Below are 208468 nucleotides of genomic sequence, written 5' to 3' on the forward strand. Positions count from 1 at the left end.
TGGCAAAGGCAGTTTTCTCATTTTCCTGCTCCAACATTTTTCATCAAATGGCCAACTTTTCACTTCCAAAAAAACCCAATTTGGGGACATTTGTATTACATTTTCCAGATTTTGTCTTGTGTGTATATATATATATATGGCCATGTGTTTTAGTGATCTATGTAGTCATACTCACAAGTTGGAGTTACTTCATATAGGATTTGTATAGAATGTTTTTTCCTTGAGCCTTTCCGATGTTGGGGCCAGTAGCATATATATACTTCTTAATTTTTAACAGAAATCATATTTCCTTGACTATTGTTTTCTTAAAATTTTCCTAGATTTTGTGATTTTTGAAGGGAATAGAATCGCTCATTCTCTCACTTCAGCCCTAAGACTCATACAATATGTTGGCACAATGAGCATTCTTAGGTTTTTTTGTAGTTCTTTCTAAGCTGTTTATTGATTAAAGTGTTTGAATTCCTGATTCTCACTAGAAAATTTAAGGTAAAACCAAGTTAATAGTCGATATATTAACATTATCATTAAAAAGCTAATTTTTTTTGTCAGTGCATCTTGTTATTGTATATTTATATAAAACATTGCTTATTGTTTTGTTCAGTATCAGTTCAGTCCTTGATCCCTGCATTACTTCTTTGCAAAGCCAGTCAAGCGAAGGCATCTGTGCATCCCAAAGTGGGATTATGACCTCATTCTGATTATGACCTCATTTTGATATTTTTGCTTCTCCCTGAACTCTGCTTTCTTGTTTGCCTCTGCCCTTTCTTCAGCAGGGATTTGTTCTTCACCACTAATCTTTTAGAAGTCCCTTAGGATTTATATGGGTTTCTTGTGTTCCTTTTTTTTTTTTGGAGTAAATGTAGTCCGTGAGCTTTAATTATGGTGTATTTTAAGATTCCCTAGCAGTGAATCTTAACAGAGTCTTCCACACAGTTCAGGCAGAGAATGACACAGGTGCGGCACAGGAAGCCCTAAATGAAGTAACAGAAGAATTTTAAAATTAGAATAAATGGTGCAAGTACAAAACAATGCTCCAAGGGCAGATGATTTCCTGTTGCAGTTTGTGTCATTACAGGATATGTGCTGGGCATGATGCAGGGGGCAGAAGAATGTTTGTGTGGGTTTAGCCCTGATGTTGATGCAAAGTTTGGTAGGATTAGTAACAGAGATTGTTAAACTGGAGACCTGAGGGTTGGAAAGGTGTTAAATTTGGAGGAGAGGGGTTTAAGGGTGGTGGGTTTGGGATGTGACATGAAACATGAAGCTGGAAGAGAATGGAGGGACACCATATCCAGATCTTTAAGCACATCCAAGACATTGGGGTTTTGCACATGTCCAGTCCAGGTTAAAACATATTTACGGATAGTTACATGCCAGAAGAAAAATCTTAACATGGATAAGAGACATTAAAAGATTTAAAAGTAATTGCATTAAATAGGTTCTCTCAAACATACAGGCATCATGCATCATTGTCATCGGTGAATGAGCTGCAGGTCTGGGTTTCACAGCTGCACACATGAGGGTTTATTTTTGTCTTCCAGTTTTACTCTTCCAGTATCATCTATACTGCTGTTACCACTGGCTGATCTGTAGATAAATTCTGATTCTTTCCTCCGAAATAATTTTATTGTGTTTTTTTTAATATATATATATACATGTTTCTATGAGCATTGTCATACTTGTAGCTGTACTGGAACACCTGTTCTCTAATTTCTTTCATATTTCTTCTTAGTGCTTAGGACATGTTTTCAACAACCTTTTCAACTAGCTGCTATCCTCTTCATCTTCAAATGTTTAATGCAAAAATTATGTCGTCTTCAAGTCTTCTCAGATTGAAGGGGTAGAGGGCTAAACTTTGAGGATTTTTTTCTTTTAAATAAGCAGTGTTTTGTTGAGGAGTTGATTTGGTCATTGTTGTTCTTATTCTTCTGCACGGATCTGTTCCTCCTTTTGGGCTGTTGATCATGTGAAATCAACTTGGTATTCTTAGCAGGGATTTTGCAAAAAGTAAATTAGCAAATTACGTTTAGGGTCTGAGGCAGAAAATTCCACAAGGTATTGCAGAATTTAAGGTGTGGTTTATTAGTTACATCTCCTTTTTTAAAGTCTTTTCACTGTGTTTAATTCAGCACTACACATTAGACTGCCAGTTATGGTTCAGTCTGTGTTATTGGCCTATCATAAACAATTTTCTGTGATCAAGTGCCATTTAGCATTGACTTGAAGATACTTAGGAGACACTGCCATTAAAATTGAAATGCATGTTTAAATTCCAGTGGCTGGGATCTGCTGTCATGTTTTTTGTGAAGCAATTGCTGAGCTCTGAAGAAAGTGTTTGAGGCTGTGCTACTCTTCTTAGAAGAAAAGAGGATCAAGAAAATTGTTCTTCTAGAAGACACTGTAATTTGAAAGATCCCAGGGAAAACTGGGCCCTACTGTGCATAGGCTGTAGCAGGATAAAATTTCATTACGTAAGGTAAGGGTTACTTAAGAGTACGTGATTTTCCATGTTCTCTGAGCCTTTGGGGTATTGTCAGATCATATGTTTAAACCTTTCTGCCCTGAGAGGAAAAAAAAAAATCCTTCAAATTCCAAGATGTTCTTGTAGTTACTCGTCCTTTTCCCTGAGTGAAAAGGACACAGTGCTCTGCATAATGCTGCAAGAGTTACCCATAATGAGGAAAACACATTGGTGGGAAGGAGAGCCATAAAGGAGTAAAAAAAACAGAGAAAAAGTGAATAGTATTTATTATTTGTGGCATAAAATAATCATGTGCATTTGCTAGGCAGGCTGTAGGGAAGCCCTAGCAACATTTTAGTCTGAGTTCCCTCAGTCATACGCTCAGCTGTATTGCTGAGAAGATCCAAAACAAGAGCACAAGTGAAAAATAGGTCTTCAGCTTTCAGTAAGCTACGTGAGGACACATTTTTTCATGGGTAACTTTACCTAGCTATATTCCAGTGCTCAAACCTCCCCTTACCATGAGGACCTATACCCACAGCCTTTCCTTTGAGCAGACTCTAGCAGTGTTTTCCTCATGGCCTATGTAGCAAGCAGTCACATGAAGCTTAGTCATCTGATTGATCTCGTTCCCACATCCTGTATAGAGCCTAAAATTTATACATGTAAAGTGGGGACATAAGGAGGCCTGAATGAAGGAAGGAGAAGATTGATCCTGTCTGAAAAAAGAATCAGTTTTTTTTTCATCTCAAAAACTCCAAGTGAAGTTTTAGGAGCCAAGTGAGAGTGTTAAGTGTTGGTTTATTTTAGCTAGCTTAAAAAAAACTTCCCATCTTTTCTATTCAAGTTTCTTCTCCTTCCTCCTCCTCAGTCAGCTGTAGACACACGTTCTTAGAGCATAACCACCATTTTAAAAGTTTTCTTCCTGTAGGTGCAGGAATAAACACAATATATCTTGCTCTTATTCATTGTACATTAGTAGTTTTCAAGTGCTAAAACTTTAATGGGGTGGCAAAAGCAATTTCATTGAAGTCATCTAGAATTTCACCCTGAGAAAAAGAAACATTGGTTTGCATTCTTCTGCAGACTTTTTGATGATAATGGGCCTGGAACAAGGTCTCTGTGCCTGACTGTGTTCATTCTTTAGGAACAAGGAAAAGGGTGGGGGTTGCGTAAGTCTTGCAAATGAATATTTTTCCCCTTGGATAATCCAATTTCCAGTCCAATAATCTACTTCTGTGGAACAACAATGCAACTGAAATCCTTTCCTATTTTAGGCTGTCCTGTTTTTAAAGTTAGTTGCTGGAACAGTAGAAGTATAAGGAAATTCTATGCATGCTGTGTATATATGAGGCACTTGTTTGAAATTGTGTCCTCATCTGGGTGCTCTTGAATAAATAAAGTTTTTATGTTGATCTTTGTTTGTGTTGCATCAGTCTTGGACAATCCTTTCAAGTTTCCAGGTCTCATTTATTGCTTCCTCTTAGGATGTAAGCCAGTGGATGTCTGCAGCAGAAAAAGAAAAGGAAGACAGGGAGCTTTGGATTCACACAGACAACTTCTGTGGCTAAGTTGAGATTTCCAGGTGAAACCCAACATGAAGTAAAGTGAAGACAAAAGAGCAATATTTAGTGAGTATAAACTTAGGAATAACACAGTGTGTAGCAGTATATAATATATACTCTGTCTCACGGAAGTGAAAAATAAATACTTCAGATAATAGAATGCAAAAAATGTTAGTAAGTATTAAAAAATATTATTTTGTCCCATGTGAGAAACTGAACATTGTTTTAAAATACATGAGTTGAGTCCACACCTCATGCTCCTCAGTCTACAACTGAATAAAATTTAACAGGACTGTGGTATAGAATAGGCTGACAAAAAAAAAAAAATTGTTAGGTGCTTTGGTGTTCTCACTGCTCATAGTCTATGGTGTAATATAAAAGTGTTTAACCTCACTTCTATTCACAGAAGCTGTTTTCATTTGCAAACTAATAACTAAATTTACAAGTGTAAAGTTGGTATGTATGGCTGCAACCTGTACAAAAGTAATCAAAAAACATGATGACTTCTTAGGAAAAAAACAGAATGTGGAAGTCAATAGGATAAAACATTTTTTTTTGCCACAGGCAGATCATGCCAGACTTACCTGTTTTCTTTCTGTGATACAGTAACTGCTTTTCTAGACAAACAAATTTGTTAAACTGGAGAAAAGGGTGATTTTTAGGGTAAATGTCAGATGAGCAAAGAAACAGCCCAGAGGAAAAGGTGGCAACATGTTCTGCTGAATGGCAGGGGAAGTTGTTGGAACTCTGCACAATAATTGATACTGAAACTGGTATTGTTCAGGTCTTCATTAATGATCTTGGCACAAAAACTAGAACGTGCTTGCGAACTTCGTTGACATCACAGAGTTGGGAAACACTCCCTGTAGGGTGACGTGGGACCGGAATAATTGGATGACCTTGAGGAATGGAGAAGTAAAATGGGATCCGATAGAGTAACACCAAGTACAAAGTCATGTGTTATAGGAAAGGCTTATCCAAGCTCAGAGCTTGTCAGGTGAAAGATGAGAGAATTTCAAAGAACTGGGTGTATGAGCCAAGCATGGAGTGTGTCTGTGAGTCACTGATTCAATGCTGCTGTGGAAGATGTGAATTCAGGCCCATGTAAATGCAGCCCTGCAGTTCGTGTACAGATGAAGCAGCACTAATGGCACACGTTTGTTACCTGTGGCTGGTGGGACTTCAAAACTGAGGACAGATCTGGAAATCCAAGTGCAAGAAATTGAATTTAGGAGAGTTGTAAAAATAATTTTTAAATCCTTACTGAAAAAGAGGAGTGGACAAGAGACTAAAAAGAACTTAAATTGATTAGTTTAGACAACTGAAGCATGAAAGACCTTACAGTCTTAGAATATACTATTTAAAGCAAATGTGACAGGAAAGGAAGCTTGTTTTAATTAAAACAAACTTATACTAAGAAATTTTTCTAAGCTGGGTATGAACAAATTCAGAGTGAAAATTAGAGTAAGCTTTCTTGCCATTGAAGCCTCTAAACATTGCTAAGAGAAAATGTTGTGTGCAAGGTAAACATTACAGAATGGCACTGTCTTTATCTCGTGGAACCCTAGAGTTGCAAATCTGCTTTACAGCCTCTCTCCCACTGATGCTTCCCATTTCCACACTTTCTCTCTGCCTGTTTTATAAGCCATATCTGAAAGAATGATAAAGTAATGTTGTTAAATATATGGAGAGTCTTTATTTTGAACTGTGTGTAGCATCACATTGTTTTTCAGCAATGAGACATTAATGAAATGTATTTGTATCACTGCACAACCCAGCTCGAAAATAAGCACTTGCCTTTTAGTTCGGCAGTGCTTTCTGTAACTGCTCAACTTGCTCTTTTCCTTCCTATTTGAACAGCATGTTCTCATTTTTATCCTTGCCAGCAAATAGTCAAAATGTTCTCATTAAGAACTTGAGGAATGACATAATGCAGGAATTCGCTGCCAGAATCGAGCCTTACTTGGCTTCTTGACGTACAGTAGGCCAGCCTAGGAAGAGCCTGTCATGCCTCAAATGTTTGTTTATAATCATTTGTAGTTATCTTGCCTAGTCATCTTTCAGTAATCTTGAGTGTAGTGACTACAGTAACTACTGTTTCAAGGCAGTGTTTGCCTACACTGAGTAACTTGGCTGTGCAGAGAAACTTTCCAAAGGAAAAGGAAGTAGAAGGATACGCTCTCGACTGCTGTGTGACTGCCAGCCTTCCCACTGTGGGGATTGTTGGCCTCCTGTCACCCAAGGGCTCCTCAAGATTTGAAGCTTTTCTTTATTTTTTGGGGGAAAATGACTGTCCAGATGTCCTTCAGAACTCCAGAGCAATCCAGTCCCGAGTTACACCTTGCACACAAAGCAGCCTGAGGGCATTCCTGTGTTAATGAGTACAGCCAGCTCTGAACTGGCAAAGTTCAAGCTGTTCTTTGTACAAACACCATCGAATATTTTAATCTCCATTTGCTTTTGAAAGAATAGTTGGCTCACAGTACCGAGGCTTATTTTCACTCTTGCAGTGATTTATAAATCCTCCCCCTCTTGCAAGAGTTATTTAATTTTGTCTCACAGTGTCTTTGTGATGCAGGGAAGTATTGCAGATTCTGGGCCAGGTATTTTGGATGAATAGTCTGTTCTCAGGAAATCCAATTTCCATCTGAAAACAAAAGGTTTGTAAATTATTCTTGGATTTAGTTTATAGTTTTGGCCAAAAATAACAGTAAGAAGAAGTTACTTGGACTTTTTAGTAGCTAAAGTTATATCTTTATTTTAAAAAGTCAAATACTAATTTGTTGATACTTTTATCAGATAGAACCTGCCCACTGTAGACTGAAATCCATGAATTCAACAAAAATAAAAGTAGAATGTTATTCTAGTAGTAGTGCTTCTTTCATTCATTATAAACCATAGACTGGAATATTATGTATGTACTCATGTAAACCTATTTTTTACTTTCTTTATTTTTGCCATGATATTTCTTCTTTAAAATTAGAAAAGCGAAAAACCCCCCAAAACAACGACAACAACAAAACCCAACACAGACAAACAATTAAAAAACCCTACAGCCTGCATCAGTATTTCTATTTTATTAGTGGGAAAACTGAGGAACAAATTTTATATGTTGTGTCCTAAACCGGTGTGTGATGGAGCCTGGTACCAAGCTGGTGTTTTACAAACTCTTTTCTCCCGAGACTCTTCTTGTTTTCTCATCACTAAAGTGAAACTTTCTGTTTTATTGCTTTTTATTAAACTCTGTATGAAAAACCACAACTTTCTGGAGAACCCCTTTGGAATCCTGGGAGCTGGTTGAGTGTGGATGCAGGAGGTGAGGTTCCTGCATAGGATCAGGAGTCTCACCAAAGGCGGAGCTGAGCTCGGATTTGTGTTCCCTGCAGCACCCATAGGCTGTGTGGGAGGATCTGTTAACTCTGGCTTTCTCTGCTTCCAGCTTACACTGAAGTGTTCCCATTCCCATGTGGAAATTGGCTTTCCTCTGACTGCTCCCACAATGGATATTCTGGGGTAAATTAGTAAGCACCGGTATTAGCAGCACGTGCTAGAATTGACGTGCTACTTTAACACATGGTTTTTGGAAGACAGACAGGACAGATTTCATAGGGCTGCCAAATCCTTCTTGCACTGATCTTTGACTGTGCCCAGTAGAAGGTATTTATGGAAAGAAATGGTGATCTTCCTCACACAACTTCCTGTTATCCATACTGGGCATAGTTACCACTATGAATTTGTTTATTCCTGTTTTGAAGTGACCCATGGCATCCTATAGGAGCAGGTCCCACAACTAGGCCTTCCTTGAAAAAATATTTATTCTCTTAATTTTACAGTCAGTTCCTTACCATTTTATTGAGAGTCAGCTTGTTCCTGTGTTATTGTTCCCTCCTCATCTTTTCCATACCATTTGTGGAGACCTCTGTCATAACTTCCTTTATTTGTGTTGGGATAGTTTAATTGCTGTGTCCTTGCAGTGATGTTTTATTTTTCTTTTTGTTTTCTGAGTCACCCCTATTCTACTCTTAAACCCTGGTAACTTTTTTTTTTTTTTGAAGAGAAAGGTTAGAGCTCTGTACTATTTTTTACTTACTCTGAACACTTCACCTGCAGGCTGTTTAAAATAATATATTAATTCCTTGAAAGGATTTTACCCTTTCAGTTGCTTCTTAATATCCTTTTAATAAGAGTATTTTATGTGCAATTTTTATTTCTTAAACTGTATCAGTATGCTGACTGCATTTTGTAACTATTTTTGATCATCTATATCCTAACGCCCAGTTACATAACAGCTCTGTGGCAAACATCCTATTTATAAATCATTTAGATCACTTTTTATTTGTTTTTGAACAGTATGTAGCCTCTGGGAATGATGAAGGAGCCAGCACTACGTGACTTGTCAGCCCTGTGGGGATCTTCTGGTGTTTCTGTCTAGACTGCTTATAGTTTATGGACCCCACAGTGGGAAATCCTAATCTAACATATATGGGTTTTTTTCTCTAAGGCATTATTAGGGTTGTTTGCACTTCACCCCATATATAGTGCAAAATGAACTATGTATGTAGTTAGGCCCAGCTCTGTAATCCAGCATATCCATTCTGATGCTGGACACAGAGCAGCTCTGGTAATGGCATAACTATGATTACAAATACACATTTGAGATGAAATAATATGACCTCTGTCTGCACAGAGGTCAGCGCCAAAACCTTTGTTTGATTGCACTGGGATCAGAATTCCGTCTCCAATGTGTTTTTCCTGCTTCTGATAGAGACAATGTGCATTACATGAATTTAAACACAGGGATACTTTGAGACAATAGAATCATGGTTTATATCCACAGTTGCCGGTTGTATGGATTATGCAGGAGGGAAAGCAGCCAAGACACGCTGACATATTTAAGATTTCTAAGAAGGGAGCACGCAGTTAAAAAAATTTAATCTCCAGTGCAGACAGTCCAGGCCATGAACCCTGACTTTTCACGTCAGAAGAGGTTTAAGGTGCATCTGTTTTAAAAAACCCTTATGTTCATGGAGCTTTTGAGAATTGTACATCTCTTACTTCTTTTTGACATACTAGGATCATGGGGTATTTTATAAAGACTGGGAAGCAGCAGATCCTATTTCCTCAATTCACCACATTTTCAGTGAGAGCACTTCAATGAATTTTTGAGTTCCCTTTATACTGCTGCCATTACCTTAATGTAAATAAAAACTGGGCATAAACCCCTTTGGGAACAAAGACTTCTAGCCATTTTTAACTGTGTATTTATTCTCACCATATTTCTACCTTCAGTGCCTTTCTCTTTTGGAAGCAAATATGAGTGTCTTGTGATGTATGTGAAGCTATAAGCACATTTTCTGAACTACTTATCTACTTGTGATTGTTTGTGTTTGTGTAAAGTTGTTGCTTTCCATTTCATCTGTCCTTGCAGCTGGATTTGTTACAGCTCAAAGAAGCCTTTAGAAGCACCACTGAAAATTTAGAAATACGTATTTATTGATCTTTCCAGACCTGTAACTAAAGAAACCTTTGTTCTCTCACTTCAGAGCCATCTCTTTGTCTACAGAAATTAATACAAATATTGATCTCTGAAGTTGTCACTGGTTACCCAAAACTAAGCTTTCCTCTAGCTATAGGATACATTTCCAGTGCTATATAAAAATATCTGACAAAAGAAATGCAGGTGCTAAACCCCAGTGAAGTGAATAGGGAATCTCTGAAAATTCCCAGCCTTCCCAAGAGCCCTTCCTTGGTGGCAAAGGAGTTGGTTTTTGGCACAGAGATTTGTTTATTGCAGTGGGACTTCCACAATGAGGGAACATCTAGGCTGATGCAGCCAGGGAACATTCCTGGACACTGGCACTTGGATCCCTGCTGCTGAATGCTTAGCACATTGCACAGCCCTCCTTCTGCCAACTGTGCTCTTCCAAACACTTCCCAGGCACGGGTCAGGAGTTTAGCCACTGGATCCCTGGATGAATAGGAAACTAAAGTTTGCATTGCTGCTCACTAGTGTTTTTTTTAGCCTTGAAGAATTGATATTTTTGTCATTGTCTGTATAATTGTTGTACAGTGAGCAGTTAAGGTCCCCAGACTAATCCCTTGCTAGGAAAGCATTCTCAGTCAATGAGATTAATTTGTTTTTCCTTTAATTTCACAGATTTGGTCAGGACCTCTACATTTGTTTGTGTGCTTTGTGTGACAAAGTAAATTAAGGAAAATAAATGGCAGAATTTCCTTTGCCAACTGCCTCCCTCGAAATCACATTTGAAAAACATATACGCTTTTATTTATAAAACATCACAACTTGCCAGTGTATCAAGAGCAAGAAATCCCTCATGCTTTTAAGTCCCAGCATACACTGTGGGGCTGTAGGGAAAAATGAAATTTCTTTCTAGTAATAAAAGCATTTGTGGAGTGATACTGTTTTGGTATGTTTGACAGAACCAGTCATTGCTGGGCTTTTCAGTTCTGATTAATACAAACGTTGCAGACATCCAGGAAATACCTGTGTACTTTTTCACAGCACTACGTGATCCTTGTCATTGCCACATTTACTGCATATTCTGTAAACAAAGCCAGCTGACACAGGTATTGATGGCCACCATAAAAGCTGAGTAAGATCAGAAAGGAGGAAAATGGCCTGGATTTGCTGTCCCTCAACTAATGACACAATTCTTAAATAAGGCTGATCTGTCGGAGCTTATCTTGAGCAGGTGGGACTTGGGGTGCCTTGAGTGCAGAGTTGTGGCATTGCTTGGTTGTTTTACCAAAATCCCCAGACCTATCAAGTCAAGTCCCGTGAGGGTAGTGCCACTATTTTTTTTTTCCCTTAGTGCACTTGTTCTTAAATTACAAGCAAAGATTTTAGGAAGTAAAAGCAGAACATGTAAACACAAATAGAAAACATGGCTGTCATATTTTCCAAATGACTTTATTTATATCGTGTTTACAGCTGAAACGTGGTGCCAGAAAAGAGACACTGCATCAGACACTACTGCTTATACTCCAGCTGCCAGGGAAAAACTTTTATCAGTAGCCTTCAGTAATATTTGGACCAAAACTACGTGGATGTGCAGCTTGCAGCATTTTGTAGGGTGTAGAATGCAGGCTCTCTCACAGGTCCTCTGTTTCTGGAACGGGGTTGGACTCTGCGGGCTGGATGAACACCACGGGGATGTTCTCGGACGTCCATCCTTTGGGAGTCCTGTTGAAGCATCTTCTGGCAGCGAGAGGGTTTGCAAGGATCATGAATCTGGGGTCGTTTAGCATCAGGAGGTTATAATCTGGTACCTTGAATTTCACCAGCTTTGATGCTCTCTCGAAACCACCAAAGGGAGTGGCAACTCTGTAGATTTTAGAGAAATAAAAGTAAAATGGGATTTTAAAAATACCTGTGTTTCTTTTCCTCCCAGGAGCTGAAAAGAACAGAAGCTATTTTAATGATACAGATTTGGTCCAATTTCTTGTTTAGATTTTGGGAGAAGTATTCTGATTGTTTTTCTGGGAAATTCTCTTTAAGACCTGATTTATTTTCCCTTAGATAAAGCCTTCAGCCTTCTTTAAAATTCAAATGGGTGGAAGAGCCGAGAGAAAAAGATGTGGCAAGAAAACCTTGTCATTGGTGAGTCACAGTTACTAAACTTATTTTGCTGGTGATAAGTTGATAAGTCTGAAAACGTAGCTCGACACATTCTCTCTAGCAAGTAATTAGTTCAGGAAGTTCTCACCCCATTTTCTCCTCTCCCCAGTTGCTTGTTCCTCCCACCGCACTGTATTTCAGCACCATATTGTCCTACCAGTTAGAGTGTGTGTGGGTTGTGCTATAAACTGGAGTCACTTATGCGATCTGGGTTAAACAAAGACCCTTCATAACAAAGCAGCACTTCAAAATCCAAATTATTTCAGGAATCTGGCTCATCTCATTATGCTGAAACAATTGTAGCAATACAAGTCAGGAGGCAGTGGAGTGTAATGGGAAGCAGAAAGGAACAGCCAAAGACAACAGGCTCTGGAAAGGAGGGGAATGGGTGAGGACTTGATACACCAGCTTTGTTTCTGAAGAAAATGTTTATGTAGCTAAGCCCTGAAACACTGTTTGGCCAGCATTTTTCATGTTATTTAAATGTGAATGTTCCCTCAGGCAATAAGCTTGAAAAACTGAAAGATAAGGAATACTAAACTGGAGCTGACTGTTACATGCATTTGCAAATCTTTTAGAACAGTATTTCCAAAAACCTCCTATGATTATTCTATACATGCAGGTTTCAGGCTGAAAAAACCAACAAAACCACTTGAGTTTTTCTGTCACTTTTCCCAGCCTCCTTTGTATAAGCAAACATACGTGCTCTGCATTTGGATCAGCTGCATGATTTTGCTGGGATATATTCTGACCAGTTTAGAGTGTCAGATTTTTAAGCTACACATGATTTCTGCAAAGCCAAATATGCAGTGGCATGGGCAAGTGAATTTTTGTTGAAATGGATCTTCACCAGCCTTGGTGGGTGTTGTGTGTGGTACAAAACAACAGATCTGCTGGAATATATTTCCAGTGGCTCCAGATACTTTAGCAGAAGCCCAGAGGAGTTAATACCAAGAGAAATGAACAGATCATTTGAAGATCTGAGTAGGACACACACAAAAATAAGAGATTAGTTCATCAAAATGAATCTGTGGCACAAAGGAAATGCCACTGCTCTGTCATTACATGGCTAATTCACTGAATTTTGGTATGAGCAGCATTTGTTGAAGGGGCTGGTGTTAACTCCAAAACATCAATCCTCTGAGATATAAAAAATCGTGAAAGTTCTGGGCATGCACACTCACTGAGAGAAGAACTCTGCTTTGGAGTAAGCTCTAAAAATGTTTCTCAAGTGAGGATAAGACAAGATGTTGCAGCAGAGGCAGCCAGTCCAGACATTAAATTCTCTTGAGGTCAATGGAAATGGTTTGTAAAAGGGCCCGTGGTATCAAGCTTTTCTTGTGAAATTGTCTTCTGGGTCACGATGTCAAATGGATACCGTATGATACCGATTAAAATAATTGCTTGGTAATTGGCACAGAGTGAATGTAGTGATATGCATCTTACTGGATAATAAAGATTGTTTTAATTGCTGCCCTAATTACCGTACACATTCTCATTGTTGTGATATTTAATCTCATTGATGGGGTATTAAAGGGATAATCAAAATAAAATAATAATAGCTGTATAAAATGCAAAACAATTCTATAGTCAGAAACATCCTCCTTGTACTTTTGGGTTTTAAATACGGCATGTTTCTGTAAGCAAAAGAAACAGGAGAGTGTTTTATGGAAATTCAGATATCTTCTGTGGCAAAATACCTGCATGTCGTTGCTGTCCAAAGTCTGGCCTCAGAGAACTGTGCATTCCTGCACTATAGGCAGAGACACATGATGATTGACATAAAGGAGACTACAGCAATTGGCTAATAGATGTTAATGTTGCTTTACAGCAGCAGTAGGTATATTTTTGTGAGCAATAACTTGTCTGACAACATGGTGTTGCAATGACCTCTTGTTGTGTGCTCATCCCTTGAGCTCTGATTCACGGTACAGAAGCCTTGATCTCATGGCTAAAAAATTCCAGGAGTCGTTGCTCATAATAAGGGTGGAAATTCTGGTTCAGAGCCATAGGAAATGGCACCAGGAAGTGTACGGGATTGTTTAATATTCACTTTGCATATTCCTAAAAAGTAGGTGCAGGATTTAACAATAGCAGGCACAATCAGGTTTATTTTTAGCTGTTGTTTTAGCAGGACTTCTTTTTTTTTCCTTCTTTGGTCTTTCTTATTGAACATTTTATTTTCTCAACATAGGAGCCTACTTGTAGATGATTGTTTGGGAGAGCTTGATGAAATGCCTTAACTGTATTAGACTAGTGTCTTCAATTCCAAAAGTACAAAAAAGGCGAGTTTCATGTTTTAAAATGGGAATGTAGAACATGCTGTGTATTATTAATTCTGTGCAAGAAGGACACATGGGAGCAAAGAACCTGACCCTGCAAAATGTTCAGGGCTTTCTGGAAGCGTGGTGCAAGAGCTAATGCTGATTTCACAGAGGTCTGTAGGTGCAAAGGAACTGGGTAAGCACCCAGTTTCCACTAATCTCACACCACTTCAAGTCAGCACCCAAAATTCTTGTGAGACTCTGGATCCCAGCATTTTTATAATGGAGGTCAGAATCCGTGAATCAAGAAAAACAGAGCCCAGTCCAGATGGACTGGATTCCTGTAGTGCTTTTGAAGGAGTCGTCTTTGGGAATTGAGAAAGGTGAGCGAGAATTTATCTGGTAGGAGAGGCAGAACTAGTCAGACTTGCTTGTCCTTTGTGAGTAAGATGGAGTGCTCTGTTTGTTACTCATAATCCTACCTCTGACATTTTACCCAGCTCCAAGAAAGCAGATGGAATAAAGGTACTAATTTAACTCATTTTATAAACTCCTCAACAAATGTAGATTCGTGCTGCTTTCCCACAGATGTTTACTAGGTGCTTCCACACTGGGAAGAGACAAGAAATCTTTTCACTAGTAAATACTTCTTCAATCCTAATAGGAATTAATCTGTGTGCTTTTAATCCATGCATGTGTGCATCTGTTCCAACACATCAGACCTCCCTGGCTGCTAAAGTTGTGTTGCTATTAGAGTTTGTTGTGTAACAAGGAAAGCTGAAAGGAACCTGAAATGGCCTGTAAAGTCCCAGTGCCGCTTCAGCAGGCGCCACTGAATGAACTGGGAGGGATGTCAGGCCCGTTTCCCTTGGGAACCCTGTACATCACACTTACTGCTAACCACACCCCCTCCTGACTAACGATGACTGTGCCAGCGCTTTGCACAACAAACAGAATGGCACTTCACTGGATGATGAAGCAGGATAGAGAGCCTTGAGAGATCCCCTCACTGATAAAACAGTGGTGCTATTATATCACACTGCAATTGCTTAATACAGTATCACTGGCTTTCTCTCCAAGACTGCAATTAAAGACGTCAGGGATGCTGTGACCCAGATGCACAGAATGTCTGAGGATCTACAGACAGAGAAGTCCATTTCTCTTGGTTTGCTGGGCATCCAGTGTGCTCTGTTTTGAATCCCACAGTCAGACACTCTCCTGTGCATTTTTAGGATTGTAGACCCTGAATCATGGCTGTAAAATCCTCTCCAAGAGGCAAACATCTTGAATTTCAATTTTGCAAATTTTCAGTTTCTTTTTGGATCTACTCCTTCTTGCTAGACGACATAAATGTGAACGTGTTCTATGTAACAGCTTTTTAGATCCACCAGGCATCCTTTTATTTTCTTCTGGGTGTCAGGTTTTTTTCCAGGAGAAGGAGAGTTGTGGTGGATTATGTTTATATGTTTGTGTCCTGTATTTACCGATTTCACAGTTTGGATTTGGATTTATGTGCCAGGTTTTTATGGCAGTTACAAGGGATAATATTGACCTTTTCCCATAGAAAGAAATCCAAACAGTTAGTGTTGTAAAGAGGACAACTAACAGAACGTGGGACCACCGAGACAACTAAAAATCCACAAAGAGGCCGTCAGACACCATCTCAAGACACATATCCCTGTTAATGGAGTCTGTGTGCCCTGTGTGATCCTGTCCTTCCCAGTAGTGACTAACATCTCTCTTGTGAGAGGCAGAATTGACTCTGTCTCCATGTATATATGTGTCTTTGGCATTTTTTCTTGGGCTGTTTGCTGTTTTGTCTGAATTTTGTTTCAGTTGCAATAACTATAGTGCATAAACTGTGCTGTTACTGTTGCAGTGTTGGCAGCTGGGGCACATCTCAGCACTTGTGTTTGCTGCTTTGTGTGCTGAGAAGAGCGTGCCACACAGACTTAATTATTAACATGGCAATGTATGTTGCTGTTAGGAAACCACAATTAGTGCAGTGTCTGCAGTGCCAGTTTTCATGTCGAATTGTGTAATGTTTTAGTCCTTGCACTCAGAGTTGGGACTCACATCAACATCAGGAACACAAGTGATGTTTGTGGGGCTTTTCTCTGAGTTTGTATTGCCACGAGCCATTTTCCTTTTCAATAGATTGCTGTCTGGACTTTTGAGTACGGGTTTTGGTTTGGCTCAGCTGTCTGGGACTCAGCAGGGGTTGTTTAGAGATAATTTGTCCATAACCTCAATAAATACAAATAGTACCGTTGGAATGAAAGAAACTAAACAACATAAATAAATTTTTTTTTAAAACTTTAAAATCCCAATGTTGTCCGTATATCCAGAAGTCCTACTGAAAGCCTTAATATACTAGTTGCTGGTAGGTAAAACAGTGTTTTATCTGTTCATTTGTCACTGAAGGTTATCAAAGACATAAAACCTGTTAAATGCAATAAAATGTGTAATCTGCAAACTATTTGGTCTGAGGGATTGGTTGCAGGTTAAAGTTCATTATACTGTCATTGCCTTAAAAAAGCTGCATGGTTTGTATTAAAACATAATAAAAAAAGAGTGGTTTGCATTTTACAGCTTAGAAACAGAGTTTTGACTGGGAGTTTGTTTCTCTGATAGCACTTGTAGTCCTGTATCTGCTGAACTCAACAGCAGAAATACTGAAAGGAGTTTGAAGCCCATATTTCCCATCTGGTGGGTACACTGATTCTGATACTTTCTTTCAGTATTTTTAACAATTTATCATATATTCCTAGTTCTGCAATTTAATTTTGGGCCCACACTTCAGAGATAGTTTCTTCCGTGATCCCTTGTTTGCCACTTAATCTCTGTGTGTTCACATTCATGCATACACTTACCAACACAGCTGGGAGGGGATTTTTTACAGCTGGTGGAAACATTTTATTTCATAGTAGTTTTTCTCTGCTTTGTAAAATTCAATGTGCATTCAGAATTACCTGTTAAAGCTCCTGTAGTCAGGGAGTTCTGGCTTTGCTTCTGGTGTAAAAAGTTTGGGATATAAAGCTTCCAGCAGCTCTGGATCATCCCTAATGGCTTCTATCCAGGGAGACTGATAATACTTGGGCACAGCCGTAGTGTTGAACTTCTCAGGAGGAATTTCTTTCAGTGGTCCAGAATATCCTGCAATGTGAGCAGGGTAAAACCATTATAATGATACTTGGTGTTTTCTGCTTCCTTACATTGATCCAGGGACTAACACACCATTGTTTCCCAGGTAAAATGAACGCTTGGGTCGAGTCACTTGGTTGAAGCTACACAGAAACAGGAAGATGGCAGGGGGAATTTGTAGCCTTTTAGATAACTGCTCCAAAACATGAGGCTAGTTTTATTCGAGTTTTATATAAATTTGTTTCTATTGTAAGCGTTTGTTTGAACACAGACTGTAGCTACACAGTCCTTGAGCTGAATTAACAGAAAGATTTTAAAAACGGCCTTTCGATTAAAACTAAGAGAATTCTACAGTCTTTGGGTGACAGTCATTATTAGTGGAGCTTTCCCCTTTGATTTAAAATGTCCTGCCTACTTGGTTCTCTGGTCCTTTTCATCATCTGAAACAGTGGACAATCAGTTGTTCCCTCTGCATAATCATCTGAGGATCAGGCTTTGACCAGAATTTTACTAAATAAAAAAATTCCATATTCAGTTTGATTTCTTCTAAGGCCAAGTAGAATAGGTCAGGAATAAGCTGTGGGGAAAGACAGACCTTAATGCACAATTTGAAGAATTAAAAGCAGTAAGTGACTGACCAGTTATGTGAGGTACCATATTTATTTGAAATACAAGGGAGATCTATTCTACCCTTTTACCCTCCCACTACATCAAGTCTTTAAAGTACCTTTATTTCCTTCTTTAAGCTTAAACCTCCCTGTGGTTTAATAACTTCTCCTTTTGCCAGACTTCTTTTTTTTGGCCAAAAGAAAGGCCTGAAGATTTGCATCATGTCTAAGCAATGGAAGTGATCTCTGTTTGCATTGTATTTGCCCAGTGGATGCACAGAGCCTCAGCAGCCACTGACAGAGCAGCACTGACCCAGTTTGCATGGACTGGAAAAGGTCTGCACAAAACATGCATTGAGTAATTCTGAACAAAGAATGAATTTGTAAAAACCATGGGCTGCTCATGGATAATTCATAAACAGGAAGAAGGGCTATATCACTGAATAAATTAATTAAAACAAATTAGCCTTCTCTACTCTTTAAAGAATACAAAATAAGGCCTTCTTGTAACTCACTGCTTTAAATAAAGCCAACAGTACCCCCACAGTTAAGGATTTAAAAAAGAACAGTTTATGCAGCCAGAGGCAAATCCCTTTTAAAGTTACTTCTCTCTAAAGGGTTCTAGCAAAACTTAGTGACTTCAGATTTACATTGATGGATAATTAATTAAACTACAATGACTAACTTTCAAACTGTTGAGCAACATGTCGTGTATTAGAAACAAAGGTTTGGCAAAGAAAACTCACTATATTAATGTGCTTTTAAATCTGAGGATCTCTTTCTCAATGTTTATAGGGCCAATAAATATAGGAGCAGTCTCTCTTGATATTAAGATATGTTTTCAGTTTAGGGAGAAGTAGTACAAAGGGCATGTAAGATCTTTTACACATGAGCAGAAGCAACTAAGAGAACCACTTTACCTTTCTGTGAGAGATTCTCGTTAGCTATCTTACTTAGTTTTATCCACTTCTATTAATAAATTCTATTTTAACAAAATGTCCTTTCTCTGCTATGAAATGAGAACCAAACGTGTCCAATGTCTGAAAACTCCCACATTACCTGGGGCAATGTTGTCAGGGTGTGGTGGGCTCCGGGGATCGGGTGTGTTGGGAGGTGTCATTGGGGCGTGCTGGGGAATTCCATCCACACTGAGGCCGTCCATTCTCACACTCGGGATGGGCTCCCCACGCTGCACTCAAAGGGAAAGAAATATCACTTACAGGCAAAACAAACTGGGATTCTCTGCTGAGGTTGGAATGATACTCCAGTGCACAGCCCAGATCTGATTCCCAGGGTATGCAATCCTAAGGCACACCGAGCTAGGGCAACAGGATTCCTAAATTACAGCTGTCCATCCAAGCTGTCTGACATTTTCCTACATTTGGGATATTTAAATGTTGATAAGCAGACTATGAAAGAGTGTTCATCCCATCTGATGCTTACACCAATCGCCACAGAATCTCCTGGGCACATGGGCTGGGTGGTGCACAGCAAAGAGTTTGTGGCTTTTAATTTGACATTCAAATGTTCTGTGCCACTCTTGCTATCCCAAAGGTTCCAGGAATCTGGCAAGTTTGAGCCCTTTGAGTTTCAAAGCACCGATTCTTCAAAGCGTCTCTTCCCGTATCAGTTGAAAACTCACTGCATTTGTTGAACTGCTTTTGTTTGGGATTGTCTTTTCCTTTATTTGTACTAGAAATAACAATTTCAGTGCAGGTCACTTTCTGGAGGTTCATGATATGCTGTTATTTTCCACCCTCCTATCGGGTTATCGGTTCTAAGGAAACATCCAAAAGCTTAATCATTGTTGCTTAAATATAGAATTAGAGCCTCATAAGAAGTCAGTACCTTATTTTAGCTATGACACATAGGCTAAAAGCAATTTAAATATAGACTGCTTTAGAGTAAGAGTTTCTTGAAGTAGGAAAGCAAACAAATAACACTTGTTTAAACTTTGAAACAACAACAACAACAAAAAGATCAAAGAAGAATGTTTTCCAGTCGTCCTGAAGTACGTTAGAAAGATTAACTTTGGCAGGCAGCATCATAAAGATGGTGAAGGCACCAGCAGTGGTGGCTAAACAGACACTTAAGGGAAGGGAACAGGAGCCAGAGGCATCACTTTTTCATGTATTGGAATGTCATACTCGGTGTACACCGTGTGTACTCTGTGTTTGTGGGGCACAGCGGACTAGAGGGAAATGGATCTGTCAGACTGCAGCAAAATCATGGAAGTGCACACAGAATTCTGACAAGAGTGGTGATGTGCTCAGAATTTATCTGTGTAGCTTCTAATACTCTAAATAGAGTATTAGAAATTGAGGGGACAGTATTCAGATGGGCTTCTAAATAATAGTGTTTAAGAATAGCCTTGGGTGTTTAATTGAGTTATTCAGATTTTTTTTTTTATATTGGATTTCTCTTGTCCGGATTTATTTTAAAAGGCAGATTTATCAAGGCTCAAACTTGATTCCACTTTATCCTTGTGTAATTTAACTTCTGTTGAGTGAGGGATCGGAGAAATATCTTGAAATATCTGTACCATATAAAAGGAAATATAAATTTATATATTTTTTTTTAATAGTCTGTAGGATCTCAGTAAAATATGAATAGCCTTATTCTGGTACAGGATTTTGCTTCCATTCTTCCTGAAACTACAAATAGATCACGCACAGTGTTTGTATCATGAGCACCAAGGAAACCTGAGCTAGCCTGGCTGTGTCTCATTAATAAGTCAGTACAAAATACTCACATTTCTTGGCTTGTTTGCTACGTAATGATAATTTTCGTATGTGTATTTATCAGATCTCCGCTGGCGTCTCTTGAAGAGTCTGGCCCCTCTGTTGCTGAGTGTTGAGAGTTCCTCTACCATGATATCTCTGGGCGTGCTGACCTTTTTTCCAAGGTTTAAGGTGGGTGAGGCTGCAACACAATGGGTAAATACAAACCTCTGTTTGCCTTAAATTCCTGATATTCCATCCCCTGCACCTGAAATCCAACAACGTGTTAGTGCATACTTAGCTAACACATAGCACAGCTTCATAGGGAGTTAGTGACATTAATCCTTCGTCCAAAATTGTGGAGGAGTGTACTGAACACCACAGACTTCCAGCTCCACATTTCCTTCAGGTGAGTGGCATTTAGCTGTTAGCAGGGTCACATCTGTAGTGTCCCACACACCATATTGACAGCAACCTGGGAAAAACTGCCTCTGCTCAAACAGGGAGCAAAGTCCCATCTGACCCCAGGGTTCCCACATCAAACCTTCAGTTAAACTTTCTGTGTCCTGCATTGGATAGATGAGAGAGAACCCCTATTAAACATACCCACCAGTTGCTTATAAACATTGTATTTTCAATTATCCTTCTATATTCTGCTCGCTTTTGTAATCCAGGGCATGTTTTGTCCTTTTAAGAAAAATTTACATTAAGAAAGTCTCTATTAAACATTTTTAAATTATTTTTAAACTAACTCAAAATAAAGCTCAAGGTGTGAAAAATGAAAGCCCTAACTAAGAATTACCATATGCTTCTAGGAATTGATTAATTTAAAATATTTTAATTCTCTCTAAGAGGAAACTGAATTGCTGGGCAATATTACTTTATTCACTACTTGGGAAAAATTCCTTCTTTGTCTTTAGTTACATGCTGGGGGATTTAACAATGAAAATGCAGCAGCAGGGGAAGGGGTGATGAATCAGGACTGGAAACAGAGAATTCTGAATGTCACAATTCCTATTAGTCATCTTCATGGTAGTGCTCTGGAAACTGGGATGGTGATGGCACTCAGCAAACTTATTGCTTAGTGACTGAACTCTCACTAAATGTCCTCAACCTATAGATAAACCTTAAACCTTAGAATACAGTAACTTAAATGCTGAAGAAACTATTGTCTGCATATTTATTTCTGCTTGGGATGTTGTAGAACTTAACAAATAGAACACTAATTGCATCACATAGTAAAAATGGGATTTCTAAGAAAATAATTCCCACTGCCACTTACTTTAATACTTCTCATTTTATTAGTTGAAATTGTTCTCAGTTTATAACCTTCAGGAAGAAAAGTAGGAAGATGCAGTGTGCCTTGAGGATTTTATCAGTGGTCTGTTATGTTTCTCTGAGCACTTCAAGGTCACATTCTGCTATTTCCTTAATAATAAGACATTCTGCCCTTCACACGTTCTTATGGTCTACAGGATTCTGAAATTCCACATGTATTTCAATGCATTGAAATGAAATGAAAACAAACTATGTGTAAGGCACTGTATCTTGCTTTCAGAGTAAACACACAGGAAGCCCAGTTTAAAATTAACATTGCAGAATAACTAACTGCGAAAGGTACCTAATGCCAAAGTTAATATTGCATAATGAAGGGCTTCGTTTTGAGTAAATGGCATGCTCAACCTGGCGTGTGTCTCCTAGTGACTGTATATTGGAAAAACAATGGGATGTGCTGACATTTAGGAAAATTTAATTGAGACAGGTATACTAAATATTTAGCCAAAGCTGTACAGACAAGAATTTTCCGTGGAGTAAATCAAACAAGCTGCTGGGCCCTGGAGTGCATCACTGTGGATGCACTTCTGTTCATACCGGTTTCAGCTGAATGTTTGCAACAGATTTAACTGGAACAAGAGCGAGTTAACTGGATTGGGAGCTTGATCCTGCACTTCTGCTTTAAAAATAGTGTGTGCAAGGAATCCTGACAACCTCCTGTTATTTAAGAGGCAGCTACAAAACAGAGAGTTCTTAACATGGAGGAAAATGACTCAGCTTGCCCTATCAGTGACAGATAGTGCTGGGGATATGGGCGTAGGTGGAGATAACCACTCTGGTTACTGGCCCGTGGCCTGAAATTTAGGCCTCAAGTCATATTTTGATTTTAGCGTTTCTCAAGATGGACTGTTGGATGGTTTTATATGAGTAAGGAGTAAGAAATTTGCCCCACAACTCTGCAGTGTTCCATGTTTGTACACAGAATGGGTGGTATGTACACCCCCAGAGCCTGAGGTGCCAAGATGATGGCAGATCCCTGTCCCAGCCACTCAGGATTCTGCTGGAACACACTGCATGTTATCTATTCTGGGCCTTGCTGTTCCCTTACATGCATGCTGTTCTTGTTAATGTTAGCTGAGGGCTCCAAGCTACTTTGTAAGCCACAGTTGTGTACCATTGTGTATCCAGGCAGCATCCCAAAATTGCAAGTGTGAAGTTCATTTGAATTCCTTGCCAACTAAAATCTAATCATCTGTCTACTTTTATGATGTGTCTAGGGATTGTTTCAGTGTCAGTGCAGAAAGGGTGATGAAGAATGAGAAAAGGAGGACATTTAGAGGATGATAGAATGTCATAAATGGATGTTGTAAAATAATATTAAAAGTTTAGTTAATAGTTTAATCCAAATCTTAACCTTTTAGCTTCATTTCTTTAGTTTGTTCCTGCCAAGTCCTTCCTGTCCTGTGCTTAAAATCATAGCAGACTATATTTAAATATTATTTAGGTATTTCCTCCTCTAATCACTACCTAATACTCCTTTAATCCTTCCATTTACAGTCTTGTAAATACCTTAATCTTGACCACAAATTTTAATAATGAGTACTAGTGTGTTTGTTGTAGTGTCAGAAATAAGACTTTTTAACTATATCAGGCAAAGATTCATGTAGCTACTGAAGAATGCATTGAAGTAGTAGTTTAGAACTGGACATGAGGTTCAAGTGGTGAACTCCAAGGGCTTCCTTAAACATGTGGATTTACATGCATGTTGACCTCTACCAAGTAGCCTTGGAAATGTTATGATCAGTCCAAGTCTGCCAATGAAAAACCCAGGGTTTGGGGAGGTGGCTGTATCCACACACTGAGTTACTGCTGCAGCCTCTCTCTGAGACCATGACAAGGTTTACAGTTGGTGTCTGTTCCTATTTCGTGACTTGCCAAACTTCTCTAAAATGCAAAGTCGTGTCCCACAGCCCAGCAGATGTGCACTTCCAGTCATCACCAGTCTCACCCAGAGACTGGTCATCTCAACACTGGTAAAAACTTGGCTGATTTTGCAGTTTATCAACAGCTGTTTCTGCTACGAATGTCTTTTAACAAGGAATTGGAGGTTCACTGTTTACCTGAAAGCATGGTAATAAAAAGGGGTTGAAATAAAAATGCAGTAGGTAAGTGTACTGTGTTTCATTCCAAGGCTTGCATTGCAGAATCTTCTGTTGGTGTTTACCTGTGTTAAGAGTGAAGAATTTCACAGGTTGTGAGACTGGCTGAAACTGTACATCTGATTGTTACAGAATTCCCAGGTGCAGGACTGTCAGTCAGAATAGCAAGGCAAAGCCCAGAGAGACAGCAGTTCACCTTCCAGGTTAAGCTTGTTGAACTAACAATTCAGGTCAAAACAAAATGTCAAAAATCAGTAGAGCTGCATTTAGCCACTTAAAAGCCAGATATCTTCTAGCTTTTTCCAAGACTTTTTCAGACTTACTCCCAGAGAACTAGCTTATACCTTTTGTGACCACAGCTTTGATTATTCTTGTGTTTCCTAACTGGCTTCACTGAGCCTGTACAGTTATAAATTTCAGACTTTTATTGCACTCATTTCATAGAATTTTTTTTTTTTAATATCCCAGGCATCCAAAGGAGATGCAAAAATAGAATGTGCACTAAAAGGGTTTAGTATTGCCTTCAGTGGCCACATATCACAGCACATCTTGCAGGGTAAGCTGTCGTAACTATGTGTATGAATCTTGACAGCAGATCTGATAATACATAAATAATAAAAGGAAAGATTATGTGAGGCAAATGCTGAGCATCAGCACAGATTATCCAACAACACCAGTGATGTCAAGGGCTGTATGGTGCACTTATTAGCATTGCTATGAATAGTAGCAACATTTACCATGTGAAATGCCTGGTTCCAAAGAAACATATGAAAGACCATTTTTTTTTTCCCTTTTGCCCTGAAGAGCTTACAGGCTATTTCAGGCACATATAGTGCTTGGGTTTACAATTCCAACAAAAATGGAGTTGCAGTGAAATCTGGAAGGGCAGACTGGCTTTCAGACTTGAGTGCGTGTTTAGTGGAGAATGGAAATAGGAAAGAGGTATTTGCTTAGGAATAGAAGCTGCAGGAAAAAACCCTCTGCAAATATCAGAAGGAGTAGGACCAGGCACTGAAACTCGTAGCTTCTTTTTCTAAAATCCTTATGTCTCTTATCCTGCTTTTCCTTACAATGGTCATTGAGTGAATGCAGAAACCATCCACAAATCCTCTGGAGCAAAAGCCCACCAGAAAGATTTTCAAAACTGGAAATTTATCGTTCAATGTTTCTTCCTATGCAAGTGGTGTAACTTTCATAAATTCTAAATATTAATGGAGCGTCCTGTTTTTCCACTGAGTCTTGTGGGGTGTTTATCACTTTTAGAAAATTGATCTTTTATGTAGATGGTAAAAAAGGCTTCATGAGGAGGATTGGAAGGATCTCCAAAAGCATCCAGCACATACCTAATGAAAGCCAAGCAGATCTGTATTCCCAACTGAGTTAATTGTTTCTTAAGGTGTCACACTAGAAGCAGAACTTTAAGAACCTCTTTTAAAAAAATCAAGCAATCTTCTCATAAAAGTGCCTGCATTGTCCTCAGTGCAACAACAGAGAAATAAAATTTCTTTCCTATAAGATTAATGGGTGGCAGTGCATTAGAGAGACTTGCCAAGTGCTAGTAAAAGGTGTTAGTTACAAAGACAAACTTTGAGAGGAAGGAACAGAGATGTAAACATTTGTTTCAAAATTTTTTATCAGTCATATAAAAAAAAGAAAAGCAGAATGAAACAGCAGAAAAAAAGTGTGCAGATCAGTATGTTTCTTAGATGATAGCCTTTTAAAATGGAATGAAGTCATGTTATTAACCCCAAATAATGTTCTGAAAGGCTATCCTAGCAGAATGTACATCAGCTGTTAGATTACTTCATTCCTCCACAGCAGTTGTTCATCTGAAAATAGCTTTCAAATGAAAAGAGGCAACTACAAAAGGATTAGTTACCATAGGCAGCATGATACTCCCACAAGATTATTTATGGCAAAACACCCAGAGACAAAGCTGTAAGAGAGTTAAACTCTATGATTAAAAAACTGTATTAGGGAGGGCTAGAGGACATTGCATATGCAGGAAGCTGGGGTCAGTGCTATACCATTCCTGTGGATTTCATCCATAATGGCTGATGCTTGTTCTTTCCTCTCTTTGATCAGGGCAGAATCTGATAACATTGTGATTTGCTGAATACGGTTTTTCCTCGCTGGAAAAAAAACAACACATTTTTACATTGTTGAGCCAGCGCGCACGGTTGGGCCGATTTCATTTCCAACAGCCTGTCTTAGCATGGCTGAGCAGGGCAGTCAGGTATTTCTGACTGAGAAATGCTGCCCTGCAAAATGCACTGACAGCTCTTGCTCGCAGACAGATGCTAGGACATGTTTTGATGGACAGAAGATTCAAAGGACTGGACTTGGAGTTGGCTGCGTAAATTCGCCAGCAGAAATCAGTGTCAGTGGTCTAGGCCTTCTCACAACTCCATATTATATTAAAAGCTGTAAGCTCACACCTAGTTTTAATTTACATCTAGGTTTATTATTTTAGAAATGCTACATTTTGAAATTTCTTAATCTGATAAGAATTTGAGGAGCTAAACAAGTTAACTCTGGCGTCTTTAAAAAAGGTGCATTTCTGACTAAGCAAAAAAAAAAACCAAACAAACACCTTTTAAATCGCAGAGTCACGAGGTTACATAAATGTCTTTTATATGACAGTTTGCAGGACAGACAATGCCAAAATATTTCAGGAAACAATACACTTACCCTTAGTGTTTTGTTGTGCAGATAAAAAGTGATCTCAAGGCTTTAGCTGAAGCTTCAGGAGTTAGTTATGCATGGGGATGACCTGCCTGGTCCTGGGTGGTTTGTACCCTTGTGCTTGGATCTGCATGGTACCTAGGACTGAGACAAACTGGGGGCTGATCCTCTTCAAAGGGGTTGGCATCCAGCTGACATCAACTAGTTATATTTAGAATCAAACACTCCAGCCACTCATATCTTCCTGGCAAAAGAAGAGAACAGAAAAGATTCAACTGCACCCACAACAAAGAGGGTTTATATCCCTTGCAGGGCTTATTGATAGATTTGGTGGAACGCTCCCCTCACACTTGTACAGATCGTTCTCCTCATCTCCTCATCACCTCTGAGAATAAAAATCTCTGTGCTACAAGCAGGAAAGAGACATTTAAAAATAAGGCTTTAAATATATGGATGGGCAAGACTATATCAGATGAGAATGGCATGGGCTAATCCTTTAGTGAAAGATGAAACCGTGCTTCAGGAGGAGCTGATGGCTAAAGTCAGTGGCAGATGGCTGATCTACAGAGTCTGTTCTGAAAAAGAAATGAGATTTTTTGCAGTGTTACATGTGCTAGGGAGTAATTGCTCAACAAGCACAGGCCTTGCAAACTGTTACTCAAAATCCCTTCATTTTCTTTGTGCAGTAGGGACAGAAACCTTCAGTAATTTGAAGCTTACTAATGTGCATCATTGCAGGATAGTGTTGTATCAATTTATCGAGGAAACGTGTGATATGTAGAGCGCAGATGTTTCATGGCAGTGACCAGCTTTGGACAGAATAAAATGATGGCAGAAGGAAACATATTCCCCCCTTACCTTCCTGTGTGAATGCAGCAAGATGGATTATGGGCAGTAAAAGCCAGGTGAAGTTTCTGTATTTCCAATTTGGATTGGAGTTTGTTCTAGAAAGTTCCTTTTTCTTGTGGAAAAAGATGGTCTTATTTAGCTTGGAGGATTGATCAGAAAATTGCTTCTATCCTGATATGACAAGAGTGAGGAATTCTGACTGCAAATGGCATCTGGAGAGTAATAAAATACACCAACACAGTGTGCATAACTTTTCAAGCAAGAAACACTCTGAGACAGATAAAATGTGTGTGCCTGATGCAATGTCCTGAAAGTGTGTCTGCCCAACCAACAAATGGCATTATTTTTCCCTCGAGCTTTCTATTCCCAGACTTAGCTTTGCTAAACGTATTTCTGAGATCCTTGGCCATCTCTGCCCCAAAGAAATGGTCATTTTAATCTCTCACTGTCAGAATTTACCTGCTGCTGTTACTCTTCTCTAGTTTTTGAGCTTGGCTCAGACACTTTCAACAGTACCAAAAATCACGGTCACTGTCTTGGTTGAATCATCACAAAATCAAACCTTGCATTTCAGTGAGAACAATTATTTAACTAGTGGCAAACTAGGATGAGTAAGTCAGGCTTTGAACAAGGACAACATTTACCTGTCTCCTTCCTGTAGGTCATTTTTGTTTAACCAAGACTTTTCCTTTTGGTCTGGCCTTTTCCAGCCCCTGGTGGGATCTTTCCCACCACACTGCTTCCTCTGAATTGCATAACTGACCAGAAAGGATGCCCCAGGCTGGCAAGTGGAAAAACACTGAACTGTTTATCCCTCATTTTCTTTCTTTTTATGTCCTTTGCCTCTCCTCTCCTCCCCTCCTCTCTTCTCCCCTCCTCTCTTTAATTTAAGCAGGTACTTAAATTCATCCTGAGACTGTGACTGCTGTATATGCTGAATTTTATGCCGTGGATTTAAATCAATGAGCTATCCAGACTATTTAAGTTAATGTGTGTAGTGTCTAAATCACAATATGAGTGAAATCAAGAGGTTTACAGGGATTATTATACACCTATTTGTAAAAAAGGAGGTTGTAGTTTCTACACAATAGCTAAGTCACTGTTTAGTGAATGATGTAACTGATGTTTCTGTATTCTGTGTCCATCTTAGCTTCGGGTAATTATTTACAGGTATAACTTACTGAGAAATACCTGACTGGAGCCAAAGAATAAATTAGGCAGAGATAAATTGCCTACAGTTGCTTTTTAAAATGAAACTGGCCCCCATAGATGTAAGTGTACCTATAATGTTGGTTTTGCCTAAATTCTGAACCTAAACCTCCTACGTGCGTTGCAAATGAGACTAAGTCCTGTTATTGTAAATTTTATTATAAATTTTCATGAAATATGTCCTGCTTTCTGTCAGAGGCAGTACAGGGTTCCCCATTTTCACTTCTGAATTCCAATTTGTTTGAATGAAAAAAAGAAATTGTAGCTTTATCTGGAATATACTTCCCTGCCTATGAAAAGTTGTGGGAAAAGCCAGTTTCTTTTAATGTGTCCAAGTTTTGCTTAGGGAAAAGAAATCATTGTTGTTTTCAGATGAAAAATTAAATATTTTCATTTCACTTGGATTGGTAATTTCTCCATAGCTACATTGGACAGACTGGCAAGAGGTCACTGTATTTGAGGTATTGACATAATGTATATGGGTTTGATAGGCTTTCCAAAATATTGTTATTATTTATTATTACTGTTATTTTTTGTTCATGATCTAAAGATATATATAATTTTTTTTTCTGGGATCCACAGGAAGACATTCTATGCTTTAGTATTTTCATTATCCTCAAGTTTGTTTGAAGCCAATGGGATGGTTTATTTTGTGGGATTTACATTGGCCACATCAGACCTCGTAAAAATTTACACTAAAAGATTGCAAAAAAAACCCCCAAAAATCAAAACCCACTAAAAAACCCCTTCTGTTTTAACTGCCTTGTCTACAGATTAAAAAAAAAAAAGAACATAAAAAAGACCTAGAGGAGGATGGCTGGTAAATGTTGCCCTTGTTCAAAGACTCAGATGCTGGTTTAATTATCTTAGTTGTTAAATAATACCTCACCTCACTGAAATTCAGGGTTTGATGGGCACAACTCATTGGAGACCGTGATCTGTGTTTGGCTGCAGTTAAATAATCCGTAATAATAGGCACAAGGAGCGAGGAGCATTTCTTCAGCAGCACTTTAAATGTGCCGTGGGACCCTTCTGAATTTAGGACAGGCATATGAGAAATGCGCTTTGTGTGCAGAGGTGGGGATGGAGCAGAGCTTTGTTTCTCCCTGGAGACACAATGGCACCCCTGCTCCTCCCTGAGGGTGGGACAATTGCCTCAGCAGGCCTGGGATGCTGCAGAAGTGTGGGCACTGTTGTAATTCGGGTTACAAGAACAACAGATATGGGGTGAGTCCTCGAGTGTCAGTGTGGGCTGACACTTTCATGCTTTATTTCCAGTTGAAATACTCATGTGCAGAAAATACAAAGCTGAGAGCGTGCTTTAATCCCAAGGGCTGAGGCCACAAGCACAGGCCTGTGCTGTCAAAGGACTTAATCAGAGCCAGCAGCCGGCCAGGGAGCTTTAATTTATCATGTGCGTGTTGTGATGGTCTCTGGTTAAAAACTCATTCATTTCTGTGTGTGGTCCACTGCACTGTGAACTTGACATATTATGTAGGGTTTTTTTCTTTTGTGAAAAGGATACAAGTCTTCTCCCTGCTTCTAACAACATTAGAGTTTGACACAGTGTCCCAAACAGGGGGTGTGTCTGCACAAGAGGCTCCAAAAGAGAGCATCCTTGCTCCTTAAATATTGCATGGCATGCACATCTCTTTGGCAGCTTGATGTTTGTTTAGAAATAAGTCCTTTTGATCCTTCATTTAATTCTAACCTCCTTCTTCATCTCTAGTGAGTCTTATTTAGATGCCTTCTCTAAAGGGTTCAGATACCTGAGAGTTTTCTTTTGTTAGGTTTTGCTGCTGCTACTGTGATTTTAAAAGGAAGCATTCCCAAAGAAAAGGGAGTTCAAAGAAAAACTGACTCTTCTGCCAAGTTTTTGAACTTCTAGTTGCTGAAGAGTGCCAGACATCAAATTGGCAGAGTATCTTGGGGCTTTTGTTTTTGAAGGTGAAGGGGGAAATTTTAGTCCAAAATGCATTTCATAAAGGTAAAGAATGTAGTATATTTTTGAAGTATTTGAAGATGAAGTTCCTCAATGTGTATCTGGTTTTTATGAGCTCCACTGATACCATCAGATCAGCAGATTAATTCCATACTTATTTTTCTAACTTTGTATTGACAAATCCAAGCATTCAAAATGAAGATCCATCTTCTGGGCAAGGGTTTATAAATAATGTGCATTGCAGGGAAAGTGCATCATAATTTTGTCTGCCACGCTCTTCAGACATCTTTTCAATTTTCTGGAAAGAAGTTGTTGGAAAGCTCAGATTCTTGTGAATGCAGGAGCTGGAATTGGAAAAAAAACCGAACTCTGAAACTTGAGATTAAATCCTGGCCTTTTAACAGCCTTCCTGGCCTGGCTGTGCTTTGCTGCACTTTGTCAGTCCCGACTCAGAGAAAAAGTATTTGTCTTCTTCATATCCACTGAATTCTTTTGTCTCTGCTAAGGCAGCTGCAAGCTTGGCTTGTGATGCTGGCAGAAGTCATCCTGCAAGGATCTTGTTGATCTAACTTCTCTAAATCTGGTGGTTCGAAACGAACTCAGAGAAGACAACCAGGCTTTTGTTATGAGCAAGGCGAGTTCCTTTATATGTGGTCTGCAGCTCATATGTTTGTTTTTAAGTCAGGACAGTGTGAACTCTTAAAAAATAAACCAAGACGAGAGCAAAATTCCACCGCTTAAAAATCAGCCTTAAAATGGTAAACACTGCTAAACAAAGCTGAGAATAATCAGGGGTGGAAATGATTTGTGGTTTAAATTAAACTAAGCTCCTGATCCTACCAATAAACACCTGTTCAATTTTATGTGTTTGGTCGAGTGACTGCTGGGGGTTACAGCTCCAGAGCAAGACTGGAGCTGAAGCACAAGTTCAAGAGCCCTTCAGCAGAAAAGTGGACTGCAGGACAAAATAAAGGCTTCTAGAGCTATAAACAAATTTGAACAGAAAAAAAGAGTATCTGGACTATTTTTCCTGCATCCAGGCATAAGCAACATGAAGCCTGTGTTTATTCAGTGTGGCTTGTGTAGCTTTTCAGGTTGAAATAATTTTAAATGAAATAAATCTTTAAATTTAATTGTATTTAAGTGAAATAAATCTGCCAAGCTGAGAGTGTCACCTGAGTGTAAAGGCAGAGAGGCTGAGATGGAGTTGTGGCTAAGTAGGAACACTGTGGTGTGCACTCACAGGAACTGTGTTGGCAGGAAACAACCAATAATAAAAAAAAACCAACAAGGAATGGTGGCCAAGTGTTTTCATAGGGAAAAACTGGCAGGAAAATACCCTTGTATTAAAAGGTATTAAGAAGTGCTCTGCAGAAGGATAACACAGTAACTTTTATTGCTGTTTCTGTTAGTTTAAACCCTTTTTCCCCAAACAAATATATAAACCAGGCATGTTTTCAGTATTTCAGTTTGTTCCTCCTGTGGTTGTTTCTCTGTACAGTTCATCATCTTGCCTGGGACCTCTGTGTGGTACTTCAGTGGAAACAAATGTCAATATTCCTTTGGAATCTCAGGCTTCATTTATCACTGACTCTAATTCTTTCCCCCAACTGATAAACTTTCTGGGGTGCAAACTTATTCAAGTCTATTTTTTATGTGTATTTTTTTAAGTAAACTGAATTCTCCCAGGAAAGAGACCCTACCCTCTTCTGTAACAGTGAACTTTATATAAATTACAGTTGTATCCAGAGATCTTTTAGATTATTCATGTTCCAGGCAGATTCTTTTTTCTATATGAAGAATATAATCTAATATAACTTCTAATTACTTTTTTTGCAAGGCCCTGTATCAGCATCCACTTCATTATAACCACTAACTGAAAAAAACATTTGTCTATTTTCCCCTTGTGGAAAGTAACAATTTTTTTTTCCCTTATAAAAATAAGTCCCTTCCATCTGTTTTATGATTAATCCTTGTCTGAATTCTTCCCAACACTGGAAATGTGGAAACCAGACCGTGGTACAGTCTTGCAGCTTCACAGCCACCTGGTATGCCATATCACAGGCACACAGCTTAAATATAAATCTGATTTACATGGTCAAATGTTTTACCACAAGAATTGATGATAACTAATGTAGCAGCTACTGGAAATTCTTGTTATTTTTTTCATCAGATATTCTTTTCCCTTAAAACATGTCCAAGCGCTGGAGGACAAAGTGGGTAAAATTAATTCAGTGGATTTAATTTAATAAATTAATTTATTAATTTAATTATTTTCGTAGCTGACATATTTTACAAATTTCCTTTCTAAGCAGATTTTCTAAGTATTTTCTACTGTTGCTCTGGTTAAGGGCCAGCTGGGCATCTTACCAGGGGGATGCTCTGTGCTGTCAGTAGATCTGTAGGACTTGGGGGCCTTTTGAGTTGTGGAAGTTGCTTGTTATATCTTCTGTAATGGAAATATCTAACCTATAAAATTATTTTTTATACCAAAAAAACCCAGATTTACTTGCAGAATTTTAACCTGTGCCACATAATATAATTTTATGTACTGTTGCTGCTTGTTGCCAGCGATGTCCGAGTTAACTTGTGGGATGCAGAAGGTTAAGCTGTGGGTTCAAGTTCTGCCTGAGCTAAACGTCCTGTCTCTTGATGCAGGCATATACATAACTGCCTGTGACCAGGCACCTAATTCTGTTTGACAAGAAAAGTGGGCAGAAGAGATTATTATCCCAAGAAATGCTGTGACACTCGCGCTGCCCTGAGGGAAAGCATTGCGAGCATGCCTTATAATCCCCTGAACTGAAGGGACTCTGTCCTGGAAACTTCAGCACGCTTCCAAGAGAAGTGTCATCCTAGGTAACAGCGGTTTCTTTCCAAGACACTTGTTCCTCTGGGTGCAGTTGCTGTTTGTAAGGGATTCAGACTAATGTCTCAAAGTCTGGGTGACCCCTCAGTCCTGTCACAGAGTCACTGTGTTCACCTTGCTTTGTCCGTGGGCATTTTGGGCAAGGCAGCTCTGGGGGTCCCCAAGTTTTAGGCCTGAGTGTCAGCAGGGATGATACTGTTCTTTGTGAGGTGGAAATATGTCATGCAGTGAATATTCTGCAATTGGATGTAGTAGTTTTTAATTTGTCTTCCTCAGCCTGTCCCTGCTGCTGCTCACAGGAATATTCCGCTGTAAATTAGAATAATTAGGGGCCCTAGAGTTGTGATTTAAAACACTGAGGTTTCCCTCAGTGGCAAAGCTCTCGTTCACTCCAGAGAGAGAGGATCGTGTCTCCTTTCAGAGACATGCAGCATATTTCAGTTAGTACACATTACATAACTTGTCCCACATTTCTTTCTCTTTTTAGTATCCCAGTGTTATGGGAAATTATGTTCCCATTAATCATTATAGCTGCTCGCCTCTTTCTGTGAAAATAAATTACCCCGCGCTGCCCTTCCTGCCCAGGAACATATTTAAATGACAACAAGGATATGTCCAGGATTGGTTCAGGGAAGGGAGTGTCGGCTAATGGGGCTTTGCTGCTGCAGAAGGATGAAAGCAGGATTTGTCCGTGTACTCAGTGGATTGCAATGCTGTGTGGTGGTGTCACCTGCCAAATAAGATTTCCCCTGTAGCACATGCCCAGCTCGTTTGAATGTCCATGGAAACCGTGTACACCCATGGCAGGGGGACCTGCAGCTGAGCCCTTAAATGTACCGGTGAATCCCACTGCCTGTTTGGTCAGACCTACACCCCAAAACACTTGGGCCAGAAAAGCAGAAAGAACCTATGAGACTGGGAAAAACCAGCAGGCCTCCAAATTCCTGTTTTAGCTTGTCACCAACTTTATTGAGACTGTTTTTAGAAAGCATTCAAAATCTAGACCTCTAAAATTACACATCCAGCACCATGTTCAAGCTGCAGATCAGGGGCTGATTTTAAGCCATGATGGACATTTATACTGTTTACTGTTTTCAGGTCTCAGCACTTCTGAAAAGTAAGTAATTTTTATTTACATGTTTTGAACATGAATTTAGTGACTTACCTTATCCAAGAGTGTAAATATAGAGGCCAGGTTATTTTTAGACTTCCCAATGTGATACTGGGCAAGAAGACTTTTGACACAGAGATTGCTGGTTACCAAACCACAAACTTGGACCAACATTTTTCAGTGTGTGTCTGTTTCTCTTTATTCAGGACATGTGACAACAGAGAGAACAAGTTAGAGGCTGCTTGCAGATGATCCTCAGGGAACAGATCCTCTATCGAAGGTCAGTTTTCTCCAGTGAGGAGATCTGAGGAAAATTCACCCTCAGGACTCACTGAGTTTTCTTTTAAAGTATTTGTAGGAAATGAATTCAGGGTTAGTTTTACATAGAAAATGAGTTTCTTATTTTGCCTCTGAAGAGAGATGAATTTCCATTGGTCTTACAGAATAACACATGCTGTATTTTTGAAAATGAGTGTACAGTACAAAAGAGACCAGAAGTTTTAGGACAAAATGGGTCCATTTCATTCAGACAGTTAAGTACTTAAGAATCAAGCTTTTCTGCTGACCTCTTCAATTCTATGCTGCGAAATGAAATCCTTACATAATGAAGGTAGCAGAAATTTAGAAGACATCTAAATAAACTTTCTGGTCATCCTCAGCTGACAGTCATGTGACCAAAGCCAGGGATGTTCCTCTTGCAACCATGTAATATCTGCTGACATTCCAGGCATTGAGTGTCAGTGAACGTCCAGGCTTGTGAAGCAGGGACACCTGGATGTGTTTTAAAAGCTTTCAGAGACTATTTTTTATTATTTCAGACACTATTAAAGTAGCAGGATGATTATTTATTAGTAAGGTGACATGTCTAAAGCTCAAAGTCTGCCTTTGGCATTTGTGAGGGTTCTTCCCAAGGTGTTTTTGCATAGGCAGACTTGGAATTAGCAGAGAAGATGTGGGGTCTGTTGGTTTTGTGGGTTTTTTTCCCCAGTAATCAGTCATGAGATGTAGACCTCATTTCTGAAGTTATGGTCTGGCTGAACTTGTTTTTGTGTTTGATGTTTTCATTTTCAAAGAAGCTGAAGAGTTTCTGTTTTGTCACTGTTAATTACCAACCATCTTTAGTGAATTTTCACTAAATGGTACTGAGGATGTTGTTGTTCTGCTTTGTGACTTCTCCAGTGTCTGGGTATTTCCTGGTGCTCCCATTAACATTGAAGTTAATTGGAATACTTCATGGTTGAAATGCAGAAAGCCTGCAGTTGAGCAGATGTTCTTTTTATGACTTAGCATAAAAGTCCTGAATTAGAAGTACCATTTATTTGTTGCAGTGTCATCAAGATGTGTCATGACCTTACCTTTGAAAAGTTTGAACATTGTTCCCCAACCTGTTTAAAAGGCTCTGCTTGTTGATGCCTAACCTGATTACATGAGATTGAGTACTGGATCATTAGATTAAGCAAGTATTAACTTTAAAACTGTAACATATCACAACTGAAGAAGTGTTAACTACATTATACCTCCCAGTACACCGTTCAGTTTGACCCTCTGAAGTGCAAAATATTGCAGTAGTTTGCATTGTGTAGAGCACATCTACTTTACCACCGTGCAGTTGTTCTAGGGATAATGTCTCACTTTCTGATTAATTCTTGGCATTTCTTCCATTTTTTTTCCTTTAGCTGTTACTGGAGTCATGCAGAAGAGATCCCTCAAGGAGCAGGTTTCCACAGTAAGTATGTTCCTTACAGTATATTTGGAAGGTGTACAATAGATTGGATACTATTCTTTACCAAGTAGGAGCAGCAGCCTTGGAAGTAATACTTGCTGGATTACACCATCATTAGTCTGCCCCTTAATTTTTTTTTTAATAAAAAGTATTTTACTGTGTCCAAATAAATACGAACTCAAGTACAGAACTCTTCAACATGAAGATTCAAAGACCGAATTTTGATCCATAGTTCCATCTCTGCAAGAAGACGTATTTTAAAATAGGAGGAATACATTGCTCCTGAAACCTGCTGTATTTCCTCTCAGTGTTATTGCTTTTAATTCTTTCTTCACAGATTCACTTAGTTTAGAAACATTCCAGGACTAATGGCACAAAACAAAACTCCTCCCATCTCATATATTCCACTTTACAAGGGCCCAGCCATGCCGTAGATATTTTCCATTCTCAGTCTTGATATTCTACAGATGTGGAATTAGAACTCCTCACACTCTCAGGGAATGCCTGGTGGGATTGTCCATGTGTGTTTGACTTCCCTGAGTAATTTCTCCATTACTTTAGCTCCCCTGAATGTGGGCATTGTGCCCAGTGGGGTAACACTTGCTGTACCAACCCTTAATTCAGATAAAGCTTATCTGTCAAATCAAACAGGGGCTGCCACCATTTACTATTCCAAATTCCTCTCTTGCTTAGGACAGAACTAAAAGAAACAAGAAACTATGGTTGACAAAGGTCTGGAACTTGAAGTTGTCTTTATAGTTCCATCCCTCAAAAAATACACTGTAGGAATAGAAGTCACCTGTGCAGGACTCAGGGGGTTCCCTCGGGCTCCCTTTCATCTGAACGCTGACAGAAGCTGTTCTTCAGTTATTGCACTAGGGAAAAAAGGTATGTGTAATATAGAGAGGGCACACATAAATACAAAGGCTGAAGCTTTTTTCCTTAGGGAAATTTTCACTTGGTGCTTTGATATTGGATTTAGGGCAGATAGCCATGATCTGTAACCGTAGGAAAGCAGAGGCCTGGATGAGCGATTAGGGAGGGCAAATCGAATGTTTTTGCTTTTTTCCCTGTATTTTATTTACTGTTAGAAATTAAATTAAAATAAACAGCTATATAATACTTCCATCATCCTCTATGGTAGTGGATGATAACTTGGGCCTGCATGTCAAGGAAGCTGCAAACATCCAAGTCTACATGATTTTTGTCTGTGCATATAATCTATTTTAATTATGCCAGCTTCCTTCTCTTTCCCTCACAAGCCTTAGGATCTTGCATGGAAATGGCTGGTATTTTATATCATGTCTACAGTGCTGAAATTTGTGGTCAGATAGTCGTATAAACTTACTATATGTTTGTAAGTTATCCCAAGACTGTTCCTTACTGCTATGCTTTTAAGGAAGATTCATTAGAAGTGGGTGTGCTGTTTTCTATGCATTGCTAATTGTTTATAACAGGTTGTTTTCTTTAAGCTTTTTGGTTATAAAAATGCTTTGCCAGCACACTGATTTTATCTGCATTTATTGTTATGCCACCTGTTTGGAAGCAGAGATTAATTGTTAACTCCACTTTGTTGAGAAAGAAGTGGCAAGTTGGTCAAGTTTTGCTCACTCATTTTTAAGTTAATCATGCAACTTCCTATTAAAGCAGTTTTCAAGGAGTCACAAGAGAAACTCTTACACCATCAACAGTGACATAATTTTTCATGTATGTCACCTTTTCCCCAGGTTAGTGGAAGAAACTCCTTCATCTGATGCCTTTGAAAATGGCTGTGCCTTTCTTTTCCCTTTAGTGGCACAGCTGAGCCCCTGGGTAGCAGTTGAGTGTCTATTTTGCATTACTGTTGGGACAGATACAAAACCAACATGTGCTCCTTAGTAACAGACATCAGACTGAAGACATTGCCAGTGATGATTTATCAGTGGCTCATGAGAAAACTCATGATTTAACAGAAACTTCTGATTTTGTTTATTTTATTATAGACTTTAAATGAGACTAGAGTGGTGATATGGGAGAAGGCAGGTGCTTCCTTTGTGATAAGCAAATGCAGACTCCCCTTTTATTCTGACTTTTCAAACTACCCCTTCTACTACCTTTTGAGGTTCATCTCTGTTCACTCAGCTGTGATTACTATAAGTAAGCAACTCCAAAGCTTCACATTCTTTCAGAAGTTGGTGAAGTTTGTCTGGCAGATGGGGCCACAACTTAATCGGTCTCATGAATGACTAGATTGGTCCTTCGAAGGATCTGGAGCTTCCTGGCTATTTGTTTTCTGAGCTGTAAGAATGGGATTGTGCTGGTTGTGAAATATGCATTGCTTCTATGAATAGTCAGTAGATTATAGGTGAAGGCAAGAGCTGGAATGCCTGAGTTGAGGTCCAGTGTTGCCATTGTCCCGGCAGCCCTGGGCAGTGCACATGTTCTCTCATCGTCATGTTTTCTTCCATTTGTGCAGCGGGATAATGATGTCTGTCCACCCCGTGGGGTTGAGGTCAGGAATAATTAGCTTGTATGTCTGTGGCCCTCATTAAACAGGGTTGTAGGAATCCCTCCTATACCATCTTCTTTAGCTCAAGCTGTAAAGTTTTATGGCATTTGAGTTCTGCTTCTGCCCCAGTGTTTGTGTGGATGTGCTGATAATGACACTGCCTGGTTCTGGTGGCCAGACAGTTCTCCAGCTGTGCCAGAGCTTCTCTGTTGAAACTGAGGCCTTGTCAGGGAGAGGAAATAATATAGATTATATGGATTGTGTACCATTGCCCTCTGTTGGACAGCACTAGGCTTAGTTAAAGTGTTTGTCCTGTTTTGGGCTTGAAAAACTTGAGAGAGATAAACATGATAATATTCAGTAAGTAAGTTTAAAGTGTTTAGTGACAAATGGACCATCTTTTAGCAGACAATAAATGAAATTACCTAACCAGATTAGTTATTGCTGATAAGTACAGGACTGCATAGGGTCTTCACACTGCTGAGTGTCCACAACATACCATTCTGCTTAGCTTTTTAATAAAAGATGATAAAATTAAGTATAATATCTTTAACTTATTTTTATTTACTGGCATAGTATACCAGTAGGCTTAGCACTATTGCCTGCTGATTTGTCTTAGCTCTGTCTTCTTGTGCTCTCCCAGCTGTGTTTCTGTCTGTGCCACTGTGTGACAGGGACCAGAGTCAGGTGTGTTCTGGGGGTTGCACCAGTCCCTAAAACACAGAGGGAAACAGAAGCTTGGAAACCTACCCCATCCTATGGTCTAATATAATAGAATCTGTCTGCTTTACTGGTCACACATGATTTTATTTTTTTTTCATGGTTTTTACCTGGTTTTTAGTTTAACTATGCTTTTTCAGGAGGTTTATATGCTTTGTCAACAAAATACAATGCATCTCATACACACTAGAGCATCCGAAAGGGAGATCGTGAATAATGGCAAAAATTTAAAATGGGAAAGTAATAAATATAAAGGGCACAAACAGTCAAATTATTATCTGGGGAAAAAGAGTTACAATGTGCCCTTAATCCTCACTGTAGTTGTGAACTTAGTCCTGAAGCACCTTTGTGTTCTCTGCCCTCCAGTGCAGTTTGTGGCAGAGCATTCAAAGGAGTAGAAACTATTACAAAGGTCACAAGGAAAAAATAAAAGTACTGTTGCTACTCCCTGAATGTTATCCATTTGGATTGCTGCCATCCAAACCTCTGGTCATGCTGCTACCCATTTGAGGTTAAATACACAGTATTAACTCCAGTAGTATACACCCAGAACACAGTGATCTGTATCTAATTCTGCAGGGTAAATAACAGCTCACTAAAATACAGGAGGAGATGAGTGGGGATCTGTTCCTTTGAGAAACTTCCACAGTGATTTTGAAAAAGCATCTACCTAAACTTCAGGATTGTTGTGGCTGCCTTAATAACAACCATCTTCTCTTCACTGTCCTTGGGTGAATTATCTGGTCTGTTGTTGATCCGTGTCACAAATACAGAACTCTCCAATCTGACCTCTACAAACCTAGATGGGTTCAGGGTGATGTCAGCCTGTGTCTGGGGTGCTGGGACTTCTTTTCTCATACCAGATCAAGCCTGGTTAGATGAGGAATAAATTCAGGTGCAGCCCTGCAAGAACATGGTTCCAGAGCTTCTGGGCTGGCATTGCACAGGTAGGCAGCACAGTTCCACAGCCACTAGTCCTTTCACAACTCACTGCACCAGCATGTGCTGTAGCACAAAAGCCCCCCCAGATCCAGAAACAGAGCTGTGTATTCTGTTTCTTTCTTTGTCTTTTTATTTTACTATCCAACTTAATGAGGTGTTGCTTCTAATTTAACCGTGTTCTTATCCTAATGTGATCAGAATTAAAATTTCACTTCCTGTAACAGCTTCACCCTTTAAAAAAATAATTCACATGCCAAAGATTTTGCAATAGTTGTGCTGAAGAAATACCTGTATAAGCAGAAAGAGAGAGGAACATGCATAATCACCTGCCTTCCTGCACTCTCCATTCTGTCAAAAACTCTTTGATCCTCATCTATCCATATATCTGAGGGCATATGGATTCAGTAGGTAGATTTATTAATTTCTACATTGATATTTTTAATTTTTTTTTTTTTTTTTACCACCACATGGAAAATCTCTTGGTGTTTTAAACTGCCACAGCAAGTAAAGAATAGCGGACTTCATAGACACAGTGGACAGAATAATCTTGAACTTTTGCTTAAGACCTGAAATGATGTGGAGCCATAGTGGGGAATTACTTGGAAATTAGAAAAAGTTATGTATTTATTTCTCGTGAAATGACAGCTTTAACTATTATTTTGTGCATGCAAGTAATTCAATAGAGAGCTTCACTTTGAGTTCCGTGTTCCAAAATACAAACTATTTAATAGGCAAGATGTTTGAATTTAGCTGTAAATATGAACTGTCTTGAACACAACTAAAAATCAGAGTAGCTGTTGAGCACCTGATCAAAAATCCTGCATTTATGCTTGTTAGCTTTTCTGTTTAAAAAAAAAAAAATTAGAAATACCACAGAGCTGAGCATATGCTGACTTTATGTTGATTCTTCTTTTCCAAAAATTACTGACTCTCTGAGATTAAACTCGAGTGCATCCACTGATAACAGGAAGATTAAAATTAAGATGGCTTAGCAAATTGTTAAAAACATTGAAAAGTGGTAATTGTTTTATAACTACCACAGTTCTGTGAGTGTGTTCATGCTGGGAAAATATACCAGTGCATCTGTTATTCTGACTCTGAGTTCTGTAAAGCTTCTTATTTTCCTTTTTTTTTTTGCCTTGGGCACATTCTGCTTGTCTAGAGCCTGCTTAAAAATACTGGCAACACACAGCATTGTTTTTCCAGCAAGTAGCATATCTTTCCTTCAGTTTCTTCATTTGCAGGGAAAAAGAAGTTATGAACCTTTTGCTATTTAGGCAAAATTACCCTCGGGTTTTGATTTAAAGGTAAAAATAGATCGAGAGATTTATCATCAACTTCTTTTCTATATGGTCAGTATATTATGGCCTTCCAGCTGTGTTTGGACTGTACCACAGCACAATATGTTCTCCTAGTTCTCCATTAACATCTGTTAATTAGCCATTACCTTTCTTTATCCAGACAGAAAGCCCCACAACTTGGTGTGCATGCTCACAAACACTCCCGACGTCATTTTGCTTTGAGTATAAAATACTTGAGTCCTTCTTTTAGTTCTGAAAACGTGTGAACAAACACCAAACCTTTCAGAGCACATTGAGTGCTGCTTCTGACTCAGCAGCAACACAGAGCTTCTTTTTGAAACCCAGCAATATATCCAGTGAACAAATGTTCAGTTTGAGGAAAACCAGATACTGGCCTGGAAACACCAGCCTGTCTTTCTGGACTGAAAATATTAAACTGTGAATTTGGCTTAAGTTGGCTTTTTTTGTGATGCATTTAAGAACTGCCCAAAGAAGAAAGAAAAGATAGCCGTGAAAAGAATAGTACTGAGTCTCTTGTAACCTTGTAAATAAATCCCTTGTAGAGCAAAGCTCTTAAAATGCTATTGTGGAGCTTTTTCGGTTCCCCCAAGTTTTACATGCATCAGTCATTTTTCCTGCTCTGGGGACAAAATCCTGCTTGCTTTACAAATGCAAAAACTGCTTTGTGATTTGTTTCCTGTCACTAGTGAAAATCTGATCTGACTTTCCACAGATAGATTGTATGTACTGCCCTTATTTCCTCACCAGCTATTCACCCAAATAGCCTGAATAGTGTAAAGACAATTTATTCACAATATTTATTTCTTTTGTGAACAGTATATTTCAACTGAGAATAAACAGTAAGAGAATATAGCAATGGACAAACCCACAGGAACTAAACAGAGGTTTAGGTGCATGTAAGGTAGAGAAGTAACAATAGTAAATAGATATTAGTTGCAGTTTTTAGGGTATTACTTAACCTGGGTGGATTGTGCTTCACTGTGTTTCCTTTCTCTGCTTAGTCAGTGTGGAAATGAAATTCCACTGAATTTGATAAGTTGCCTTTTGACCTGATGCTGATTTAAGCTTCTAGAGGCTCATACCAGCACGAGGTCACTGACAGGCAAAGTCAGTGAGTCTAAAAATGGTGCAGAAAAAAAGAGATTAGGCTTTACTTGGGTTCAGATTATTTAAACAAACAGACAAGAATTTAGGGAGAACAAAATTGTGTTTCTCATCTGATTGGTCAAATCACTTTATTATATGATACAATTTACATCTCTGGCATGCAGGCTCAAGTAAAGTGTCCTTTGCAGTGAGCAAAAGTCTTTAGAAGTGAAAAGTCTTTTATAAAGATAACACAGTCTTTGCTACTAGGCAGAAATGCAACGTGAGTAGATATTTGGTGTTAAAGCAAACCAAAATGAAAACAAAGTATGAACAAGAGTTGTGAACATCATCACCTAACATAACTAAAGAAACTAAATTTTCAGTTATATTGTGTTTTCAAATGCTCTGCATGTTATTAACAGGGACACCTCTGAGGGTGAACACAAAGCCAGCATCAAGAGAACTTTTTCCTCACGTTTACTGAGCAGGTCTGTGCATTCAAAAACAAATGTAAGAAATGCTTGCATTAACATATTCAGAACTCAGGCACAACAGTCACAACTATTTGATAGAAAGACGCTTGGCTAGTGAAGAAATGGGGTGAAGAACAGAAAGTGAAAAATGCTGTGGGACCCTTCATAAAACTCTGATGCATTAATATTTCATTTACTGGTCCGGGCCTGCTGCTTCCTTTGAAATCAGTCCATGGTCCCAGTCTGGATTTAGCCTGATTTCCTTCTAAACAATGCTGTGTGACCTGTCTGCATGCCTGTCTGTATGTCTGTCCTCCCTCTAAGAAATCCAGAAATGTTTATTAATTTCATTTCTGTGGGGCAGAGGAATAGATCTCCAAGACAATCCATCGCCCAGAGACTTTGTAAAAATAGACAGCTGGGTGGAGGCCAGATCCACTTACCAGTGTTGCTATTGAGGGAAATGCTGCAGTGTGAACTCACTCCCTGTTAGATAGGAGAGAATCCACATGGGAAAGGGAGCTGGCAAATCCTCAGCAGGAGGGGAAAAAAAAATCTGTAGTAGATCATGTTAAACACTGGAGTTAATCTATGATTTAGCTACGAGAGGGACATGGAACTCAATGTCAGGAATTCTCCCATTCACAGAATTACTCAGTGATAAGTTCCTTCTTGTGAATAGAAGAAAATGATAAGTCTGCACTTTGTTTTTCTTGGGAGATTGACAGAAAGGCAGTGATTCTGTCTGACACTCTTTGCTTATGTTTGTTGCATATTTTGGGTGCAGAATTAAGGCATCATCCTAGAGTATGTTTTCCCATATTGCCGTGTGGTCACAGCATTAAAGCCTTTTTAATATCAGCTCATATCATAACTTTTTCTTGCAACATCGAAGTTTTAAAATACTTTCATCAAGTTTTAATTGCATGTACCTTAAAACACAAGTAAAGCACAAGTTTCCTTCTGGTAGAAATTAGAATTCACAGCACTAGTTTCAATGTGAATTTAAAAGTCAGGTATCTGATTCTGAGAATTAAAATAACGGTGATAATGGTAATAATATGCCTTTCTGCATACTCATAATCTGGTTTCCTGTTTAATGATGTAAAGGAAACGGTTCAGAACAGAAACCTGGATGCAGGGAACCATTTTTTTGTGGTAATAGGGACCACAGTTCAGCAAAATCTGTCAGCAGTACAGACTTCCCAGAATGTAGGCCTGCTGGGAAACACACATGTAGTTATGGATTAGCCAAGACCTGCAATTATGAATTTCACTGAATTGAAATTTGAATCATAATTTCACTGCCATTAAGTGAAAACTTAACATGTTCTTCTAGGGAGATAAGCCAAAGATAAGCCCTCGAGGCTAATGGGTCTTTCACAGTCCCACTGGTTTTAGTAGGAATATTCCCAGTTGTGATAAAAGGGACTCTGCAGAGAAACATTTAGTTTTGCCTGTGTGGCAGGCAAATTTACTCTGATTTTCTGCATGTATGACCCTGAGGTACAAAGCTCATTTCAGCTCTGTTCATGTAATTTTTCTAAATTATCTTTTTTTTTTTCCCCAAATCTGTATTTTGTGACATCTGTGAGGTGCTCCAGCAATGTAATCATGGTCTAAAGGATACAACTCTCGTGTCTACATTTCCTGCTTGGCCAGAAGGATCAGTTGATTTCAGGGAGACTTCTGTTTGACTAGAGAAATACTGCCAATTGAAACTCATTAGGGGTATATTTTTCATGTAATTATTTGCTTTTATGGGAAATTCCAACTCCACTGAACTTGGATTCAATTTGCCTTTTTCCTTCCTACCAATTATGTTTTATAATTGCTAAAAGGGAAAAATCTTTGCAGATGGGAATGTTTTGTAATATGCTTTTTCTTACTGCATGTATGTTTTAGTTCTTTCTGATCTAATCACTTCACTCACAGTTGACAACCTTACTTAAACTAAGGATAGTTAACTGTGCTTCTGCAGTAATTGTAGTTGACTGTGCTTGACAGATCCTTGAAGAATTCCCCACAAACAAGGAGGACTGAGAGCACTTCGCAAAACTTGGGGTGTCCATTTAATGCTTTAACAACATCTAAACTACCCAAATAAGCTTGAATACATATATTTTTAGCCAAGTATTTCTATTGTTTAAATGAGCTGTAAATGCAAGGTATTTATCACCAGCATAAATTATTCACCATCTCTTCAGGCCCATCGAGATCATTTAAGTATAACCAACCATCCAAATATTTGCTATTGGTACCAGACTCATACCACGTAACACCTGTCAGAAACCCTCTCTCACGTACCATTTTCTACAGAGAGCAGGTATTGCCCTTGATGAACAACCAATCTCTGTCTTTCAAATACAACTCAAAAGCTTTCTAAACACTGAGCTACTCAGTTCCTACAAGGAACTGCCCAGCCAGTCCCGTGAGCAGGCACTGCAGCAGTAAATGCTCAGCAATTGGTGCATTTCACAGAGAAATAAAGGCTGTTCAGCCTCTCACCTGTTGGATAATTTATTACAAAATTAACTTGCAGTCCAGTTTAAATACATTCCTCAGCTATTTTGTTGTTCAAGTATCATGGTACTGACCTCTACTCACAACCCCTTCCTTCCTTCCTGGTGCTTTCAGAGCCTGTGATTAATTGCAATATGTAAAACTGCATCGAAACTGTCCTGGAATCCATCTGAAATGGGTGACTGTGTAAGATTTCCTGTATCTGCATGCTGTGGCTGATTCAGATACCATGACCACAGATGTATTTTAGCTGTTGCCACAGTAAAAATATCCACTGATCTACTTTCTTAGCTCATTATAAAAACACAGTAAAGAAAACATATGGCAAATAAGGCAGTGCTCCGAAGTATTCCACTTCCATTGGAACTTCTTCAAAGCTGGCTATATTTAGTACCTTGGAACTCATGTCAACCATACCCAGAAAACCTACAAGATCCTGTAAAATACTTTTTGCCTTTAAAATGCCCTTATTTTACATTTTTTTTCTTCACATTAACTCAACTTGTACTGTCACTTGTACTGTCACTTTCTACATCCTTTCTAGATTTTCGCATCGAGCACATGGATTGCCCCACTTTCATCCCCTCCCCTTCACCCCAAGAAATGTGTATTTTTGCCCTTTTGACAAACAGAACAATCCTAGGTGTAAAACTGAGTCTATTCTAGAGGCTTCAGGCCCTGCAGTCACGTGAAAACTGTGCTCCTTTCAATTCTACCTCCTCACTTCTTTAGTTCAGAGATCGTCAGGCCAGCAAGAAACCTTCCTTCTCCAACTCAGATCTTAAGGCTTGTAGAGCTGGAAGAAGGCAAAACGCAGCAGGCCCTTCAGCTGCTCATGTTGGACGTCTCCATCCCCTTGGCTGTGGGTTGTAGTTTGAATCAGCTGTTGACAGGCAATAGTCAGACCTGGAATCCACGGACATTATGTCGGGATCTGTTCGGGAGCGCTGGCTGCAGTAAGGATACTGCAGCTGGGAGCCAGCCTGGGAGGGAGCACCGAGGGCAGACAGGGAGCTTTTTTGGGGTGGCACGACACCCGACTGCTTCCCCCCCAGCAAGGCTGCGCTACCACCTGGGGCTGGAGGCTCGTAAGAAACCTTTTGTTTCCATTCCTCTGGTGGCTCAGGAAGCGTTTTCCTGCGGGCAGCCGATACCACGTTAGCAGCAATGGATTCCTGCATGTTTTGGGGGCCGAAAGCTTCATCCACCAGGCCGAGGGGAGATCGTGCTGCTGCTTCCCAGGGAGTCAGTCTTTTGCCAGGCTTGTCAGCTGCTGTGTCTGGCTTGCTGAAGTAATCAGGGGCAGGCTGGAATATAAGAGGAGAAGTAGGAGACATGGCTCGAGGGATGAATGAAGAAGGTCTCCCAGGAAGTGATAACGAGCGGCCGCTGCTTCTTCCCTGGGAAAACAAAATGCCAGGTACAGTTACAGTTAATAACCAGCAAGAAAGGAAGCCCCTTGTCTTCACTCCCAAACTGGAACAACAGCCCCTGGAAGCTCATGGCATCCCAGCAGTCCCTTTTTAGGTCTGTGGGTATTTTTGAAATCTTTCATTTACTGCAAAGACAGGAGGTATTAAAAAGGAGGCAGAGAAAGAAACAGGAACAAAGAGTAAATTGGATTTTTGAGGAAAGTAAACAGGCTTTTACTGAGGAGGCACAATGACATTCGCAACTGTGCAGCTTTCCCACTACTTAGCTACTGTGCCTTGCTCTGAAAAGACCATTCTTAATGCAAAAGGAAGTCGTGTTGTGACAGTTCTGTGTGTGTTTACAAGATTCTTTCTAACATTAGGCACAGCCTAATTTATTTGATAACAAGATCTGTCTAGGACATCTGTCCAAGAACATGTCTTTGGCATTCTCCTTTTAAGAAAGGGTTTTCTTACTCAAAAATTATTAACTTATCCTAGTTTTCACTTTTCAGGGCACAAAACCGAACACAAACAATTAAAGACATTAATGCAACCAGTCACTAAATACCCTTACATGGCACTACTTTTGGCTTCTTTAAAAGGCAGTGCCGTCAGAATTTCAGTACATTCCGACCCACTTATAGGAGCAATCCATTCATATTTGACAAATCCTAATCTTCTTAGTAATGCAGCACTTTGAAACAGAAACTGTGTTCGTGAGAAGGTTCTGCTGCAGCAGGCACTTGGCAGCACATGAAGCAGGTACAGCCTTTCCCAAGCCAGATGTGGTACACAGACAAATGACATTGGTCTTTGAGTCTCTATACATGTGGCTCCTGAACTCATCGATTTACACTCATTGATTCACGGTGTGAGGTTTAAATGCCTTTAATTCTGAAATCTGCTGTGAAATTCCAGGCTCTTTTGCCAGAGGCTTTGCTAGAATTTCATCCAAACAACGTTGGTCTGTGTTAATTTTTGCTGATCAGCCTCCAAAACTTAAAATACTGTGAGCATGAACTAGATACCAGTAGGTAGTATCTAGTGTGGTGACACAGAGCTTATATTACTGAGACTTTCAACAAGTTTCACAACTAATGCTTTATAACAAGACTATCCTTTCACCTCTTAACTATGACCTGCTATTCCCAGCTTGCATTTCCAGAGGGGAAAACCCCTACCATTGTTAATCCTACCCCCACGTACTTAGGGCAGACTTTCATGTTAGAAATTAATCTGATAACCTGAACCGCAAGAAATTAAGTGGTAATTAAGAAAATTAAGAAACTGAGAAGATAAGGTTGTACAGAGGGATAAAACTGTTGGTCAAACAGGTCCACCTGGTTACGTCTACCTGTGTGAGCTCCTATCAGGAGGGTTTTGTATGCTGAGTAGGCAGAATAGTTCCCCTTTATTTAATGGAAATTCCAGTTCCAAGCCCTGTGAGTACTTTTGGGAGTAGAGTTGTAGAGGGAAATGATCCTGTTGAAAGAAGTGTTGCTTAAAATACCTGGTTTTTCAAGACAGTTAGATGAAGGTACTGTTTAGTCTGTCATGTTCAGACTCTGGGGTTCATTGAGTTGTAGAAGTATCCTTTAGTCATAACCATTGTTAATAAAGCAGGAATTAAGTTCCTTTGACAGTTTAATCATAGTATGATGGTTTATCAAGAGTATTTCATATTTTTCTGACAAAATGGTTCGTTATACTGTGTTATTAAGGTAGAAGGCCTGTTTTGGTATTCCCAGACCAGTCAGATTCTCCTTTCTGACTTCGTAGTTTGTATTTAGACACATTTCTGATAACGAACTGGTTTTAAATTTTAAAACCTCAAAACGTGAAATTGCACATCTGTTTTCTCTAGATTTGGTAAAGTAAGGATTAATCTCTCCTTCCACAGAGTGAGGACTGAACAGTTTGTGGTTTTAACTGACAGAGTTTTGGATTGTAAGGGGACAAAACCTGGGAGGGCAAACAGCATTCCAGATGATTAACTTGGGAAGAGGCTGAACTATATGGGAAGAAGATTTTTGAAGGAAGAAGCTGTTGATAAAAGAAACTGGCTGAATTCTCTACAGTTCCCAAAGACAAAAAAAGTGGTAACTGTGGTAAAGGTGGGCAGAAGAGGGTTTGGAGACTCCTGAGATCCAAGAATGTAAAAATATATACAGCTGAAGTGAGCCTCAGTCATTTTGAATTACATTCTTCCTCCAATAAATAGCAGCTCTCATCTTGTACATTTTCACCAGTTCAGAGAAGGGGAAAAATTTTTATATTAATTTTATTTTTATTACATCTAGGACAGTTAAATATCAGTTTTGACCTGAAACTATTCTACTAAGTTTTGTGGGGTAGCTGCAGCTTGAGGCAGTCATAACCCTTTGGGTTCAGGGGAATATTTTTCTGATTTTCCTGTCAGTTTTACAGAAAATTATTGAATTTCTTCCTCATCCGTAGAAGAAACCTAGGAAATGCATCAGTTCTGTGCCACGGTGCCTCAGTGTTTACCTAAAGGAGGAGGAATCGAGTTTCTAGGCTTACTGCTTGCTTAGATTGCTGTGGGAGTATCTGTTGTAATAAAAGCAATCCAGCAGCCTCCTGCACAGCAGATTTTTGTCATTGCACAGGGACATACTTTTCCAAGAATTTTATTGAGTTAAAAAAATTAAGTATTTCTATCTAACCCAACTTTATTCTGAAACTAGCAGATCTTTGTCTTCAGAATATGCAGCATCACACATTTTTTCATACTCTGTGGTGAATAGGTTTTAAGCACTTGTAGAAAAGCGTGGTTTTGCTAAAATATATCTGAAATGCAGGAACTGTGAGATGCTTGGTATTGCCTTGCTTTCATCCCAGTTAATTTTTATTAGTCATAGCATGTTCCTAGACTGAAAGTCTAGCTCTGGACATTTCAAAATTCAAAACAGGTCTATATTTGGTATTTATACACCAATCTCTGTCACTGCTTTGGTGTTCAGCCCCTTCAAGCCAACAAACACACACTTTGGAATTAAAGCCACTTTTAGTCGCTAGAATTGCTCATTAATTTACTGGACAGCAGCAGCCAGACATGGCAATACCTTCTATTATTTTCCCTTTATAGTTCATTCTTGGAGATACATCTTTTGACAAATATGTACTAAAAAGAATGCACAAACCCCAGACCAGAAATGACAGAGTAGGAAACATGAAGTGCTAACAGAGAATAATTACTCTGCCCTCTCTCTCCCTTAAGCTACAAGAAGATCATAAAAGAGGGGTAGAGATTTTCCATTCTTCTTCTCAGGAATCAAGGGAGAAGGGAAAGAAGAGTGAAACACTACCAGAATTATTACTGTATCACATCTTGTCTTCCTGTGCTCTTGTTGTAAACCAGTTATTAGAGTATTGAAGTATTACACAGCAAAACCAAACCAGGACCCTATGCAGTGGTTAATTTGTTATTTTCCATTGCCTGAATGTTTTCAGAAAGACCTTTTCTACAATATTTCTTGAAGGGAAAGTGATTCCTAGATGTCAGGAAGAGGAGAGGCCACTCAGAGCTGTCCTTTGCAATCCTAGAATCCTGACAGCTGCTGCCTGCCTCGGGTGTCTGTGCAAACAGGTTAAACTGGAGCTTTAGGTTAATGTTGGTTTTAACAATGCAAACTAGTTATAAACTGGCCAATGAAGTGAACATTTACTGCACTGCAGGCATCCTTGATATTTATAGGCTGTGCATTAATATAAACTAGAATTCATGCAACATTACTTCTAAAAGTAACTGTTTCCATATGTAAGCAAATGAATGTAAAAAGAGTACTAATTAAAAGTGTGTGCAGGTATAGATCTAGTTAATGTAGTGAGTGTGATTGTGTACCTCTGATTCAATAATTTCTACATAATAGTCCAGAAAAATGGGTCATTTGGGACTTGGACCTATTTCCATTTTCTTGCTAACTGTGAAAAGCTGAAAGTCAGAAGAGTAATACTTAGGTTCGTAAAACAGAGCAAATTATAAAGGCAGGAGTCAGAAAGATATTTGTCCTTTTACAGAACAAACAGGAATGCAAAATTCTACTTGGTGAAGTGATTTCACAGCAACTGCTTTTTTTTTTTTTTAATCCCATATCAAAGCACGTTCAAATCTGAGTTAACAATAGAGCCTGAACTAATGTTTACACAGAAAGGGGACAAAGGAGGAGGAAGTCGATAAAACAATTGTTTTATCTCAAAAAATGACTCCGCCTTTATAAAATGTCCAGAGTGATGCATTTCTCCTTTGGGCTTGTAAAGGTTCCTGCAGTTAGAGACCAAACCCCTGAGCCAAGGGTAGGACTAAATAAGTAATACTCAATTTTTATGCCTTTTAACTCTTTCCTTCTTCCTATTTTTTTTTAAAACATCAAACAGGCACTTAAGATTTTTAAACTGACCTGGGTATAGAAGGGAGACATATTGTTAATCTTATTACAGCTTTTTTCATTCCAAGCCATTTACAATTTAAACTTCATTAATGAAAAAATAATTTCTCTCTGGAATGCTGCCAGCTCTGCAGTAAATGCTACAGCTTGTTTTACAATACAAATACCAAAAGTATTGAAATAAAGTGGAAAGATCATATTTATTTGAAACTCTAGAAATAATTTATAACAGACCAAAGTGGGAATGCAGCATTTTGGCTAATAGGGATACCAATGGAAGGCAGGGAATCATTAGAATCACTTAGTTCATGCCTGATCCTGACTTCCTAAAAGCTGTTTTGTCAGGAATTGCTTCCAAAATATTTGTAGGGAGTTTTAGGACTGGAACCTAATTTATTCAAACTTCAGATTGTTTATAAATGTGGTATCATTTCAGGTGAGAATGACTATTGCCAATGTGTGATAAATTACTCAAGTTGCTCACCTTGCACCTATGTAAATGAAAGAAAATCAGTGCTTTTCGTTGCCATTTAATCTTTATCTTTATGCAGCTGTCAATACAATACTTCTATGTCTCTAGGAAGCAAATAGCTGAAACTTTTTCTTAGATTTCCTTGGAATAGGCAGTTTATTTGTGGCAAGGAAGAATATTTGCTGCCACCTTCTGGGGTTTATATTGCACAGCTGCGAGTGCAAAGTTGGTCCTATTTTCTGACCTTGCTCCCTTGGGAAGTGGCTTTAGAACTGGTTTGACACTAATCCTTGTCCCTGAAGTGGATCTGCCCCATCTGGAGCCATTTCAGGGCATCATTTAGGAAGCACTAGGATTCTCTAGCACGGGACTATCTGGTGCAAAAAGTGCTTTCCCTGGTTGGATTTCATAGATATTTTGGCCACACAAACGCCCAGGGAGGTTGGATTAAGCTGACACAGGCAGCATGAATTCCAAGTGCTCTGTTTTGCCATCCAAACAGTGGTGTTTAATATTGTTTTCATATCGCTGTATATACACAGTGCCAGGTGCTTGATTCAGCACTGCTCCTGTAGTAGTATCAGGGCCATCAAGTTTCTCCACCAAAACACCTCTCAGAAAGTGATACCAGCATGAGAAAAGTTTATCATTTTGTCTATCTGGAATGCTCCCAGCTGCTCAGCAGGGTACAGGGCAGGTGTAGAGTTACATCACCATTATTAAAAACATACATTGCTGCCTCTCACTTGTTTAATCTTTTGATTTTTTTAATACAATGCCATCATGTATTTTTTTTTCCTCATTAGTCACATCTCAGGACTTTCTGACATTAGCCAAACAAACAGCAAGAAAGTATTTGGAAACCTCTTCTGAAGAAACTTGCAGTCTGGTTTGGTTCATAAAAGACAGTCAGGTAGCATGGCAGAAATATCTGTACATACTAGAACTGTTAACTAAAGAAAATGAAACTTCAGGCAGATTTTGATTCACCTGCTTAGAATTCCACTTCTGAGTTATAAGCCTGGTAGGGGAAAATTCCCAAGACTCTTGGTAGAAAACTAAGTGTACCCAGATTCCCATGCCTTGCTTTTGTTCACAGTGTAAAGCTGTGTACAAACAACCTGCACAGTCAGGCTCTAAGAAGTAGCATTCTCACATATTAAAGAAAAAAATCACTAGCAATTATTGAGGTTCCTTGGGGAAAAAAACCAAACTTTCTTTTAAAAAAATGAAAATACTTGTCCGTAGCTTGTAATTGTTTGGGAACCTTTGCTTCTAATAGAAATGTGCTGAATTCTTTGCTTTGCAATCAGTTAAAGCTCATACTAAAATCAGCAAGTGTGGTGCTTCATGTCACCCTCCTGTGACTGGGAGCGTATTTTACTTCTGTTTTTTTAATTGATTTCTGTATTTTACCATTCCTCCTTCTCTTCTCTTCATTATGCGTTTCTTGAGGCAGTGACAATCTGTTGTTTCAGATCTAGATGGGAACATCAAGGGAAACACTCTACCTGTTCGACAGTTCAGTCTTGACACCTATTCAGAAATGACCTGCTTATTTTCCTAGCAGCTTATCTTTTAGTTGCCTGGGATTGCAAGGGGGCTTTCTGGTTTCAGATTTGTCTTCCAGACATTTGAAAGAGTCGAGGATTCTTGTTTGAAAACACTTCATGTTGTTCCATTAAGCACCCCACACAGGAAGCCTTTGCCCAGCTACTCAATCTGGAAGTTCAGGAAGTTGTTTTTCTCAGCCTAAGGGAATGTCCAGTTACTGTAACACAGCAGCACAGTGCACGTTTCACAGGCACTGCAGTTAAGAACAGTTTGTCAAGATCATTACAAACAGGGCTAGATCCTTTGAGAGAGGATAACAAGACACTTGATTAACATTGAAAGAAAAAGTCTTTGCCTGCCTTGCTTGAGGAAGCAAATGTTAAACCCATGGGAATATCATCATATGGTTGGTCGTGGCTTGTAAGGGAAAAATTTTTTTAGAGTTTCTTCTAACAATATTTTGTGGAGCTTCAGGATTTTTCCTACTTTTTAAATCCTTTGATAAAAGCCTAAAGTGCTTCCTTTAGTAAGCAACCAGCCTGAAAAGCACTTTTCAAGCGTAACTCCTGAGTGATTCCAACTCCTTCCTCATGCAATCAATCACGTGCAAAGGTAATTTTGCTATAAAGGAAGACCAGTCATTGTCCTGGGTCCTGAGAAGTTGTGATGGTGGCGCCCCGTGGGCTGCCATGAAATTACCACGCTCACTTGTTTTCCCAAGGAATCTGCAAGCAGGGAGTTCATTCAGAGCTGCTGAATCCACAGGTTTTTGAAGGCCTTATCAAGTTTCTTCCTTGTGCAACATTTCTGTTTCAAGCTGAATAGAGTCCTCAGAAACCAGCATTGTGCCAAGCTGTGGAATTAAGATTTGCACTTGCCATGCCGAACCACCAAAGCGACCAGCGGGATCCCGGGAGTTTGGCTTCGGGTAAGGAAACTTGGGTCATGGAAAAAGGCAAGACTGGAAGAGTGAACCTTTTTAGAACCAAATGTTTTGGAATCTTAAAGCTACCAAATCTGGAAAAGGACCCTGGAAAAAAGAGAGGAGAAAGGTTTTGCAGACTGTTAGTTGCTGTCATCTCCCTGGTATTTCCCTGCCTCGCAGTGGACAGGGGATTCCCCACAGAGATGCTGCTGCTGTGGGATGGTCAGGCTGGTCCTTTGTGGAGGTGTCATCCTGGGTACTTGGTAAGCACTGCTCCTCCCAGATCACATCACCTGGTGTGAAGTTCTTTTAATAATTGCTCATAATCTTTTATCAAAGGTCAACAAAACCCAAAACATTTCAGTGAAAGTCTGGAAATAGCCATCTCTGTGGAGAATAAGTGAACTCTTCTTGCTGGTTGGCCTTTTACCTTCAGAATTTTGTGATCCTCTGACAGGTATTTTATCCTGTGCAGTCCCTGCAGGTTTTTTTGTGGGGTTTTCTCCCCACAGCTTGCCTCCCTCTAATCCTAGTAGCATTTTCTCTCAAAATTACTGCTCTGCCACCAAGCCCTAATTTTTCTATCTGAGTCACACAACAGCTCCTCACCTCCTAATGTTTTTGGAGCCTGCTGATACCTCAGCCTCTTATTATTTCTTTATTTCAAATACAAGTTTGTGTAATTCTGAACTTTCATTTAAAACAACAGGCTGCCCAAAAGAAAGCAAACTCATTGCCACACTGCTGCTGTGGTGACAGCAAAACAAGTCACTGCAGTTCCTAGGGCTGATTTTGTGTCCTGACTCTTGCACGTCTCACAGAAAATAAGATTGGGTATGCAAAATAAAATAAAACTAAACTAGGTATACTTGTAAGAGATTATGAAGTTTACTCTGTAAATGTTCCTACAAAACAAAAAAAAAGTCCTTGAAATCTCTTTGTGGTGTTCCATAGTATTTTATCTTCTGCTGAGCAGGGACATGGTAAGAGTAGTTACCCTAGAGAAGAGGGAAGAAATTAAGCAGTTCTTTGTCCAGGAACTGAAATTTTTGTCCCTTATTTTTGCAATAGAAATTTTAGCTTTTTGTTCTAAAGGCACTCATCTCCAAACCAAAACTTTTCTCTTCAGGTTTCTGTAACAAGAGGTTTGTAAGTGAATCAGAAATTACAAGTTGTGTAAACCCTTGACTGCTGTAGCTGTTTTCATGGCAAGGCTTTCTAGAACATGAGATCCATTGTAGTGATGCAGTATAATACTTCCAGTATGTGATGTAATTAAATGTGCTAAAAGCAACATGAAACATTTCAGTTCCTCTTGTAATGTGAACATACTGGGAGTATTGTCATTAGTGGGGGCTTAAAATTCCCTGTTAAATACGCTTACATAGTAAACATGACCATTGAATCTTGGTAGCTTTGTCATATTTTATGAAATAGTTGTAATAGCTTTTTCAGAAAACCATTCCCAAAAGCTCACTGCCCTCTCCAAGTGAAATTTCCCTTGGCTCCTCAACACAAACCCTTCATTTCCTTGACATTCCAGCTACGTTTGACATCATCCTTAGCTTTTCATCTGGACCCATGACAACGAACAGCTCGACTCTCCTCTAAACATCTGCTCCACCACAGATTACATCTTGGACAAACCTGTTACTTCAAGTAGACCAATCTTCTGAAACATTAATAAGAATTGAAGACTTACCTGATTAGTAAAAAGAATCCTGAAGCCCAGTTGGATCCAAGCACTGTGCGTGTAGAATGATGTGTATATGTTAAATTGAATTCACAGTTGGGCTTTGATTGGGACTTTCAAAAGATCTTAACTGACTTAAGAGCACCTGTGTCACTGGGGCTTTGTTTTTAACTCTTGCTGGAGCTTTAAAAGTCCTTCTGCTGTTGCTATAGGCCATATGAAATACTTATATTTCAATAGCAGCAAAAAATGTGTGATGGAAAATTCACATTTTCGGCATAGACACACCTCCTTTTCTTTTGGATAAAGTAAAGAGAGGTTAGGCCACAGAAATGGACTTTCTTTCTGCAAACACACATAGGTGTGTTTAGGTGATTCCATAAGGGAATCATCTTTAGGTTATTCCCTAAGGGAACTTCTGGGTTGTGCTGAAAACGAAAGAAATAGCAAAACAATTTTAAAGATGACAATTGATGAATTTCTCTCTGCCAGCTGGATTTAAGGCAGATAACTCAGGAAACTGAAATGTTCTGTTTCACTCCATAACTCTTCCCTAGCTCCTGTTAACTTCCGTTTTTCTGATGTCCTTTGCATGAGAATATTTCCCAACTTTACCTCTTGTTTGTTCTGGTGAGAATTAGAAGAGTAATGCTTATTATTTCTCACGTGGAAAGTAGCCTGTCCTACAGACCTGTGTTTGCTAGAAGTAAGATTAATTTTGGTAAATTCCCAGGTTTCACGTGGGATACTTGGAAGTACAAAACTGTTATGGATCCCCTCATGAGGAAATACTCTTGTGGTGATGGGGTGAACAAGTCCATAAGTGTGATCATAAATTACAAGATGTCCTTCACAGGAAGACACTGTAAACAAAAGCATGTAAGGCAACAGGAGGGTGATTGGATTTCTGTGTCTCTCTCTCTAGGAGCACTACTTACCTTTGGGAGAGTATCTTTATCCCAAGTACATACTGGTATCTTAAATGTCTTCCTGAAATAATGTATGTAACTTCAGACTGAACTTTGAAAGAGGGGGAAAAAAGGAGGAATGGGAGGGAGGAAGTTTCATACTAACAGGCTAGCATAGAAAATAGAATTCCCCCCAAGATATACTGTCAGCCTGTACAGGTAAGTGAAACCAAAAAATAGCAGCCAAACCAAAGGAAAAAACCAGCAAACAGGCAGAGAGGAAAGGGACAAGTTTAATGATAGAAGAAAAATACAGATGTTGGAAGTGGAAAACAGATAGAAGGGAGATCTCCAAAGGATTAAAATATTGCTACTTCCTAATTCCAAGTAAATGCAGTATAAATATTTCCTGAGTTTTCCAAACTATTTTTTCTCCCCCAAAAAAATTCCCGTAATTCTCCTGAATTTTAAGAGAGAGATGGATCACTTGGTCATTTTCTTCTAATGCAGTCAGCATCCCAATCCAAAATTGAAAGGGGAGAGTGTAATTTTGGAGGTCCAAAAATCAAAGGAGTGATTTTTATCAGCTTGATTAGGCTTTGATTTCCGCCTGCTTTCTGCATCACAACCAAATGCGTTCTTCTCAACTTTCATTGCAGTTTGAGTTACCATCATGGGACCAAGCTAAGGAGATTTTGTTCATACTTAGGAATGTTTTCTTCATCAAGATAGATAGTTGTACAACCCCCCCTTATGATATAAAAGGTCCATAGTAGGTCTCTAACTAGCTGAATGAGAGTTTAAACAAATATAGCAACAGATTCTGCCACCTTTATTCGCAGAGTGATGCTTTAATCTTTAGCTTCACACTTGGGATGGATTTGGATCCCCTTAGTTGTGTGAGAGAGCACCTTGTTTCAGCCCTAGCACCCCTGATGGTACCAGGACTGCTTTCACTGAAAGACATGCTAAACTACTCCAACATAGCTCCTTGACTTCAGCAAGGCTCTGTGTTTGGTTTGAAGACCATAATCTCTTAAGAACTTCCTACAGTAGCAGTATTTCAATCCTTAGTCCCCAGTACAGCAAGTAAAAGGTGAAGGAATAAGACCAGAGCAAAAAGATTTGAAGTGGGAAGAAGCACTGTAGAGCCCCAAGTGAAAATAATAAAATGTGTACGAGAGACCAGTAGGAAGACGTGGTCATAATTATGATTTACTGTTAATTACTACTCTGGGTGCAAGAATCAGTGCTCTTGACTATTAGGTAGCCCTTCATTCAAAATCACTGTGCTTTCCCAAGAAACTGGTGCATTACACTGCAACTGCAGAACCCAGCTCCCCTCTCTGACTGCTCCAGAATTCGGATTTACACACTCCTCTCTTACTTGCTGGGTTCTAGGCAAACTCTGGCTAAAAATATGCCTGCACCTGGGATGTCAAATTTCCCCCAAAATGGGAAACCTCTAACAATTTGTCCAGCTGTCTTTCCACCTCTTTTAGTCTTCAGAACACTCCAGCATCTCTGATAAGCATGTTCTCTGTGAAATCACAGAGGCAATTCATGATTTTTTGGATCACAGCTGATCCACGTAGCTTAAAAGCTAAGCCCCTGGCTGATCAATCAGATCCCTGTGGAAGGACCTTTGAGCCAGGACAGATCCTGAGTGAATTCCGTGGCTCTCTGTGCAGGCTAAAGGTCTCTCCAGTTGTATTCTGCTAGTGATCAGTCAGAGTCTAATACTGTGTCTATTTTAGGCTATGTTAATAACACATATTACTATTAGTTAATAAGGCACTTCTTTTTAAAAAAAACCACAACCACCAAAGTCCTCAAATCCCTAGATCATTAGAACACAGTTGGGGAGAGGGACAGAAAGAAAGCACTTCTCTATTAATTTGACATACCAGGAATATTGCTTACTGTTGTTTCTGTTGTGATCCTAAAGCAAAAACCTAGTGTCCTGCTCACTTCAGGCATCTCTTCGTTTCAGAATGTTTGTCTATAAAGCACCTGATAATACGCATAAATGTGCTAAAATTTATGTCTCTTTTGATTCCTTAAAAAAGTTCAGTGATTTTTTGGACCCAGATTTGAGGTGATACATCTGACATTGTTAGGTGAGCTAAGGAATAACACCACTGGCACCGTTTGTGTGCCAGGTGAGCACTGCAAACTAGTGGCTGCAAGCAACACGGACACTAAGTTTGAGCTCTAGGCTTTACTCTGCAATAACTGATGGCTTCCACACCTGTGCAGTGACTCCAGCTTTCTTGGCTGAAAATTTTGGCCTCGGAGCAGTAAACAAAGAGGGGGTGGTGGTTTCTGGCTTAGAAAATGCAGAGTAGCCTGTAGGTGAATATGATTCATTTACTGGGAGAGAGGCATTGGACTGGAACGGAGGTTGGGAGCCGTAGGCTGGCACGGAGTACACTGAAGATGGCCGGGCCCTGGTGGGAGAGCCAGCACCGGGTGGGAGGAAGGTAGGCAAAGGTAGAGCTTGCTTGGAAGGGGACAGCTTCGATGTCTGCTTCATGGCAAGGCTTTCCTTAGGAGGTTGGAAAGTAAATAAAGATGGATCGAGTTGATAAGGTTGATGTTTCATAATATCCAAAGCATTGAGACCTTTCTTAGGTTTTCTTTTCGTGTTTTTGGTGGCAGCAGCAGACTTAGAGGAAGCCTTGGAAGCAGCAGGAGGGTAAGATGGGCAGTGGATGGGATTGTAGGCAACAGGTGGAGGTGCTCGGACGTTGGATGAGTATTTCCAGGAAGCTGGCAAAGACGGAGTCGGAGATGAGGCTCGTGCCATGTTTGCCTGCACAGTCTCTGAATCCACCACGTACTTCTCCATCCGGGAGTGCCTCCTGGCAAACAGCTGTGCTCCTTTGCCGCTCATGGCCGGTGGCATCTCAAAGGGTGGCTTCGTTTCCCCAGCGCTTGGCGTGACTGGCGTTGGCTTTGGGGCATAGCTGGGACTTGCCAGGCTCGCCTGGGGCCCTTTGAAAGGACCGGCTAAGTTGAGAGTGCTTGGGGGATGGGTGGGAGAATGAGGATACTGGGGAGATTTCGGTGGTGCAGGATATGCTGCCTGAGGTGAGGCTGGTGCTGGGAAAGAGGGAGCCTTGTTAGGAGCCGCGGCTGAAGGTGACCAAACCGGTGAAACTGGAGCACCGGCGGAAGGAGAGACCTTGAGTGAAGGTTTTGGAGCAACGGGAGGAGGGGCCTTTTGTTTAGATGCTTGAGTCTGCATGAAGTTGCAAGCTTCTGCTCCCAAACTGAGGTAGTCTTCTTCAGGTCCTGACTCAAAACCAGCTCCAGCACCCTTTTTGCCCTCTGAGTTGTGTACGAGGGACAACAGGGCGGGATTAGGACTTACTTTGGGTGCATCTTTGAAGTTGAACATGGGTTTTGAAGTGCTTCTTCTCTTGGCCTCTTGCAGTATGCCAGTTCTTTTGGCTGGCACGGCAATCCTCTCATCCCTGGATGCTATGTGTTCCGTGGGCTCCGGGGGTGCCCACAGGCTTGGGGCAGCCTTGCTGGCCACAGGAGCTGAGACAGGTCTGTAGAAAGCCTCGGCTGGTGGGCTGACAGAGCAGTAGGGAGGCGGTGCTGCTGCATCTGAAAGAGGACTAGTGACATTTCTGACAGGTGAAAACGGTGCAGCTGCTCGGTTTTGAACCCCAGAAGGGAAGGGTTTAGCTGTTATATTCAAAGATGGTGCTCTGGGGGCTCCAGAGGGCTGAAAAGGGAGGCTTGTGCCTGGTGCTAAGCCAAAGCCGTTTTGTTGCACCGTTTTGCTGTGGTTCTGGCTCACGTCTGTGTAGCTTTTGCTCACGCAGGTCTGCTGTCTCGATGTTTCCTCCTCCTTTGATTGATAGACTGAAGAGCTTACTTTCTGGAAGTTCTCTGTCACCGTGATTTCCCTGTGTTCCTCTGTCTGCACTGTGCTGGCCTTCATCTCCTCTTGCTCCGCTGTAATCTGATCCATCCTCTGCCGTCTCTTGGCAAACATGAGGGCCCCTTTCCCGGTGCTGTCTGCGAGCGTCTGCATCTCCTCTCCGCTCTTTGTCTTCTTCTCAACCTCCAGTAGACCACTGTCCCAGTCAAAGGTCACGATCTTACCGTCCTTGTCAATGTCAGAGAAGAAATCCTCATCTATTTCTGACTCGCTGGTGGCAAGCAAACTCACTTCGAAGGTGTTTTCTTTGTCCCCCTCTTCACCTTCGCCCTCCTCGCCCTCGTCCTCGTCCCGTTCTAACTCCCCCGTGCCGTAGCTCACTAAAGTGTATTTCCTCGCCCTTTGGCGGCGCTTCTTGAACATCAACACCCCCTTGGAATTGGGGTTGGGAGCTGCTGTCAGCAGCAGTGCAATGCTTTTACATTTAGATTTGGCTTCCTTGACCTGCTTCTCCGACAGGCTCTCACTTCGTCGGAGCCCTGTGGAAAGAATCAAAGTAAACATTTATTTTCAAGCATCCCACACAATTAATTACAAGGGGGCTAACAGCTGCATTTATCTACACTGAAAGTTATCCACCCTCCTCTTTTCCCATAGCAAAACATTTATTTTCTTTTGTATGGAAAGCTCATTACACTTCAACTTTTCTCCCAGTATCAGCTGTGTTGTAAATTCCATCCCCAGCATTCCTTAGAGTCACACCCATGCAAGTTCAAAGGCTTCATCACTTTCTTTGGGACTCTCTTAGTTCAACAGGAACATTGCATGTGTCTTTATTTCTAACATTCTTAATTTTTATTCCCCCAAGAAATCTCAGCAGCAACAGGCAAGTGATATTTTCTTGCTTATCCAGTTTCTGGTCTGGTATTTACTGAGTGTTTGACCACAATTCCTGGGCTTCCATCAGCCATTCCCAGCAAGCCAGACTGTTTAATATCTGAGATCGAATGAAACCGAGCATGTTCTGTCAGACAGTGGTGGCAGCTTCTGCCATTTAGATGTTTATTTTACTCTTATAAATTACAAAATATGTATAGTTGCTATAGGATGCTTCTATGTATTAGGTATTTAAAAGTAAATATACATCCAAAAAGGCATACACAGAAAATTATTAGCACCAACTTTCAGCCCCTTGGAAGATGTGGGAGTTTGGCTCAAGGAAAGCAGGTTTCAGTCTTTTAACAAGCCTTACTTGCCTGGCATATAATCTAAAGTTCTGTAGGATATAAGAGCTCCAGAATACTTATTTTGAAAATGTGGCAAGAGTGAACACACAACTGACTTCTCAAGTGTATTCGCTAGCATGTATCAATGGCACATTTTTCTTGAAGCATAAATTGCTGGTTTTCATCAAGTCATGTGGAAGGGGAACAGATGCAGCTGTAAAGCTGATGGATGCTCTGCACGTCAGCCTGACTGCTTCCTTGTTATGGAACATGGAGCATGTGCCTCATGGGGCAATGCTGGTCAGGTGGTGTCCCTGTTTCTTTCCTTTCCTTTCCTCATACTCTACCACTGCATCTCATGAGTGACAGCCTCAATGGCTTCTCCCTTCAGAAAAAAAAGCTGGAATTCAAAGCTGTTCCTTTTGAAATCAATGGTCCCTTCCACTTAATTTCAAAAGGACAAAATGTGACTCTGATATAAGAAAATAGAACAGTAAATTATTTAGTATCTTTTGCTAGCATACATAAAGCAAACTTATTAAAGAAAGCCACGTGATGAGGTGTTGTCTATTCATGATCCTTTTAGCCATGTCAGTAGATGGAGCTGATACTTCTCCTATTAAAGACAATTGGAGTTTTGCCATTATGCCAGATGACAGCACGACTGGACCAATGGTTCTCACAAGAACTGTGAAAGAGAGCATGGCACCCAAACCAGCAATTTGTAATATTTTATCGTGGGAGAGTCAAATCACAAAGTCCTTGGCTCAGTCCCGTGACCATCCAAATGCTCTTTCCAAAAGTATGGCCTGTAGTGCTAGAGTGTTACCTGTTCAGGTAAATATCATCTGATTATTATTTACAGAGGAAATTCCTGCTAAAGAGATCAAGCACCTTTAATAAATGTTCTTCTCTAGTTCAGACTGAAGTACTGCATTATAGCTTCTATATTTGCAGAAAACATGCATAGTATTTGCTGCACACAGAGTATTCCCTGTGCTCAGCAATTTGTCCATTCTAAAGTCTGGGTAGGATTTTAATAATAATGCAAAAGTTTTTATAGATTAAATCAGTGGTTCCTGAGGATAATGACCTGCCACTAGATGAGAAAAGACTGAGATTATCATAGTTGGCATGGGAAAAGAATTGGATCTATGTCCTGCTTGAAAGAAGAATTTATCAAGTAAAATGCAGTTCATGCTTTTGTACTTTTACCTTTTCAGATAGGCACTGCAAGTAATTCTTTAAGAAAAACAGGCACAGTCCCACAGTTGGTTCTGCCTTCGCAGCCAAAATGTGAAGCATGGGCACTTTTCTTTTATACTTCATTTAATATGCCCAAAATATGTGGGTTGCATACAGACACTTAGGCATAAGTAACTGCTTAATCCACTTGCCAATAAGACACAAATAGTTATCATGCTAAAAATATGCTTCCAGAGGACTTAGCAGTGGGTTAGCAGAGGAGTTCCAACACTGCATATGAAATAACTTGTTGCTCCAACATATCACTGCACACATTCAAGCACCTTTGACATACTGCTGCTAAATCCCCAGACAGGATTCTTCACATTGTTGGGAAGGAGCAAGCCACCAACAGAGAGGTCCCAGATGAAGAAAATAATAAGTAGATAAATAAATGAATAGGTTAATTAAGAAATAATATGCTTCTTCACCCAATTAATTAATACTGGCAAGTTTACTTCCATGTAAACTTCTTGGACACATTTTGAAGCTGACCTCTGGGTATGGGAGTCAGGAGAAATAGCGTGTTCACTTTACAGTCTGGAGAAGGCTGACAAAACCAAAAGGATCATGTAACAGTTATACACATGCTGGTGTCTGTCAAAATCTCTTCTGCAGACAGCATCAAGCTTTTCTGCTGGCCCTTTTGATTAACTTTGGAGAGCAGTGGCATGGCTTTGATTTTCTAGATGATGCAAATGGCAACGCAAAGCTTTTGCTATAAAAGGAGAAATCCCCGGGATTCACATGTGCAAGCAGCTTGCTCTTTTTGTTAATATTCTACAGATTGCCTCTGAATATGCATTAGAAGACCAGCAGAGTTCAACCCTTTCTGGAGATGTAAGTATTTTTAGTTGGACAAAGTCCTGAGTTAATTTCAAAGTGGAAGTCCAGTAAGCACAGTTATTCAGCACAGTTAAGGCACGGGTATACTCTTGGTTCATCATCAAGAGCATTGTAGTACCCTGAAAAAATATCTAAAGCAAGAACAGAAACATTGTTTGAAAGAAAAAAGGAGAGGGAAAGTTAGAAAACTGCAGAAAAAAAAAATATCTCTAAACATTTCTTTCTAATGCCTTTTAAATCCTGAAATTATATCTAAAGTTACAAAAGATGCCCTCAGGCAGTGCAAATGATTAGATGGGAAATACTTACTTGCGTGCCTTGCCCTGTGCTTGAGAGGTCTGTGTTCCTTTTCCGAGGGCTTGTTGTCTTCTCCCTGCTCTGTGCCTTCTGGTGAGATTGCAAAGGAGAGGAGGGAAGGAGGTGCTTCTGACTGCCCTCCTTCTGCTTGAGAATCAACACACCCCCTGTCAGACAGAGACCTGGGCGCTTCCTGCTCCCTGTCTGAACAGTCTAGGATCACCTCCACCCTGGGGATAGATGGAACTGCACCTTGGATCCTCTTGACCTCTTTACTGCTGGAAAACTGGACTACTTTGTTTGACCACTGGACGTGCCCCTCTTTCCCACCCAGGGGGATTGCGATGAGGGGGCTGCTCCCGTCCTGTTGTCCACTGGCTCCTCTTGCTGAAGGGGGGCTTTTCTCTGCCCCCAGGAGAGTCACAGCAGGAGCACTGCTGCCCTTGTGTGTGTCATTGGAGAGGGACAGCTGCAGCTCAACCACAGTACCTGGCCTTCTTTCTTCTGTCTTCCCTCTGAGAGCAGCCTCGTCTGCCACGAGCACTTTGGAGGCACCTATCACTTTAGGAGTAATTCTGGGGCTTTGTGTGGTCTCTTGTTTTGTCTCAGAAAAGTTTACGTTGCTTTCTGCTGCTCCCTGGTGAGTGCCACTGTATATCTCTGTGATGCATAAATCTCCATGGGGTATCTCTGTCGCTGTGTTCATTTGCAGTGTGGCGTTCTCCCTGTAGTCCTCATTTTTCACGTTCTCAGGCTTTCCATTTGCTCTTTCAGCACTCAAGGTTTCATTTATTCCACTGGAGGATCTGCACATACATAAACAAGTAGTTGTAGAAATTAAGCTGCTGTAAACACAACCATTATAAATACAGTTACAAAAGCAGTTTCTCAAGGTAACAGTTCAGTTAAGAGGGAAATTACACACCAGTGGTAGAACTGTATCATTCCTAACATCAGGATGCTTTCACAGACACATTTCTGTTACAGGGTTTCCAGGCAAATGCTGCTGAGACTTCTGGGATAATATTTCACATGCCCATCAGAAAATTAACTTTTCATGACACCAGAACAGGGGTTAATTTTTGGCTCTGTGGCTGCAGCTGTGTTAAGCACCATCCTCACATGGAGTTCCTGTACCAAACAGTTCCCTCTCTGAGGGATACAGAAGTACTGGGTGAGGATCAGAGGGAGGGGAATGAATACTTAAAATACACATTCAAAGAATTCCTGTGAGGATCATCATCCTTATATATCATGGATCAATTAAAATACTCTGGACCTATTCCAGTGATCCGGCATAAAAGGGTAGTGAACCTATGCAACATTTCCTAGTTATTTAAAAATATATATTTCTAACTGGAAAATGTTATTTTCACTTCCTGAAGCCTACTGTAAATCTCAGTGTAGCTCCTTTCCCTAACCTATTAATTCCCCTGGCCCAGTTAGGCTGTTTTACTGGTTCTGTCAGTACGCTGGACCATACTGACTACTATTAATTTGAGAAGAAAGCTTCTCTGTACAGCAAGACTACAGGATGTTATTAAGACTTCCTATTGACTAGAAGGTACCAAAACACTTTTTCAAAAGAGAGAAGCAGTAGGTTCCCCCAATAAAATATTAATATTAGATATTATGGAGATTTTTGAAATCAAAAGCAGTCCTGGGTATTCTGAAACTTTGGAACCCCCTGAGAAGAAAGGCTGGAAGAAGCAACAGAAGAAATAAATCTGTCAGTGCACTGAAGAAGCTCCAATATCACTTGCTTTTCTAGCCATGCAGCACACTGTTTGTGGCACTCTGGGTCTGCCTCAAAAAGCACAAAATGTGTAACATCCATTTCGCCACATATGGAGCTACATAAGGGTCAGAAGGATTTTAATTTAGGGAGCTCCTTGTGAGTGCTGCTGGATCCCATCATATTATGCTATTTGGATGATCAATTGTACTGCTCTCAAGCACAGATAAATTACTGAAATCTGTAAACATTTCCATGTAAGATATGGACTGGGGGCTGGGCCAGCTAAATGTTAGCCTTTATTGGTAGCTGAGTGATTGTGTGCATGTGTGAGAGGGAAAAATTTCCACCTTAAAAGGCCCTTGCTACGTATGGATATACTTCTACTCTATATAGACATAAATGTTATCCTCTGTCAAAAGGCAGAATACTGGGTCTGACCTCTTTTTTTTTTGTCATTTAAGATTCTGTTTTGTCAAATTATTATTTTTGTTTCAGGCCTTTCCAGCTCGCTGCAGGAACAACAGTCCTGGTGTAATTCCAGGAAGGAAGCAGAACCCACGGAGTCAGCACGGCAGGGTTTGTCTCAGACTCATGTTTTACTCCCTACATGGTGCATTTCATGTCGGTATGCACTGAGCACACTCCCTCCTTCCCCCTGGAAATGTTCTTTCTAGACTCAGCAGTAGCCCAGGAGTTGCTCCCACTGATGAGAAGAGGGCAGGCTGGTGTTTCAGTCCCCACTCTCCGTGTTTTCCCGGATACATCTGTTCAGCATTTGTCGGGAAGGTCAGGAGATGCTCCCCCACATGGCATCTGGAGAGTGCCCGCCCTGCAGGGTGTCGCTTTCCTCTGATCCTGCAAACAGGACATTTTCGGGGCTCTGCTGCTCAGTAACTGACTGTGCTTTACAGGGAATTGGGAAAACTTTCTGTAGACATCAAAGGCCAAGTAGCATTTTTTTAAACTACTTGGGAAGCCTAATTTGCCTCCCAGGAAGATTAATAAGAGCAAAATTAGGCCAACAATTAATGCCTGTGAAAACCTCATCCTTCATGCGAATGGTTCAGGAACAACCAATGTATTCCCAAAGGAAAATATTCTTCCCTGCCAACAAAAGATACTTAGATGTAAAGATCACCATTGGAATACCACTGTAATTATTCTGTCCTCGTGATTTCCAGCTTTTTCTTGAGTTGGCTGCTAACAAGTGGCTACTCAGGAAAGGAAAGATTTGCTTCTCATTGCTCTCAGAGGATGCTAAGACACTTCCTGATAAGTCCTTCTGGTGGTAGTGCTGAGAGGGATGGTACCCACAAACAAGGTGGGAGGGGAAGAGAAATGTTTCGGTCTATTCTCCCATACCTGGGAAGATACTGACAACACGGGCTGGGATTTGGGAGACACAAAGAAATTCAAAGATTCTCACAGTGAATCCTTTAGAACATTTTATCACTTTCAGAGTGTTGAACAACTGCAATTTCCTTAATATTTCTACCAGACATGGTTTTGTTCCGTGAAACACTGAATTAGGTGGTCTAAGCAGTGTTTTGGTTCTGATTTCCAGGCCGTGCCTTTCTGTTCACCGTACATTTAAGCAGGGGCAATGGAGAGTCCCTCTCTCAGCCAGTGTCCTGCGGCCTTCAGACAACTGAAATACCAGTTGTAGAACGGCAACAGGCAGGACTCAAAGCATGTGGAGCTATTTCTGTGGCTGCAAAGACAAGTGGTCAGCCACAAATACCATTTTTACAAGTGCAGTTCCATAGTCACGTTATGAATTAAAAATGTAAGAACGCAGGTACCACATGAGGAGCACCCAAATGGTACTCTTATGTCCTTACAAGGAGTGACTGTGGAGTTTTCAAGTCTTTTCTTCCTCTTTTTACCCCCAGTGAAGGCAACTCAGAGTTCATCTTGTCTGAATTCACAAAGTCTGGGGAAAATGTGCTTTCAGGAGGTGGGCAGGCATTGCAGTAGACTAATGTGCAGTGAGCAGATTTGCAGATTTACATGAAGCTTCTCTAAGAAACTCAAAGCATTTCCAAAGACAATTGAAATTCACCCTCAGCATTTTATAAATGCAGAAGCTGAGACCCAGAGAGCTGTAAGTGACTTGCCCCACCTCGTCTGGGGAGGTGATAACAGCTACAAAAATAGAATTCCTGACTTCCAGACCCTCTCCCCCTTCTGACTCCTAACGCATTCTGCCACCCAAGACGACCATTTGCCATGTCATCATCAAGGCATATCTGTGTAACACACTTTCCCCATCTGTACAGCCTTTGCTTTTTGTAAGCCTCACTTCCCTATCTGTGGGGAATAACAACACTTCACTGCTTCAAAGGGGGAGAGAGAATAACTGAACCCAAGGCTCTGCAGTTTGCAAATATTAAGAATACTTCTATCTGGAGACTGCGTTCTTAATTCTGTGCCCAAACACTGCTGTTGAAATCATGTGCATTAATTCCTCCAGCTCAAATACTCTGTGTTCCCACCTTTTCCATACAGACAAGCAGAGTCACAAACATCAGCAACAGGACTATCAGCAGCTCACAGTGTAAGCCTGTAAAATGAGTGTGCTCAAAGCCAGCATTTTCCAGGTGATTCCCTCAGCTGCACCAAAGCATTCTGAGTGTTCCTGTACCTCTTGATAAGCATCTGCAGGACGTCAGTCAGGCTTTCCATGAGAACGATGACCTCAGCATAGGTCAGGTCTCCACAGGGCTTGCCGTTGATGGACACCACCTCATCCCCCTCACACAGCCCGGCCTTGGCTGCTTTGCTTTTGCTGCGAACCTACAGGGAGTCAAAAACAAGTTCCAGATTGCACAGTTAGTGTCCATTTGGAAGCAGCAGCAACCAAGTCCTCAACTTAATTTTATCTGTACCAAAGAAAAAGAAACAGTAATATTGATCATAAACAAATTCCTAGTAACTTGTCCCATTTGAGGTTAATGCAGTTCTGGCCAGTAATAACAAACACAAACCTTCTGCTTTACTGAACTTGTGAGCTAGATGTCAGACAGGCTGGATGTATTAATTTAAAACTGGGAGGCATAGAAATTTGGGACAATAATCAGATGATCACTGGTTGAGAAGAAATGCCAAAAACCTCATTAGTTCCTCTGAAAATAAAAGACTACTAGAGCTGAAATCTACACCAAGATTTCAGAAGAGTGTAAAGAAGGCCTCTTTGGGCAGAATGTCAAGATCTACATGCTGTTAGAGCTGTAGGTATGGAGACTCTTGGTATACTGAACATTTTTTCCTTGGATGCCCAAGTGTAGATTTAATTGCCAAACTATAAACATCTGAATCCCTGGGGATCCTAAATCCATGTTTAGTCATCTGAGTGAGTGCCCTTATTTATTAACGTCATGGCATGCCTGTTATAGTTTAACCTCCCCTGTTGAGTTCTCATTCAAGAATCTTATGCAGCTCCATTTTTGCTGTTTCACTCCTTTTCCACTGGCAATATGTTATAACTTATCATAGTCTTTGTATAACAAAACCTAGACAGCTTTGACACCACTCAAGGTATGCTGTACAGTTGACTGCTATTTTTAAAGTACATATTTGGCAAAGAGTGTGTTATATTAACCAGGATCCTTACAGGAGTCTATTTTAGAATGACACATACACAAAAAAGGGCTGTCCTTGGGTTCTTTGATGTCAGTCTTCTACCTGTTGGTGTGACTACTTTGGCCTTATACAACATTCAGTTGGTGATTACATGTGTTGTCCTTATTAATTCTCCCAGCATTTCCTTGAACATTTTTAAGAAGTAGCATAGTGCTGAACTCTTCATACTACGCTCACAGCAGCATAAACAGTCCCCACTGACTCTAGGGAAGCTACTGCTGATATACACCAAATTTGAGGGTGCAGCTGCCCCACAGACTCATGGAATTATCCCAAATAGATTATTAAGCCCTGGGGCTGGTACCTAAAACACATTTCTGGAAGCAATTCTGAAAAGATTCTTGGAGTCAGGATGACATGTGGCACGAAGAAGTGAGAGTGCACTTTTTTCTGTGGTGGGGCCCCCAGGTATGCCTTTGCTGCTTCAATTTGCACATACCCATATGTCATATTGTGGCTTTTGGAGCAGGGAAGGACCAGAAGCCTGGTGCATACAGAAGCCAGTCCCTACCTTGCAGAGTTAACATTTACAAATATGGAGTGGTATGCTGCTCTGTTTAGCTCCCCTTAGACAAGAGCATAAACTTCCTCGTGCTTCGGGAAGAAATGACAGTTTGGACAGTGTTTAGAATGTTTTACTTCATATATGAGCTAGAATTTGGGTTGAGCTGCAGTTACTGGGGTTTTTTTTTTATATATAGGAGGGTATGCTATTAAAGTTTTGCACGACATCCTAGGCCTGAATGTAGATATTTAATGTAAGTACTGTGAGGAATTTTGAGTGACATGTAAACAGCCATTATAGCAACATGTGAAACAGCATAATGTGATAGCAAGATTGTGAGAAGAAAGCTTGTTTCTCTTTATTAAATCTTTGAGAATCTGGGGTCTATTCTGTCATCAGTTACTATTAAAGCTGTTTCAGGAGAGAAACTGCTCCCTCTTCCATAACTTCAGTGATCTGTGTTAAAAATCAAAAGTACAAATGACAATGTTAGTAGCTCTACATGAATTTCTAGGCAGCTCAACCACTTACATGAGTTTTTAAACAGACTCCTTGGTAGCATTCAAAAAAAAAAAAAAGACAAGGGCATTGAATTTCCTTTTAAAGTTGTTGAAAGGACCTCTCAGTCCATTTTGTATTATCCTTTTTTTTTTCTTGGTGTTTCTGTTGGGGGAAAAAAAAAGCAAAGAGATAGCAGTGCCCAAAAAATGGGCAGGGACAGATTGTGTGATAAATTATAGCAGGGTGCTGCTAGGGTAGAATATCCCCTGATCATTTGTGTTATTTTAGCCTCAGCATACTGCCAGCTTACTCAACAATACACAGACTGCCTTACCAGGCAAGCTGTCATTGTTTCTGGCTTTGTTTGTTTGTCTTTACTGGAAACCCACACAAATGAGCAAATCATTTACACATGTAAACAAAAACTTTTCAAATTTCTGGGAAAAATTAAAAAAAAAAAAATCCCAAGAACATCTTCAGGATCTTCTTGGTAAAATATGTGTTCAGTGGACAGTTTTCTCTCAGAGGAAGAAAGGAAAAGCCTTTGAAGACCCCACTGGGAAACAAAAGCTGCCAACTTGGTCACAGAGGGGACAGTAAGAAACTTTTATCCGGTTCTTGGGAACTTCAAGCAAGGCATGTTTGGTTGTAAAGCAGAAGAGGTTCTTCCAAAACTAGTGATTGCTCTTGCTTCATAGTGCAGCCCTCGTTTCTCAGGTTCTTGTTTCTTCCTATGTACTTTGAGTTGGAGTTTTCTTTAGGAAGGAAAAGTGTTTTTTTCCTGTGTGGGATCTCACTACTAGAAAAATATATTTGTAAATATTTTCTTAGATTTTCAATGCCTGCAATTCCAGTAGAACACAGCAAAACTGAGCCTGTACTGTTCGTGCTGAACCTGTCAGGACACAGCTGCTCCTGGGGCACACTGAAGAGTTTCACCCTGTTGTCCCCTTGTGCTGCCTGTGTTGCTTTCCTGCTCCCCCTCAGTCAGGACTCTTCATTATTCAATTTACCTGAAGTGTGTAATTTCTTTTTATTCCCAGATAACCGCAGCATCTGGAATTTCCCACTGTCAGGAGTGCCCTTTGCTGATTAAAATGTCAGGTGCTGAGCGATTCCTCAAATCCACAGCAATGTTAATCTTGGGGGAAAGTTCCTTTTGTGAGGAACTCATCCGGGATGTTTGCAGTTATCAGAGCACTCCAGAGGATCCAGCACCTCCTGGCACCAGCTCACAAGCAGCAGGGACTGGGGGCTGTGCAGAGGCTCTTCAGGAGGGTCTGTAAAGACTTGGGCTGAAACTCTGAGTGAGCAAGGACTGGGTGCTGTGATGGCCTGGGGAGAGATCACATCCCAGAGGTGCAGGTATGTGGGGGGCAAAGTGTGGGATGGTAACTACTGTGGGTTGGTGGTAGCTGTGGAATGCTGCTGGGGCTGGAGCAGCCATGGGTGCCTGCAGCACATGGCAATTCCACTCAGTTTCTTAACCAGTGAAAGGAATATTAGATCTCCTCCTTCGATTTAGTCTGAAAGCAGTTTAGTTTGTACAAACCCAAGACTTCCATCCTATGAAATCAGGATAACGGGGCAATTTGCTTCAAAAAATGTAGCCCTGATGAATCTGAAAAGTTGGAGTAGGTGCACCTGTCACTTGTTGTGGCTGCAAGTGGATGCACAGACAGCAACTGGGGCTCAGCTTACCAGCTGATGATCTTGGGTGTGTGTCTGAGCCCTATAATAAGCAGAGCAGAGAGCTGAGGTATGCTGAACCTGGTAACAAGGTCAATGAGTTGGAGTTTAAAGCCAGGGAGATGGACTTGAGGACACTCTGCAGTCCTGGTTCTCTAGTTGCTCAATGAAGAATTATTAGAGTATTTCATCATCTTGTTTTTACCAGTGACTTTTGGGAAGGATGATGTATATCTTAATTTTATTCTGGAGTTTATTCTGGACCTAGGGGTATATACCTGTATCTGGGATGTGTGTCTAAGTGCTGTGCTTCACATATAGCCTGACTGAGCAACCAACCTCAGAAAATGAGCAATCTGAGCATATATGCAATCCATTTAAAACCTTTATCTATTCAAGTGAGACTGCTGTGCCTTTAAAATATACGTATATTGCACAGCTTGACTCTCAACTCAAAGCAAGCTTTCCAAACCATGGGTTATTCTCAAAACTATTTACTGATCCATTTCCAGTTTGCTGGCAGCTTTTAAACAACAGAACAGAAAATATTGCCACTGGATGGAGTGAAAATACACTTCCCTGCCATTTCAGGCCACTTGCTTGTACAGATAGAGTAGCTTCTGGAAGAACCTATTCCATTGAATATCCTGTCTAATTCCTGAAGCCTCATCTGCACTGCTGTTGGCCCTTGGGGCTTGAAGCTGGTTTCAGTGAACCTTGTTTATGTTTATTTGTGTGTCCTCAGTGTTAGTTTTGGGTGACCTTGTGCTTTGTTGTGATGAAACATGTTGCCCAAAATAGCACGGCTTACCAGGCAAAGGGGACTTGTGTAGATCAGTTGTCCATCTTCATTATTGTTTACTGCTTTAGTGGGGTCAACTGCAAGCTTTACTAGCAGTGACTTTGTGTTTTCTTTTTAAACTGTTGACTAAACTTCAATGACAAAGGGTGAAGGGTTCTTACAAGGGTATGTCCCCTGGCAGTTGTTACTCCCCTGCTGAACAGTGATTTCCAATTTAATGTCAACTCCTTGGACCCAACAACTGGCCAGCTTTTAAAGCAGTCATTTTTACTACAGTAGCAAACTGTTTAGTTAAGAAATTTATATTAAATTTATATTAGGAAATTTATATTAAATAGCCCTTTTGAAATAAAATAATTTTTAACCTTAATCGGAGCCCTCTTTCTGTGCAGTCGCTCCAGCCTCATCATTAACTAATAGAGTAGCATTGTATAAATGTGCCTTGTGTTGAGGTCTTGTAAATTTTTCCCCACAGTAGTGGTGACCTGGTTTGTGTTTAGGAAAAAGCTTATCCGTCTAAGCCTTCCCATTTTATGGAAATTTTGTGTTGTTTTTGTACTCTCTAAGCATTCTCTATCTACCTGCCACTTTACATGACTTTCTGCACGTAATTAAGATTTTAGTATCTCTCTTCAGGGGTTGTGTGCCGGGTAACTGAGTCACCCCTGATGGTTTTTTTAATGTTTTAATGTGAGGAGGTTTCTAAAGGCTTTTTTTTTCCCCTTTTCTTCCCACAGGTGGTCCTTACACTTGTTTGAGGTGGAAATATGCAATTCAGTGGTAAGCACAGTTCAGATTTCTCACTTGGTGTCAGTACAGTGTCCCACAAGTGTCAGTTTGGCCTGTTTGTGTTGAGAATTGTTTCTGGGTGGAGAAGTATATTGTCAATGGAATTACTGTTATAAGGGGGAAGGGGGTCTTAAGTTTTCAAGAAATACTCGTTTTTTTACTGCTGGAAAAAATACAGGTGTGAGCATAGAACAGGGTGTCTGGTTTCTTATTTACAAGTCTTTTGTTGTATTTTCAGAGATACAAAATGGGAAAGAGGCAGAGATAACAGACCTCAGTATACAGGAAAGTGGGAGAGCCTCTTCTTTTGTTGTTCGTACCAATATTAAAGCAACAAGTGTTTGATGCTCTCTTGTAATAAGTAATATTTCCCCTAAAGGAAACAATGTACAATTCTAACATTTGACACTCTGAATACAGTTCTGATGTTTCTAAATCTGTTTTTTTTAATACAGTCAGGTAACTTTAACAGAAAGTGTAATTAAGTTAAAAGTCCAATTTAAATGAATCTTTAAAAAAAACCACACCAAAACCTCAAAAAAAGGGCACTTCATCTCTTCTGTCATAAACCCTATAGCAGTATCCCAACAATGGATATTATAAAATCATCCAAAAATTCAGATATGAGTTCTCTGTTCTCTAGCCACGTAACCATCTATTAAAAAATCCAGTCAGTGGCACAAGCCTCTTGGTGGATTCATATGGATCCAATCTTTGACTGCCATCTCTAAACCTGCCACGATTTAAAACTGTATTTATAGTTTTAAACGTCTATGTTTTTTCAACTCTATCTGAAAACAAACTGTGAGTTTTCAGCTTTAAATCAACACCTCTAGAAACAAAGATAGGGCCTGTTATCAGCCTATAGGTCCTCTTTTTGTGCAAGGAATCAAGGCCTTTGCTGGAATAACTGTATTTGAGATGCTTTGACCGGCATCATGGTTTGGAAGCTAAGTAATGACATCAACATGTAGGCTGCATGCTTAAAATAATGAGGCAATCTGAAGCTAAAAGGGAAAACATCCTCTCAAAACCATAATAAAGCTTGGTTGATAAATGTAGGCTTCTGAAGGTTTGCAACAGTTTATTTTGCATGAAGTGTGTCTATACAGCAGATATCTTTCTATTACATGGTTAACATGCAACTCCTGTTCCAGCTCCAGAGTAACAACGCTGTCTTCAGCAAGAAAGCAAAAATCTTCACAGCAGGTTGGGGACACATGGATATTGGAGACTAGGACAAGCTTCAGACAGACAGCTGGGAAAATCAAAGGTCAGAAAGTATTTCGTTTTCCTGGTTCATATGTCAGGGTAACAAAACAAGGGAAGCTGCAACTGCTTCTCAGGCTTTGTGGCCATATATGTGGAAAACTGAAAGACCTTTGTGTTCTTAATTTTCTCTTTTTTTATATGTATATAAAGAGAAAGTAGTTGTCAGTAGACAGAAAGAGATAAGCAGACAGGAGAGAATTATCAGATCCCCAGAAAGGGAATTTGAGCCACTTGCAGATTTTACTGAGTAATGGTAGCATAGTTTAGGAATTCCTTGAGAGGTTTCCAAAACCATATGACTAGGAAATGTTCTTGCCTAGAACTCCTGTCTGGGCTTTGCATCCGCATATGTTCACTGGAAATAGCGGGTTCTGGTCTAAGCTGAAGGCACTTTTGGCAGGGCAGGTCTCAAGGTTAAGGAATACATTTTAAGCATGATGGGTGAAACACTACTGAGATAACAGTGTTGCTGACTGGAGATGGCGTGGGCTGGCTTACCTGTGTGCCTGTATTCTGTACACAGGTTCCATGATGGCAGTGTGCATTTTCCCCCTATAAAGGGCCTCTTTAGTGCTGGTATACCAAATTCTAGTCTCTTTTCATTAGCATGCCTACACTTGAGCACGAGGCTGCTGCATGATGTGGTTCAAGCCATTTGCATCCGTGCCTCCTGGAGGTGGCTTTCCGTCAACCTGATTCCAGTTGCCATCCTGTCTATACTGAATTTCTCCAACAGATAAGCTACTTTCCTTCAGAATCAGTCACAGTAACAGCCACAATTTAAAACCTTCAGACAAGGCAAATTCACCAGAAGTGTGAGATCCAACCCCTCCCATCTCCTCTGAAGGGATGGGAATGCAAAGAGGAGCCTTGCCCCCAGAGCATGTCAGATGCTAAAGCTCAAGTGTTGTGACTTTAGCTGCTATAAATATAGCCGGTGTAAATACAGATGGGTATGAGTATTGCAAAATACAGTTTTCTGTGTTTTACCTTAAAGTCTCTTGTGTCCCCTTCTTCGGGGAGTTTGTGTTTGGGATTTACGCAGTAAGACTAGTGAGACCATGCAAATGTCTGTTAATTAACTGGGTTAAACAAAGATGCTTCTAAGCCATCTCCCAAATGCTTTTCCAGAGAGGAAGCTTTGAATAATGAAGTATCTTTGGCTTCAAGGTAAACACAGAATATTTCCTGTCACCTAATTCTTCCCAAGTAGCAGGATAATGATACTGGGAATTGGGCAGTTGAGCACACTCTTTTCTCCTTCTGGTCTTAAGGGAAAGCTCCAAGAGACATCCACTGTTCTAGAGACAACTTTCATATCTGTCTGTAAAACTAATTATATTTCTAAATGTGTTATGAGAAAATATAACAGAGATCAAAAGAGAAAAGAGCAAATATGTTCAAAAAGTCATTCCAGAAGGGGAAATACAAGGTTACTGCCTGAGTAGATGGGAGTGCTGCCATTATCACAAAGATCATCATTAGAAAAGTTGAACAGTGGTATAATATTATAGTAGTTTATGACAAAATATGAGATAGAGGATGCTAAGCCATATAAAGCAAAAGTGCTTTTTAACTTTAGAATCCACTGGTCTTATTGCAAAGGTTCTGGCTTTGCTAACCAACTCAAAACTAAAGCAGAACTTTAATCATGGTTTGCTCATGTAAAAGCTCATGGGACACTCTTGAAGAGGGGACATGGTACCATCTACTTATTGGTTTGCTTGTTGTTCAATTCTGTCTCCAGTCAGTCCTTCCATTACACTGTACATGTGAAATCACACTTCTTTATTCTACTTCAGCTTGGAGGCTGTTGTCTCCTCCTCCCCACAGTGTGAGAAGTATTTTTATAAAGGTTCAGTTTTCGTCATAGTCTATTTGACAAATACAGTTTGGTACAACTTGTGTGTACTGGTGTGGGCGGGCTGGAGAACCTGTTTGACCATTTATATATGGATGGAGCGCTTGTGCCATTTGGAACCAGAGAGCAGACTGGTCTCAGTGAAAAGAAAAGCCTGCTCAAATTCCCCAAAGCCTTGCCTAATGTACCGGTGTATCATCTTTCTAGTGGTTGCCTTTTTTTCTGGCAGCAATCCAAAGTCAGCAGCTGAAGAAGGGATGAGATAATGACCTCTGAAATATTGATCTGGTATGCTGGCGGCGCAGCAGATTTCCCAGTAGTGAGCTCGGGTGTGCAGCGTTTCGAGTCTGTTATTCATTTTGTACAGCACAGCCACTGCATAGCCTGGGTCTGGATTATCCTTTTTTGAGGTGTCCAGCTCCATACTTGTTGATGGGTCAAAACTAAAATGTTGTGCTGATTGACTTTTTTACCAGTGAATTGGGGAACGTGTGGCAAGGAGAGGAATGATGCCATTGCCTGTCAATAGGGTGGCTGTGCATTGTCTGCTCCATTTTCATCCCCTTTCCTTCTTGCCCTCTTGCCCTGGCTGTATGCTTCCTGGCTTGTTTTCAAATCCTAACCAACTTTGATCTCTCCATGAACACTGTAGCTGCATTTCATTTTTTCTTTCCCACTGCCCCCTGTGCAGAGAGATAATTGAATTGTCAACACTTCTTTGAGATTGAGAAAGTAATGCATCTCTACTGAGTGCTTCAGTAGCATCAGAAGTCTTTAACTACAGCACAGCTTATGGCCTGGAGAATAGAATTTCTGGGATGATAAGGTTAAGGGAGACTAAATAGAGAATTAAAATGTCTGTATTATCTGCTGCTGAACAGTTGAAGGCAACATGTGAAGTGCTACAATAGACAGTTCTTGTGATAAGAATATCCACTGCCTAATCTTGGCCTGAGCTCTTGTCACTGATACAGCAGTGGAACTGCTCTATGCTTGCACTTTTAGTATGGTCCTAAGACCATGCACCATGTTTTTCCAGTAGAAAAAATGGCACACTTCTTATACCAGAATGACAATCAAAGGACAGGTAAATGAAAGGTAAAAAGCAAGAAGTGCCATCTGAAATACGTGTCTCGTGGTGGTGCTAAGAGAATGGTGGGGAATGTGCACACTGTCACAAAGAGAACAACATTTCTAGCCTGGACTCGTGGCTGCTGGTAGAAAGCAGCAGATGTATGTGAGAAGTAACTAAAACTTCCAGTTTCTTAAAAATGGGGGGAAAAAAATAAAAAAAGGGTTTGCTGGAGGTCTTTGTGCTTTCCTCAGGTTAGTCCAAAGTATGGTTGTGTAATCTGAAACTTTGGCTTGTGACTTGTCTTTCAGATTAAGCAACATTTGGGGAGGGACATAAGGGGTGTGAGGGTTTTTTTGGAGTGGTTGGAGTTGGGGGAGATGACTGGCTTCTTAATTACTGACACACAGGCTACAAATCCATCCTACTAGCAGGCAAAGGAGCCACTCAACTACTAGTGTAGCTACTTTGTCAAATCCACTCATTCCTACCTTCATATCCTGTATCAATTACTCTGTCCTGTGTGACTCCCCTGTCTCACTTTCACTCCACTGGTCATCTGCCCACATTCTCCTAAAGTAGGGGGCACGGAGAGCAAGCAGAGAGGGAAAGTCAGGAGGGTTCTCATTACAAATCTGGATTTGAGACAACACATTTAATCCTTAAAGCAAAACTACTCCAGTGACAGTCGAAGTGTTCGGCCTCCTCAGTCCATTCCCCGAAATGGTATTGTTTATGACAATCCCTTAACATTATGTCATGAGTTTGCAAATACACAGGCATGGCATATGATCACCACCCCTCTCAAGGAATAGCAAAGGCAGCAAGAAGGAGCAAATGCCATCTTGCAGGTTTCTGTTTCAGCGAGGGCCGGAGCTATCACTGGCAATGATGTCAAGGTTATCCTGAAATGTGCGCCCAGTGATGTATTTCTTGCTACTTGCCTCACTGCTGAGGCAGCAATTCAGTCAACACCAGCAGGATCATGGAGAGGTAACTGGAAGCGTTGCCTCAGTCCCAGTGGAGAAAGCAATGGCACTGTGTTTATTGTGAGAGTTCCTGTGTGTACAATGCTTGGCACAACTGGGCCAGTCTCAGATTACAGGGCTGGGGGGCTTTGGGGACTGCACTAGCACAAATGGGACAGATTGTTCAAAGAAACCAAATAACATGAGCATCTGGTAAATGCAGCATCTAGATAATATGCATTAAACAGTTGTTGTGTTATGCACAAGGAAAGTGCCCAATGCCTAGTAATCTTCAAAGGAAAGCACAGAATTCCATGTCATTGGAGAAGTATGAATCAAAGAGTGGCCTGAACTGAGCTGAGAGCTCAATACAGGGACTGAGTTCCAGCTCTGATTGCTAATAGTCATCTTTCAGGTGGACTGTTCAGCTAAATAAAACTTACAGTTAGACTAAAGAAAATGGTCCTCTGGGAGAGCTGGTAGCTGTATTTACCAGGATTTCACATTGCAAATTCCCTTAGCATCCCTCATGCTTAGGGTGTGAGGTTTTGAAACAACCTTTTAAAACTGAGGGCAATCTCGGGCCAGTCCATCTTGGTGTTCAGAAAGGAAAGCTCTGCCAAACCGGGTGAATGTTTTGTGAACGCCAACATGTGGGTTGGTGTAGAGACCTTCCAGTGTCGCCTGGCTGCTGTCCTGGACAGCTCCTGTTTTGTGACTCATCAAGGAATTTGGATGTTCATCAGCCTCACCTCTCCCTGGTGGCTCAAGTAAAGCTCCAGGAAAGGAGCAGTGATTCTCAGGGGGTGGATGTACACCAAGGGCATCCAAGCCTGCCAAGGGAGGTCAGTGGTCTGCTTCTCCCAGAAGAGGAGACAAGGTTTCTGTGCTTGTGCTGGAGGCCCTAATGTTGGGGGAAATGGTGACTTGAGACTCTTGAGAGATGTTTCCAAAATCTCCAGGGAATTAACAGACAAAAGTGTTCCCTCTATGGGCTTTGCCATTCACCTGATAACAACACCGAGCAGGTTTTTTAACCTGTGCTTTAATCAAACAATTAAAGCCTGTAATCTGCTGTCTCCATTTTTTTTTTCAGAATGTATCCAGACTTTACCTAACTGTAATTTTATCAAGCTTTAAAACGGTCATAGTTGAATTGATGCAAACCATCACATAAAACTCTTCCTTCTTTTTCAGTGGATTAATCTGAAATGGCTTTCCCTGAGGATAATTATAAAATATATAGGAATAAGTGTCTCTGTAGCAAAGATCACTCTCTCACCCCCTCACTCCTTACTTATGTAGGCAACCCTTGAACCATTTTTTCAATTTGTGCATGTTTCATAACATTGACTTGGAGATCGGTATTCATGAGCTCCTTTCAGCTCTTAAATAAAATACCGTGTAAGGTTATGTATCACAATTCCAGTGTGGGGCCAACCAGAGTAAAAATTTGGTATCTTACAAGTGGAGCATAAGGCTTGCCCTGGAACTGAAGGCAGAATGAATCTCTCTCAAGGCAGGCTAAAGTCATATCCTCATCTCCTCATTTGGATTTTACTATCACTACTTGCTTGTATTTCTTAATTTGGAAATATCAGCACTTCCAAATTCATGTTAAATATACTGCCAGGGGAATATTACAGTGCTGGAAGAACTTTTTTGGCATAGCAAATGGATAGCAGTAGTCAGAACGTGGAGGAAATGCTATTTTACTCTGACAGTAAATGTGGAAGTTGAGCCAGATTTCTGGATCCCATGTCAGTAGTCCAGCTGTTGTCTTTGTACAGTCACGTCTGATGAAGTCTGACACAGAGGTGCTGAGCTCTGTTTAATACTCCTGGACTCAGTGCTCTGAAGAATTAGACCTCCTATTCTTACAGTCTGCAGTGCAGGCATGCTGGCAGAGTTGTCTTGTTCTGTTGCTGGCTTTAGTAAGAGCAAGTTGTCAACATCTTCAAAAGCTGCAGCAAGAGGATTTGTGTTCCACCTGCCCTTTGCTTTCTGTGTATTCCCAAGAGGAATGTCTGCCTGAGAACTGGGAAAACTGCTACCCTGATGTGTGAGATATCTGTTTGCTTGTTTTCATCTGTCCTGTCCTCAGTGCAAGTGCTGGGCTTAACTCAGGCTCTCTTTCCCAGTCAGGCAGTCTGGGAAAGGCTGGCACTTGTGCCTGAGGGCAGCGGGGGGAAAGAAAGGGTGTTATTTTTACAGAGCTGTAAATCCAGCACCTTTTGCCAGTGCTGCATTCTTTTTTTTTTTTTATTGCTTATTTCTAAGAAGCTATTGCTGCAACAGCACTGGCTGCAAACAAAATCTCATTTACTCAAAGTTCGTGACAGGACAGGCCATGCATTTTGTACATTTGTGGGACACTTGTAAAGGAAATACAGAACACGCTTTCCAAAAGCTTCAGCTTGAAATGCAACAGCTTCCATGCCGCCTGGAGCTTCAATGTCAAAGAGATTTCTATTTTTAGAGAGAGATTCTACTCAAAGAGCTATATAAGGCTGTGCTGGGGAGACCATTACTTTTTTGCAATAGGTGAGAATATTTGTTAGTCAGTGAGGAAGAAAAATTCTGTATAAAAGTGGAAAACACAAAGATACTGTGACTTGGATGTCTTTTGTGGGTGCAAGAGAACTGGGATAAAAACTGAAGACCTATTTGGTTTTCAGTGTTCTAATTTCTCTCAACTTCTTGAAACAACTGCTTTAGCCATTAAAAATGTCAGAGAAGGCTCTTGATCACGAGTGATGATGCAAGAGAGGAGATAGTTCAAACACAATGCGGTGCCAAAAGACAGCTTGCTATACTAAACGTGTGACACCAGGAAAACCCAACAAATAGCCATCATGTCTTTCATAAGGAAACTAGGTAAAACTTGATGGTACCAATTCAATCTTTACAGCTACGGTTTTATTAGTTATCCTGAGTACAAAGTGCACCTAACTTTGAATGGGTGCTGCAGCAAAGCCATCAGAGACAGTAGTCAGGTGGGCTAAGAGGAGCAGTTGCAGTTAATGGCAGAAAAATGGAACAGTATCTGAAGTGCTGGCTTTGCTGGAGAGCCTTCTTCTGTTTTTTCATCACATAGAACCATACAACAAAAACATAACTCCATTACCCTTAATCTCTGGTTTTTATTATTAGGTAGGAAAAATATCTGAATAGAATTGTTTAAACCTGTGTTCTCAATTAACTTAGTGTCATTTCTCATGCACTTTTAAGAGGAACTGTTTGGCTTCCCAGGGATAATATATCTATGAAGCATGGGAGACTTTCTGAACTCTTTGAACTTTCGGAGGCAGTGCAGGTAACACTGGTTTTAGCAGCTGTTGCCAATGTTGGCACAGCAGTTGGGGCCAATACGATTTTGCTTAAGTAAGGACTAGATGAGGTAACAGAGCTAAATTAAGGACACTGGGTCCACTTCTGCTGTAGTCTGACACAACTTCTGCTATGAATTCTGAATTGGAGACGGGACTGGTGTTAGTCCTCATCAGGGCCAACTGATGGTGGTCTTAACTTGCCTTGAGTGCTACTTCTGCTTTTATATTGTCCAGCTAGCTGCAACATAAACTGTTTGGCTTCAGGTGAGCAAAACTAGGAACATCTACACTGCCTGAATGAGGGGTGAAAAAGCAACTGGAAGTGATGTCTTCTTTCCAGTAACATAAGGAAGGACAGCAGTCTTGCGTTGTGCAGAAGGTAGGAGAGGGCGCACTAGCCAGTGGCGAAGCAGAAGCATAGACAGCAATGGTTGAATAGCTTGAGCTAGGGAAATTCCTTCATCCACCCAGTGCACTGAGCCAGAAATAGCAGGAAGAATAACACCCTCTACTTTGACATTTGTTATTCAGAAGAAATAAAATTGTTGGCATTGAGACGTGCCTTTAGAATGCTGTGGAACACACTGGCATACTGATGCTGGCTTCTTATTAACAGAATGAGAAGCTGTTCAAGTATGCCGGGGAGGTGCCACTCTGGACAAACTGCTGTGCACACGGGTACTTTTGCAGAGTTACCGGTGAAATCAGCCTTATGTACTGACTGTATTTTGAACATAGGGCAGGGAGGGAGCAGTTGGCTGGCGGTGCTGGCACTGAGGGCGTTTGCTGTGCTGAAGTTTAGGGAATTAACCGAGGGATGTAGCGGTGGATGGGGGGGTGCAGCCGTGTCCTCTTCCCGCGCTTTCGCGCAGCGCCGCGCTGCCCCCTGGCGGCGAGCTCTGAGGGCGGACCCGCGACCGCGTCGCTGCAGGAGTCACCGTGAGGGATTATTTGTTGTAAACTTAAGGAATGTGGCCATAACTCTGCAGTATGGTTCTGATAAAGCCCTTTCGTGCTGTCATATTCACTCCTGGAGCGGCTCCACACAGACCAGCCCCTCACCCGTCGAAACTGTCTTGTCCCTCTTGTTCCTCTCCCCTCTGAGGGGCCTCTGGACCTCCCGTAGTCTCTCGGAGGAAGCCCCCGGGAATGTCCCCATGGCAGTCCCCTCTTGCTTCCCAAACGTGCCCAGTGAGCCGGTGTTCCCTGCCGCGAAGGCTCATTCCTCACTCGATCCCCCTCACAGCTGTCTCCGGGCAGGCATCCCGGGCTGCCTCTCCACAGTTCCTGGACAGTTTCCTTCTGGGATTAAACAAATCCCCACACTGTTTCCCGAACGAGCAACTGGTTGAGGGTTTAGTACTTAATTCTGACTTTCGCTGGCTGCACCTTCAGATGGCAATGAACCTTTCCCTTCTCATTTTTATTAACACACTCATCAATTTTATGATATTGAAAAGGCTTCTTAAAGTGTGTATGCTCCTGGTCAGTCAGTTGTCTTAGTGTATTCTCAGTTATCTTCCTCAGTGTGATTTCCACTGAAAGTTTCGTGCTCTACTTGTAAGGTACCGTTCTGCACTTGAATTTGTTTTCATTTTGTTACCTGTTGTCCAGAGGGAGATTAGAACTGCTAACTGCTAAACAAATAAAAGTTTCTATGTGATCAACACTTAACTGTTTAATAATGACATAAATCTATTACGTAGTGTTTCCATTTGTAAAATGTAAATGCGATTACAAATGCCTAGTCCAAGGCAATAATAAAGGACTGTAAACTCCAAAGTTAACTTTTAGAACCGAGAAAGGGAAGTCTTAACTGAGATAAAAGCTCTTTTTTGTTTGTTTACAGCAAGGTGTAAAATCCTGCATCACTTGAGCTTCTCCTGCTACGTGTGCTGGGTATGTTAAAGAAAAAAGTTGAAAGAGCTGAAAACCAAGGAGACACGACATCAGACCTGATATTTTAGTCACCATTGATTGAACGTATAAAATGGTTAGTACATTTAAATTGGTTTATATTTCTATTTCATTTGCAAACTCCTATTTTATAGTAACTTTGAAATTTTGATGAATACCATTAGAAACTGACTTTGCAATTTTTCCCTTAGCTTCATTCCAGTGTCTGTCTCTCTTGCCCCTGTAGGTAAGCAGGCTTCTGTTTTCTGTGCACAGTAGTTTCCAGTCATGTCAGACAATGACATATTCTGCATATTAAAAAGTCTTTAAATAATATAGTGAGACCAAGCTCTTCTTTAAGAAAAAAAGAAACATCTTCTTACTGAAATGCTGCTGTAGGAGACAAATAGGATTAAGCAACACCATTGTGCTGTAAACAGACACCATCAGTCTGTAAGTTGTCATTGTAGAATCATTTCCTCAGGCCTTCCCTAAGTAGCTGAAGGCTCACTCAGCAGCACAAAATGCACAATGTTATAAAAACCAGCTGTATTGTGAGTGTGTGACTGTACAAGCCTGAATTTAGTTAAGGATAAAGATTTGTTTGAAAAGCCACTAATTTCCAAAATATTTGTAAACATCTTACTAATCCCAGAGTCCTTTCCTGTAGCTGATTTAGAAACATATTTACCATAATACTTGCTCTGAGTGCCCAAGCAAGAAGTAAACAAACTGGGTAAAAGAAATGAGATTGAGGGGAAATGCTAAGTAATTATTTTTGTTAAGTAATTCCAAGTAATTAAGTAATTCTAAGTAATGTGTGGTTGTATGTTATCATACACGTTTATCATTAGATGAGTGAACATCATATATAAAGAACACTGGACAAATGTGGGAATTTTCTTTTGTCTTCTACCCTATTATTCTTGCTTTCCTGTGATACAGAAAAAATATAATAAAGATTTTATGGTATTATCATAAATCATACATATGAAAATGTAGCTGCCACTATTAAAATTGTACTTTGACTAGTTTAACTGCTATCTCTAGCTTTAGAAAGTTGGTGGTTGTTTTGAAGTGTGGCAACCATTCTTTTCTTTTTAATGTGGGAGTCGTATTCCTTCAAAGAAAACTATGCGACAGGAATCTGTTTTTACAAGAAATGCACAAAAGCAGCCCTCAGTGCAGAGTACTTGCTGAGGATTTTCAATGGGCTGGTGTTAGCTGCCTCTCTTCCTCATCAGTTTCTCTTGGCAAGTGACTGCAATCCCCAGAGCATCTGAAGCTGCAGTGTGACACTACTTGTGTATTTTGAACAGAGTGAGAAGTGCTCAGCAAGCTGCTGAATTGGGATTTGCATATTTGCAATGTGGAGTTACGCTGTTGGAATGGGCGTGATGATATTGTCACCAGCTGCTATCTGGAGATAAAAATATCCTTCCCATTTTCACCTTGTTACTGCCCCTGTTCCTGTTGTTGTACTTCTCATGAGCTCAGTGACCCAAGTACCATTACATTGTGCTACAATATCTTAAATACATGAAATATTTATATGCAAGTCACAGGGTGGTTTTTTTTCAGTACAGTCTACGCTGTGCTGAAAATCCCCCTGTATTCTAAGCACAGTTCAAAAGCTGCTTGCACTTTTAAAATCTGGATTTATGTATCCTGCTGATCACCACCAGAAAGCACAAATATCTCTTTGAACAAGCTAGATTATGTATTAAAAGTAGGGAGGTGGAATTCGATCTGTCTCTCTTGATAATTCCTGGTATTTTTTTTGCTCCTGTTGAGTAGGTGCACACACATGCTGTGCCCTTTGTACAAAGCAGTATAATGTCGTTTTACCTTAATGAGATAATAACAAAGACCTTCACTGTAATTCCATGTCATTTTAATGGAAAGCTTTACTACCAGTGCAAAGTTTAGTTCTCCGTGGCGGGTGAGACTGCTATTTTCTGATTACAGGTTTTCCAAGTCAGGTTGTATTAGGGTTGGCATGCTGGCAGAAGTTAAGCTGTTCCCAGATGGCTCTGTGCTCGTCTCAAGCAGTAGAGGGCAGTGAATCCACTACTCAGAAAAATGAAAATGTCTGATCATAGAAAAATTATTCTTCTCTTCCCTTACAGTGACTCAGAATGACTTATGAGTCATTCCCTATCAGAAATGGCCACTGTAGGGTACACACAAAATAAAGTACAGGTCTTTATAGGTGTCACGATGATTATTTTTATTTCACAGACCCAATACAGGCACAATTAGATAAACTGGGACTATTTAGTAACTGTTACTTGCAGACCAGAGTACTGTTTGCTGCTCTGCACACGTTTTTGTCTTGACGTGTTGTAAAAAGGAGCAGAGAAACAAGGCCAGGGGAAAAAGAAAAGGGCATAAGACCAAAATTAAAACTCAGTGAAAGGAGCACTAGGGACACAAAAAGTGCTACCTGCAGCTACAGTTCTGTGTGGCTTTTTTTGTAATTTTACATGTCTGAGTTTTTTTTGACAGAAGTGAAGTATGAACACTAAGAGCTGTCTAGTTAGACTGAGCAATTAAAAAACCCAAGCAATTAAAAAACCAAGAAAGCTTGTGACTTTTCCTCAAAAGCTCCCCAAAGCTACTGACTTTAAAACTCAGTTTTCCAAAGAGGAGTAATTTGATGTGAAATATTCAAGCAGCTTTATTAAAAGCCATAACTAAAATAATTTCTGATGGAGGTATGGCACATTCATAATGCATGTTAAAAGTGTTGTGAATTCTTCAGTACCATTTTCACATCTCTTAATACGTTTTTACAATCCCTTCAGACAAACAGTAAGAATCAGAAGTTTGATCTAGTTGAGATAGGGATGTTTTATCTTTTTTTTCTTTTTGATCCTCACTAAGGCCATTCTGATAGAGCAATTTTTGTCCCTCTCTGTCTTCTCACACATTATTTGATGTGGGAACATAAGGATTTTCACCAGATCTCTCTAGGCAGGAAAATATCCCTATGGGATTGAAAGTTGACTGTTATCATTAATGACAGGTCTCCTGTGAGTTTCTGTACTTCCTTACACAAAACATCCCACACTTTATTGCAAGAAGATTCTATCTTTGATTAGAACACTATTAATGTTGCAATCAGAGACACCAGGGAAGGAATTTTCTTACAAGCCTTTGAAGGCATTTATCATTGTTGTCTGCCTTTGCAGGGTTAGATCCTTTTGAAAATGCTATTAAAAAAAAAAAAAAAGTCACATTCTACATCCCAGCAGTGTTATAGGCTTATGTCATACATCCCCTTCTATGACTTTTTTTTCATTAATCCTTCAGTGAAACAAGAGTATATACATAAAATTGACTAATGAGAGGCCACAGGCTGTGATTGTTGGCATTATAAAAGAACCTCATTCAAAATGATCTGGAAAACTCGAGACAAAAAGTGGAATCATATCATTTGTTACAGTAATGCGAATTTCCACTTGGAAAGTGGAATTTGTAAAAACAAGAGGTGTCCTGCAGACACCAGTTCAGCTGCAAAGGAATCTGGAGGGTGTTTAGAGTGTTTCTAAACTAAATAAAGGAAGCCTGAGGCAGGAGGTAGGTGGTAGGGTCTTGTGTGTTTTGGATTTTTTTTTCCTTAAGAAAAGAGGGAAACGTGATCCTGGGCCATATTAATGGGACAGCTCGATCTGTAGGACCTGGGAGGTAATTATTCATCTTTACTTGGCGCTGTGAGTGCCCTGTCAAGCTCAGAAAGATGTGGGCAAATTGGAAAGGGCCCAAAGCAGATCAGTAAGTATGCTAAAAGAGTCAGAAAGCATGACCTATGAGGAAGCTGGGGAGGAATTTAACGTATTCAGTCTTTCTCTTTTGGATAAAAAGCCCACAAAAAAACAACTCTAGAGATGGGAGGGAGGACTTAACCTCTTCCCAGCAGGAAGTTCTTATAAAGAAGGCAGTAAAGTTGTTTGTTCTAGTTTGTAGGCTTCAGACAGCAAGAAATCAACTTTGCAGCAAAGAAAATTTCAAGTTACATATTCAGTATTTCTGAGGATGAGGAAAGACTTTGCTGAATTAGGGGACCTGAAAACTTCACTGGAGGATTTTAGATGAGTTTAAGCAAATTTCTGTCAGGAATTGCCTAGGTTGATTTAATCCTCAGGGCTAGAAGCTGGTTTTCAGTGGTGTTTAAGTGAAGTTTTACTCTGGCTAAAAGTCCTAATTCATGAAGACTTAGGTTTTGACAAAGTCCAGTTGCGAGAGGTCATCAGTGCAGTTGGTAGACATGGCTCAAATCAGTGGAGTAAGCAACTCTCAAGGCACAAGCAGCCCCACACGTCCATGGTCAGTGCTGGAAACGATCTAAATGACCTTGTGGGAAAGGGGAAAAACCAGCCAGGAGCCCAGTCTACAGGACCTGACTGAATCTGTAGTTGCCACAGTAAGTAAAAAGGCCCATACGAGCACATCTTGAACTGTACTCCAAATGCAGCTTTGATTCATCTTATTTTTGAGAGGGTGACTATAGCACACATCCCTAGAAACACAGGGCCACTTTGCCCCTGTGTCTGAAAAAAAATAGCTTAACAGAAGATAAATGCATTTCTTTCTAGAGTAACTCAGCACAGAACTTGGGCTGATTTTACACGAGGGCAGCAGCCACAGAGAGAGTGTGTTGTATCTCCCATTTATTTTGGGTCAGTGCAAGAAGCTGTAGCCTGTGCTAGAGAGGATTCCTCAAGCATCTTGAAAGCAGTACTCCACTTGCATTGTAAAGCCTGATGGTGACTATAACGAGGTCTGATTGTGGAAACTAAGAGTCCTATAGCTCCCAGTGCCTTTATCATACCTTTCATCTGGGCTCACCTGGCAAAATTGATTTCAGATCGCTTTTGCTATTGGGAGTGTAATTGCCTTCTGAAGTATGGCTAAGCTGAGTTAAGTGTCTGAGTGATTCAATAACCAAGTGCTTCATTTCTTTCCTGCCCCAAGTTCATATCCAATACAGAGGATCTGGAATGACTTCGACATCAGCCTAATCCTCTGCAGATGCTTGTTCACCTTGCATATGGAGAATGCTCCGTTATGAGTCATCTGTAGGGAAGAGGCCCTGCACACTGAAAGAGCAGATCAAGGCTGAAATATTGAGGAGAAAACAGGCACACACACAAACAAAAACACCTTTAGGGAAGTCTCTTCTTGTTACTACATTTATGCAGTGAGATGTGAGAAACCAAAACAATTCCCAGCATGGGTACTGTAAGGTAATTAACTATTTGATTTAGCACTGCTGCCTGGTCACTCAATCAAGGACTGCATCTCTGAGAAGCTCTGTGTCACAGCAGCAGTGCTGGCTTCCTATTTAGGTTGTCTAGTACCAAAATGGCACGGCTTTTGCTGAAAGAGCAGTGACTTGTAGGTAGTCATTGGGTGTGTATAAACTATAGCTTCAGCTCTGAGCAATAAATATGGGGATGTTATATACTGCCCCTCAAGTGTTTACAGGCACATGTGGACCAGGAAATGTTAAATTCTTTATCTACAATTAATTATGACTAATGGAGAGATTTGTGCTTCCTACAGATCTGTTCTCCAGATTTTCCTTAAGGGAAAGGTAACAGAATCTGTGGATTTAGGAGAAGTATGGGATATAGCAACAAGGAAGGGGGAGAGTTTGCAACATGCACGATACATTCTTACAAGGCACCAGACACTGTCTTTTAATGCTTGCCTGTAGTCCAGCTGGATATTTCCTATTACAATGTTTTCTCAAAATCTCTTGTAAGAAAGCAGAAATTAAAGTTACTTTGATGACTTACTCAGGTGAAATTGGCTTAATTGTGTAAGATGTCACTACAAAAGCTGCAGCAGTTTCAAACATGATGCATGAAAACTGAAACTGCTTACACTTGAAGATTCACCTAAAAGAAGTAGTGGAATGGAAAATCCATTTGCTGGCCAGTTCTGTCAGCAGTTTGTTCTTTATTTTTTGTTTCCTTTCTAGGCAATTTCTTCTCTCCCTGTAGATGTGATAGTAGCTTTGCCTTCAGAGATATCCCCTTCAGAAGATCCTAATTACCTATTCTTATCAGAGAATCCCCTTGCTTGATGATTGTCCTGAATTATTCCTTGCCTTATGGTACATTACAAAAAGAGGGAATACCTGGAAGCATGCTTTGCTGTGTGGATTATACAGCTTTCCGATGGTTCATCTGCTCAAATTCACATGCTGAGGAAGAGAAGGAAATCATCAGCTATACAGAGCAGACACACACACAAGGCACTGGAGCCTGTTATTTCTGACTGTTACTGTTTAAGGCCCTAAGACTTCTTTCTTCTATACCCCTGCTTCTCATTTTTCTGTAACTCAACTTTTCCATTCAAAGCATTAATAATTTTTACTTACAAATTATTTCAGTCATGTCCAAAGGAAATATGAGAAGTTCAGATCGGTTTTGACAATCCTACAGTATTGGGCTTAGAAGAGCTGAGAGTTCTCCAGGTTGTGAAGTGAAAAATTATTCCATTTTCTTCTGGAACAATATTTTTTTTCTCTGCACCTCATTCCTGTCTGGTTTCACACTCAAATGAAATGAAGTGAGAAACCTTAAATCCAGATATTAAGAAGTTTTCTTATAATTAATCACTCTAAATAAGAAGCATCTGGTTCTGAGTGAACTGAATTTATGGGAGAAATCATAAATGAGATGACATCTTACAGCAGGGCTTTATCTTAACATAAACAAATAACTCTTGTATTTCTTTTGGAACTCTGCTATCCCCAGCCAGATATGAGAACAAACAAGACATTAGTTATATTTCCCAGTATAAAAGTCCCTTACAGCAGTCTGCTGGGAAAAGTGGGTCTGAAAACCACTGGGATTGTCTCAGCCTAAGCTATTGGGCTTGTGATGAATTAAAAAGGACAACATTCTAATCTTAGCAGTGTTTTAAGTAGACTTGTGAGAACTCAGAAGGGGACTGAGCTTCCTCACTCTTAATAAAACAATTGTTAGCTGTAGTTTGTTGGTTTTTCTTCCTAAGGAGAAGCTTAGATCAGGTGAATATTGATTAGGACATTGGGACACACCTCCTGACAGATAAGGAGGAGATCAAAGGGCAAAAGGCAGGTATTATTATTATTTCTATATCCCATCCCTTTTCTTGAGTTTTCCTCACTGGATCAAACATTTCCCTTACTGTCCCCTTCAGGCTTTAGCTATGTTTTGTTGAATCAGCAATGTTTCCTTTGTTTAAAAGAAATTAGCCTGCCCCAGAACAAAACATTCCTCGCTGTTTTTCCTTCTCCTGTTTAGTTGGAACAGGCTTGTTCTGCAAGCACAGGCTCAGGGATTTCCAAAAGCTAAAGGTCAGCCTGAAATCTCACAGCACACTTACTGTACAAAAACCAAGCAGTGAAATGTTCAAAGAGTCTTTAGAGAGCATTACCCTAAAGGATAAACTCAAGTATAAACTTGGAGTCGCTGCAATCCCTTGTGCCTCATAGGCTGGATTTTTTTCTTTTTTTTGCAAAGGATGTTATTAATATGAACTTCTTCATATCCTAGAATCTCAAAATGAAGCAGATTTCAGAGATAATTTTTTACAATTATTCCTTTTTCCACAGACAAAGGATATCACCTTTTAGGTGAACCTATATTGACTGCTTTAAACAGGTTGGATTGTTGGTTTTATTTAATGGTGAAAGGAGTTATTTCTTCCTCAGATTGTATTTCGCCCTCAAATACCTTCTTTTGTGTGTTCTTAAGGTAAACAGGTTAAGTATTGAACACATGCTTTACTGTTCTATAATTGCAGTGCTGCCTGTCCTAGGTAATTCCCTTATCAGGGAACACACTGGGATCTCCCTAGTCTCCAGTAGGTGATTTACCCTGATGGATAATTATTGACATTTTTTGCCTGCCTATCACTAGTTAAAGCTCTCAGTGAGAGGTCCCCTCCACAGTATAGACAGACATAAGTGCACGGACACCCACACACATTTTCAGATGACTGCAACTGTTGCTGAAAAGAAAACGCTTCCAACAAATCTGCTTGTAATTGGAGCTGACTCAGTGCTGATTCTTCCAAACCTGGCTAGAAAAATAGGTACTGATTCCAATCAAAATTATGCATATTCTGCTGTGAAAGTGTGGGACTTACTGCTTACTATCCTTAATATTCTCCACAAAAAAAAAAAAAAAAAAAAGAGAAAGAAAATAGTTGTGCAAACTGATAAAAGGACTGTATTCTTTCAGTAAAATTGGACTGAATGCATGTCAGCAGTACTTGGATGCTGTTAAGTGAAATGGGAAATTGAACAAGGGAAAGAAGATCCCCCGGGAAACTGTTGTCTAAATATGCCCTGAACAAAGGGGATCCAGTTAGCTTGGAAGCTGCTTCCTTGGGGTGTACTGAAGCCAACCAGCAGGGCCATCCCTAAGTCATGGCAGGGAGTAAAGCAAGTTGGGAAACTTCAAAGTCATTGTGTGCAAAAGTCCTCATTAGCTTACTAGTGGTCTGGGGGGATTTTTTGGTGGGGTAGATAAAGCAGATAAATCAGATGTGAATAGACATAGAGGATGGGGAAGAGCTTGCAATGGCTACAGTGGGAACAGGATCAACCCCCTATGCAGCAGTTTCACATTCCATTCAGAGACTATAAACTCTTCTTTCCACACTTTAGTGTAAGCTTCCATTCCTATAATTTTCAGTGCTAAAACAGTTCTAGTCAGCATTTTCATATGTAACTCTGCCCTTTGGGTGCTCAGCACTAGAAACAGCAGTGATACAAGATCCTCTGGAAAGATTGTCCAGATCTCTATCCCCACCAGGGCTCAGCAGTTGGTGTGTGCGAGGCACTTCTGAGCTCCAGCTCAAGCTCCAGGCCTTCGAGTTTTGCTACCCTAAGAGATACGCTAAAAGATAAAGTGATGATTGGCAACCAGACCACGCCTGCCAGATCTGGGATGCAGCACTGGTGTAAATCCACAAGGAACTAAGCTCAGCCAGGCACCAGGCTGCCAGACACAGGCCTCATTCCAGCCCTCTTTGATGTCAAGGCACTAGCTGGACTCTGCAGAAAGCCATACATGTGCAAGATTAAGGCAATCATTTTTAATGCTTTACATCTATATTACACTTTTGAAGTTTAACAAGACTCAGGGGTTTTTATGTCTTTTTTTTTTCTCTCTCTCATGGTGAACCACAGTTCCCTGGGCAAGGCTAAGGTTATTGACTCTTACCATTTTTACCTACTCACTAGTGTCTCTTGCTGCTAAAAAGTCCTTCCCTCAGCTCTATTTTCCACTGTTTTCCATGTTTATCTTTTACATGGGTGCATTCATTCCTGCGATATCTTATCTCTTTGCATATTCAACATATCTTTTTTTTTTTTTAAATTATTCAACCTGTGTCTCCTAGAAACAAAAAAAGAAAACAGTCGTGTCTACGTGTGCTCTGGAAGATGGGAGAAGATGAATGCTGGGTGTCAGAGCACAGAGTCACTCAGTAGTTGATTTATTCTTGCCCTAGACTAAGTCTACACAAAAAATGCTGTTGGCATAACTATTTCTCCACATCTACGTTTCTAAATCCTATGAATGTATACCTAAACTCATGGCAGTGGTACCAAAGCGTCTGCACCTGTCTGGCTCCAGATTTGACCTGCAGAAATCTCCTTTTCCACTGTGGTTATCACTGGGACCCAGCATTTCCTCAGTGGTCTCTGTGAGGCTGTTGTGTGCTTTCTGTTCTGTCCTGTTCTTTCTCTAGTATATACAGGGGTTTGGCACTTGAAATCATTTCTGCAGGTTAAAGTTAGAACTCAAGTTATGATTCTTTTGTAAAATGGAAAAAAAAAAAAAGTCCATGTGTTTTAGATACTTGTGAGGGTTTGCCCTTTGGACTGGTGTAACAGATACTGCCAGCATTGATTTGTAAATCTCACGTGGGCACATGAAATCGTGCAGTTTTGGGGCAATAGAATCCTTATAAAGAAACTTTGCCTTCTGTTGGCTCTATCTTCTGTTTCACTGTGTTCACAGGAATGTAACTGTGTCCTGGCTGACAGTAATATCTGCTGTGCTTCAGCCAACTGGACCGGCATGAATCTGATTGGAAGCAGATATCTTTTGTGTTAATTAATGCTTGTATATTTATACAAATTACGTGCTTGAGCACTCTGCTGGGTTATGACTATTGTCAGTGCATGTCATATGCTGCTTCTGGCTGAGAGAATAGATAGGAATCAGTATTTATGAGTTCTGCATTCAGTCTCAAAAGATCTGAAGCACCAAACTTCCAACATTTTTTGACAAAACTGGTCTCTCATTACACAAGCACAGCATAACCCCCCATGTTTTGTTTCTTGCTTATTTACATCTCCAGAGCACAAGCACATATATTGTGGTCTGTGTATTCTACAATTGCTTGTGCCAAGATTCTTGTTCTATAAGCATGGCTGGTGCTAATGTTTAGGAAATCAAATATTGTGATAAATTAATCCTAGTGCCTTTATCCTTTACCGATGTTTAGAAGGGGAAGGTAGAGATGAGACTTGTACTTCATTTAATTATGAACCCTTAAGTATGTGGCTTTTAGAGCTTCACATTTCAAAGTCACAAGCATGGCTGTGAAAAATTTTGCCTTCTGTAGGTACATCCATGTGAACAGCTCACATGCTTGGAAATTGAATTAGAATGGACTTAAAAAAAAAATCTCCTTGCAAAACTCAATTAAAATTGATCTGTTCAACTTGGTTCCACATGAAAACTGAAGAGACAGCAGAGCAATTTCAGGCTTGTTTGAAACTGAGCTAAGGCTCTCCTAGCTTGCTTGTTTGTGAAAAGGTTTGCACTACTCTGGGAAATCAGTACTGAAGTCTGTCATGGATATTTGGCATTCCTTCAGGTGATCCCCACAGGAACGTTTGCTTCCTACAGAAAGTGAAACCACAATTTCAAAAACAGTATTAAATTACTTTTCTGTTTTTAAAGTGCTTTTTGCATTTTTGTTTTTAATCTGGAATTTAATGTTTAGACAAGATTACAAGGTCTGATGGAAAATTAGTAAGTCTGAATTGCTTTCCGGGGCTCATAATGAGTTCCTGTCTTCTAATTCAATGAACAGAAGTATTTTTGCAGCTAGAATTTGAACTGTTAGAGGATCAACAGGTTTTATGCATAATATTATAACTGTAGTAGCTGCATTATGTGTGGGCTTTATTATATAAGGAACTTGCTTTTGGCCTTGGGGATAATTAGGACTTCACAACCTTGAGAAAACATCCACACGCCTGTGAACAGAAGATAAATCAGAAGATCTCCTTTTTGGTTGGTGTTTTCTCCACTGAACCTTCTGTCTGCATTTTTCTACTTTAAAGGAAATCCCTCCACCTCTGACAGCTTTTGCAAGCAGGTGTTTAAGATCATTTCCGTGGCCATGCTTAATGTATTCGGAACACGAGATTTTACTCCGTGTGCTGTAATTAATCTACCCTGCTTTAGAAATGGCTTATTATTGCAAGTGATCACCAGTGGATGCACTCTGAAAGTCAGAAAAGCACGTAACAGTATGTGGTGCTCTCCAAAAAATTGCATTCTGCATTAGTTTGATAACTAGAAGCCAGAAACAGCAACTGTAATAAATTAGATGTTGTCATACTGGAGGATCACTTGCACATTATTTCATATTTTTTATGCTCACTCTGGATTCTTCTCGAAAGGACTGAACAGTGAGGGTGGAGTTGGGGATCTGCTGACGCTTTAAACTTTAGAAATGCTTGATTCCTTTATCTGTTAAAAAGGAAAGTGCTAGGCCAGACTTTTTTTCCCAAGGATGAGGGAAGATGGATAAAAAGAGGTTGATGTGGATATGAAAGGTAAAATGTCATTATTCATCAATTCCCACGAGTGTCCCATTGGACCGGGCCATTTCCAGTGGGATTCTAAAACCAGAGTTGATGCAAGGCCTGTATGATCAGAGCAGCTGCTTTAGAAGGAAAGAAAATGGTGAGGGGGTTTAAATAGGAATCAAAACTGATCATTAGAGATCTTACCAACCTTCAATAAACTCTGTGTGAAAGCCCAAGTGAGCAAGACAGGGACCAAACCAACCAGACTTCTTTTGACCTTTAAGCAAACAGAAAACAGCAGCAGTGAAGGTAGTGATTGCTCACAGGGAACGAGAATCCGTAAGGGGATGAATTTCCTGTTCCTGTTCCTTTTTGTTCCCTCCTCTTCATTCCAGTGAGCTACTTTTGGGAGGGACAGGACTAGCCACTCACTTGAAGAGGATCAGTTCATGTCCTTACAACCCTAGGGAAGATAAAAGGCAGTTTACTTCAGAAGAGCAAACAGGAGCTCTCATCTTCTAGGAAAAGGTGGTTTTCTTCTTGACTTCAAGAAAATCACTCTGCTCCTCATCCAGAAGGAATACTTGTGATTGTAGTAATTGTCCTTGTTGACAGCACGAACATTTGATGTTGTGGGAGAGCACGGAGAGAGGTGTCTGCTTTTACAGAGGCAGCACTGAAAGGTTCCTTCTTACCTAACTCACAAGTTACTGGCCAGACAAAACTTTACAGAGTCTCTGTGCTGTCTCTTTTATTTAATGGCCTTGTGTAAGAAGCAAACCAAGAAAGAGCAAAGTATACATTCATTACTCGTGAGATCCTAACATTCTCACTTTATTTATAAATTCTATTATTCTCTGCTTTACTTAAAAACATGTAGATAGAAACATATGGATAGAACAAACCTATCAAAAAAAAAAAAGTATTTTTCTTAAAGGAATAAATGTGGCACTCCATTCTGGGTCTTGCTTTTGATGTACCTGATAATGTACTTGACAATTCTGTACCTGATTTGGGGCTTGAACTGTGACAGAGAGACAAAGTTGAAGCAAATGTGACCAACATAAAGATGAGTTAGTGCGGTCTTAGTACAGGCTTTTTGTGTGTTGGAGGGAAGCAGGCGATACATTAGTGCAGGGTTACAAAGATGAACTTGTTTCATGTGGCTTTAATCAGAGCTGGGATGTCTGGAATTAAGGGTCACCACCCTGCGAGGCACCTTGAGAAGAACTGCTGTTTCAAATAAGGCCATTGCTGACATGAATGTGGACTGAAAGTTATGCTTTGTTAGAAACCAGGCATAACAACCAAACCAAACACAACCAGAAAGCAAACCCACATATCAACAGGATATCTCAATTTGTATTTTACAGTCATTTATAGGACGTAAAAGAAGGACGATTGTTTCATTGTCCAAGAAAACAAGAGATGTAACTTGTTCAAGCACATCTAATATATTATGCAGTAATGATTCCCAACAGTTCTGAGGCCAAGCCGTGCTTGAAAAAATTGGCCAGATTTGTTCTCTATTATATCCACTTCACCCTGCTCCCACAGCTGGCTGCAGCCTCCTTGCCTGTGCTGCCTGCAGCAACAGCACTGAGCTTGGGCTAATAAATCTGCTTCCACCACACTGAGCGTGTCCGAGCGGCTCCCGGTCCCTCCCTGGTGCTCCCCAGGACTCCCAGTTCCAGGACTGTGATAGAGAGGCAGATGATTACACGGAACTGCACGGCCTGACAGACTTCACACCGTGGGGCTCCACAGTGGGCCTGGCTTTGTAACGTGCCAGACACCCTTTTCAGAGGCACAGCTCATCAGGTACCACAAAATTCCTCTGGCAACAGCTCCTTTTAGGGGTCTGAGAGGTCATGGTGCAGTGCTTTCAGTGGGGATGAGGTAAAGGTTAATCAAAACTGCATCTTCAGTTGATGGTAAAAGCAGCTTTGTATGAGTTCAGTATGCCAAGAGTCTGCAGGACTTGGGTCACAAGTTAAATGTCAGTGATGCTGGGCAGTAGCAGTATTAATTTTTTTTTCAAAAGATGAAGATAACACTAGAACTCCCCAACTCCATGTTTAGATTCTGTGTGTGATTTCATCTCTTGACACGAAAAAGAATTGGACATGTCCAGCTTAATACAATGCAGTTTTACCAGGTCATGGGTACTCATTGTCCACTTGTTGCCTAGCTATCCCCAGTACAAATAAACAAACCACTCAAGGTAGGCACAGCTCTGGATGGGAAGAAGGTCTTAGATGTTGTTCTGGAAGACTTAAATAAGCAGATGAAAATAGGTTCTGACACATTTATCCTGGGCTGTTCTGGCACAGAGCTAGCCTTGGTTTTATTGCCAAAAATCGTATCGAATTCATGTTAGGACTGAAAAAATAAACTCATCCAAGGGAAAAAAAACCTCAAGAGATAAGTCTACAATAACATCACAACTCTCTGTCTGATGCTGCCACCAAGCTCTACTGTGTCCAGTTATTTGGGAAAGAGGGTCATTGGATGACTCCACAGGGACTGGAGCCACCTCCCTCACAGTGGCCTCAGGAGATCTAATAGCACAGCTTCCAGTAAAGAAATTCCAGTGTGCTTCCTTCTGAGATGCAGATGCAAGTTTGACCACAGGACTGGGAGCCTGGCATTTCCAGTTAGCTCTTGACAAAAAAGATTTCATGGAGAAGGAAGCAGATCAGAAAAAGGAGGAGGCAAAGCAACTATCTGTATGTGGCCAAAAGAATGTTACACATTTAGGTTCATTTGAATCAGAATCTCTAATCGTCTTAAACTGAACAGTAAAATTTCGATTGATGTAATGCAGTGGACAGAGAAAATAGAAGGAAAATAGCAAACATCTTCCCAGTGTTTCCACTTATTACTTTCCACTTAGCAAGTCAGGGAACTCTCATGCCCACTGCTGAGGAATGGGATAGTGTAGGCCTGACTTATTAGCATAATGTTCTTGATACAAGCCCATAAAGCCCTGCAGAGCACACCTGGGGTCTCTCGCTTTCCAAATTTAGCTGTGCAGGAGGAACTGCAACTTTTCCCTCCCCCAAGAACACTGAACACAATCCAGCCCTTCCAAGCTGCACGCTTAGAACATTTGTATTGTGTGGGAATTTGGTACACTGTCTTGGAATTCATGTACCTTGCTATTTTGTGCACAAATGCAGTAAATCAGTAATACCAGCTGATTCTGTCTGAAAGGTGCTGCCAAGAGATTTCTTTCTTCCAGTCTAACAGCCTCTTCACAATCCTCCTTATGGCCAAGCAGGGAAGCAGCATGTGTCTGCTTTCTCACACTGCACTTGGAATGGAGCTTATTGGCATTTGGGAGCAGCTTGCAGTTACATTATTGAACTCAAACAAAGAAATCTAGACAAAAAAATTGCCTAAATAGGACAAGATTTGTTCCATCGGTTAGTGCTCTAAAATTCAACATGCTGTGTGGATTGCCAGAACACGAGTATATTTTTGGTTTTCCTTCTCCTTGCCAAGCCTGGTTAAATACTGAAACGCACTGTAATTTGGATGTTGCCATTTGCAAACATCTATAGGTGATTTTTGCTGGGAATTGGCAACTTCTGTATGTCATATCAACACTTTCAAAGATGTGTTTGGCTGATGGTTGTTTGAATGCATAATATGTAAACTAGTTCAATTTTTCATTTGTACCCTGCTCTGCTTTGTGACACTTTATCTGTTTGGCCAAAAACATGGCTGACCCCGATGCTGTTTTCGTTTGGGGTTTGTTCTTGGTGTGAAGGGTAGAAGTGAGATTAAGGATTCTTCCAGAAAACCCTTAAGCTTATTAAAAGACAAAACCCCCCACAAAAATCCCCAAACAAATCTGGCATATCTTCAAAGCTATCTCAGCTGTACAGATGTGTTCTTGTTCTACAGTCCAGAGAGTTTTCTTAGACCCCCCACCCGCTGGCTGAAGTAAACTTGCTCAGCTGCAGAAATGAAAAAGAATGTCATACTGAGTATGTTTGAAGGCTTGTGAACCAAGTTTAATCTACTGTCATCATCATTTACGTCTCCTCGTGCACACAGGACTTGTAGTGAAGCAGTTAATACACTTCAGTTACTGTTCTTCCCTCACAATTCCAGACAAAACTCATCACGTACCACGGCTTCCCAATACATTTACCCAGAATGGTTTCTTTCAAATATGCCTTTTGGATTATTTTCCTTCCATCACCTGACAGATGAAGGAATGGAAAATGCCAAGGAGAGATGGGTATAGGCCATTGAACAAGGGGGGAGCACAATGGAGCTCTTTCCCATGGTGGAAATGGCCAGAAAGATGACCCTAACACCACAGTTGATGTTAGAGTTATTTTAGTTGATGTAACTGATAAATGTGGAAGGATATAGAGGAAAAGGATTGAAAGAACAAAGGGGAGAGTAGAAGAAAGTAGGAGAACATCCAATTTAGGAGGTAGGTTAGAATAAGCAACGCAGGATGTTTGAAGACAGATTTTTAGGCAAAGATAATTGAGAAGCGGATTATTCAAGGGCAGAAGTTGTGTGCTCATGTCTCTGTATGAAGGAAATCAGAGGAGCACCCTGTAGGTGTCAGAGCCTGGGGAGGGGCGAGCGAAAGGGAGAAATTAGATGAGGTTCTGACTGCAAAATGTGTTCAGAACCGATCCACTTCACCTCTCAGATGTGATGAAAGGCAGGTTTGCAGATAAAGAGCAGCACTTCATAAATATTTTCAGAAAAAGCTGCATCTGACTCATAAGTTTAGACCTGGCCTGTAATGCTAAATGTCATAAATCATCCCTGCTCCTCATCAGCTCCTTCTATCTGCAGCAACAGTCACTGGAACAGGCTCTTCCAAAGGAGCCCTTCAGCATAATTGCATTGCCATGAATCAGTTCTAGTGATCATGTCAACATAAAAATCATTATGTTTCTAAAAGGAGTTTGCTGGAACAGTCTTTGGCCCAAGCTAAGAATTTGGTCCTGCCATCCAAATGCCTCAAAATCTATGAGCACAAAATTTTGCAACCATCTCACCCGCATTGCAGGAGTTGGAAATGGGGCAACTTAGGAAATTTGAATAACATTTCTGACTTTGTGGTTTGTACTCCATCTGTAGTTATTTGAGAGCACAGAAGTGGTTCTACACTTTGATTGATAGTACCTATTGTCACTCGTGTTCTGTGCACCAGGCTGGTTTTCTTCTAAAGTAATTCAGTAAGTAAGGTTTCTTACTGCTTGTGCTTTCTCTTGCAGGTTTCCTTTTACATATTCTAAGGAGCATGCTAAAAAATGGTCATATCTTGCATGTGTACTGTCAGAAATGGACTAGATTGACATTTAGTATTTTAGCTCCTGGCAAGAGTTAGATATTTGTCAGCACCACTGGTCCATAACCAAAAAAGGTATTACTTGCAGAAAAAAACCCAACCAAACAAACACTTTCAAAAATTTTCATTTGCTTACAACAGTGGAAAAGCAGGCAAGAAGTATTTTATACCATGAGCATGGAGGTTTTCCTCCAGCACAATTATCTGTTTTCTTCCCTAATGACTGGTTTAGATTTGGGCCTCCAAAGTGCACCGAGATGGAGTTGTGCTGCTGCTGTGTGTAATTTTGTGTTGCTGCCAAATAATGCACAGGAGAACTTGGAAACCACTACAGGGGAGTGCTAGGAGGAGGCAGGAAAGGGAGTGGGGGAAAGGACTTCACTTTCAAATTGTGTGTTTGACCTCTGTCAGTCATTTGCTTTGCAGTAGGAAAAATATAAACTGAACCGCTGGCCTTTTGCAAACTTTGAGGGCCCTGTTTTGCAGAAACTTGTCCTTCTCAACCTTGGAAGGAAATGGGAGCTCAGCTGCAAATTCTGGAGCAGTTTGGGGTAACATTTTTTATGGGCTACCACAACGCTTTCATTGGAGTCTTTTCCTCCAGACATAAAATGTATGCAGCTTCCTACACAAACATTTTTGGTAATCATATATTCATAATACCACCCAAAAACTAAGGTACTTTTTTATTCAACACTAGTAAGTATCCTTGCTGTCTCTCCTGGACACTTACTTTCTCACTTACACCCAGTTTCTTTCCAAAGTTCTGGCTTTAGTATGCAGGAAATGCCTTCTATAAATTAAAATTAGGCATTTGCTTGCTGATGAATACCTGTACCACTGATGAACAAATTAAATCTATAGTCCAGGAAATGCTCAGGATGCTTCTCTTCAAATAAGAAAATCTCTCTCCTTAAATTAATTAGTTACCACGTAGAGGAAAAATGATGCAGGATATCCAAAGGAATTAGTACACTGTTGGGTTATTTCTACTCAATTAGGATTATAGCCTGGCCTCTGGTTTGGTCAGGGTATTTTAAGAACCTGGAGTGATTCTCCTCCCTCCAATGGAGGAACCATTGCCCTCTGTGCAGGTGTTCAGCAGGAGTCCTCAGCAGAAGGGGCAAGGAAGGGTTTGCTCACAGTCCTGTTCTCTCATGCTGTTCCTTCTGCCTGCCTTTGATCCACGGACTAAGGCAGCGTCTCCTCAGGCTCCGTAGGAAAGTAGTGCCTTGCTGCATCACTGCCTGCCGTGGATCCTGGAAAATGGCCGGTGTCAGAGGGGCCAAGGTGGATCACCCCAAACATAGTCCTGTCCTGAGCACGTTTGCGAGTGTGCAGTGCAGGGGCTCGTGTCAGACAGCACTTACAGCTCAACACAGGGTAAAGCAAATCTTTCCATTTCTGTGGGCAGACCCATTCCTGCTTTAGGGGGCCTGTTTAATTTAATAGTTCACTTAGTTCTACTGATGCACTCTAATTGAATTCAGCTGGATTACTTCCCTGTCTGCTGCCAGCCTTCTCCCTCCTGCAGCTCCCTGGCAACCAGGTCCAGGATAGGCCTTTAAAAGCAGCACAGACTCTCTTTTGCAGTCTGTTGTAATGTTGTTTTTTTCTTCTTTCAAATCGAATTAAAACTATCCCAATTCAACCTCCTGCAATGATAAATGGTGGCTGTGGGTCTCTCATCATCAAAGGTGCCTCCTAAAGCATCAGCAGTGCATGTCCTGCTGTACAGTAGTGCCTGGGCTATGCTGTAAAGCAGAGTAATCTGAAGTCATGCAAGATTCCTGAGTGCTTGTGGCACACCCATGAACCTTGTTTGGACAGGACATCCTCGACTGGTCAAACATGAGCAAGTTGGAAGTGGGGTGGAGAGGGCTTGGAAGCTTTTTTTTTGTTTTGTTTTAAAGTTTAGCTTTGAAGACTACAAGATATTCTGGATGTATTCAGGAGAAGATTCAAATGCACTCAGTCTCATGGCAATTTGAAACATTCAGCATTTTCCTGTAAACTTCCTAGGAATGGGAATTTAGATTCATAGGCAGTCTGGCCAAAATACAGTCCTGGTTTTGCTTTCCAAATGTGAAACTCCTGCTGAAATCACTTGGTCGCTTTCTATTAACTTCAGCCTCAGTGGGAGCAATCTTAGGAGAAAGTTCCTCAGGGAAAGTTCCATGAGAAATTAAAAAAAAAAATAAAAATAAAATCCTACTAGCACTTTGGGAAACTCTATATAAATGGCCAGTATTGGACATGCACTTTCACACCAAAAACCACTTAACTGTTTGAAATTTAAGGGAACGCAGAATATGCCTTGACTACAAGTGACAAATGCAGCAAGTTCCTTTGCAGCCTAAGTGCACTAAGGAGAAAGAATATAAAAACCTGTTAAAATTCTCTTGCTGGAGTAACAGTATGCAAACAGCTAGTGCTGAACTTAAAAAAAAAAATTGCATTTTCCCATGTCTTGCATGGAACACTTGCTAAATAGTCAGCATTCCTCACCCAGCTGCTGCACCAAGCTAGCCTGCAGTTTTTCAATGCAAATCTTAAATCAAATGAAATTAAACGATATTTACTATTGTATCCTTTATGGCATTGTGGGGACAGCAATGCAGAGAGTAATACAGTAATATTTACTGGTAGCATTTGCAGTCTTTACTGTCCACAGCATGGCTGTTTGTGGCGTTAATGTATTTTTATTGCAATAATTGCATTATTGTGGACAGTTGGATTTGCAGTGATGGGGTTTTGAGGAGCTGCCAAGTAGCTGAAGTAGGTGGGGTGCAGTAGGAAAGTCCCATTATCTGTGCATAGCTCAGTTAGTGATCATTCCCAAGCTCCATGGGTGTTTTTGGCAGTCAGTGGTTTACTCTGGTGGATGCAGGAGCTCACTTCCAGGCCAGACCAGACCAGAATAAAGTAAATTAAAATTTGCTTATGAAAAGAGGTTTATGTCTTATCTATAGAACTGAAACAAGGGGAAAATGTTTTATTCTCTCCTGACCTTTTCCCTCATCCCTTCAAAACACTACAGTATTATGTTGATTTACAGCCTTCTGAAAAAATTTAATATTTTTCTCTTTATCCTTATCGTGCCCAAAACAGAAGATAATTTGGTTTTATTAAAATCCTTTCTGAACTTTTTACACTGTAGCTATTCTTCCCAAATGAGTCATACAGTAACCATTCCCAGTTTGTAGCCAGTTCTCCTAAGAAGCAGAAGAAAAAAGAAACAACTTCCTTTTAAGGGCATGAGACCTGTTTGTAAAGATAAACCTCTTTCCATTTCTATTTGAAGACATTCTCCATAACCCAAGAATTGATAGTTATAAAAACACTACCTACTTTATTTGGATTACAAACCCAGTCAGAGCTATAGAGCGTTGTTTAATGTTAGCCTAAAGCATCTGTATATACACTTACACATAGGGGCACTGCTGAAAATACACATGCACCGTGTCAAACGAGCAGCTAGTTTACCAGGAATCTGCAAGAAACAGCTTGAAAATGCTTTCCTTTCGTTTGATTTCAGATTTATAAATAAATGGGTTTAAAGAAAGGGGTGTTTAATATTTATGTGGAACGCAAACAGTTGAAGAGTATGTAATTGTATAAGTAAGCTGACAGCAATTTCTGTTGAAGGGCTGTGTGATTCCCAAAACTCGTCGTGCTGCTTGAGTGTCCTTAGGATTTGGGGAAATGTCACACGTTGCTGGGACAATTTCTGTGACCTCTGAAAGCCAGAGTTATTTTAATGGCAGCTTTGTTGTGCTCCTGCTCGATTTCTGTCCACAGAAACTGTCATGGGTGTTTAGGTGTCCCCACTGTAGACAGTGATTTTAAATGTGCAAAATGTGTAATTGCATACGAATTCAAACATTCCGCTGGATGTGTTGCTAATACAGGAAGTAAGAACACGGTTATAAAGTAGTTAAGGGTTAAAGGGGAAAGAACCCTGATATTAAATTCAGACACCAAAGCAGAGATGAATTGTTTAGGCTGCACTGCCATCCATTTAGCTCTGAACCCCTGACACTGTAGTTTATTAGAGAGGTGGAGACAACAGAATCCTTTGTCACAGGGATTTATATTACCAGAGGAGCTACAGCAGACTTTTTCTGTGTTGTTAAAATAAATTAATCAAAACCAGCAGGGGAGCGTCCTTGAATTACAATGGTTGCATTATTCAGAAACTGTAAAGATTGAATTTTTAAGGAAATCTAAGAGGCATGTAGCTTGGGAAAGGGCCAGTTGTTGCCAATTTTAACAATTCTTAATATAAGAAGCTGGATTATTGTTTCAAGCAGACCTTTGGCACGCATTTTCTATGATTTTATTGAATTATCTTCCTCTGAAGTATTATTATAATGTACTAACACAGACATAATATGGCATCCCTCCTCCTAGATTGATCCTGAAGTACTTTCATGATCTTTGGCCAGAGTAATGTACCAGCTTTAAGACGTGTTGGCTAAGTCAAGGATGCAGCCCACACATCCATGGAATGCAGCAATCCTGGAGCAAGAGCTAAACATCCACAGAAATGTTAGAGACAAGGAGTGGGGACGAAACCCAGGACAAAATCCCACCTGCCTAAGTAGCTTAAATTAAACCCTGGTCTCTTCCAAAACTATAAATAATAGAAATAAGGGTTAAGAAAGATAACTGGAAAATGGTATGGGATTAAAATTAAAGAAAAAAAAGATTTTCAAATCCTACTCAGATGTTAGCGTAATAGTACGTTTAAAGAGTTTTCTAAAAATAACAACAAAAGACATGAGCACATGCAAATGAACAGGATAATCTTGACTGTATCAAACATCTGGAAAATATAAGCACACATGAAAGAGCTGCTCATTTTAAGGATTTAATTTAATAACTCATCCTGTTCAAGAAGATTAACATGTGGCTATAAAATACCTGCTTGCCATCAGATTTCACCCCAACATGGTCACAGAAAGGTTTTAGACAGCCTTAGTTATATTAGTTTAGGACAACAGCATTCCCTTTCATTTTGTGTGCCTACTGTTGCTCCAGGTTTGCTGCAGGATATCCTGCATATTTTTCAACCAATAAATGATGCATCTAACATGGCATCACATTGCTATGGCCATGTGCAACCTCCAAGTTACCTTAGTGAGTGTAAATCCTAAACTGGGCCAGACCTTCATGGCTGGGTTTTTAGAGTGAACAGTGCCTTTACTGCATAAGAAAACAGCAAACAACTGTGTCTTGTACCCAGTGAAGAGGCACTTTTTGAAAGTACTTCTGAAATGAAGACTCTGGTGGCTATAAACCCAAAATTCTTCTTGTAGCACTTCCCTTTAGGTCGATGGAAAGTGCTTCCACTCCCACCAAAGGGCAAATAGCAGCTTTAAAAGATGAGACAAAAGCAGAAGAGGAAGTGAAAATCACTGTCTTCTCCTCTCATAAGCGTTGTGCTGCTTTCAGAGCTTATTTGTGCTAGAGAAAACAGTAATGTCAAAGTCAGTTCAGATCTGCAGCACCATTTCAAATACCAAGCACCAAATAAAGGGAGCAAAAGCCGGGAGGAACTTGTGAAGGCACAGCTAGAAACTGAAAAGGCATTTGTGTGAATTGATTCTGTAATTTTGTAATTGTTTCCTGAGCAAGTGCTTCCCTATGGTTCACAACACTGCCTGCCTTGGAAATGGATAGGTTATGTAGCTCCTCATCTCATGGCACTGCTTTTAGCTCTCTGTTTAAGAAACCTTTCCAGTCAGACACGGTTTTCAGCATATTGGTGATGTAAGAAGCCATTTAAAAATTGACTGAAGATCAAGAATGACATTTTAGGCAACTGAATAGGAATGTAAACATGCACAGTGCTCTTTTTCACCTAAAAGAAGATAATCTGACTCAGATTGCCTCTGAGGATTTTGCTGACACCTCTTACTAATATAATTTTGGGGAAAGGTCCTGTTCTATGAACTACTAGTATCTTCTCAAGTTCCCCTGGGAAGCACACTCCTCAAGGATTACGTAGTCTTTAAACAGACGTCACAGGTCAGCACCTCCACAAATTAAATTCAGCGTCAGAATCAGTGTCCAGTTTCCTTTCCTCTTTATTATTTTGCCCTGAGACTTATGTTTTTCCTATTAACTTAAACCTAATCGTTAATTTTAAAAACACAGCGAGAGCATTTTAATGTCAGTGTTTCAGAGGGGATTGGATTTTCTTTTAGCATGGAAGAAACGAGTCAAAACCAGTCAAGAGCAGTTGTGTCGGGATCTGTATTTGAGATACTGATTTAGGGTGTGACTGATTGTGTTAGAATGCTGGAGAATTGAGAAGTGCACAAGGCCTGGAGGAGCCAAGAGAAAGGGCCAAAAGGAAACCCAAGCACATGGAAAATGTCATCTGGCCCGACAGTATCTTGCAAATGTAAAAGTAAAGAAATTCCAAAAAGGTCCAAGAAAGCTTTTAAATGAAACTAAACTCCAAGTCGTGCTTTAAGTGACACACAGGTATAACATGGGATTATGTGAATCCCTGCAGATGAACATTGCTTTCTGTAGTGCTGTGGAACTATAAAGGCAGGGAGGACTTGGTAACATATCATTTCTTCTTACAATGATCCAATGGAAACCTATTGGAAGAAGGTTTTTAGTTGGATATCAGACAAGAGAGAGGCACTGCACAGGGCTGAGGCAATAGGTAACTCCTACAGCTGTGCCTGGCACGGTGTCTGCATCCAGCATGTTTGATCCAGTCACTGAAATAAATTGTATTTTCCAGCCTTTAAATAAAAATATTGGGGTTTAGAGCAGTAAAAAGTTTTGGGCAAAGATTTGGTTTGGCTCTTACATTAGGGGAACTTGAGTGCCATGCTGTTGCCTAGAACACCTGAAAAGAAAGCATTTCTCACAAAAGGAAGGGTTCCTTCCCACTCTTTTCAGTTTCAGCTGATGGTGCTAAAACACGATCCCGTTTGTGCCTCCCTATTTTTATCCCAGGACCCAGGGCCGATGAAGCATGGCAGGGTTTAATTCTTCAGCACTGGATGATGCAGGAATCCAGGGGCCTGAATTCAAGCCTGATTTGAACAGGCCAGTGCATCTTTAGTTTTTGCATAAGTCAATTAGCACCCCGTATCAATTTGTGCTAATTCCCAGTCTCTGCCACTTTTCCAGGCCTCTTATGCAAATGGGGCCTGGAAGCAAACAAGTGAGTGACCCAGAAGGCTGGTACGGGGCTGGGCACCATTGTTCTCAGGCCAGGAATTTCAGTGCTCCATTTGTTCATGGAGTAACTAAAAAAAATGAGAAACCACAAGGATAACTACCTCCTCAGGCTTAATTATTGTACCCTTTGTCCTGTTCTTCCCAGGGTAGAAAAAGAGGCATTCACGGTCCTCTCACTGCATTTAGATTCACTGGGTTGTTTTTCACTGTAAATATAGAGGAAGAACACTGCAACTGGAATGACAAGAGGTTTTAAAGTCAACTCCTCTTTGTAGTCACAAACTGTGCCATGAAATCAGTTTGGTAACATTTATCCTGGTGATCTGGAAAATTACTTAAAAATGTAGCACATTTAGGAGTTGAATTAGGGTCCTTCAAATGAAGATTCATTCATGGAAAATTTAGTTAGACCACACCTGTTAATTTAAAACTGTTTGAGTGAAAAGGGGCTCAAGCTGCAAAACTCAGGTAGATTTCCAACATCGTAGGTGTTCAAGGATGCATCCTTGGGTTTGGTGCACTTCACAGGAGTAAAATAACCTGGGTTTAGATCTATGTTACAGACTGAAGTCATGACTGAAAGTGAGGGCAGAGAAAGAAAAACAAGATAACAAGGAATTTATTAAAACTGCCATTTTAAGATAGCTCAAAATTCTGTTTAAATTGGATACAAGACCTGGGAGAGTTCCCACATCTCCAGGACTCCCAGCTGGTGTCAGATTGAGCTGGAAGGAATTGAGGTTTGAAATAATGGGTTTTTGCCTACTTTTGTAGTTATTATTTCACTGCATGTATTCAAGAGTTGTGTGTAATATTACTATTGAATGCACTATAATATGGTGTCAAACAGAAATATTTTTCTGTTTTCTCTTTAAAGGATTACAACTGCAGCTTCAGTAAGAAAACATTAAACCTGGCAACCAAGGTTTCTCCAAGTTGTAACTGTCCTTACGTTCACTTACCTGTGATTTTGGGGATTTTGAATAAGAGCACCATCTAGTGATAATCAATAATGTCAGTATCATGAAAAGGTGCTTATTCAGACTGGGCATAAAGGCACATTGTTAATTCACTTCCCAAAGGGACTGGGGGGCTTGAAAGGACACAGAGTTCTAGCTGTGATTTCCAAAAAGCTGGTGCCTTTCCCTAGATCCTCTTAAAAATGCACCATGAATCTAAAGACTGACTTTGACTGAGAGTATGGAAACCACGAGATAACAGCTTTAATACTAACATTTTGTTTCAAAAGCCAGTTAAGTAATCTTATTATGTATTCTTGTAACTAAACTCTCCACATTTGTGAATGGTTCATTTTATATTGATCAGCATAACATCCTTATTGCACTGAGTAAGAATTTAGGTGAAACCATTCTAATTTCCTAGGTATCCGTTTTCTTTGGAAAACCAACCATTCTGAATCCTTTTTTTTTTTTTCAGTGAAGGGTGTCAAACAGCAACTCCTCTTAAGGATCTTAGGCATTAAATAATGTCACATGTTAGAATTTGCCAAAGACATTCATGCTTAATTGATAGTTTTTCCTAATTTGAAGGTTTTTACAAGCAAGTCTTACACGACCCATTCTCCAAGTATTATTTCAGTGTGCAGGAAGATCATTATGAATATATGCTAATATAGAAAGCTATTTATTCCTTTCGGATTATTTCCATATGCATCCTCTGTAATTAAATCAGTGGCTTATGGCAGCTGGTCTTTGAAGTGATCTCTGCAAAGTAGGAAAATGTAATTTGTGGGACAAAACGCTGATTGCTCTATTCCAGCCACATCTGTTAAGTTCTAGTAGTTCAGGGATTTCTGTGATGAGGGAGTGCATGCAAAGCAGAAAGTTTCCTGTGTTCTTTCAGTCCAGAGGAAGTCCACTGGAAGTGATGGGCACTATTCTAACCAAGTAGCAAGATTTGAAGTCTGAGGTGTTGTTTGCCCACAATTTTCAGTGAATTCACTGAAACTGATGCTTAAGTAAGTAGCTCTACTTGTGTATTTAAATAGTATTACAGGGAGAATGGTAAGAGAAAGCAGAGCAAGAATTCCTGGCAGAGAAGACAAGGATTTAGAGAGAGAAACAGAGAGATGATCTCTTCAGTGGTGGTGGATGAGTAAAGCAAATAAAACTCATGTTGCGAGTTTTATTCCTCACTGATTGCAGGACATCTTGGAAACACCTGATCTTATACAGGTATAGACAACCATTATAATTACTGTTGCACAATTCTCCATGTTTTTTGCAGGCCCCTTAGAGCCTTTCCAAAGGGTTGCCAGTGAAACTGTTGCAGATGCATGTACAAGATGGGTTTGCCAACACAAGGAGTTTCTGTCCGACCCATCCAGTCACAGCTGTGCCTGCTGAAAAGGCTGTCACCCACAGTTACTGGGCACTCCTCTCCCTTCCCTCCTGGGGAAAAAGTTACTGGGATACCCCCAAGTCTAAGGTGTTTTTGTTCCTTGGAAGGGAATGACTTCTGCTAGACACAGCAATCTGTAGTAAGAAGATCTGTAGCAAAATCTGCTACGCCCTTCCCAATGAGGATTTCTATTCATGATATCTGCTTCTAATTAAATAACTGCACTATATTATCCATACTAAGGCCCAATCCTTTGCCCTTTGAAGTCAATGGCAAAGCTCCCAATGAGTTCATGGGAAAAAAAGTAACTCTTTTTGTTAAGGCTTCTTTTAGTGATAATTCAGCTGTTAGGTTTTTAAATAAACTCAGCTTTGCCACTTTTGCCTTCAGACAGCAAGCAGTTCCTGATACTCCTGTATCAGGCAGAGAGTACTGGGAAGGGCAGATTTGGTCCTATAAAGTCATGTTGCCCTGTCACTCTGCCTTTTTTTTCTTTCTGTTACTGTAAAGTGCCACAATGAACATAGGGTGTCTTGCATCATCTTTATTTTAGAAACTTTTTTGAAATACAATATTGCAGCAATTTATGCCATAGGGGGCATGTTTATGCCACAGAGAACACATCAAATGGAAGCAGCAGTATAAGCACCACAGCTTATCTGCTCCCTTCATAGTTTTGACCCATCACCAGTTCGTCTGCTAATGAATTGTAATTCAAAACACGCTTACAAAACCCAAAGCATACAACTTCCTAAATGGGACCATATTTCTAAAATATACTTGCAAAAAGGCAAGTTTATAAAATAACGATTCTCCAGCTGCACAGACCAGGATGACATAACTCTTTTGAAGCAAAAGGTTATCCGTGCATTCAGTGCCCAGTCCCAGATGTAGGAAGGAGATATATAACAAAGAAGGAAACTTAAGGCATTCAAAATATATCTCTATAAAGTGGAAAGAAGAGTTGCAGACGGCGTTTCCCTGCTAAACCAGAAAGGAAGAGTCCATAGCTGTGCCCAGGACTGCAGAACGTGATAAGAGAGCTCGAGGTCTAAGCGCTGGCTCTGGTGAGCTCAGAGCTCACAGGGTTTTGTTATAATTTACCTTCCACATAAGCAACAAATAAAGCAGCCACTTCTTCACTGTTCTTAGCACCCCACTGAGAGCAAGGTGCTGAGGTGTGTTGGACATTTTTGGCCATTGTGCTCAACACCAGGTTGTATTGGCAGGTACCCAAAAACCAGCACTTTGATTTCAGAGCACGCTGAAACCTTTCGGTCTAAATGTGCATCAGTCTCATCCTAACGTTCACACTGGCTGTGTGGACTGCAGATTCTAATGACATGGGACAGATGGGAAAAATTACAGAAAAGGAAAAAGAAATCCACACTGTAACTTGTGTACATTAGGTTTGAAATTTAAAACCTCCAAGCTGATATCCAGGGGGGGGTTTTTACTGCCAGTTTTGTTCCAGCCAACGAGCAGTGCTCGTGAGTACTGGTTGCAATCTAAATGTTATCATTTTTGTCCGTAGCTAATTCCATGCACAGAATCATTCCTCTTAAAGATATCTCTGCAAATTTTATAGAGTGCTAAACATTTATCTCATGAAATATTGTCCCTTAAAGTAATTACTGCTCTAAATATTTCTGCTGTAAGTTGGAAGAACACTGAGTTGTGCATTTGGAGGATAGCCCTTCCATGATATGCATAAATTGCTAGCTGTGTCCTCTCAAACAATCTGACACAATTCTAAGGGACTTTGTAAACAACATTTCCTGTTGTGATATTTTAATATGAACTTGGCTGAAAGTCTTACTATTACATTCACATTCACAATAAGAATGTAATGGCAGAAAATACAGAACAATGACATGTAATAATGCCTTGCAGTGTATTTTAAAAGTTTCCAGCAAAGAAACAAAAAAATGGAGCAAAGCTCTATACAAAGCAGCTAATCTAATTGAGTAGGAATACACTGTTTGGTTTTTTTAGTTTGTTTAGTTTAAATCAGTGTGAATTATGGTGTTCATTCTATTCCACTGAACTCGCCTAGCGTGAGAGTTGGAAAAGCATCTATTAGACATGAGCACAAATGAATCCATGGATCCAAACCATGCTTGTGTTTGCCTAAATACTGTGGGAAGCGTGCCAAAACCAGCTTGGTATGTAGTCCTATATCCAAAACAGGGTATACACTCGTGTGCTAGTTCAGCCTGCAGCTTTTAAACAGCTAGATGGGACTTCAGTACTAAACATTTCCACTGGCACAGGAGCTGGAATGCAAAAGTTTGAAATTAAGGAATGCAGAGCCCTAACCTTTAGAAGTGCATGGAAACCTTTGGTGGTTAAGGTGTATGATTTTTTTTCCCCTCATTGTTTTTCTAGTTAGCAATGGCAGAGTTTTCATGAACAGTTATTTAGTGGTGTTCTATTTTTGTTAGGTTTGGGGACCCTTACTTTGTTCCTTGGTTTTGCAAAAGAAATCAACCTAACCTCCATAAAGCCCAACTTCTTCCAGGTTGTCAATGGAAGTTTTGTAATTTACTTAAATAGAAGCCAAATTCTGACATCTAAACAAGTGCAAAAATATATTGGTTAGTAAATTGGGTCAAGGCTCGTAAGACAGTCAGAATCGTCTCCAGAAAAGATAGATAAACCCACAAATTTCCACATAACTCCTTGTGTGAAAGAACATGTAAATATGCCTCACAGGGTTTTCTGAATATCAGCAAATACCGTCTGTGTCAGATGGTCTGAAGGGTGAATTTGAGAGTAAGAGTCTGTCCGGGCTGCAAAAACAAACTATGTTTGGAAATGTATTAGCCAGCAAATTTAAACAAACACTTTTAAATACAGGCCAAGTAAGGCAAGTTGTATTTAAAATCGTGTAGGTTGACTCTAAACTCCCCTCCCTTGCTGCCAAAGTTCAGCCAGCATGTTTTAAACATGGCTTGCTCTGTTGAGTGCTATTGCATAAAGCTGTGCTCAAGTCCTTTTTGAAATGTCAATTGATACAAACAAGGCAACATCAGCAGGGTCTGTGAGCTCAGTGCAGAGCCTTCACACAGCACACTGAGTAGAGAAAGTTCCTACTTTAGCTAATCTAGTTTATCTAATCTAGTTTACCTGCATGGAAGTGTGACAGGAACTTGAAAAGGTTTCCTTAAACCCAGCAGCTTTGGTGTCCTCTGTGGATGGACCAGCTGTGTGCTAACATACCTCTCATATACATGGCAGTGACTTGCTTTGCCTTACCTCAGGATCCAAAGCATGACTGTGCTAACATGCCTCCCACTCAGGTTTTTTTTTCCCTCTAGACTTAAGTGTAAAGCTCAACATGATGAAAACCTCTCGGGGTTGTTCTGCATGAGTCAAGTATTTTGGAGAAAAAGTTAGACTGCCACAGCAGAGCCCACCTCTGATTACATCCAGCATTAAGTAATCGTATTCACACATCACTTTTCACACTCTTGGTTCATTCAGGTTGTTCCCAAGTCTTTGAGTTTCACTTTCAGTTTCAGGTTCTAATGAATCCAAAATGATGAAACGGAGACTTGAATTGAAATCTGAGCGTTTTGATGGACAAGGGTACAAGTCTAAAATGACCAGGCAGCCAGTTGTCACAACGTCACTCCTGAGGTAAAGGTAAAACTACTATTTGGGCAGCAGCAGCTTGTAATCTCCTTGTAAGCATCTGTTCATTTTTGCTTTTAGGATCAGAAAAAGAGGGCTGAATTTCCTTTGAAGTGCTTAAGAGGTCTGAGTCATGCAACTTACTGCCCTTGAATGCTAGAACTATTTGGTTAAGTTCCCAATCTTAAATTACCAAGACTTTGACAGATACAAACAATGAGTTCAGCAAATTGCTGTGTGGTGTAGGTAACAAATATGCTGGGAATGATGGACCTCTGTTGCAAACAGATCATTTTATGAAGTCACATCATAATTGAATTATAAATCTGTATCTTCTCTAAGATCTAAATCGACTCCATTAAATTACCTGTTGCAAAAGAGATGCTTCTTAAGCTTTATTATATATAGCATTGTCAGTATTGTTAGGTATTAGTGGAAAAACTCCCAAGACTTTCTCTTTTTTGTACATACAGTTTTTACGTATTTTAAATGAAAAAAATAAATATTCAAGAAAAAAATCCCCCATGATATTCCTAAAAACACATTCTTTCGTATATCTCATGGTGGAAACAGAAAGGAGATACCATGTGCTACTTTGCTTTTATATATCTTAAATTCTTATCCTTCTAGGGTCACTGTTCCACTGAGAATTCCCAACCATCTCCTGCTTTGGAAAAGCTATCCTACAGCACAGTACTGACATGCTTTGGTGCCTTGGGTGCATACAACCACTGTTTTCCTTAGCTTTATACTCCTGAGAATTTTTTTTTTTTTAAATTCCATCCATTTATTGGAAGTCCTTTCTAGTACTGTAGATCTCTTGAGATAGAATTTAAAAGAATTGCTTTTAAAGCCCTTATGGTATATGGGGACAGTATATAGAATACACAGTATTCTTTTTAACTGAAAATAAGTTTTTATTCAGTATTTATGGTGTTAGTCAACATCACAGGGTGAGCTGGTGTCTGGAGCCAGGGTTCAGAGGGGTGTTAAACACTTTGTGTACCTGTATGGAAAATGAGTCAAATGTTCTCAAAATTTATGTTTTGAATAAGGGTTAAAAATGGACAAGGAAAAATTATAATTTCCGAGACTTCCGTTTGTTGCAATCTCCCCTCTAACAAATTACAGGAAAGTCTTGAATCTAATTTAGTGGTTTGTAAATGTTTGTCTCTATCTCTCCGTTAACTATTTTCATACTAATGGAAGACAGTACTTTATACTACAGGCAAAACTCTCATGGATTTTAGTGGGAATGCTGCTTGCATATATGCTTTAAGAGCTAGGCTACAGACAGTGGGGACATGGTTTACATATTTATAAACGTATTAAAACTTTTTTAAAAGGCATAAACCAAACTGGTAAAAGCTGATTCTGCAGTGAACTGCAGTGACTTACTCCATTAGCTTTAAAAACAATATGTTTCCTTTATCAAAGAGTAGATAAGTGTGAACTTGAGATTTGTGTATCCTGCCACATTTTCACGGATTATCTCATTTCCCTCCCTTCACATCCATCTCCTCTTTAGTTCTGTATCACAATCACTTCTCTACTTTGCTTTAGTTTATGTAACCGAGGCCACTTGCCTTTTACTGTTACAATTTTTAAGTTCTAGCTACAAGTTTTCACTAGATGGCAGGAGGCTGCTGCCGTGTCTTATCAGGGCCTTTACTTGCAGAGCAACAGTTGCCCATCTGTGGGGGGGGGGGGAAGTAAACACGGTCAAGTTTTGCAAAACAGAAGAACAACAACAAAAGAATAACAGTAATTAGAAAAAGTATTCATACCCTCACTAAATAGTTCTGTTTCTGAATGTGGTTAATATTATGGGCTGGAAATCATTGAGAAGAATAGTGAGAAATGTTCTTTTCTCGACAGAGGCACTAAAAGGACCTTCTTTTATAAAGTGAGGTAGATTTACTGTTTCTGCTGTTTGTGAAAAAGTCAACTGAGCCAGTACATTGAAGTTAATTAACTAATAAATACACTGACAAGTTAAGAAAGTTACAGCTTAAATACTCAACTACTGACCAAAGTACAAAAACTTAACACTGAATGTACTGCATTACCAAGACACCAAAAGGAGATAAGACACACACTGAACTCCCTCCCTCCATATAACAAGGCAGAACTCATTGTATAATGATCAGTCCCAGCAGCATTTCAGCCAGAGGTTTTTTGCTGACCTCAGAGCTGTGGACCAAATTTGTGCCTCATGTCTAGGAGAACAGAATGCAGCTCCATACAGTTACATAAGCCTTAATAACCGTGACAAATCTTCATTGTTGCACCAGTGGGGAAGCTGTTGCACTGGACTGAGCACTGATTTTTAACAAAACTACTTTTGAACTATTATTTTTTTGCTACATGGGGCTACCAGTTGTTATTTTTAATTTATTCTGGTTTGCTCCCCTTCTATACATGGAGATAATTTCTGAAGTGTCCAGGAATTTTCAGTGTTGCTCACGAAATATAAGAGGGGATGTTTGGCATCTATTAATGCTGTTTCTAAGACTGGATAACTTTCCAAAACCAGAGATAACTCGGAGTAATGCTTTCCAGGGTTCCCAAAATAGTAAGAACATTTTCTCATGGTAAAGCTGTATTTATTCTATGACTAGAGTAGAAAAACTATCAGAAATAGATGCCTGGAGCAGCACTTCCTAATATGAGATTGAGTTTGCGATGTGCCAAGCGCACTCAAAGCCAGACAGAGACCCAAACGAGCTGAAAGACACCCATCGTGCCACAAGTTAAACCTTTAATGGCTAGGAAAATGCTTGCATTACTTGCAAGCCACCATCAAGTAATCATCCCTTTTTGTTGAAACCAACATAACCAACACCTGCAGGATCTCTGCAGAACATGCCAGCGAACTCAAACAAGCATCCCAAGATCCGCACCAGCCACTTCCCTGGACGCGGTATTTAATTTGTATCTAAGCAAACTGTTCTGCTCGCTCCTGTTCCCAGCACACCGATAGCATCTCTCTCGTGATCCTACCTTGGCGATCTGCAAAGGCTGCTTTTGCTCCTTGCCACCTTGCAGTCTAAAGCCCCAAGGCGCCCCTCCGCTCATAGCAATGCAGAGATAATCCCCCGTGCCCATGTTCCCGGTGCAGTCAGGCAGCGTTCAGATACAGGAGAACATGGGAAATTTGTCTCGCAGATGTTCAGCGAGCTGGAGATTTCAGCTGCCGGGCAGAGCTGGAGACCCAGAGCACCACACTGTTGCTGCTGCTGGGAACTGCACGAGCAAATGTAGTCATTCAGGAGAATGTAAGAGCTGCCTCGGCCCGAGGGCACAGCCCACTCTGTCGTCAGATTCCGACGCTCAGCCCACCTTCAAACTACAGTAAGTAACACTGGGGAAATGCACACAAAGAGTCTCGGCCATGAGGCAGAGGGGGCTGTGTTTAGACATGACTCTGGTGACAGCTAAATCAAAACAACAGCAAAAACAAGTGTACATTTGCCTGGGACAATTTAGGAAATAAGTTTACTTTAGTAAATGGTGCCAGGCATTTTAAACTCTAATTTACCCATATCTTGCATTTTTACTCTAAAGAAAGCAAGCAGAATCTCGAGCAAAACATCATGTACATCCTCTGAATAACTGGTACACTTAGATTGAACTGGGTTTAGCATTTTCATCTCTACCCTGCATGCACTTTCTGCAGCACTACAGGTATGCCAAAAAAAAAAAAAAAAAGCTTTATAATTTCCCTGTCTTGGAATTGCTTCTTTATCTAACCTTAGTACAGTTCAGTGTGCACTACTATTAACAATGACCTGAATTATCATTGGACCCTAATAATACCTGTTCTTATGCAACCTGTTGCCTTTCCTACCAGAGCAGGGAAGAGGATTAGTGGAATGAAGTATCAGATCTCCCTACAGATGCTATCAGTGTCTGATTTGCATTGTGGCATTAAAAGGGAACCTTACTATAAGCACAAAAGAAAATTCAGTGGGAAGTTAATTTGCCAGTGGTTCAGGCCTGTGTTCAGTTCTGTTCCCTGTTACTATCCTGTGGTCGTGCAGCCTGTAAACAGCTGAGCTCCTCCAGGTCTAGTGGAGTGGTTTAAGAGGTGACTGTTTTTCAGCAAGGGATGAATATTCCTCTAGCTGAGTGTTAAACAACTGACAGCATAAGCTCCTACTCACCTCAGCCCAAAGTCAGGTAGTCTGGCTTGAATCATATTTTGTCTAAAGTACAGTGTTCAGCAGATGGGCAGAAACATCTTTCATGTCTAGACTGATGTATGAAACAAACAGCTCTTGCTTTGAGACCCACCCATGTTGCTGGGGGCATCAGATTTTCACAGCCTCAATTCACTGAGGTCGCTGTATGAACTGCTTTTACTTGGCTGGTTCTTACACCACAGCATTGTTCTTTAAAGACAGAAAAAATATCAAAGTAGAGACAGGATCTTTTGTTAAATATTATGGGTGGAAAAAGTAGACAGGCTTTTAGGAGCTTGAGCCCTTCAGGCCTCTGAAGACACTAAGACTGGGTGGAGACAAGATCCCTGATCAAACAGAGGCCAGTGTCACTCTCTCAATAACAGGATTTAATGGGAGGAAGAGTGCTTGCTTTATTGACTACAGGTTAAAAGCGCTGGAGAAGCAAAACAAGCACAGGTTGCCATATAATTAAATACTTAAGGGGAACACTGTCAGAGAATCCAGAAAGGGAATAGCTTTAAAGGGACTTTGCTTGACAACCTCAGAGTGCAGACTCCTGATTTGAAATAATTCACTTCAAGGTGAATTGTTACTACTTGTGCAACGTTCATATTTTACTATTGTTGCTATAGCAGACAGATTTTCAGTCTTTCCCATGGCAGAATCTTGCTTTAGACAAAATTCTCTCCCTTTTGCCTAATGAAGCACATTTTTATAGATACTTCTGTGACACACTCTGTTAAATACAAAAATTAAACATTTATTTTAAGAAAATGAATCACATATTTATCAACCCTTCAAATGTTGTAAATTTATTATTAAATAAGTATGTTTAATTACTGCTAAGGTGTTTTGAGCTTGTATCAAGCTTTTATCATTTTGGTAAAAAGTGATCAAAACTGATCTCTGTTTCTGAACTTCTTCATATACTTATTGCAGAGAACAAATTAAGGAGATTCACCCCAGCATTTGGATGGCCATATATATGCTGGGAATTTGTACTGGATATGGATGCTTCTCTCTCCTTTGACCATATAACAGATCTGTGTAAAATATTAAAGCAGAATAATCTTGATTAGTCATTGCTCAGCTGGAAAAAATTTAACAGTCAGAACACCAGGATCTGTTTGATTTTGTTGTATGATCAGCAGTTGGTGTTCCCTTGGAGTTATTCCCCCACCAAGTATCTGACATCATTAAGGCAAAAGAGCAGAGGGAAGCATTTTAAATTTGATTGTGCCATAGGAAAAGACAGCAAAACAATGCCAGTGGTTTAGGCTTGCAGTAAGAAAAGCATTTGAAGTCTGTAATTAAACTATTCCCATGTTGGGAAGATCCAAAGCTTCCTAGGTCTTAATCTAGCAAAGAATACCCCATAGGCACTAACAATTCCCATTTGCCTTATATGAATTTCTTAACTGCTTATGCTGCAGCATATTTTGCTTTTTAATACTTCTCTCATCTTGTTGTACATTCTCTGCACCCTTTGGGATTTCTAAGTGCTGGTCATAAACTGGACATCAAGATAAAAGTGGGGTCATTCATGGGGTTTATGACTTTTTGGTCTCTGTAGTTTCTATAGCTTAAATAAAGTGCATAAATTTGGAGGTACTTTTCAAAATCCGCTGAAAAATTTAAAGCTAATGGCAACCACAGCCACTTAACCACTGCCCCCATCTCCGTCGTTTCACTAAAACCTAAAGATCCAATTCCAGGCAACAACTGATAAAAATTTTGTGTCAAAAAACATAACTTTATAAACTTGGCAGAAGACAAATGGCAGAACTCACCCAACACCTGTCTGTGCCCAAATACAGGGAAAGCTTTGGCTTGAACCAGGACCTCTATGATGAGGTCTTAGCACGTGGCATAGGAAGTCATCCCTACAAACATTGGGACACAAAGAATCACTTTTTCTTCTTTGAAGCTGGATCCTGCAGATTCATTTGATGTCCCTCCGCTGCTTCATGGATCAGAGGAAACTGCGACCAGGCAATCCCCAGGCACACGTTCCAGGCACTTATTTTACAGATCTCTGACATATCCACTTTTTTTTTCCAACAGATAACAGAGTAATTAGTGGTTCTTTATACAGAAGCTGTCTCCTACCTTTCGTTATCTCATTTCCTCTTCATCCTCTAGAGTTCCATATCCTTTCTGAGGTGGGGGCCTGGAACACCACATAGTTCTCAGACAGCAGACAAAGTTGGGACTTATACAACAACATGATGATATCATCTATTTTGTTCTCTAGTTGCTAACCCCAACATTGCTAACACCTAATTTGCTTTTTCAGACACTACTGAGTTTATGTGTTCGTGGCATTATCTTTTAAAATCTCGAAATCTTGTCTGATGTAGTCAGTTCAAAGCACACAGTTTTATATGTGAATTAATGTTTTTTCCCCCAATGTGTATCACCTTATACTTCTAAGCCATGTTATGGTATGGCTGCTTAGTTTTCTTAAAAGCCTCTGCTGAAGGAATTTGTTGAAAGCCTTTTGTAAATCCAAGATCAATCAGATCGCCCTCATCCACGTGTTTTTTGATCCCCTCAAAGAACTGCCTTATGTTTGTGAGGCAGGACTTCCTTTTATGAAAACCTTTTTAACTCTTCCCAGATAAGTCATATTTAGCCAGATGTCCACTGTTCCATATTATAGTTCCCACCTCTCTGTTTTGTACAGAGGCTGGGCTGACAGGCTGGTTGTTTTCTGAGTCTCTCTTGGAACACTTCATTTAAAAAATGGCTCTCTCTAATCTCACTAACAGTCAGCTATTTCAGCCTTCAATTCCTTTAAAGCTCTGTGTGGTCTTGGGGACTGCTTCTTAATTTTCTTTGCCTCATCTGCTGCCACTTGTCCATATATCTTCTTTTCTTATTGTAATAACAATTTATGATACTGAACAGTTTTACTACAAGTGGATTTATCTAAAATCTAATTTAAATCAGATATTTCTGTAGCTGAGTTCAGAAAACATTCTCCAAGTGTGAGAAGAAATAAGACAAATCTTTGTCTTTCATCCAGCAATAAAAGCAAAGCTGTCATTTCACCTACAGTTTCCTACAGTGGTACCCCAGGTCTAGGGATTCTTTAAAAATGCAAACATTTCCACCCATTCCTTAGTAATGAGGAAGAGGAAGAGACAGAGGGAAAGGGGATATCATGATCTCTAATTTATGGGCAGCATTTTACTGCTGTAAATACCCAGATGGTCTGACTTGCTCCTTCTTCTGCATTTCATTTTCTTTTCATATCTGACTCTTTTTCCACATTAAAATCCACATAAGCTGGTTCCCTAAAAATACCTATTTTAACAGCTTTCTAGTAGACCCTAACTGTGTCATCTGTAAACAATTTAAAAACCTACCCAATTTATTGTAGGATGTGATTTCAGCCAAATGGAATAATCAGCAAAGAAAAAAAGGAAAAAAAATTGTCACTGCTTATTTATTTGGGGTTTGTTCTATTGATTACATGGAAACCACCCCCCCACTCATAAATATATAGTGAGTTTAATGGAACAATAGATAAAATCACAGCCATGCCACTTAAGAAATCATGACACGCAGTCTCTTCCAAATGAAGAGAAAATGGGTTCTTCAATATATCCCTTCAAATGAGACTTCTTTTAAAAGTGTCCAGCTGGGCAATGCCAGGCACATCAGCTGATGTTATTGTCCTGAATCACTGCCTAATAACATCCCTTGTTCCATAGTTGTACAACTCAGTTACAGGAAGTAAAAGCAAATTTTGAAGGCAGAGCTCAACATCATTTTCCCCAAACCTTACAGAGGTAGAAAAACACATTTCTGCTCGATTGCTACACTTTGGTTCTCCTGCTGTAAGAAGCAACAAGGAACAGAGACACATGGAAAGGATTTCATTTTCAAAAAAGATATAAAATGGCAAAGGGAATGAAATATATTGATGGAAGGTTCAAATGCACAGCTCCAGCTAACATCCATTAGAGCTGATTGCCCTTCATTTTTTCCCATCAAATTTCTCTTGTCCTACAAGATAAATTAATGGAATCCAGATGTTTCGGCTGCGTGAGGAACTTTCCAGCACTCTGCCAGCTAAAGAGGGTTTGCTGACTGAAAGTACAAACATGGAGTGGCAAAGGCACTAGAAACCAGAAACACCAAGTTCTTAGTGAAGGGAAAAGAAATTAAAAATACAGGTTATAGGTAATTATCTACCTATAAGGTCAGACAGGAAGGCTCTGCTCACACTCATTGGAGGCATGAACAGTTCCTCATCAGTAAAGGCAAAGCCTTAAAATTTTAATCCCTACCGTGGATTGTGAGGCAAGGTACTATGTGGTGGGCTGGAATTTTAGAACTAGTCTTGCTTTCTTGGTTTTTTCCCCAGTTTCAGAAGTGGCAAATGAAGAATTTCAAAACTGGCAAATGAAGCGTTAATGGAAGAAGCAGAGAAATGTACAGGAGTGTGTCATCCTGGGTGCTTGTAATGGCTTGATCCTGAGAGAGTTTGGATCTATTGTGGGGAAAAAAAAAAACCCAAACAAACAGGCAAAAGAAGCCACTTCTCTCCAAAACACAGAAACAAAGTTGTTATCCTTGAGCATTGCTGAATTAGAACACAATAAGTCGAAATTCCTGCAGAGAATGTAACTCTTCAATTCACCATGTCAGGAGGTAAATTAATGATCATCTCTCGGAGCATGTACACATCACAGGCTCTCTGTAGCCAAAGACCTGCCACCATTAAAGGAGCTGCATAAAAACATATGGATGACTCAAAGAGCCAAGAATTTGAAGAAGAGAACTCTGATGTTTCTTTGGTGTTTGTCCTACCTGTTCCTCCCACAGCCAGTCTCAGATAATCAGGAAATATTTCCTAAACTACTGGCTGAAGAGAAGTAAACTTTTTTTTTTCTTTCTTCACTTCTTGGACAAAAGTCTCTTGAGAAGGTTTTTCTTTATGCGAAGACAAGGATTTCAGGTTGTGTCCTAGAATTAACACACAAAATAGGTACAAGATTTTGTTGTGAAAAATGTGTAAAACACATTCACAGCAAGGTTTGTAAGCGTGGAACAAAATGTTGGAATAACGCTGGAATAACTGTTTCTTGTTAATCTAGAAGTAAGGATTTGGGCTAGAATTCATGTTTCCAGGTCTCATTCCACTGCTGGATTTACTTAACCCTGTGTTTTAGAAAGCAAGAATTAATTTTCCCTTGGGACCTGGAGTGACTCTTAGGTGTCTATTCCCTTTTCATTTTGATTCCCAGGAGATGGGATGACTCCATTTTTGGCTTCAGTAGCTGGAAAAATTCCAATAAAAGATTCTGAAGTAAAAAGAAAAGTATTTAGGTGGTATTTTCCTTCTGGTTTTGGCAGGGCAAGGTTGCATCACATTCTTCTTGATAGAGCCTATGGGAATCAAAACTGATCTTCTGTGCCAAAGCTCAGGGGAGTCTTGACTGGAACATGCATGTAAATAATGAAAGCAGGTGTTCTGCTTCCCTCACCTCTGCCCTAATGCTTCATCCTGCTCTTTGAATTGTCATTTAAAGGTGGCAGTTAAGTAACACAGCACCTTTTATCTACCTGTTCACCTCAGACAGTCAGATTTTATGGGCTCCTCTCTTCGTACTGAAAGAACCCAGAGCAAACTCTTCATACCAACTCACTGGGTTAAAGAAATACACCATGCTAAACTCTCTTCTGGTGGGTTACAGGGAAATGAATCAAGAGCAACCCTATCATAGTCAGGTAGAAAAAGTATTTTAATCATAGCTGAGGTATGAATTAGGCCCAAACAATCTACTAAATTTTTGAAGTGACGGTTTAATATGAAACTGAAGATGGAAGAGATCTTGCAAATTTAACATTAGCCTGATGAACACTCACCTGCATCAAATTTCATCTTTTAAATTTCATTTCCTGTTAGCAAGTGCAAAAGTGATTAACTCCCTTTGACTTGTTGCTTTTAAAGAGCTCAATTACATGCATGGCCACAGTCCAGCATAAAAATCAACTATTTTTGCATTGCAGTTTAAAGCAGGTATTGTTTGTCACTTGGAAGGCTCATAAGAGTGAATTTTTCCAGACTGAAAACAAGAACAGGTGAAGCAGAGGAACAATTGAGTTATAATAGAATAGTGGTCTCAGGAAGTTTGGGTTCTGTTTTTACACTGGCAATTTCTCAGTTTTTGGTCTGGGCCTGTACAATGGGGAAGGTGACCACTACACAGGGTAACCTTGAGAAATCTGCTTGAACTTCTGAAAATCTCTGCTTGTAGTTTGATAGTTTGAGTCAACCTGTAGTACCCTGCTCTTCCCTCTTTCCTCTGTACTACAGAATAAGCTGTTAAGATTTTTAAAGCAATTTGGAAACGCTCACCTTACAACTACAGGGACGTCTTTTGTTCAGTGTCTGCCCCAGTGAGTGTGATGGTGGTGGTGGTGGTGGTTCAAACTACAGCATCCAGCAAAAGGACAGGGCAGAAAAAGTTGCTTTGGCATCAAGTTCTGCCTGCAAAAGGCAAAGCAGCTCTGCTCCCTCTTTATCTCTGGATGGACCTGGTTAAGGCTTTACCAGAGAAGCCCAGGTGGCACAACAAGGATCTCCCTGCAGGAAATCTTACCCCCCCATCCAAGAAACTGCAACAGATTAAAAAGCTATCCAGCTCTCTTCATTCCTGGCTGGAGGAACAAGAATTCCAACGCTCTGCTTTGATAACTAATTCCTTTCCAAGTGGAGCAGATTATATTAGAAAAATCTGCCCTCCAAAAACACCTTGATGTTTAACCCCTGCTGATCCTGCAGCTTTCCCTGTTGCGCTGCATCTACTTTCCAGACTTCCCAGCTCCTTCTGTCTCTGGTACAGGCTTCTGCTTTTGGTGATAATCTACTTTAGCTGGCACTGACATGGATCTGCCTCTTTTCCAGACAACTGCCAATGTCTGCAAATGCAGAACAAGGGTTTTATGTGCCTTCACAGTGCAAATCTAGTATGTGAACTGTGACACCAAATGTGATGTATAATTTTGCTCCTGCCCTTTATTTTCACACCAGCTGCATCTCCTATCTCTTTGTTGCTTTTTCCACATAAAAGGAACATGATGGGTTTTAAAAAGAGTTAATTCTGATTTTCTTTGGTTTGATTCTGATGTTTATTTTTGCTGATTATGGGGAAGGCATCAATCGGTTTAGACTAAACCGATATTTTGTTTAGACTAAACCCAGTATTTTGACAAATAATTTTGTAATTCAAACTGATATTTTTACAAATGACAGAGATGCCTTCCTGGTATATAATACCTCTGTCATTTTGCCATGCTGAGGTAGAAGATTTTTTCCTTCCACATTAAGGGTGGTGTAAAGAAGAAACACACATAGGAGTATTTGCATTCTAAGTAATTTCTGAGTACCTTTGTAGGGTTGTTTTTCTTACATAACAGGTTCCTCAGTTCTGAGCCTTTGTCAGAAATATTATCATATGAATAGCAGTAGACAATCAATTATATGGAATAAATATGATTTACTAACAGTAGGACTATACTCTTCCAATGAGAAAACTGAGTAAATCAAATCAAATTATTTTGAAGAGTTAACTCAGTTACTCTTTTTTTTAATGATAGTAAGTTTATTTGAGTACTGTTCTGTAGCAAGTCTAAACTAATACAGCAGAAATTTTGTACACAAGCAGGAAATGTAAAATGAAAGCCAGTGGAAGTAAAGCTGCTGCAGGTGTTTTTGAATGTAAAGGTGAAATATATCTGTGTTTGAGAAATTCCATACATTCAGCAGGCAAACACAGGAAGCATCATTTAACTTTCTGCTGTCCTTTCTCAGACTGATGGCTTAATGTTTATTCACAGTGCTTTATATGTGATACATTATTCATCAGATTATAATCAGTTCTCATCTTTGTTTTTATGTTACAGTTCATTATGTTGCAATTACTGCAGGATAATGAAGTCATGGGGTTTTTTTCTGTTAGGAACAGGTAGTACAATCTTCCACTGTCATGCATCTTAGACAGTACTAAATTAATTAAAAAGATAATTGAAATTCCCCAACTGAAACATCCCAGCAGTTTTCTCAGAACACCGTAATCTATCTCCTGTAAATGTTCCAGATCGAGTTGCCAGAATGTTGATTTCATTAGAAAACCAAAACAGCAGCAGTCAGTGAGAATAAGCAGAGGAGCCTCACAATTTGCAGATATTGAAAAATCCAGAGGCTTGAACTAACCAGAAAGTCTTTTTATGATGAAAGCAGCCACAGTCAGTTTTCTAAAGCACATTTGCTCTTGTAATGTGTGACTTGCATAGAACTGACCACATGTGGAGCATTTTATAAAAATTTCTGGTTTACTGAGTTTCAGGGAAAGAAAGTGGATTTAGATAATATCCTCTGCAGGGTATAACAAAGCATTTATCAGAAAACATATACAGCAATGAATGTATGCCCTGGATTTTAACATTACTTTCCCTGAATAACAGCAGCTACATCAGCCTGATGTTCTGAAAGCCCTTTGCTTGCTTTGCTTTCATTCTATTTAGGGCAGTGTTTAAAGGGTGTACTGCGGTAATGTTTTCTAATTGCCACTGAGACATATCAGTATTCACTTCTGCTGTACCTTCGTTTAGGTTTCTATTGTGCATAGTTTTTTATATTAGAAATGTAGCTGAGTCACAACACTGATGTATTTCTTTTTACAGTATTGTTCTGATTCCTGAAATATTACATCTTTTCTTTTTCTTCATGTAGCATTTTTAATCTAACACACCTTTTTTTCCCAGAAGAACATAATCCCTTCAAAATTTGATTGCTCCTTTTTTTTACCAAAGTCTTTGCTTTCACTTTAAACAAATACAGCCTTTGTAAATATTAATTTCCATTTTTCTTGTAAAGCACTTTACACTAAGCTGTAAACTGTTTTCCATAGATCTTAACTATACAGTAGATGAAACATTAAAGAAGATCTTAATGATTATAAGTAAGCAAGACAGGAAAAGAAAGTAATCCTTCTGTGTAAATAGCTTTTAGGACCCTTCTGATGTTGTGCAAAAGCAAACCTGTTGCTTTGTCTGCAGGACATACAAATGAATTTAAAAGAAGAAAACCAGTTTCAATAACAACAAAAAAAGCCTTTTAAAATGTAGAATCCTTGGAGTTCTACTAACTACTCCTTGTGATGAAATAGTCTTTTTCTTTAAAGAACATACCCAATATTACCCGCACCTTCCCCTGGAGAAAGGTTTAGAATATGTATTATGATCTAGAAATAAATTCTTACAGCATTGAGCTGCAGATATTTGTCTGGTCACAGTGATTTGTTACCACAGTCAATGTGAAGTGCTACAAAAGCTGTGCCATGGCCATCCCATCATTGTGAGAAATACCTGCCCGTGGCTCAAGTGCATCGTGGTGTTGTTCTGATTCTTCCTGGCAACTTTTGCCAGGGCTGTATTTTAAGGGCATCCTGTAAATGAAAATGTTAAGATAGGATTTAGGTTTCCTGGAATCACACATTGTCTTAATGTGATGTGCTATGAGAGAGAGACACGAGTTCTGTATGGTTTATCCATGAGGGGCTTTTAACTCCCAAGCTGATGGATGACTATGGATTTCTTTAGTTTCAGAATTAACAGAAAAAAATCTAGTGCAAACTTTAAAAGAGAGATTTTAGAAGGAGGGGATTCATTGCTTTTTAATATAGATGAAAAAAGCAAATGGATTTAGACAAAGTCTTCTATTTACTTCAGTAGTACTAGCTCCTAATTAGGAGCATTGCACTTCAGGATAAACTGATTGTTAAGAAAGGTAATTTAACCTGCAAGATCATCTTTATTGACAATGACAGAGAACAAACCAGTCTGATTCTCAGATTTTAAGGTACAGTTTAACTAAAACTAAGTCCTTCAATAAAATGACTTGCAACAGTTTAGTAATCCTGCAATCTCATTTTTATGAAGTTACTTTCCAGACCAATAACGCACTTAAATCTTTAATGATGTTTCCATGTTTCTGAAATTGAAAACCTTAAATTACTTTTAATGTTATAGGTGGAAACTGTAGATAAATGCTACTTGTAGCTTCAAAACATCCAGACTGTGACATGCTGCATGCCTTTTGTCTCAGTGTTCCAGGCTGAAGGACAACAGAAGCATCCTCGAAAAAAAAAGAGGTGTCTTGATCCATTTCCAGAGTGGGCCTGAAATAAGGGAAGAACTGCCAATGCCATAGCTTCTCCTTGCTATCTTTTGCTGATCTCATCTTTCGGTCTCACTGGAGCTGATTTCGGGCAGGAGAAATCTGATAGTAAGTATTCAGTGGCCAAGTAAGTGCACGGTTCTCCAGTGCTGAATTATCCACAGCTGCTTACTGTTAATAGCTCTGGGCTAGACACAGCAGGACTGGGGGGACAGTGACTGCCCGTCTCCACCATAAAATAGGGAATGTCCAAACTTAAAGCCGTTATTTTCCTCAGTGGCATGGTATTTCAAAAGGATTTTGCATCACTTTAATGTGTCCATATTACCAACCAAAGAGAGAGGGACGAGGGGTGAAACTACAGCACAGCAATGATGAAAGGCATTGGTTTGCATCCTGCTTATGAAAGAGTCACTGATACCCTGCAGCCAAAACCACATCCAGTTTAACTGATGCTTGTCACCTCGGGCATGAAATTTTCCATTCTGATTAGGCAGTTGGGAGAGATTTGAAAGGTTCAAGATCTTCCCTGACATGTCCAACAGTATTGGCTCTGATAACATGTAGAAAACCAGCTTATATTATTTGATGCATGTGAGTTATGCAGCTGTCGTGGTGTGATTCTTGGGGCTGTCCTGTGCAGGGCCTGGAGCTGAACTTCCACCATCCGTATGGGTTCCTTACAACTCAGGATATTCTATGATTCTATGATTCTGTGAGCAATGGCTGTTTTTTCTTGTTGTGAATCCTCTGGCACTTTTCTCTCCTTTTTTTTACTTTTGCACCACAATTAATGTCTGTTTGTGAGTGGGAAGAACAGTAACTTCACAAATACATCTTCCTCATGTTACCACCAGTCTCTCTCCTGTTACTACCATGTTTCTACTTTGTTAATTAGAAAAAACAGTGACTATCCTGTAACTAAGGTAGCCTTTTTAAATGCACCCTAACAGTAATTAAAACCAGTGTGTATGCAAACAGGTAAAGCACCTGTGTCATATTTCACTAGAGATACTTGGGTGGCATAATTTATGTAAGTATAGATATGTCAGATATATAGATATGTAAAAATATATAAATAAATACATACATATACACACATGTATGTGTATATGTATATATTTATATATATATTTTACATTTATATATGTGACATACATACGTCAGATATATACACATACACACATATATATGCATGTATATGTGCATATATGTATGCGTGTATTTATATTTTACATATATCTATATATCTGACATATATATATTATATATAAATAAATAAACACACACACATATATATGTATGTATATTATATATGCCTCTTCGCCTGGGTAACTGGCGACAGAGCAAGAGAGCATTGTCTTAATCTGCACTAGTGGAGGAAGAGGTCGGACATTAGGAAGAACTTTTTATAGAGAGGGTGATTAGACATTGGAATGGGCTGCCCAGGGAGGTGGTGGAGTCACAGTCCCTGGAGGTTTTTAAGGACAGACGGGACGTGGCACTGAGGGACTTGGTCTAGTTGACACGGCGGTGTTCAGTCCCAGGGTTGGACTCGATGATCTCAGAGGTCTTTTCCGACTTAATTGATGCAGTGCTTCTGTTTTTAATGCCCTTATGAGGAGAATATCGTGTTTGCGGGACACCCCTGTGTTTGCAGCAGACTGTCGCCCCTCTGTCGCTGAGGCAAACAGGGGCTCGCGCTGCCAGCCCTCGCGCTGCCCTTCGCCCCCCTCGGTGAGGGCACGGCCCGGCCGCGGGCGCGGCTTCGTCGCGCGCACTGCGCACGCGCCGCTCGCGCGGGGCCGCCTCAGACGTGGCACTCGGGCTCGTGAGGGAGCGGGCGCGCGGCCCCAGGTAACGGTTTTAACGGTCACCGCCGCCTGAGGGGCCGCGGGACGGGCGGGGGCAGCGCGGGGGCTGCGGCCGCCAAACCCCCCTGCCTCCCTCCCTCAGCACCGCGGAACCGCGGGGCTGCTCGCACCCGCGCCGGCGGGACGCGGCCCCGGGCGGGCACAGGTCACAGGTAGCCGCGGGACGCGGGGCGGGCGGTGGGACCGGCCGCGGAGCCGGACCTGTTGCGAGCTTACGGCGGCTTAAATCGCGTGGTTCGTGGGGATAGAAATGTTACATGCAGGGAAAAATGCAGAAAACCTTTGCAGGCTTTGCCCTGAATGGAGAAAACTTCAGCTTTTGCTTTCATGGCTTAGATCAAAATGTGGTACTGAAAAAAAACCCCACCAAACCAATGTATATATATCTTAATTGCATTCTGTGTGTATGTATGTGCGTGTTCGTGTAGATAAAAGTGCACACCCCCAAAGATCGTTTGCCAAACTGAGATTACAGCGTGCCCTGGGAAGGGACAGCCCCTCTTCCTCCGTGATGTATTACTGAGCACAGTGTCTCTGAAGAAATACAAAGTTAATAGTTCTTCCTCAGTGAGCCAAGGACACGAGTCTCTGGTTTCGATTCTCTTGTCCTACATGCAGAGACAGTTTTACATCTTTACAGGCATATATACAGCAATCCTCTGAAAAAGATGACAGCCTATTCTGTAATAGCGGTAAATTAAATTCTGGAGTTGTTCCTCAGTGTTAGTGTTGTTCCCCAGGCTATCGGGTGTGAGGCAAACTGATGCTGACAGAGACAGGGAGCAAAAAAGTTTTCCTGTCCTTCAACTTAGAGACGCTTGTAGTGAACAAACCCAGGGAAAGATCTGGGTTTAGCAGATCCGCTCATCTCCTGCATTTTCCAGGGTGAATCTGTATGTCTATTGTTAGAACTTGATCACTGAACCCTTAGGTGATTTTTTCTATTGATATTTTGGGTGTTGCCTCCAAACTTTTCCTGATGTCTTGATATATATGCCTGTCTTGAGATTAAATATGCTCAGTGTTAAATAGAATCTGGAACTGTGTTCGATAAAGTTGCATTATTTTGCTTATGGTTACAGTTCCTGTCTCACTCAGCATGACCTCTGTGTTTACACTGCCTGTGGGAAGTTTGACGTGGCAAGTTTTTTTGTTTTTTTTTTTTTTATGTGTGTGTGAGAGTGAGTAAGCTGTGGAGGAAGTAATTTCCCCTGGATGCTCTTGCAGCTTAAGGTGTTGGCTGTTGTAGCTGCCTTAAAGTGAAAATCTCTTCCTTTATATAAATGTAAAATATATACGTATATACATCTGTACCAGTGTGTAGGTAATTTAGCGCTGATTTAGTGTCTTTTGGAGCAGCTGAAGCTCTCACTGCCACGTCTTTTCTGGTGGAAGCAGGGGAGGGAAGAAAGTACAACTGGCAGCACCAACCTCTCATTAAACGTTTCTTTTCCCCGTGTTTACCTTATTAACTAATAAGCAGTAGAAAAGTCCCTAAGATTAACCACCTGAAGCAGTTTAATACTACAGCTGAGAAATCTTACAGTGCGTTGAGGAGTGTGGTTTAGAGGGTTGCAGGGGCAGGGTGTGGGGAGGGCTGGGTCCTGTACGCAGCTCAGGGTGGTTTCTTGTCTGACGTGGAAAAATCAGTAAAACTGTTGTGGTTTTTTTTTTTTCTTCAGAAATTGATGTTTCATTTCAGAAGCCTAGAGATGGGTTTTCTGATAGGGATAGCTTTTCTATACTGACTTGTGCCAGTGCAGCTTGAATTTATGTGTGTCATCTTGAAGAGCCTTTTTGTGTGCTTCTGGAGCACAATTCCTGATTTATTTTCATCCAGTTTGCGTATTTAAAGGAAGCTGTTTCAAAGGAACATTTAACACCTAAAGTGATAGTTTATATTGTGTACCTTTGGTTCTTTGGGGATTCCTGACCTATGTGCTTGGGGCTCTACAGGAATAGTAAATGCTCACTCAGGGTTTGGGTCCTCAGGACTTTCCTCAAAGTTTTCTAAAATTTTATTCTAAGCTCTTTAAAATCTGACTCAAGAAGCAAATTATGTGACTTGTGAATGCTCTCATCATTAGGAAACTTGTTGTCAAATTCTGTTTTTTGGTTGTTTCATTTTCTTTAAAAACAACAGAATCAAGATGTGAAAGCTTAGGGACAAGATGCCTGATAACAACAAGGACGACATACAGTACTGTTGAGGCCATACTGTCCTCAGAGAGCAACTTCTCTCTTGTGGAAGAGCTTGTGCTCAATTTTGTCACATTGTGGAGCTCTGCAGTAAAAAGGCTGCTCAGGCTTGGCCCACTAACGCAGAAAACAACTGCAAATAGGATCTCTCTCCTGTACTTTATTCCCTCTCTCCAACATAAAAGCAAAGAATCTTCCCTCACTTGCTTGGAATGGGGTTTGTGTAAAAGGTTTGATGGAAAGCTGGTGCCATGTTCCATATCTCTAAAGAAAGGCGTGCTAGGACAGGAGAAGGATTTGCTAGGGGAGTTTTATATTCTGGTCACTCTGCCTTTTTTTTTTTTCCTGATTTTTCAGTGTTCATTGGGATGGCTGGTATTTGGGCAGCAGGACTCACAGTGTATTTTCAAGGTGTAGTTGAAGTCAAGGTTTTCCTGGTGAAGAGAGTTATTTGGGACTTCCTTTAACTTTTTTTGCCACCTGCATATCCATTACTTAGTTTTAATCTCTGTGTGCCTGGGAGAGGTGAATCCCATTCAGAAAAATTCAATGATTTGTTTAAATTCATGCAGTATGTGGTGTTGCTGAGGAAACCAAGCAAGCAAACCACTGTTTGTCCCTGACTTCAGGTCCTTTTTTGCCTTCAAAAGTCGTTTATCTTTTTTTGGAAAATACAGTTCACAGCCTTTTAAAATGCACAGAGAGTGATCAGTAGTAGCAGGTGTCACTTTCTCTTTTACAGATCCTTAAGGAAGACCTCATATTTGGAATGACAGTATTGCCATCATGAGTCAACAAGGTTATGTTGCAGCACCTCCATATTCCCAATCCCAACCAGGAATAGGAGGTTTTGGATCACCTAATTCTTCACTACATTATGGACATTATGGGGACCCGAACTCTTCATATTCGGCACCTCAACCAGGTATAATTTTGGCTTAAAATTTCTTTTCAGAGTCTGCTTTTCTGTGGTGGTGGTTTGCATCTCTTTTTATTACTTGTATAAGTTTTACACTACTATTGCAACAGGAAACAGAATAAAAGAAGTTTTACCCAGTTTCTCTAAAACTTTTTACTGAAGACAGCAGGAGTTGTGTTACTTTAATCAAAGGTTGAATATAGTCAGAATTCTGATAGAACTACTTCTGGTAATTGGCATATTAGAATACTTGGGAAAAATACCAGTTTCAGGTTTTTTTTATGTTAGAGTAATTTAAAGGGAAATAAGTCAAGGGAAGCAGGTTGAAATATTGTTTATTCACCACCACTGTCAGCATAAATTACAGTTTCTTCACCGACAGTGTAGTAGGTCTGAATTAAGAACCATTTTCAGTGTAGCTTGGAGGCTCGTTTTGCTTTTGTCTTTATCTTGGTCTCTGAAATCAAAAGGACCTCTTCGTTCTACCTAGAAACATAACTGGGTGACAGGGAATGACCAGTAGCCGAAACTGTTTCTTTGTTCATTGCTTCTTCCTTACTTATCCCTCTGCTGGAAAGGTACAAACTGCTGTTTGTTTCCTTTGTAGTGTCTGTTCGTTTTTCATATCTGCTTCTATGACTGATGAGAAATCTGTGCTTGCTTAGGGAATCACAGAATGACTAAGGAAGGGGTCTCTATTCAAGCTGGAGCTAGTGTTCTTATTGTTACAGCAGGGCTGTACACTGTTATTTCTTGGCCATATTGTGCTTTCTTACAGAGTTTTACATTAAAGTGCTTAATCTTTTGCAGGTGTGTCGAAATCAACTGTGCCTTTTGGATCCTCAGCTCCTGTTGGGCCTCCACCAGCTGGTGCCCATCAGTTCAGCCAGACGAATTTCCAGAATGGGCCTGGGACACCAGGGCAGCAGCCCCACAGGTGATCTGAAAGAACTGAGATGTGAGATCTGAGCTATTTGACCTCTCTTGCATCCCTGTGAAGGGATTGGAGAAACCCCTCAGTTTTACAAGGGGTCATAGGAAAATCAGTGTTACTCTTCTCTGGGATGTAGCCTGAGATCTTATTTTACCGGAGCGAAATAGTGTGATAGGAAATAACTTCATAAGCCACATGTGTGTTTCTCCTTTCATTGCTTTAGTTATTTTTCTTGCATTCCATATCTGATAATCATGAAGCTGTTTTTCCCTACCTGCATCTTCTTTTTTTCCTCTACAACAGAGAACTCCTCAACAGTTTCTCACTTCCTTTTCTTCTCTTTGCAGATTTTTCTCCTAATCTTCTTCACACATCCCTGGTAGGGAATGTTCCTTTATAAGCTTGGAAAGGGGATGGAGTGCTGTGATATGTTCAGAAACTTGTGTTTCTTAATCTTTAGACTCATAGTTATTACCACTCTCACTTTGCCATGGCATTTGTTTCTAACAATTCAAGCAAACATGTACTGCCTTTTTTAATTAAACAAGTGTGTAGTCTCTGTGCTTCATGTGCTTCATACATTTTAATATTAGTGAGCAGAATGTGGGCAAACTCTCTTAAGGCTTTGTCCTAATTAATTGTTTTGGCACCACCCTTGAGAAGGTATGAGATCTTCCAAAGTTATGATTGGTTGATGTAATTTTTTTGCGTAACTCCACTAATTTTTCCCTTTAGGTTTCAAGGCCCTCCACCTCCAGGCAACACAGGAGCTTCCTATCCTTCCTACAGTCATCAGTCACAACCAACCTTCCCAAATGCTGCATCTGCCTCATCCACAGCACAACTTGCTGACCAGCTCAACACCATGCAGATAAATAATTATGGTAATTAGTTTTGTCTGATCTGAGTGACTTTTTCTCAGTTAAAGCATTAAGACTATGATAATTAGAAACTTACTGAACTTCTGTATAAAGAGAAAATGCAATCTTTGACCGCTATCATTTGTTTAAGCTCTTAGAATTCTTTTCATCTCATCAGTTCTAAACCCAGTATTATTGGGTTAATTCTGAATTGGTGTTTGATGAACCTTCTGTAAAAGTTGTCCATCCCATCAGTCATTTCCCAAATTACTTAGTGAACATGTCAGGAAACAGTTAAGGTATCAACAGTAATACACAGATAGAGTTCAATTTTCCTCACTTTTTTACAGTTTCTCTCAATTTTGAAACTCTCTTATTCTTTTTCATCTAAATATTTTAGTTTTTCATCTAAATTTATCTGCATTTATTTTATTTTATTTTTTTATAGGCCATGAAGATGTGGTCATGTGATCCTTCCATGTAAATCACATCCCACCAATAATTTAGATATGAATGTAAATACTAATGTAAATGAATGTAAAAGATATAATATGTAAAGCAATTATGTAAAATATAATGTTCTCATGTTACGTACTGGAAGGCTGAGATACCCCTCAGGCCACTGAAGACAAATTCTATACAACTTTGCCTCTCTGTTGGGTTTTGTTGTTGTGACTTGTCCACAACTGTAAGACTGAGTTGATGTAACTTTACTGAGTGAGAAATTCACAGCTTGAAAAGCTACTGGATTGATGTTTTTGTACCAGCTGAAAACCTGAGCTTGTGTTTTGCATGGGAAGTCCTGTTATTAATAAACGTGTCTGACAGAAGATGAATTTTAATGTTTGTGTATTAACACACTGGTCCTTTCGATTCAAACCTAATTTTGGTTATTTTTTAGCTTTCTTTAAAATTATTTTACCTTAGCTCTTTGTGGAGAAATTTGACTAAAAAATGTAGGCTTTGTAAAGCAGTGAATGTTTCTAGATAGTAAGTCTCAAAACCCTCCTATTTCCAGGGTTCTCTTAATTGTAATTGGAATCTGGATCTTATAAACAATAAACTATTCCTTGCCAGTGTGTACCAAATAATTTCCACATGTTTCATCTTTTAACATCAAGTGGATTTATTTTCCATCAGACTTGTCATGGTGAAGTGCAAATAGCAGACTAACAAAAACATGCCACATAAGAGAAATTGATTATTAAGCAAAAAGAATCTTGTTTCACATTCTGAAATTAAATATTTCAAAAGCAAAGGCTGATCTATGCATATTCTAATCAAGAATTGTCAGTCTGGCTTCCCTCTCTCTTTCCCCATCCATCCCAGATGCAGGGTTCTATTGGAAACAGAGCCCAAAGAAATAAAATTGAATGTCTGAATCAGTTCAGACTTGCTATGAGGTCAGATTTGTAACGTGAGCAGACATATAGAGTCCCCATGGTGCCGCACTGGCAATATGGGATACAATATTGTCCCTGTTAAAAGTGTATTGAGCAGGGCCAGAGCACCTTCCACACAGAGTTGGGAGGTTATCATTTTATACTCATCTGACATAGTTTCTTGCTCAGGTCCTGGCACCACTCCGAGCCCTGGACATCCGGCATCTTTCCAGAGTCCACGACTCCCACCACCACCAACCCAGCAGCAAATGATTCTGCCACCTGGACCACAGGTTCCTCCTCCACCAACCAATAGTGTCAATGGCCTTTGTGCTCAGCCATCATTGCCTCCCGTGGCCAGACAAGGTGGAATCCCTGGACCCGTCCCTCCAAATCCTAACCTGCAGCAGCTTCCAGGACAGCCTCCAGGGCCTGGATATCATCCTCAGCAAGGTAGGGAAGGATGTTTGTTATGTAATTGAAAACAAAACATGAATGGAGAATCCCTGGTGGAACTGTGTCCATTCACCGTTGAATGTTCAGCTGATTGGAAAAACAAAAATTTCCTTTTTGTAGAAAGATAAAGGTTTGTGTTGCCAGTCAGTACATCTTAGACAGGCTCTGCTTTTGCTCAAAAGTTTAGCACTGTGTTGAGACTTAACAAAAAAAAACAGATTAATTTACATCAGAAGCAGAATTGCTTGGTTAGTAATTGGTAGAGGCACATACTACACAAAGGAGTTTCTCTTGCTCTCTGTAAAGGTATAGGCTGCTCTCTGTCTTACAGTAGTGTCATAAGCAGCTTTCAGAAATGCTTTACTGTGGCAACAGCAAATTGCAACTAAATACAGCTATTTCATCTGACATAGGTGAGTAAAACTGTTGTTTTGACAACTAAAAAGCCAGCTAACTAGACCAGCTTGCACTGACTGATGTTAGGGGAGAGATTCTCACTGATGTAGTAGCCTGGGTTGTGTAACTGTGGTCATCTCTGCTAACCATCCTACTCAATGTATACCTGCAGACTTTGGGGCCAGAGTTGTCACATGTAGTCTTATCCTTACCTTTAAAAATACAAACTGCCTGAGCCAAAGGAATCCCTTTCTTGTCCTTGCTGAAAACAGAAGGGAAGGAGAAATTCAGTAAGAATAAATTTTATGACAGAAATTGATGTTGAAAGTTGGTAATGGAACTTAAATACTTTAAGTGACTTTTCATTTGTAACTCTGCAGCAAACTATGGTCCTCAGATGGCAGGATCTCAGCTGTCCTATCCTGGTGCTTTTCCTGGGGGTCCAGCACAGCTCTCAGGCCCACCTCAGAAGAAGCTTGATCCTGACTCTATTCCTAGCCCAGTAAGTCATGTGGCACTAATTTTTTATAAAAGTAACTTTCTACTGCCTTTAAGATAAGGGAATGGCAATTGCTAACATTGTGTTCATTTGAGCTGGTGGGGGTTTATGTAGCATAAAATTGTGCTTGCGTGGCTTGGTTCACAGGATATGCTCTAGTTTTTGCAGTTCCCTGTTTATGCGGTTTTGTACTCTGTGCTGTCAGTTTGGGATAAATTAGTGCATAAAGTTAGTTTGGATACTGAAATTGCTTGGTAACTTTATCTACCATGGGACATACTCATGACTCCAAATACTTTACTAGGAGCTCTCAAATACTTTACTCTCTCTTAATGTGGCAATGAGGAGTACTGAAGGGTTACTTGAATTCACTACAAGAATCTCCCACATCTGCTGAGGCAGGTTTGCTGCACAGGAAAAACATTCTTGCCAAAACCTGACCCTGTCTTGTAGTGAACAGCGTTGCTTCCTTAAATAGGGGTATTCTTTTGTAAAAGACTTGGCTTATCCGGTGATGGTTTTGATGTAAACCCCCCAGAATTTTTGAAAAACACTTGTTAGTCATCCCTTAGGGGTTAATGTAACAACTGCAGTTGCCTCTGTTAAAGGCAATTTTCAAGTTAAATGTAACTGAAAACCATGGTGTAAAAAAAAACCCTAAAGTGAGTGTCTGTATAAACAACAAATGCCCTCAAGTCAGTCATTCCTAGTGTTTCAGTGTGGTGCTTTTTACATTGGAAGGATAAAATGGTCTTGTCTAAGTTAAAAAAAAAAAGGGAGGGGGAGAAGGAGATCTGGCATGAAAACATGGGCCGATGTCTTGTTTCAATTCTGCATGTAGCATAAACAGCCTTGACTATGACAGCAGTGTTAAAGTAGGTTAAAAGGGTTGGTTAAGCAGCACAGAGAGGATCGAAATGACATGTTTAAAAGAAACACGATCTGGGTCAACGTCTGTAAAGGGCAAAAAGCTAATTCAGAATGAGGAATGAGTGTGGCCATGTGTATTTCTGTTGTTATATTTACATTATATACTTAGAGTAGTGTTGCCAGATAAATTTACTTCTTATCTGTAGCCATTGTTGATTTATATTTCTCTTACATATGTTAGAGGTTGATATGTGCTCTGACAACATTTATGAAAACTAGCATCTGGGCTTTGTCAACAGTTATTTCCAAGAACAATGATATATTTAGGTCAGTTAACTGCAGAATACTGTGGTACGCTGATCCTTTGCAGAGCTAAGTCTGAAAGTGGTTTGCTTTCTTCAGCCAGTGGTCCTTTTTAGAGCAGAACCTTTTTCCTTCATATGCAGGAGTTAGCTATAAGAATACATGCCAAGGAGGGCAGGGAAAAATAATTAAAGAGAAGATCTAATAAGCTCTCTGAAGAATGTCTTGTGTATTTAAATTGCAGTACACAAACTTTATTGGAGGGAAAAAAAAGTTACAGGCCCCAGACTATTTCCAGTGTGTTAGGAAATACCTCTTGGACATTGATCAATAGACTCTATGCAAGTAATTTTGTTTTTCTTCTCTGTTTGCTTTCCAGGAGAGGCTTCTGAACTTCCCTAGCTATTATTAGAAGTTCATGTGCAGTGTAAAGATACAATTCCATAAGATACTGGCAGCAGTGGCAAAACCAGTTTCAGAAATTCCCTGTCTCATTCCTCTTGCCTCTCACAGCTGTTTGGCTGCACTCTAAACAAGGTTGTGAGGGAAGAGGAGGAATAATGGTATCATCCTTGGATCTGATTTCTGGTGTGGAACAAAATACAGCTTTTTATAACTTTGGTTATATCCTGAAAAGTATCAGACTTAAACATGAGTTTAAACATGAGGGGTTGTGCAGAAGAAAGAAGGAAAGGAATTTGAGCAGTAAAGCCAGCTGTACTGAGAATTTTTGACATGATATGGTAAATACTCCAAGCGAGGCTTCATCCAGAGTGTCACTTGGTGCAGATGTTAGCCTGTTTGTGAATGGAGCTGAATGCATGGCTTACCTTTCTCATCCTGTTCTTGTTTCTTGTTCATCAGATCCAAGTAATTGAAAGTGATAAAGCTGCCAGGGGAGGGCAGGTCTATGCTACAAACACCAGAGGACAGGTTCCTCCTCTCGTCACCACCGACTGCATAATCCAAGACCAAGGTAACTGTCTTTACTGATTTGGGAATCTTTCTAGATGAAATCGAATACAATTGAAAAAAAACAAACCACAAAGTTGAATTCTTGCACCTTACATCTTCTGTACCTTTGCTGGCCTTTAAACTTTCCAAAGTGTTACATTTCAAGTTGAAAATCCTTTTTGTATTCTTCTGAAGTTGTAGAAGATGGACACTAGAAGAAACAGTGAACCTTGACTCTAGCACTGTTATATTTTAAGATACAAATTTTAAAAAGTTATCTTCAAGCAACAGGAGCAGTGTGCAAGCTGTCTAGTTGACTTACACTGGCCAAAGGAAAAATGTATCTGCCTTTGCCTCTGCCTAGAGCCTGGAAGTACAGTCTTGCACGTGTTGTTCTTGACAGCAGACTCGGTATTTTAATACAGGTTAAACCGATGGTATTACTCAGCCCAGCAGTAATTTATCAGTGCTGGGATAAATGTATAAAATGTACAAACACATCAAGATTTTTTTGGCATTGTCTGAGAATGGGATAATGCAGTTCTGATGATCCAGGAAATTCCTTTCAAGAAACTGAGCAGAGCTGCTGCTTGATAGTTCAAGAGGGAGCACGAGCAGGCTGATTTCTGAGCTCGTGTCTCCTTGCAGTGCTCATCTGTAGTGCACAGCACAGTCTCTCACTGAGGGGCCTGGGCTAAGTGTGCCTCTCAAAGTGGTGTGGTGACTTCAGCACACTGTATTTTGCAGTATAAATGAGCATGGTGATTTTAACACAAATACACTTGTTTTGAATCACAACTAACTCATTAAAGCAGTCCTAACAGTTGGTGTGTCTGCCTCATTCCTTTATATAAAGTGCTGATATTGGGGGGGATATAATACATATTTTTTTTAAGATCTAAGGTATGATAGGTTTCAAACTAATCTCTCTTGTCACAAATAATTGTGGGGTTATTCTTGACATGTTTAAATCTCTGCTTCAAACTCAAACAGCAAGGAAAAATATAACCAGAGGGAAGGATGATGGGCTGGCATATAAAGAGGAGAGGTGGGCAAAAAGCCTGCATGAGAGGGGAAAAAAGAATGTATTTAATATAACACACACTTGTTGCTTGATGATGTTATTTTGATTGTTCTGCTCTGTGTTGGGGTGGGTGGGTGGGTTCCTTCTCCCAGCCCTTCACTGTGCTGTGTTGGGTGTTGCAGGCCACGCCAGCCCTCGCTATATCCGGTGTACCACCTACTGCTTCCCACTGACTTCAGATATGGCCAAGCAGACCCGCATTCCACTGGCAGCTGTCATCCAGCCTTTTGCTAATGTCCCACCAAATGAGGTAAGGGCTACCTGAATATCAGACCTATGTGATTTTGTCTCCTAAATATTGCAGACTTGTTCTTCTCTCATCAGGTTGGGGTGAGGGGTTTTACCTCAGACTGTGAACTGGTAAGACCATAGAGAGATGGCAGAAGACTATGGGTCATGATGCAATTTAAAGGGATAAAAATTTCATTTGGAGGAGGTATAGGAGTGATGAGTCTGTAATCTGAACCACATCTGTTCCCACAACTATCTTCAGTTTATGCCAGCTTTGTTAGTTGCTTGCTCTGCTGGAGCTCTGTAGGTGTGGGCAAAGACATTAGAAAATGAGTAGGACTCCAACTGTATCAAAGTAATTTTAAGATGTGGAGAGTTGGATTCAAAGAACGACATTTTTCCACTGAGTTCTTTGCAAAATAATTTAATTGCACAGCAGACCAAGATAATTGCATTTTCTACTTGGATGAGCTGAGTCACAGAAAGAAGACAAATGTAACCACCCATTTTTGGCACTCATTTGGATGCATTACCTAGTCAGTTCCTTTTCTTACATGGCCATCTCTAATGGCCTTTGATATTCTAAACATACCCTTAGTTCTTCTGCAAAGTATTTCTGCAGGGTGGCAATATTCTGGGGTCTTAAGACAATTACCTGGGTTTGCTGGCACCCCCAAAGTGTTTTATCAATGCATTTCACTGCATCATCTGTGGGATCATCTTTCTTGTTTGTCAACTTCTGCTGCTTCTGTTGCACAGCTTCTGAATTCTGCAAGGTCTGGCAGAAGGCATTTCCTTTGTGTCCTACACTGATTTACTGGGAAAAAAATGAGGGATTTCATGAAGCTGTAGTACATGATTGCATCTTCCAGAACTCCTCCAGAATGCATGCACAGAAAAGCTTAATTAAAATTGCTAAGACCTTCAGTGCTTGGTTTTGCAGGCTTTGATTTTTCTCTAACTTTGTTTTATTACTTGTAAATTCTTAGTGTTTTGGGGTTTTTTTAAATATATGTTGGAAAAAAGCAGATGTTCTTTATCAGGATGGATAACTTCCAATGCAACAGATCTCTGTAGTTTGAATTAAGAGTATTATTTTAGCATGGAAGTCTGTAGTTATCTTCTCTGTGGTCCCTAGGGAAATAGGATGTATTACTCACAGTACTGCAGATACAGAGTCTCACCATTTGTCTGCTAGACAGCAACTTTGGGTTTCATTCCAGTTCTGGAGGGGAATGTGCAGACTTGGCTTGTTGCCCCCTGCATTTTCTCCTAGATGAAACTCCTGCTGTTGCTTCTCCACCCCTCCACTTTATCAGCCAACCTTTACTCTTTACCACCCTTTATCCCAGTTTCTGTGCCCAGGTGGCACTTACCAAGTCCACTTTGGTGTTGGCTCTTTTTTTGTTCATCTTTCACTTGGAGTCTGCCTCTAGTCCTTTATGTCCCTTGTCTCTGCATTGTGTTTGGACAGGGTGAACAATGAGCTTCTAAAATCTGACTCTCTCCTGCATACATAAATTAGCAGGACATCCAAACGCTTGTGCTTGGCCAAGTTCAGGGGGGTTTTCCTGGAGTTGGCAAAAAGATGTGCTCGGTGACCCACCCCTTCTGAAGTGTCAGTGCTCACAAGCTGTTGGAAAGGTCAGTGGGGCTCATTAATCTGTAAAGAGCAGTGTGTTTTTCCCTAGCCCTTTTCTTGCAGGAGGCTAAGAAAGCTCTGAAAAATGTCTCTCAAAATTGGCAAAAGCCCAGTGTGGAAAATTTTAGTCAGAACAATTATAGCTTGGTAAAGTTATAAGAATTAAGGAGACAGAGTAAGAAGCACTGGGCAGCCTTAGCTGAGGCAGTTTTTCCAAGGCTTGCCTGTGCCCTTTGTCTTCACTACAGCTGCCAAAATAAGATCTTGCTTTTAAGTTCTTCTAATAAAAGTGGTCTTCCATATGGGATTTATAACTACTTTAATTCTGAAAAGCCACTTAATTTGAAAGAACTGGGCTTTTTATAGAGGTAAAAGACATTCAGGGGCTTACTTGTGCTTCTGAACTTCCTAGTATGGTATGTTCTACCTGAAACTAGTGACTGCAAGGCACAGAATGTTCTTTGTTTCAGAATATCTACAAAAGTACCTTTTAACAATGTCTACAGGTGATGCTCATCATGTTACAGAGCTACAAAGTAGAAATCTGATTTCTTTATTTCTTGATAAACAGTATATTGTACATTATCTTAAAATAATGTGTTATTTTCTTCTTGCCTTTTTTTGCACAGTTTCCCTTTATTCATGTTGGTTGCAACTTCAGCTGCAGATATGTCTTGTTTTTTGCTATTTCTGACATACTCAATGTCAGAATTTCAGTTCTGTTTCTTTTCAGAGAGGAGGAAGAAAAGCAATGGCTACAAGGGTTTAGTGAACCATGGGTGGGAAATGGCCACAACTGCTTTGTGCAGCTGGTGAGATGGGTGGGAACAGCTGAGACACTGACCCATCTCACTTGAACTGGGAGGACTTGAGCAGGACTTCAGCAGACATAATCCATTATGATGCATGTTACACACTGTGCCTTCTGGGTTGCTAAAGCCATACTGAACAAGCTCTGAGCTAGTGGGGTCATCCAAGTGACAGATTTATGAGTGTTCTATAAATACAATTGATCATCACTTAGAGATGAGGATGAATCAAGAGTAGTATATAAAATACATTTGAATTTTCAGTGATCTGTTGCCACAGATTCATGTCTGCATGTATTTTATTTTTTATTTATACCATTACTGTACTAAGGTAGAAACAAAGAAGAAACCTTACCTTGTTCCCATTTCCCAGTAATATGAAGACTGACTTTTTGGCTTTGTATGTAGCATTTGTTGTATCCAGGTGACCTAAATAATACCAAAACTGCAGATCCATGCTATTATCCATGCTTTGGTCGATACTGTGTAGTCTGAACTGCAGAAAAAAATTTAGATAAAAAAAAAAAAAGAGAGAAAAATAGCTGGCTATTGACACTGATAAAATGAGATTTGTACATGAGGGGGAGAGCACAGCAGCATTTAGCAGCATTTTCTTCTGTCAATTAGATACTGTTTATTTGACTGTGTTCACATTTTACTCTGAAGAATCAATAGTGCTCCAGCTGACAGAGGCTGGAACACTTCCTGAAGTTTTGGAATTAATGGCTGTAATGATTTTTTTTTTTTTAATAAGCTGTCAATTGCATTCATAGTAACAGTGGTCAACTGGAAATTGAACTCTGAGGATTTACTTCTATTGCCTAAAAACATGGGAGGGATGGACATAAAAGATTCTGGGAGCTTTCAAATAGGAGTTTTAGGTCAGTGACTTTGAAGAACCAAACCGGAAAAGGTAGTTTGGGATTTCAGCAAGTCTAAAAGGCAGATTTAAGTACCTTAGTCACTGTGGGTTCTTTTCACCCTGTAACTGGGACATCAACCATGTGGAATGTCTGCACACAGGGACTGGTGTCCTGTCTCCAAAAGTGAAGTGTGAATATTAGCATACAAAGTGATTTGATTTTTTTTTTTTTTTAAACTAAAATCTGAGAACTGAGAGATACACAGATTTTAACATGGACATCTGAAGAGGTGTAGACCAGATATCTCTGTTTTTAATAAAGAATGGGTTACAAATTGTCTCTGGGAGAAAATAACACAAAGTAAAATCATCGTACAAACATAAGGGTGGTAAATGAAAGATCTTATGCATGTCTTCGAATAAGTGTAATGTGTTTGGGGAGAACCCCAAGACAAGGAGGGTTTGTCCCTGCTGTGAGATAAAATAAATTCAAAATGTCAGAAATGTAGTGGAATGAAAAGATGAAGATGCTGTTGCTTTATATCCTGCTGAAAACTCTTCAGGCAGCTGAGACGTGATGGAGTAATAATGTGTCTGAGAAGTGTGGCAGCTTCTAGAAGTGTGGTGGATTTCTTAAAATGACATTCTGAAATTGAGGGGACACAAGACCAACATAAGTGAATGCAAGGGAAGACAAAAAAATACACTTGTCCAAGTAGGCTGTAGTATCAGCCTTCACATCAAGTTGTGGTTAAAAGAGTAAGAAAGTTCTAATGCTGCTAAGATGCAGAATTGTAACCTGGTAACACTGCACAATGAAAACATGACAGAAAAACCAGTGTCAAAATTCAGATATTAACTGAAGAAAAGGTCACAAATGAGGCTCTAATTCAGAGATGTTTAATTACACGTGAGAGTGAATTTAAGATGTAAGTGGTGACCATTAATTACAGATGCCTGTAGGGTTGTGTTCGGATCCCAAGAACAGGTAAGCTACCAGTACTTGGCATGTGGGCACCGAGCTTCAGAAGACCAAGTGAAAGGGATTTATTCAGGAAATCCCTCAGGTTGGAAGTTAGAGGGGCAAAATCCATGGAGACCGTGCAGTTTGCTGCAAAAAACCTGAGCCAATCTAGAAAATTCTAAAGTAGTGAATATTACCCATGCACTATATATCATTGGAAACAAAGGCTGTTAAAACATTCATGCCTTACCTCCCCTGCCCAGTGTCTTGACAGCACTAGGCATTTCAGAATCTTATCTTTACCAAGTCCTAATGTATTATTTCTCAACAATAACAGTCCATTTTCACTCTCCTGATTTGGATGATCTATGGAAAGTATTTGTTTGTTATAGATTGAGAGTACAGTATCATTGTTTGACAGAACTTATTTTTAGTCCACCAGTGCTTTAGCAACAGTCTATAAAAATAAACCAGCTCTCACAGTTATCATCATAGACCAAGCCCTACATGAATTTGTTTTGGAGATGTATGAATGTTTCCAGACCCCGAATAAACCATGTGATCTTGATTTAACATTTAATACTACTTGCTAAAAAGAAGTTAGTTAAAAGAGTATTTCACGTTGTAAAATCAAATATAAACAACTCCAAATAATTATCTCTAGCTTGAAATATTTAAATATCTAAACTGCCGCCTTCTTTACTCCTTCGTAGTTTTGTCATTGTTCTCTGCCGTGTTCTTTCCTACTTATTTGAATCTATTTTTTTTGAAATAGTTGTTGTTGGTAATCTAATATTTCACTTTTCAGTTAATTAACTACTTCTCAGAAATGCTGTTGTTCCTGAGCTAAAAGCTGTTGAACCTTTTCAGAGTAGTGAACTTTGAGGAGGAGCAGTGCAGCTGAGCTGCTTGGAAGGCCCTGGTTTTTACAGGGATGATAATATGGTTTCCTAGATAGAGTTGCATGGTTAGCAGCAGCTGCAAATTGACTGAGGTGAATAACTAGCATGTGATGCAATGCTATAAGTGTCTTTTTTTGTGTCAGGAACAGAGTCAAGTGACTTTGTGAATTTTCTTTTGGATCCCCCCTATCTCCTTCTTTGGTTTTAACTAAGACATTCATACATTGTATGCAGACTTAGGGAAATCCCTACCTCCTGCAACCCACCTTGGGCTTGCTGGGACTCAGGTTCTGCTGTCCCTGTTCTGTAGCCAGTGAGAAGGCTGAGCAGGTTGTAGCCTTAGTTTGAAGCACATGTTTATATAGACACATGCATTTATTAGCAGTTATGTGCAGTTATCGTTTGAGGAGGGCGAGAAATGCTTACGAAATGATTCCAACATCTTACTGGTGACTCCTTTCTATTAGGAATGTGTTAAAAAGCTCACACTGGAGAACAGATCCTTGAGGTGCTTGCTGATAACATCTTCCAACTGTAAAAAGCCATCATTTGAATTTTACCCTTTGATTTCTGACTGTTATTTCATTACTTATTCACAGGAGCCTGTTATCCTATATAACAGGAGAGCTTAGGTAATTTAAGGGCTTTTGCTTAGGGATTCTATCAGAAGACTCTTTTTTCAAAAGGATTATATGAACTTGGTCATGCTCATTGCCATGGTGGCCAACTCTGTCAAGAGTTCAGTAGATCTCTGTCATGACATGCCTTCACAAAAGCCACATCAGCTCTTCCTCTGCATATCCTATTTATCTGTGTGCCTGTTTACCTTCTCTTCCATTGCAGTATCTGCCTGTTTGCCTTCTGTGGAGGTAAGACTTGCTGGTCTGTAGCTCTGGGATCACCCAGAATTTCTTTTTCCATTACTGCCTTTCTTCCTTTTGGGCACTGCAGCTAAGTTAAGTAATTGGTTTTATGAACAGCTCAGCAGTTTCACTCTGAGTTTGTTTAGAAAGTAAAACTGTCCATACTACCTGCAAGCTTTTTAAAACTATCCAATGATGATAGTTTTTAAGGAAATTTTTTGAAGAGAAGTTTCTGAAAGAGTGACTGGTGACAGGTCTGTCCTGCTCTCTGTATTGATTGTGTTGCATGTTCTGGTCTCTGGATTGTCCAAGATCCAGCAGAGAATGATTTTGTCCATGTCTTTGGGGCACACTGTCAAAGTCCTCTGTGCTGGTCCACAGTGAGAGTAGCAGCCCTGCACATGTGACACACCTTCACGCGTGTTGCTGTATATCACAGTGGTAAATGGGAACCTAAGCACACACACATCTTGCAGTTACTAAAATAAAACAACTTCCAAAGCATCCTTGTTGGTGTCCTCATTTGGGAGAGAGCTGTGAGGCTTCAGGCTCGTAGCTCTGAGTCTACCTGGAGTATGGAGCAGGATGGGTATTTGACAATCTTTGTTTCTCAGGCAATGCTATTTTACTTTAATTTCTCAACTAGCTGGTGCCAGATTCATGTCTGGGGGTTTTGTTTAGCTCCCCTGTGGTGTCAGACTGCCATCCGTGGGATGGAGAGCCCAGAACTCTCAAGCATCTCCAGGTGCTCACCCAGAAAGTCTTATGCCACCCTGAAGGCCAGGGCCTGTAAGCTTGCTTTCACAATGCCTAATTTAGAGGTGCCCAAATCCTGAATTAGATGAGGCTTTCTTTATGGAGTGTGCCTGTGCTAGTCTGCATTTGGTAGTAAATAATTTGGAATTGGATTGCTTCCCAAGACCTCATCATGGAGCAGAAAGATTTTTGTTGCCTTGTTGGAATGAACGTTCAGAGCCAGGTTTAGCAATGGCTTTTGCAGCAGAGCTCTTCCTAATTGAAGTAAATTTTCTGAGTTACTTTTTTCTGCCTTTTTGGTTTTAATGTACTTTGAAAAATAGTCCTACAATGTACCCTCTAAAATACTTGTACAGTATGTTGGTCCATGCACCACTGTTGGTATGGTAAGGATGTAATTCTGAAAGAGATGAGGACAGTGACTTGAAAATCTGATATTTATATAAACCTTATTCATATTGTAATCAAAATTCCTGACTAATTTTATACAAATTTGAAGTTTAGACTGTGAAATGCCTTTTTAAGGATGTTGTAATTGGTTTGTGCTAAGTTGGATACTCTGACTGTCCTGTAGAACTGTAGCAGAAGAAGAACCTGACTATGCAACAGTACATAGAGAAGGAAAAAAGTAAAAGTGACAGTTATATGCACTTAGCTGGCCAACAATATTGACAATTTGTTTTGCCAACAAAGGTGACACTCAAGCACAAAATTACTTTGCCTATTGCTCTCTAACTGCAAAGGGCTGCTTGAATGGCCTTTGCCATTCTGTGTGTGTGTTGTCCTCTGCAGACTGCACTCCTTAGGTGTGGTTGGTCTCATCTTGGCCACTGGCCTAAGCTGATTGTTGCAACAGCAGTAAATGAAATATTGTGAGACTGTACAAGCTCTAACCTTAAGCTGTCAGAGATGTTACTCAGTTACCTTGGAAACTTCACAGTCAGAACACGCTCGTATTTAGGAGCGAATTTAGGACTTCAGGAGGAAAGGTTTATGTTTCGCTCTTTAAACTTGACTTGTTACTGTGTTTTCAGTTTACACATATTTTACTTATCCATGCATATTACTGCAAGGTTGTGTGTTGGATGCCACCATGTAAAGTGTGTTACTACATTACAGCTACAAACCCATGCTTGCCAAGCAGAGGCACAGATGACATCAGCCCTAGAGTGAGGATCGGATCAGGTCTGTGTGTCCTTAGCTCAGGTCAGCCAAGCTCCACACAGCCACTCCCTCACTCTCCCACCAGTGGGGTCAGGGAGAGAATCAGAAGGCTGACAGCTGGAAAACTTTGTGAGACAAAGTTTATTAGCAAAAGCAAAACCCACGCATGTTATCAAAGCAAAACAAGGAATGAATTCCTGCTTCCCATGGTGTTCAGGTTGTACCCACTGTACCCACTGCTGGCAGCTGTTCAGCCATCTCCAGGAGGCAGAACCCCATCATGCGTAACAGTGATGGGAAGAAAATCCCATCATTCCAAATGCCTCCCACTTTATATCCTGAGCATGATGTCACATGGTCTGGAATGTCCCTTTGGTCAGTTGGGGTCACCTGTCCCAACTGTGTCTCCTCCCAAACTCCCAGGCACCCCCAGTGTCCTCCCCAGCAGAAAAGCTTTCTGCTCTGTGTGATCCCTGCCCAGCAATAACAAAAACATCTCTCTATCATCAACCCTGTGTGCAGTGCAGATCTAAAGCACAGCCCCACAGCAGCCCCAGTGAGAAAGGTCACTGTGCCCCAGCCAAACCAGCACACCTCATAACTCAGTTCCACACTGCCTCTTACTTGGGACGTTCAGCTGCAGCTCAGTGGGAATAAAAGAGAAGAGGGTAGTTGCATGCAAATATTCTTGATGGTTGATGGTTCTGGAGTCTGCTTGAAGCGTGCCAGCTACCATAGTAGCAGAAGCATCCAGGGAAGAGAGACTCAGAGCAGGAACATCCCTATCTGATGTGGTATTTGTGAAGTAACAGTTTCTTACTGACCTTCAAAACTAACATTGAAAAAAGAATTTGACTTTTATAAAGGGCATTAAACCCATCCCAGGTCTCCGTGCTACAGAGGTGAAGTTATTCAGTGCTGTTTTGCTGTTTTTTGTTCACATCACAAAAGGTCTTCTGGTATTTTCCAAGTGCTCCTGTGGCAATCAGCTCTAGTTGGCTTGGGAATGCAGCAGGGCATTTTAACCATGCCCAGTTCCCTCTGATTTCAGTGGAAATAAATTAATTAGCCTTAGAGGACGTGTTTACTAATGAACAGTGTCCAAGAAAGCCTGCAGATAGGCAGAACTATTTTATTCATCTCCAATTAAAACACTCTTAAATGTTTCTATGCTTTTTTTTCTAATTAAAGTTTCTTTCTTTAATATATTTAGCTGTGCAAGAATAGGAGCAAGACAGTTGCTGTTGTGAAAGTTCTCAGGAATGCAAACATGAGTAGACAGTTTAAAAATTCACAGTAACACCTCAAAAGAGAAACAGCTCTAGGTTTTCGAGAAGGAAGGAAACTCTGCACTCATTAGACTTTCATGCATGATCCTAAGTCAGCAATTGCTTTTCTCTCCTATGAAAAATGTTATATATTGTGTATTTGTGCACACATCTGTCTATCCACCTATATATGTATGTGCATAAAAAGTTAAAAAGACCCCATATATTTGATCTCCAAAGTTGATAAAAGCCCAGCAGGTGAGAATGGACCTGAAATCCAAAGTGGGGTTTTGTTTCTGTGCTTGCTAAAAAGTTGTGAATAACATTAATAATGTTCTTCTGATTCAGAATTTCATCTGGGAGAAGTGTTGCTTCTGAGGTCACTACACTACATTTGAATTTATGCATAAATTTAAGTATTTGTTCTCTAAACCCTGAGCTGTGTATTCCATGAGTGCTCTTTATTGCCTGTGCTAAGGATGTTCTAGAGCATGTTAGAAATGGTCACAGCTTTGTTTGCATTAGGTCATGTTTGGCCTTCTAAAACACAGTGGATATCCCAATGTGCCCATTATCTTTGTGTGGTACAGGCTGTGCCTGTGTTCTGAACTGTGCTGTCAGGTTTATCATTTACTTAGCATTCTTCAAAAATGCACGAGAGGATAAACTTACCTTGATATGACCATACAGTAAGGGACTGGGCCTGTCATGAAGTCAGTAGTAATAGTATTTACTGCCCAAATTCAGTCTGCTATTTTGAAGATCCTCTAGAGTTCTCCTCCAGTGATTTGCAAAAAATAAAAATGATGCCAGCATGAGGTGTCTTTTAGAGTTTACTTCTTTAAAACAAGCCAGACAGAGAACTGAAAAATTGAACTTCTGATTTTAATGTGAAAGTCGTGTGATCAGGGAAGCCTGGACTACCTCCCTTGTAATTATTCCTTACAGTTTCTGTAGGGAAGCTTTCTAAAACTTGCCTGCCTTATTTTACAATGGTTTTACAGCCAGTATGAGAATCTTACCTCAAAATCTCAGGCAAGGACTGTGGTGCTGGACTATCCGTGACACTGGTATGTGGTAAGTGGAGCTGTGGATCGGTTCAGGCATGAACCTCAGTCCTGCCATGTGGTTTAACACGTGACCTATCGCCCTCAGGGGTGGGGAGCAGACACCCTGAGAGTGACAGTGCTGTGCTGGGAAAGTTTGGTCTGCCTCTGAAACCTTCCCTTGTTCTCCTCCTGTGTCTGGGCCTCTGCACCAGCTCCTCTCTTGCTGGGCTGAGGCAGGTCTTGCTGGAGATCTGATGGTTTAAAGTGCTAACAGTTTGGAAGGCTGTTGTTCAGCACCATTTCTCGATTATCCAATTTCACGGTCCTGCTTATATCACCAGTTAATCCTGGCTGCTGACCTTCACTTGAGATACAGCATGTCCTACATCCAAGTAACAGTCAGCACTACAGGGCTGAGAGGTGCTGGAGAGCTCGGACTTGTTAACACTTGGTATTCCCGCTCTGGGATCATGACCAGGAGAACTTGTGGTGCCTCTCTCAAGCACTGAGTGAACTTTTTCCTTTTTCCACACCCCCCTCCCTTCTGTTACCCATATGATATGGAAATTCAGAGGAACTAGCTAATTTTGGTGTTTCTTTACATCAAAATTTTATCATTATTGCATTCATTTACCCCCCTCCTCAAACTTTTAAAAATCCTTCTCATGTTGAATAGAGTAGCTTGGATTTACACTCTTCACGCTGCCAACTCTATTCAATTAATTACAATATTCCTCTTAAACAGGGAATGCTGAGTGAGGATTTCAAGGATAGTCTGAGGTATGATCCACTGAAATCAGTAACTAGTTTTCTGTTTATTTTACTACGCCCTGGATCATATCCCATGTGCAGTGTCCACTTGCAGTTCCTCTGCCCTGCCATGGCATGTTTTGCAGTGCTGTGTGTGCGGGTCCATGTTCAGCCTGGGTCTGGAGGGGTTTTGAGCAAGGAGGTTTGAATAAGCTTTTTGCAATTTTATGTGGTCTGTAAAAACCAGGATAGAGCCAAGAGATCATGTGGCTGATGCTTTAGCCATGCTGCAGTCTTGCAAGCAAACAGGGAAATACAGATGGAAAAGGACTGTGTTATGGAAAGTACTTGAACCTGCTGTGAACCTTGCAGAGGAGATAGTCCAAATTGGCTCGAGTCATCAGCTGAGAGGGCTCATCATGTTCAACATCTGGAAACCAGGAATAGGCAAAACAATTTCTGCCTTTGGAGGGAATGGCTTCTGATAAAAGACAGTGGGAATATCACAAAGGGAAATGCTTTCTTGACATTTTAATGCGAATCAGTAAAGCAAGTCAGAACCAAGGGATTATTTGTAGACTGGTTAATCTTTCTCGAAAGCAATCTATGATGATAGAATAAAAGAAAACAAACCCCTTCAACAGTGCTAGGAAACAGAGACACTTGGGTTCATGACCTAGTTTCTTTCCAAAAACATCAGTGTTACAGTTCAAAATTCTCTCTGATTATTCAGAGTTTTTCCTCATCTTTTTACTGTACTAATTAAACACAACAGAATTGTTTCCCTCTGAGATAATTTGCATTTGAAAAGGCAACTTGTCTCATGTAACGTGCAATGTTACGTAGCAGAGAGTGACGCTCCATGTTTTCCAGTGGTAATATTCTTCAAAAGAATATGGAGCTGTTGGCAAGTTCCTCCTTTGGGCATGAGTAAAGGTGTGGTAGGGACACCAATCTGTTTGTTTTGTTGTGTCAAAAATGGCTCATTTTCTTCAGTATTTGCATGTGCCTTTCTTGTCCTCCAGAGGATCTCTCTCTTAGGATTCTTCTCTTTAGAATGCCTTTCCAGAGATGTGCCATGATGATCTTGAGCTTCATCACAGTCCCTTACTCCTACACTTAAAGTTTCCAGCTGTGACCCTGCTGATACTTTGCAGGCATCACAGGAAACCCTCAGGAGTGTGTCAGTACTTCAATTTTATAGCAAGCAATAGTAATTCAGCTTTCTCAGACTTGAAAGTGCAGGTTACAGTCCCTTTGGAAATTTTTATGGATGTGTTTCATCTTGGAGCTGTGCCATCAAAGTCTATCTATTGCTTTGTGATACTGTTCTGACTCCTGAGAGAAGTTCTTGCTGAAATATTTCCAAAATAAAACTCCTGCTATCACAACTCTATTTGGGGTTAAGTTATGGTTTATCAGATCAGCTTTCAGGGCTTGCACTTCAGGGGGGCCTCAAGGTTCCATGGAAGAGAAAGTCTGTGCAGGTCTTTTACAGCATTTTCCATCTCTGCTGCCCAATCCTCCTTTGCTGTAACCTGAAATTACAGTGTTCTTCCTCCCAGCACAACTGACTCGTTGTGCCCCTCTACTCTCCCAGCTTACAGAACAGGAATCCCTTTTGTGTGTTCAGATTTAGACCAGCAAGTATTTGTTTAGTCACTGGTTTTGAGAAATATTTACATTTAATAGTGCTGAAATGCCAACAATCAATACCCAAGTGTTCCTTTTTGTGAGGTCCATGTCTGTTCTCTCTTTGGTGGTCAAAGGTTTCTGAAGAGATGGGGGGGAGAGAAGAACACAAGTCCACAAGTCTTGCAAATGTCCACATAGTTGTGGTAGAGATCTCACTCGATTCACTTCTCAGTGGTAGAGATGTAAGAGAGGAAAGAGAATGCTGATACTTTACAGGTAGAAAGGGAAAAAACCAAGGACTATTGCATTTGCCTAAAAAACCAAAACCGGTTGAAAACAAAATGAAAAAAGGTATTTTTGAGTTTTTTCTCATTCCCCTGCTCCTGTGATTTTGCCACTGACTTCCATGGGACCATAAAGAGATCCCTCTGCTGCTTCTTCTGGTGTACAGTGACATCTACAGAGTGGAGCACAGCACACAACACTTGCCCAGTTAGTGCCACATCTCTCTTTTGACTGTTTTGCTACTATGTATCATTAGTTTAAACTCATGATTTCTTGCATTTTAATGCATGTACAGAATTACTTGTCTTTGTACATTCCCACAGAAGCCTACCCTTTTTTTTCTTGTAAGTTATTTTACCCTGACAGAAATTACTTTGACGTTTGGAAATGCAGTTTACACAGCCTAGCAGAAATTCCTTTCTCTTGATGGGTAAACTGTCCAATTCTACAGTGAAATGCACTGAAAGATTTCACCGGTTTTGAAATAGATTTTCTTTCACAACTGTGTTTTTTTCATCAAGAAGTGGGGTTTTGGTGCTTTTGGTCAGTGCTTATCCTGAAATTATCACAGAAAGCTTTATCATTAGATGTGTTCATTATTGAGGTAATGTTTTACATTATTTGAAGAAATACATAATACCTTTTACTTAAGTAGAATTGTTGTAAATATAATTCTTTACTTTTAGCTTGTTAATAATAAATACTCATACTTTTTTTCAATTCAGTCTCTTTTTGTCTGCATAAACCTTCTCTCAACTGATAGTAATTGTATGGGGGGTGTAAAAGTAAATTGAGCCAGGCAAAACCATGACAAATACTAAGGTGTAAATTCCATTTAATTAATTAATAAATCAGTAAGGGTACACATAGAGCTTTTTTGCAGAATTTTTCTTTGTTAGACAAAATCCTTAATTCTGCCTCATACATTTTTGCTTGGTTTACTTTGTAGATTTTTTTTTCTTATTTTTTTTTTGTCTTTAAAACGTAATTTATTAGGTATGTGTAAGAATGTAGACACCTGGGCTCTGATCTTCATGGCATTTATTTTTTTATTGTTCTTGTTCATGCTTTTTCTGCAAAGGTCTTAATTGTGGTATTTCAAAATATAAACATTTGGGAGTAATTTTTCTTAGCTCTTGGATAACATTAAATACATCAAACCAAGGTTTAAAATTACTGAATCAACGTGTATAAATATATCAGGAGTTGGGTTAGTCTTGTTTTTATCCTTACCAGGTCAGATACTCTAATAATATTAACTGCAAACCAGATCCAGGTCTCATTAAACTAATAGAGCAGAATGATAATCAGAAAATTGCCAAGTAATGAACAAAGCCCAGAACTTTTAAACCTTATTAAGCGATTGTGGCTGATGAGCAGGGTTTATAGCCAAGGCTTTCATGTCTGAAAAATGACCCTCAGAGTTTGCCAGCTGGCATTATGGGTTAATTTGGGGCAAACTCAATTTTCATAGAGGAAAGAACACAAAGTAAAATAATATCTCAGTGGAGCAGAAGGGAGCACTTAAACCCATGTAGTAAAATGCACTCGTATGTAGAAAATCCTTGGCAAAAGGCATTAAACCCTTTGGAGAAATAAATGGGTAAAATAGTTCCTGTAAAGTATAAACAAACTATAAAATCTATGTAAGTAGTTAATGCTAGAAGACAGGAGTGATTTTCTAGGTGTCCAAAGACTCTTTTGCCCCAATAAAAGATAACATGTATAATAGATGAAATATATCCATTCCTCAAGAAGAGACAGAATAATTTTTAAAAAAGTGTGATGTTTTAGCATTAAAAGGCATTGTCAGCATTTTTCTTCTTCTAGGCATCTGTTCTGTGTCCAAACTCTAGACATTTCTTAAGCTTATGGTCAGAGATTTTTAGTTGGGATTGAAAGGAGTAAGAAAGAAAAATAAAAACCATAGTTTCCCAAATAATGGAGCAAACTTCCATTTTTGTAGTGGCTTCGGGTCTGACTTTTCTAACATTAAGAATAATCACAGGAATCTTTCAGTGGCTGCAGTTATTGGGGAGAGGGGCATCTGGCAAATGTCTGCCATTAGCTGTGGGGTTTGGCAGGGGCTCTGAGTGAGCGCGGTCAGTGTCATTAAACTGCCAACTGCTTGAGGTGCTCGCCTTGTTTGCTGGATGTACTTGCCTTCAGTAAATATTAGTATTTGTCCTAAATCTCCTGCTCCAGCTGGTGCCCCTGACATCATTTAAACATGAGTGTAGCATGTGACGTGGCAGTGGGGGCGGGGGGCAGCATTTAGGACAAAATATGAGCAGGTTCCTTTGCAAATATCCATTTGCAATAGATGAGCAACAGTAGATTTCTTCAGGTAAAGCTGAGTCTGACAGAGAAGGCAAAAAGACCTGACTTAGTGAGCTGTAAAAATTACCCTTTGCTGGAAAAAGTCAGCCTAGAGCCCTAAACTTCCAATGCTTTCAAAACTTTGTAGGCCTTTGGTCTGAATCCTTCTCTTTTTCTGATAAATATCAGAATACAGCCCGTGAACTTGTACATTTAGCCCCTGGGGAGATCCCTGGCATTGAGCCAACCCTACCACAGATTTTAGGTGAACACTGAATGATGAATGATCTCTTAATCAGTGATCTCCAACAAGAGTTAAATCTGACTTAATTCTTTCTAGCTCAGTCTGGTTTCAAGTTTGCATTGCCCTCTCTGTACCTCTTCTTGTAGACACCCCTTTATCTCGTCAACCATGGGGAGACTGGACCGATCCGATGCAACCGGTGCAAAGCTTACATGTGTCCCTTCATGCAGTTCATTGAAGGTGGGAGAAGATACCAGTGTGGATTTTGTAACTGTGTAAATGATGGTAAGTGGTGTTTTTCTGATCTGTGATTCATGCAAATTCCATAACACTATAAAGAAACTGTATCGCTACAATGATTTTCTTGCTGACTTGCTGAGAAAATAGTTTAGGGAGATGCAGTAACTAGGCTTATTTCACAAATACAGAGAAACATTTGTTCAGTATGATTTAAAAAAACCCCAACAAACATGTATGGAAATTAATGCTGACTCATGAAGTCCAGTCTGGTATGATCAAAACTTTATTTTAGAATTTATGTCAGCCTAGGAAACAAAGCTGCTCATGTTAACTGTTTCTGTGTGGAAAAAATTAATTTCTTTAGGAAATGTAAATGTCTTGAAAGCAGCAGATATATAGAACCATGTTAGCCTTGTCCTGTCCATGACTGTGGTTGCAATGGTTAACTAAGCCATTAATCTTACTGTGACAAGTGTTGGTGTTCACAGAAGATACCATGCCATATTTGTTCAAGTGTGCTGCATGTGACTCATAACTGTTCTTGTGCTCTTGGCTAAATCCCAAACCTTTGCCAGAACTAGCCTTTCTAGACATTTGTATCAAGTTGGATTTGCTCAGCTGGATCACAGGGGATAGTGCTTTCCCTAATACAGTCATCTTTTCAACTCTGAAACGTGAACCTTGACAGACTCGCTCCAGCCGCTCTTCTGCCTCGAGCTCTAATGTTTGGGCAAGCGTAGCAGATAATAAATTTCATAGTTTGTTAACTCTCATAAAGGGAAATATAAATGCACTGGGAACACTTTAAGAGAGACATTTAAGTTGCAGTGTCATTTTAAATCATGCTTTGTATTACTACAGTGTCTTTTATCCAGATCAGAAAGCAGTTATAGGAAAAAAAACTTTGATGAGGACTCAAAATGGCGAAGAAACAAGGTTGATATTCCACTCACAAACTTGCACTTTTACAGGCAAAAATGTGAAAAATAAGCATTCTGACTATGTATTCATTGAGGAACAAGGAGCTAAAACCCAGAGGTGACTCTTCCCCGGAGTGCCTCTAAGCCTTAGACTGGCTCTGTTAAACTGTTGGTGGCAAACCAACTTGATTTCCTACTTTTTACCTGTAGCTGCAGAAGGTTCACAGTATAATGGACCTGATGCCCTTGTACACTAGGCCAGGGCTGTGATTTGAATTAATCTGAATTAATCCCTAAGTCTGTATCCTGAGGGAAACAGGCTCCTGCCTGTGGAAATGACCTGGGTCAGTCTGACAGCTCCAAAAGGAACTGGCATTACCAGGATGTCATGGAGTTTTGTATGGTTGGGTTTTTTTAAGCCACTGTGGAAAAGAAAACCCATTGCAACCTGGAGAAGTGTTTAAACTCTTCCCTTGATCAGAAAAAGAGGAGCCTACCTTAGTACATCACATCCGCTGAAAGAATTTGTTGTGTTGTTCCCCTCCTTTCCAAATTGTCAATGTTTCTTCCCTGGTTCTTTTGTTGGCTTGTAGTCCCTTCATTCTTCTTTCAACACCTGGACCACATGGGCCGACGGATAGACCACTACGAAAGGCCTGAGCTGTCCCTGGGATCTTACGAATATGTTGCTACTTTGGACTATTGCAGAGTGAGTATTTCCAGTCTGCAAACTACTGTTATGTCAAGGCAAACAAGCTCCTTTATAAATGCACTTGTAAGGTGAGTGTCAGAGTCCAGGAACATTCTAGAAAATGTCGATACACGTGGAGAATGTAATGTTTTGTTCTTTTGTGCTGCAGAGTGTGAGACAAGCCAGTAATAATAACAAACAGCACAGCAAAGTCGTGGATCACCAGTCTTTAACAGGGCATTCATTTGCTACTACCTGGTGTGTTGCATTGTTTAGGGGATATACTGGAGATTCTGATGAATTGTTGCATTTTAGATGTATGTCTTCTATGGATTCTGAAGACAGACGCACACATAAATTGCCTTCCCAATATTGAAAACCTTAGCAAGGGAATTTGACCTTGTAATCTTTTCCTGGCAAGAGTAGTTTTGGTGTTCTTACCAGTAAGTTACAATGGAATGAGTTCTCTCCCCTAATATTGATGCACTAAAGGACTCAGTCCAAAACCCACTCAAGTCTCTGTAAATATTTGTAGTTGGTTTTATTAGAGAACTGAATTTGATAGTTCTGGACTCATAAATTACTTAATCTTTTCAAACTTTAGCTCATTTTACAAAACTGCAAGTGTGATTTAATCTGACCACAGTACGGACATATTTTTGTGTTCTTACTGAAATCAGGCAGAATTTTCTCCCTGGGAGTGGAGTTGAGATCATGGTAAGGGTTAGGAAAGGCAACTGGGCCCTACGAAGTCTTGAAGTAGCTACCAGTAACTTCCTCAGACCATCAGATTATTGCTGGTATGAAAAAAATGGACTGTTTTAATTCTACTTTTTGACTAGGGCACTGCTCCAAATCCAGTGTAATCCCTGAGATAACCTATAAAGATTAGATTGAAACCTGGGTTAAACCACAGAACAGAAGAGAATTGTGGTGGGGAGGCGTTATGGAAACAGTGTGGGATGCTCAGTGTGCATCCAGTGTAGCTCCATCAAATTCTGAAACCTCCTGTGTGCTGAATGGCTCTGTGCCATTTCCACAGTTGTTCTCTGCTAGCGTGTTGCAAAGACCCATCCACAGACTTACTGGAATGTTAAAAAAATGAAATCTCTTATGGAATTAACAGTCACACTGGAAATGCCAAGTCATTAAATGTTACAGAAGTTAACATTATTTTATAATTCACTTTTCATCTGGCTCCGAGTTGTAGAGGTTTAAATCTTTTATAAATCCAATTCAAGACCAAAACTGAGAAGTCATTTCCTTTTGTGCTTATCAAATGACAAGGTTGAACAACCACAGAAAATGTTAACAAATCCCAGCTGGTTTGCATTATCGCACTCCTGCTTAGCGGATGTGCCGAGAGCACGAGCCCTCGTTTCTGCCATATATTTGTCAGAAATTAGGCAGAGATTCTTTATGAATGGTGATCTGATACAAGAGTTTGGAAGCAATGTTTGGTGCAGTTTCTGAAACTTTAGGATTCAAGTCAGCAGAACGGCTTTGAAAAATACTGCCTGGTTTCAGTTCCTGGGAATTAATCCTGATTTACATGAATCAAATGAGTGCGATCAAGGGTATAATGTTTAGTTTAGTTTAAAGTGTGCCAGGGACTAAGGGTAAGTCATAATTCAAGGGTTAGATGAATTTTTCTTAGATGGAGTTTTCTGAGATTTACTTTAACAAGTATAATTTGCTTAAGTAGTCAGAACTCTGTATGAAGGCAGTGAAACAGTCTAATGAAAAAGCTGTCCTGAATTTGACACCAAGTAATGATGACCACTGCCCTCTTCATGGGAACTAGGAAAACTCATTTTAGGCACTGTGATGATTACTGTTGCTCTGTTCACTTCATGTGATCTCCCTAGGTACATCTCTAAGCACTCCTTTTTTTTTAAACAAAACCCCTTCCTCTTACTCTTTCTTACTTACAGAAACCTGTGTCAGTAGTGTGTGCACTGACACTGCGGACAAGAGGAACTCCCAAAGGAATCCATACCAGCCCCATCCCCATATGCTGTGTGTGCAGCAGTTACATACATGGAATGTTCCACTCTTGTGCTTTGATTGTCTTACAGAAATCAGCTTATTCCTGAAAGCACAGTTTGCTCTCCAGAGTATGTTGGAGTGTGAGACAGCAAGGCAGAGACAGGATGCAGAAATTCACCACTGAGTGCTGCTGAGAACTGAGATGTTTTAATTCTGGTTCAGTCCCTAAGGTGTACTTTCTGTTTCCAGATTGGTTAGAAATCCCTTAAGCAACTGTTAGAGGAAAAATGCTAACAAAAGCTGAATTTCAGCATTAACAAAATTATATTGCATCTTGGCAAACCATATTGTTTAAACACTTGAATTCCAACAGAAAATGTTTGTTTTGCATCTTTTCTAATAAGCTGTTATCCTTTAGATAGTTTGTTCCGTTAGGATGCTGTTTTCCAATGACAGTGTTTTATTTCAGGGCTGCACTTTACCCAATACATCTCAGCTTTCTGTCAGTCATAGTTATGATTCACAGCATTTTTCAAACAACACTGTATTTACAATGCTTTATGGTACCACCTGTACATTTTTGCCTCATAACAAGACACTGTCTAATTTTCCCTGTGAATGTTTTTTTTTTGCGTAGGACAAGAAGCCTCCAAATCCACCAGCTTATATCTTCATGATTGATGTGTCCTACAGAAACATAAACAGTGGCCTAGTTAAACTCATATGTGATGAACTGAAGACTCTGCTAGATAAACTTCCAAGGTAAAAAACCAGAAGCGTGCCTTGCTTAACTCACTACACTACATTGCACTTCTCATGAAGCAGCTTTGCATCTTGAAAGGCAAAACCAAGCTATGGAAAATGTCAGAATTTACACTACAGGCATTTTTGGGTGATAGTGACAAAATGTTAAGTTTTTAACACTGCTGGCAGTTCTTAGACCTTGATATCTGGGTTTACTATATGAACAGAAAGAATCTGCCCTGCCAACTGCATGTGTAGCTTGCATTCTTTTCCTTTCTTGCAGTGAACTCTAGTGGTGTTTGCAGCTCAGTCCCAGCTCATACTCTTGACTTGCTATAGGTGTGCATACTGCAATGCTTTTTTCATTAAATTAAACAGGGAAATACACAAACTGGAGTACTCTCTCTAGAGCCATAGTGTTGGTGGCTTATATTTTTAACTCTTAGCCTGTTAATTAGCAAAACATTTAAAACTTCTTGCTGCACTGCAAGACTTTATTATCCTGGTTTGTACCCAAGAGAACAAGTCTTGTGGGCAACAAACATTTTATGAATTACAGCACATGTGCTTTGTGAGCATGAACACACGTGTAGCAGTCTTACTGATGATCAGTATTATTGACAGTATATTATTTTAGTGCAGTGTAGTACGGGTTTTAGTGTATAGGTATGGTTTTCAATAAAGATTAAACAATGATGACACACAAAGTGAAATGAGAGCAGTGAAAGACTCAAAAGTGATGTAGACAAAATGTTCCTTATCTATGTATAAAGACATATAAAAAAGAACTTCCAAGAAGAAAATGTGTTCTAATAATAATACTTGCAGAGGGAGAATACACTTAGGAATTGAAGAGAGCAATGTGAGGAAGGATGTGAGATAAGATCCTTGGGATAATCTGGGATATGCAATTCCAGTCCAGGGTGGGAGGTTCATTTGTCAGATGCCCGTGTAAGGCCATCTCTCAAGTACTTTTTCATTAAAGATTACACTGGAGACACAAGTATTTGGTATTTTCTTGAATATCTCAGAGCTTTCCATCAGGATCAGTCATGACTCTGAAGATAAGAGGCCTGAGTGGAGTAATAAAAAGCAGTTGGTAGTTTACAAACACCTAGGCTTGAATAAGGAAAGCTGAAGAAGAATGAAAGCAAGTCTTGTCTACATCACAAAAGAGACACATTTACCCTTCTCCTCACCAGCACTCTGCAGAAATCTGCTGCCAAATAATATGGGCCAAAGTTTTCATGTCCACTGAAAAAAGCAATAAAATAAGAAAGAGAAAGCCAGGCCCTTTAGTTTCCTCAGGCTTGTCTGTAGTCTTATTATTAGTTTTTAAAAGACTAACATAAGGCATTCCATGAAAATTTGTGGTAAGACTTTTATTTTGGTGCTGAGACACAAAGGTCACTGTGTTCATTCAAAGTTCATTTTCTGTTGCTGGAGAAATACACCTGCACAACTACTCTGCTGTTACCACAGGAGGGAAAAGCCCTGCAGAGAATTCACCCTGTGCTTGGATCTTTGAGAGGAAGGATTTGGGGTAGTGCAGTGATCTGTGTCACAAAAAGGTCTTGCTTGCTCAAATTTTAGAGCAGACGTGTTCAAGTTATGTTCCAAGCCAGAACACAAGAGAAATCCAGAGAAATGTGTTTATAGAAATTGTGCTTACAAACCAGAAAATCACCATAATGAGTTGTGCAACTATGATTTTAAGGTGCATGATTAAAACAACATTTGAATACTTTTCTGTACATATGATGCAGATTTTTCCTGGTCAGACTTTAAAAAGAACTAAATGCTGTGTGAGCTGCCCAGGCTACTTTTACAGCTGATCTTTATAATGATGATAGATCTTGGATGAAGTGTGGCAGTGCAGACATGGGTAAAAGCAGTATCTGGAAAAAAGGTCCCAAACACCTGCTGTGGAACACTTTTTGGACTAGGATGATGTGGATACTTCTCTTTGAAGAAGGAGAGTGCTGTATGTATAGAAATGTAACTGCTGTGTCCTCCTTGAGCTCTGGGATGCTCCCCATCAATCACGTTACTAAGAAGGCAGTGCCTGAGTGCTGGGAGTGATTCAGAGTTTACATCCAGAAGTGATGCATCTGTTTGAGTTACTGTATCTTGGAGGAATTATTTAAAATGCTTCTTTATGCAGTGTGTTAAATAGAGAATATTGATTCATTTTAGGTCAAAGTAGCCCCTTTCTCATCCAGCTGTGTTCCCCTAAAATGCAAATGGTAGATGAACATTCTAGACTGATGGCAGAGGCAGTTTGTAGAATAGTTTGTAGAAGAGAAAAATTATTTCTCTGCCAATGTCAAAGTTTTAGACAGGTTGTGAAACTGCCAATGGAGGTTTCTATGGTAGAGGGTTGGTTTGCTGTTTACAAGAGAAACCCTGCTACAAAAAGGTGCTGTTTTATTAGTAATTGAGACCAGGTTTTGACGAGAATTGCCCTTTAATGAATGCTCACTGAAGTTGGGACAGCGAACCTGGTAAGGTCTTAACTGGTACTTAATGGTGGTGCTGCTGCTGATGGCAGGGGGGGCTGGTGCTCTCAGGAGTCATCTCCACCAAACCACCCACCAAAGGTCACCAGATATTATTCAAGCCTGGGTTCTGCTCTGATCGGGCATCAAGCATTAGGGGCACTGAACTACAATGTATCCTAAATAAAGACTGTTTTCTCATCATATCTTGTAACTAATTGTCCTCTTTTTTTCCATGTTTTGATGACAAGATGGTTTATTCTTTATCTTAGGGACTTTTAACTGGATGCACCATTGATGTAAATATTTTTTTTTTTTTTTTAATAAACAATAGAGCAGTTGATTTTATCAGGGTGTTTGAATTTGACCCAAGGCAAAGATTGAGGTGCTCGGTGGTTGTTTGCTTTGTTGCTCCCAGCACAGATAATGATCAGAAAGTGCCTTGCATATGGAAGGAATGCTTTTATTGCAAGGTCAGAATTTCAGAATTATAACCACTTGGGTTTTGTTTTTCTTACAGAGAAGAGCAAGAAGAATCCTCAGCAATTCGAGTTGGTTTTGTGACTTATAACAAGGTCCTCCACTTCTTTAATGTAAAAAGCAGCTTAGCCCAGCCTCAGATGATGGTGGTCACAGATGTTTCAGAAGTTTTTGTTCCTTTGCTGGATGGTTTCCTTGTTGACTTTGAGGAATCGCGATCAGTTGTCATCAAGTAAAGTATAATCATTCCTTTTGAGACTAAGATGTGCATGCTTTATGATATGCATTATACCTTTTAGTCAGCTGGGGTTGGGGGTGCACATGTATCTGTGGAAATACTTGGGAAGCCAGCAGATGCTTCAAGGCCTTTATTTACACCTCTGAGGCAAAGAATTACTGACAACCATCAAAACTTGTATTATTTTTATAATATACATTTGCATGGAAAATATCTTCCTGTGTGAAGACTTGGTGTGTTACAAGGTATGTTTGGGGATGATCCCAAATACGCTGCCAAGCTGAGACATTGATCCTCTCTCTTCCGTAGCTTGTTGGACCAGATCCCAGAGTTGTTTGCAGACACGAACGAGAGTGAGACCATCTTCACTCCTGTTATCCAGGCTGGCATGGAGGCACTAAAGGTTAGAACGTTCCTTTCTGGAAGAGAACCAGCTCCAAATTGGGCTTGCTAAAAGCCAGTCCCATCACAATGGGAAATTAGGGAAAAAAGTCATTGTTTCCAACACTAATCAGTTATTCTAACAATTCTAGCTTTAGTCAAAATGAGAACTGTGGCAAGCATAACATCTGTTCCTAAATTTTCTGAGAGAAACCAGTCCCTAGAATCTATTCTATGCAGAAGGGATGTTTAGGAGAAGATGAGGAGCAGGAGTCAGTTTGTTGTTCAGTATTTGGGAGAAATAAAGAAGTGTTTAGTTACTGCAGCAGAACCAATCCATGTTCTGGGTATTTGCACAGGTACCCAGGCCCTGCACGTGTGAAGGGCAGGGCAGTCAGTATAAGATATAGTTCTGCTCTGCTCCTTCTCCTGCTTCTGCAAAACTTCTTGTGCAAAACAGGGTATTTATGACTGTGACTGAACAAGGTGGGATTGGAGGGTTTCTGTTTGACAAGTTCTCACAGCTTGGATACAGCTGGCAGTGACTCCACAGGCCAGGATGCTGCCCAGGCCCTTTCTGTATGTCCAGGACACCCCCTGAAGTGCTGACATTTCCCTGGAGCACTGCCAGTAAACACACACCTGGCTCACCACAGGATTTGTAGGGACAGAACAGTGCTGGCTTAAAGTACTTGATTTATTTGTCAGCTTTGTATGAGTAAAGCATGAACTTTGAGTAGATAAGTTTGTTGAACCAAAATATGCAACTTTCTCAAATCCATTTCTTAAATACTAATTTAATACTTGTTTTCTTGTTATTTATTCATACTGCCAGCAGATATGTGTCTGAATGCTTTCCTCTACTACTTGACTTCTACAAAACAAACATAAGGCTTTCTATTTAGCTCAGTGTTCTTAAGTTATAATTTGTAAGGATTTTCACTGGAAATTATGCATCTGCATATACCTGTGCTCAAGAAAACAATTCCTATCTAAAAAGAACAAAATGGATTGTGTTAATAATATACAGACATTTTATGAATTTTGTCAAAAGCAGTGTCAGTAATTCCTGATGCACATCAGGACAAACAGGTATTTGGGAAGAATTGCAGCCTCCAGCAGAATGCTTTTTAAAAGGAATAAGAAATTAGCATTTGTGATTAAAGGTAACTGTGCTGGAAACATTAAGGGTGAAATTTCATCTCTTTAAAGAGTAAGGTATTATTTCAGCTGTGTTTCTGCCATAGCAGAGATATCTAGTTATCCCCCCAAGAATGCCACAGCTTATTTGAAATGTGGAATATCTGTATCTTGTGAGCATCCTAGGATCTGCAGGAGGAGTACCAAAGCTGATTTGTGTCTGGAGTCTCGGTACTGTAGATGTGAATGTGGAATTTAGTACAGGAATGTAATTGTCACCATCTGTGTAACTGTATCGAACACTAGTGTGTCTGAACTGAAAGAAACTATTTTCCTGTTAAATTACATTTCCTTATAATTTTATCTCATTTTAGTATTTGTACTTTTTGATACTTGTTGCTTGTTGCATAATGCTTGTATCCAATTGGAAAATCCCTGAGAGAGGTACTCCCAGTTCTGCACATCGAGATTTTTGATTCCTCTGTAGAAAGTACTGTAAGAACATATCAGTCAACATACCTGTGTGCTGGAATAAGTTATTTACTGACAGAAAAACCCCAGTTTGTCTGCGGACTTATTTCCTCTAGTATTGAGTTTGTAAATTATTTATCTATCTCTGAGGAACTCGCAGAAGATTTACAGTGTTCTCTGAGAGATCCCAATGTATGAATATTAGGCTTGGTAAAATTGCAATAATAAACATACCAATATGGCATCTTTGAAACAGGCTGCAGAACGTGCTGGGAAATTGTTCATCTTCCATTCTTCATTGCCAACTGCGGAAGCACCAGGGAAGCTGAAGAACAGAGATGACAAAAAACTACTCAATACAGATAAGGAAAAGGTATTTTCTACTGTAAGCTACCAGGGGACTGCTGTTACACTGATTTTCTGTAACAGGGCATTGATCTTTTATCATTGATGCCTCTTTAGTGATAAGTTCTCCAAGAACGTACGGAGGTGGTTCTCTGCAAACGAGGGCAAGGGCAACATGTTCTGATTGTAGCCATGACTCAATTCAAACTTCCTCTTCATCCTTTTGTTTTCACGTGGCCATTAGGGTCGTGGTTGGTACCTAATGTGACGACACTTGTATTTTTTATTCCTGTGCAGACACTCTTCCAGCCCCAGGGAAATTGTTATGAGGCCTTAGCCAGGGATTGTGTGGCCAATGGCTGCTGTGTGAATTTGTTCCTCTTCCCAAATCAGTACGTGGATGTAGCCTCTCTGGGCCTTGTCACAATGTACACTGGAGGAACACTGTACAAGTACAACAATTTCCAGGTAAGTGGTGCATGTTTCCTGCCTGTCAGATAGTAACACTTGGGGGGAAAGTTGTTGCTTTCCATCTCATTTCAATGCGTGCTTGGGTATTTAACATAAAAACATAGTCTGGAAAAGTTGGTTATCAACTCCAGGGAATAAAATTCAAACTTAGAAATGACAGATGAGACTCAAGTTTGTATCTCAAAACAGTAATAAACCGGTTGGCATCTTAAAATCCTGCCTAGGCTGCAGCGTTAAGTGCAGGAGTGGGTGTTAGTGGAGCTGGTTTGGTTGAACAGAAATTCTGGATGTGCAGTCCTAGTGGTGAGTGGTGGACACTTGTGTATGTGTAATTCTGAAAACAACAGGCAGCATTTGAAATCTTTCAGAGGACTTGGGAGCTGGTAAATGTGAACAGATTTGCTGGGGGGGCTCACGGGGAGGGTGCTGGGTCACTGCTGAACTGCAGCTTCTGCTTCTGCTCTGCATTCACAGCTCGATGGCGACAGCCCCCAGTTCCTAAGTGACCTCAGGAAGGACATTGGAAAAAAGACGGGATTTGATGCAACCATGAGGGTTCGGACAAGTACAGGTAATGGGACTCGTGGGAATGAACATAAGCATGAATGTTAAATACAGTGCAGATCATAGGTAAGATCAGGCTGGTTTAACTTCATTATGTACATCTTCAAAAGCAATTGAATACACTGATAAAATGCAGGGATCTGTGTATATATATATTCACATATTTACATGTATATATATATACACTCATATATACACACGCACATACACATCCTGTTTATTCCTCCTTAATAACTGATTATCCAATCTGAGGAAGGCTTCTGATCACTATGCACACATCATGGACTGCAAGTAAGTTGTATAAAAAGGTGGTGCTGCTGGACAGTTACATGTTCCTTATTTTCACACTCCAGTGACATTCCTGTGTCTACTTTCCAAGCATCCTTTCATTCATGCTTATCTCAAATGCCAGTGTTAGAGAAATGGACACACACACAGGCAAAACCAGCAGTGCAGAAGGTCTGGGGTGATCTGTCGCAGAGTTTCCCTCTCACCCAGCTGTCAGGAATGCCCTCAGCAACACCACTTGGTGGCACCCACTGAGGCTGCAAAACCCTGAGAGAAAATCGTTCCTGCTTCAGCAAGTAATGTCAATTTTATGTGCCATTTTTAAATAAATGCCCCATTTTAATCTGGCTGTAGGATTCAGGGCTACGGAATTCCTGGGAGCCATTTACATGAACAATACCACAGATGTAGAGATGGCAGCGGTTGATTGTGACAAGGCAGTGACAGTGGAGTTCAAACATGATGACAAACTGAATGAAGACACTGGAGCCTTAATTCAGGTAAAAAAATTTAGTTGCAATGTCATGAAATGGGGAGCAAGAACTCCTGCAGCCATAGCAGAAATGAAGTGATGGTGTAGGACTGGTGAGAGCAAGACACAATTTCCCATACCCCCACTAATAAAAAGGTGTGTTCCCCTACCTCCGTGCTACATGTTCTATTTAGGGATACCAAAATGCTCTCTAAATACTCACTGAGACCTTATCAGCTATTTTTTTTTTTCATTTTATTATAAATAAGTTTATTTGGAGTGTAAGATTCATTGCTACTTATATGCTACTTTTTATTGCTGTGGCACTCATGATCTTTCTGTTCAAGAGCAGTTCTCTATTACTAAACATAACTTCCAATGCTACTGTAGGACTTATTATAATTTTAAGATGAGTAACTTTTATAATTTTTAATCTACTTCCATAAGAACTACAGGTATGTAGCTGCCAGTAATACTGCCAGGCTGTGCTGGCTCCAGAAAGCATTTTATGTCTTTGATGCACCAAGAGGGTGGCTCTTGCCTCCAGCAGCTTTTTGTTTTGCAATAAAAAGCAAATGGTGATGGTTGGTGTGTGTTGCAGTGTGCTCTCCTTTACACCACGGTGAGTGGGCAGAGGCGCATCCGCATCCACAACATAGGCTTGAACTGCAGCGCCCAGCTGGCTGATGTCTACAGGACTTGTGAGACTGATGCACTCATCAACTTCTTTGCTAAGTCAGGTAAAGTTACCATAGACCAATCTGGTTTCCTTTCTCACTTTGGGTGGAGGAAGGGGAAGGAAAAGGGGCTGAAGTGATTACCTAGTGGGAAACCATGTTTTGTACCTTGCTGCTCCAAGCCTGAGCAACTCTTGAAGTTTGAAACTTTGAAAAGACAAATAATTTCCTGTTTTGGACAAACTGCCATAGAAGTAATGCTGGTGTGTAGGTAATGCACAGAACTGTGCAGGCACAGTAGTGCCAATGGACATCCTACCGTAGTGTTTGGGGTTTGGTTGTCCATAGGAGGGGCTAAAAACCAGGCAGCCCTCAGGTCAGTGAAATCAGAAGCTACAACAGATAATAGATACTTTGAGAGGCTGTGTCCATCTCCATGTACCAAGCTCTTCTATTGTGGGTTTGTAGCTTTTAAAGCCATTCTGAGCCAGCCCCTGAAGACGGTGCGAGACATCCTGGTGAACCAGACCGCTCACATGCTGGCCTGCTACAAGAAGAACTGTGCCAGCCCTGCCACTGTCAGCCAGGTAAAACCCACACTGTCCTCCCCAGCCAGGCTTTGCCTCAGGTGAACCTCATCCCTGCACCATTAGTACAGACAGAAAGGAACATCTCAGGGCAGATCTGCGCTTTTCTTTCAAATATAATTAATGACAGGAGGGATTAATGTTTGCACTTAGAGCTCCTGGAAGCTGTTGTTCTGGAACAAAAGGCAATGCCATTGAGGACACTGATGCCCATATTCACACAAAGGGGCTCAGTCAGCCTGGGTGCAGTTACACACTGACTCACAAAGTCTTCATTTTTAATTGTTGTTGAAGAGGTTTGTAATATTCTGATTTTGGACAAGACTGATTGATTTGTTTCCTTTTAAATTATTCACTCGTGTCCTGGTGATTTAACTTCACGGAAGACTCAGAATCACAAGCGTGGGCAATGAATTGTTCGTTGTTAGTGAGGCCCGAATCTGCCAGAAACAAAACCAGAAGCACTTATTGTGGACCTTTATTTCCTTCCTTAATTTTTCAGAGAATTCCTTTAATTTAGGGCTGAAAAATAGGCAGGGTTTACAGGGAGCTGAGCGCAGCTAAGACAATGAGTACGGTTTATATGGCACAATACTCTGTCTGCTTTCTCAGCTGATCTTGCCAGACACAATGAAGGTGCTGCCCGTGTACATGAACTGCCTGTTGAAGAGCTATGTGCTGGTGGGCAGAGCCGAAATCCCAACGGATGAGAGAGCCTTCCACCGCCAGCTGGTCATGGCCATGGGGGTGGCTGACACCCAGCTCTTCTTCTACCCCTGCCTGCTGCCCATTGTGAGTCTGGAGCAAGTGAGATAGCTTGCTTTTGCTTCCTTTCCCTCCTTCCTTTCCTTTCCCTTTCCCTTCCCTTTTTTATCTCTTTTTCTTCCTTTTGTCTGTCTTCCCTCTATCTGTCCATTTGTCTGTCTGTCCCTCCATCTGTCTGTCCGTCCATCCATTTCTTGCTGTCTCTATGTCTGTGTGTCCGTCCACCTGCCTGTTCAGCTGTCTGTGTGTCTGTCTGTCCATCCATCCGTCTGCCTGTCGCTGTCTGTCTGTCCATATATCTGCGTGTCTGTCTGTCCATCTGGTCAGTCCCTCCTCCCCAGAAAGGAGAGACCCCCTCACAGGGCCAAAACAAGGGGTGAAGCCCATACACAGGGGTCTCCCCCCTCCTGTCCATCCCATCTCAACTTCCACAACACATTCAGTCCCAAACCCCAAATCCCTCCAATTCAGGACACAGCAAAAACCTCCAAAGGACTAAGAAACAGCCCTAAACCCCCAAATCATCCACATTCATCCCTTACCTGGAAAGGAACCACCCCGATGTTCTAAACCCTTCAGCCATTCTATCTACTTAGAGCTCTGTCACTGCTTCTCCAACCCGTGTATCTCTTCCCCCCCAGCACAGCCTGGATCTGAAGAGTGATGCTGTCCCAGCTGCTGTGCGCTGCTCCGAGGAGCGTCTGTCAGAGGGAGGGGCCTTCCTGCTGGCCAACGGGCTGAGCATGTTCCTGTGGCTGGGAGCCAGCGTGTCCCCAGAGCTCATCCAAGGGCTCTTCAATGTGCCCTCCTTCGCACACATCAGCACCGATGCCGTGAGTACATGCACACTAAGGATATAGGATTTAGTGGGACCAGATGCTAACTGGAGTATTTAATCAGAAACAGGTGTCCAGCAGAAGGTGTTAAGACACCAGGAGTGTTTTAACTTACATAAACTGTAAGCTTTTACACTCTGAACATTTCCAGGACAGAAGCTTTCACAGCTTCTTTAAATCTTAAACTTTGACTGTTGTAGATATTATGAAGTCCTAATAACTGTTCCTAATAAAATTGGAACAAGACATTTTGCAATAGTTAAGGTTCTCCTGCTCAATGAGTTTTCATACAGTGGCTGTTTTACTATGAAAAATGACTTCAGCCAGGTGAGTCCTCAAGATAAGACATTTTTGTGAAGGAGATGGCATTTGCCACTTTAGAATGAAATCCACAGCTCCTTACACCATAACTATCAGCAGCTAGTCCTGTCTGTGTGAACTGGCAAGAGATGTGACTGGAAAATAACCACCTGCCATGCTTCCCTTCTAACAGACATCCTTGCCTGACCTGGACAATCCAATCTCTAAGAAACTGAAGCATATCCTGGAGCAAATCCAGAGCCAAAAGCCCCACACCATGAAGGTAACTTGTTTCTGCCTCATACCTGTTCAGAAGAACACTACAGACTTTGTCAAAACTTACCAGTAGCTATAAAAGGTTTTTTACCAATCAGAAGTTTTCCTGCACATCGATGAGTTCCAGCATGATTTGTAGGCACAGGCATCTCAAGTGTGCTTAATTCCTAATCAAAACTGACTTTCAAAGGTAGTCAAGTCTAAAAGGTAACTATTTTATTCTGCAATGCTTAATTCACATTAATTTCTCCTATGTTCATAAATACAGCTACTAAAATGTGAAGGTTTATTTGTTTGGGGGGTTTTCCCTACCTCAAGAGCCTCCACTAACAGACACAGAAAACTACTGCCATCTAGTAGTATGACTGTATTCTAACATCTCCCTCTCTTTTCAGCTGATTATAGTGAAGCAACGGGAACAGCCAGAGATGCTTTTCCGACAGTTCCTAGTAGAAGACAAGAGTATTTATGGAGGAGCTTCTTATGTGGATTTCCTTGTCTGCATTCACAAGGAGATCAGTCAGCTGCTCAGTTAAGGCAACACTTAACATTTCTCAGTTCCTTTTTCCCTTTGCAGGAGGGACGGACAGTCCCTGGTCCCTGAAGGCTGGCCCACAGCTCCAGCAGGCCCAGGCCTTCTGCTGTGCTTTGCTGACCCTCTGCTGTGCTCTCTTTGGACAATTTCATTTGGCCCCACCTGTCCCCGAGTACTTTGCTTACTTATTAAGCTGTAGAATAGGAGGTTCTGCACTCAGGTATAAATCTTCTGGGAGTCCTAACTCTTTCTCTACATCCATTGCCAAATTTCAGACTGTCAGTGCTTAAGAGCATATATGGTACACATTTCTTAAAACACAATTTAGAAAATTCTTAATTATTCCTTTTGCTAGACACAAGTTGTACAAGAGCTGGCAGAGAGAATCTGTACAGAACAGGAAAAAATACAAAGTGAGGATGTACAGTTGAATCAGATTGGCAGTAAACACATAGTTCAATTTGAAGGATTTCAGAGTCCTTCCTGGAATGTGAATCCTTTTTTCCTGGAAGGGACAAGTGTTACTTTCTACAGAAACAGAGCTCTGGGGACCCTTCTACAGCCGGGGTTATCCAGGACACAGAAATGCCTCATTTTTTTAACTGGACTTGAGTAAGTGCAACAACAGTGGGGACCACAGAAGAACAGTAATCCAACAATCCTTTTGCCATGTTTGGCAGATAAAGCCACACTACTATTCTCTCCTCTTAGGGGCAGCAATTAGCTTTTTAAAATTGCACAGGTTGGGTTGTATTTAGTACATTTGTTAACTGGAATATTCCCAATACAACTCAGAAAAATCTGTCCCTCAAAATTTCAGTGGCAGGTCAACTGTGAGGCAGTTGACACATTAACCAAAGGTTATTTGTGGTGCTATAAAGCCTCTTGTTTAATACCAGTTCTGTTGCAGTGATCTCCTCTCACATGACTGATTTATTCAGTGGTCAGTGCTTTGAAAAACAAGCCTCTGCTAATACCAATAATGAAGGTAGACTTTAGAAAGCCAGAGTCTCTGGAACAGCTGCTTACCCCAGATACTTCATCAGTGTGTCTGTCTCCGTAGGACCAATGCCTCTGTGGGGGAGGTTTGAACATTTCCAAACTTGAAAAGCTATTATTAAAAAAATTAGTGTTTCAAAGAAAGCCAAAAAGACTCAAAGGTAAAGCTAAGCCTCAGTAAAGAAAAAAGTGCCTTTTAAACATGTTAGTGTTGCTACTTAGTATTAATTACTTAATATCCAAGATACGAAGTCAAAATGTGTCACTTTTTGGTTCAACAGCTTATCTGTACAGTCTTTTACTTGTCATTGACCGAGCTCTTAAAATAATTGGCTGTATTACAAAAGGATCCTCAGCCTGAATTCAGCTGCCAAGACAAGCACTTTTTAGCTGTAGTCATTACCCTGTAAAAAGTATTTGTTGCCATTCCATTTGTAAAATGACACCAGCAACTGTTTGTGTAAAGAAATAAGCAGTTATTAAATACAATCACGTGTGTGTTTGTTATTTCATATACCAAGTTCTCCAAGTTTTTTATGGCCATGCATCCAACAATTAGTATGCTGTATCTTCTCCTACTCCAAGGACAGGCAGCTTATCTGGCATCTCAGCTTTTTGTGAGTGTTTCACCGTTGGCCTCACCCCCAGGTATGGTTGGTAGAGTTGATCAAATGGAGCAGTGTACCTGTCCCTTCCCTGAGTGCTGGCAAAGCCCAGCACAGTGGCTGTTCAGAACCAAGGCCAAGCAAGCCAGAGCTGTTACACGAGCACAGCTCCTGCCAGGTGCAGTCTGTTTTACCTGCATTAAGCCATCCCAACAGCTAAACCAGCACTTGTTGGCAGCGATATGGCAGGGACAGTTACCACACACATAGTACAAGTGCAGTGCTTGGCTCTGCAGAAACAGCAGGACTGCAGTCTTTAACTCAGCTTTACAGTAGTCAGGCCTCTTTTTTCCTTTGTCATTGCTGTAATTACTACACAAAAAATTACTTCGTGTTTTACTGTAAATTTACCTACTGCATTATTTTGAGCCCATGGGAATGACCCTATTATGAGAAGGATTAATGCAGCCCTCCTCCATGTTCAGTTGACCTTCAACCCATTACACAATTGGTATTTCTACTAAAGCAATAAAGCTGCCACCAATTTTCAAATGAGAAAACATCTTTTCTGCTATATACAGAAATGGTGGGTTCTTTTATCTATCACTTTCAGTTACTCAATATATCTTTATAAAGCCACATTGAAGAAACAAGACTCACAGATGTCTTCAATGTAATAGGCTTGAAATGTTCATATTTCCTTTATTTCTAGAGTGCATTCTGGATATTAAAATCCTTGGAAGGGCACAGAAAAACAGCTAGCTGAGTAGTCTAAAATTAATTAGATGACTTAATGCCAGTTAACTTCCATTATCAGACCAAAACTGCTGTTTAGTTTGCAGCCTAAATTCCACTCCACCGAGCAAAGCATTCAGTACCTATGAACACACGCACAATAAGCTTGTGCTGGGGAAGACCTCAAACCCCCAAGAGCATTGACTGCCAACCTACACAGCACATCCATCATTCCAACCACCTCCAGCTAATGGCTGATTTACACACAGTGATCTACAGGTGAGTCTTGAATTCCCTCTGAAGGTAAGTGCTGAGACATCCTTAGTATCTTTTCAGTGCAACTGTCAGATTCCTCACTTAATTCATAGAGGGTATAAGATAGTCCTAGTACTCTAAGCCTCTTCCAGAATGGAAAGACATGGCAAGATCTAGACAGGCATCCCAACTCAGACTGAAGGCATTATGCATGTAATAGCATTGGAAAAGAAGAAACCTGTTAGGCTCTTTATCTTCAAGGAAAGCATGCTCAAATTAGGTCTTCATTTACTTGGGGTAAATGAAATATTCATCAGCTCACTGATTCTGAGCCTTATCCTCCTCCTGTAAGTGTTACAACTGAGAAATTAACTGACACAGTAATGCAATTAAAAGCCTTTCATCTCTAGATATCACTTTAGATATGGTTCAAATCACAGGGATTAAGTAAATGACCAGATGTTTTTACCCTGTATAATGGGGTGTGCGTAATAGTGTCTACGTATCATCTCCACCACCACAAGGACATGACACCAAGCTTTGGGTGTGCTGCTGTCTCACCTTTACAGGCCATCAGTCTGTCACTCCTGGAACAGCACCTTCCGATAATGATGAGCAGGTAGTAGATCTTCATGGAGGATGGGTACAAAGGTGGAGTTCCTTTGTCCATTCAACTCAAGTAAAACCAGCACTGAACTATCAGCAATGGGCTTGTGCTTAAAAGGGGGAAATGGAAATTAACATTTTCTATTCATAAAAAACCCCAAGTTTGTCCCTGGCACAAAAGCAGTGGTCCTAAGGTTGTCTTCAGTATTTACTTTTTGAATAACGTGACTAAAGCAAAAATTACAAAGTTTCTTTACTGTGGCATGTACCTGCTGTCAGATGCTGTTCACTTAGCCCATGGCTGACTTCACTGATGGCCAAATGAGCACCACCCTTAAAACACCCCCTCCGCAAATCCAGTCACACTCTCCAGATGTGCAAATGACACAGGAAAAACCAACTTGTAAACAACAGCGAGTTCCACCAGCCCCTCAAAAACACCTGTGCCAATATTCCTTACACCAAAAGAATAGTTCTGTTCAACAAGAGCACAGAGGAAACCACTTGGCAATTCCAAAACCTCAAGGAGAACAAATCCATAAAATATGAAGAAAAATAATGCAACATTAACTTTGATAAACATGTTTAATAATTTGCTACTTTACAGGACAGCTATTTAAAATCAAAGATCCACAGCTATGACCTTGATACATCAACAGCCAAGTTTGTTCAGCCTGCCAAGTAATGAGCAAGAAGCTCGGAGCTGTGGTTCTGCTAAAAACAGACACTGTACATACCAAAGTGAGTTGCTGTCTGTCCACACTGCACTGGAGCTCATCTGCAACAGCCAATATTTCCAAATGCGTGCAACTCCCACAGGCAAAGCCAAGCACTTGGTTCTGTTACTGTACCCTGTTCCCAGGTGACAAGCTTCAGGAACTGCACACACACATTTCCAACCTGCTCTCCAAGAAGGTCACAGATTGCTCTGCAGTGACACTGTTCTTTTATCTTCCAAAGAACAAAGTGTTACAAACACACAATGGGTGAAAATCCCTGCTACAGGAGCAATCCGGACTTTGCAGAAGTTCTGGACTGCACATAAGTGCACAGCTTGCTTGGTGCTTTCCATGAAGCACAACACATAACTGCACAGAATTACACTCTCCCTAAGGAAAAGTGAGTGCACATACAGCACAAATTAAAAATTAACTTGTTCCCTATTCCCAGGAATAATTTGGGAAGTTAAAACCAAATAAGAAAAAATAGAATTCTATTTATTCCATTTGCTCCTTGTTTTCAGAGGAGTTAAAATAGGTGTCAATACAGACACAGCATTTGTTTCTTCTATAAGACAGTAAGTCTGCAATTCAGAACTGCATTTCATGCCCATTCCACCATATTAATCCAGGTCAGTCCAAGCCCAGACCTCCGAAGAAGGAAGAGAAATCCATGTTTTGGAGAAAATAACAGCTGAAAAGAAAGTTGTGCCCCCCCCCTCCCCATTTTCCTAAGAGCAGAGCAAGTACCTTCCCTTCCCTCCTTCCCATGGTGTGTGAAGAGATGGTGCTCTCTGCTGTGAATTCAGTGCTGCCAGGCAAGGTGGAGCCATGCCAGCCCAGGCATGGGAAGACTGGAACAGCCTCACCAAAACCAATTTCACAAGTCATCTAGCTTGAGTCCCCAGAGGAATTCATTTCAGGAAAAACAAGACTAAGAAAGAGATTCAGAGACGAGGCGTGGGATGAGGCAAGAAGCCGTTACCTCCTCAGCGGGTGGGGAAGCCCCCTCGGTGGGTCCCTCCTCGGCCCCCTCGGAAGCCACCCCGTTCACCACGGAAGTTCGTTCTGTTCCTCTCTCTGCCTCTCTCTCCCCTGCCGGCCGCAGTCCCTCCTCGGCCTCCTCCCCTGGGAGCAGCCCCGCCCCGGTCAGACTTGGACTTGGGCGGGGGCGACTTGGGCCGCAGCCGCTCGATCTCCTCGGTGCAGCCCGTCAGGTGGGAGTTGGGAGCCGTGAAGTACGAGGAATATGTCTCTGCATTGAAGTTGCTGTTGGTGAGGGTTGGACCCACCGTCAGCCAACCTGGGGAACAAAACCAGAGTCAACAAAAGCAGCAACAAACCTCGCGCTTCCAGGCCACTATTGTCCTTTTTTCCACTCAATGGACACTCAAGTGACAGGGAGAGACATCTGCCTACATGTCACCTGTACTGAATGGAATGAAGAGGTTGCCTCTGGGGAAGCCAGATCCAGCCCCCTGGTACCAGACTAACTAAACTTGATCAGTAAATTCATCTGATTTAAAACAACACCATCCTTCTCCCCTTATTAAAAGGCATTTAAACTCGAATTAGGTAACTTTGTCTCCAGAAACCAATTGTGACAGTGCAGCCAAGAGCACAGCCTGCTGGAAGCACATCTGTGAAAACCCAATAAAATAACAGCTCTGCTGAAGCCCACCTGGTATGAAAATAGTGCTTGGAGAGTTAAATTAGCCTGTTTATACAAAAACATTCAGTGGGCACTTCAGCTTTACCAAGTTAATCAAGACAGGCAAACATTAAAACAAGCTCATTCCTGTTTCTTCAAAAACTACAGTTTTGTGGCTGACGGATCTTCACATACACCAACAATATATCTCCTTGAGATCTACTGTCTGACCTCTGACACAGGTCTGGAAACCTCTTTAGGACACTGACATGAATTTTACAAGCAGAGAATTCTGCTACTCTGTCTTACACGCGATAAAGACATTTCAATTTTTAGAGTTAGTGTGGAGATTATTTCACTACTGAGTCAGAAAAAAAGTTTATTGGAAAGGAAATATTCAGAAAATGAAAAGACAGAAATTACACCTTTCAGTACTCCGGTAGAAAACTGAGTAACTGCAGCATTTATCTGCAGTTAAGAGATAACATGGAGAACAAAAGCATAAAGGTCTTACTGTTTGAGAAAGTATTTTCTTCTAAAAACAAGTATTTCTAAACCAAAAAGCCTTTTCTATGATCTTGCTCCCAAAGATGATAAAACATTGTAACTGAACTGTAGTATCGTTTAGAAGGTTTCTCTACGATACTCCTGCAACACAGGCTGAGGATTCACAAGACAGATGTTCTTGCCAAGAAAAGAGATGTGTGTGATCTTTAGTTCTAGCAAAGCTTTCTGCTTTTTGACCATGAGGGGCAGAACATTAACTAGAGCAGAAATCACTTTGCTGTATCACAGTGTTGGGAGAACAGACAAGTGATGCAGTTACATGCAAAAATACAGTTATCCAGCTGGTGTGAGTCCTGGCAGAAGGACAATGGAGTAGGATTAACCAATATTGCCTCAGCTCCCGGCAGAACCCACCAAGTGGCCTGGGAAGAAGTTTACTGAAGCACATTAAAATGGAACTATTTGACCAAACCCAAGGTAGCAGTTACCTGGTCGGATTGTACTGTCCCTTCCAAACAGGTGAAGCCGCCGTCGTCCAAGGCAGAAATGCTCAATAATGTGAAAAATCTCCACCGGTTTTTCTATGTTGCCGATTTCAGGCTCCTCAGTGATGATGAGGTCGATGTCAACGTTGGCGTGGATGAAGTCCCCGTCTGTGCTGCGGCGCACGGTGCCCTTGATGCCCATGAGGCAATGCTCCTGTGACACACACAGCACTGTCACATGCCACACGTACTCCTGTGGCAGCCTTTGAGCACAAACAGTTTTCAAAGTTCTCAGTCATAAAACAGACAGTGCAAATAACGTACTTTTTCATATTGTACCTCTTATAAAAGTAGCTGTCACCCTCAGATTCCTTTCTAGAAGATATTACTGCATATAAAAAATACAGCCACCATCAAACTGTCAATTCATCAGCATTAAGAATGTTCTTGAGCTGTAACATCCATTGCCTCCTTCCTCTGAAACACCGCAGATCAATTTAAGTGACTGGTATGTGGCACCCATGAATGAGGAATCACCACAATTGTTAGAGGATGAAAAGAGGCTCCTACATACTCATTTCAGAGCTCTGTTTCTGAGAACATCAAGCTTGGATGAGCGATGTTCCCCAGGATCAAACACACTGACTCACTAAGCGCCGCCAGATGGCTCAAGAAAAAGTTGCAGATGAGTATGTAATCATTCCCAGATTTTGGGAAGTGTTTTCAGAGTTGACAAGTGAATATGAAAGTCACAACAGCTGATCTATCAAATCTATGCAGTTGGTCAACTGCACTCAAGCAAACAGGGGTGTTGGACCTCGAATTTAACTAAAAAGGCAGAATACTGTTAAACAAATTACCCATCAGGCCCTGAGCAGAACTGCCTGCAATATTTACTCCCGTACCACATGTCATTCACTCATACCTCAGATTCTCTAACAGGTGGCCCAGCAAAATGCACCCATCTAGAGATGCCTCAACTAACCAGAATGGAACAGCATTTGCTGCTGCAACCACCGGTAAATACATCTGGCCCAGCAGCCTATTTATTTAGTCAGAACAAACTCGCTCCATTTCCAATGTTTATTACACACGCTGACCCCAGGCCAACCCTCGCCCCATAAACAGAGAAATTCCCCAATACCAGAAACTGTTCCTCTTGGTTAAACAAAGTCCCCCCTCAAATCCTCCTGTGTTAGCTTTAACCTCTCCCTCATGAGCGAGCTGCACAGATTTGCAATACCATATGCAATAAACACGCGATATTTATACTTATAAATATTTATAACTGATACAACACATTCAAACAAACTTCAGACTAATGTAAATGTAAGTCAATGAAAGATTCCAGATATCTTAAAGGGAAGTTTATACTCCAGAAAATGGCAAATCTGAGACAGGGCTGAGGATGTTTAATGCTAAGGAATGATTAATGAATGAGGAATGAGTCCTGAGGTTAACTGACACTTGGAATTATTAAATTGCCAGCCAACGCTCTTTGCAGTTAAACTGCCAGTTACACCCACATATACCCAAACCAATTATTTATTAATCCCATCTACATTTCTCTAAGTTTTGAATAACTTACATTTGAGCCTTTTAAATCAGAACACTTTTTTTCTCTGCATTTTCTTCAATACACATCCTCCACAATGCATCCCTAAAAAAAGGTTTTGTTAAACCAAGCTGATCCATTCACCTTTACAGTCACCTTTAGGGAGTCAGGAGATCCTGGCTGAGTTCTGGTCTCTCACGGTCCTCTCTCTGCTGCTAACTCTGGGCATACCTGCACGTGTGCATTTACAACCAACAGCCAGCCTCCTATAGTTATTTTTCAGTATTAGATCCATTTATAACCTACAGATTTAAAGGCTTCTTTTGACATTAAATTTAGTCAAATTCTATTGCTAAGTTTAGTTCCTTGAAACATACTTTGCAGAACAGAACTGTGAAGTCCTCATGCCTGCTGTCCCAAAAGCCTGTCACCAACTACTGTGGAGCAGCAGTTGTTTCATCAGCAGAGAGAAAGGATGTGAACAGAGGAGCAATGGAGCCAACCCCTTACCTTGGTTCTTTGGAAAACAGCCTTAGGGTCTAGAGTCTTGGTCTTTCCAGGATTGTTCTTATTTGTTTTAATCCAGCAAATGTCCTCACATCTTCTGTAACCCCATTTGCGTAGACACTAAACATCATAAAAAAAAGAAAGCAGTTCACACTATACCAAAAACTTAAGTACCTCAAACTGAACATTCATAGAGGTACTTGACTTTTCTGAAATCTTAGCTGCAAATCTGTCACAGATGAATGACAGTGTTTACTGGTATGACGTGTTTGTCACGCTGCCCCTAAAAATTAAAATTAAAGAGGTTTATGTGCACATCGACTTGTCTACATATTTTTTTTTTTTTTTTAAATCTAAAAAAATATACAGATCTCCTATGGAAGTCTGCACTCAATTTTAGGTAGTGGCACTTAAATGTAATCAAAATCAGTCAGAACAACACAGAGACCAGCTGCCTCAGTCTTGTCTCCACTAATACCTGAACTCTGGTAGTTTCTCACATCAATGTAAAATTTTGTAAGTGGGAAAATAAATACCCAAAAGTCTTTGCTACTATTTCATGCTTTTCCTATATTTGCTAAAAAACCCCAAAACTACCAAACAACAACAGCAACAAAAAAACCTAAACCAAACCAACCAATCAAAAACAAAACAACCCCCCCCCCAAAAAAAAAAACCAACAAAAAACCACCCCAAATCAAACCAAACAAACTCTACAGCTTAAAAGACTTTTGTATCCTTAAATCCTGTAAGTGTAGTCTTGGAAAAGGAAGAAATGGGGCATAAAGGACTCAAGCTCATTTGGCTGTTGCTGTATTCAAGCACTGTCCAGCTACTACAAACATATCTATGACCAAAACTAGTCTATCCAATCACCTCGAGTGAAAAGCAGATAAAGCCAACAGATTAGTGACCAAACCCACCCCTTAACATTTGTTTATAAATTGTCTTCAAGGAAAGCACTGCTTGAACTAAACAAGGAATGTTTCAGCACAGCAGGAGCTAGCTGGAAATTCTTACTGCAGGATCCCTAATACAAGCAGTACCACCATGGCATGCAGGAAGTTTACAATTTTATCTCAATTTAAGACACACAGTAGCACCCTTCCTCTGGAATTAATATTTCTGGCAGAAAACTACTGAGAATTCTGTTCAAAAAGCTGTAAAAGCACTCAGTATGGTCACCTGCTCCTATGAAAACCGAGACAGCAGCACAGCTTTCTAGACCCTATGGAATTGTTTCCTCACATAGTCAATGACTCATCTGGAAAATAACAGTACCTAAACAGTTAATGCCACTTAAAATTACATATCCTCTACCACAGTAACAAAACATCCCTCAGTAGTTACCGTTGAGAATTCTATACAGGAAAAAGTCAACGATAAAAATAAACTCTTAAGCCTGTCCCTCATAAATTTAATTAAATCATCATCTTACCACTCGGCCCAGATCCAGACCCTCGCCTGAACCGCACCACAAAAACACAAATGACCTTGGGGCTGCAATTTCTTCAATTTCCAATTTCATGATCTAATAATAATAAAAGCAATAAATCACCAATTGTATCAGGAAGAATACTAAGTCTTGAAGCATTGTCACAGAGAGCACCAAGAAGCACTGTTTTGGAGCTGTTAGCCTGTATACATTCACAGCCAAACTTAGAAATTTGTTTTCTAGAAAGTATCTTGTAAAAGTTACCTTGCCAATACCCATGTATACAATTGTGCTGGTTTTGGCTGGGTAGTTATGGTTAAACCGTGACACAAATATTTGATGCAGAAGCAACAGTACCCTGTTTCTTTTCATCCCTGGAATTACTTATATGAAGGTTGTGAAGACCCTTTATAAGAATCGCAGTTTAATTCCTATCACTATATAGGAAAGACATTCTCTCCATTTTCCCTTTCAGGTAAAAAAGCAGCAAGAATTTTCAAGGACAGTGGTTCAACTTTGACAAATCAATAACATTCAAGATGAAATAACTTGAGATGCAAAGCATCTGTTTGTCATTACAACTTGAAAGGATTCATCTATAACTTGCGAACACATCAAATCAAGCTTCATTCAGTGCCATTGTGAACAAAAGTAATGCAGCAGAAGCCAAACTATGAATCCACTACTTCCAGTTTTTCTGTTAGGATAGAATGTTTTTTCTCTGGGCAACACCACCAAGCACCATTTGTGCCTGATGTTAAGAACCTGGCTAACACAGACACCTACTCCTTCACAGTTACCTGGTCTCTCTTCACACCACAGGCATGAATGCCTTGGTTTTCAAACTCACTCCTTAAAGGTAGCTTGAATTTGATTTTGTTCTCATGATCCTTCAGTTTGACTGACTGTTTTTCCAGAGCTGACCTCATGGAAAAGGGAACGATACAGAATGAACTGTCAATACACCACTGAATTGCTTAACAGTCAGGGAATATATAAATACAAGAGAAAAACTTCTGCAGCTGAGGTTTTGTTCACAAGTTCTATTTTATTAGGCTTCTAAAGTTTACAATTGGTTTGACTGTTACAATTTCCTACCCAGACAATACTTGGAGAAAGGAGGACATCAGTGAGGGAGTGAACTTACCTATTTGCTTAAATGCATGTATGAAGTCTTTTCCACAGCAAGAAAAGTACTTACATCATCCCAGGTCCAGCATTTTTCATTGGCAGTAATGCCAGTCTCCCGGTAGTATTCTTCCAGTGGTGGTTCCAGGAGAATCACATCAAATTTGGACTTCAGTTCCCTAATATCAAATGCTTCCAAGTCTGCTTGTAAATACCTGTTCAAACAGAAGATGACAGACTGTTTGGACAAGGTATAGGAGTGCTTTGAAAATTATACTGCACATGGCACTTCTGTGTTACCAGTTAAGAGCAGAGTCTCCTGTGTGGTTCGTACAGCTCAAAGGCTCTAAATGTAGAGGAGACCCACAGCACATCCTCAAGGATGGATCCTAAATCCAGGCTGGATGCTACTGCATTATATTTTTTTAAGTAGTCTTTCTCTTAAATAAACAGATTTTAGGATCCTAATTTAGCAAGCAGCAAGCAGATGCCCACACATACTGTATAACAGTATATAGTACAGATTCACTGAAGTTTCTTTACACCCATGGACTATTTAGGAGGAAACAGCAACACTTAGGAAGCAAACACTGTTAGCCTGGCTAACAGATTTCTGGTCTGCTTCACTTTGGGAAGTGTCATCTTTTTAGAATTGCCATTTTTCATATATTATGTTCAAAAGGTTCTGAAGGCTAGACACACTTTTCAGGTAACGCACATTGATTTTATTAAATACACAAATACACTCTTACAACTCTCCTCCACACCTGCTCATCACTCACTGCTGTATCACTACACTGCCCTCCCCTAGAAACCTATAACCTTAAGAAAGCTGATCAGATCAGCACCTCCCCCTTCCCAGAAAGTGTCTGGAAGAGATTATGATTCTGCATGTGTACTTGGTGTTTTCAGAAGGCAGCACCGCATCACTGTTTTCCTCCTTCAATGCTTTAAGGCTAAAGAATGCCAAAAACACACCGAACCTAAAGAGCAAGTTGAGTCCTGCCATTGGTACCTCAGTTGTTCAGACAACTCTTTCAGAGGTTGTGTGTGACTATCACTCCATAAGGCTGTTTTTCTCAGTACAGATTAGGACTGCTGTATATTACAGGCATTAGGCTGACATTCAGGCAGGCCTGAATTCCTGGCAGTAACACGTTGCACACTTATGCTGTGTCTGACATCCAAAAACTCTGAGGTAATTCCAAGACGATAGGACAAATGACTTCCAGTGAGCCTAAACATTTTTGTCTTCAGCTGCACAGTAACATCTAATCAATGGGTACTAAGGTAATGGCTGAACACTATACAAAAACCAGCTGGTACAAGAATAACGAAGGTTATCTTAAGAGGCCAATTTTGTAAAGCTTTTCTTGTTATTGTAAACGGCATGACAACATGAGATTCACAATCACAACCCATTCTTTAAAATTCCAGATAAAAGCCTGCAGGGCAATCAGTTGACAGTTTGGTCAAATCAAAGCTTTAGATACTATAAACAATCACACACTGGAAAGAAAAACTAGTTTACATACTATATTAAACATCTAGATTAAAATAACAGAAACAAACTAATCTTGTTCTTCTATGCTTCAATTGATTAATTTGTATAAACAGAAGAAGAAAATGTAAATTCTAAGCAGGTGCTGAAGATAGAGATTTGCAAAGCAGACAGCTAACTTCAAACAGGTCTGGAGAAGAAAGGCATTTTCCACAAGAACACTTACATGGGAGGAGTGTTAGATTTAGATATCAGCTCATCCTTCAATCTGATGAGCTCTCTAAGTTTTGGATATTCTTCAAACCTATCTGCTAAGCCTAAGAAGAAGAAAACATGAAGTTAACAACTACTTAACAGAGTATATCTGTATCAATTAAGCATTGTCCAGTATTCTGAATAGGTCCAAATGTTAATACTTAGCCTCTTTTTAATTTTTGTTAGAATAAACCAAACCCTTCAAAGCAGTTTTTTGTTCAGTACTTGACAAAAGCCTCCTGTCCTAACCCAGCTAATTACAGCTGTTCTAATGCAGTGTCTATGCTCTAATCTTTTCTAGAGCACTAGAGAGAGAGCAGGAACTTACAGCTCCTGTTACCAGAAGGAAACAACCTCTCATTTACACTAGAAGTCCCAGGATGATGAAAGAAAGTTATTTTGTTATCCATATCTGTAAGTTTCTATTAAGATCTAATTACCATTAATTTACAGAATACTCTCACTTAATATTTGAAGACTGAGGTGTGGCTGGTTCCCTGAGGCATCCCTTATATTGAGCTTTGGTGCTCCGGTGTCAGTCAAAGATTTGAACACATGTTCCTACTCTAAGTTTGATGATGCCAATTTTCCAGCCTTTCCTATGTACAGACTGCAAAAGAGGTCTTTTGCAGCAGATGTTTTTAAGATGAAAATATACCTTTCAGTATATTAAGTTCTCCCTTCCAAAAAAGTAGAGAGATTATGTTTTTGTTATTGCTGGCAGTAGGTTCAGCATTTACAGACCAACAAGGCACCATTCTTGCCTCCCAGGCAGTATCAGTTCAACTTTAGTAAGAGTTATTTACAAAGCTTCATGTTCATTTAAATGTACAACTTTAAATGCTACTAATCCATTGGGGGGGAACAACCCGCCCAAACCCACAAAACCTACAATCCTTCATCCCTTTCCTTATTTTAGTTCCAAATTCTGAACTCCCAGCTCCAGGACTGCACTGATAAAAGTGAAGTTCTTAGTACCTAACCTTTATTAGCTCTTACTACTTGTGCATTAAACACCCAAAAGCTACTTTCATTCTTTTTCTTAAACACATAGTGGCTTAAAAGCACCATGTTCTCCTGATTTTCACTGTGCTGCTTCCAGCCACTGCAAGTCAAATACTCCTGCCCAGGAGAAACAGAAGGCAGTTAGCAGCAGCTCAGCAACAAATAGAAAAGAATTTTCCATCAAAAAAACAACCAAATCAAACCCAAATCCACAGGTCTCTCCCTCTCTTCCAACAGCAGTATCAAAAAGAAACAAGTATGTGTTCCAGAACCACTGCTTCTTTACAGCTTTCTTTTAAGGCCATGTCCAATTGTGAAACAGCACCCAAGCAGAGTTTTGATCATCAGTAGAAAATGTGTGCTAACCAGTATTGACTCTGACATACCTCAGCTCCAATAAAGGGTCTGAATTGTCTGCTGCTGACATGTTCATTTCCACATTAACACTTGCATAACCCTTTGTCCTGTCCCTTCCCAATTCTTCAGGCAGCAGAGAAGTCGTAGTAAATAACATTGGCTGCAATTTCTTTGGACTCATTTCAAAGAACAGTGCAGAACTGCCTCAAGTACTTCACCATGAAGCCCAGGGGCTTTTCACATAAAGATGTAATTGAGTCAAAACAGCCCATTTTTCATAAAGACCATCCAGATGTGTTTCACAAAAGCATTCACAAAATACAGAGAAGAAGCAAACCGAGTGCCTCCACAGGTAAACTAAACCTCTTTGGGCTGCCACCTATAAACACAACCCACTTGCCCTGACAAGCTTAAACTTGGTAAAATACTGTTGCATAAAACTGCAGAGGGAGGTGTCCTGCTTATTTTAAAATCCAAATAACTACTATGCACCTACTTTGGGAAACAGGACCAAACTGCACCTTAGTTTCAGAAAGATTAAATCAAGGCCTAATAAAGCATCACTTCAGTAACAAACTCAGTGATGGCTAGATACACGTAAACTTAGAAAATAACATCCTCTAAACATGGGCCTTCTAACGAGCTGTCAGCAGTTACAAAATTTAGCTGCTGAACATTATCCATATTGCTTACTGACTTCAATATATGAAAACTGCCATACTTTACATACTATACACATTCTTAAGAGGCAATACAGTAAGTCTGTTACTCAATATTGCAAAGGGTTCAAAATCTGCTCATTAAATTCATTTACTTCCTGGAATCCAAAGAGCTTGGTTTTGAAAAAAAATCTCCCTGTTAAAAACTTTCAAGTAAAAACCAAGGTAAGGGCAGCCTAGGCAATAATCACCTCCTAACTGTTTAAAAATAAACTCATTCACAGAAATGTCTATATTGATATGTATTCACAGGGAGAGACATAACTATGAAGTATATGTATATTACTGTACTTCCCAGTAACTGTAAGGAATTTAAAAAGGGGAAGAAAAAGAAGTGCTATCAAATGAGTTCTCTTCACACAGTCACTGACTATGACATACCAACATCTCTGATGAAGTTCTGGGGTCTGTGTCCTGTATCCACAAAGTGCTGGCAGTAATCATTGTGTGGATTTAAGCTCTGAGTGCCCTGGAGAACAGAGGGAGTTCAGTGAAGAGCAACGGGCAGATAACCGCACACACACACACACACACACACACACACACACACTCTCTCTCTCTACATGTGCCAGTTTGATAAATGAAAAAATAACAGACTATTTTCCTTTCTACATGCCTTTGCAAGTTACACTACTCAAGACCATCATTTTAGTTCCAAATCAGGCCCACCATTACTGCAGTTCATTGTGATTTGACTCATACCTTTAGTCAGGATCAACAATGTAACACTAGTTCCAGTCACACCTTCCACAGGAAACTTCCCCACTTGTGAATTCTAGTCCATTACTTCAGCCTTTAAAGCTGTACATGAAATACCATCAACTGTAAAGACAGTTTAACCCAACTATGCCAGCTTTGACTACAGTTAAAACTGCAAAAGCAGCTCACCTTAAGAAAGGTACTGGAATCTTTGTAAATCTCTTCTTCATAGGGCAGGTTCTCATCATCTTGCTGCAGCTCTACTTCATCCTTGGAAATAAAGCAGGTATTACCAGTATGCAAGATCACGCTCCTTTCCTTACAAAGCCATAATGAGAAGTGGGCTGTCTACAAACAGACATTTCCTAAAACAGCACATCATGAATGGTTTCAGCTCCAGTTTTGGAGGGGAAAAAAACATTTCCTATTCTCAAAAAGATCTGCACCTCTTTCAGTAATGAGGTGGAAAGGCCCCTGAAAGAAGAATAAAATAAAAGCCCCTTAATTTCTAGCCCTTGACAGTACAGCCAGTGCTTAAGAAAGTGTAGGATTTTTAATTTTTGTCCCCCAAAACTTTCACTGCTTGGACTGAAACAAATAATGTATTTTGTTGATATTCTTCTGTATTAGAACTTTTGAGCATTCATATATCCACTCAATCATCTCTTACATTCCAACCCTGGCAGCAAAGTCCACAGTTTGCAGAAACAGCTCATGGTACAAGTCAGTATTTCATTCTGACTGTCCTTAAAAGTAACTTAAAAATTCCATCTTTTAGCCCCAAAATTTACAGAAAACAGAATTTTTTTTTTTTTGCAATTTTTTCCCCCCGTTGGTGAGTTCATTCAACAGATTTCTGGAGTTCAGAGATCTGATACACTGATGTACTCTGAACATCCAACAGAGAACTCGGAGGGAATAGAAACTAAAGAGAGACTCAATTCTTCACATCACCTTCAGTTTTCCCACTGATCTTGAACCAACGCAGTATACAGACACATAAAATATATAAATACAGCTGAAGAACTACTAAATAATATCATCTCCTATATTACTACTGCTGCATTTACCCTGTGCTACACAAGCTGTCTGAATGCAGAATCAAAAGTTAAGTCTTCTCCCTCTCTATTTTGATCCCTCTAACTGTTAAGATCTTATCATAATCTTTCTGTTATTTCCAAACTGGAGCTTTGAATCAAATTCTGAAATGCCTGCTGTGATAAACAGGTCAGATTCTCTTTCCTCAATATTCCTGTAAAGAATTTACAGAGACACACTCTTTTCATTTGTTTAAGTAGACCAAAAATATTATTATCAGAAACAGCAACACTGCTTGCAAGGAAGAGAAATTAAAGCAGACAAGAAGCAGCAAGTCTTATTCAGGCCAAAAAAAAAAGGAGCTGAAAGCTTGAGTTTTACTAAAAACTGCTTATGCCATCAGTTTCCCTCTTCCACCTATCTCTAAATCTCGGCTTTCTAATAAGCACTGCTAGATACCACTTGAGTCACCCTAGTTCTCTTTATGCCTTCACAAGTGATTTAAAGAGTCTCGTGGCCACAAACCCCAACTTTCAACGGGAAAACAACAAAACAGAGACAGAATGACACAGGTTCTCGTGCATTAATCATCCTTGTTTTCCAAATCATCTGGTGCATTGCTGAGTTAGGGAAACAAAAACTATCTGCAATATTCAAACATAGTTTTTTTTCAAATTACTAGAGATACGCTAAGCAATTACCAAGTAAGATCTTTCCAGCCTCCACAACAATGGCATGGAAGCATCCCAAGCTCACAGGCCACTGCTTGCAGAAATGAAGTAAAATAGGGCTGTCTCAAATTAGGCTGGCAGACAGCAAAACTAAACCACAGGTGTTTCTGTACTTCATACAAAGTTAAAACTCCACAATACAGACAGTCATACAGGTTCAAACAAACAATTGAGTAAAATCACCTGGGGGTGCAGCAACAACCCCAGCTCTCAGAAGGCTGTGAAAAGCCTGGCAGTGGCAGCAAACTGTCTAATCCCATTGTCTGCCACTTCCAAATACAGACCAGGGAGCTCAGCTAACCCTGGTACAACTGGTACAGTTCCACCAAAACACGAGTATTTTAGGAGTTCTTTAGGACAATTCAACTTTCTGACCTTAAAATATCCCTTCTTCACTTTTGCCTTTAGCGCATCTCTTCCCTATCTCCCACCCCTGTGGTGCCAAGGCAGAGCCAGGCTCCAAGACTGAGGTTAAACTGCCAGCAAGCCTATAAATCTGCACTTATTTTACAGAAAAACCAAAACCAGACCCACAAAAAAAAGCCCCCAAATTAAAACATTTTTTTTTAATCTGATGTTCCTGTATGGCTGAGAAGAGTAACATACTTCATTTTTTAATCTCAAAAACTGCTCTCATGCTTCCCCCTTAGAACAATAAAGTCAATGTCACTGTTCAGCCTTCTCTCAAGGTATCAGTGTAAGGCCTTTGGGTGTCACTGGCTCTCTTAGCCAAGTCAGGGATATTGAGACAAGTCACGTGATATCAGAAATACCCTTAATTTTCCTAACTGATGAATTTATGATATTTGCCCTGAACACTAATGGTTCAAGTCTGTTATTACTTTTGTCTAAGAAGCATTAAGCACAATCCAATAAGGATTTGATACTGTAAGGATTTTTCTATCAGTTCATATTACAAGACTAAATTTAAACAGGCTCAAAGTGCTAAGGAAAAAGTTATATAAATACAGATGGAATTTTACTGTTCTTATCTCCCTGCCAGTAGGGAATTAGCAATGTCTGCAGGAAACAGCTGATGTCTCAACTATAGATGTTCTGCTTGCGGGTTTCAAGTTTCTTAAGTCTATTCATCTGTGCCACTGAATTTGTTCCGAGCCAGTGTTATTAAAATATTCTTCAATTTCAACAATATAGCAAGAGTCTGGCTACTTAAAAGTGGTTACATCCATCTCAGGGTAAGTCTTCCCCACACTAATGAAGAAAATCCTAACGATAAATCATGTACTTTACCAACCCAAGTGGCTTATCCACATATGTTTCACAGGTAATTAAAACTTAGTTCCTTAACTACATACTTGGTGAAGGACTAAAATAAAGTGATATGAACTGATCCCTAATGCAAGCATCAAAATTCCACTTCACAATGGAGCTCATGACTTGTTTGCTGAACAAGAGGTACAAACTAACACTTTGCATTTAAAGAAACAATGTCTGTCACTTCACACAGACTTTTAAAAAATCAGTCATCAAAAAACATCCTGTCATACATTAACTTTTTTATTTAGTAAGACAGAAGATAAGACATTACAGAAAGATTTATAAACCTCATCAAAAATGCAACACAATGAAGTAAAATTTCAAAAATTGCTATTTTTAGGCATCCAAGAGAACAGTAGACACTGCATAATTTAATAAATACACTAATTCTATTTAACCACAGAAGTAAGGTTATAATGACATGGGAAAAGGGGAGAGGGAGGATATATGCTGCAATGAGATCCCAAAGCAAATAACAAAACACAGCTGTATCATAATCATGTCTTTGTTCGACCTCTTTCTACCACTCATCTTAGCCAAAACACCGCATTGAATATGAGTGGAGAAAGCTGTCAAATAGCTCTGGGATGAGCATCTGAAAAAATAAAGGCATGAGAGTTTGACAGCACTTCACTGACCATGGAGGCATTTTGGTTTGGGTATTTTTTAACTGAACTTTTCCTGGCATTTTGGATGCCTGAAGCACACCCCAAACCAAGCCTCTTACTTCCACTCCCTTAGAATCCCTTGTTTTTTCCATTTATCCAGAACTGCATTCTTTGGCACTTAACAGACACGTCAGAAAGCACTCTCAGCCTTCCCATACCTCATCCCATAGCCTGTACCTCCTGATAACTGCAAGGTTTTCTTTTGACACAACAGAATTCTGGTCAATTCAGGATTCAATCAGCTTTTTTCTGTGTGTACCCAAGAGCACACACGTTTTATCACTTCCAGGAGCAGCGCTAAAATAAGCCTCAAAAACTGGGTTCTGGAGCATGTGCATCTCAATGCACCACTGCCTGAAGAGAACCATGGAGCATCTACACTTCAGATGCCCCTGAGGAATATACATATTCCAAGTATTGGAACACATCACATTTCTTTTTATATGCATACATATATATTTTAGAAGTCCCTCAGGGACACAGGAACACCATAGAAAAGTAATTTTTTTCCTTTTTTTTCTTACCTTATATTCTTCAATCTCTTCTTCATCTGCTTCTCCCTCATCTGGATATTTACGTTTTGCATTTGGTGCAGAAGTATCATAAGCAGCCCTGTGAACAGCCCAAAAAAAAGTCCTCCTATTTCCAAAAATCTTTGATAATCTGCCTTGACTACATGTTTCTGTTACAAGTTTGAAATTACTTTGAAATTTGATGACAAGCTGTTCCTCCCTCAGTATGTTTGAGACCAGCACAACTTAAGGACAGAACTCCTGAAAAGAAAGGAATTTCCTTCCCTTTCTCATTTTTCTGTTCTGAATGGTACAGTTTATTTTAACCAAATCAGTCTACATCCACAAAATTAAGTCTGCTCACACAAGAAAATTACTGTTACACCTGAGAGACGACTAGCATTAGCTAGTCTGTCTAGACACATCGAGTATTCCAAAAGAACTTTTAAACTTATCTTAGCAAAAGCATAAAGGTTCTGGGACAACGCAGGTGGCACGTTCTGAATTCACACCTCAGTTTTCCTACGCAGCATCTTTTTAACACAAGAAACAAATGTGAGCCTGTATTTCCAGGCTGTTTTTAGAAGGGAATAACCAGACCCCACTGGCCTTAGGCAAAGTTCTGATTTGGGTAATGAAAGCACTTTCTTTCCCCGAGTGCAATCCCACCCCGTTTCCAGGGCCTGTATGAGTTCCAAGCCCCCAGTCTCGAACAGAGCCCGCTGGCCGATACGGACCGACACGTCTCCCGGGTCTCGGCGATCTCCCGCTGCTCCTCCTTGCTGTTGAGCACGGCGCCGATGCTGTCGGCGTTCTCGGCCCCTAGCTGGACAGCGGCAAACACAAATTCACGCCGTGCTCTCTGCAGACCCGTCCCCACACAGCCCCAGGGCCGCCCCAGGCCCCTCGCCCCTCTAGCGCCCCAGGCCGCGGTAGCGCGGGCGGCGGCCGCTGAGGGGGAAAGGGCGGGCCCGGCCGTACCTGCTGCGCCAGGAGCTGCCGGCGGAGCTTCTGCCGCTCCCGGATCTCCTGCAGGCGGCTGTTCATGGCCCCTCTCCGCCACAGCCACCGCCACCCTCCGCTCCGCCGAGCTCCCGCCGCCCAGGCGTCACTTCCCTCACAACGCGTCACTTCCCGCCCGCCGCAATTCCCTCGTGGAAATCCATGGCCAGGCTTCCCTGGAGTCACTGAGCGGACTCGTGTAATTTGGGCGTTGCTCGAGTACAGATATGAAATCCATCTTCCCTCAAACTCTGCGGTCCAAGTTCCCTCCCTCAGGCTGTGCCACAGCTGTGGCCACTTCAGCAATTAACTGGGCCTGGGGGCCCTAACTTGGTTTTACCTCCAGTGGCTTTTCTAAAGTACATCCTTTACATCCATTTTCAATATCCAGTGTGGTTATTCCTAGGTTAACCTTCACGTTTTGCTTCCAACTTCTGATCCTTTAGAAACTTCTGCTTTGAGGGAGTTTTGCAGAATCTTTAAAGCCTTTTTCACCCGAATTTTGGTCTCTTTCCCACTTCCTCCTTTGATCCCTGTTGTACATCCTGTCTGTCAGTGTATGTAATCCACACTGCATGCTGCTTATCATTTTGACAGCTATTCAGAATGCAGTAAGAATAAAAATGGAAATACAGACCTGCTGTCTGGATTCAAAAGTTGTGCAATAAGTATCAGTCCCTTGTGTCTCACAAAAAGAAACTTAACAAAAGAATAAACAATACAAATTATCCCCACAACTATAATTAATGCTGATATTTGCTCTCCTGAAATAGACTGATTCTTCCTGTAATTGCCTGTGATTGCCACACCCAAAGATGTGGACAATAGCTAAGAAAGGACATTCAGTTTTCAGTGTGGTGTTCCTCTTCTGGTATCTGAGTGTCAGACACTGTCACACTTTTGTGATACAAGCCATTATTCTCCTATTTCTTAATGTGGTATATGTTGTATACATGTCAGTCATGTTATATAGGTCAAACTGAGAAAGATGTAGGAAGAGAAGGAAATGAGAGAGAGAAGTGCAGACTAATGCAGAAAGAAACCTTTTCCAGCTACTCACATTTCTCAGTGATAGAACATCCTACAAAAACGGTGGAGCTTTTAAATGTTAAAACCCCAGAATACCAAGAGGTGTTTTTTAATCTCCTCAGGGAATATATTACTCGTTATACTGCCCTATCTGTGGAAATGTTATGGGATAAGAAATGTTATCTCATACTACTGCACACTGCTTTGATATTGTTGGCTGTAATTAATACAGTAGAAGTCCCTGCACAGTAACAAAATCACTTCCTCCTGGATGTGACACGATGAAGTTTGTGGGAGCCTGCACTCCATTTTTAGAACTGGTTGCTAAGATGAGCTGATCTTTACAAATATTAATGGCTATGAAAGATGTTCCACTGTATCCACACACTGTTTCAAAACAAGAAGGTTGTATATTTTCAGAATGCTCCAGGCCTTTCTTCTTCTTTGTGCATGCTGTGGTTTTGGCTCTCCCAGCCTTGTACCCAGTCTGTGGTCAGTTGTTTCTTCTGTTAAGACAAGTATCAGGCCAAACTCTTGCCAGTCTGGAGTCAAGAGCTACACATGTACATGCACAGCACCATAATTCAATCTATATTTGAGTCTGATCACTGATATTGGTGTTTTGATTGCATCATGGTCTTCGGTGGAATCATCAAAAAAGCATGGAATCCAGCCTCTATCCAGATGGCATCCATGACATGGTGTCAAACCTATAAATATGCAGTGCTGGAGCTGCATCAGCCTCCCTGGGTAATCCATACTGGAGCACTGTGGTACTTACATTCAGATTTTTTTCCTACTTCCCACTCTAAATACTCCTTGCTGGAATTTACAACCTTGCCTCCGTATGGACAGCAAGAGAAATGCATTTGATTCTGTTTGCCATGAGTGTGCAGAAGTTATTTGCTCCTCCTCTGCAACAGTCCCCAGTGCCTTGGAAGACTCATCACATTTCTTTTCACCCTGCTGTGTTTCACACTTCTGATCCTTCTGCCTCCTGGAATCACCAAGTCAGCTCTTTCATGAATGCCTCTTCCCCAAACTAGGATTCAGCTGGACTGTGAAATACAGACATGATGTAGGATGTGCTGCAGGCAACTGACCTGCTCAGGCATCTCAGTGCAGTTATCCTGGTTCTTTGGTGACTAATGACTTTGTTGAATTGCCATCAGTCCTGATCCATTATCCAGATTTTTCCCTTCAAATTTATTAAGTCAGTTGTTTCTCAGCCTGTTTTTATTTAACTGAGTATCCCTGAGTACATTACTTTTCACTTCTCTTTGCTGATGTGCATTCAGTATTTTTGATTATTTCTATTGCAATAATTTTGATTTCAAATCCTGTCTTCCAGCCTACTTGTATCTACTTTCAGGGTCAGGTGGTTGTGTAATCAGCAGACATTCTGTGCCTTTTTTTAACCATTCACAGCATTATAAAATATTTATAAAACACTAACAAATAATGATACAATTCACACTTGTGTTACACTGACATATATTGAAGTCTAGGCTACTCCATTTAGCAGAAGACTGCTAGTTATTTTGTGTTAGTAGAAATTGCTGTAGAAGTTACAGAGAATTAGGCCCAAACTGCTTAATTTAACAGTTTGCTCACTTTAATTGTTCTTCACATCATAAACCTCAAACTACATTATGCCCAATTAGACGCTCAATAAATTCATAAATCAAAAGCACTAGATGGAAATAAAAGTTTGTCTTTTAACTCAAAAGAGACAAATAGGAAAACAGAAAATATAAAAATAGATTATAATAGAAAAAAGATGTTAACATGGACTAACATCACACTCTTCCTACTTCATGTCCCTTTCCACATGCTTTTAGTCAAGTACCTAAACATAGCTCTTTAAAAATATCTTTAAAAGTTGGTAACCTGAATTTTGGAGCCTATTTTGAATAAGTGATAATATACCCACGCCCGGTGATGTGGCTGTGCAACTCTCCTACCTCTGCCTTAGCAGCTGTGTGCCTGCAAGGAGGCAGAACAGACTAAACGAGCGTGTCGCAAAAACACTACAAGCAGGAATCTGTACAAACTCACTGTAGTACTTCCAATTTTGCTAAAAAATCTCCTAGAAGTAACTAAGTAGCAGCAGAGTTTTTATTAGGCCAGCACTGTTTGTCCTTAGCAAGCCAACACACAGCCAAGCCAGAACCTTCATAAACACCCTGCCATGCACTCTGGATAATTTGACAAGCATGTGCTGCGATTTCACACCCCATCTAGATCAAGTTGCACTGCCATTTGATCCAGAGTTGGGCATGTCCTTTGGGATGGACATCAAGCCTTGATGTTGAGTGTGCTCACAGCACACGAGCTGCTGTCTCTGCACCAACTGGAGTTGACTATTGACAGAGATTTTGAATTCCTATTTAATTCCTTTGGTTTTGTATAGCATCATATTTTGCTCTACTTTGTAAGCAAGAATAAGTAACTTGCACACAAAAGTTTAAAAAAATTATAAAAATATTTCTAACTTCCCTACATCAAGTAAAGTAATTTCTTAAATGTCCTGAATTAAACTTTGTTCTGGTGTCTTCAAGCAGTATCCAGCATCGCCAGATGAACAGCAGGATTGGAGCAGAGCTAGAGAAGCTTCTTGAACTGAATTCTGTTTTTCTGGAAAATGGGGATGGGCCAAGAGAGAGTTTTAAGACCTTGCACTGGATTTGTTAAATTGCAGGGAATGAAAGTGATTCCCGCTTTTAAGAATTCCTCAGATGAACATGTTTTGTTCTAGGAATGTCACGAAATACCAAAAATATAGACTATATTCTTAATTCAAGATATTCTCTTTCCAGCTATTTAGACTTGATGTTAGGAAGGATTTCTTTATCAAGAGAGTGATCAAGCTCCTAAAAAGGCTGCCTGGAGAGGTGGTTGATGCCCTGAGCCTGTCAGTGTTTACAAGGCATTTAGACAATGCCCTTCAACAGGCTTTAACTTTTGGTCAGCCCTGAAGTGGTCAGGCAGTTGGACCAGGTAATGGTCTGCTCCAGTCTAGTCTAGTCTGGTTTATTCCGTTCTACAAATTCAGTGTCTTAATTTCTACAGCAAAAGGTAAGAATGAGCTGGTTTACCTTTTTACCCCCAAGTCTCTTTTTCTTTGGAGATCAGGCATTACTGGCTTCCCATCACATTCAGAGAATGTGTTAAAATACAACTGGCCTTTTAATAGAAATGTCTTGTATGCCTTAAAATACAGCATGTGAAGAGAAGATGGAGTGCAACTCTATGTTGAATTGCATCTAGCCATGTATTTACTCATTTTAACACTGCCCCAAACAGCCCCTTTCTCACTTTAACACTGCCCCCTTAGTGAGGCAGGAGCAAAGCTCTACTAATGATACAAACCTCAGTGATAATGTTTGTTCTACCACTGAGCTGAATTTGGTGCACTCAAGGTCAGCACAGATCTGAGCACATGACATCTGCTGGCTTTACTATTACAAACCAAAGCGTTAAAGAAGTGTGAATTCTTTATGCTTTGAATAACAAAAACCACATTTCTATACATCTTGGTGTTTTCCAACTTACAGACTTAACTCCATAAGCACTGAGAACAGAAAATATTATGTCTCACTTTCCTGCTTTACCCATGTTTTTCAAACAAGATATTAAAATAATACTGCCAGTTTTATCTTACAGTCAGAAATTGTGTCCTATCATGCTTGCAAAACAATCACATCCCTTTTTATGTCTTAATATGGCACTTGTGTATATTTGATTATAATACTCTCACTTTGTCTCAGAGCTGTTTTGTGACTAGATGACTCTGTACAGAACATTACAGTATATGGCAGCTTTGTACACTGAAAACTTCATATGTCTGAAGTCTTTGTATTCCAGAAAAATCATCCTTATATATTACCTGATATATATATTTAATGTTTTCCTGGATACCTCTCATAGCTAATTAGATGGAGTATTTTTCCCTACATTTTTTGTTTATCTTCTTTTCCTGATCTCCCATTTACTTATATGTTTTCTAGAGCATTTACAGAGTTACCAGTTAACTATGGCTTCTACAAACACTCAGTTTTTCCACATCTGCAGCTTAATGCTTTCTTGTTTAAGTTTATAGCAGAGTAAGTTAAACAGCTCCCAGATCTGCTGCCTATTTCTATGTTCATGGCATTCTATCCACTGTGATTTCTGTGTGGTTGTGGAATAAACCAGATCAGGAAAAAGATCTGGCTGATCTTTTAACCCGGCCTGGATTATTTTGCAGCAAATGTGCAACCGCAGCTTCAGAAGTACAGAGAGAAGGCAGTAAAGAAATTTCTCTGGGAGATTCCTTGTAGTTAAATTCTAGAGAAAGGAGTTATTCTTCTGCTTTTTACTTTTCCTGAGTTCTAGGAAATACAGAAAGAAGATTTAGGAAGAAAAACTTATATATACAGAAAAAAAGGTGGATATATGGACTACCCATGATCATTGGAATAAATTCCCCAGAAAAATGGTGGATTTCCCAATATTGGACACTTTTAAGGGTGCTGTGCTTTTTTCAGGAGAGTCTGGACCAGATGGCTCTTGAGGTCCATTCCAACCTGGCATTCTATGATCCTGTTATTAAAACTGCAAGTCCATCTCCTACAGCTCCAAGTAGAAGTTATTTATTTGATTTCTAAGGGCCAAATGAAGGTTGAAACTAAGAGCAAAATTCTGAGACCTATTTCCAAAATAGGATAATAATTATAATAAAAAAACAATGAGAGGTTCCGAAATTTTACAATTAATAAACTTAGCAGTACTTCTATTTAATGTAACTGGGTATTTGGTCTAGTAGGATTTAGTTACACACTGGGTAGAAGGTACTGGGTAAAAAAACAATGTTTAAAAGTCCAAAGTACAAAAACTAGTGGGTACTGTAGCACAGTGTTTGTTTACACAAATAAATGGCCTGCTAAGCAGATCAATATAAAACCAGGACAAGTCACTGTCTATCTTTTGTATAACTATATCCAGAGCAAAAATCTCCAAAGCCAACAGGCTTAATTTTAGTTTTTACTTTTACTTTTCAGTTGACGTATCATTACCCCAGCCAAGATGAATAAATATGAAAATAGTAAGTTGGGATGTGTAATTCCACAGAGCCATTAGATTGTGAAGAAAATAGCAATGGGGAAATCATAATAATGGGACAAGAGGGATCAAAGCAGATAAGAAAAGGACATCAGTCACAAGACGAGAAGAATAAGGGATGATTAAGCCAACAATGCAGATTATAAGAAAGCAGTTTGTTTTGCCAATAGTTACAGCAGCGGAATTTTCCATCCAAAAGGGATGGAATTTTCCATCTTTGTCCCCCTTCTTCATCTCTTGCCCTTCATCCCTGCCCTTCCCACCCACATTCTGTGGTAGTGAAGGCAATCTGAGTGCAAATGTCTGTCACAGGTCTGCACAATGCCAGTGTTGTTCTAACCACAAGTTCAATAGTGCAAAGCCAGCTCCCATCCCATCTTGTGCAGAATCTCCTCACAACCCTACAGGAGCCTCACCTTATTTATTTTAAAGCTTATGTGGTTGCATTTTAAAATTTCCACTAAAATGTTGAAAGCAGGCACAAACAGCAAGTACATCTTTGTGAGTTGCTTTAAATGAATCAGTGTGAAATGGGTGCTCCAGCTCTGTCTGTATTTGTGAAAGCAAGCTAGAAATTGCTGAGATTTATATTTTTTAAAATGGTAACAATATGGGCAAACTAAGGCTTGTATTCATCATGTACAATATCTATTCACTAACACGAGAAGACTCACTGATTTTGATGAAATTATTAACCAATATAGCAAACAGAACACGGTTTATAAACACTCAACAACAGATTCCTCTCCTTAACTGCTACACTTCTCAAATAATTGAAACTGCAAGTACAACAACAGATAATTTACAATTAGTCCTAGTGCTTCCAATACAAACCAATAAATCCCAGTCTCCTTAAGTCAAATAAATATAAACTGACTTTTTTTTTTTTTTTTTTAGCTTTCCCTTCATTAAGTATAAGAACATGTGATCCTTTGGAACTATGATATTATAGCCCAAACTATTCATAGTAATAGAATGCAGCTTTTATGACTTCTCCCTCAAAACTCCCAAATATTAAAAATATAGGTAGGAATAAAGCTGGGTAACGTTGACCAAACCTCTATTTCAGTGGCCGGTCAAGCATAGGCAAAACAAAGCAGAAGTGTCACATGAATCTCTCTAACGTGGTTCAGGTCTCTCTTTTTAATCTTGATAGAGATCAAAAATAAGAAGTGGTAAAATCCTGATTGCTTTTTTGTTCTAACTTTGTGAGACATTGTTTTCAAGTTCATATACAATAAATTTCTCAAGTTGTATATAATAGCAGTCTCTTTCTAAAAGTCTGTCTGTAAACTGATTAAAAATAATAAATGTAAACCAGACTTTTGGAAACATGGGAAATTCTTTACATTGTCAATTAGTTCACCACTTGGAGACTGACAAAGAACAAACTTACATAACAGTAAGTGACAGGAGAATTACATCTTATTCTTCTCTGCCTCTGGGAAAATGTGTATTGAAACATGTTAATATGTAACTTTAAAAAAATATATAGCTGTATTTTTATGTTAATAGGACATTTTAAAGACTTAGAAGTCTTAAAAGTCTTATCTATTGAGTTATATTTAAGAGTGCACTGCTGAAGCATATGAAGAAATTACAGATGTATTAAATAGATTTTTTTGTTTAAAATGAGGCCTCTGCAACATATTTTGTTAAATAAATAAACTACATGGGCTGTTTTATAGTTGTATACATTTACAGAAGGGCAAAGATGAAAAAAGGAACATGTCTTGCTTTGCATTTCAAACTGTAGACCAAATGCCCTCATGGCATGGTTTATGCTAATCTGAAGTGTTTGCTGCTTTCCAAGATCAAAAACATTTAGAAATTCAAAGTTTATAATATGTTAAATATGGCTTCATGGACAAAACTATTCCTGCTCCAACAAGTATTTATAACTTTCCCCTTCTCTTTTTATTTTACATGTTTAAATATGCTATAGTTATATTTTAATAATTGCCTAAAAAGTATAAAAATACAGCTGTAACCCACTTCATCCTTTCTCCTTCTCAGTAACAGAGTCTTACGTTAATGAAGATAAATCAAATAACTGAAGGGTCACTGCATGTATGTAGCTTAGCACTGAAGTAATTCCTGCATCCCTATGAAAATGCAGAAGAAAAAGCCTTACTTATACATTGTATGGACAGTGCTATTGGATTTTCTGCAGAACACCAAAGAATTCCTGCAGTAAATATTAGAAATGCCTCATTCTATTGCTGCTAATGGGAGGGTGAGACTTGGGTTAGGTGGAAGATGAGAACACAAAGCAACCCTGCCTGACTCACTTTCTGTGTTTTGGCATTTCCATTGCACTTACACTTCATGACCATGAAATGCAAAATTTCGAAATAGATATTATTAAAAAATATTTTCAGAATATTATCTCTGAACAAAGAGAAGACACTTGCTACCACTGCAGGCATAAATCACTGGAAAGGGCCTACCTGGATTGTTTGTGAGAGAAGAACTTAAACAACTGCATTTGTAAAGCATTGTTTACCCCAGGGAACTTTCTCAGCCCATGAATGTCTCAGAGGAAATTGTAAAAGGTCATGTGAACCAGTCGTCCTCACTGACAGTGGATGTTTTGAATAAATAAGACTCCATCCTGCTCTGTGGCAGGCTTACCTAATGTTGATTCATTTGTAAGGGCCACCTTCTACAAGAAAAAGAGTCCAAAGTGTGTGTTTTATGATGGACAAAACACTGAAGTTTTTTTTTCATATTTCCTCTCCCTTAAAAGACTGATTTAAGTACCAAATCCCACATACACCCAGGGTCGTCAGGTTTGGAATTGAAGTTCCATTTCTTAGCAAAACTCCATTGAGTTTGTTTGTTAAAAAACCATAATTTTCCATTCTTCTACTTCATAATATCCTCTTTGGCATATTCTTTCCTCTTTAAATATGCTTATTTATAGATTGGCTACACAACCTCACCTTTCACCTACTTAACAGACTGCAACATATGGGATGCCACATTGACTTCCCATTCCGAGCAGCAGGAAAGAAAGCAGCACCTCTGCTGTATTTACACAGGCAGGCTGGGACACTCCTGCTCTCACACTCCATTCTCACTCCCGGCTCTGCCACATGGCACAGCACACTTGGGATCTGCTAACTGGTCCTTCTGGGAGAGGAACATAAGGAGTGCTGGGAGGTTGCTCATGGAAACAATCTAAAACACAACCTTTACACCATTCCGTTGTGACTGCCTGAACAGGCCCATAAACCATGGCCAAACCATCTCAGCTGAAATTGCATTTTTCCCCATTCACCGTATTAAACAGTGTTCCCCAGTGTTGCATGATGCCATTTACCTTTCAATTTTAGCTGCAATTATTACATGGTGTCCGTGTAACCCAGGGTTAGGCCCATATGCACCTATGTACTGACCTGCTCCAGGAAGTCAGGTTTCTCATTGCCTTGTTCCAGAAGTCGTGTTTCTTATTGCCTTCTAGTATGAACTCAGCTTGCTGTACAAAAAAGTACTTAACACTTTAAAGGAGGTTTCTCTGTGATCTCACTACTGTGTGCACTGTGTTATGTGGTAATGGAAACCTCATCAATTACAGGCTGTTCGGTTACATCCTGTGTAATGCAGGGTCACCCTATGGAGCTTATATGGAATTACGGACAAAAGGCCTATTCTCTCCCACATAAGCACAAACCCAAATTAATTTTGAGTCAGACTTGGCAGCATTTCAAATTTCTGCTGCCCATGTAGTTAAAAAGAATGACACTAATGAATAAAATTATTTTATAAGAGTGCTGACTTACATCCTAAAAATGTTGACTCATTTCGGCACCCATTCCATGGCTCATTTTGCACATGGAAGTCTCCTTTGTGTGAAGCCTTGCTTCCTCTCCTAGTCCTGCTTTCAGCCCCTGTCTGGTGCTGTTTGATCTCACCCAGTCCCCATGAGGTCACGTGCATAAGTTTTCCTATTGATTCCAGCACTTGATCTATTGACCCCTACGTAGTTGATTGTGTGAAGAAATAACAGTAAGGAATTATTAGCTGGATAGTCTGAAAAGAATTTAATTACAGTGTGTTGTGCCTGGCTGTTTGGCTACATTCTGTCTGCTCTGTACTTCTTTCCTGGGGGAATTTCACATATCTCATTGCCTGAAGTCAGCCCTTGCTCTGATCTGTCACATCTCCACTGACCTGGGCAGGAGGGAATGCAGGAGGGAATACCTGGGGTTAGGGCTATCAGTGGCAGTCAGATAGGACTGACTCAGGCCTTCACTTGCCAATAGTATTTTAACTGAATTCCACCAACAGCTGGAAGTGCTCAGCCTTTCTAAAATCCCTGCTGACAGCAAACTGCATGAGCTACTCGAAAATAAAGGTAAGCAGCTTTACTGAACACAGGAAGAGGCTAATCAGTGAATTTTGCTATTGATTCAAATGGAGCAGAATTAGACTGATTCTCCAGCTGAATTTTAAATGCTGGGTATTAAATGTTTTTGAATGGCAGGACAACTATTTTTGCATGTATAACCCACACATCAGATACTTTCACCTATTCACGAGAATCATTTATTGAAAATTAGTCCTCTAATAACCCTCACACAATTGACACAAAAGCAGAGCCAGTGACAGGGAAGAACTATCAAGTGCTTTTAGAAAGCTATTAGGAAGAAGGAAGCTCTTGTATAAGTTTCCTTTAAGCCTTGCACATATGAATAACCCACGCTGCTGCTGTATTATGTGAGTACTTCCAATATTTCCATTTCTCAGGTAACCTGAGGAGTATATGCACAGAAATATGGGAAGAGTGAGGTGTGCTGGAGTGGTCAGATCCATCCATGACTATGAATTATTTATTATTCTTTGTTTTATCAACAATTTGGTATTGGGACTGTCAAATATCAGGAGACAAAAAAGCAGCCAACCCTGTGGAACTGTACAGAAATTAAGGCCTATTCTGGCAATTTCCTACAACTGCTCTCTTGGAAGTTGTCAGTACACAGCACAGATTTCCTAACTTTGGTCATGAGTGTTGTTTCTTGGACTTCCATGGGACTGCTGTCAATAGGTACTAACTCTGTGCATGAGGTATAAGCTAAATACTAAGTATTGAAAATTTTTCGTAAAAGGGAGAATTCTTACGTACTTCAGCTGGAGCCAGTTAACCCACTGCATCTTAATGGATTATTTTCTCTACCAACCTCAAAAGACCAAAATAAGCCTTTGTTTCTCTATAAAAATGCAGGCCTTGTTAAACATAGATTACTGACTTTAAATCCCACAGTGCTGCTGCAGAAGTATAACTAGCACAGTTTCCAAAGATTTATTATTTTTTCAGCATTTTGTGCCAATTTTTTTTCCTGAAAAGTTGAATACTTTAATTTCAGAATCCAAGTTGTATGTAACACCCAGATTCACTGAGACCTCTTGAGGTTTCCAAAGAACTACTTGCCTATTTTCCTAACTAAGTGAACATATTTTCTCTTTCCTTTTCATTTTCAGTTTGTGAATGAGTTTTCAACAGTTTTCTACAGCAGAGAGAAAACTTTTTAAGGCAACCAAATGCACTAAGCACATCTCATATTTGGCATATTTTTAAAGCTCTAACAGCTATATCAGAGCAATAAACCCTTGTTTCTTGTTTTATAAATGGGTGAAGTCCACCCTTAAAACAGAGTGCAGTTTTTTACTGTTATTTTAAGAGTGATGTCCAGAAGAATCAAGGTTCTCAAAAACACAGTCTGTCCAATGGAACTCTTGCTTTGTCTTTGCTCTTCTCAATAATTTTCAACTGCTTGTGAGTGATGTGACAGAGGCAGAAGTCACAGAGATAATGAGCTTCCTGCAAGTGTGGTAAAAGTAGTGCAGCAGATGAGAGTGTTTTAAACATGGCACCTGTAAGTACCACAGCCAAAGGACAAACTGCACAAGCTCACACAGTTGAAACACAAGAGAAACCATATGGGGGAGACACTTGTAAATGCTCCAGCAAAGACAGAAGCTGCAACCAAAAGTGCAAAGCATTCAGCCTGGGAAAACAAACTGCATCAGCTCCAGGATTTCTTAGAAAAGGGCCCCTCCCTTTTACAGTGAGACTATTATCAATGTCTTGAACGGGAGCCAGACCAACTCCCTAATTTGTAAATTGTAACACAAGCATTATTTTCTGAGTGAAAGCTCATTTACAGTTATTAAAACAAAAGAACACTCTATCTCCTTATAAGGCTACACTGAAAACAACAATCACAATAAAAATGAAAATGTTCAAGTGAATTTGTATGTGTGGATCATTCAATTAAACCTGACCCCGGTCTTGGGAGGGAATCATTATGACAACTGCTTTTTTCTTCTTGATGCTCCTTATAGAATTCCACTTACTTCCAAACCTTTCTCCCTGTGTAGCCTCCCTCTTTCCCCCTCACCTCCTGCTTAGTACCATTTTTCAGCCTGAAGCTCAAATACCTCTACCCTGCCTAGGTAAAGAAAGTTCAGTGCTCTGAGGTTCCTGCTAGCCCACACACCTCGGGGAGGAGAATGCAATCAGAATACATGAATGTGCCAGGCTCAAAGCTTTGCCTCAAGCGTTTTGCAAGATTCATCATACTCATTTGTTCTCTTCCCCCTGTGCTGATCAGCAGAACCCTTCCAGGCTACAGGGGGGGCAGAAAAAGAGCTTAGGTCAGGGAAAATGAAATATTGCTGCTACTGTGATGCCAAGAAGTGTTTACTAGGCAATGAAGGAAGCCTTAACCAGCTAGGCTGAGCATGCTTTTAACTGGTCCTTCCAAAGGATAAAAGCAACCAACTTGTCATGACAGAAACTGAATTTCAGACAATTTAAAAATGGTCATAATGAGTTGTTTTTAGGCTAACATCTTGTATATATTCAAATATTTTGAAAACAAATTAAACTCTTGCTAGTCCTGATGTTTTCTATACTAATGCATATACATATCCCCAGAAGAAACCTCAGCAAGAAAAAACAATCTGTGTGCTTCTATCCACAAAGAAGTGCAAGAGACAAAGTGATTGCATAGTTATCATGTTGCTGTAGAAACCCCAGTAGAGTATTCTTTAACTTTGTGAGTGATTAAAATATACACTTTAATGCTGCAATAAGAAATTAAGCACAGATGAGCAGAACTAAAGTGAATACAAGTAATCCCAAACACTGTGGGACCGGTTTTCCTTAGCACTGGAGCTCTTTTGTTCTTATAAACAAAAACCTTAAACTGCTAAAGTTGCATTTTGCACCTTTTGAACAGCTTGGAGGCTGTTAAAGGAAGGAACACTGTTTACTGGAGGTACACGGGATTCCGCCTGGGAAGCAGGAAGCATCGTCTTTCTTTTAGACTCTAGTCACAACGAAAAGTTGTGGAAATACAGATGTGCTCTCCCAGAAACCAAATTAACACATTCCAGACAAAAAAACTGGAGAGGAGAAAAGGTCCTATGGAGATGTGAATTTGCAGACTCACACTAGTGACAAATTGCCAAATAAAGGGTGTGCACTCCATCAGACAGAACTGA

At 40.2% G+C, this 208468-nt stretch overlaps 4 protein-coding genes across 7 annotated transcripts; 1 reads left to right on the forward strand and 3 right to left on the reverse strand.

Moving 5' to 3' along the window:
* Positions 1-10957: 10957 nt before the first annotated feature.
* Positions 10958-26669, reverse strand: MYOZ2 (myozenin 2). Of its 2 annotated transcripts, XM_050320672.1 has the most exons (6): positions 26527-26669; positions 25863-25967; positions 20434-20603; positions 18741-18870; positions 16902-17085; positions 10958-11371 (listed from the first exon to the last, which is right to left on the reverse strand). In XM_050320672.1, the coding sequence occupies exons 2-6, from the start codon at positions 25936-25938 to the stop codon at positions 11140-11142; spliced, it is 792 nt and encodes a 263-aa protein (XP_050176629.1). In that variant the 5' UTR covers positions 25939-25967; positions 26527-26669; the 3' UTR covers positions 10958-11139. The 2 variants fall into 2 exon arrangements, with proteins under 2 accessions (XP_050176629.1, XP_050176631.1); XM_050320674.1 differs by lacking the exon at positions 25863-25967 and having other exon boundaries at positions 10972-11371.
* Positions 26670-42523: 15854 nt separating this feature from the next.
* SYNPO2 (synaptopodin 2) lies at positions 42524-118335 on the reverse strand. The gene is made up of 5 exons (XM_050320603.1): positions 118113-118335; positions 69048-69199; positions 64678-65471; positions 59405-61590; positions 42524-47180 (listed from the first exon to the last, which is right to left on the reverse strand). Exons 1-5 carry the CDS (start codon positions 118215-118217, stop codon positions 46614-46616), a joined length of 3804 nt encoding a protein of 1267 aa, XP_050176560.1. The 5' UTR covers positions 118218-118335; the 3' UTR covers positions 42524-46613.
* An 11147-nt stretch (positions 118336-129482) lies between these two features.
* SEC24D (SEC24 homolog D, COPII coat complex component) lies at positions 129483-175391 on the forward strand. 3 transcript variants are annotated; one of them, XM_050320724.1, is made up of 23 exons: positions 129483-129599; positions 134307-134489; positions 135294-135420; positions 136153-136301; positions 137849-138112; positions 138892-139013; positions 141048-141159; positions 142344-142471; positions 158111-158249; positions 159718-159833; positions 162442-162566; positions 165567-165758; positions 166074-166167; positions 168013-168129; positions 168399-168569; positions 169047-169143; positions 169779-169924; positions 170498-170636; positions 171042-171160; positions 171773-171952; positions 172567-172758; positions 173255-173344; positions 173733-175391. In XM_050320724.1, the coding sequence occupies exons 2-23, from the start codon at positions 134351-134353 to the stop codon at positions 173871-173873; spliced, it is 3099 nt and encodes a 1032-aa protein (XP_050176681.1). In that variant the 5' UTR covers positions 129483-129599; positions 134307-134350; the 3' UTR covers positions 173874-175391. The 3 variants fall into 3 exon arrangements, with proteins under 3 accessions (XP_050176681.1, XP_050176680.1, XP_050176679.1); XM_050320723.1 differs by lacking the exon at positions 129483-129599 and adding an exon at positions 131290-131348; XM_050320722.1 differs by lacking the exon at positions 129483-129599 and adding an exon at positions 131382-131517.
* A 396-nt stretch (positions 175392-175787) lies between these two features.
* Positions 175788-194928, reverse strand: METTL14 (methyltransferase 14, N6-adenosine-methyltransferase subunit). The gene is made up of 11 exons (XM_050320726.1): positions 194804-194928; positions 194560-194648; positions 193835-193922; positions 189785-189865; positions 189278-189365; positions 186787-186877; positions 185133-185274; positions 183935-184027; positions 182500-182616; positions 180438-180648; positions 175788-179094 (listed from the first exon to the last, which is right to left on the reverse strand). Exons 1-11 carry the CDS (start codon positions 194867-194869, stop codon positions 178781-178783), a joined length of 1380 nt encoding a protein of 459 aa, XP_050176683.1. The 5' UTR covers positions 194870-194928; the 3' UTR covers positions 175788-178780.
* Between the last annotated feature and the right edge of the window lie 13540 nt (positions 194929-208468).

Source organism: Myiozetetes cayanensis, unplaced genomic scaffold, assembly GCF_022539395.1.
Source record: "Myiozetetes cayanensis isolate MyiCay16 unplaced genomic scaffold, myiCay2020 scf24, whole genome shotgun sequence".
NCBI classification, from domain to species: Eukaryota; Metazoa; Chordata; class Aves; order Passeriformes; family Tyrannidae; genus Myiozetetes; species Myiozetetes cayanensis.

Coding starts and splice junctions, on each gene's coding strand:
- MYOZ2 (XM_050320672.1), bottom strand. CDS start 25,938: ATGTTATCAGATTCTGCCCTGATCAAAGAGAGGAAAGAACAAGCATCA. Junction 18,871..20,433: donor TAGCAAACAAGCCAAGAAAT/GTGAGTATTTTG, acceptor CTTTGAGTGCAG/CGTGGGGAGCCCATCCCGAG. Junction 17,086..18,740: donor CCCTGACAACATTGCCCCAG/GTAATGTGGGAG, acceptor CTCACATTGCAG/GATATTCTGGACCACTGAAA.
- SYNPO2 (XM_050320603.1), bottom strand. CDS start 118,217: ATGGGCACGGGGGATTATCTCTGCATTGCTATGAGCGGAGGGGCGCCT. Junction 65,472..69,047: donor CTGCAGATGCTTATCAAGAG/GTACAGGAACAC, acceptor ATGTATGTGCAG/ATCCTCCAGTGGAATAAATG. Junction 47,181..59,404: donor AAGCTGGAGTCACTGCACAG/GTGTGGAAGCCA, acceptor TTGTTTTCCCAG/GGAAGAAGCAGCGGCCGCTC.
- SEC24D (XM_050320724.1), top strand. CDS start 134,351: ATGAGTCAACAAGGTTATGTTGCAGCACCTCCATATTCCCAATCCCAA. Junction 138,113..138,891: donor TGGATATCATCCTCAGCAAG/GTAGGGAAGGAT, acceptor GTAACTCTGCAG/CAAACTATGGTCCTCAGATG. Junction 170,637..171,041: donor CAACTTCTTTGCTAAGTCAG/GTAAAGTTACCA, acceptor GTGGGTTTGTAG/CTTTTAAAGCCATTCTGAGC.
- METTL14 (XM_050320726.1), bottom strand. CDS start 194,869: ATGAACAGCCGCCTGCAGGAGATCCGGGAGCGGCAGAAGCTCCGCCGG. Junction 194,649..194,803: donor GGCAGCTCCTGGCGCAGCAG/GTACGGCCGGGC, acceptor GCCGCTGTCCAG/CTAGGGGCCGAGAACGCCGA. Junction 184,028..185,132: donor AATGCTGGACCTGGGATGAT/GTAAGTACTTTT, acceptor TATTATTATTAG/ATCATGAAATTGGAAATTGA.